The sequence below is a fragment of the Pipistrellus kuhlii genome, unplaced genomic scaffold, assembly GCF_014108245.1.
Source record: "Pipistrellus kuhlii isolate mPipKuh1 unplaced genomic scaffold, mPipKuh1.p scaffold_m20_p_11, whole genome shotgun sequence".
Taxonomy (NCBI): domain Eukaryota; kingdom Metazoa; phylum Chordata; class Mammalia; order Chiroptera; family Vespertilionidae; genus Pipistrellus; species Pipistrellus kuhlii.
In genome coordinates, this window is record NW_023425416.1 from 47730836 (window position 1) to 47984165 (window position 253330).

General features: G+C 49.9%; 9 protein-coding genes across 21 annotated transcripts; 5 read left to right on the plus strand and 4 right to left on the minus strand.

Moving 5' to 3' along the window:
• Positions 1-5498: 5498 nt before the first annotated feature.
• On the plus strand, positions 5499-12692 carry ZNF502 (zinc finger protein 502). 2 transcript variants are annotated; one of them, XM_045579481.1, is made up of 2 exons: positions 5499-5609; positions 10912-12692. In XM_045579481.1, exon 2 carries the CDS (start codon positions 10993-10995, stop codon positions 12484-12486), a length of 1494 nt encoding a protein of 497 aa, XP_045435437.1. In that variant the 5' UTR covers positions 5499-5609; positions 10912-10992; the 3' UTR covers positions 12487-12692. The 2 variants fall into 2 exon arrangements, with proteins under 2 accessions (XP_045435437.1, XP_045435438.1); XM_045579482.1 differs by lacking the exon at positions 5499-5609 and adding an exon at positions 9582-10402.
• A 4687-nt stretch (positions 12693-17379) lies between these two features.
• KIAA1143 (KIAA1143 ortholog) lies at positions 17380-21434 on the minus strand. The gene is made up of 3 exons (XM_036432050.2): positions 21271-21434; positions 18355-18499; positions 17380-17704 (listed from the first exon to the last, which is right to left on the minus strand). The coding sequence occupies exons 1-3, from the start codon at positions 21376-21378 to the stop codon at positions 17493-17495; spliced, it is 465 nt and encodes a 154-aa protein (XP_036287943.1). The 5' UTR covers positions 21379-21434; the 3' UTR covers positions 17380-17492.
• A 43-nt stretch (positions 21435-21477) lies between these two features.
• On the plus strand, positions 21478-66807 carry KIF15 (kinesin family member 15). 2 transcript variants are annotated; one of them, XM_045579480.1, is made up of 36 exons: positions 21478-21655; positions 23355-23576; positions 26056-26098; positions 26824-27007; positions 27881-27957; positions 28972-29009; positions 31224-31321; positions 32557-32736; positions 34427-34636; positions 35968-36093; positions 36257-36379; positions 38172-38295; positions 38781-38857; positions 39090-39299; positions 40613-40790; positions 42674-42815; positions 44183-44324; positions 47819-48016; positions 49507-49614; positions 50020-50125; positions 51356-51521; positions 54177-54327; positions 54496-54581; positions 55532-55601; positions 56151-56237; positions 56807-56911; positions 57459-57581; positions 58082-58228; positions 58830-58931; positions 59219-59383; positions 60670-60779; positions 62523-62595; positions 63572-63609; positions 65515-65680; positions 65927-66058; positions 66370-66807. In XM_045579480.1, the coding sequence occupies exons 3-36, from the start codon at positions 26070-26072 to the stop codon at positions 66427-66429; spliced, it is 4131 nt and encodes a 1376-aa protein (XP_045435436.1). In that variant the 5' UTR covers positions 21478-21655; positions 23355-23576; positions 26056-26069; the 3' UTR covers positions 66430-66807. The 2 variants fall into 2 exon arrangements, with proteins under 2 accessions (XP_045435436.1, XP_036287929.1); XM_036432036.2 differs by lacking the exon at positions 23355-23576.
• Positions 66808-69402: 2595 nt separating this feature from the next.
• Positions 69403-73592, plus strand: TMEM42 (transmembrane protein 42). Its single transcript, XM_036432052.2, has 3 exons — positions 69403-69611; positions 71402-71548; positions 72156-73592. The coding sequence occupies exons 1-3, from the start codon at positions 69459-69461 to the stop codon at positions 72276-72278; spliced, it is 423 nt and encodes a 140-aa protein (XP_036287945.1). The 5' UTR covers positions 69403-69458; the 3' UTR covers positions 72279-73592.
• A 2383-nt stretch (positions 73593-75975) lies between these two features.
• On the minus strand, positions 75976-112547 carry ZDHHC3 (zinc finger DHHC-type palmitoyltransferase 3). 9 transcript variants are annotated; one of them, XM_045579485.1, is made up of 9 exons: positions 112399-112545; positions 108695-108881; positions 99863-100192; positions 93699-93823; positions 88968-89064; positions 88407-88488; positions 88223-88303; positions 85604-85734; positions 75976-76534 (listed from the first exon to the last, which is right to left on the minus strand). In XM_045579485.1, the coding sequence occupies exons 3-9, from the start codon at positions 100166-100168 to the stop codon at positions 76262-76264; spliced, it is 1095 nt and encodes a 364-aa protein (XP_045435441.1). In that variant the 5' UTR covers positions 100169-100192; positions 108695-108881; positions 112399-112545; the 3' UTR covers positions 75976-76261. The 9 variants fall into 9 exon arrangements, with proteins under 9 accessions (XP_045435441.1, XP_045435440.1, XP_045435439.1 ...); XM_045579484.1 differs by having other exon boundaries at positions 88223-88315; XM_045579483.1 differs by having other exon boundaries at positions 88223-88336.
• EXOSC7 (exosome component 7) lies at positions 112534-135274 on the plus strand. Its single transcript, XM_036432048.2, has 8 exons — positions 112534-112751; positions 121462-121563; positions 121858-121952; positions 128467-128632; positions 130341-130411; positions 132816-132939; positions 134154-134309; positions 135039-135274. The coding sequence occupies exons 1-8, from the start codon at positions 112695-112697 to the stop codon at positions 135141-135143; spliced, it is 876 nt and encodes a 291-aa protein (XP_036287941.1). The 5' UTR covers positions 112534-112694; the 3' UTR covers positions 135144-135274.
• A 3696-nt stretch (positions 135275-138970) lies between these two features.
• On the plus strand, positions 138971-143533 carry CLEC3B (C-type lectin domain family 3 member B). Its single transcript, XM_036432049.2, has 3 exons — positions 138971-139216; positions 141924-142022; positions 143016-143533. Exons 1-3 carry the CDS (start codon positions 139108-139110, stop codon positions 143414-143416), a joined length of 609 nt encoding a protein of 202 aa, XP_036287942.1. The 5' UTR covers positions 138971-139107; the 3' UTR covers positions 143417-143533.
• Positions 143534-161631: 18098 nt separating this feature from the next.
• Positions 161632-194598, minus strand: CDCP1 (CUB domain containing protein 1). Of its 2 annotated transcripts, none has more exons than XM_036432054.2 (9): positions 194365-194598; positions 179238-179447; positions 172881-173240; positions 171206-171574; positions 169102-169323; positions 167544-167930; positions 165026-165388; positions 164556-164643; positions 161632-163692 (listed from the first exon to the last, which is right to left on the minus strand). In XM_036432054.2, the coding sequence occupies exons 1-9, from the start codon at positions 194444-194446 to the stop codon at positions 163263-163265; spliced, it is 2511 nt and encodes an 836-aa protein (XP_036287947.1). In that variant the 5' UTR covers positions 194447-194598; the 3' UTR covers positions 161632-163262. The 2 variants fall into 2 exon arrangements, with proteins under 2 accessions (XP_036287947.1, XP_036287946.1); XM_036432053.2 differs by having other exon boundaries at positions 161632-163695; positions 194365-194596.
• Positions 194599-214557: 19959 nt separating this feature from the next.
• Positions 214558-216243, minus strand: TMEM158 (transmembrane protein 158). Of its 2 annotated transcripts, XM_045579489.1 has the most exons (2): positions 215274-216243; positions 214558-215216 (listed from the first exon to the last, which is right to left on the minus strand). In XM_045579489.1, exons 1-2 carry the CDS (start codon positions 216036-216038, stop codon positions 215139-215141), a joined length of 843 nt encoding a protein of 280 aa, XP_045435445.1. In that variant the 5' UTR covers positions 216039-216243; the 3' UTR covers positions 214558-215138. The 2 variants fall into 2 exon arrangements, with proteins under 2 accessions (XP_045435445.1, XP_036287949.1); XM_036432056.2 differs by having other exon boundaries at positions 214558-216221.
• Between the last annotated feature and the right edge of the window lie 37087 nt (positions 216244-253330).

Genomic DNA, 253330 nt, shown 5'->3' on the forward strand with positions numbered 1-253330 from the left:
TCTGTCCTTGATGGTCTTTCTGCCTTCAGTTCTGTTGATACACTGGGCTCTGTTGTGTCCTGAATTCCATCTCTTCTTCTTTTTTCCCTTACTCCCTCACTTTACTGCAGCTCACCTCAAGTCACTTGTCAAGATAGAGTATGAGGCAGAATTGTGGAACGCTTGTATATCTCAAACTCTGCCTTCATCTTGATTGGGAAGTTTGACGGGCTCTGAATTCTAGATTGAAATTTTTCCTCAGGAGTTTGTGGATGTCTGATTCCAGTCTGAGGCTTACTTCCTCAATAATAAGTAGTATTTGCATCATTGTGATCTTATTCCCTCATTCCAAGGCTGGAAGCTTTTAAAGTCTCCACTTTATCCTTGGTGTCCTCAGTTTCCTAATGTTCTTGCTGGAATTTCTCAGTTTAGTGACTCAGGTACTTCTACTCTTGGAAATTTACTTGCGTTATGTGGCAATTTCTCCTTTCCATATGTTTTTTCCCTATTTTTGCTCTTTCTGTAAATCCTGAATTCCTGTCAATCAAATGTTGGACCTTCTGGATTGAACCTTAACTGCTTCCTCTATTATTTCTATTTCTTTGTCTTTTGCCATTCCCTGGTAGAGTATCTTAATTATTTTTCAACTTTTCTAGTGAATGCTTTAATTTATTTTGGCAGTAATTACTTTAGTTTTTAAGTCTTTTCTTATTTCCTTTTTGTAGTATACTATCCTCATTTTAGAGATGCCTCTCAAATCTGAGTATTCTAAGAGTTTTCTTAAAAGTCTCTGCTGTCACCTGAATAATCTCACCCCCTTCATGCCTTGCCTTTTTTCTCTCTTTATCTTATTCACCCTCATGGAAACTTTCCTCAAATATATTATGATTCTTAATGATGCACCTGTGTGTACATACGGAAAGCCCAGTTGAGGCCTCTGGGTGGGAGTGGGATTGGCTCAGTGAGAGGCTTCCCTTTAAAAGGACCAGTAGGGAGCAAGTTGTTTCCTGAAACCTGTAAATGCCAGAGTGAGACCTTTGTCTGGGCCTCTTACATTTCTTTAGCAAAAAATCCTCTGATTTTTAAAAAATATATATATTTTATTGATTTTTTTACAGAAAGGAAGAGAGAGGGATAGAGAGAAACATCGATGAGAGAGAATCATCAATCAGCTGCCTCTTGCACACCCCCTACTTGGGATGTGCCCGCAACCAAGGTACATGCCCTTGACCGGAATCGAACCCGGGACCCTTCAGTCCACAGGCTGACACTCTATCCTCTGAGCCAAACCGGTTTCGGCTCCTCTGATGTTTTTGTCTGTAGATTGGATACTCTAAGTGCTTCTCTAGGAGTGGGAGGGAAGGGAATCGAGGCTTACAGACTTAGTTGTAAATCCCACTGTCCCTCCCACCCTTCATTGTTTTTGGCGTTTCCAAGTCCTGAGTCTCTGGGGGTTGGCGGGGTAGATCATTACCTCCTTCAGTTGTATTGCTCTCAGCAAGTGTTCCAAGCTGGTATTCCCTCCACCCAGCTTTCTCAGTGATCACCTACCCATTCTCTATCTTCTAGAAATTTGCTTATCTTGTTCCATTGTAGTTATTCATACATTTTGAACCATTTTAACCCATTATCATGTTAGGGGAAGCTCAACCATTTTAGAAAGAATGTTACTATGTTTTGATACAGTAGTACCACTTTCAGAAAGCCATCCTGAAAGTGAATATTTTTACAATGATTTATATATTTGTCAATTATTATTTTACATTGAAAACAACCAAAGTGACCAATAAGAGAAGAGTGGTTAAATTATTGTATGATGAAATATTATGCAATCACTAAAAATCGTAATTTAAAGGATATTTAAATTATGCAAAAGTACAAAATTAAATCAAAAGCCCAGTTTCTTAAAATTTTTATTTATTGAATTTAGAGAGGGAGCGAGAGCAAAACATCAATTTGTTGTTCCACTTATTTATGTATTCATTGGCTGTTTCTTGTGTGTCCTAACGGGATTGAATTTTGGTGTATTGGGACAATGCCCCAGCCAATCGAGCTACTTGGCCAGGGCTGAGAACCCAGTGCTTCGAAAAGATCTGAAGGAAATAAGTACTTTGGTATTAACCATGTTTAAGTTTTCCTGTATTGTCTACGTTTTTTACAATGAACCTTAATCTTTTATGATCAGGAGAGGGGGAATTAATAAAAGGGAAAGATCATGGCTGTGCAGAGTGGTGAGATCTTGTGGAGTGTGGAATATGTTGCGAGCAGTGGAGTGTGGAGGCTAAACTGGCGGAGAAAATCTGGAGACCACACAGACAGCTTCTGTCAGAGTCCAAAAGAGACTATGGGATTCTTACCCAGTCAGTGGCAGGGGGTCAGGTGGAATGAGTAGGCCTTAGGGGCAAGAAGCAGAATTCCCAAGCCAGAAATTCAGGCCTCCACATCCTGGTGAGACGTGACCTGTGACAAATGGGGCCTTGCCCAGACCTGACTGTCCCTGGCTTCCTTGGCCACCCTGTGTGTTGACAGTGGCCAACAGAACTGCGATGTTGGGAGGAGACTGGAGGGGGGCAACCCAACCCTAGCAGGCCAATAGGAAGGTTGTAATCACCCCATTAGTTGAGGGGTTCCTGTGTGCTAGGCACCATGCTAAATGCCATATGACTTATCTCATTCAGCCGTCCCCTTAGGAGGGGAAGTTCTCTTATCCCATTTCCAAAGCCAGAGTCACAGTCAGGATTAGAACAACTCTGAAGCCAAAGTCCCTTTCTCCCAAGTTACTTCCTCAGTGTATCTCCAGGGACCCCTCTCCTTATCTAAGGTTGTGGTGCAAAAGCAAACAGTGAAGAGTAAGTTTCCCAGCCCAAAATACCCAGAGAGAACTTAAGTTAAAAAAAAAAAAAAAATTGATGATCCTTCCAGAGATAGTTCATGCATTTTCAATATTCTGTATAAGACTCTCCTCCCCCATTACACACAGGAGTTTATGATGCACATTGTCTATACCTTGCTTTTTCACGTCTTGGAGATGGTTCTATGTTAGCCTGTAAGATCTACCTCATTTTTTCACAGCTGTGTGACCTTCCATGGTGTGGATGTGCTGTGATTCATGTAGCGAGTGCCCTATTGGTGGACATGTAGTTTCTTTCCTGTCTTTTTCTATTATAACAACACTATGCTGAATACCTGGCACACTCTCCTTCGGTATATATGCCATTTTGCAGGATAAGTTGATAAAGGGTAAGGGCATTTGATATTCTAATAGAAATGGCAACTGTGGTTTCCAGTATGTGTATGAAAATGCCCATTTTCCTGAGTCCTCTGTAAAACTCTTGTTTTGTCTTCTGATCCGATAAATGAAAAATGCTTTCATGTTTTATGTTCATTTATGAATGAAAGTGGCTATCGTGTCTCATGCTTAAAAGCCATGTATATTTTCTTTTTTTAATTTGAATTGCTTGTTCATGTTCTTAAACAGTTTCTGTTGGGTTGTTCTGTTTAAGAATTGATTTGTACAAACTATAGTAAAGAAATTACTCTCTTATCTGCCATGTGTGTCACAAATATTTTCCCCAGTTTATAGTTAGTCCTTTTACCTTAATAAGCTATAAATATCCAAATGATAGTTGCAGTTTAATGTCAAAGACTTCCTATACAAGCTCCCATGGCATAACCCTTTGACTAGTCTGCTTTGAGATAGGTCCATTTGAAATTCATTGTGGAGTAAGGACCTATTTGTGTGTTGGCCCCACCTCCACCCCTTTTCTCCTTGGTTCAGTGGGAGGAACTCAGGTGGAGGTTCACCAAGATGAAGACACCTCCCTAGAGCTGCCCAGCAACAGCCTGCAGCCAGGGCCCTGGCCGATTCACTAAGTCCATCTCCTCATTTGGTGAGCTAGGGGTAGGGTGGGGATTGGGATGGCAGGGGAGAGGGCAGCTGGTGGAGGAGGAGGGAAGATCCTGAGGGGCAAAGGTGCGTTGAAGGGGGGTGGTTGTTGGGGATGGGTAGGGAGGAGGATGCTGTAGTCAAACTTTGGGAGGGAAAAATAAAAGAGAGGCTGTAGCCTGAGGTCAGGGGGTTAGGAGGAGAGTGCAACAAGGATGGGGAGTGATGGGAGAGCTCCTGCTGAGGCCAGGGTCTGCAAGGGAAATATAGGCAATGGGGAAAGGGAAGATGGATACCTGGCAGGGGTGGCCGGCAGGGAAAGGAATCAGGGTGTGTGTGTATGGAGCAGAAGGGGTTAAAAAGGAGGGGATCGGACCATGTTTGGGTGGTTTCCAAGACCCTGATACCCTCTGGTTCTGCCCAGCTGATTTATCTGACATTGGGTGAGTGGAACATAAACCAGGCCAAGTTTTGGGACAAAATCAGTCTCTCAGACCTCGTGGTGGGGAAGAAGCATTCTAGGCTGGCCCTGCCCCTCACTCACCAACAGCCCAGGACAAATCCCTAACCCTTTTGAACATCATTTCTCCCTTCCCCAACCTCCACTCGGGTTTACGGTTGGGATGAAGTGGATTTGAAATGTCTCTGTAATCATTAAAAGGCTGCCATATTTCTGCTGGAGGGCAGGGTCCGAATGGGTATAAGAAAACGAAGCCTTGGTTGATTGGAAAAACATTTTTACTTTCACAGTTGATTAGGGGGTTCAGTTTCTGTCATAGATGTGGATGGAAGAATCTGTGAGCAGCCATTTCTTTTTGTCCCCTTAGGTGGTGGTGGGCCCTGAACTGGGCAGACTGGAGCCAGCAAAGGCCTCAGTCTAGCACAGTCCTTTCCCTGGAGCTGGGCCAAATCCCTGTCACCATGCTGGGAGAGTGACATATCCACCCAAAACTTCCAGAGTAATAAGCAGAGGCCTTGGCTGGTGAGGGGCTAGGAACGGGTCAGTGAGGGGAAGATGTGAAGCAATTACGTGGGTCAACCAAGGTAGAATCTGTTTAGAATAGAGTCCAAGGAGCCACTGTGCTGAGGGAGGAGCCAGATGGCTCTGTGACCCTGTGGCCAGAGCAGCGATGAGGGGATGTCTCAGGAGGGAAGTGGGGCCGGGTCTGGACCTGAGGCCAGAGCAGTTGGGTGGTCCCTGAACCCAACAGCGGTGGGGGCTGTGTGGCTGCCAGAGGCTGGGGTGGGATGGATGGTGGACAGCGTTTACTGTTCCTCCAGGAAACACTTCGGTGTGTGGGGGCTGGATTGGGAAACTTGTCCATTATTCTAACTAAGGAGTGGATTACTCAAGGTTCTTCGTCAGGGGCTTTTAGCAGGTGGGATCTACTAGTCCCTTACAGAGACAGGCCATGCTGCCTCCTACCCAGCGCCCTGCCCGCCCTAACGCCCCAGCTACAGTTTTCTGAGGCGCGAGGAGGTCACTGTTCCGGGACAACGTGGTGTTTAATGGGATATTAGGACGCGGGTGGGTTTGGAGGGAAACAGGTCCGAATTCCCGTCTTTAAGGCTCCCGCTTCCTAGAGGAGCAGCTCAGAGATGCGCGAGGGGGAGGGGCGTCGCGGGACCGCTGGTGACGCACTTCCGGCCGCGCCACTGCCCTTCCGGCCGAGGCACCGTTCTCCGCCCCCGGAAGGCTGGCCTCCTGGGACCGCGGTAACCGCCCCAGGGCGCTCCGGCCACGGTGAGCGGCGGGGCCCAGGGATGGGGCACAGCGGGCGGTGGGCCGGAGGGGGATAGCGGAGCATTGGCTGCCCGCGTGCGGCCCCAGCTCCCGGCGGCCTCGGTGCTGTTCTCACGGCCCCGGGCCCGGCCCCAGCCCCAGCCCCAGCCCCGAGGAGACGCTTGAGAAGATGGAGGGAATGGACGCAGGATTGAGTGATAGATAAATGATCGGAAACAACCCCTGGTCTGGGTCTGGATACCACCTACTCTCCCCAGGCAGTCCTGCAGCTCAGAAGCTTTGTAGGGACCGTCGAATAGGAGAGGGCAAATAGCGCTAAACCTAGCGGTGGAGAGTGCCCAGACCTTGGTTATGTAGTTCATGGGGATACAGAGGCTGTTGGTTGATCTCCAAAGTTAGACTGTTAGTAATCGTTGCCTTCCTTTCTTTGCGAGGCTCAGTTGACAGATTGTATGTTACAGCAGGTATGCAGACGTCAATGTCTTCCATCAAAATTTTGCAGTCTGGCTGTTGCCAAATATTACGCAGAATTCAGGGACGGGGTCACGAAATGAGTGATGTCGGAGTCTGCCAAATGAGAAGATACTTGCAGATTGTGTGTGTGTGTATGCGCGTGTGTGCACGCAGATTTTTGTGACACTTGTGCTTATTTATTTAACCTTCTCAACAACTTATCTGTGGTGTTGAAAGAGTAGATTGAGGTACAGAGAATAGATAACTTGCTAGTAAGTGACCGAAAGCAGCAGAGATAGATCCATTGTGAATATGGATAGCAGCCTTGGTGAATATCACTTTGGCCAACTGACACATTCAAGAAGGGCTTCAGAGAAGAAAGAGTACATGTAAGTGTGGTCTTATTGGATAAATTGTGGTTTCAATTTCTTGAAAAAAGCCACCTGGCTTGCCCAGAACAAGTCAGCTAATTATTGAGGGGATGAAGAGGTGGCAGTGAGGAGAAAGCTTACAAGGTAGACGGTGAAGCCCACTCCCAATTACTTTATTCCCCCACATTTTAATATTTCTAATATCAGAATGAGCCTTTACAATCTGTACTTATACCATAATTTAGTTGGTAGTGATTTTTCATTTTCTTAGTAACACTCAGTTACTAAGACTCAGTGGCATGAAATCTGACTTGGATTCTCTGGGCCTGCAGCAGCAAAGGCAGAGAACACTGACAAAGTAGGGAAGTCAAGGTATCACTCCATGAAAGCCAGCAGAGTCCTCTCCAGTATTGCCTCTAAGAGTCCTGATGTGTTTCTGTAGCCATGTAGATTCCCAATTACCTTTACCAGGAGGAAATATTTAAAGCTTCTTTCCTTTTACCTTTCAGTACAATACCATCTAACCCCAAGTCTGGATTCAAAGAGTCTTTTAGCATCTTAAAATCACAAACACTCAGATTGTTCCACACTAGGCATTTGTGGAAACACCTGTACATTCCTTTCTCAGGAATTTACCCACCAGGGAGTAAGTAATCTGTGGTCCATGTTTTTGTATAAATAAATAAATAAATAAATAGTTTTTAAAATCCTCATCAGAGAGAGAGGGATTGGTTGCCTTGCATAACAGGCTGAGGATCAAACCTGCAACCAAGATACGTACCCTTGATGGAGCACAGGCCAATGCTCTAGCCACTGTCACACCAGCCAGGACTAAAATGATTTATTAAAGCAGCTAAGTTCATTTGTTTACATATTTCTACTTCAGTTTTCAGACTGTAAAGGCAAAGTTGAATGGTGACAGGCCATATAACCTGTTTAGCACAGGAAGACTAAAAGATGTACTTTATAGTCCTTTTCAGAAAAAGTTGGCAGTTTGACAGAAACAAACTGCTGACAGCTATGATGATTCACAGTTGGAAGGGAGTATTGTCTCCAAGCTGTCTTCTCCATAGGCCTTAGGATCAAACATCATAATAACTCAACTCCTGTTGAGTGCTCACATTGTGGCAGATTGCCATAAATGTTTTACATTTATTAAGTCATTTTGTCTAGGATTTACAGAATGTTAGACCTAGAAGGACTCATGTATATTATTTGTCACTTTTTTCAGTTAAATAGCCTATCATGTAGGCCCAGTTACATGGGCTATGAGAGAGCAAAGTTTCCTGACTTCTACTCCAAACTACTTTAATCTTACTCTGAATGGGAGGCCAATACCATATCCATTGGATGTACCTTTTGTTTTTGTTTTATGGTGAGATGTGCCATTTTCAAAAGAATGATTTCTCTGACTATAAAAGTAATGAATGCATGTTTATTTTAGGAAAAGTGAAATATGTAAGAAAGTTTAAAGGACAAAGTAAACTAACCTATTAAATGTCCTAGAGATCAGTGTGTAATCATTTGGCAAGTTTTCTTCTGTCCTTTGTGTGTGTGTTTTGTAAATATCTGTGTATTAATAATAGTTTCTCTTTATTGAATGCTTACTAATTTGGGTATATGTGTGCATATTTTTTTACTGTTTGCATCCTATTCTAATATATTGTATTTTCCCATGAACAGCCTTTAAAAACATGATTTATAATAGTTTGAAAATGTCATATTTATATGACTTGTGTTTTTTGCCTGTTTTTTACAGTTATAGTAAAAGGATGGTTGTTGTACATAAATCTTTGTCCTTCTCTCTATTTTTCACTTTTCTTCTCATTAGAAGAGTTGTTTATTTTTATAGAAATACTTTTATTTATTTTTTTTAGGAATACTTTCAAATATTGCAAAAAGATAGGCATTTAATAAAAATTTTACTATAATCTTATTCCTCAGAGATGATCATGGTTAACAGTGATACATATTGTTAGAGACGTAAGTTAGTTTTTTAAAAATATATATATATATATTTTCTACCAAGTGGAAGTACTATAATTTGCTAGGCTTCAGGGTCTCATCAATATAAAATTGTATCTCCTACAACATTGCAGAGCTCTTTTCTTTAATTTTCTTTTCTTTTCTCCTTTTTAGCAGTTAATAAAGGGATTCAGTTATTTTCCTCTCTGGAAAGTTACTTCTCTATGAGAATGTTCTAATAGTGGAATTAGTGGGTCAAACAATATAGGCATTTTCATTACATATACCCATGACTTTGAGCATCTTCTGAGATCCACTGCAAGTGTTGTATACACATAATGAGTATTCTTATCTTAGTTCATATACCCACAAAATGGTGATCACTGTGTCACAATTGCAAATGAATCTACAACTTTAAGATCTGACACATATTGCCAAATTACCTTTAGGAAGATGGTACCAGTTTACATTCCCACCGGTGATGTGTGAGAAACTTCCTTCCCCTGCACCTTTACTAGACTTAAGTTTTTTTGTTTTGTTTTGTTTTTAATATATTTTATTGATTTACAGAGAGGAAGGAAGAGGAAGAGAGAGTCAGAAACATGGATGAGAGAGAAACATCAATTAGCTGCCTCCTGCATACCCCCTACTGGGGATGTGCCTGCAACCAAGGTACATGCCCTTGACCAGAATCAAACCTGGGACCCTTCAGTCCACACGCCAGTGCTCTATCCACTGACCCAAACCGGTTAGGGCTAGACTTAAGTTTTAGCATTAAAAACATTTCAATTTAGCCTTGGCTGGTTTGGCTCATTGAATGGAGCGAAGGTTCCCAGGTTAGATCCTGGTCAAGGGCACATGCCTGGGCTGTAGGCTCCATCCCCAGTGAGGGACGAGCAGGAGGCAGCTAATCAATGATTTTCCCACATCATTGATGTTTCTATCTCTCCCTTTTCCTTCCTTTTGAAATCAATAAGAATATATTTTTTAAAAAAGATTTCATTTTAAAATAAAAATTGATTCTTTAACCTTGCTGGTTTGGCTCAGTACATAGACTGAAGTGTCTCAGGTTTGATTCTGGTCAAAGACATGTATCTTAGTTGCAGTCCTGAGAGGTCCACAGTACTAACCTGATTACGTATTTAACCAGGGACATCCTATTTTTTATGACTCTGAGCTGTCAAATATATATATATATATATATCTGTTTTCCTTGAAATCCTGCCAATTGTACTTCTCTTGTCAAGGTTATATGAAGAGAGATTTTTGGATAAGCTTTTGGATTTTTGACATTCCAAACATGAGAAACTATTACTTTTTTGAACTTTTATAAGTAAAAAAATTACTTTACAAAATGTTTTATTTAAACTGAAGCCCTTTAAAAAATATATCTTTTATTCATTTCAGAAAGGAAGGAAGAGGGAGAGATTGCCCCGACCAGGAATTGAACCATGACTTCCTTGTTCAGAGGTCAATGCACAATCGATGAGCAATCCTGGCAGGGCTGGATTAGACTAATGCATAAGCCTTATTGTGACTCCCAAATAACTTCTTATTTTATTAATTGACTTTTCATATAAATTATTGTGTAGGGCAGCAGATACATATTAATTTGAATATTCCTATCCATTTCTTATTTATTTGTATAAATAATATTCTTAATTATCAATCACTTGAGTATTTGATATAATATCATTCTGTCTAGCTTCTTAGAGAATTGACAAATGGTGTTTGTGAACTTAGAATGATAATAGCCAATCCTGATTTTTCCGATGCTGTCACATTGCTTACCTAACAAATTTTGTGTGAGTCATTAGATAGTCTCCCTAGGCAACATCTCGTTCTCACTTTTATTTACTAACAGTGATATCCCATCTCCGCCTGTTTCCCCTGTGAGCAGGGCTTCCAGTTTTTCAACCTTGAAGTGTTTTATAATTAAAGCAAGGAAAAGATTTGTGGGTGTTGAATATGCTGAACAGAGATATTGGAAAAAGATTTGTCCATGTGAGTTAGCAAGGTACAACCAATGGGAAAAGCAGCAGGGCTTTGGAAATTTTACAAGAGAAACTGAGTGAATCTCAGGTGATAAAATGACCATCTTTTTATGGTTGTTGGGGGGTAGAAATGGGGACAGCTTTTCCCCTGTACTTATTTTATCTCTTTCATTTCCAGGATTTGCCATTTTACATTCTCCCGCTATCCTCCATTTTTTAAATATAAAACATCCATATTTCCTGTCTTGCCCTAATCATTAGCTTGTTGTTGCTTGTTATTTTCCCCTTATCTCCAATGTTTCTGCTTCTCTCACTCTCTAGATGTGTGTAGCTGCCTTTTCCATGGAATTCCTAATGAATGGTGATCACTTTATCCTGATAAAAATCTCTTCTACCACTTGCAACTTTGAATTACTTGTCCCATTCACTTCTTACTGAGACCTGCAAAGTTAGGTCTCAGAACTTCAAGGGCCTTCACTTTGCCATATATAAGAGATTGATTCTGATGGTTTCTTTCAGGTTGGGTGAACAAGTATGCTCCAGAGCAGGAAGTCTCTGAAGTTGAGTCACCAGGAACAGTAGGAAACAGACTCCAAGAGGATGAACCCCCGGGATTCTACATTTGAAGAAAAACAAGCATGTGAGAGCATGAAGGAAAACTCTCCTGAAGAGGTGCCCAGGTCATGCTTTTTCCAGGAAGGAGGTTTGGGGGGAATAACTTGCATCCGAAAGGAAGCACTTCCTAAAATGATGAGCCAAGAATATAATTTTGAGAAGGGGTTACTTTTGACCTCAAGCTTTATTACTCATCTTAGGGTTTCTACAGAAGAAAGTCTACATCGGTGGAAGACAAGTAGCAAACACACCAATGAGATTTCAAACCAAAGTAAATGCTCAACCCTCTCCACTTGGAAAATGTCTTGGAAATGTAACGAGTGTGGAATAGCATTTACTCAGAGCTCATCCCTTACTCAACATCAGAGAATGCATACTAGAGAGAGACCCTATGTATGTGAGGATTGTGGGAAAGCCTTTAGTTGTAGTTCAATCCTTGTCCAGCATCAAAGAATTCACACTGGAGTGAAACCATACAGATGTGAGCAGTGTGGGCAAACATTTTGTTGTCGATCATTTCTTACTCAGCATCAAAGAATCCACACTAGAGAGAAACCTTATAAATGTAATGAATGTGGGAATTCCTTCCGCAATCAGTCACATCTCACTGAACATCAGAGAATTCACACTGGAGAGAAACCTTATAAATGTAATAGATGTGAGAAGGCATTCAATCAGAACACACACCTCATTCATCATCAGAGAATCCACACTGGAGAGAAACCTTACTCATGCAATGAATGTGGTTCTTCGTTTCGTAAACACTCAAATCTTACACAACATCAGAGAATTCACACGGGGGGAAAACCCCACAAATGTGATGAATGTGGGAAAACTTTTCAAACAAAGGCAAACCTTTCTCAGCATCAGAGAATTCATACTGGAGAGAAACCTTATAAATGTAAGGAATGTGGAAAAGCTTTTTGTCAGAGTCCATCCCTTATTAAACACCTGCGAATTCATACTGGAGAGAAACCTTATAAATGTAAAGAATGTGGCAAAGCTTTTACTCAGAGTACCCCACTCACCAAACATCAAAGAATTCACACAGGGGAGAGACCCTACAAATGCAGTGAATGTGGGAAAGCTTTCATTCAGAGCATTTGTCTTATTCGGCATCAGAGAAGTCACACTGGAGAAAAACCTTATAAATGCAAGGAATGTGGGAAGGGGTTCAATCAGAATTCCTGCCTCACACAACATATGAGAATTCACACTGGAGAGAAGCCCTATAAATGTAAAGAATGTGGGAAAGCCTTTGCTCATAGCTCATCTCTTACTGAACATCATAGAACTCACACTGGTGAGAAGCTCTTTAAATGTAGTGAGTGTGAGAAAACCTTCCGCAAGTATGCACACCTTAGTGAACATTTCAGGATTCACACTGGTGAGAAGCCTTATGAATGCATTAAATGTGGAAAATTCTTCCGACATAGTTCAGTGCTTTTCAGACATCAGAAACTTCACAGTGGTGAATGAACCTTGTATTAGGTAATGGCAGTTTCTCAAGAAATAGTGGCTAGGAATCTGGCTGAGGAGTGGGGGCAGGTATAGTTCCTGGAAGGAAGGATAAAATAGTCTTAAATACTGCCCGCATAAGAGTATTTCCAGAAATATATGTGGGGATTGGAGAATGCAGATCTATTCCAGGTGCACATCTGGGAGTACAGGGTAGAAAGGAAGTTCCTGCTAGGCACTAATGGGTTTGGCTCAGTGGATAGAGCATCGGCCTGCGGACTGAAGGGTCCCAGGTTCAATTCCAGTCAAGGGCATGTACCTTGGTTGTAGGCACATCCCCAGTAGGGGGTGTGTAGGAGGCAGCTGATCGATGTTTCTAACTCTCTATCCCTCTCCCTACTCTGTAGAAAGGAAGTTCCTGCTTTTGAGATAAATCCTTGCTGAATGCCATTCCGCTCTTCTCATGTGACTCATATCTTGAGGTGCCATTTGTTAAGTTAGTGTTTGTCTTTCCCTTACTACACTCACCTATCTTCCCAAAGTATCATATATGTTCACTCACCAGTTGGCTTAAATGCTTTTCCAAACACTGTCAATTTTGAAAGTGGCAGCATTTTGTTGTAATGCTAAGTTGCCTCCAGATTTGAGGCAGCTGTAACCATGTTACTGTATGGGGAGCTGCTCAACCTGTGGAAATGGTCCCATAAAGGGGAGACAGAAACAAGTGAAAGATGATCCATATTCATTTACCAATAAGGAGGTATGCCCCAAGAATGGGTGATCTCAACATATATGTTGGTATGAAGGCTTTTATCAGAATGAGGGAGATCTTTTCTGAAATAGGTCAAGAGAAACTTGAGTGATGTCAGTTTCTGGGAAGGGAGTCATATTTGCTGAGAAGGCCATAGGGATGAAGGCCTTCCGTCCCAGAGGAAGAGTTGCTTATCCAGGATGGAAATGGCTTGTGCTTGGCTGGTGACCATAAGAAGCCGCAGAGCAGGAAACCTGCCTAGGCCTGAGCAAGCCATCAGTGTACCACTGCCTTAGATGAGTAAACCTTTCTCTTGAGCCTATAAATTTGGCTGGGTTATTGGTTCTCAGGGAATTGGGGAGAGGAATCCACTAAGATTAACAGTGTCCAAGCCAAGAGGGACTCGGTTTGTTTGCCTTTAAGAAGGAGAAAGCATTAGTGAAGAAGGAAGACAGCTTTCCAGATGGGCTGGAGTTGTGGGATGTTGCACCAGAGCTGAGAGTGTTGGTCACTAGTTGAGAGGGCTAGGTTTCATGTAATTATGCCACTGGTGGTATAATACAGATTTGTTAGATCTCAGGTTTTTCTAATTTTATTGGGCATATCTTGTCCTGGACAGGAGTATTTAGGGAAATATTTTTCATGTGCTTCATTGGGAAAGTCTAGAGAGGATGAAGACCTCTTTTTCAAATTCCTGAAAATAAAAATATCACAGGTTACCACTGACTGATATTTTATTGAGACATAGAGTATATTTTTCTCTCATTCCCCAGTCCCTTGCAGGTTCTTTATCAAATTTATTTGACATTTAATCCATCTATTCAATCTCTTACGTATTCGTTTCCTATGGCTGTTGTAAAAATTATCACAAGCTTGGTGGCTTAGAACAGAAATGCAGCCCTGACTTGTTTGGCTCAATGGATAGAGCATCAGCCTGCAGACTGAAGGACACCAGATTCAGTTCCAGTCAAGGGCGTGTGCCTTGGTTTGCGGGCACATCCCCAGTGGGAGGTGTGTAGAAGGCAGCTGATGGGTGTATCTTTCTCATCAATATTTCTAACTCTATCCCTCTCCCTTCCTCTCTGTAAAAAAAAAATCAATGAAAAAGAACAGAAATTTGAAATCCGCTCCTTTAGGTGAAATCCGGGTGCTGGCAGGGTTGTACTCCCTCTGAAGACTTTAGGAGCTGTCCCTTCTTCCAGCTTCCTGTGATTGCTGGCATTCTTTGGCTTGTAGCTACATCATTCCAGTCTCTGCCTGTCTTCACATTGCCTTAGCTAATCTTCCTCTACCTAATGGCTTTTAGATAATCCTATCTTGAGAGACTTAACCACACAGAAGATAACATCTACAGGTTCCAGGGAGTAAGACCTATCTCTTTGGAGGCTGTCATCCAGCCCACTGCAACTTATTACTGTGGAATTGGCCAAACGGTGATTTTTTATTTCTATCACTCCTTTTCTCTCACTTATTTAATAGTTTATTTGTAGCCATAAAAAATTTTATTCTGAATTGCAAGCTATCATTTATTTTCTCTTTTAAATAGTTCCAGATCTGGCCATTGGTGATTAATGTCCTACCAGAAAGACTTATCCCTTCTTCTCCATTTATGTCCTTTTAACATGTGCCCATTATTCTTTGAGCACCATCTAACTTTTAAAAATATATATGTATTTATTTATTTCAGAGAGGAAGGGAGAATGAGAGAGAAACATCAATGAGAGAGAATCATTGATCAACTGTCCCCTGCACGCCCCCTACTGGGACTCGAGCCTACAACCTGGGCATGCACCCTTGGCCAGAATCGAACCTGGGACCCTTCAGCCCACAGGCCAATGCTTTATCGACTGAGCCAAACTGGCTAGGGCACCATCTTTTGGGCACAAGATAATTCTAGGCTTCTATCTCTGTCTCCACTCTGGAATCACACTATTAGCCTACTTGTCTAGCCCTAGTCATAAGATCCATTCATGAGGAGCAATGGGGACAGGTCACAAGGAAGATTAGGCTCTCTTCTCTGCCCCCAAACTCACCTTTTTCTCAGCAAAACAGATCCTGCAGTTAACAGAACCCACTGTTCTTAGAAAGCAGTTTACAGAAGGTGAAGCAATTTTGATAAGGCTGCTCAGCAATCTCACAGGCTACTGTATCTTGGCCTTTCATCGTAAAATGTGCTTCCTGGCTGTTAACTCTTACCACTATATTGTTAGAAATATTACCTATGGTAAAAACTTCATCAATAGAATGAAATTCAAGATTTAAGACCTTTTTAATAGTCTCTCATACTATTTGTTTAAATTTTCAATTTTCAGATTCACTAGGCAATGGCTGAGAATTTGCATTTTTAAGTTCCCAAGATGTGCTGATGCCAACAGTCTAGGATCCACACTTGAGGAACCACTGGTGTATTAAAAAACAAAAACATGTTAAGGAAACACTCTCAAACTACATTTGTAATCCTCTCAATATGCTAGGTATTGTTCTGGGTCCCGAGGATATAGTGATAAGTCAAATCCTTGCCCTCAAGATTCCAACCTTGATACTAAGACATTAAAATTTATAGTAATTAAAAGTGTGACGTTAGTACAAGAGTAGATATAGCAATGATTTGGATTAGAAAAATACTTGGGTTTATAAAGTGAATCTACATTAAAGACCGTATTACAGAATGGCTTCAGGTCTAAGTTGTACAATTTAGACACAATTGGGCTTCCTAGCCCACTCACACGAATCACTTTTGAATCTTCTTTACACTAGATCTTAAAAATGGGGAAAAGATAGATGTGGCACCAAATTCATATTATGGACGCTCTGAAATTCTTTATTCATGATGGGTGTCTGGTGAAGGATGGGATCTAGACAAGTCCCCAGTTTTGGCTGACACACAGTAACGAGGAAAATGGTTAGGCTATTAGGCATGATCTTGAAAGGCTCTCACTTTACTGTGCTCTCCTTTCCTATTCCCCCAAATGAGTAATCTCTTGTTCAGGTGGTCTTTCAAGTGAGAAAGAAACACGTGGTTCTAGGACAATTTATTCGAGAAAAGAAGTATACCAAAATAACTTCCAGAGGGAACAAAGTTTAAAATGTAAAAAATAAAAACAAAGAACAAGAGAATACAAGTGATTCTTTATCTGATAGAGGCTGAGAAACAAAGAACAACAGAAAGGATTGATAGATTACATAATTTACAAATTAGTAGTAAAAACATGACTGTACTAATGGGAAATGAACAAAAAGTTAATTGGACAAAGAAATACAAAATGGTTTGTTAAATATGAAAAACAATTTAGCCTCCCTTGTTAATCAAAGAAAGTGTCAATTAAATTTAACTATTAAACACCATTTTCAATATATCAAATTGACAAAAATGAAAAGTCTGGGTCCAGCCCATGCAGGTGCACTGTTATGGATGAGGCAAGTGGGCGCCTGTAGATGTTAAATGAATAAAATGGTAAAAACCTCTCTAGAAAGCAATTTGAAAATAAGCTTCAAAAGCTTTAAGAATATTCAAATACTTTTCACAATAGATGTAAATCAAACCATTATGTAGTATGCCTTAAACTTTTATAGTAATGTCAATTATTTCTCAATAAAACTGGACAAAGGTTCATGCTTGCCAAATCTGTCCTTTTGTATCAAAAAACCTAGTAGCTTTATTAAGCAGACTTCCATTTGTCTCTCTTTAGTTTTACCAGCTAGTCACCACCATGTTATACATCAGATCCTAATTTGTACCAAGATCATTTGTATTAGATCCTTACTTGTACAAGACCCACTTGTATCTCATAACTTGCCAGAACTGTCACAGAGCAACCCTTAGCAGGAGCTGGGAAGTATTCTTGACTATCCACATTACCATTTCCCCACCCAAAGTGGGGTTTTGCTAGATGAAGAGGCAGTAGGGGATCTGTTTAATACAAAATACTCTGTCGTTATTACTGACCTAGAAAAAACAATATAATGTAACTGAGAAATTAAAGAGACACAATACAATCACAATATAATTTCTGTTAAAAAATATAACTTACATATATACACCCCCCCAAGGGAATAAACAAAGTGTTAATAATATAGTTAATATCTACAAAGTTTGCATTTCAAGTCAAAAGGGGTATTAAAGGGTGGACATAGTTTTTTATCTTACTAAAATTTTTCCCCCTGTATTTTATAACTTTTCTAGAATGCACTTGTATTATCTTTATAATAGGAAAAAAAAGATTATTTTTAAAAATCCCATATGCTTTAAAAACTAAGTCCAAAATGTTTATACTCATTAATTTTCGTCTTCACTGTCAAAAGAAAGGAGGCTACTGTTTTTTACTTGTTTTTGTGTGTTCTTTTTAACTGAGTCCTGCTGATTTATTTCATCTTCACTTGTCTTTTTCTTTTTTGAGCTTGCTGTTAAACCTGAATATTTTTCATTCGGGGAACGCTTCACTGGTTTTCGATACATGATTCTTCCATCAGCTGAAGCTGGCTCTTCATCTGCAGTAAAAACAAAGTTGAAGATTCTTTTCCTCTTATTATATTGACTTTATTGGAGAGTCAAATGGCAAGAAAAATCCTGTACTGTATTTAAGGAAATCCTATAATCAGTTAGCCTGGTCATCTCTACTGCCTCTCGGCTCTATGGGATAAGACCTGCAGTCCCTTACTAAGTGCTTCCTGAAGTAGTCTATAATATTGCTAGTCCTTAATTTATTACAATCAGGCTGTATTGTTAACTATTTTGAAAAGTGACTGTATGGCATTCCATCATTTTCTCCTAAAGCAATGTAATAGTTATGAATAAAGAAAAAATTTATTACACAGCATACCACACGTCAGGTATTAAACAGATCTCTGTTGCTTAGTTTGTGAACCTAACCACCTATTTTTTTAAAAAGCAGAATGTTTTTCCTTAAACTTATACTTAGTCCTCATAACAACCCAATAAGGTAGGTATTGACCCATTTCACTGATGAGATAACTGAAGTTGAGGTGAAATATCGTCTTCAAGGTTACATATCTGTAAGTGTTAAAGCTAACGTTTGAAAGTAGGACTATCCTCCAAACACACCATACTATTATATAAAGTAACTTCATACTCCAGGCTCCTTAAATTGTTTGAAAAAGCAGAATCCTTTCAGACTTACCTGCTTTGGCAGCCTTTATTTCTGCTTTGATTTTCATGACATCTTCAGCTGACAGGTCTCCCTTTTTTAAAACCACCACTTGGGGCTGTTCATCTTCTTTGTCACTGTGATCACCATCTTCATCTGGGAGCTGAGGCTGGATTCTCTAGGGGAAAACACGAACATGACTTGTTGGTCCCTGACCCCAAACCCAAAACAATCACTGGAACTGCTAAAGTGAGAAGGGGAACTTCATTGACTAAATGTGTTTGGCAATAAATTTTCTACTCAGAAACCTAACCTCTCAGGCAGGGAAGAGGACTGGCTGCCAGCTACCCTGGGGTGACTATCCAATGGGATCAGTTCCCATGGCAGCAGGACCCGAGCTTGCAGTTCCCCGTGTCAGAGCCTCTGCTTCACGTGCTGCCAGGGTTCCCAGCCTGCTCAGGGCAGTGCTAACCCACTTCTGCTCTTCACCAACCCTTTCACCTCCATCTCTTCCCAAAGTGTGACAAAAAGTAAGCAGACACTTCCAAGCACAGAAAGCTTGGTAAAAGTAAAAGTAAAAGCTTTCTCTCAGCTTTGCTCATCTCTCTTCCCAACAGCTTGTGTAGAGGTCTCCTATCAGCTGTTTTCTAAATGTGTGAAATTATGGAGGAATATGAAATATTTTGTGCTTTTCTTTTTAAATTATGAAATTACTTGGGCACATCACCAGTGGAGGATATGCAGAAGGCAGCTGATCGATGTTTCTCATCAATGTTTCTTACTCTCAATCTCTCTCCCTTTCTCTCCGTAAAAAATCAACAAAATATATTTTTTTAAAAAATAAATTACTTGATAAGTCCATTCTCTTTATTTTTTTAAGTCCATTCTCTTTAATGATATCCATTCACTAATGATTCATTAGTTTTACCCATTTGTCTCTGAAAGGTTCCAAAAAATGACTACAAACAAGTAGGCAGTTAGTACTGTTAGCCAAGAAAATGGAAACGTGAAATGAGATCATTCCTGGTGTTCACTGGATTGAGAATCATTAATTCTGATGTTTTGTTTATGCAACTGACTGGAAAACAAGAGAAATCGTCTAAGGAACAATGGCAGCAACCCTTAAAACTGTTCAAAGTCACTCCTGAATTAACTCTCAAGAAGTCGAGTAAGATGATTTAGAACTCAATTATAAAATGAACTCTTTCCTTGTTTTTGTTAACAGATCACTAGGATGACGGTTATATTGCCAAACAAATAAATGATGGATTTGGTTTCACAAACACAGGAACATGGGGTATCTCTTTAAGGAAAAGTCTGCTGATTCCATAAGCCCAAATCACTGGTATTCATTGGAAAGCTTTTCCCTCCAGAGTTCTAAGATATCATTCCAAACTGTAATCTAAGATATCATTCCAAACTGTAACCATAAAGGTGTTAACTTAAAATTGAAGTGCAAAATGATATGAGTTATTACAGATGAAATGGACACAGTGAACAACAGGAGGAATATCTGTGGGAGGTCCTAGTGATGATCTCAAGCAAACAATAAAATTAGGTCTCATTTTTTGCACAGCTGAATCCGTGTCCTAACCTCATCCTCTTTGCTGTCATCACTACTTTTGGTCCTAGGGATCAGCCACTTCCTGATGATGTTATCGCTAACCAAAAATGGGTCCTTGTTGCAAATGAATAGTCTATATGGCCTCACCTCAATCAGCCCCTCAATCCCCTCTACATACATTCCATAATTCACCATCTCTACACTTTTGCCCATGCTGTACCTTCCATCCCTACCTGCTGACCTATTCATACTCAAGATTTAATCTAAATACCCCCTCCTCCCAGAAACTTGGCCTGATGACAAGCGTCGTCATTTAACCAATGTAACTTGTCACCCTCTATGTTATACGAGGCACTGTGCTAGGTGGTAGGAAAAAACAGTGATGTGAGATATTAATTTAGAGGGTTTGATTTGATAGTGAAAATACACAGGGGATCAAGTAAGTTAAATGCAAAATGATATGAGTTATTACAGATGCAATGGACACAGTGAAGAACAGAGGAGGAGTATCTGTGGGGAGCTTCAAAAACCTTCACAGAGGCAGTGACCTCTGAACGCAGAGATGAGGCAGGCAGAAGGTGTTTAAGAATATGCCATCTGGAGATGCCATCTCTTTGTCCTTTCAGAGCCTGGCATAACGCCTGGGTTTTAGCACATACTCACTGGATTGAGTCATTTCACATGAATCCGTCTGTCTCTTTTACTAAGCTCTAAGGGACTTGAGGGTTAGTCTTAGTGCAAGTGCTAGACACAAAGTGCCAAGAAGTTATTGCTCCACATATCCACTAAGCATAATGGTCTCTTCCCGTCAGGTAGGGCAGGACTTGGTGTGAACCAGGTAGGGGTGAAGCCTGGGAGGGCTCAAAAGTTGATTCCCACGATTTCATCCCTAAATTATTCAGATCCTAAAATATTCAGATGTTGCTTTTGATATATTTATAAACAACAAAGCATAGGAATACATTCCTCCAAAAATGTTCCAGACTCCAGGCCTAAGACATCAGGCCTTCTGACCCAGTGGCCTCCGTTTATCTGGAAAACAGGACGGCACTACCATCCACCGTGCTAACTTTTGAGTTTGGGGATAAGCGAGCGAGACAGGAGAGGCAGGAAAGGGATCTTTCTTAACCATCCACCGAGGACGAGGCGCTTTACCTGCGTCAAGTCACTTTCGAGAACGGAGCAGGCACTCTGAAAACGACAGAGAGGTTCCTGGGCACAGGGGGCTGCAGTCGTTTGACCAGCATGGGGTCCGGGGCCCACTCAGATGGAGGGCCGGGCGCGGGTGCGAGGAGTGACCGGTCAGTGCCTGGACTCTAAGAATAAGCAGCAGCCGGAAGTGGCGGGCGGGCCGCGTTTCCGCGCCGCGACTGGCGCGGGCTCACCTTGGTCTCTACGGTGGGCCCTTCCCGGTAGCCGACCTGTTCCTTGAAGCGGGCCAGGAAGGCCGGCTCGGCGGGCCGCACGTAAGACACCTGGTTCCGCTTGCTCATGGCCGCTCCGGGGAAACAGCGGCGCCCTGGGACGGTCCGGAGTCTGCGCAGAGGCGACGGCGCACATCTGTGACGTCACACGTCCCCGCCTCCTGCGTGCGGCCGGCAACATGGCGACGTAGGTGTTTACGTCAACGTCTTCCCTGGGCGCCAAATTCAAACCCGCGGACATCTTGAACGAGCGGAATCCGGGTTCGCTGCGCGCCCGGAGCCGGGGGGACCCCTGCATCGGTCTCGGGGTTCAGAGGAGAGGGCGCCATGGCGCCCGGCTCCAAATGTAAGTATGGCGCCCGCTCCGCTGCCCCGTCCCCGCCCCCAAACACAGCGGGGAGAGGACGCCGCCCCTGGGGTCCGGCTGAACGGCGGGAGGCCTTTGGCATCGCTGTCCCTCAGAGACCCTGAAGGAATGGCCTTTCCCTCTCGTCTGTGCGGGGGACGGGCGCGGTGCACGCTGCGGGCCCGCACGGTGCTGGGCCCCGGGGACGGTGTCCGCTTGGAGCGGGGTCCGCTCTGCCGTCCTCACTCCGGTTCCGTGGCTGGGCCCTTCCTGTGTGCCACCCGGGCTGCCTCTCTCGGGACCCCGGCCCGAGGGCCGGTCCTGCTGTCACCACCTTCTGCATATTTGCACGCGGCTCGCCTTATCCAAGCTGCAGGCGCCTCAAGCGCGGCTTTCTCCCCCGAGGGCCCGCTATAGACTCTCTTAGATAGGAGACTCCTAAAGCACAACTCAGCAGTGCCTGCATCCCCACAGTCCCTACAGTCTCCTCATGGAGACCCCTCCAATTTCTCCTTTTTCTCATGGAGAGCAGCGCTGTCATCTTTACTTTCCATAAACCCTTTAATTGTCGCTAATTTCTTGGTCCTTTAGCTGTTCCCTGTGCACTACACGCTCCACCGCTTACCTTGCCTGGTCCCTTTAAGTGTTGGTTTTTGGAGCTGATTTTGAGCTGATCTGATGCATCGCAGTGAGTGGTATGAATAGCAATGAGGAGAAGCCTAGGGAGATGGAAGGAATTGTGAACTTTTAGTGTGTGAGCCTTCCAACAACAAAGCTTCTAGCTGTCAATAGTAATGCTCTCCTGATGTGTTTGCTGTTTCATTAACCTTTGAGGTCAGTTATAACACTACCTGAAAACCTCCTTATGCTCTCTTGTTCATCTAAAATATGTTTTATTTATTTTGTACAGAGAGGAAGGGAGAGAGAGAATTAGAAACATCAATGAGAGAGAGTCATGGATCAGCTGCCTCTTGCACACCCCCTACTGGGGTTTGCCCGCAACTAAGGTACATGCCCTTGGCTGGAATCGAACCCGGGACCCTTCAGTCCCCAAGCCGACGCTCTATCCATTGAGCCAAACCGGTCTCGGCTCTCTAGTCCATCTAAAAATGTTCCTTTTCCTCCACAATTTTTAAAACATTTTTTTATAAACACGTTTTTATTGATTTCAGAGAGGAAGGGAGAGGGAGTGAGAGACTGGGGGGAGAGAATCACTGCACAGCTGCCTCCTGCCCTGCGGGACCCCCACTGGGGATCCAGCTGGCAACCCCAGCGTGTGTCCTGACCAGGAATGGAACCATGACCTGGTTCATAGTTAATGCTTAACCACTGAGCCACACCGGCAGGGCTGTTCCGCTACTTTGATTATTCAGGGGACATTAGCACACCACTTGGTACGTTATTGGACCAAAATGTTTTATAATGCTGTCTGCACAGCCGCAGCATTTGTTCAGAACATCTGGACTCAAGCAAGAGAATTGATGCCTGTGGCACATTAGTGCAAAGTGGTGTACAAATGTCTATTAAAGGACTCTGCCTTGTCTTTGTACATCGCTTTCTGGAAGTGATGGGAGCAAGGGTATTCGCAGTGCCCCTTTGTAATGCTGGGGATGTCCATGGGGAATTCTCCCCCTCCTTTAAGTTTGTTAGTAAAGCTGAGGTTGATGACATCCCATCGATGCACCTCTCGCATTTTCAGCAGCCCAGAGACCGGGAGCATGAAGTGGGAGCGAAGGGGCGGAGAGAGGCCACGCAGTGCTCTCTGCAGCCTTGACCTTTTCGCTGTGGAGGTTTTTCCTGGGACCGGGGAGAGAAATGCAGTGCGCACTCCTGGCTGACCAGAAGAACCTCCCCTAGAGCTTAACTAATCACGTGGTCCCTAAGGAAAAGTCAGCCAGTGGCTGTGATGAGGAAAGAAAAGGTGGGAAAACAAACGGAGGGGCAAGTCATTTGTTTGAGATGGAAAGATCAGTGGCAGAGCCATGTCTTCACTCCACACCTTTATGGTGAAAGTATTGGGTCGGCAGCTAAGTAATTGCGGATTTTTAAAAGAAAATCAAAGACAATTTTTTCATGGAACTAAATAACTTTATTCTGTAATGTATTGCCCATTTTGATCAATGACCTTTTGCCATCTTTCAGGCAGCATCATAATCCCACGTTCAAAAAACTTCTGGTTTTTATTAGCAAAAAACTGAATCAGGTACGATTTGACATCATCATCATTATTGAAATTTTTACCATTCAAGGAGTTTTGTAAAGATCGAAACAAAAAGTAATCAGATGGTGCAAGGTCAGGACTATATGGTGGATGTGGCAAAACATCCCAACCAAGCTCCATTAATTTTTGCCGAGTGACCAAAGATGTGTGTGGCCTTGCAGTGTCATGATGGAATACAACACCTTTTCGATTTGTCAATTCGGGCCGCTTTTCTTCAACTGCATTGTTTAATTTCGTTAGTTGTTCAATGTAGACATCAGAATTGATCGTTCGGTTGGGTGGTAAGAGTTCAAAGTAGACAATTCCTTTGTAATCCCACCAAACTGATAACAAAACCTTCTTTTGATGAATATCAGCTTTTGATGTTGGTTGAGTTGGTTCACCTGGCCTGCTCCACGATCTTTTCCGCTTGATATTGTTGTAAACAACCCATTTTCCTCGCCAGTTATCAGTCGTTTTAAAAATGGATCATTTTCATTACGTTTCTCTAGCAAATCGCAGCTGCTAATGCGTTGCGTTAACTGTGATTCTTTCAGTTCGTGAGGAACCCATGTATCGAGTTTTTGAACATAGCCAAGTTGTTTTAAGTGATTTTCAATGCATGTATGTGATACATGAAGCTTCTCTGCAATCTCACGTGTTGTACTGTGACAGTCCGAATTGATTATTGCTTTGATTAGGGCGTCATCAACTTCAACTGGACGACCAGAGCGTTTTTCATCTTTGAGTGAAAAATCACCAGAACGAAATTTGGCAAACCAATTTTGACACTGCCGTTCTTTTAAGGCTTCATCACCATAAACAGCACATAACTTTTTATGAGCTTGCGATGCGTTTTTCCCTTTGCGGAAATAAAAAAGCAAAATATGACGAAAATGTTCCTTTTGATTTTCCATTTTTCAACGAACGCCAAACGAAAACTACAAAACAGATCAAAAAACTTTTTCTACTGATTAACAGCTGAATAGCCAACTATCAAATAACAAAATGTGTTTTACATTTGTACTACGTCTGCAAACCTAAAAATTCAACTGAAGCCATATATGTGTGAAACCCGCACTTACTTAGCTGCCGACCCAATATTACATATGTCCCCCCTCTTTTCCCATTGACACCCCTGCCTCCTGCCCCAGGCCTCCACCACCCTCTTGTCTGTGTCCAAATTCTTTGGTTTATCTCTTCCCGCTTTCCCATATCTTAGGATATATTCCTAGAAGTGGGATCACTAGGTCAAATAGCAGTTCCATATTTAATTTTTTGAGGAATCTCCATACTGTTTTCTATAATGGCTACCCCAGCCTGCATTCCCACCAGCAGTGTTCTAGGGTCCCCTTTTCTCCACATCCTTTCCAGCATTTGTCATTTATTGGTTTGTTGATGGCAACCATTCTCACAGGTGTGAGTTGATACCCCAATGTCGTTTTAATTTGCATCTCTCTGATGATCAGTGACTGCGAATTTTTTCATATGTGTCTTGGCCATCTGTATGTCTGCTTAGGAGAAGTGTCTATTTAGGTCCTTTGCCCATTTTTTAATTGGGTTATTTGTCTTCCTTTTGTTAAGTTGTATGAGCTATATATATATATATATATATATATATATATATATATATATATATATATATATATTTTTTTTTTTTTCCAGTTTTTTATTTCAAGAAAAACTATTTTTTTAAATATATTTTATTGATTTTTAAAGAGAGGAAGGGAGAGGGATAGAGAGTCAGAAACATTGATGAGAGAGAAACATCGATCAGCTGCCTCCTGCACACTCCCCACTGGGTATGTGCCAGCAACCAAGGTGGAATCGAACATGGGACCTTTGAGTTCGCAGGCCGATGTTCTATCCACTGAGCCAAACCGGTTAGGGCAAGAAAAACTATTTTAAATATAATAATGTTACATGCAATAAACCTTAATATTTCAAGAAAAGTGATTTTAAATTATATTTTGGATATTAACTTTTTATCAGATGTATCATTGCCAAATATGTTCTCCTGTACAGTGGGCTCTCTTTTCATTTTGTTGATTTCTTTTGCTGTGCAGAAGCTTTTTATTTTGATGTAATCCCATCTGTTTATTTTCTGCTTAGTTTCCTTTGCTGTAGGAGATGTATTTGTATACATATATTGCATTGCACCTTTAAATACTTTTAATGACTTTTTATCTTTTTTTTCTAGCGGAGTTGCGCAGTATGACAAATTGTCAGTCTAACCAGCCAAGGTAAGGAAAAATCTTGTGAATGAGATTGGGGAGGTAGTTTTCTTTCTTTCTTTTTTTTTTTTTTTTTTTTTTTAAATATATTTTATTGATTTTACACAGGGAGGAATTGAGAGGGACAGAGTTAGAAACGTCGATGAGAGAGAAACATCGACCAGCTGCCTCTTGCACACCCCCTACTGGGGATGTGCCCGCAACCAAGGTACATGCCCTTGACCGGAATCGAACCCGGGACCCTTCAGTCCGCAGGCCGACGCTCTATCCACTGAGCCAAACCGGTCCCGGCTGGGGAGGTAGTTTTCTTAAAATAACAATGTAGCATAGTAAAGGATACTTGAAACAAAGGGTATTTGAGAATTCGGCTTGGTCCTTGTTTACCTGGAAATCTGGGAGAAATCACATCTCCCCATCACGGCCTTCTCACCTTCCAGGCTTCTAAGGTGTTATAGCTTCTAAGAAGGAAACTAGAGACAAGCAGTGCTTGGAGCTCCTTGCAATCAACTCCCTTGGAGTTGGTTTCAAGTAAAGGCTTGAGAAGATGGCTGTCCTGAAGCAAATCAGTAAAGGGAGTGGGTCATGTGGGACTCTTAAAAGCGGTCCCTGTAAACGGGGTAAATCTTGGGCTTGGTTGGGAACCTCTCAGTATAGAGGCATTAGAGGCAATGTGAGCCTCAGATCCATTTTCAGTTTTCTTCAGTAAACTCAGCTGCCACATGTTTTGTCTTTAGTAATGAAGGTGATGCCATCAAAGTTTTCGTGCGAATTCGTCCACCTACAGAGGGCTCTGGCTCAGCTGATGGAGAGCAAAACTTGTGCTTAAGTGTGCTCTCCTCTACGGCTCTCCGGCTGCACTCCAACCCCGAGCCCAGGACCTTCACTTTTGACCATGTTGCCGGCATGGACACCACTCAGGTAATGATCATTTTGGAAATGTAACTTTCCTTTTGGAAAATATAAGATTCTGTTCTTTGTGAGGATTTTGTTTCTGGTCTATTTAATTTGATAGATCTCAGATAAGGAAGCTCGGACAGTCCATAAATATTTAAAATTTAATTTTGTTAAATGCTTTTTCTTCCTTCATTAAACTTTGTATCAGAATGGCAAGTCTGCTTCACTGTTTCTCTCCATCCGGTAAAGATGAACTTTTCAGAGCCACTTGGCTGATTGATAAGTATTGTTGATCTGCCCAATTTAAGGAGAGGTCTTAGCCAGCCCTGGCAGCTTGAGCAAAAATATCATAGACTGGATGGCCTAAGTAAAAAATATTGGTTTCTAACAGTTCCTGGAAGTTGGGGAGTCCAAGATATCGAGGCCAAGAGATCCTGTGTTTGGTGAGGACTCACTTCCTGGCTTGTAGACACCTGCCTTCTCACTGTCCTCACTGGTGGAGAGGTGGAGGGGCAGGGGAGAGTAAAGGAGAGAGAAAGACCTAATTACCTCTCAAAGGCCCATCTCCATCACACTGGGGATTAAGGTTCCAACATTCGCATTTTTAGATTGACTTTAGAAAGAGGGATTGGGAGTAGAAGGGGGTAGAACATTGATAGGAGAAAAAAATATCTATCAGTTTGTCTCCTGGACACACCCAACCCAGGACTGAACCTGCAACCTAAGTATGTGCCCTGACCAGGACTCAGTGTGAAACCTTTCAGTGTATAGGATGGTGCTCCAACTTATGAGCCACACCAGACGGGACTAAGCACACAGTCTTTGTTGGTTTGTTTTAGAATGCAGCTTAAGAAAAATGCTTTTATTTTTATGAAATGTTAACATGTTTGGTTGTAGGAGTCTGTGTTTTCAACTGTGGCCAAAGGCATTGTGGAATCTTGCATGAGCGGATATAATGGCACCATCTTTGCATAGTAAGTAGCTGACTGTTGTGTATAAGGACACCAGGGTACAATAACAAGTGCTTCTGTTAATTTCCTATGGCTGATGTAACAATTTACCACCAACTTAGTGGTGAAACAGCACAAATCGATTATCTCACAGTTCTCAGGTCATGAGTCTAGCACAGCTTCACTGAGCTAAAATAGAGGTGGCAGCAGGGCTATGTTCCTTTCTGGAAGCTCCAGGGGAGAATCCATATTCTTCACTTGACAGGCCACTCACATTACTTGGCTTACAGCTCCCTTTTTCTTTTCTTTCTTTCTTTTTTTTAAAAAAAATATACTTTATTGATTTTTTACAGAGAGAAAGGGAGAGAGATAGTTAGAAACATTGATGTGAGACATCAATTAGCTGCCTCCTGCACACCCCCTACTGGGCATGTGCCCACAATCAAGGTACATGCCCTTGACCGGAATCGAACCTGGGACCTCTCAGTCCTCAGGCTGACGCTCTATCCACTGAGCCAAACTGGTTTCGGCAAATACTTTATTTTTAAATTAAACATTTCAGTATCTTAAAGGAAGAATTTAGGGAAGGAATTACTGCATTATTTAAAATGGCAAAAATCGGAAACACAAGTCCAGTTTGTTCTGGTTAAATAAGTTGTGATACGTCGAAGAAGACTAATATTATACACCTAAAGAACATGAGGTAGATCTCTATTAACTCAGGAAAATATCTGAGGTAAAATTTAGGGTGGGGGGAAACAGTGCAGAGCAACCTTTAGAACTTCATTCCAATGTTGTAAATAAAACCTACATGAAAGCCCCGATGGCTGTGTTTGTATAAGCCAGACCACAGTGGTTAGCTCTCCGTGGTAAAATAGAGGAGAAAGAAAATGGTCATTCACACTTACCTAATGTAATTCAAATAAAAAAGAAAATCAGTTCTTCATGGGAAAATTCATACATGAGTACACCATATTAATGTAGGAGGTGGTCTTCTAAATTCCATGTGTAAAATAATATCTGATATTCCTTTTACAGTGGACAGACTGGCTCAGGGAAAACGTTTACTATGATGGGTAAGTAAATTAGTGATGAACATTGGCTGGCTTAGTCTCCTTCTGTGATGAAAGCACCTAGCCATTTTGGGAAAGCATAATTTCTATACATACATGATGTTGACATCATAAAATTAGGAATAATTAGTCTATGAGCCTTTGGCTAGTGTATATAGGTCAGCTCATTATTTCCCAGGCTTCTGTCAGATGGCCATTCCCATGAAAGCAAAGTCAATGTTTGTAGCTCTATTCCCAGCTCAATGCCTAGCACAAGTAGGTGCTTATAAACCATCTTTAAATGAAGCTTACTGACTTTCTATATGTATATGACTGTATAACCCAGGGGTCTTCAAACTACGGCCCGCGGGCCACATGCGGCCCGCAGAGGAGTCTGATTCGGCCCGCCAGGTTTTTTGGGCAGTGAGCGCAGCCAAGGTGTTACAGTAGGAATTAGTATTGGGTCGGCAACTAAGTAATTGCGGGTTTTAAAAAGAAAATCAAAGACAATTTTTTCATGGAATTGATTAACAGCTGAATAGCCAACTATCAAATAACAAATTGTGTTTTACATTTGTACTACGTCTGCAAACCTAAAAATTCAACTGAAGCCATATATGTGTGATACCCGCAATTACTTAGTTGCCTACCAAATAGTTCATATAGTCCGGCCCTCCAGCTCTCTGAGGGACCGTGATCTGGCCCCCACTTTAAAAAGTTTGAGGACCCCTGGTATAACCACTACATAGATCCAGATTCCTATTCAGCAACTATCACTACCCCATCCCCTGAATGTGTACTCTATTAACTCAGACTTCTGTCATCATTAGTTTTGCTTGTTTTGGAACTTTTACAATGAAACTTTGCTGTATGCACTCTTATGCCTGGCTTCTTTCAGCATCCTTTCAAGCAAATCCCCAGTGTGGGGTGGGCAGAAGGCAGCTGATCAATGATTCTCATCATTGATGTTTCTATTTCTCTTTCCCTCTCCCTTCCTCTGTAACAGCAATCAGTTTATTTATATATACTATTCACACATACATATGTATATATTTAAAAGTATGCTGAATGTCTTTGTATTATTTCACAGGAAAATGTTATAAAGTTACCTGCAAACTCTAATATTATTTGTGCTCGTTGTACATTTACTTGCATTTTTCTGCCTCTATGATATATATTTTTAAGATATACTTTACAAGGACTGTTTCAAATATTCCAGGTGTAGCACACCAAGATAATGATATTATTAAAAATTATTTCTGAATCTTTCTTGCATATAACAGTCTTTTGTTAGTTCTTTTAGTTTCTAAGGCATATTAGAGATCTTTTCTAGCTATGTTTTTCCCCCAGTATATGCAGCTATAGTTTGAAATAGTATTCTGTAAAGTCCTGCTATTTACATATTCGCTCACGTCTTCCTCTTTCCCCAATGTTAACAGCATAGAGAGGAGTACTCTACATTTTTCTTACTTAATAGAAATCTTATGAAATATTTCTACAGTATCTTTCTTACCAGCTGGGCTTTTACTGCCTAATTTAAAAAATACCAGCTAGCTCAATTGGTGTGGCTTAATGATTGAGTATCAACCTATGAACCAGGAAGTCATTGTTCAATTCCAGGTCAGGGTACATGCTCCGGTTGTGGGCTCAATCCCCATAGGGGGGAATGCAGAAGGCAGAATATAGATGAGTCTCCTCACCCCTCCCTCTCTCTTCCTCTTTGAAGTCAATAAAAATATATTTTAAAAAAATACCAGCTAATGCTAATTTTTAATAATAGCCTTTGAGATAGTTAATGCCATTATTATCCCCATTTTATAGTTAACAACTCCGGAAAAGGAATAATTAGTCTAAAAACCGATGGCTAGTGTATATAGGTCAGCTCATGAGACCCATTGTAATTTGTAACATGTAAAGTACATTTGTTTGGTATTTCTGCTAATTTTGGTACCTGGCAGGAGTGAAAATTACAAGCTTGGTTTTTAGATGGTTTTCTAAATTTATTAAACAACTATTTTTTAAACTTGGTTAGTAGTTATTGTGGGCCTTCCTTACAGTAGATCAATGGGTAGGTTTTATTACTGGATCTCTCATAAACCCAAATTTTAATTATTTGGAAATTGATTATATAATGTGTCAACTTGTTTCTGTGTAAATAAATAGCCTTTGTGTTGTCATTTTGAAGAACTCTTATAATGTGAACAAAAATGAACAGCTATGTATTTTTCCATTTTTTAGGACCATCTGAATCTGATAATTTTTCTCATAACCTGAGAGGAGTAATCCCACGAAGTTTTGAATATTTGTTTTCCTTAATTGATCGTGAAAAAGATAAGGTAAAACACTGTAACAATATAGCAATTCTATTTTGAGAAGTTAGCTACTATCATGATACATAGAGTTGGTGTATTTCACAGTTTGTACAGGTAGTGTGGTATTAAAAAACTGTTGATTCTTAAGATAAAATTAAAGGATTCTGAGTTTTATTTTAAAAAGTTTTTAGTTTATAAAATATGCATCATCCGTGGACCCAGATTGCTGGTTTAAAAGAAGGAAGAATGCAGTGCTTCTTAGGCTCTTAGATTTTGAAAGAGGAAGTGTAAAGAAAATCTGAACTGAGGAAACCGAGGTTCAATAAGCTCTGTCCCTTACCTGTTCCTAGGCTCACAGTTGCTTTTAGGTGTTCCTAAATCCTCATGACATCCAATGTTACTTCCATTGCAGCACATGTGATCTCCTTGCTCACATGTGGTTTGGCTCCATCATCCTGGGATGTGGGTTTCCCTCTATTGGTTCCCAGATTGGGCCATTCTCATGATGTGTTCTTTAGCTTAGTGATTTCCAGGCGTAACAGCCATTAGTGTTCAATGTTTTAAGGAGTCTGATATGTAACATCGGTTTGCTATTTTTTCCCTAGGCACTACAGTTAGACACACACATTGCATGTCAGCAAAATGTTTAGTGCCATGCATTTCTGTGGTTGAAAATTCTATAGAGAGGCTTTTAAAATATTTTTTGTCTTTTAAAGGATGTAACACTGCTTCAAGTAAAACTTTGTGAGGAAGTCACAGATAAAATGATAATTAAATTGCCGCCCTAGCCGGTTTGACTCAGTGAGTAGAGTGTCGGCCTGTGGACTGAAGGGTCCCGGATTCAATTACGGCCAAGGGCACATGCCTGGGTTGTGGGCTCGATCATTAGTGCAGGAGACAGCCAGTGAATGATTCATCATTGATTTTTTATCTCTCCCTTTCCCTTCCTTTCTGAAATCAATAAAAATACATTTTAAAAAAATGAAATTGGCCAACTGGTCTGCTCAATTCCCATTTCCCTGTCCTGATTTTCAGCACCTCTGGAACGGTTCCTGGGACAGTGATGCTGCTGTAAAATATAGTAATATGTTGAAACTAGTTACCTAGGTTTTTTAAGCTAACGCTTAGGTATCTTTTATGGTGTAAAGGATAAGATTGTAGAAATTTTACACTTGTGAAGCGAGTGAAAGATTAATGCTCATGAAAGATAGGGATGATGCATAAAAATAATATATCTAAACCAGGCTTCTCTTTTACAGGCTGGAGCTGGGAAGAGTTTCCTTTGTAAGTGTTCCTTTATTGAAATCTACAACGAGCAGATCTATGACCTACTGGACTCTGCTTCCGCTGGACTGTACTTAAGGGAGCACATCAAGAAGGGCGTTTTTGTTGTGGGTGCGGTGGAGCAGGTGGTGACCTCAGCAGCTGAAGCCTATCAGGTACCTGACATTGAACTTTGTGATCCTTCGACAGCGTAGCATGCTGTGAAATGCACCGTGATCGCAACAAAAGCAAAAATTGAGCTACTAAACATATTTTGAAGAGGCATAACAATGTTCATGAGAGGAAAAGAAAACAGAATATGACAGTGTTTATACTCCCCTTAGTTAAAATAGAACTTTGTGACTGTTGATTTTGCATTATTTTGGTGCCATTCATTCCAACCAGTCATTCCTAAAACCATACTGGATGACATGGGGACATTTCATAGAGTCTGTATTTCTTTAGTGGTTCCTCCTGGGCTTTGCTCCTTTGAGGAGCTACTGGGATCTCTGCTCCCCAAAGCAGCTGTACATATGATGACCTTACTACTCAAAATATAGTTCTCAGACTGTGAGTATTACCTGGGAGCTTGTTACAAGAATCTAAGGCCCTACCTCACACCTATGAAATCGGAATCTGAGTCTTAACAAGATCCCAAGGGATTAGTATGTGCATTATAGGTTGAGGTGTTCTGCCTTATGGGGTAAGACCCATAATCCCATTTTATAAATAGGGGATTGAGCTGTGAAAAGGTTGGACTGGCCCCATGCCAGACAACTAGTGAGTAATAGAACCAAGGATTGACCTCATGTTCATCTGATTCCAGAGTCTCAAACTGAATGTTCATGTGTCCTCCTTGCCATAGGGAATAGGAAGAGAGAACAAATACTTAGTGAACCCAACATGGTGACAAAAGTGGGGGTAATGACAGGGTGATACCCAGCATCTAGAAGGGATCAGGAATCTGGAGAAGGCACTGCATATAAAAAGACTAGAAATATGCACTTATAAAAGATATGCAAATTGACTTGACCTTCGCCATACCCATAAGCCAATCAGGAGTGTGTATGCAAATTAACCCAACAAAAATGGCAGGTTAATTTGCATGTGCAGGTGTGGAATGGCCAGACACCTGCTATGAGGGGGGGGGGGGGGCGGAGGGAGCTATAGGAGCAGTGCTCTAGCGCGAAGTGAGGACTTGCAGGCACCTGGGCGGCTTGGAGTGAAGCCAGGAAAGGCAGGCCTATTCTGGCATGAATCTTTGTGTAACAGGCCTCTAGTATAATGTAAATTTATAGTAGGCATTGTCAGGTTGGGGGGAAATGCCCATGGCTGTTCAGCTGTTTGGCCAGCAGGAAGCTATAACTCGTAAGTTGAAATGCCCTCAGCTGTTTGGTAACAGGCAATAATATATACAGAGCTTCAGGTTTAGGGAAATGCTTTCGGCCATTCAAATAGGCAATAATATGTATCTTTAACCCTTGCTGAAGGCCGAAGGTCCACCAACCTTTTGATGAACTTCTTGCATTTATGACCTGCTGGAATTAGCCTCCAGCATGGGGGCATGAAGGTCATGTTGAGGTTCATCTTGTCTAGTTTTCTCATAGTCTAGGGAAAGGAAGGGTTTAGACTTTAGAGGGATTTTGAATTGCATTCAGTTAACGCAAATAGAGAATGTTCTAGATCTTTTGCCTCTGATTCCTTTTATTCTCTTTCCATAACACTGAGGGGACAAAAAGGAAAATACCTTGCATATAATCCTTGATGGACCAGTTTTTTTTTTCCTCACTACTTATTGTTTTTCTAATGATGTTAGTGATATTGTGACCACTTGGAACTTGGGGTGATCTGTTTCTTTTCGCCCAGGTGTTGACTGGAGGATGGAGAAACAGGCGTGTGGCCTCAACATCAATGAACAGAGAATCCTCGAGGTCTCATGCAGTCTTCACGATTACAGTAGAGTCAATGGAGAAAAGCAGTGAGACTGTAAATATACGAACCTCCCTGCTCAATATGGTGGACTTAGCAGGATCCGAAAGGCAAAGAGACACCCATACAGAAGGGGTGAGATTGAAGGTAAGAATGAAATTATGGTCTTCAGTTGAACTGGTGTGTGAATTCTCATAGAAATCAATACCCAGCTAAGGGTTGTGAGGGCTACAAAGGAATAAGAAGTTGTAAAAGATACAACATTTTTGTTGTAGGACAGTAAACATAGGTGGGACGAGTTTGTCAGCACCACGGGTATTTGAATTCGTTCCAGGAGGCCGCAGGGACCAGAGAAAGCAGGGTGTGGCAGGCACTGCTTAGAGCACATGTGTCAAACACAAGGCCCGCGGGCCAAATCCGTCCCGCCAGGCCTTGCAATGTGGCCCGCACCGCGCTGTCATCACTGCACTCCGCTGCGTTTCCATCACAATGACAGTTTATGACTGTTCAGTAAACCATTCGGCCCGCGATTTAGGCTGGATTTTAGATTTTGGCCCCTTCTCTGATTGAGTTCGACACCCCTAGCTTAGAGGAAGCATGGGGAAGCAGCAGCTCATGAGTTGTGTTCTCAGAGGGGTCAGGATCTGGGCAGGGAGAAAGGAACAGGGATACGTGCCACATGGGGACGTCTTAAGGGTTATTGCAGACAAAAAGCGATTTGGGCCGAAACTGGTTTGGCTCAGTGGTAGAGCGTCGGTCTGCGGACTGAAGGTTCCTGGGTTCGATTCCGGTCAAGGGCATGTACCTTGGTTGCGGGCACATCCCCGGTAGGGGGTGTGCAAGAAGCAACTGGTTGATGTTTCTCTCTCATCGACGTTTCTAGCTCTCTATCTCTCTCCCTTCCTCTCTGTAAAAAAGCAATAAAATATATATTTTTTTAAAAAGCGATTTGGCATTTCAGCATAGGTCAATGGATGGGCTGGGTTGGCGGTTTAAGGCGGCATAGATCATTGAGGATGAGTTCCTGACCAAGTTTTCTCTCAGCTCTCCAAACACAGAAAAAGTTTGAGTGATTTCATGCAGAAAGCCTGTTCTATAAAAGTGTTCTGGAACTGCCCACTTCATAAGGAGAAAGAGCAACTGTGTTTTTTCATACTTCAGGGGTTCAGGACCTAGGCCTAGGCCAACTGTTTAGCCTTCCCTATACATTAATTTAAAACCGTTACAGTGATAAGGTGGCATTGATTGTCTTTCCTTCACATGATTTTTGTGTTTGAATACTAAAATCGCTGTGTGTGTCAAATAGGAAAAGGTTAGCAGATAGTTGAGGACATCTTTTTGCTAAAAAGTTAAGTTATCCTTCTTGTTCCTGACTAGTCTTTCCATTCAAAGTTGTCGCCCTGCTAGGTGTATGTTAATTCACAATGCTGAAAGGAAACCAGTGCGCCTGAACTTCTGTCTTCTTTTCGGTGCCTTAGGAAGCTGGTAACATAAATCGATCGCTGAGCTGCCTGGGCCAAGTGATTACAGCCCTCGTGGATGTGGGAAATGGAAAACAGAGACATATCTGCTACAGAGACTCCAAGCTCACCTTCTTGCTCCGGGTAAAGTACATCACTGGGCTCCGGGCGCTTCCTTTGGCTGTGTGCGCTTGGCTGAGGGTGGGATATTTTCTCAGCCTTGGTGGTCAGAGTGTACATTTTCACTGCTTAAAAAAGATCTTATTGTTTCTTCCCTGAAAATGTGTACTTTCATATCATGAAACAGGATTCCCTCGGAGGTAATGCCAGGACAGCCATAATCGCCAATGTTCATCCTGGATCCAGGTGTTTTGGGGAAACACTATCAACGCTGAATTTTGCTCAAAGGGCCAAGCTGATTAAAAATAAGGTAAAATGCTGAGTACAATGACGTAATTTAGAAAAATACTTATGCTTGCAGTATCTCACTTTTGTAGCTTTTTATGTCAGTAGAAGCTTAACTCTAAGCAAGATTTCTACTTCATCTTTCCTAGCCTTCCTTACTGCTCATGTAATTTGAGATCTAGATTGGGTCTTATATGGTTGCTATCATTTACCTATTTTTTTCTTAAGAGAAGGCAACGTTTTACCTACGTAATTAGGATTGGAGACTGAATTTATGTACCTAAACCATGCTAGCAGACCTGTGTGTGCTGGTGGGTGGTGATAGGCATTCACCCTGAAAATAATTGGATGATGTTGACACCTTCTCTTTCACTTTGCCTGTAACTGCAAGGATTCTCCTTTTTTTCTTTTATACAAGAAGCTCCCTTCATATTCATGCACACCAGTGGTCAGAACTCCTGTAAAGGACCAGGTGGCAAACATTTAGTCTTCCTGGACTGTGTGGCCTCTTGTCCCAACGACTGACCTCTGCCTTGGTAGAGAGAAAGCAGCCGTAGATAGTATGTCAGCACGTGGGCCTGGCTGTGCTCCAGTACAGCTTTCCACAACAGGAAGCAGACTGTATGTGGCCCCAACTTCTGGTGCAGACTCAAAAGACCCAGGATTTCCCACTCGTTTGGAGGGGTGGGAGCCTCTTTGATTCCAAAGAACAGAACGGTAGTGCCTGAAATGGGCCGATTGATTTCTAGTCTTTCAAAGGAGAAATTGATCGTTCTTATCCCCAAAGAAGACTCCTTGAGTATATTATCTTGGTAAGAATGTTGCCTCTTTTCCCTGAGTAAATCAGGAGAGCGCAGTCTTAGTCATTCGTTCATTTTATTGAATTATGACCCCCTTGTGAGACATCTATAATATGAAAAGAAGTCATGAGAGCTTCCTGACCCTAGAAGCTCTTGGGACTTACTAGAAGCTTTAAGAGAGTAGAGGACCGCGGGATTAGTTAGGATTATGAGGTCACTGATGTAACAGTGATGTCAGAATTACAGGAGTGTCTTATAATGAGCTGGCCTTAATAATCAGAAGCAACTAACAATGGCTTCTTAACACATGAAACAACAAAGCCAGAAGCCTTACAGTAGTTACTCTCAATGGTAAGTCACTGCAGAGCAGTGGCTGGGATATTTGCGACTGGTTTAGGGTGAGCTAGTCAGATCTCTTCCCTGGGGCTTTTCCTTCGCTGGGGAATCGGGGCTTTCCCAATCGGATCCCTGTCGTCACTCCCTGTAGCGTGCCATGACGGGGGATGGTCACAGACATTGCGGCGTTTTCTCTTCTCCACGGGGCAGGCGGTCTGCTCGGGTCTCAGGATGAAGGCAGTGTGAGATGAACATACCCAGATCCCAGGGCTGACCCAGCCCAATAGGGCCCAGGGCTAGTCAGCAGAACTGAGGCCTAAGGGGAGCAGAAGGAAGGAGTGAGGAGGAGGGAGGAGGCTCTGCTGTAGAGGAGAGGGAGAGGAGAGGATGCTTCCTCCCAGTGCAGCACACTCGTCCGGGTGTGAGGCAGAATCACTGCAAATCTTACACATATAAACACAGACTGTACAACTCCCAAACTGTTCTTTTATTAATTGATTTTAGAGGGGGAGAGAGGAACATTGGTTTGTTTCTTACGTATGCTCTCATTGGTTGATTCATATATGTGCCCTGATGGAGCGTGAAACCCGCAACTTTGGTGTATCGGGAAAATAACCCACTGAGCTACCTGGCCAAGACCTCAGCATGTTCTTTTAATGCTTTCCAAACATTCTTGAACAGGCGGTGGTAAATGAGGACACCCAAGGCAATGTGAGCCAGCTCCAAGCTGAAGTGAAGAGGCTCAAAGAACAGCTGGCCCAGCTCACTGTAGGGCAGATACTACCAGAAAGCTCTCTGACCAGAGGTAAGGTGGGCACAGTGTTCCTTATCCTGAGGAAGGAAGACCATGTGGACATTAGTGTTGGAACCCCCAATGACTTTCTACACAAGTGTATGTTTACTTCACCTACGTAGGAACACGGTACTTTGAAACCAGAGACCGCTTCCATGGGTACTGAGTTCTGTGAGATATGTGGGAAGAGGGAGTGGAAGTAATTTTGAATTTTAAAACTGCTAAAAAGACACTAATTTCATTTTGATCCATTCCTAAGATTCGGCTATATCATATGTTATCTGTATATGTTTACTAAATTGGGTGAGAGAGATTTTTCTTCAAAGTATAGCTGATATGTGGACTGGGTTCATTTAAAACCCATCATCTGTTGATAATAGTTTGATTCTTTTAGACTAATTGAGAGCAGGTAGTCAAAGGCTGTTTTAGCTCATCTCGCTGTCTTAAAATGTGATAAACATTTTCCCCCTTTCGCTTTCTCACCGGGACAACTACAGAGAGAGATGAGACTGATTACATGAAGTATTTCAAAGAGGCAATGCTGTTCTTCAAGAAGTCTGAACAGGAGAAGAAGGTAGGAAACAATCCTACCGGGTGAAGCGGGGTGCAAGATACTTGAGGCTTCGCTGTGTGGTTGATGCCTTTCTGAGTGGAGTAAATGCCGACAGCAAGTAAAAAAAGGAAGGCTGTGAGAAATCTCATTTGCCTTTGAGATCAAACGGGAACGTAATGTGTGTTGCTCAGTTTGTGAAAATTAGGGAAGGCGGATTATTTTTCATGTTTAACCAAATTATGAATTTCTTAAGTTTCTGGCAGAAAAAGTGACCCAGTTAGAAGACCTCACCCTCAAAAAAGAGAGATTTATTCAGTCTAATAAAATGATTGTGAAATTCCGAGAGGATCAAATCATGCGCCTGGAGAAACTGCACAAGGAAGGGCGGGGGAGTTTTCTGCCAGAGGAGCAGGACCGCCTGCTGTGGGAATTAAGGGATGAGATTCAGACTCTGCGAGAACAGGTGAGTCCTGACATCTGCAGTATTTCTGAATGTAAAGAAAGTTCAAGGCAAATCAAAATTTGTCACCACATTCTTGTAATAAATACAGCGAACGGTGTTTCAAATGAATTAACTTGACGGTATGATTGCACAATCTCGGCCCCTTTTTCCCCCATTTTTTTTTAATAATTTATTTATTTATTTATTTTTAATATATTTTATACAGAGAGGAAGGGAGAGGGAGAGAGAGCTAGAAACATCGATGAGAGAGAAACATCGACCAGCTGCCTCTTGCACACCCCCTACCGGGGATGTGGCCACAACCAATGTACATGCCCTTGACCAGAATCGAACCCGGGACCTTTCAGTCCGCAGACCGACGCTGAGCCAAACGTTTCGGCTTTCCCCCATTTTCTAAAATAATAAAACCTGAAGGGAAAAGCTCTTGACCCAAGTCAGATTCGCCCCACGGCGCACTGGTGGTTATCTGAAGCTGCAGTCTTTGCAGTTCAGCTTTTCAGGTTTCTTTTGTTTTTGCTTTTCCTTTTGCCTGGGAAGCATGGGTAGTTAATACAGACCCTTCTTTAAAAATCAAAGATAATTGGTTTCCAGCTTTGTGTATCTTTCCAGGGGTTTTATGCCTATTCAAACCAACACAGATATTTTCACTTTTCTCCTTTTTTGTGCAAAATGCAGCTCACCATGCACACTGTTCCGCACCTTGCCTTTTTCACATAGTGCATCTTGGAGGTCACTCAGACCTGGTCAGTAGTTTCGTTATTCTTTGCTTTGTATAATGAATATGAGTAAGCTCCTTTGCATGAAAAATTTGCCATGATGTACACCCTATGCTTATTTCCTAGGGGCCTGGCTGAAAGTTTCAAGGGTGCAGACCTAACCCGAGAACACAGAGTTGTAGGACACGCACACATTCACTCCGGGATCACAGGTGCCACGTTGCTTCCCACGGTGGTCGCAGCAGGCTACCACCAGCAGTTCATACTGTTTTCTACCAGCTTTTCAGAAAGACTAGTTCATTAAGGACATGTTTGTACAAACATAAGTCTGCAATCCTTTTTGTCTAGTTTTTTAAAAATATATTTTTATTGACTTCAAAGAGGAAGGGAGAGGGAGGGAGAGAGAGAAGCATCAGTGGTGAGAGAATCATTGATCGGCTGCCTCCTGCATGCCCCCTCACTGGGGACCAAGCCCGCAACCTGGGCATGTGCCCTTGACCGGAATGGAACCCGGAGCCCCTCAGTTTGCAGGCCGATGCTCTATCCACTGAGCCAAACCAGCTAGGGCTAAGTCTGTAATCCTTCTGTGTCATACAGATTGAGCACCACCCCAGAGTTGCCAAATATGCTATGGAAAATCACTCCCTCAGGGAGGAGAACAGAAGACTGAGATTATTAGAGTCTGTGAGAAGAGCCCAAGAGGTGGATGCGCAGAACGTGGCAAAGCTAGAGAAAGCTTTCCTACAAATATCTGGCACAGAGAAAAACGACAAAAGTAAGAAGTGACTGTTGTATACATGTCTTGTTGGTGTGGGGGCTGTTTTAAAGGGCTTTTATATTGCCTTTAGACCTGGTGTGCTAATTTCTCGTATACATACTATTGATATTTCTTTTACGTTAATCAAAAGTCATTTTCTAACCTTTATCTCAAAAATCACAGAGTAGTAAATTAGGTAGGATAGTAGATGTAGCAAGGAACCACCCACTATATATTTTTGTTTTTGTTTTTAATTTATTGATTGGGAGAGGGGAGATAAACATCAATTTGTTCCACCTTTTTATGCATTGATTGGTCAATTCTTGTATGTGCCCTGAGCAGGGATCAAACCCACAACTTTGGCATATGGGGGCAATGCTCTAACCAACTGAGCTACCCAGCCAGGGCAAGAGATATCTTTGTTTTATCTATAAAAGATTGATTGGATATTATGTTTAATTTTTATGAAATAGAGCTTTTCTGTTTTAACTATTTGAAATGACAAATGTTTAAGCACAATATGGATTAGTATAGAATTGAAATGTTTACTTGCCTGATTACAGACCCTATGGTGAGAGATATCTCATGATCAGACTCAGCAGAGTTTTGGTCCTGGTGTCATGGTTGCTGGTCATGCTTGCTAGTGTGCATTCTGTTAGTTATATATTATTCCCACAAGTTTACTTTTATTTTTGTAAATTCTCACCCGAGGATATTTTTCCATTGATTTTAAAGAGAGTGGAAGTAAGAGGGAAAGACAGAGAAATATTGATGTGAGAGAAACACATTGATGGGTTGCTTCGTGCATGACCAAGAATTGAACCAGTAAACTCTTGGTTCATGGTTCAACACTCAACTGCTGGGCCATCCTGCTGGGCTATTTCCACACATTTACTTTACTTTTGTGAAGGTGATTTATTTAGCAATACCTTTTATTTATAGGTGTGGCAGCTATTGGTACTCGTACTCTGGAATTTGGTAGGACGGTCTGTGGTTGCTCCATTTTAAAGTGAATAGTTTTATGGTCTTTGATTATACCCTGTCGCAGTCTTTGTTTCTGTTAAGGTTGAAATTGAGAACGTTTTGATTGTATCATTCTGCACTCATAAAGAAGCGTGTTTTCTTTTTTTCCAAAATGACCTTTCCCAAGCCTTCTTCCATTCTTTTTATGACTTCATAAGAGAATAAAATTCTCAGTATTTGGGTTATGGAGAGGCTAAGATTTTAGATGCTATAAAAATCAGGTTTTCTGTATTATTTCAACTATTTCTCCCTTTAATGCCCTCTATTTTGTTGGCCATTTTTACCTCAATCCATACTGTGGCCTAGTACCTTTGAAAGATAATAATGGTAATTTCTGGACCTCACCATCTTCAAAACAGAAACCACCGTCTCAAGAACTGTTACATGGTATTTCCCCACTGAAAGTCAACATTTCCAGTCTTCTAAGAATCCCTGAAAATTGACCTTTTCTTTCTGTTTGGTGATACCAAGTTCTTTCATCTTGCTGCCTTTGCTATTTGTTTCCTTTCCTAAAATTAATTGACTGTTAACGTTAGGCGCTTGTACTAATTCCTGCCAGACTCCCCAGCGATGCCTCTCCCTCCAGCATTATGTGGGTTGTACTTCAGTCCTTGCTGGCTCTGCTTCTTGTCTTAAAGCTGCCCCGTCCCATCCTGGGCTTCTCAGCTTCTCAAAAAAACCTCTAATACTCTTGGCCATACTGTGTTGTGTCTTATGTTTCCTGTTGAGTTATACGCTCTTGTATTTTAGGGTCCATCTTCCAGCCCATTTCTCATTTTTTCCTCCTTGTGCTTCAAAATGGATATATGGCAGAGAACTTAGAAAATGTTTTCTACTATTTTTGTCTTTCAAAAACCAAGTTGTTTCCTTATTATCAGGTCAGCAAGGATTCTCTCCTAAAGTTGCAAAAGAGCCATGCTCATTAGCAAACTCTGAGAAGCTAAAAGCACAACTCCTGCAAATGCAGACAGAACTGAATAACTCAAAGCAAGAGTATGAAGAATTCAAAGAACTAACGAGGTGAAGTATAGATACACATTCATGCTTGCCTATTTTCATATCTTTTAGTGTTGATTTGTTTGAGGGTTTGACATTGACCATTTATTTAATTGAGCATTTTACTTTAACAGTTCTTATAGAGCAACTAACTTGTTTTGACATGAGGGAAAAGGGCTGTTTCTAGTTTTGTTTTTACTTGTTTAGTAAATTGAGGTATAATTGACATATATGAATTTTTTAATGTTGAGATGAGTGCCTATTGAATTTATATAGTAAAATGTATATTTTGCCACCACATTTAAATCACTGTTGTTTTGAATGAAATCTGGATTTTTTTTAAAAAATATATTTTATTGATTTTTTACAGAGAGGAAGGGTGAGGAATAGAGAGCCAGAAACATCGATGAGAGAGAAACATCGACCAGCTGCCTCCTGCATAACCCCTACTGGGGATGTGCCCACAATCAGGGTACATGCCTTTGACTGGAATCGAACCTGGGAACCTTCAGTCTGTAGGCCAAAGCTCTATCCACTAAGCCACACCAGCCAGGGCTGAAATCTGGATTTTTAAAATTCAGATGTGTTACTTATTCTTTCTAGTTGCTTTTTGCATTAAAAAAAAAATCCATATTATAATTGAGATTAACCTTGTTATAAAATATAAAGAAATTTTAAAAAATAACATCACATATAGAACCATCATGGGTTGTTTAAGATTTTTAACCCTTTGCACTCTGCTGTCCCCTCTCAGGGGACATCGGAATTCTAGCATATCACTCGGATGTCCCCTCTCAGGGGGGACATTGCAGTTTATTAGTGATTACGGGGAATTGAGTTAATTCAACGCACGTGTCCGCCGCAAAGTAGCGTCGAGTAGCTGGTAGCCAATGTCCAGAATGGTTCGGAGTGCAAAGGGTTAAAGAATAGATATTGCTCTTGTATTTATTTTTTAAAAGATGTTTTTATTGATTTTTAGAGAGAATGGAAGGGAGAGGGAGAGAGAAACATTGATGTGAAACAATATTGATTGGCTGCCTCCTGCATGCCCCCTACCTACTGGGGATCGAGCCCACCACCTAAAGAACCGGCCATTGAACTAAGAACCTTGCATTGCACAGGATAAAGACTCCCAGTGAACTGAGCCACTCCGGCCAGGGCCGTTTGGGCTTTTGAATTGGTGCTCTGCCATTTACTAGTTGAACACCTTAAGCAGTAATTAATCTCTGAGCTGTATTTCAACCGATTGGAAAATGAAGGTAATAATCTAAGAATATCTCTGATTTAAAGAGAGAACAATGAAGTTATGTGAAAGTATAAACTATAAAGTACTCTACAAATGTATGACGTTACTTATTACCTAAAATACTCAATTTCATAATATCTATTAGGAGAAGGCAGCTAGAATTAGAATCAGAGCTCCAGTCTTTGCAAAAAGCGAACCTTAATCTCGAAAACCTTTTGGAAGCAACAAAAGCCTGCAAGCGGCAAGAAGTTTCCCAGCTGAATAAAATTCATGCTGAAACCCTGAAGGTAGGTATTCTGAAGCACTGCTTCAGCCTGCAGTCCCGCTGTCTCGCTGTGTTAGTAATGGCGTCGGCACAGATTATCTCCCTGCAGGCAGGTAACCCGGTGTTCTGAGGAGGGGTGAGGAAAGAATGCACCACGGAGGACTCCCAAGAGACCTGAAAATAAACAAACAAAGGAAAGTTCTTGTTTTGGTTTCCTAATCTAATTGCTTTTTAGGATTTTTGTTTGTTTGTTTTTAAATATATTTTCATCGATTCCAGAGAGGAAGGGAGAGAGAAAGAAACATCAGTGATGAGAGACAACCATTGATTGGCTGCCTTCTGCCTGTCCCCTGCTAGGGACCGAGCCCACCACCAGGCATGTGCCCTTGACCGGAACAGAACAAAGTGTCAGTCTGGTAGATCTTGGTAAATGGCAGCTGTTGCTACAATATAATGTAACATGTGCTCAAGGCTTGCAGTGGAAAAACAGAAATCCTAAAGACAAAGACCACAAAGGACCAGGGGTAACAATGTGGAAAACCAGGAAAACAGGAATGGTTTCCCTCTTAATGACCATAGCCTTCATTAAAAAAAAGAAAAGAAAAGAAAAAACTGAGATGGAGGAGCAAGAAGAAAACTTGAGGGAAGCAAAAGGTTAAGAAAGTGCTGCTACTCTTGATTTTAGCTTTTTGTACCAACTTAAGATTAAAACAAAACAATGTTCCTCATACATCCTACACTTGACAATAAAGAGATATGTATCTAATGAAGTTATTTATTTGTTTGAATAGGTAACTCACGTGACTGAAATTTTGAAAGGTACAAAGGGTATATAGTGACGATTCTCTTTCCGTCTGCTGTCCTTCCTCTACAAATGTATGACATTATTTATTACATAAGATCCTTTGTGAGGCGATCAGTGTCACCAAGTCTTTGCTTTTCGTTTTCTTTCTTTTTCATATTTTATACAAGCAGCATATAATACACATCATTCTACTTTGATTTTTTTTAACATAATGATATTTTAAGGTTTGTCCCATATCTGAAGGGGACAAAATAATGTTCCTTTTTGTTTTTGTTTGTCTTGGTGTTTGTTTGTTTGTTTTGGCAGCTGCAATAATATAATGTTATATTATGATTTATTTAACCTGGAAAATGCTATTTTTTCTTATACAGGTCGAATTTTTTTGTTTGCTTTTTAAAAGTTGTGGTCTTTAAAATCTGTAGGAAATGATTTTAAAATACTTGCAGAATATCGCCAGATGTTGTATGATGTGTGTCAGTAGCCCCTTAGCACAGGGCACTTGCAGAGCGAGAAGCATTGCCACTCCATCCGGCTTCTTCCATTCACAGCTGAGCTGATGGGGAGGAGGGGATTAAAAACTTTGCCAAGAAGAGCATAGCAATTCAGATCTTCTGTTGTTTGTTTTTAGTTTATTTTTAATTATATTGGTACTTTGTGAATAGTTTGTTCTTGATTAAAGTAAATATATATCTATGCAAATTTAGGTTAAAATTCCTACTTACCGACCGCCAGCAATGGCCGGTAAAAAAATAAAAAAATAAATAAATAAATAAATAAATAAATAAATAAAATAAAAAAAAATTCCTACTGAGCACCACCACCAATGGGTCTAATCTAGTCCTTCACTCCCCATCCCCAGGGCTAATTTGTTAATCAGTTTGGGAATCCTTTTTCTTAATAGTTTTGCATAGTAAATATACATGCTCTGAGAAAGATATGTAGAGTTATTTCATAGGTTTTTGTTGTGCTTTGCATTTAAAAGTAAATGGATTATTCTACATATGTTATTCTGCAGTGGGCCCCCCCCCCCCCCCCTCGGGGATATAACTTGGGACTTTCCATGTTAACTACCGTGTTTCCCCGAAAATAAGACCTAGCGCATGGAAAGATAAGACATCCCCTGAAAATAAGACCTAGCGCAACTTTGGGAGGAAAAATTAATATAAGACACTGTCTTATTTTCGGGGAAACAGGGTCGTACTTAGGACTTTACCTTGTTTTAAACCTGGGCCTCCATGTAAACAAACCCCTGGCTTGTTTAGGTGGCTTGAGTGCAGGTGTCCTCTGGGCAGGGCTGTGAGGGAGAAGTCCCAGCCCTGAGTCAGACCTGCTGTATTGCCCCCTCCAGCCCTGCGCCCTGTGCCTGCCCAGGAAGGTGGGGAGCTGGCATTGTCCTGCGTAGAACGGGCACTGTCAGCTCTTTAATGGTTGACAGTCCGGTGGGTGAAAAATGGTATCTAGTTAAGGTTTTAATTTTTATTCCCCTCCTTTCTGGTGGGGTCACACCTCTTCCTGTGTTCATTGGCCGTTTGCCCTTTTCTATGAAAAAAAGAGCCCATTTTCCCACTACTTGATTTGTAGTTTTTATGAGTTAATCTTGTTTCTTATACTTAATGCCAATATTTTTTGCCATCATGTTCCCTGCCTTTCATCTTCACATGTGATGCTTTTGTCATACAGAAATTTTAAAAATTTGATACACAGTTTATTGATTCTTTATCTGTGTGACTTATTCATTTTTAAAGGCCCAGACAATGTCAAAACCATGAGTATATTCTACTTTTACTACTTTAATAATTTTCTTTTTATGTTGAACTATTTAATGCATCTGCTAATTTTAGGTTTTTTTAATATATATATTTTTTTATTGATATAGAGGAAGGGAGTGGGAGAGAGAGATAGAAACATCAATGATGAGAATCATTGATTGGCTGCCTCTAGCACAAACCCTACTAGGTATTGACCCTGCAACCTGGGCATGTGCCTTTGACCGGAATCGAACCTAGGACCTTTCAGTCCGCAGGCCAACGCTCTCTCCACTGAGCCAAACCTGCTTGGGCTGCTGTTTTATTTTTGAGTGATATGGGATAGGGATTTAACTTTGTTAATAGTCTATGTTTTTTCACTAATTTGAACTTTACACATATAAATCATTCTATTTCCTAACTTTGTGTTTTCTTCCAATGATCTATTTGACTTCATATGCTAAGAATACACTTTTTAAACAACGATAGCCTTATAATATATTTTTATATTGGCCAGGTAAGTGTTCCCAATTTGTTCACCTTTTGTCTTCTTACACATTTATTTGTATGAAGTTTGGAATCTGCCTATCAAGTTTCATTTTTAGAATTTTGCTTAAGTCTGCATTAAATTGATAGATTATTTGTGTCTACTTGGGCATTTCTGTGCAAACTGCTGCTGTAGAGCCTAAGACCATCAGAAAACAAAAATATATACATTACGATTCATTAACAGGAGCAAAATTACAGTTATGAAGTAGCAACAAAAATAATTTTATGTTTGGGAGTCATCACAACATGTGGAACTGTATTAAAGGGTTGTAGCATTAAAAAGGTTGAGAACCACTGCTTTAAGGGATCCTTTTTCTTTCCTTTCATGAATAGAATTTCAAGTTTATCTTCTCTGTTTACACAATTATTTTTTTCATGTGTGCTAATGTTCTTTTCCATAATCACTTTTTGCTGCAGATTATAACTACACCAACCAAGGTTTATCAAATTTGGCCTCGACCAGGATCAAAATTAAGCCCTGAAACAGGGAGCTTGGGATCTCCATACACTCAGAATTCTAGCAAATTAGATAATGATATCTTAAATGAGCCAATTCCACCTGAGATGAATGAACAAGCTTTTGAAGCCATTTCTGAAGAGCTTAGGATGGTACAGGTAATGTTTAGTTTTAGAAAAAATAAACAATGAGACATTCATTTAAACACATTCCTTTATCATTTTAACTATAATTTTCAATGTGCAAAAACTCTTTACTACCTTCTTAAGTATGGGTGGGTAAAGACCCCTGGCTTAGAAAACAGACTGTTGTTATTCTTTTAATTCACTGCAATGTTTAGCAAGTGACCCAATCCTACTTACTGAAAACCTCTTGGAAATGTGCCAGAACTTTCTCAACTGAGTTAGACATGTCTACAGTAATGATTTTTCATACTCATATTTGACAAAATAAACTTCATAATGAAAATCATCAAAACTCACATTATAGTGTGTCCCTGAAGTCACAATCACTTTGAGCCTTCCTGATACTCTGAGCCAATAAACTAACTAGTTTGTTCAGCTAGTTTGAGTTGGATTTACAGCGTGTGCTGGTTTCCAGGCCAACCATAACGAAACAAATCTACCTGACTTTTTAACTATAATTTTCAATGTTCAAAACTGTTTACTGTCTTCTTAAGTATGGGTTAGAAACCTGACTGTTCTTTTTCTTTTCATTCACTGCAGTGTTTAGCAAGTCATTTTCCAATGTCTTGTGGCTTTGGTTCTCTTATATGTAGAGAGACCAGTTTGCCACTAGATTCAGATTCCAAACTGATTTGTTTATATGGCACAGTGCTGTATCTGCTAAAGAAAGTTAAAATAGTTGAAAGAATCATATTTTAGATGACATTTTAGACCACTTTTGGTATATTTGAAATAACATAAAATTTGTTTATCTCAGAATTCTGGTGATTTCATTATGTTTTTAAGTTTTTCCACTGTCAAGTAAAACTTAGAGTGAGCCAGACCACCCCAGATTTCAAAATTTGCCCTTTCCTAGCATGGAGGCCTTTCTGGTGAAGTCACTCTATGTAGCTCCACGAAATCTCAGAAATCTCAAGCTGGTTCTGTGGCTTAATCCTCAATTTTAATTTAACCACTTCTTTTCCTATGTGTTTCAAATTATCTACTTTAACGGACCACAAGTGTAATTTTGAATTTATCCCTTTTGATGGCTTTCAATATGAAGTTTATTTTGTCAAATATGCGTATGAGAAATCATTACTGTAATCTTTTGAAATTGTTTTCTGGTTCCAAACTGGCCTTTGATACCTTTGTCCATATAAGGTTTTGAATTTTTTTTTTTTTTAAATATATTTTATTGATTTTATACAGAGAGGAAGGGAGAGAGATAGAGAGTTAGAAACATCGATGAGAGAGAGTCATCGATCAGCTGCCTCTTGCACACTCCCCACTGGGGATATGCCCGCAACCAAGGTACATGCCCTTGACTGGAATCGAACCCGGGACCCTTCAGTCCCCAAGCCGACGCTCTATCCATTGAGCCAAACCAGTCCCGGCTGAATTTTGTTTTTTAACACAGAAGAAATGGTGGATTAAGATTTTCATTAAAAGACTCTTTGACAGCCGGAGTTTCTGTGTTGCAGGAGCAAATGAGTACCCTCCAGGTCAAGTTGGATGAAGAGGAGCATAAAAACCTGAAGCTTCAGCAGCGCATTGACAAACTGGAGCATCATTCTACACAGATGCAGGAGGTGAGACCAGAGTGCGGCCTCAGAAATGTGGGAATCAGAGTCTCACAGGAAGAATCGGACTCACAAAGCCCCAGTCAAGACTGATTTGAGTTGTTTTCTCTACTTTGTTGCTTCGCATACTGCTCTGATAAGGAGACACACACACACACACACATACACACACACAGCTCTGGCCCTCTTCGTCTGCAGGGCCCCTGGATCTCTTTCTGTATGCCCAGTGGGATGATGGTTCAGGTGCCTGCAGGGATCCTTTCCTTTGTTGGGCATCCTCACTGTAATTGAAGGGAACAGGCCAATTTCCTTCTGGTCAGAGACTTTAAAACAATTTAAAAACAAGGTAATTGTTTGGAGTATGTCTCATCATGCCACTATGCCTTTTCCAGTAAATTGATTTCTTTCCCTCAGCTTTTCTCATCAGAGAGAATGGATTGGACCAAACAGCAGCAAGAGCATCTCTCACAATTGAGTGCCCTTGAAAAGCAGCTTCGGGACACTCAGACTAAGAATGACTGTAAGTGTGGCCAGCTGGGAGCTTTCTAATCTGAATACTAGAACTCAGTACCTTTCTATTCATATCATAAATCTTTTTTTAATATATTTTTATTGATTTCAGAGAGAGATAGAAACATAATGATGAGAGAGTTATTGATCAGCTGCCTCCTGCACACCCCACACTGGGGATCAAGTCCGCAACTCTGACATGTGCACTGACCTGAATCAAACCCTGATGTCCTCGTTCCTGTGTTGATACTCAATCCCTGAGCCACACTGGCCGGCTGGGCTTTTTAAGTTTTAATGCTGATTTGAAAATGAATTGTCTTGAATTTATAAGATGAATAATATTTTTTATTAACCATTTATTTTTTTCACTTACGGATGTGAACAATGTTTTAATAGTGATGAAATAAAGCGTAAATCATATGTTGTCATATATTCATAGATGTGGGAGTATCATTTGATTCCCAGTTTGTTGTTTTCAGTTTACGTCTCCTTTTATTAAAGTATTTGCAGTATTTTGTAATAATGTCAAACAAAAACAGCCATTCAGTTTTTTTTTTACCTAAGAAGTTACCTAATTTTACTTCCAATTGCAGTTCCCTTAGAAGACCAGACATGCCGAAGCCGGTTTGGCTCAGTGGTAGAGCGTCGGTCTGCGGATTGAAAGGTCCCAGGTTCGATTCCGGTCAAGGGCATGTACATTGGTTGTGGGCACATCCCCAGTAGGGGGTGTGCAGGAGGCAGCTAATCTATGTTTCTCTCTCATCGACATTTCTAGCTCTCTATCTCTCTCCCTTCCTCTCTGTAAAAAATCAATAAAATATATTTAAAAAAAAAAAGAAGAAGAAGAAGACCAGACATGTTTAACTCATTTGAGAACGTTCTGGCACATTTCCAAGAGTTTTTCAATAAGTAGGATTAGGTCACTTAAAATATGTTAAATATCTTGATTTTTTTTTTCTTATAATATAAAAAATTTTGATGCACATTTTAAATGTCAAAAATAAGTGAAGGGACAGACAGATGTTAATTCTTCCTTTGTTTGGTAGAAATATACCAAAAAACCATAAACAAAGGAGAGGGTGAAAATAGAAACTTTTTCTAGGTATCTACCACTTACCAGTAGCTGTTCAACACCAACCTTTTTTTACTGATTGTGTGAAACTAACTATTACATTTGCCTACTTTGTAAAAAATTATGTGTAGAGAAGCCTGTTGAGGATTTGTTTTGTTTGTCTTTCAGTTTTGAAAAGTGAGGTCCATGACCTGCGAGTAGTGCTTCATTCAGCCGACAAGGAGCTGTCTTCGGTGAAGATGGAGTACGGTTCATACAAAGAGGCTCAGGAGCAGGAACTCAGTAGCCTTTCTGAAAAACACGTGCATGTCCAGCTCCAGCTGGACAATGTCAGGTAGAGTTGTTTTATTATGATTGGCCTGGAACCCAGGGCTCCTTGAAGTGCACATGCTGTAAATCCAACTCAAACCAGTTGAATAAACTAAACGTTAATTGATTGGTTCAGAGTATTGGGAAGGCTCAGAAGTGAATGTGTTTCACACAGTGTTGTCACGTTGCATTTTTCTGTCTCTTCTGCTTTTCATCTCTCCCTCTTCAGACCCTGCTCTGCTTCCTTCTGCTTTACCCTCATTCTATCCTGTTGAGGGCCTTTCTCTGTGTGTCCGGGAACAGATGGCCTCACTGCTCCATACTCTGTTTCCTACATTAACAACTGTGAGGGAATCCTCTGTCTCAGCCACTGCCTGTCAATCCCAGGGAGAATTGGAATTGGTCTTTCTTGAGTCATCTGCTTACCTTTGGACCAGTCACTTAGGTGAGGGTGTGAGCTCATATTGCCCAAAGAAGGTGATGTGTCTATTCCAGAGGGAAAGGTATGCTCTTGTGAGAAGAAGAGGCAGGACAAGGGAGACCAAATCAAATCGGTAGTTGTCACAACTGTCCAAATTAACTCCCAGGGGCTGGCTGGTTATTCAAGTGCTGAGAGCCTAGAAACAAAGCAATCTAGGATGTGAATTGTTTGTTTTCATTGGTGTGTTTTTTTCCTTGCTAATCTCATTCTTTTCTAAAACATGTCTCCTGGGTCTATGGCAGTAATTTAATAATGGACATTTTGAATGTGATGCTGTGAGGGTGATATGAGTGTGACCACTCAATCTAGAAACCTTCTAATAGACAACCTTGAATTTAATTTTTACAGAAGTTGCAAAGTTAAAATCTGTAGCTCTTGAGTGTTTTCTGAACATATGACAAGGAGTTAAAATAGAAGAAAAAAACGAGATCTGCAGGCCAAATCAACTCTAGACATGTTTTCATTGGGCCTAGCCAATTAGGTTTTTAAAAATATTAGCAGAGTGTTTTTTAAAATGAGAAATTTCTTATAAAAATCCATATTTCAGCATCCTCTTAAAAACCAGACAGTTTGGTGGCCTGGGGCCCACATTACTCCATGGTGGCTAGCAGCTGCCCTGGGAGTCCCTTCTTCCCTCTAGAGGGCACTACGGAGTCAGCACAACCTCTACCACCCTGCACTGTTTCCCCAATGCTAGGGCTGCCAGTGGAGGCCATTTATCCTCGGGTGCACCATTATTTCTTCTCACTCCTGGCATTTGTTTTTAACACTGGGATCACTGTCTGATCTTGGCTGTCTCATAAACTAATCACTCCACTAATATTATTGGATCTTCATTTCCTCATGTTTACATGTCAGAGTTGAACTAGATCTAAAATGTTAAGAATCCACTATATTTGGCTACATGTGTATGTGTCTTTAAACTAGAGGCCCGATGCACAAAATTCATGCAAGAGTAGGCCTTCCTTCCCCCAGCTGCTGGCACCGGCTTCCCTCTGGCACCTGGGACCCAGGCTTCCTTTGCAGCCCCAGCTTCGTCTGGAAGGACATCTGGTCTAATTAGCATATTATGCTTTAATTATTACAGATTATGTATTAAAAATGTCAAGTTCTTCCTTGCTTTTTAAATTGGACATAAATTAGTTGTTCCGAATGCCTCAGGTTTAACACTGAGTACATCACTCACTGGGCTGCTTAAGCTTGCTCATGGCACCTTCCCTACATGAAACAGCACAACCTTGCTATGTGTTTCTGGAATTAATTTGCCTGCTTTATTATACAAAGAATTTTGTATAATATATTTTGTATAATAATTTTGTATAATATTGTAAATACATATCTTCCCTCTCCCTACCTTCTATTGTCTATACACCTATCTTTAGCAACTGATTTTTACCACTTTGCAATTTGCTGCTTCTGCTCTGCTTTCAGTTAGTAAAGCAGGTAGATCCTTGTCTAATAACCTGTATGTAAAAGCAGGGGGGGCCTGTGGGTCAGGTTCATTGTTTACCTCTACTTGGCTGAGCTCTGGATGTTTGGGTGTGTTCCCACTATGTCAGGGAGCAGAATCAGAGGATGAAACCCAAAAAAAGCAATCCTATATAATAAAAGGCTAATAAACAAATTGTCATCTTGACCGTGAGTGTAACCAGGGGATGGAGTCAGCTGGTCAACCGCCTGCAGCCTCTCCCCCAGGCCAGCCCAGCCCGATGGGCCCCAATCGTGGGTCTGACCCCACCCGTGCACAAATTTGTGCACCGGGCCTCTAGTAAATAATAGTCATGTGAATGAAAAGATAGTTCTCGCCAAGGAGTTTACACTACACTCTTGCTCAGATTGCAACCACGTTTCCCATCTTGAAAAATCTTTGTAGAGTTTGGAGACCATCTGATGAATGGAGTGGAACTATCAACTAAATTAAATTAATGGCCAGTCCCTAGGTTCTGTGAGGGTTAGGTCTGGACCTCCTAAAGGAGGAATAAGGTGGCTCCAGGCTAACTCTCTTTTCCATCTCTGTGCTGTGGTTGAATCTGTCTGGTGTTTGTGTGCATCATGGATATTTTACACACGTCTTTGAGCCTTACACCAGTCGAAGCTTGTGTAAATTGGGAAAGATCTGTAGCTGGGATAAGTTGAACTGCAGATACTCTGAACAAATTAATTTGTATTCACCATTGTAAAAATGTTTTCCTGATAAAGATTAGAGAATGAAAAGCTTCTTGAGAGCAAAGCCTGTCTGCAGGATGCCTATGAAAACTTACAAGAAGTAATGAAGTTTGAAATTGACCAACTTTCAAAAAAGCTCCATAGCTGCAAAAAAGAAAATGAGGCTCTGAAATCGGATATGAATGTAAGTGAAGGGTATTGATGATTCCTGACTTTGTCCTGGACATGTGACTGCTCACTGGAGCTCAGGGCAAGCACTGTTTAAACCTCTTCCTAAAGAAGGCACTTGGTGTGTTTGTTGACTCCGAGTGGCTAGTAACAGTAACAAATCTAATGTCACGTTGTCTTTTAGAATTTGATGGAGCTTTTTGAGACAGAAAAAGAACGCAATAACAAATTATTATTACAATTTGAAGAAGATAAAGAAAACAGTTCTAAGTGAGTGCTATTTATATTTTCCATTATTTAACTAGAATGTCATTTATTACCGCATTCTTTGTCTTGTTTTTCTTAATTGAAAATGCCCTGTATTTTTTCTAAAGCATTCCCAAAATGAATATCATGTTTTTGTATAAATGGCTATGTAGAGAAACTTAATTTTTAGAACATTCAATACTTTTAAATGAATAGTAGTGATCAGAACTTGGGGCTTTTTGTTAATAAATCACAGTATTTATTATTGGAAGGTGGGGATTGATTTTCATTTCTGTCTGTACTACTTTCTTCATCCTCTTTTTTTTCTCCTGGTACTTTAATATGAATGCTACTGTCTTTCTTCCCTTTCTCTCCAAGTTCTTTTCTTTGATGATCTCTGTCAGTCCCTTGGCCTCAGCCAATCCGATAATTATTACTCTAATGAGAAGAATCTGTATTTGTTTATTCAGCAGCTGCTTATAGAGTTCTTATTATGAGACAGAGTCTCTTCTAGGCCCTGCTATACAGTGATGAAAACATCTAGTGGATCCGCACATCTGGTTGGGAAACAGTAACATTTAGTCATTCATTTACACATTCAGTGATATCCACAAGCCAGTCTCGATTCTGGCAAACGCCATGCAAAGATAAGACAGAACAAAATGTACCCATCCTCATGAATTTTATATTCTAGTGCAGAGAGTTGGGTAATAAACAGATACTAGATGTTATATGTTATGTTTGGGGGTCTCAAAGTACTTCGAAAAAAATAATCTGTTGTATAAAAATGGGCTTTCATTCAATAATTGTTGAAGAGATAGGTTCAAATTTCTGATTTGTACTGGAATATAACTCCTAACACCAAGTTTATGCCTAATAATGTTTAGTTGCATTGCAGTGAACCTCCTGTACAAATAGAGTCATTTCCTGTATTCGTTGCGTGAAGTCATTGTAAAAGAACTCTTCTCTTCCAGAGAAATCTTAGATGTTCTTGAGGCTGTGCGTCAGGAGAAACAGAAGGAGATGGTCAAGTGTGAGCAGCAGGTAAGTGTCTTGACTCTGACTCTAAAATTGGAGCTTTGTCATTTTTCCTGATGTCGAAAGAGTGTCTTGGCTTTCCTATGTTGAAAATTGGTAATAAAAAGATGGAGTGTTTGATTGCTTGTATTATTTCTGAACTCAATTTTTCTAACTCCCAGATGACCATTATAATAATTTTTTAGTGGCCTCCTGATAGAGACCACAAAATCATTGTCTTTTAACCCAAGTCATTGTTTTTCAAGTAATACTCCTGTGCACTATTTATACGAAAAGCAGCTTTTAAGTTTAAAAAAAAATTTTTTTTGTTTTATCACTGATTTTATAGAGAAAGGAAGAAAAAGAGGAACATTGATTTGTTGTCCCCTTACTGTGTATACATTGGTTGATTGTTACATGTGCCCTGGCTGAGGATTGAACCCATAGCCTTGGTAGTATTGGGAAAGTGCTCTAACCAACTGAGTCACCTGGCCAGGGCTTCAACTTTTAGAAAATATATGTGTGGTTAACTGTGTGATTTAATTCTTTTTCTAAAAAGATTTATTTCCCCCACAGATGGCAAAAGTACAGAAACTGGAAGAGAGTTTATGTGCTACTGAGAAAATCATCAGTTCTCTGGAGAAGTCTAGAGATGCTGACAAGGTGGGAGGCGGTTGAAGCTACATCCCTCTGTATTTTCTTCATAAATGTTGCTTTAACCTTCCAGGCTCCTGCTGGCAAGGTGGCTGGTAGCTAGCATTTCTGTACGACCTGTGCCTTGTGTATCTTCCATGGTTACTAGAGAATGAGATATTTTATTTAAGTTAATTTTCCATATAACTTCAAGTGCAAACTGTTCTGTTTCTCTTGATGGCAGTTTCTAAAACACATCCTGTCCCTTTTAACTGTTAGCGTGGCCCTTTCTTTTTGATTATCAGTCCATGATACAAATTCTGAAATCCCCATAGTAAACATAATATGTATGTCCAAGTAGAAAATTAGTTATAAATTCCTTATGTGTCTACTGTTATTCATAACACCAAAACAAGCGATTAAATAAGATGGTATGAGACCCATTATAGTATACATTGAGAACATTAGTGATGTCATGTGACATATATTCTCAAATGAAACTGACTTCTGTTGTCATTAGGAAAGATAAACAGCCTGTCATTTAAAAATGACCTCCTTAATGTCACTGGGTGTGAAGGTACCGTTTCTGTCCTCGTCAGGAAGTTGTCGCTGACCTCATGAGCCAGATCCAGGAGCTGAGGACGTCGGTTCGTGAGAAAACAGAAACCATAGACAGCCTGAAGCAAGAGCTGAAGGACATCAATGTACGTCCCGTCGCCGGCAGTGGGTTAATTTGAGCTTGAGACTCATCATTGATTCCTCAGGAGGTTAACAGATGCTCGCTCACAGGAAAGAGATTCTGTGGGCACATAGGTTTGGAAACTGGTTACAGCTCAACAGGATCTGCATTTGCAGAACCCGCAGAGCCTTGAAATGCTCATGTGCAGTGTGAGTGTGTCTAAGTTGAACAGTGGAGCTTGCCTCTTCCCTTGGGTCATGGTGAGGGTTTTGGTCAATGTTCCCCCCTCCTCTGCCCCACACGGAGTTTGCTTCCCTCCACCTTTATTTCTGACGCAGACTCCTGATAATGATGCCAGATCAGATGATTTTTCACTGATACCTGTGGACTTTTCACTCCTTTTGCCATCCATGCATTTATTCTTCCGTTCCTTAATTCAGCAAGTATTGGTTGAATTCATTGTGTTAATATGGTCTTCACCTTCGAACTTGAACTCATGCTGAAATTATTTTAATCTAAAAAAACAAATCATAAAGCAGACAGCTCTTGTATCATAACCTTCTTTTCTGCAGTGTAAATACAACTCCGCTTTGGTTGACAAAGAAGATGGCACAGTGTTGATTAAGAGACAGGAAGGGGAGATTCTGGATCTGAAAGAAACCCTGAGGCTGAGGATAATCTCTGAAGATATAGAGGTAATGTTAACACATCATGACCTTTTTTTCTTTATGATTTGTCAATATGTATATGTGTATATGGAGGTTATTAGTAGAATAAATAGGGGATTTTTTTTAAATGAGTAAGACATAATTAGAGTCATTTTCCTCAGGGTAGTTAGGCATTAAGAGACATGAGTAACATTTTTACATTTTATCTATTGTAGTTGATTTATTTTCATTTATTTGTGCTAACACCATAGTAAGTTCCTCTAACTGACCCTGGGGTGAGGGTAAGAGAGAGTAGAGTACAGTTAAATTTCAATTGGGTAACTATATAAATTTACTGTGATATTGATCTCTAGGCCTGTTTATTAATATTATAATAACTGCTTGGTTTGTCTTGGAATGGATTACCACACAAGCAAAAAATAAAATAAAATAAAGTTCTCATTTAAAACTCTCTTAACCTTTTAAAAATCCTTATTGGAGAACCACAATTAAAAAATTCTGCTTTTGTGGGAATTTTCTCCGACTAGAGGGATATGCTCTGCGAAGACCTGGCTCATGCTTCTGAGCAGCTGAACAAGCTCACCGAGGCCTCGAAGAAGCACTCGGCGCTCCTGCAGTCCGCCCAGGAGGAGCTGAGCAGGAAGGAGGCCCAGATTCAGGAGCTTCAGCGTGAGGTGACTGCAGGGGGAGGTGCCGCTCCGGGTGGGGCCTGGGGAGAGGCTGTGTGTTGTTGAGGTCCCTGCCTTGGCTAACTGGACGCTGAGGTGGTTGGCAGCTGCTCTGTGGGTTCAGATTTGCTTGGCTGTCTTACTGCCTACCTTCAACCCTTGACACGGGCCAGCAAGTTCTAGCCGTGGTTAGAACTTGGTTATGGCTGATTGTCATCCTTTTTTGGCTACTGCTGCTTATATTTTGTATTTTTCCTCAAATGACTCTTTGATCATTTATGAAACCTAAAAACATAGTGTTGTTGTTCTTTAAGTATAACTAAATTTATGAGAGAAAGGGAGATGAGAGCATTATAGTAGTAACTAAGATATACAGACACACAAATGGCAGTCCCAGAGTTGACAACTTATCATTTAAAAAATTTCTGTGTTGTGTGTGTTTTTTTTTTAATATATTACTGCTTTTCAAATTATTAATCTACCGCCCTCCCCCCAAAAAATGTAAAAAGCCTATTTCCCACATACCTTGCGGAGATTAGCTGTTCTAATTGGACCTTGGATCCCATTATTTTCTAACTTGTAACCTTATACCTGTTGATTTTCCCAGTTAAACCTAAAGAAAGAGGAAGTAGAACAGAAGAAGAATGAATACAACTTCAAAATGAGGCAACTGGAGCATGTGATGGGTTCTGCTGCCGAGTTTCCCCAGGTGCTTGTCAGAGAAAGTGGATTCTGGAGGAACAAGGTTTTGTGAGTGATTCCAGTTTGGGAGTCACTGAGACCACCGCTTTGTCTTCATAGAAAAAGATGTTCACTAACACCCTTTCTGCTTTTTACTTGATAAAAGGGTACCCCTGTTTTACATGTTTTAGTTAGACAGGATTTAGAATAACAAGCTAACTAGCCTATTTTTTACATGCCTGGCATGTACATTTAATATGAAATCTTTATAACATACTTAATCAGGTGTTTGGATGGAATTTCATTTTGTTTTAGAGTCCTAAAACACCACCTCATTTTCAAACACATTTGGCAAAACTCCTGGAAACACAAGAACAAGAGATAGAAGATGGACGAGCCTCTAAGATTTCTTTGCAACACCTTGTAACAAAGCTAGATGAAGACAGAGAAATCAAAAATGCTGAAATCCTCAGAATGAAGGTAACTGGGTAATAGTTTCCGTTAGCTTTGATGTTTTTAACTAAATAGTGTCTTTCATGGTTCCTGAGAATACAAAATTCAAAGGCACAGAACTTAAGGTCAGCAGAATAGTCTTCCTCTCACCTGACTCCAAGTTACTCGTCTGCTGTTCTGGAGGCTCCCGATGTAGCTGGTTCCTTACTGGTTTTTTGGAGCTTTCTGTGCGGCTGTAACCGTGTCTGAACATTGTCTCCCTGCCCTTCGGTTTTGATATGATGATGTCATCGCACAGGCTGCACCAACTACTCATCACAGTGCTGTCTGACTTTAGATTTTTGCCATTTTGGTAGCTAAAGCATGTTATCTCGTGGTTTTAAGTTTGTATTTTTCTTGTTAGTAGGATTGAACACCTTGTGTTTTTCTTTTTCTTTTTTTTAAATATATTTTATTGATTTTTTACAGAGAGGAAGGGAGAGGGAGAGAGAGTTAGAAACATCGAAGAGAGAGACACAGATCAGCTGCCTCCTGTACATCCCTTAATGGGGATGTGCCCACAACCAAGGTACATGCCCTTGACCGGAATCGAACCCGGGAACTTTCAGTCCGCAGCCGATGCTCTATCCACTGAACCAAACCGGCCAAGGCACCTTGTGTTTTTCTGTTTCTGTTATTTCTGTCATACCATTTTTCTATTGTCAAGCTTTTTCTTATTGGTTTGGGGCATTCTTTATGTATTATAGAGATAGCTTTTGTCTATGATAGTTGAAACAAGGAAAGGCTTCAGATAGAAGAAGCAACAGGAGAGAGCCCGGGTGGGGCTGCTGTAGCTCACTGGAGAGTCAGAGGAAAGGGGCCTCGGGAACAGGCCCAGGGCGTTAGTTGGGGATGAGTGTCCCTGTCCCATTGCTCCCCCGTTTCAAGTCTGTGGTCCCTTAGAGTTTAGGTGATGCATCCCAGTGGGGAAAAGGCGTGGGCGTGCTCCAATTAAGTATTTAAATAGAGTCTATCTAGTAAATAGAATCAAATAGAACATTGGCCAAAGTATAGAATTTCTTGTCTTTTCTTAAGGAATTTTAATGAGTCAGTGATACTGATCAGAGACTATGTTTAAGATACTGGGTATGAGCCTGCATCCAGTTCAGGCCCCCAAGAGCTTGTCACAGTCAACTTTTCATCCACTGTCATCCAAGGAAGTGCTGTGTGCGCAGAAGTTTAAGAGCGAAGTGCCCGTCTCAGTCATGGCCCGGGAGAGCAAAATAGTGCTTATGATCATGCGTTTTCTGAAAAGGAATTTCATGTGTTATTAGGAGCAGTTGAGCGAAATGGAAAACCTACGCTTGGAAGGTGAGCAGTTGAGAGAGAAAAACTGGCTCCTGCAAGGCCAGCTGGATGATATTAAAAGACAAAAGGACAGCAGGTGAGAAAGGGCCACCAGGACTCTGAGCCAGTCACGGCCTGCCGGGCAGAGTTAAATAAAGGACGTTGGAATACACGCTGGTTTCCCATCAGTTGCTTTTTTTTTTTATTTTTTATTTTTTTAAATCTCTTTTTCAATTCCAATTAACATTCGATATTATATTAATTTCAGTGATTAGACATTATGTAATTATTAAGTCATCATCCCAATGAACCTCGTACCCAAGCGTCACCATGCATTACTTATTACAATACAATTGGCTGTATTCCCTATGCTGTACTTTATATCCCAGTGACTATTCTGTAACTGCCATTTGGTACTTCTTAATCCCATCCCCTTTTTCACCCATCTTCCCAACCTCCCTCCCATCTGACAATTGTCGGAATGTTCGCTATCTATGAGTCTGTTTCTGTTCTGCTTGTTGGTATTTATTGCCATTTTATGTTCCTATTCGTGATGTTTTGCTGCATGACTCGTAGTTCCCGGAAAGCTCCTGAGCAGCAGCTCTCCAGAAAAGCCTTCCCGTGGGTTTGGGTGTCTCTGGGTTTGTGTGTTTTGGCTTCAGCTTAGGCAGGTTTCTCACTTTATTTGCTGATGGCACAGTGTCACGGGCAACCACACCCAGGCTGTATCCTGTCTCTAACACTTGAAAGTCATATGACTTTGGACACATTTTGGAGCCTGTTAGTGCCTCAGTTTCATTAGCAATAAAAGGAAGAAAATGTTAGCTCTCTCAGGGTCTTAGAGCCCTAAAAGAATGTGCATAAAGAACTTGGCAGAGGGCAGTCTCGGTCAGTGGGAGTAAGTAAGTACACAGGTAGCATTGTGATCCTGCCTGTTGTCCACTCTGAGTGGAAGACTGGAGATGGGGTGGCCCGTAAAGGTGTGCAGCAAGTGGAAGTCAATCAAAGGAGAATCCACCTTTCCAGGTTAGGGGTATCTGCTGTTCCTACTGTTTTTAGGTCTTTCCCAGCTGCCTTCCCGCTCCTGCAGCTCCCCAGCCTGTCCGCAGGCAGCCTGAGCTGCACTGTCCAAAACCTAAATGAGACAACAGATATTTGAGGTATTGAAACAGTCATAACTACGTTTCAGTCAATGACAGGCCGCCTCCTGCACGCCCCCTACTGGAGATCACGCCTGCAACCCAGGCATGTGCTGGAATCGAACCTGGGGCTCTTCAGTCCGCAGGCTGATGCTCTATCCACTGAGCCAAGCCAGCAAAGGCACAGAGGAGTTTTTCATGAAGAAATTCATGTCTAGTACTCAGGGAGTCCGCTTCCTGGTGTTGGCATGTACGGGCAGCCGGTGTCTCGGCAATTGCCAGCCGGGCTGTGAGATCTGATCAAAGGGGCCCGAGGAACCCTTCCCACCCCTGCGAGGCCCCTCCCAGCTGGTCACAGCCGGACGGACTCCTGGCCTGCCCTTCTCCTCAGCCCCCTTTTGCTCACATGTGATCTTCAGATGATACTGCTCTTGACCAAATTCCTACTTTATTTTACTGTCAGCCAAGCCTTGGTTAGCTGTCTCAGCCCTGCTCCCCTCACTTCTGTGGGAGGAGTCTGAGTTCTGGGGAAGGTGCCCCGGGTCGTCATTATGTCGGTCACATTTGTCAAGTGTGCTCACTGGACTTCACCACCGAGGTGGCTTTTCTTTGCACAGCTTGGCATTGTTGTGTCTCACGGACAGGAAGTGATACTGGCTCTACCTGACATTGTTTCCCTATCCTCCCTTCCTGCTCTGCAGCGAACAGAACCACCCAGACATCCAGCAGCTGAAGAACGAACAAGAGGAACTTATCAAAGAAAGACTTGCTAAAGTAGGATTTTTTATTATATTTTTTTAATCGTTTAAATATGACATATGTCTCCTTTTTCCCCATTGACACCCCCCCCCCCCCCACCCCCCCCTCCCCCACCATCAATCTCATGCCCCCAGGACAAGCCCCACCGCCCCAGTGTCTCTGACCATTGGTCATGCTAATATACATGCACACAGGTCCTTCGGTTGATCTCTAAATGCCCCTCACTCCCCTGCCTTCTCTCTGAGGTTGGATGGTCTGTTCAGTGTTACCTTGTAGGATTTTTTTTTTTTTACATAATAGATGTTATTGTCTGAGAGGTGCTTTTATTGTTAGTATTCATGGTTATATATTGAAGATGCCATTTACTATTGAAATTTCTGTCTTTTCCCTATTCCCACTGTTAAGTTTGACATTCACCATCAGTATTTAGACATAACTGAAAATTAAGAGATGGTTTCGTTTTTATGTCTTAGATGGTAATAAACCTGCTGCTCAGCACACTCATACAGTTAACCATTTGGAAGCAGGATTGAGTGCCTGTTTGACAGGGCATGACGTCTTATAAGTAGATGCCCCCTTATGTGTGTGTAGCTTGGATTATAGAGAAGAATGTTGGTTTAATTGATTTTGTTACCGTGAGTGGGAGAGTGGGTTGTTTACTTAATTACTTAATTAATTAATTAATTTTTAAATACTATATTTTATTGATTTTGTACAGAGAGGGAGGGAGAGAGATAGAGAGTTAGAAACATCGATGAGAGAGAGTCATAGATCAGCTGCCTCTTGCACACCCCCTACCGGGGATATGCCCGCAACCAAGGCACATGCCCTTGACCGGAATCGAACCAAACCAGGACCCGTCAGTCCCCAAGCCGACGCTCTGTTCATTGAGGCAAACCAGTTTTGGCGGGTTGTTTACTTTAAATCTATCTTTTTTAGCAATGTTAAGAACTTAAGCCATCTTTTTCTTTCTTTTTTTTTAATTCTGTAGAATAAGTTAGTTGAAGAAATGTTGAAAATGAAAGCAGAGTAAGTACACTGTTTTGTAATTCAAGTTTTTGTTAGCCTTTCTTTACTCTTCTCTAAGGGAAGAAATACTCATAGCCACAAGGTAAGTAACTCCTTTCTTTCTGAAGTGAACTTGAGATGTTTACAAAACTGTCTTCCTAAATACCTCTTGCTAAAGGGTTTTTTTCAGGAAGTCATTCCAAAAATCACCTTAAAAAAATAAGTGCCAGGAAGAGCTTAGCTTTCCTGAAGGAATTGATTGGTTTTCTCTTCATGGACTCACTGAGAACAACATAACCAATCAGCTTTCCCCTTTCACTTCTGGTTTCCTCTGATTTAAAACCTCAAGGCCCTTTGAGAACCTAGATCAATGCTCTGATTTCTTCTGATCTAGGGTGTATTTATTGATTCATAAGTAAAATGAAATGAAGTAAAAAATGATTTATTTCCCTGGTCAGTGTAGCTCAGTTGGTTGGGCATTGTCCCATGCACCGAAAGGTTACTGGTTTGATTCCCAGTCAGGGCACATGCCTGGATTGCAAGGCTCCATCCCCCCTTAGGGAGCATGCAGGAGGCAGCCAGTCAATATTTTGCTCTCACATTGATGTTTCTTCCCCTCCTCCCTTCCCTCTCCCTCTAAAAATAAATACAAATTAATTTTTTAAAATATATTTTATTGATTTTTTTAAAGAGAGGAAGAGAGAGGGACAGAGAGTTAGAAACATCGATGAGAGAGAAACATTGATCAGCTGCCTCTTGCACACTCCCCACTGGGGATGTGCCCGCAACCAAGGTACATGCCCTTGACTGGAATCGAACCTGGGACCCTTGAGTCCTCAGGCTGACGCTCTATCCACTGAGCCAATCCGGTTTCGGCAAAATTAAAAATTTTTATTCATATACTTTTAATATTAACTTATTCTTTGATGAACAAGATATACTGTATTTTATATTCAAAATAAGTGAGCTGGTTGGTATTAACAAATAATAAAACAGAAAGATATTGTATTCTCTGAATAGAGACTCGTCATCAGAAACTGAGGCCCTCAAACATTTCACTTGTTGTACCTCAAAAAAGAATCTGAAATATCATGTACCCTCTTGCTCATTTTTGGAGTTGACTTAATGTTAAAATTGTAAGTTTAAGTTGTTGCAAAAAATTAAAGTTCCAAATTACAGGCAAATGTCCGGGATGTTGCAGGGTGGTTCCAGACAATCACAGTAAAGTGAGTTGTAGTCTTTTTGCTGGTGGCGTGTCTTGCCTTCAATTTTTAGAAATCACAGCATCTGTGACGTGCAGGAAAGCAGAGAGAGGCCTGTACTAAAAACAGTGACCTTCAGAAAGAAAACTGCTGTGGTGTTCTTGCAAATAAGTATTCAACTTATTTGCTACTTTCCATCATTTAAAAATATATAAACAAATTCCTAAATCTAAAATTTTAAATGGTTCCTTTTTTGAATTTGAGTTTCTACTCTATACCCATGCTAATTTAATATATTGTTTGGAAGTGGTTTTGCTGATTACTCTATCATTTAAATTAGCAATGAAAATATATACAGATTGAGATTTAATTTATAGAAGTTTCTTGTATTTTTATGTCTCTAAGAGTTGTATTTCTTCTGGATTGAATTTTCATTATAATTACTATTAACACAGTATCCTAAATTTATTGTAAGATTTTATAAATAATCACTAAACCTAGTAAAAATGGTTTGAGGATTTTTCCAAAAATTAAAGTCTTGGTTAAAACAACAACAAAAGCGTACCTGCAGGTCGTCCTGTGCTGTGGAGGGGGCAGCGATTAGCATTACTTTCAAACCAGCACCCTGGGCTCGGGGTGGGGGTGGGGGGACATCCACATCTCCTCCATTGCTGTTGTAGTTACGTTTCTTTGGAATATCAAAACGGGCTCTTCATTGTTACAGCCTAGAAGAAGTCCAGAGCGCCCTGCAGAGCAAAGAGACAAACTACCTCAGGATGACCGAGGAAGTGGAACGAACCAGAACGTTGGAGTCTAAAGCGTTCCAAGAGAAGGAACAGCTGAGGTCAAAGCTGGAAGAATTCTATGAAGAAAGGGAGAGGACACTCCAGGTGCGTGTGCGTGTGCGTGTGCGTGTGCGTGTGTGTGTGTGTGTGTGGTCCTGTGCCTGGGCCGCGTGAATCCACACGACCAACCAGAGTGAGACTCTGGTCTGGGAGGTGTCCTGTGGGTCAGACCTGCTGTCGCACAGAAGCTTTCTGTGTGTCTGTCTCCTGTGCGCTCTCGGGCATGGAGTGATGTTACTTTTTAAAAAACGAGCAGCAGCTCACTGTCTCCTCCCGGGTTGACTGCTGCAGGAGATGGAGATGTTGAGGAAGCAGGTGGAGTTTCTCGCTGAGGAAAATGGCAAGTTGCTGGGTCACCAGAACCCAAACCAGAAGATCCACTATGTGGTGCGGCTGAAGAGGGAGAACGTCCGGCTCGCTGAGGTAGCTGTTCCGAATGACCTGCCTGTTGTTTAAATGGTTGCTTAATTAACATTTAATTTAATGATCAAATCACTTACCTGCTTTCTTTAGGGAACTTCCTGAAAATCAAAACAATTCATTCCTTGCTATTCTAAGGATAATTCAGTCATTTTTCATATACATCACATTTCTGTTTAACATTGAGAAGTTTACAAATTTAAAAATTGTAGTTTTAACTTGAAATGTAAATTTAATGAATGCCAAGTATAACTCCTCTTGTAAGATTTAGATCCTTAATTTTTTTTCTTTTCCTATTTAAAAAAAATTACCAGGAAACGGAAAAATTGCGTGCTGAAAATGTATTTTTAAGAGAAATGAAAAAGAGTTTCTGATGAGCATCTGCGCCCGTCCACGTCTGCTGGCCGTCTGCCATCCGCTGTGTGAGGGACAATCCGCTGCAGGGCTCAACCCACTGTGAACTCCCAGAAACCCTTTTCCTCTTCAAATAAAGTCTGTCACTGATGGTTCTCGTGGGTGCTGGTCAGGCCCCGTGTCCCTGATCTCCTGAATCTTGCGTCAGAAGCTCCCACAATAGTCAGTGTCCCCAAAACTTGCAGTGGGGGTCATGGCTGATCGTGCAGTGTGTGTACATAGCAAACTTGTTAATAGAGTTTATTTTTATATTCCTACTTGAAGAATTCTCATGCACATTTTTATGACTGCAAACATTTTTCAAAATGTAAATCTTTTTCAAATAAACAGTTCAGTAAGGAAGCTCGTGTGGTTCATTCTCGTGGTCATGCAACGTAAACTCAATGTGCACCCATTATATGCCAGGCACTGGTCACTTCTGAACAAGGCAAACAAACCCCTGCCCTCTCGGGACTTCTGTGCATCAGCACTTGGCGCCTTTTGATAGCAAATAACATTCCATTGCTTGGATGTGCCATGCTTTATTCATTCGCCATTTCAAGGACATTTGAACTCTTTGTAGTTTGGGAATGTGATGAGGAATGCTGCCATAAATCCAAGTGTAAGTGTTGGTGTGGATCTACATTTCTTACCTCTTGAGTAGACACCGGGAGTAGGATTGCTAGGTCGCGTGGTAAGCGTGTGTTTAACTTTGTAAGACATTGCCTGCTTTCCAAATGCACTGTGGCTGCCCGTTTCCTGTTCCCACCAGCTGTGTGCTCCAGTCTCTCCACGTCTACACCAACCTGGGCACGCGGGGTTTGCACTCTGACCATCCTGATGGGTGTGTACTGGCATACACTTCCAGCTCCCTAACGACTGGTGACATTGAACATTTACATATTACCGAAATAGGACTCGGCAATAAAAAAGATAGACACATGGATAAACCTTTAAAAAATGCTGAGTGAAAAGCCAGGCTTAAAAGACCACAGCGTGTGTGATTCCATATAAGTGAAATGTCCAGAAAAGGCAACATCTTTGTGGTAGAAAGCACATGATTGGTTGCCTGGGGGTGGAAATGACCCAGTGGGCACAAGGGAACTTTTTGATATGGTGGAAGTGTTTTAAAACTGGGTTAATTTAATGGTTTGTAAATCATACTTCAGTAAAGCTAAAAAAACAAAACAAAACCCATAAATCTAATTCATAGTTGAACTCCTGTCTCTGGCTCTAGTAAATCCCTAGAGCCAGAGACAGGAGAGGAGCTCAGTGGGAGGTGGGAGAAGGTGCAGGATTGGGTCTTGTTACCTGTGAGTTCCCGAAGGCTGCTGCATCACATCACAAACTGGGCGGCTTCAAACAACAAACCTATGCTCCCACCGTCTGGAGGCTGGAAGTCCAAAATCAGGGCAGTGCTAACGCGGCCTCTGAGGGCTCCGTGGAGTGTGTTCTCTGCGTCTCGGTGTGGTGGTGCCACCAGTGCTTGGTGTTCTTGGCTTGTATATTGCATCACTCCAATCTCAGCCACTGTGGTCACATGGCATTCTCTCCGATGTCTCTGGTTCTTCTAATGACATTATTTAGATGAGGGCTCACCCTAATGACCTCATCTTGATTTGATTACGTCTGTAGTGACCCAGTTCCAAATAAGGTCACATTCACAGGTGCTAAGGGGTCAAGACTTTAACATACCTTTTGGGGGAACACAATTCAGCCCATAACATTCCTCATAGCAAAGAAAGAGATAAAGCCTTATCGCGAGGGACAGGGAGTTAGAACTGAGATTTCTGCAACACCCACTGAGTGCTGGGATTATAGTCATCCTGGCAAACATCATTGACTGACTGCCTCTTATACATCCCCTACTGGAGACTGAGCTCAAAACCCAGCTGTCGAACCTATGACTTCCTGGTTCATACATTGGTGGACGCTCAACTACAGTCACACTGGCTGTGCTGAATCATGTTTTTTTTTTTAAAAAAAAAAAGATATATTTTTATTGACTTTAGAGAGGGAGGGAGAGAGAAACATCAATGATGACAGAGAACCACTGATTGGCTGCCTTCTGCATGCCCGCCCACTGGGGATTGAGCCCGCAACCCAGGCTTGTGCCCTTGACCAGAATCGCACCTGGGACCCTTCAGTCCGCAGGCCAACGCTCTATCCACTGAGCCAAACTGGCTAGGGCTGAGTCATGTTTTTTGAAAGTCCCATACTTATATGTAAACTTTTAAAACGTGTGCTATATGTAAAACTAAATACGCATAGAGAAAAGGTACTCTATAACATGATTTTCCTGGAGAGTCCTTCACACATTTCAACACTTTATTTTCAAAGAAATACGACTTCTTAAAGGAAAATGTTTTAAACATCTTTCAGTGCACAGGAAATTAGAAGGAATGTTAATCCTGATTGTCTTGTCTGAGTGGAGTGACTGTGAATGACATCTTTTCTAAATTTCCTGCAATGAGCAGTGTACATCCATCTGGCCCCAAACCCTCCCCTGAGCCGGCTTCTTGCTGAATCTGGCGGTCTCTAGCGCCCTCTGCGGAAGCATCTCTCCATTTTGCGTTCATCAGTTTGGAGAGAGCAGGTGAATCTGATTTTGATTCAGTGGGGGCGGGGCCGGGCCTGGGATTCGACATTTTTAATAAGTGATCCATGGGAAGTGGACGCCGCACACACCCAGTGGCAGGGCTAGCTGCGAATTCTACAACGCCGGGACCACCGAGTGGGCCTCAGGCATGGGTTAGGCGCGCTCGGATAAACCTAAACCTACCGCTAGAGGGCGCCCTGCGCCCGAGGGGGCCGCTGGGGCTCGGGCCTGGCGGCCCCGCCCTCAGGGCCCCGCCCCTCAGGGCCCCGCCCCTGCGAGGTTCTTGAAGGACTCGAATTGGGCTCCTCACTTACGTGACGCTGCGTCACGTGAGGCCACCGTCCAATCACGGCGCGCGCTCGGCCCGCCCCTGGCTGACACCGCGTGCGCGGGCACCCTGGCGGGGGCACCATGGCCACCTACCCCGACACCCCCGCGGCGTTGCCCCCGCACCTCCAGGCCGGGGCGATGCGGCGCCGTTTCTGGGGCGTCTTCAACTGCCTGTGTGCCGGCGTGTTCGGGGCCCTGGCCGCCGCCTCCGCCAAGCTGGCCTTCGGCAGCAAGGTGGAGCCCGGGGCGCGGCCGGCGGGCGGGCGGCGGCGGAGGGGCGCTGCGGGCTCCGGGTAGGCGGGGGCGCGGGGCGCCGCTTCACCCTCGTGGATCGGCCCGGCCCGGGCCGCAGCGGGCACCGCGCCCCTGGGGCGGCGAGCGCCCTGCGCCCCGCGCGTGGGCGGTGAGACCCGCCGGGGAAGACGCCCACCTCCTCCATCACTCTGCCTCTCATGTTAAGCGCCTTGTGCCCGAACGTTTCTCTCCGCCGGACTCGTTGGAGGTGGGAAGCCTGCTGCCCGTCCCTTTGCTCCGTGATTAACGGGGGTGCTGGCCGCTCTCCCCTGCTGCCGGGAAATGGGGGGCTTCGGAGACGCTCTGGACTTCCCCAGTGTTGACATCTTTTGAACTGCCTCCCCATGTCTGCTGACGGCTACCTCTTGGCTTCGCCCATCCCGAATCTGCAGCCCTGCGTTAGAACCTGACCTGGACCGGGGGCAGGTTGATTCTGAAGATTTCAGCCTATTTAGGGCGAATCCAGTGGGAGCTGCCAGGCTTAAGGGGTGCAGTTCTTGGCGTAAGCAGTCCAAAATGAGATGAGTGCCTCTAGGAGGCAGGAGGCTTTCAGCTCTTTCCAATTGTGCCATAGGCTTTCATAACCTTTTAAAATTATATATATATATATATTTCATTGATTTTTTTTTTTACAGAAAGGGAGGGAGAGGGACAGAATTAGAAACATCGATGAGAGAGAGACATCGACCAGCTGCCTCCTGCACACCTTCTATTGGGGATGTGCTGGCAACCAAGGTACATGCCCTTGACAAGAATCGAACCTGGGACCTTTCAGTCTGCAAATGATGCTCTATCCACTGAGCCACAGGCTGCCACTGGCATGTACAGCGCTTTTGTACAGTATACAAAGAAACCCTTTCCCCAAGACGCTATATATTCAGCTGCTGGAAAGCTGTTAGAAATGAGTGTGGGGCTTAAGCAGGCAAGTTGCTACCTTGAAACCAAGCAAGGGGGTCTGCATAGCCTTAGTGCAGGTGGTTTGTATTCTCTCAAGGCTGTTGCCTTTTAGAAAAAGACAAAATGGCCAGCTCTCCACGCGATGCCTGGGATCCCAGTCCAATGGTGATGGTGTAGGTGGTTTTCCGTGGGCGGGGCTGTGTCCTGGTTAAGATGGCGGAGCCGCACCGCTGGGTTGGAATCCTGGCAGCTCCTGTCAGCTGTGGCACTGAGGCAAGTTACTTAATGCCTCAGGTTCTTTATCTGTGAAATGAAGCTAAGGAGTAAAGGAGAATGCACTTAAAGTACTTAGTGCAGGGCAGGCACAGAGGAAAGCTCCAGGATGCCCAGTGGGACCCGCCTGAGTGGGACGTAGCTGGCACAGAAGGGGAGACACGTCTAGCTTGTGCGTTACCTGAGCCTGGGCAGTGAGGGCTCTGTCCCTGGGGCACCCCTGCTACAGACCACACAGTAACGACTGGCCCTCGGGGCCTGGACTTCCAGCAGTGGCCACTGCAGGCCGACCGAAGACCTGGTGCTCTGAGGAAATGCTGGTGATGGATTAGCATTTTCTGCCAAGGCCACGTGGCCGATAAGATAGCCAAAAAGCGTCACCTCTGAATCTGTGTCCGCCGTCCAGGGGAGGTGCTGCCCGCGGAGGGCAGAGCCCACAGGGAAGCTGAGGATCCCCTGGGCTGCGGTGGGGTGTCAGGAGGGGCCCTGGGGGTGCTGCGAGGGGCGCTGCTGGGTGCCGGGCGGGCTGGGCCCGGCTGCCGTGACACCTCCTCCTGCAGGCGCACGTGATCACCTGTGCCTCGGGCATCTTGGTGACGGCGACCGCCAACTCTCTGATGTGGACCTTCTTCAGCCGCGGCCTCAGTTTCTCCGTGTCCTCCGCCACTGCGTCTGTCACCGTGACTTTTTCGAACATCCTCAGCTCGGTGAGCAGCCTGCGGGTCCGGTGCCCCCACCTCAAACTTGGGTTCTGGGTGGGTTATCCTGGGGCAGCCCTGCTTCCCCACCCAGAAGCAAGGTCGGGACCCAAAGCAGAGGTTGGGCTGTGGCTGTTCCTCTCCACTCGCAAACGGAGGAATTCTCCCGTTCAGTGGGGACCACGTCCAGCGGTCCAGCCAGCCTGCCTGCCGCTCGCCCTCGTCCTGGTCTGCCCACTGTCGGGACTGCACTGTCCAGCATGAGATGCCAGGGTCTGGGTTCCTCTCTCTGGTGGCCTGGGGTCAGCAGGTGCGGGGGGAGGCAGGAGGCTGGCTCAGGCGCCAGCTGTGCACCGGCCTCGCTGTGGTCTCGGCTGGCTTGTGCACTTCGCCGGGGTGCAGTGCGGTGAGCTAGGTTCCCTCCTCACCTCTGTAGGTGAGACCAAAATGAGTCGAGTGACCTCACGGCAGTGGTTTGAGCCCAAGACTTGGGGCTCTAGACCTTTCCTTCCCCCCCCCCCCCGGGGGCAGTCAGCTCCCCGGGGCGAGGCTGTGCCCAGCTGCCGGGCTGGGCCACGGGCACGTGTCTCCGGCCTCACAGCCGTCTGTCCCGCAGGCCGCCCTGGGCTTTGTGTTGTACGGAGAGAGCCAGGAGGCGCTGTGGTGGGGCGGCGTGCTCCTCCTCCTCTGCGGACTCATCCTCGTCCACAGGAAGGACCTTCCGCGCAAGCAGCAGTAGAGGCATTGGCCGGTGGCCAGCTGGAGAGACAGCGATGGCGGCTCAGGCTCCCTGGCGTGTGGTGGCTGCTTCCCAGGGCGATCGGGGTGCAGCCTCGGACCGTCAGCCAGAGGGAGCTGCCGCCGAGGGCAGCAGGCCTGTGACCCAGCATCTGGCTGCCTGGTGCTCCGATCCTCGTCTCCCGGCCCACCCGGGGGCCCAGCGGGAGCTGGACTGGAACCAGCTGTCACCGTAGCCTGGTGGCCCACGTCAACGTGACACGCTGGGGACTGGTGGGACTTGGACAACTTGGTGTCGATGCGTCGGGCTGGCGGTGCCATATCACAGGGGGAGGAAGACTGGATTAATGCTTTCTTGTACGTTAAAGCTCCCAGGTGTGGAATCCTAATTCCTTCCCACACTCATTTTTCTTCCCCGAGTATCTGGAGTCGGAGGGAGCAGCCAGGACGAGCTGCAGCGCCTGGAGTGGTTCTAGCCCTCACCTCGCCCGGCCTGGCCCGGCTGCGGGCACAGCTCCTTCTGACGTCCCTGGCCGCGCCCTCTGGTCAGGGAGGACCTCAGAGACAAGCTTGAGCTCGCTTTGGGGACCCAGTGTTATTTTACTGGTTAGGGTACAAAACTGGCCCAGAGGCTCTCACCCCCACTTCACTTTGGGCCCCTCTGCCTTTGGTCCCGTTTCCCAGGCTCCTGTGACTTGGGTATCTCACGCTGTGACTGTGACTCTCGTTGCTGCCCACACGCCCGTGTGTGGCCGAAGTGACCCTCACCTGCTCCAGTTCCTGGGGCTCCCTGGGGTCTGAGCCCTCGGCTCCCCTGAAGCGGACCACTGGCCCAGGTTCCTCCCGCTTTCCCGCGGGACCAGAAGGCTGGGGGGAGGGGGCCATGTCCAGGCGGTCCCCCCTCCGTGCCCGCAGCGCCTTCACTGCCCTCCAGTTCTCACTGCCGACAGGGCCTTTCTCTCTGTCCACGGCTCCTGCTTCCTGGGACCTGGCCCTCGCCGCCTCTCCCCGGCTCCTCTCCTGCCGCCTCCTTAATGCCCAGGTTGAGCCAGGCACTCCTGTGTTGAGAAGTCAGGGAGACGGGTGAGCAGACAGCGGTGAGGTAGGATAACCAGGCAAGTGTGGTGTCCCCAGGCATCACTCCAGAAAAGCAACGACCGCCCAGGCTGTTGCTGAGGGTTGAGGGAGGGGAGGACGGAGAGAGGCTGCCATTGGACTGGGGCAGGAGAGCGATGGCAGGGGCGGCTTGGAGGAGGGTGGGCCACAGCCTGAGCAGATCAGGTTCTGAGGGAATGGAGGTCCTCCACTGATGCCGGAAAAGTTCAACCCCGTTCCTGGTAAAAACACTTGGCAAACTCAGAGTAGAAGGAAACGGAGTATGACCAAGGCCGCCCCAGTGAGTGTCATCCCTGAGGCCAGGAACAGACAGGTGCCCGCTTTCACCACTCCCCCTGGTGTGACTGCAGTTCTCACCAGCGCACTTAGTCAGGAAAGAGAAAGGACGAAGTATGCTATCTGCTCAGAGAGGACAGATCTTCTAGGCAGTGGGCGCTAAAGGAACGGGTGCCCCATTCCTCAGAAGCCTGGGGGCCCAGGGGAGGGAGGCCCCGAGTCGTCCTGGCAGGAGGCGCCTCCCTGTGCGGCTGCAAGCTGTTCCTCTGTCCTCACACTTGCTCAGAGGATCCATGTGCTTCAATTAAACGGATGCTCCAAGGACGGTGCCCTGGGTCTGAGTTCTTTCTCAGCCTCTTATGCTGGGGCAGGTGGGCATGTGGGGAGCCATCCAGGGACCCCCTCTCCGAGGAATTGGGCTTTATTGGGGGCCTGTTCAGGACACTCGGCCCCTCCTGACGGTATACACCTGGCAGAGGCATGTGTGTGGGTTGAGGCTTATTTTGTGTGTAATTTACATGACATTCAGGGGTGGTGGGCTGGCTTCTAAATTTAAAAACCTTTGCCCTACTCCAATGATCGGCAAACTCAGTCAACAGAGCCAGACATCAGCAGTACGACGACTGAAATTTCTCTTCAGAGCCACATTTTTTAAACTTAAACTTCTAATGCACTTCTTCAAAACAGACTCTCCCAGGCCGTGGTATTTTGTGGAAGAGCCACATGTGGCTCTCGAGCCGCAGTTTCCCGGCCACGGCCCCAGCAGCTTGGTTTGGCTCGGGTTGGAGCACCGGGCCTGCAGATGGGACGGCTGTGAGTTGGGTTCAGGTGGGGGGCATGTGCCTCAGTTGTGGCTCCATCCTCAGCCCCGGTCGGGGCGCTTGTGGGAGGCAACCAGTCAATGTGTGTCTCTCCACAGCAATGCTTCTCTGTCTCTCCCCGTCCCTCTCTCTCTAAAACTCGATGGGGAAAGTATCCTTGGGTGGGGGGTCAAAACGCTTCCCTCCTGTCCCTAAGGCACAGAGGGCAGTAGGCGCTCAGGAAGCACTCACTGCAGATACCACCCCCGGGCGGGGGGGGGACCCCGAGGGAAGGGTGTGGGTGTGGTTGGTCTCCCCACATGCGGCCGCGCCTGCCTCCTTGCTCCGGCTGGGGAAATGGGAGAAAGGCTTCGCGGTGACCGTGCGGGAGGACGCCACCCTGGGCCCCGGCTGGGACTCCTGCTGAAGGTGGGAGACCAGCCACCGAGGTCACACGGAGCGTTTTATTTAAGAGAAAGGCGAGTGCGTGCGCCTCCCTCCCCGCAGGCCCCTGACTTGTTTTGACATCGGCTGCAGTGCTTCCTGTGCGGCCAGGCGGGAGGTGCTGCTGTGGAGCCAACAGAGGACGAGGCTGGTGACAGGGCGCTGGGGGTGACGGCGCTGGGGGGAGGCCTGGGGTGGAGATGGGCCCGGGAGGGGGGGGGCTCTGGGCTGCGGGGTCCCGCTGCTCTCAGCCAGGCCGCTGAGGCGGCGCAGGTCCAGCCCACTGAGCGGGTGTGTCTCGGGCCCGGGTTTACACTCACCTCAGACCTCCCCCCTGAGCTCAGCAGAGACCAGCAAGCCCCTTCCCTTCCTCTAACCTCCAGCCCTCCTCCTCCCCGGTGGGGTCTCTGGGTTAGAGTATCGGGCTGTGCCGGGCCCGCCTCCGATCCAAGTGCTGGCATCACGGGCAGTGCCCCAGAACAGAGCCCAGGCTGGGCATGGGGGACCCCCCTCTTGTGCTAAACAGGGACCCGAACCCCTCTGTCCAGAAGGTACTTCCCCAACAGCCTGTGAGATGGGGTCCCCTGCGCAGGCTTCAGCCTTCAAATGGGCAACCAGGTCCCAGCCTCGTGGTGGTGGTGGTGGTGGTGGTGGTGGTGGTGGTGGTGGTGTGTCTGTCTTCCTGGGTCATCACCGTGCCGGCCTGTGCTACCCCCCACCCCTCAGGAGCAGGAGGGGCGCGATCTCGGGAGAAATGGCCCAAATTCACACGCACACTGGCGATGTCAGCTCTGCGCATGTTGGTTAGCCTCCCTCCGGAGGGAGAGGAAAGCTGGTCCCGGGAGGTGGAGTGGGCCGGGGAGGGTCAGTGGCCACGGGGCGGCGCTGAGGGGTGCTGCTGTCATACGGGCTGGGCGCGTGTCCATCGGCACATCCCCCGCGGGCAGCGGGCACCCCGCCAGGGCTGGATCCTGGTCCCGTCCGGGGCCCTGGGCCGCCCTTCCTCCGCCCCAGCCTCACGGCCCAGGCGGCAGGCCCCTCCGAGAGAAGACATCCCCACGGAAGCCAGAGGCACGTTCTTGCTGCCCTGGGCCCCGTCCACAGCCCCCTTTGCCGGGCGAGGCTGGAGGAGGCTGGCTGGAGAACGGCTCCTGGCTCCCTCACTGGATACTCTCAGACCAACTCAGAGGAAGACTCTTGTTCTCTTGTCCCTGGTCCCCGACCCCCGACCTGGCCCCACGCGGGGAGGGAAGGAGGGTGGAGGATGGCAGGGCCGGGGGCGGGCACGGCGGGGGCAGGGTGCGCCGTGTCAGGAGCCCTGATGGCAGGTGTCAGCCCCGCAGCAGCCTCAGTTGTCCGTCATCTCCGCGGAGTCCTCGTCCTTCCTCTCCTCCGACTGCTCCTCCACCTGGTCCTCCGACTGCTCCTCGGTCGTCGACTCCATGTTGTCCGATGACACCAGCTGCCGCACCCAGCCCTCGTCCCGGAGCGCGGGCTGGCACGGCCCGGAGAGGGGGTTGAACCAGTTCGGGGAGAAGCTGCCCCCGAAGGTCTCTGTGACGGCCTTCCAGGTGCCCCGGCGCTCCCTGGGCTGCTGCTTCCGCTTGAGGCGCTCGATGCCCTGGGGAGACAGTGGGGTCAGCAGGGCGTGAGGCTCCTCGAGGCTAGGGGGGTGCAGGGGCACAGCAAGCAGGGCACCGGAGCTCAGCTTCCCACCCCCCCCGCCCCTCCCTCCGCCTCCTGCCACAGGTGCGGGTGCCAGCCTGCAGGCCGGGGCCTGGCTAAGGAGGGCCAGCTGTGCGCAGGGCCAGGCTCGGATTGGCCGGGAGGAACCAGGCTCCGCAAGCACGTGAGCCCGGCACCTGTCCTGGGCCCGCTATAAAGGGGCCACTCCCCCCCTCCTCCCCACTGCGGCAGGCAGAAGGCGCAGCAAACTCTGCATGAAGATGGCGGGATGAATTGGGGGGAGGAGGGTGCGTAGGGGACAAATGGCATGAGCTGAGGAAGCCGAGGTGCACGCCAGCGAGCATGCAGCGGGCAGCAGGGTGCATGGGGCACTGGGAGGCAGAGGCTGGTGGCCGCCTGCTTCCCCGCAGCCTCTCCCAAGCTGCCCACTCACCTGCCTCTGGGTGTGGGCTGCGGGCAGCCCGCAGGCCGCAGACAGGGTGTTGGGACAGGCAGGAGCCCGGAGAGCCAAAGGCGCCGCCGGGCCAGCCCCCAGGCCCACACCCTCACAGCGTCCGCCCGTGGGCCTCTGCCTTCCCATCTCTTCGGGAAGCCAGGGGGTTTGTGCGGTTTGGCGGGCGTGGGCCCGGCACATGCCCGGCTTGTGGGCTCCACCCCGGTGGGGGGTGGCTGATGTTTCTCTCTCTCCCTCTCCCTTCCTCTCTCTCTAAAAATCCACTTAAAAATATTTTTTAAAGTATCTCCTCGTAAGATACTAATTACAAAAGGGCAAACCAACTTGACAGTCGGAACACGAGATTCCACCCTAACCGAGTGGAAGTTAGCGTCACCCACGAGACCCCGCTCCTGTGCCTGTGGGTGGCCCCCCGGCCGCGCTGCTCCCGCCAGCGCAGCCTAATCACGGGAAACACGGGGGGAGGCTGTTCTCGGGACACGGGGCTGAGAAAACGTTTTAGAAGCAGCTAGGAGTAGTGGCTGTACAACGTCACACAAATCCTCAGTGGCAGGGTCAGACTTTAAAATGGCTAAATTTGTTGTATGAAGCTCACTTCAGAAAAATCGAACAACCTTCAACAACGAATCTGACGACCAAAAACCATCAAGCTTAGGACAAAGACGAGAACTCGCATGGACAGGAGGAGACATGACAGACGATGCCATGTGGCACTGGGACAGAAAGGGTATTAGTGGGACAAATGGAGAAATCTGAACAGAGATGCAGATTAGCATTGCATCTGCACATTTTTATATTGTTATATAAAATGTTTACATTGGAAAGACTGAGTGGAGGGTAATAAGAGCTCTCTACTTTATTAACCACTTTTTTTTTTTTTTATAAGACTGAAATTATTTCACAAAGTTAAAATCTGAGACCAAGATTTATGCAATGCCATTTTGGACATTGACATAATAATGCAGGTTGGAAACAATGGAAATGTCTAATTGAGGCGGTTACGTTAACCGCCGTGTCTTTATTTTATAGCCAGTGTTTGCCAAAGTGTGGTACGCGTACCCCCAGGGGTACGGGAAGAGTTTGGTGGGGGTACGCTTCAAGCCGTGTACTCTGAAGCTATACGGTTATTAAACACGGAGTTCATGTGTTTGTGGGGAGCGGCTAGAGTTTGGACAGGTTTAAGCCTGGGACTAATGAGAGGGCACAGTTCTCTCGTGGCCACATGCAAGTCCCAGCCTGGAGGGCAGAGCCTCCCAGCACAGTGATAGCCAACGGCTGTGGTTGTCAGCGTGAACCTGTGGTCGGAACACGTGGCCCCACGCGCCTGAGTGATACAGGCCGCAGGTAAACAAAGCTTGGTCAGGTGCACGTAATTGAGTAGGATCAAAACCCATGAGAATGTTGTAAACATCTTGACCATGCCCTTACTTTGCCTTATGGCAGTGTTTCCCAAACTTTTGCCATATGTGTACCCCTTCTATAATTTTCGTCACGCTGAGTACCCCTTGTACTCATGAGAACGTAGAATTAGGCGCAGCTAAGCACGGTGCAGTGCATGTCCCCACCAAAGTCCGGTGCAACGCGTACCCCCACCAAACCCTTCCCGGATCGCTGGGGGTATGCGTACCACACTTTGGGAAACACTGCCTATGGCACTGGCTATAAAATAAGGACACGGCTTGTAGTCCATGGCGGTCGCTAGCTCCATCATAGAGGCTCTCCATCAGAGAGAGCGTCCCACTAAGACCCAGCTTCCATTCTCTCGTCTGTCTTTTCTCCATCCTTCACCGCCCCCTCTCAGGGTCACAGACCCTGGCTGAACTGGCGTGGCACATAAGGCGCCCTGGGGCTGAGTGTGCCAAGGCAGTGCCGGCTCTCCACACGTGTTCATGGGGCACTGGGAGGGCCTGTGCCATGGTGACCAGGGGAGAAAGCAGAGGGCACAGGACACGGCCACGGAGCCTGAGGTTCCCTTGGGGGGGGGGGGGAAACTTAGACAACTTTATTCAGATGTATTTATTTCTGGGGGCTTCCCACACTCCTGGTTACCACCAATGCACAGGTATTGGTACTCCTTTAACCAGAACAAAAGCAGCTGTTTCACAAAATGGACCTTACTGAGTCTCCAGGTCTTCACGTGGGACAGGAGCACAGGATGCCGCGGGGCCCGTGAACTGGCTCCCCTCCCCCTGCCCCGGGCCAGTCCTCCCTGCTCAGCAGCCCTGGCAGTGGCCACCTGAGGTGACCTGCTTCGGGGACCTGCACTCCTTTCCTGGATGAGGTTCAGGTGTTTAAACCACGACTGCGGGGCGCTGGGCTGACCGGGCTGCAGAGGGGCCGCCGGGAAATGACTGGCTGGCTGGGCTCACCCAGAACCCATTTCCTCCCAGCGAGGAGGCGGGCTCCCTACTGCACTTGGCGGGTGGGCAGACAGGCCGAGAGGCCACGACCGAGGCCAAAGCTCGTCTGCGGGTCTCCCACCAGGACCGGAGTCTTCCTTCTCTGCCCAAGTGGGTTTCATCCTCCTGCAAACACTCGCTCTGCCGGTGCTGATCTCAGGCAGAGAAAAGCCGGGAGGGCACGAAGCACAAGCCCCCAGGCTACTGGCTTCCATTCCACGAGCCTGGAGAATATTCCAGGCAGACCCGCCAGGTGAAGCGCCTCAGTTAAGCAGACAAGCCTGCAAGGAGCGTATCACTCCTGAGTCTGGAGAGAAATTCCAAGTCGATGCCGAAAAGGCCTGAGGGCCTGGACCTCCAGGTTCGGGAGGAGCCCCTGGGTTCCTTCCTCCGGGAAGGGCTCCACTGGGAGTTTTGTGTGGTTTAGAGGGTCCTGAAGGCACCGTTCTGCAGCCGCAGGTGCGCAGAGGGAGCAGCCAGACCCCTCAGGCTCCCGCAGCGAACCCGGGACCAAGGCGCCAAGGAAGCCCCCGCCCGCACATGCTCTAGGACTCAGCTGAGACTCGTGGAGATCAGCACGTCCTCTGCTCCACGCCACCAGGTGTAGGAAGTCAGCCACCGCAGCCGCACACGTGTCTCTCGGAGGCCAGAGGACTCCCTTCCCCGGGGCTTTCATGCAGGAAATACTTGTCTGTTGTAACCCAGCAAACATCCCGTTTCACAGAGCAATACTTGTAACAAGCAATGCATTTAAAAAAAAAAGTTTCTTTACAAAAATGCTGTTGCAAAACGATAAGCTCACAGATGAAGAGCTGTGAGCTGGTTCAAAAGGCGCAGCTCTAACCCTTGACCTTTACTCGGGCCAACGATGCGTCAGGCACGGCACTAACCCTCACATCCAGTCCTCACATCAGCCCTGAGATTAGGAGCGTCCTCCTGATTTTATAGAAAAGTGAGGCGGACGAAAGTCACTGCACAAGGTCCCACAGGATGTACGGGAGCAGGGGTTTGATGCAGCCGGAGCCAGGGTCCCGAGACCGCCCCAGACCCCCCGACCCCGGTGCAGGGTGCAGGCTCCCTCTGTCCGGCCGGTCTCTGCGAGCTTTCCTCGGCAAAGCTTTGCATAACCCCCTGCATCCGTCCGCAGGCCAGGCGGCACCCGGGGCCACTCTGCTTTGCTTGGGAACCACACGGCCGATCAGGGCCTTCCTGCGGCAGAAGGTGGGGAAACGAAGCCTTACTCTGGGAGAGCAGGCTGGCCAGGAGCTTGTCTTTCACTGAATGCCTTCCCCGGGGAGATGCTCAGCTCAGACATGTACTTCAGATCCGAGAAAAGAGCCCGTGGCTGTGAGGTCCCGGGAAGAGACCAGTGGCCAGGACCTGTGCCTGCCCAGGCTTGCAGCCACCACTCCGACTTGGCGAAGCCTGGCTCCATTCTTTCCCCTCGTTCTTCTAGATGGTTCTCCACCCCAAGGACCCTGGGCTCAGTGTGGTTTGCAACTTCGGGCCACACTGATTACGTGACTGCCTTCCAACACTCGCACTGTCTGTCCCTCAGCATCCATTTGCGGGGAGGCCGCAGGCTGAGGGGGGCGCCTCCGGGGCACAGCACTGGGGACCAGGCCTCAGCGCATCAGCCACCTGCAGAGACCGGGAAGCCAGGTGGTTCTCAGACCGGAGTGGGGCAGGATCGCCGCGGGGCTGTTGAAATGCGATTGTGAGGCCCAGAGTGGGGCCTGAGAACAGGTGTGGGCGGTGCTGCCTGGGTGCCTCACCAGGACTCGGGAGGAATCCCAGCAAAAGTCTCACCACATTTCTTTGGCATTTAAAGGCCCCTCAGAGGTTGGGACCCCTCACCCCTTTACTGGCTGGCTCCCCTTTAGGCTGATGCATTGAAATGAGAACTTGAAACCCATTTGCCCAACCAGGGTGCGACCCCCTCCCCACGGCCTGGGGTTGGTGATGCCCACATCACACAGGTGGCCACAAATGTTTCTCAATGGGCCTCATTTGAGAGATTCTGCATCAGGAAGGTGACCTTAACTTTCTAAGCAGCCTCGCCTGAACGAGCAAAGGCCGTTAACAAGGCGTCTCATTCTGGGTTCTTCTAAGAAAGTGCAACGGAGACGCAATGCTTATGACTGACAGAATTGGCGCGTGCCCGCACCCGCCTTGCGTGCACGAGTCACCATGCAAATCTGCAGGTTTGCATTGGGTCTGTTTGCTATGCACGGAGTCACCTAACTCAGCTCTCCACGTCGTCTTCCTCTGTCTTTTTCACTCCTCTCCGGAGGCCGTTTGGAAAGACTGGGGCTGAACCGGCCCGTTTCCTGTGCGCGCCCTTCAGGGCTGTCCCAACTCCTGTGCTGAGGCCGAAAGCTGGGCCACTTAACCCCACACTTCTTCCCGCCTCGGCGTGGGGAGCAGGGCTATAAACTAGATCTAAAACAGCCTCAGCCGTGACTGCCGTGCCGGCAGCAGCCAGCCCAGCTCGCCGGCTCAGGGGCGCAGACTTCGGTTAACCTCGAAGGGATGAGTCCTGAGAGCACACACCAGCACTGTGTGTGGACCTTGTCAGCGATTCCCTCTGGCTTTTGGGGGGTGGGCAAGGTCGGGGTTTCCCCCCAGAAGCAGGCAGCACACATGACCTTTTCCATCGCCACTGAGCGCCAATGGGCACAGGGCTTTGGCTGCGGAAAGCCAGAGAGGCTGAGAACAAGCTTGCACACAGGGGTCCTAGTGCCCTTAAAAACATGCAAGGCCTCATCCACGGGGGAGCATAAATAATGTCCTTAGGAGCAATGAAAACCCCGACCAGCCGGACCAGTCACCGGCGCTGGCCACGGTGACTCTGGGCGAGAGCAGAGCTCAAATCAACCACAACAGGTTTTGGAAAACGTTTATTGCATTTGGTTTCCAGGTGGAAGCACTGACAGGACTGAAAGAGGCTTGTTCCCCTTCTCTGACAAACCACCTGGCCAGATCCAGTCTGCTCCCCAAGACCAGACTCAATAACCCTCAACCCTCCCCCACCCCAAGCAAGAGCTAAAAAGGAGGCTTGTGGCAACTGCTTAAAAAACAAATCCATGTGTGAGAATCCAGACGACCAGTATTCGATTCCTGCTAGTGTCCGGTTGGCCGGCGCAGTCTCCTCACCAGGCTGTTCTCTCGCAGACGGAACCGGGAGCTCCCGGGCAGGCTGCCCGCCGGCACCTGGCTCAGGCTGCCTGTGACTCCAGGGACTGCGTGGCCACCTGCCAGCCCTGACGTCAGGCCTGGGACGTCCCCCTGGCATCACGCTTAGTCTCCGGGTTAGAATGCAGACCGGAGGCGGGTCCGTGCACATCGAAGGGCGTAAACACCAGGAATTAAACCCCTTTGGCGACTTACAACACGAGGGAGAAAGGCTGGCGGCAGGGCTGCAGCGGCCTCGTTCGGGGGGAGAGTGAGCTGACTAACGGGAGCACGGAGCTCGCTCGGAACTGTCACATTTTTCCTTTGATTGTGTAAGGCATTTTGAACTGGAAAGACCGCTTTCCTTCACACTCTTCCCATAATCAGAACTGGTGATTCAGAATACATGTAAGACCCCTTGGTCCCCGCCCGCCCCCATCGCTCCACACCCCGAGTCCATCAAGCACAAATCGGGCAATTGATTTTGTGGGTTGGGAGGCAAACCGAGTCCACTTGGGGGATGAGGCTGCGGTGCCAGGGCCCTTCTTAGGGCTCCAGCCCTGATCCTGCCCCTCTGGGCCCCCGGGGAGGCATCCGTCTTCTGAGCGTTTCAGCTGCCTGGGGCCCCGCCTCCCCAGCCAGGCGTCGGGACGGTCCTTCCACGCACCAGCGTCACGTCTGTTAGTGGGAGCGGGCACGGCCCCGAGACAGCACCGTCCACGTTAGTCATGCCAGACAGAGAGCAGAGAGGAAACCAGAGGCCAGAGAGGCGGTTTGGGAAAGGAGAAAAGAGCAGCTTCGGTTGCCAAAAAATAGAAAGGATGATCTTTTAAAAATAAAACGTGGGGACATTGTTTCTCTGCAATGCTGAGCCATTTTACTTGAGTCATAAAAAAGTTTTGGAGTAGTTGCTTTGCTTTCTCGTTTGAATGTTCGTGAGCACGGGCCGCGGTGCTGGGAGGTGTGTGTCTGGGTGGCAATGCTGCCAGGGGTCCTTCAGACCACGTACTGGGACGGGTCTGCCTTCCCTTGGTCTGGCGTGGCAAAGGGGCTGGCCCAGCCTAGAGAGAAGGGGTGGCCGAAAACGGCTTTCAGGTTCATCCATTTTGTTTTTTTAGCCCATCTTCTCTCTTCCTTTTTCAATTGCTCTATTCCCTGAAAACAAGAACAACCACACTTCAGTCACACGCTCATCGCTGTGGGTTCGGGGGAGGGACATCCACTAGCCTGAGTGAGCGGAGTCAAGGTCTCCTTCATAAAGCCACGGAGCAACTACACAACACACCTGCCTTCCCTTTCTCTCTCACAAGGTGTAAAAACACCCCAGGCTTTCTTGGGGATGAGCGTGCCAGGGCCCAGGGCGGGCGGGCCAGGGCCGGCAGGCTTGGGTACAGGAGCCTCAGAGCCGGCGATCTGACAGCCAAGGTGACTGCTCAGCTGGGACTGGTTCACAGGAAGTCTGCATTACACAACCACTTTGTAGACCAAAATAAAAGAAAGAAAAAGAAAATGAGTCTGGAGGGTGAGACTCCGCCGGGAAATCAGGAGCACAGCTAGAAGGTGGAGAGGAGGGACAGAGGGGCCGGAGAAGTCACCAGAGGAGGAAGGAGATGTTAGTACAGGTCAGGGCCACACGGACAGACCAGTCAGCCTCAGTCACGGCGAAGGCCTTCCCAGGCTCCTGTGGGGAGACGTGTGACCCATTCAGCAGCTGTCAGAGCCTGCACTCCCGTCTCAGAGGAAAAATGGGGGCTGCGGAGAGAGCTGGTCCCCCTCAAACGGATAGAGCTGGTCAGTGAGGGGGGGCTGGGCTTGTGCCTGGTCTCTGGTGGGGCTGGAGCAGAGGTGTGCCTGAGGGAGCACCCCATGCAGGCCGGAAGGGTAAAGGGGAGGGGAGGGCCCATTTCCCATGAGCTGTGGGGCCTGCCTTCCTTCCTTTCCTACGTGACTCCCTGAAGGGGAGATGGGTCAGGGCCCTGACAGCTCTCCTCGGGCTCCCCCAGGTTACGGCCTGGCTGGATCCCCCCGGGTCCTGCAGGCCTTCCACAGAGAAGCTGGTCATGTTTCCTGCCTGGGTCCCTAGCTGGATCTACTATTTTTATAGAAACTCCTTTGTAATGATGTTATTTCTTATAAAAGAAAAAGCTGCTGAGCCCCCAACCTTCCACTCCGAGGGGAACTCTCACAGGTGCCAGCGGCGGTGCCTGGGCAGCCGGGCAGCGAGCCCTTCCCTGCCCGCGGGAGAGCCCGACAGCGGAGGCAGGCACTCCCCTCCGTGAGCCTCCTCCCAGCTGCCTGCCAGGCCTGCAGTCCCCCGGGGGCCCCTGGGAAGCCAGGATGGACTCTCGACCTCGGGACTCCACCGCTCCCTCCTGGGCCCCTTACACGAGGCCCCAAACCCAGAAAGCGAAGCGATGCCCCCACCACAGCCCCGGGTCAGCACCTTGAGGCTTTTGGACACCTTAGGGCGGTTGGGAGGAGGTGGCACCAGGGGAGTGGGCTTGGGCCCAGCAGCTTCGAGGCTCCCAGAGGTGGAGCTGCGAGTCGGGGAAGGCAGGATCAGGGAGAAGCAGCGGACAAGGACCAGAGCAGGCCCGGCAGTGGTGACCGGGGCCCGGCGAGAATGTGCTGCCATTGATCTGGGGCTCAAGGTCCAGACATGAAGTCACCTCCTCTGGGAGTAGCTGTGCCTGGGCCACCTGGCCTCCACCCGCACAGGCTCAGGGGCAAAGGGTGTTATGTGGCCCCAGAGGGAGGTGTCCCAGTGCCCAGCAGAGCGGTGCACAGACAGAACCCTCACGGGAGCATGGAAGGGCCTGTGACCTAGGGGGCCTCTCACCAAGGCTGCTGGGCCCATTGCTGGTGTGACGGCATGCCAGCGCCCGGGGAAGGACGCCCGTGTGCATGGAGATCAGTGTCCCTGCAAATGGGGGGTGTGCCCGCACCCGGGGCCTGTGCAGGCCGCCCTCCTGCTCACCGTCTCGTCCGTGCAGATGGAGTGCACCTGGGTTCCGAACATCACCGACGTGAAAATGAGGAAGAGCAGCCCCTCGAAGCACAGCAGGATGAGGAGGATCACCGTGGTGGGCGGCGAGAAGTAGCTGCACTCTGCGGAAAGGAGCACAGGCTCAGGGCTCCGGCCCGATGCCCACCGCCCCGACCCCAGGCCCCCTCCGCCTAAGTCCCCGGTGGGTCCTCCTGGGTGTGTCTGGCCTCCGGGCCTCAGTGAGGCCCCCCGCCCCTCCTGGTCGCACCTACACTCCCCACGGGAGCCCTGTTTGACTGGCTGGGCCCCGCCGGGCCTCCCTCACACACACCGCCCTCGCTCACTGCCGCTTCGCCGGCAGGCCACCTGCTCCCCCCAGGCCTGGCTGACGCCCGCCCCGCTGAGAGCTCTGCTCTTGCTCTGCTTGTGCCGAGCAGCTCCGCCCTGCAGGCCCGGCTCAGGTCGGAACAAGGCCCTGCTCAGAGCACCCTGCAGGCTGCCTGGCTCCCAGGGGCGTTAAGGAAACGGCCCGTCTGAAGACAGACACGGCCTCACTGACGGTGACTCTCATTACTGCCCAGGTCCGTGATGATAACATGTCCTTGTCAGACCTCACCGGCGAGCCAAGGCCACACCTGGAGGTGACCTGGATCCCGGGGCCTAGCTGAATGCGGTCCTTTTAGAATGTCCACCAAGGATGCCGAAACCAGTTTGGCTCAATGGATAGAGCGTTGGCTTGGGGACTGAAAGGTCCTGGGTTCAATTCCGGTCAAGGGCATGTACCTTGGTTGCGGGCACATCCCCAGTAGGGGGTGTGCAAGAGGTAGCTGATCGATGATTCTCTCTCATCGATGTTTCTAACTATCTCTCTCCCTTCTTCTCTGTACAAAATCAATAAAATGTATTAAAAAAAGAAAAGAAAAGAATGTCCACCAAGGAACCTGCTAGTAGCCCCCGCTGTGCAGGACCATGACCTGCAGAAACCCGCTCTCATGCCCCCACCCCCCACCCCCTACTCACTGATCTCCGGTCTGGCTGTGCTAGGACTTCACTAGTCAGGAAAGCAGGGAGACGGGGCGCTATGGACAGAACTGTGCCCCCCTCGACTCCTGTGTTGAGCCCCAGCCCCCGGTGTAGTGGGCTCAGAGACGGGCCTTTGGAAGACGAGGGCAGATGAGGTCGTGATGGGGTTAGTGCCCGTTCAGAAGAGACACCAGGGCGCTTGCTGTTCCCTCCCTGCCCTGTGAGGACGCAGGCGGAGGTGGCCACCTGCGAATCAGGAGGCCCTGCCTCAGGAGCCCAACTGGCGGGCACCTCGCCCTGGACTTCCCAGTGCCAGAGCCCTGAGCAGTGAACGTGTGTGAGCTACGGTGCTGTGAGGGCAGCTCATAGGGTGCTCTTCTCCTGTTGGCATTTACATTTAAATGGAATACTTCTAAAGCAGCAAGAACTTGTCCACAATCTTAATGCAAATTGGTGAGGCCCAGCCAGAAGCTGGGCGGGGCGAGGAGAGCAGAGGGGGCGGGTGCAAACTGCGACACAGGGGAAGCCTCTTAGTATCTGGTTGGAGCTACGGATACTGTCCTTTTCTTAGCCTCACAAGTTCTTTTATTTTTTTAAAATATGTTTTTATTGATTTTAGAGATAGAGGAAGGGAGAGGGTTAGACGGAAACATGGATGACAAAGAAACATCAATCGGCTGCCTCCTGCACGCCCCCTGCTGGGGATCGAGCCCACAACCCGGGCCTGTGCCCTGATGGGAATTGAACTGTGACCTCCTGAGCCACGCCGGGACCATTGAGCTACACTGGCTGGGCGGCCTGAGTCCTGAGAAACAATAACAGCAAGAAAATGCCCAAGAAGTCAGCATGTGCAGAAAGAGCAAAACTTCTAAACGACGGTGAAATGAAAAAAGGGGCCCATTAAGGAAAACAGTAGAAACACAACGTTTCTGCTCAAGGCGTTTGTCTCACAGGGTGTGTGTGTGTGTGTGAAAGATCCAGCTCAGCAGGCGGCCTTTTAAATCCGTTAGCATCTAATCACTTTTTCTTATTTTTATTCTCCTTTTATTTTTCCAGCATCTATATTTTCCCTCATAATTTTGTATACTTTTCTGGTTGGCGTTCCTTCGTGGACAAGATCAATAGCACAAAATCACTGGTGTAAATTAAAACCAGACACCTACATATATAAAAGAGCTCTGCGCATGAGCGGACATTGAAGGAGAGAAGAAAAAAATAATAAATCCTGACCCTAGCTGAAAAACAGCCCCCAAATCAGAGGGCCTGGGCACCTAACCAAAGAGAGGAACCTTAAATCCAGCTCTGAGACACAGGAAGGAAGACGGGCTAATTATGATCCATTTAAATGGAATACTTCTAAAGCAGCAAGAATTTGTCTACAATCTTAATGCAAACTGCTGATCAAACAGTTAAAAAGCAACCACAAAAAAACCCCACAAAACATCTCCACACGCAGGCGGGAAGTTAAGAACGAGTTCCTGCCAGACGGAGTGGGTGACCTTTGAAGGCAGGGTCTTGGCTAAGGGCACGCAAACCCATCCCGGCCCGGCCCCTGCCTGGCCTGCTCTCCCCGGCTCTCCACTTTACCTGAGGAACTGACTTTTAGGGGCTGCGCTTTCTGCTGAAAGATTCGGGCCTCTGCTCTTCCTTCCCTGGTCAGTCCGTGGGCTTGCGAGAGATCTAATGCGGTGAGGGTGGCCCCTGGCCACGATGGGGTGAAGGGCCCGCCTGCTCGTGCCCCGCCCCCGAGGAGAGCCCTGCCCACACTCACTTGTCCAGTCTTCTTCGAAGCAGTGGAGGAAGTGGAACCCCACCATGATGAGGGCGTGCAGGGAGATGAGGGCTATGTACATCTGCGGAGAAAGCGGGACAGGCGTCACCGTGCGAACCCGCACTCAGGAGCACTCCGCGTGAGGGAGGACCAGGAGCAGGGCCAGAGGCACCTGGCCACCCCCACCGTCCCAGTCCCCGGCCCGGGTCTGAGAGTGGGGACGAGAACTGCCATCACCGGGCACAGTGACCTGGGCTCCCGGTGGGCGGGGCTCCTCGGGTCACTCCCTCACTGGGCAGTGAGGGTGCCGACTGCCAGTGGCCTTCCAGCCCTCACTAAACACACCCGCCTACCTGCGTCACCACCAAAGTGGCTCCTCCAGCTTACTCAGACTGGGCGCTGGCCCTCGCTTATAGCTAATCAACTTGAGTCCGTTTTGTGGGAGCCCGAGCGAGTGCCCAGGAGCAGTGGCCCTTGCTGAGCTGCGGCTGGCAGCGGACGCCGGGAACTTGGGGAAGGAAGTGCTCCGGGAGGGTGGGGCAGAGTCGGAAGGGGACTTACTGTAAACAGGACGAAGTACTTCTGGTTGTTCTCGCCCACACAGTTATTGACCCAGGGACAGTGGTGGTCCATCTTCCGAATGCACCGCTTACACACACTGAAACAGCCACAGGCGGAGCGTTAGGAGGCCTGCCTCCTGCCGGGAGTGGCTGCAGGGGCCTCAGGCCTAGTCACCCACCGCGGCCTCTGGTTGGACGTACAGTGGGTGGAACTGACGTGGCGTGGCTGCTCTCGACGCGACATTGAGCTGAGAGTGTGGTTTATTGAGGGGACAAATGAAGCAGCAGTTTCAAAAGCTTGAGGAGACGGGATACAGAAAACAGGGCTTCCAATCCTGCCTAAACCGGTTTGGCTCAGCGGACAGAGCGTCGGCCTGTGGACTCAAGGATCCCGGGTTCAACCCGGGTCAAGGGTATGTGCCTTGGTTGCGGGCACATCCCCAGTGGAGGGTGTGCAGGAGACAGCTGACGGATGTTTCTCTCTCATAAATGTTTCTAACTCTCTATCTCTTTCCCTTCCTCTCTGTAAATAATAAGATATATTTTTTAAAAAAAAGAGAGAAAGAAAAGAAAGAAAGAAAAGAAAGAAAAATAAAGAAAGAAAGAAAGAAAGAAAGAAAGAAAGAAAGAAAGAAAGAAAACAGGGCTTCCAATCCCCCCGAATCCAGAGGGTGGGGTGGAGCTTCCAGGTGGGCGGGGCGTCCGGGAGGGTTGGCTGCCGGAGGGAAAGCTGGAAGAGTTCAGAGCTGGGTCGAGTGCAGAACCTCTCAGGACACAGGATGCCCCCCTCTGAGAACCTTTCAGCCCCAGATAACACCCACTTCGCCAAAAAAGCACAAAAGTCACCACTTAAGCTCAAGTGTTGATCGGATGATCTAATAAATTTTCAAATTGCTAACTTTTATTGGGATCACTTTTGGAAGGTTAAAAGCTTATTTGATAGCAAATGCCCTCCTGAACCTTTGGACAATAGAAAGTAATAACAGGAAACAAGAGAACAAGGCTAAAGGGGGCTTGAAAGCAAGTACTTTCCAAAGTATAGAAAGACCCACTGGACAATAGATGGGTTCATCAAGATTGTTCCTTTTAAAACAGGCTCCTTAACATTTATCTCAGGGTATTTTTGTTTAAAACAGTTGGGCCTGGTCCGAGTGGCTCAGTGCTTGAGCAGCAATCCATGAACTAAGAGGTCACTGGTTCGATTCCCAGTCAGGGCACATGCCCAGGTTGGTAGAGGCCGTGCAGGAAGCAGCCGATAGAGGATGTTCTCTCATTGATGTTTCTCTCCATATCCCTCTCTCTAAAAAAAAGAAGAAAATCAACGAGAACATATTTTGGAAAACACAGTTGGAATTACTACATACAAATACAACCTCAGAAATAATACGATTCCTTTTTTGAAAGTCCCTTAGCTCTCACCAGCTTTTCTTCCCACCAGTTTCCATAACTTTATCTCTGGCTCTTACAGTGCACAGTGGGCTGTGGTGGGTGGACTCTGCAGGAAGGGGTGGCCTCGGGTTGCTGCTCTGAGGAGAAGGCTACATTGTTCACACATTGAGGAGTGATGCCCCTGCACCCTGGCCTCAGCCACAGGGCCCCCCCCCCCGCCCACACACACACAGAGCCACCAGGCCCATACTCACCCCCACAGAGCCACCAGGCCTCCCCCCTCCCCCATGGAGCCACCGGGCCCCACACCCCTCCCTCACGGAGCCACCAGGCCTCCCCCTTCCCCCATGGAGCCACCAGGCCCCACACCCCTCCCCCACGGAGCCACCAGGCCTCCCCCTTCCCCCATGGAGCCACCAGGCCCCACACCCCTCCCCCACGGAGCCACCAGGCCTCCCCCCTCCCCCATGGAGCCACCAGGCCCCACACCCCTCCCCCATGGAGCCACCAGGCCCCACACCCCTCTCCCTCAGAGCCACCACTTGGAGCCCCTTTCTGGTATGTCCTCTGGGACAGCCAGCTCTGGGGGTTCTTAGCCCCCTGCCTGGGAAGGAACTCCTGAGGGTGCCGCCCCCCCCCCCCCCCCCCCCCCCCCCCCCCCCCCCCCCCCGCTCCGGGCTCCTGAGCAGTTTCTCTTCCGTCGCACTTCTTCCTGAGAGGGTTTGAGTGGCTCTGAGCAGTGTTTGTTCAGCACAGAAGCACCACTGGTCGGCAGCCCCTGGAAGCTGCCCAAGAGCTGACACGAGCTCTGAGGGCACCCGGCTCTGTTCCCGCCCCTGCAGAGGCCGGTGCCCGGGCAGCCACGCCACAGGCCCACGTCTCACCGGGCAGCGCGTTAGGAAGCCCCTCGCCCGCCAGGAGCAGGGCGTCCGCCCGAGAGCTGCACAACCTGGCCCGAGTGCGGGTCTGTGCTTGCTGTCTGCAAGGACACGGAATGCCAAGATGGCACCTCTCCCTGAGCTCACAGGGGGTGTTCAGAAGCGGGCTCTGGGCCAGGTGGTGGCGTGTGAGTGTGTGCCAGGGTGGGGTGGGGGTCCTTCTAGGCTGGTGGCTGGAGGCACTGTGCAGAGGCTGACCCCCCACACCTCACAAAATGCCCAGCCTCAAAGGGTCTGGACTGGGGACAGAGCCCCGTGGGCAAGGCCAGAGGTGGGTCCGTGAGGGCACCCAGAGGCCCGGAGGTGACATTCTGAAGCTGAGGCCTCCCGCCCTCCCTGGTGCTGGCCCACCATGGAGGCAGCGTGTCCGTGAGGCCGTGTCCCCTCACAGTGCACTCACCAGATGGCGCACAGTGGACGCCTGCCAGCCTGGGGAGGCTGGGTCAGGGCCATGTCTAGTCCACCATCACAGCCCAGAGCCCGCCCAGGCCCCGCGGAGCAGGGCCAGCCGAGTGAAGGCTCTGACTGTGGACGGGGAAAGAGCGAGGCCGGAAGCAGCTTCGGCACAGGCTGGCTGCCCCGGGAAAGAGAAAAGGACACGGCCAGAGGCACCAAGTGGGTCGGGCGAGTTTTTAGCTCACCCTCATTCGCTGCCAGGAGAAGTACAAGCACCGGGCACCTCCCACGCCCTGTCCCGCTCAGGGGCTCTGGGTAAGCGGTGGGGAGGACAGTGCTCTCAGGCCCCGCTCCGGGCTCTGGACAAGGAGACCTGGCTTCTCCAGTCCGCCTGCAGCCTGCCCTCACGTCTCAGGGCTGAGAAGGTCTAACATTTGGAGAACACGAGAGCTGCATACACCATGGGGAAGACACCAAGGATCTGGCAGGCGCCCTATGCAGTCCACGACCGGCTCAGCCTCAGCCTCAGCCTCAGTGTGTCTATCGGGGCTGGCAGGGGGAGAGGCTTTGCCAAGGTCAGAAGTCTCCACCTCCCTGTCCAAGAACCGAATGCCGTGGTCAGCAAACTGCGGCTTGCGAGCCACGTGTGGCTCTTTGGCCCCTTGAGTGTGACTCTTCCACAAAATACCCCAGCCTGGGCGAGTGTATGATATTTTGAAGAAGTTCCAACCAGGACAGCAGCCTGGGGTCCCGCTGCCTCTCCTCACAGGGAAGACCATTACCGTGTACACCGGGCTGGAGGGAGCACCTACAGGCCCAAGTTCAGGGAGTACCGGTGGCGGCCACAGAGCTAGAGAACAGAGTTTTCAATTCCACGGGACCTACTGGGAGGAGAGGAACCGAACAGCTGGGCCCAAGCACCTTGCCTGGGTGGGCGAGGCCGACACCAGCTTCGCTAACGAGGCAGCAGGCCTCTGGCTCGACCAGTCACGCCCGACCCACCCGTGTGCTGGGGATTCGGCTTATTCAGGGCTGTGGTCCCGACGGCGTGGGCCACCACAAAGGAGCGGCTGTTAGGACGCATTTCCTGAGTCAGGAGCAGGCGGCGCACGGGCACCCTCCCGCGTTCATCTGAGCCAGCAGCCCGTTTTCTGGCTTTCAGGAATTCCGCCCTCGGTCCTGGGAGAGGAGGCGGCGGCGGCAGGAGAATGCCGGGTTCAGGGAAGAACGAGAAAACCACTCCACCTCACTCAGGGAGTCATTTTTGAGAGCGAGCATGGAGACGGCAGTCAGGGGACTGGCTGGGGACTGGGCTGAGGCGCAGGGACACAGCCAGGGCTCAGCAGCTGCCCGGGACCCGGGACGCTGGAGGGGGGCAGTGAGACCCACAGAAATGACCCCCTGCAGGCACTCGCATCCCCCGAGTGGCCAGGATGCCCTCCCGCCATCAGGAGCCGGTTCACTCCCTGAAACCTCCCCTGACCACACCAGCCTGAAAAAGGGACCAGCTGCTGTGTCTGCATTGCTGTAATTTTGCACTTACAGTCCCCTGTCATGGTCAAGGGCACTTTTTAGCTGGATGCCGTCAAGACATCTGAAAACCAGAAGGGCCAGCTCATCACAGAAGGAAGGGCAGTGGCTGTGGGCTGGCTCCCACGAGGCCGTGGCCTCTTGAAGTTTCGTTTTAGAGAAAAGCTTTCCAGCAGGAGGACCCTTCATTTCCCTGTAAACGGCAGGGCCCACCTCTTAAACGGGTAAAGGACTAGCCATGCACAGAATGCCCTTCTACAGCCTTTCTCAGGCGCCCTCACTACGCAGCAGGCTGTGAGGAGAGAGCAGGAACCTCCTGGATTTACAGACTCGGAAACGAAGGCAGAGCCAAGGGCCTGCCCCTTCCCAGAGGGAGACCCAGGGTCACTCGGCGCCCAGAGCGGGATGCTCAGCGTCCTGGTGCTGCCGGCCCGGATGGGAGCAGTGTGAGCAGGGGAGTGTCTGTGTGGCACGCGTACCTGCAGTGGTGCGCTCGGTCGGGCTTGATGCTGCAGCACTTGGGACACTTGTACACCACCTGGCCGGGCTTCAGTTGTAAACTCTCGATGAATTCTTTAGTGGCGTTTCCTTTGGGCACTGCCCCCTGGAGGAGAGAGGAAAGGCGTCAGGGTTGGCCAGGGGTTCCAGCTCCCCAGTCAGCACAGTCATTTCAAAGGAGCAGTTACACACACTGGGACGGGGCACTTCATCCTGACACGTGGGCTGTTAGGAATCACCCAGGGACGAGGCAGGGGCACCCCAATGTGTGGACTCTGTGGTCAGATTTATACCAACACCAATGAGTATATAGTGACAATTTCCCCAAATATTGCCAAAAAGTGAACAGATGGGTACTCATCATCTCACCATTTCATACCCTTTCAACTGAAGTATTTCTCATTAACAATTTTTCTAACAGTTAAAAAAGTAGTAGGAAAGAAATCTGGACTGCAAAATGCAGCCAGATGCCAGAAAAGCCTATAACAGAAATTTTAAGAAGCAAACAAACTGTGGTAGGCAAGGACTATATGGTATGTACAATGCTAGTCAGGATATAGTTTCACATTAAATATGCCATAAAGCACACAGCTACTGACATGGGAAACACCCATGATAGATTGTTAAAGGGAAAGCAGACTTCCAAACAGGAAATAGACTGTAAGCCTGTTTTGGCAAAGATTATCTATACACATACATAAAAAGATAAAGATACACGCAAAAGTATTAATGGTTATCCAACAAAGAATCACAAGAACATCTTATTTTCTTGACTACCTTCCTTAAAGGTTCTATTATAAGCATGTGACCTTTGCAATTAAAAAAGCTCATTAAATATACATGCAAAAAAATTTGCCTCAGGAAGGAGCTACCTGGAGTAGGACTATGACCACCTTTCCTGAGGTTTGTAACCACAATGCAGAGGCCGCTGAGGGTCCTTGAGGCATCAGCGGGAGGGGGGGCGAGGGTCTGGAAGTCTGGCTCACAGCAGAGGCGGGGCCCAACCCCGAGAGGAGCAGACTTTAAAGGGGCCTGTGGAGCACACGGGCAGGCAGAGGAGAGGGTCCTACAAAAGTCATAAACCAACCAACAGACAAAAAAACACTAGGCTATCCACCTGAAACCAACACAAGATTTAAAGTAAAAATCAAAAACAATTCTGAAATGTTCTGTGAAGGTATAATCCACTCATTATACAAAACGGAGACGAATGTGGAAATCTCCAGAGCATTTCCTGGCCCGGAGTCCAGGGGGGCCACCACAACCCGCCTCCTTACCGAGGCCCCAGGCCACACCCGGCCAGAACCCATTGGGGCCTTAGTAACAACTCCCATTTAATTACACCCCAGTTCCTGGAGGACGATGTCTTCCCACCTGCAGCCCAGGAGCAGGCATTAATAAACCCACGCTGAACAAGAATGATGATACCACAGACATTTACTGAGCTTATACAGGAGGCACAGCTCCAAGTGCTTTGCTGTCTTTTTTTGCCAGTTAATTCTGACAACACACCTGTGAGGCAGAGACTATGCAGTTCCTCACTGTAGAGAGGTGGTAACTAAAGCTGAGAAGTTAAGCAAGATCCCAAGATCAGATGGCTAGTAAGTGGCAGGAGAGGACCAGACCCAGGCCATCCAAGTCTAGAACCTATGCTCCATCAGAAGGCAGCAGGCATTTGTCAGATATATATATATATATATATATATATATATATATATATATATATATATATATATATGTATTTTTTTTAATATATTTTATTGATTTTGTACAGAGAGGAAGGAAGAGAGATAGAGAGTTAGAAACATCGATGAGAGAGAGTCATCGATCAGTTGCCTCTTGCACACCCCCTACTGGGGATATGCAGAAACGCTCTCACAGTCTGACAGACTGTGTCCCGGGGCCACCTGGTCCTCCACAGAGAGGCAGGAAGTGGCAATCCCCAGCTGGTCACTCTCCTCTCTCTGGAGCCAGAAGGCTTTGGGTTGGCATTGATAAGAGACTCAGTGGCAGTGTGAGAAGTTGCAGAGCATGAGGAGGACAAAGCACCCCACTCAAATGAACCCCGAGGCAAGTCCCCAGATCAAACAGGAAATGTGGCAACACCGTTAGGCAAGATGGGCACGGCCTTCTATAGCAGAGCCTGGCTGGCAGGACCCAGTGCCAGGCCTCTTCTGTCCCCAGGCCGACATCGTGCTGCCCCGCTCCTGGCCCCAGTAACTACCTGCTCCCGATTCTTCCCCGAGGGACCCCAGAAAGGAATACCAGCTGCACGTTGCAATGAGCCCTGAGCTCCACAGATAACTTGGTAGCAGAAATGAGAATCAGTGGCCTGCAGTGGGCAGAGATTGTCAAGTGAAGTCTGTTTACAGCCAGGAATTCACTATGGGGACTGAAGAAAGGAGGAGGCGGAGGAGGAGGAGGGGCAGCGGTAGGCAGGCAGATGGATTCCCTTTTCCTTAGCAATGAATTGCTTTATAGTCCTCCTTGACTCAAGTCTAAGGTTTGAGATAATTTACATGAGGTTAATAAATTATTAAGTCCACAGAATGGAAGAGTACAAAAAAATGCTGATTGTAAGGATATACACAATTGCCGGGGTTGTCTAGTGCTTGGCTTTGAGCTTCCTGGCAGTCAGGGCAAAAAGCAACAAGCTATGGCTCTTGGCTTTAAGCTGGGAGACAGATACCCTCCCAAATCTCCATTTTAAAGGGAATCAATCCCTCAGGAATTCACAGGATGAGGAATTCAAATGTGCTTGTAACTGGGAGAGAAAAAGTGGTGAGACTGGGAGAGAGGAAAGGAGAGAAAGGTACCAGACAAGGGTCTCTGAGCCCGGGCTGTCTGGGCAGGCGGAGCCACTCCAGACTTAACTGTTTCAGGAACACGGAGAGCTCCTTTGATGACATTCCACAACCTGAGCGGGGGAGGAGGAAGCACCTGACATCACCCCCCAGTCTGACTTGTTCCTGCCCACGCTCAGCCCAGCCCCCTGCCCAGCAAGTACTGGCCCCTCTGTGCGTCTGTCCCCTCCCTCCTTACAGGCCTGTCCTTTATCCCATTCCTCAAATGGGTCAGTCTCTTGTGAGTCACTCCCTTTTCTGCCCAAGCTCTACGTGGCCTCCTTTACTAAATGCTCACTAAATGGTCCAGAAAATGTGGTGGCCGCAATTGTTTTGATGTTACATTTGGGATAAGAATCTCAAAGTTGAAAGTGGTACAGTAACCATCTTGGGAAGATTATAAGATCTTTTTTTTAAAAAAACACAACAAACTAAGAATAGTAATAAGCCAAAATCATATACAATGTATACATCGTTATACATTGTTTATAGCCTTAGGGTGTAACTTTCTGAAAGTTATAGGCAGCATGAATCCTTGAGATACCAACATTGTAATATTTTTAGGGAACTTAGAGCCATACAGAAGCTCCTTTCTAAATAGAAACAGACTCCCCCTTTGGTGTTAATGAGGCTGCAGGCACTGATGAGAAAGCAGGAATTGATCTGCTTTGTGTGTGTGATCAGGGCCCCCAACTCTGCTCCAGGGAAGCCCGGGGTGCCCCAGGGGCGCCACGGCTGCAGCTCCCCTGTTTCCGTGCTGAGTTTTGCACAGGATGTCATGTGCTGGGATGGGGGTAGGCAGGGGGCAGCAGGAAAACCCAAGATGAGCCTGAGACGCGGCCTGTCTGTGGGACATGCTTTGAGTTGCTCCCTTTACAATGGTAGATACCTGGCAGATGCGTCGTATGTTTGCCCAGTTTTCTTTGGGGCCACCAGCAAAACACTCCCATGAGCAGTTGGCTGGAGTTTGGCTCCCATTCACTTGGGAATGGAAGCCCAGCAACATACCATAGTGAGGACCATTCTCTCCCGCCTCCAATGCAAGGGCTGGACTGAGGAGGCCCATGGGGGCAAAAGATCTCACACACACGTGAGGGCAGCAGGAATATCAGGGCCAAAGTGCCCCCCCCCCCCCCAATCCAGTTCCTGATTCACACACCTTCTAGAAACCAATGAGCTTTACACTCCACTCTGGTCCTGCCCCTCCACCAGCCCCAGACCTGGCTATACACTGCCTATCTGGCATCTCTGCTTACATGAAATACAGACACAGTTTGGCCAGAACAAAAGCCTTGCTTTCTCTTCCCAAATCTATTCTCCCCCGACTCTCCCCGTTCAATAAGTGGCAGCAGCAATCAATCTGCTGCTGCTCGGGCCAAGAAGACTCTGGAAGGCACACTCTTTGATCTCTTTCCATTCTGTCAGCGCCTCTGAATGGCGGTTCTCAGACTGGCTGAGCCCGAGGGACTCCTGGGAGCTTTAAAGCATCCCAATACCAGACCCCGTCCTGACCGATTAGCGGGGACTCTCTCGGGGCGGCCCGGGCATCAGTACTTTTAAAAGCTCCCCAAGGGATTCTAATGGACGGCCAGGCTTGAGAATTAGTGGCTTAAAATACACTCCCAATCCAACAGCTTCTCTCCAGCCTCACCGTTCCCACCTTGGTCTGAGCCACATGTCTTGTGTGGACCACAGCAATACCTCCTATCTTCTGCTTTTACTTATCCCCACCAAACCCCCATCCCAAGCACAACACCTGTTCGCATCAGGCCTCTCTGACGGCTCCCGCGACATGCAGAACACAGACCGGAGTCCTCAGGAGGCCCGCAGGCCTGCAGGATCTGCTCAGTCACCTGAGTCTTACTCCCGTTTCTCCTCTTCCTGAAGGCTCTGCCCTCCGATCTTCATTTGCCTGATTTGCAACTTCACGTCCCCCAGTTCTCGGCTCAAATGGCCCCGCCTCAGAGGCATTCAGATCGCAGTGATCTAAAGCAGTTCCCCTTCTCCTCCAAAGAGTCACCACTGCGTCACCGTCACTGTTTCATCGTCTTTACGGCACTGGGCACTTTCTGGAATTACCTCGGCAATCACATTGTTAATGCCTGACCCCCTGGGGGGATGTGAGCGTCAGGAGAGCAAGGGTTTTGGTCTGTCTTGCTCACAGCTGCATCCATTGCTCAGAATGGAATCTCTCACTCGATAAACGTGCCATTCACGTTATTCCACTGTCCGGGCGCCCTGGTCTCCTCCCTCACTGCTGCCAGAGTGATCCTTGTAAAATGACAATCTGATCTTGTCACTGGCTGCCCCTCACACCCCACACCCGCCCTACATCTTAGGCATTCCACGCACACTGCCAGCCCAGACCCACTCTCCACTGTGCCCGGCCTGCCGGTGTGCCATCTCCCCAGACACGTGTGTAAGATGAGGCACCGTCTGCACCGGCTACTGACAGTAACTGAGCTGGGAGAGGCCTTCCCTCGGGGCAGATTAACAATCCACCACCGGAACCGGCAGGAACCGGAGTCCTTGGAGAAGGGACCCAGCATCTGTCCTGAGCTTTCCCCAGAGCACACAGAACGGAAATCTGTGTGACCACAGCCACGGCCACCGTCACCGTCACTCGAGTGCTTTCCCTTCTTAATTTAAACACACTCATCTGAACAATGAAGCCCCAGAGGTCTTATCCCATAACGCACTCCAGCTTTCCCCGAGCGGTAATGAACAGGAAGGGAGGATCTAACACCAGGGTGCTTGGCATTCAGCAGCCGCTCGCACAGCTGGTACACCTAGCTAAGTCACCGGGGAGACCACTGCTTCGCTCACGGACGCTCCCCAGGAGGCACTGGCTGTGGCCGGACACAGGCCTGCCCCGCTTTCCAGGAAGGATGAGTCTCCCGCGAAGGGAAGGCCACTCAGGTGCACATTCCCGGAGCGGGATAAGGCTTTAAGTTCAAGCTCCCGTCCTTTCTTTGCTGCAAAGCCCTGTCCTGACCCAGCTCCCAGCATGCTTTCTGCTCCTCACCTGGCCCCAGGTTTGATGGCTATGTGACTCACCTTTCTCACTAGAGGCTACACTTCCCCCAGAACAAACCCTGCCCCAGCAACGTACACACCCGTGTGCGCACAGTGCCGTTCACCCCGGCAGGCAGGCTGAGGCAGACCGTGTTTCTGCAGTGGGACCTGTGTCCACTTCCCTCCTGCTCTCCACATTCCTAGGTCAGGCAGCATGCAGGCTGTGGCCACAGCAGGGCCAGGGAAGGAGAGAGTGGGCTGGTCAAAACAAGGCCAGACATACTCACGGGGTCCGTCAGCATGGCCCGGCAGTGGGAGGCCAGGGCCAAGAAGGCCAGCAGGTTGAACAGAATTCCATTGATGATGCTGTACACGTAGTCTCGAGATGGAATCAGCATGACAAAGAGGACCACAAACTCCGCGTAGAGGACCAGAAACCAGGTGACAATGGCACAGGCGATGCCGCAGCCATCGCGGATAAACCACATGGTTCCCGCAGGGCCAGGGTAGGGAGGCGGAGCGCACTTCTCCGGCTGCAGGTATTCTGGCTTCCGCTCAATGTCTCGGAAGTGGTGGTTGGGGATAAGCATCATAAGCTATTCTGTCCATACTGGCATCTGCAAGAGAGAAGACCCAGACATTTGGTGTCATCTTGTCATCAAGCTGATGGGACCAAACGACCTTTCCCAGTGAGGCCGGAGTGTCTTTGTCACCCACCAAACACAGGGTGGGGCAAAAGTAGGCTTACAGTGGGTCATACAGAGAATAATACAGTAACTAATAGCATAAGAATAAACTGTGTTTCTCGTCCTCACAATTGTAAACCTATTTTTGCCCCACCCGGTAAATAAGTGATCCACCCCAACCCCTGCTTCTGCAGAAGAGCAGGGTGTAACAGAGATGATCCGTGACAGCCACACTGCCCCAGCACGCCTGTGGCAGCATGACCCGCAGCCATCTGCAGCCTGAGGGTCATCTCGCCATACCCCCCGGTGCTCCATCCAACTGCCCTTCAGCGAGCCTAAATGGTGTGGTTTTCAGAAATGGAGGCCACTGGAAATAAACTTCAGAGCAATGCTCATGTGTAGATGCTTCCAATGACTGAATATCCAGAGAGGATGCCTGCAGTAAATCTGCCAGGTAACAGGCTACTTCCTGTCATAGGCACGATACCCACCCATTTATTTGGAAGGATTGCGAGTCATTACCAGGAACATTAGTTATGGGAGCATGTTAGGTAGCCATGTCCCCTGGGGGAACGGGACTCACTGGCCTTGCCGCTGCACACCGAGTGGCCCGTTCAGGCCATTATCACTGCGGCATCTCCTCCGTAAGGTTCTTTGTCTTCCCCCTCCATTCCCGCTGCTGTCATTATGTGCCCAGAGTTACCAATCCTCCCAGCATGCCCTCTATTACTGCTGCTAACTGGCTGTGGGCGGGAAGGCAGTCAAGTGAGGCCTTGTTGGATTCGTTTGTGCAAGGGCACTCCCGTTGGACAGCAGGCCTTTGGGGCACGCCCGCAATGCTCTCCCACATTCAGTGGTTGTGGGCTGGAAGCCCCGTCCTTCCATTAGCCCGGTGCCGGCACACAGCAGCCTCTCACCACGTGTCCATCACACACGTGCACGAGTAAGATGCATGAGCTCTGTCTGTGAGCCCAGGCCCACCTCGTGGAGGCGTCTGCTAACTCCAGGGCTAGGCCACATTCTGGATGGGGGGGTGCACCAAGTAGGACCATGAAGCAGGGAACCAGAACGTTCCGCCTTGAACAGTGTGGGACAGAGTGCACTGGGAGCTCTGTTTTCGCACCCCCCTCCCCTCACTGGTGGGTGAGAACCTGTGATCCGGGAAAGCGCCCGGCCCAGGGCTCACCTGGCAGAGCTGCACTGAGTGTTGAACTGAAGGACAGATTCCAGCCCACACTTTAGTTTCAAAACATCCCAATCAAAACCAGTCACGGCACACTGCTGTAAAGAGGTTTCCTTAGCCCCCAGGCCTCCGAAGGCAATGGAAGTAGCTCTTTAATAACCATCTGTTTTATTCAATTAGCCAAATGAAAACCTGAGAAATGAGGAGGGGGAGCCCACCTTGAAACAAATGATACACATTCCCTTCACTCTGCCCCCAACCACAGAAAGGGCGAAGCTTCACTCTTTTCCCCCAGTCCCTGGAGTGGAGGGATGGTTCTTTGTCATGGACACCACCCCCCCCCCCCGTCCTTGCTCAGAACTGGCTGCTCAGGCCTCTGGAGGCTGGCGCACCCGGAACCCAACCCACAATACCACTGCTGCCAGCCTCCCCCACCCTCAGGGGGCACCCTGGCCAGTGCCCTCCCGGCGCCTTCATCCCATTCCCTTGCCCGCTGGCTGTCTAACATGCCTTTCATCAATCCCATGACTCACACAGACATTCACAAGCAGCCACGACATGCACGGCACCGTGCAGGGGCTCGCACCCGGGGATGAGGACAATAACGTGTGTGTGCTGCCCTGCTCGGTCCTCTCCCGGATGCCAATCTGGTAAGACCAGTCTTACTGGCTTTTCCCTGCTGTTTAGCTTTGTAGCCTGGTATCTGGCATGAGTGTATGCTCAAATCAGTATTTGAATGAGTGGATATGTAAATCAGACAGACACACCCCACAATAATCCTAAAACATAGGCTTCTAATGAGTAGCACAACAGAGAGCAAACAGTATCCCCCAAAACAAACACATACCCCAAAACTCAAAAGTGAGATACACAGACTTTCAAGGACAGGACTTCTGAGGGGGCGGAGTCTCATGGGCATGGAGCCAGGGGAAGCGTACCACTTCTTAGACAAAGGCTGTGGAGTAAGTGGGCCTGGGAGGCAGAGTGGAGGTGCTGGTGGGGTAGCCATATGAAATATTTACCCACAGGCTGGTTTAATAAACTCAAAATCAGGTGTAATTATTTTCCTTTGGCTTAGAGAATAGGATAATGCAAATACTCAAAAAATAAATAAATAAATGAATATTTAACATTTTAATACATCTTGTATCATGTTGGATTGCTGAGGGGGGAAGCGGGGATCTGGTATCCTCTTGAACTTGCCCCAAACATGGGCTTCGCACCTAAACTACTTTATACTAGTTAACTCAGTAAATAATCACGTAATTTAACAGGCCCACTGAAAGAAGGCAGCGTCTCTTCTGCTATTTCCCCCGTGATTCTCCCTTGAAATTCATCCTACGGAGTACATCCATAACCTACGGTATAAATCCTGTGGCCTTAAGAATATGGTGTTTGCCTCTTTAAAAATCTTCTTCCATATCCAAGGAATTGACTAAAGTATCAGTGTTCACAGGCCAGCCACACAACTTCAAAGAACAGATGGGCTTTAAAAACCAATTTGATCAAGTAGGAAATTATTCTACCTGGGTTAAAATTATCTTAATTTGTTGTAAGAATCCAAAAGAACTATACATTTTATACCCATTTTAGGTGATTCTCAGAAAAACAATGAATGAACCATGAATTCACTGCTTAAAATGCCTCATAAAAAATATAGAGTGAGTCACTAAACGTTTTTTCAAAGGGTGTGGTCCAAAGGAAAAGGGCCTTATCTGCATCACCACCTGCCAGCCAAGGAAGGCGCCCAGACAGGCAGAGTGCTCTGGCTTTACCAGGAGCTTACACTGGTTCTCCCTCCTGCCTCCTGCCTGTCATACTTTACCTCCGACAAAAATTTAAACGTAAACTCTGTACCCCCAAACCAAACTCTATAACACAATAAAATTCATTGAGGGAACCAGGAGGTAGGAAGTTAAATTTGCCTTTTTGACTTGTAACTGGTCACCTTCTTATAAAACCCATGCATGTACCCACTGGGACTCCTAACAATGGTCTTCATTTCAGAACAAAGTCTGGTTTGGGCCAGGCTAACAGTTCCTACAATTACTACAACTGGCGCTTTTCCTACCTCCCAGCTTTCTAGAACTATTAAAAAATACACACACCCACATACAGGATGATACCATGTGTGATACAGACATCGGGGCTCATTTGGGTAACACATTCTCCTTTCCCTTTTTATAAATGTGCTCCATGTGTTGCAACAATGAGAAAGATGAATGAGACAACTTTAAAACAAGGCCACACATAAGATTAACGGTTGGAAAACAATCACGATCTGAGTCAGAACTGTAGAGGGGGAAGGAGCCTCAAAGAACACCTACTGCATTTCAGCCAAACTTTTGTTTTACATAAGAGAAAATCCAAGTCCATTTGAGATTTTTGTCTAAAGCATCAGTTTAGACAAGACAAGCAGTGCTGTCTGCAGGAGTGGAGATGAACCCCGACATTAACTGAATGGCTATTATGACTGCGGACTCAGAAAGCAGCTCGCTTTAATTCTTACAATGGCACAGTAGCTTTTATTATCCACTGGATAGATACAGAGTGAGGTGCAGAGGTTTTGGTTAATGTTCTCAAGGTCATACAAAGCGAGGGAGTGGTAAAGCCGGAATTCAAAACCAGCTCTGCTTGTCACCATAGACCGAATTTTGAACATAGCACGAGGCTGCTTCTCCTCCCTCCCCTCCCCTCCTCCCCTGCCCGCCACCAAGAGCAGAGGAGGAGCGCCCAAGCAGGAAACGGGAGTTCTACTTCCTATCCCTCTGACACATTTGATGGAACTGAGGACAAGTCACACTTCAACTTAGCTTTGTCTTCATCTCTAAAGTGAGCGGGAAGGCCTGGATCTCCAAGCTGTGATTTAAAAACAAACAAACAAACAAACAAATAAGGAATACCCTCTAAGTAGACTTTCCTCCCTCTGGCTACTGGGAACCTATAATGTCCATTCTTAAAGAGCACTGTTCCTCAGCTGCCTCTTTCATGGATCATATTTCCATTAGGCTAGCTGACCTCTTCCAAAGGCTGGCCCAGCCTGTTCTACAGATGGAAAAAAAGGAAACTCAAGCACTGGCTGGGTGGCCAGTTGGTTGGATGTCTTGTACACCAAACGGTTGTGGGTTAGATCCCCAATTGGGGCGGGAATGGAAGGCAACTGATCGATTTTTCTCCCCTCCCCCCTTTCCTCTCTCTCTAGAAAAAATAAAAGAAGCTCAGAGTTAATTGATGTTATAAAATGTTAGGAAGGTTGCTTACTTTCTCTCTAGTTCTAATAAATGGTATCTACTAGTTGCTTCTACTGCTATATGCCTGCATTACCTTCTCCTGCTAGGGAGTCTGCGGCCCAGTAGGAAAATTTTTTATAAAGGCAATAATATATTACTGACCTACCTACCCAATTAATATTTGTCAATGAGTGTGATACTCTCAGTACAGGAACCCTTTGTAAGTTTTTGGGAGGGGCCTGGCTGAACACCAACCATTTAGAAGACTGATCCTGATTTAACTTAGGAAGTAGGAGGGCTGTAATGCTTTAGCCAGGGGTCACCCTAAGATTGAGTCCCTAAAATCTGCTTCTGTTGAGGAACACTTCCTGTGGGGCCAAGTTCTATCACGCTGCTTTTCCTGAGAGAAAGCCATGCATGCTAGACAGAGACCTACAGCAAAGGTTCCCACCTAAGGATGTTAAAAATAGCACCTTCGCCACATGGTACCACGTTCAGACATTCAGCCACCGGGACGTCACCCAGAAAAGGCTTGGTCTTTTTTTTTTTTTTTTTTTAAGGAACAAACAGCAAATGTGCTTGGAGGGATCAGGAAAAAAAGACCTAGAAAAGAGAGTGAGAAGTTATTGTAACTATACCAGGTTTTGCAAAGGGATTCTTTTTGAACAACCAATGGGTCAAAGAAGAAATTAAAGAAGAAATTAAAAAGTTTCCTGAGACAAACTAAAATGGAAACACAATATACTAGAAATTGTGGGATGATGATGATGATGATGATGAGAATAAATAATAAAAACTATAAATTACAAGCCCACAACTAATAAAACTATATATTATAAGCCCACAACTAATATACTCAATGACAAAAGGTTGAAGGCTTTTCCTCTAAGATCAGGACCAAAGACAAGGGTGATCATTCTCATTACTCCTATTCAACATAGTACTAGAAGTCGTAGCTAGAGCAATCAAGTAAGAAAAAAAGTATCTGAACTGGAAAGGAAAAAGTAAAATTGTCTCTTCACAAATGACATAATTTTCTATATAAAAAATCCTAAAGAATAAACCAAAAAAAGTTAGATCTATTCAATGATATCAATAAAGTTGCAGTATACACAGTTAACATATAAAAATCAGTAGCATTTTTATACCATAACAAATTATCTGAAAAAGATATTAATTGACCCTACTTGCAATATTGTCAAAAACAATAAAATAGGAGTACATTTAAGGAGTTGAAAGACCTCTACTTTGAAAACTATGACACTGGCCGAAACCGGTTTGGCTCAGTGGATAGAGCGTTGGTCTGCGAACTGAAAGGTCCTAGGTTCGATTCCGGTCAAGGGCACATACATTGGTTGCGGGCACATCTCCAGTAAGGGGGTGTGCAGGAGGCAGCTGGTCGATGATTCTCTCTCATCGATATTTCTAGCTATTTATCCCTTTCCCTTCCTCTCTGTGAAAAATCAATAAAATGTATTAAGAAAAAAAAAAAAAAGAAAACTATATGACACTGTTGAAAGAATTAGAAGATAGAAATATGCGAAGGTGTCCCATGTTCATAGATTGGAAGAATTAATATTGTTAAAATGTCAATACTACCAAAAGCCTTCAATAGATTTAATGCAATCCCTATCAAGATTCCAATGGCATTTTCTACAGGAGTAAAAAAAAAAAAAAAAAAAAAAAGACACTCCTAATATTTACATAAAACCACAAAAGACCCCAAATAGCCAAATAAATCCTGAGAAAGAAGAATAAAGTAGGAGACATCACACTTCTGATTTCAAGCTATACTATAAAGCTGTGGTCATTAATACAGGATAGTACTGGCATAAAAACAAATAAATAGATCAATGGACCAAAATCAAAAGTCCAGAAATAAACCCAAGCATATATGATCAACTATTATTTGACAAGGGAGCCAAGAATACTCAGTGGAGAAAAGACAGTCTTTTCAATAAACGGTGCTGGGCCAATTGGATATTCACATGTAAAAGAATGAAACTGGACCCATATCTTACAGCACTCACAAGAATTAACTCAAAATAGATTAAAGACTTAAATGTAAGACCTAAAACCATGAGAACTGCTAAAAGAAAACAGGAATAAAGCTCCTTGACGTGAATCTTAGTAATGATTTTTTTTTTGATATGACACCTAAATCATAAGAAATAAAATAAAAAATAAGTAGGACTACATCAACCTAAAAAGAATCTGCACAGCAAAAGAAACCATCAACAAAGAGAAAGAAAACCTATGGAATGGGAAAAACTATTTGTAAACCATATCTAATAAGGGGTTAATATCCAAAATATATAAAGAACACATAAAACTCAGCAACAAAAAAACAAATAACCCAATTAAAAAGTGGGCAAAGGACCCAGAGTAAATTCTATGAGTTCCTCTGTCTGGGAGGCTATGCCAAGCAGAATGAAGATGGCGTGGAGTCAAGAGGCCAGAATTCTACTCTCAGTCCTGCCAGTCATTTACCTTATGATTCTGGGCAAGACAGTTACCCTCCCTGGGCCTCAGCTTCCTCATCTATAAACCAAGTGGGTAGATGGAGCTGACTGCTTGGGTTCCTTCTTCAGGGCTGAGATTCTGACTCTTTTCTTCTCTGGAACAGATTCAATGTTTCCTTTGTTAATTTCTTGGATTTTTATATATTTTTATCAAAAGCATCCCTTAAATTCTTTTCCCCATTCTTCAATATTTTTTTAAAAAACCCATCTGTGTTAGCAATTTTTCTGAACATGTTCAGTTTTTCAATCAAACATACCATTTCCTTTTGTACATTCATTAATTTTTTTGTCAGAGTTGAAAAGCACTATCAAAATACATCACATTTACAAAGTGATAAAGGAGAAGCCTTAAAATCCAAAGTTAAACATGATCGTTTTTCAATGTTTAAATATTTGCAAATATGGGATCTGTTCTAAGTTTTACAAACTGGTAAGATGCATTTGAGGGTAATATGAGGCTTAGAGAGGTTAACTGACTTGCTCTATGTCACAAAACTAGTTAGTGACAAAGTACAGATCATTGGCGTGGGTGCCCAATTGTCTTGCCACCATAGATCCTTATCTTCCCAACCAACCTGCCTTTCTAGATTCCCTGCTACTACTTGGCTTAGAAATGTATACTTTGTACATAGCAAAGTGAAAACTTATTGCAACGGGACTGGACTTGTCCCATTAGGCCCATTTTACCAAGGTGAAAAATCGATTCCATCCAAAAGCTTTCCATCCGTATGGACCCTGCAGAGGAGACATTCACGCCTCAGGTACCAAGAAGGTCCAGAGTCCAATCGCCAAGTCTCTACACACCAGGAAGTTTCCAGTTTGGAGAAGACTGTGAAAAGATGTGGTTTTCCTGGATGAATGACTATTGGGTGGGGCATGCAAATGGAGCCTTCTGGGCATGCAAATGACCTGGCTGTGTGCCTCTGGAAATCTGCTTCCAGAGAGGAAGGCAAAGGATTAAAAAACGCAAAAAACAACAACAAAAAAACAACAACCGGGAAGTAACTAGAGAGAAGTACTTAAGTAGATTCTTTTTTCCCTCTCAACAGGTCAATATCCTAACATCACTCCCCTAATTCTACTTCAGATTCTGTTACTTTCTATGGCTCTCAGGGTGTGTATGTGTTTAGATATTTACAGATTTGCTGATCACATGGGACCCCTTTTCTCACATGTGCCCCGATGCAAGACAAAGCAAGCACCCTGCCACCCTCTCAAAATGAAACCCACTTGTGAAGACCCTTCCTCTACATGAGAGTAAGTTTTGTCCATGTATTCCTATCAATTTTTCTATCAGTGTGATCGTAAGTTATAATTTCTAGGTCAGCAAGACAGACACAGGCCTGCTGGCTACGGTATGACAAGTTACTTACATTGAATATTCTTTAAGACAAAGTACAGGCATAACAAATGCATAGCACTTAAAGGAAACAGATCTACAGAGAAAACAGTAGCTAATTGTGAAAATGCAAAGGAAAAAGACTTAACATTTGGCTACCTCTTTAAAGGCTGGGAATAAAATGTTTGTTCCTCTGCTGGGCTTGTGGGAGCTTTCCGCAGCTTCAGCACCTCGGACTCTGCCCCGGAGCTCCTGTGACCGGCTGTTACTGCTTTAATGAACCATGGCTGAGTTTTTGTTGCCGGCTGGTGGCTAGCAGCAGCTCCTTACCTCTTGCCCTTGATGCCTGGCCAGCACAATTAGCACGTTATTATAGGCTGGCCTCTTGTCTAATTACCCCGAGTCTCAACTGAGCATTTGACTTTATTGTCTTGTTCATGCTCTAGTTCAAGTGCCTGGGCTCTCCAGCTATAGGTCCGGAACTTCTCTTAGGGAGGCATGTGTTTTCAGTTTACCTCTGCAGGCCCTGAGCACACTACTCACGAGCATGCAAACAACTATTTCCTGCTGGTCTGAAGAGCTTTCAGAAGTCTGTCCTGGGTGTAAAGCACACGGATGGCATCGGGTCTCCAAGCCTCTCTCAGTCCCCTGTACCACATCCATTGGCCCGCTCTGCTGTGGAGAGCTCTCCTCAGCTGCTTCGGGTTAAGCTCTGCTCAGCCTTTCAGATAAGGGAAAAGGTGTGTTTCCATTACCAACAAAGGCCTCCTTCAGCAAATACTCCTGTGAATGTAATGGGGCCTGGGGGCAGACTGCACGGAGGGATGGTTAGGTGTACAAGCATGGGAGCCAGATTACCTGGTCTCAAACCTTGGCTCTGCCACTTACTACCTTGTTCTAGTAACAAGTGGTCGCCAACGGATGGTCCAAGGGACCATTGGTGGTCCGAGAGGTCTGAGAGATTGGTGCTAACCTCTCTGCACCCCAATCCGTAAAACAGAGATTAACAGTAGCTGTCTCATAGTACTCTGAGAACCGAGTCAGATAATCTTTATAAAATGTCTTAAAACAGTTTTTGGCACAAAATAATCAGTAGGTAAGTTTGTGTTAAATAGAATTAATAGAGCAGAGATTTAGAATAGACAGACCTACAAAACAGTGTGCTCCCCAAAGAATCTGACAGTGATGGAAAAATTAGTTGGTTTAATGGAATGTGCTATCCCTGGCTTCTTGATTTTCTGGCTAACATAAATTCTTTAAATTGCTTCAATAAACCAAAAAAGAACTCTGAGTTTATGGGTTTTTAAAATGTTTAATGCTTGCCCTAGCTGATTTGTCTCAGTGGATAGAGTATCCGCAACCCAGGCTCGATCCCCAGTAGGGGGCGTGCAGGAGGCAGCTGATCAATAATTCTCATCATTGATATTTCTCTCTCTCTCTCCCTTCCTCTCTAAAGTCAATTTAAAGCCGAGACCAGTTTGGCTCAATGGATAGAGCGTCGGCTTGGGGACTGAAAGGTCCTGGGTTCGATTCCGGTCAAGGGCATGTACCTTGGTTGCGGGCATATCCCCAGTAGGGGGTGTGCAAGAGGCAGCTGGTCGACGACTCTCTCTCTCTCATCGATGTTTCTAGCTCTCTATCTCTCTCCCTTCCTCTCTGTACAAAATCAATAAAATATATTTAAAAAAATATATTAAAAAAAATCAATTTAAAAATCTATTTTTTTAAACGTCTAATGCTTTATCACAACAAATGGGATGAAAATATCCTGGTGGCAATGAAGTAGAACAATGAGGGAAGGTGTCATTGTTTTAGTAGAGAATTCAGAATGAACATTCTACTGTTTCCACCTCTCACCTACTTAGCCTACTAAGATGTCTGACATCATTCATAATATTACTTAGCAAACACTGCCAAAACCCTTCTCCATCAAGGAACTTTTAGTCAGTTGTCAGGGAAACAGTTCAGAGATGTTCTATATATTTTTTTTTAAGACTTTTATATAGAGATGATTCCATGGTATCCAAACTCAGGCTTTCATTTGTGTCTTTTCTGATCTGTCCATTTGCTTCCACTTTTTAAATCTTCAGTGCTCTTAGATATCCTAGCTACTAAGAGTACACATCCAGGGTCTCTCCTTTCTGAGACATCTCGAGCACAAAACACCCCTTTTAACCCCCGCAGTCCCTTGTTATCTCATCCCAGAGTTCCTCGCGTGGAATCCAGGCGTCCAGCCACACACAGGTGGGGAGCCTCTGCTTTCATTAGGAAACCCTTCCAGCGTCACCTTTTCCATTTCCCTGGAGGGCCAGGTCCTACCCTGCAAGCTGGAGATGGTCCTGTAGAGAACTACTATGTAGAGGCATAAGAAACGACCAATGTCTAGTCTACCGAGAAGTGATCATCTATGTATTTTGGGGGCTCGGCAGTTTAGTGCTTAACAATGTGGGAGGGTATTTTCTTTCTGTACCTTCCTCGGACCCACATCCCTATCCCACTGTGCTCATTCGGGCCACCATCACAGCTCCTAACCACCATGTTCTGTGGCTACTTTGGCCCTGGAGCCTTCCCCCCCGCCCTGGGGAGCATGGCGGGGCAGAAGTTGTTTCGCTTGTCTTAGGGTTCCAAAGCTAGCCCAAAGCCCATCCACAGTAAGCTCCCAGCAGTTATGATCTGTGTGAAGATAATGTCTGCAAAACACTTTTTGGACGACCAAGCCATCTTGTTTTGAAAAAGAAGATTCTTAAAAAAAAAAAAAAAAAAAAAAAAAAAAGGGGGGGGGACATTTGGACGCAGGTGGGTTGGTTGGGCGTCGTCTATACACCTGCCTCCATCACTGATCAGGGCAAGTGGCTGGGATCCCTGCGCAGGGAGCATGCACAGGGCATGGGATGGATGTTCTCTCACACACAGATGTTTCTCTCTTCCTCTTCCCCTCCCTAACCCCCTTCCTCTCCCTAGGCATGTCCTCTGGTGAAGAATTTTAAAAAGAGGGGATGCATTTGGAAAAGTTACCAGATGCCCTCTTTGCTTCTTTTGGTTAACTTTCCTGCATTCATCCACATGGCTCCTTTAAAATCCCTACCATCTCCTGTTCGCCCCGCCTTAATGGGCTCCTTCAGTGACCCCATATTCACCTTGCAGGAATCCTTTCTGGATATCCAAGGCCCATAGTCCTAAACGGCCATGGGCCATCGCCTGGGCTGTTCTCCTCTCCCCCCCCCCCCCAAACCTCCCACTCCACACACACACACACAACCTCTAAGCAGCTGTCCACAGCTCCCAGAATCACCCCCTCAAGCCAGGGTTCCCAGCCAGCCACCGCTGGGAACGCCTGGGCACTGCGCCGCTCGCCAGCGCCGGTTACCAAGACTCTCCTCCGCCCGCCCGGGACAAGGGATCCTGCAAAGTCCTGGGTCAGCGTTAGGTAAGCCCGAGAGAGAGAGAGCGGAGGATGGGAGAGGAGGATCCCCGTGGCGGAGTGGGGACGCCTCGGACTCACACCTGGTCCGCACCCTACCCACCAAGAACCACCGAAAGCGGGCTCCATCGCCTCCTCTTTTCATCCATCCCGGGGACCAGGGAGATGCAGGAACAAGGTGGTAGGGGAGGGGGAGGAGACAGCCCCCCTCCCCCGGGCCGATCACGAAGTCCCCTCCCTCCCTCGGGGGGTCTCTCTCTCTCTCTCTCTTTCGATCGCACATGACCGGCTCCTTCACACGCACACGATCTGCTACTTCAACTCCAGCCCTGAGCACACTGCGCCGCGCGCCTCTCCGCGGCGTCCACCGGCCCCGGCCCGGCCCGCGCCTCCCGCCTCGCCCCGGCGCTTCCACCAGCCCCAGTTCCGCCTCCCAACTGACCGTGAAGTCGGAGGCAGTTCCCCAGTCCCAGGCCCCCGGGGAGGCTCCCGCCGCCGCCGCCGCCGCCTCCCCCTGCAGTCCCCGACCCGGGACCCGGCCTCGGGCCGCAGCGATGGCTCCCGGGCACGAGGCGCCGCGGCTCCCTGGACTCGGCCAGACACCCGGCGGCGCACAGGAGAAGCCCATGGAGCTCCCGGCTCCGGCGGTGGCGCCTACAGGGGCGGCCGCCGCGCGGGCTGATGACGTGACCGGGGGCGCGGTCGGCGCGGCCTGATGACGCAAGGGCTCGGGGCGGCATGGCGTCCGTGTCGCTGAGCGAGGCGGAGAAGGTGTACATCGTGCACGGCGTGCAGGTAGCTGCCGCGGCGGCGCGGGCGACGGCCGCCGGGGGCCCTGGCCCTGGGTTCGCCCGGGTGGATCGGCGGGTCTGGGCTTCCCTGAAGCCGGCGGCGCGGGCGAGCTGAGGAGCGGGCGGCGAACGTCCATTTAGGGCTGAAGGCGTGCTGGCCGCCTTCGGGTCTGCCGGGTTCGGGAGCTGGAGGCCCAGCCCCCGAGGCTTTCGCGGGGGAGCCGCCTCGCCAGCCCACGCGGGGCGCTCTCCGGCGGGTGTGGGCTTTGGTCCGCAATCCGCCCCGAGCGGTGGGGAGTCGCGGGAAGAAAGAAGGCACCGGGGGTGAAGGCGCTTTGACAATGTACATCGACTTAGAAATAAAGGGGAAGGTGTTTAGAAAGCGGCCGCCCGGCCGGCAGCACAGCGCTGGCGGCTTCCCGTGCGCCACTGAAGTAGATCCCCAGAGGCAGCTGGAGCTACACTGAGCTCGTCTGCGCGCCCTCCTCACTCCGGGTTTTGGCCTCGCCAGACCCGGAGCCGGAGGATGCCAGGCGTGGTTATGGGCCAGCGGGGGAAGCCGAGTGTGGCCTTCTTGTCTGTAACCTCCCCAGATGGGAGACGTCTCCCCACATCCTAGCCAGAATCCTGTCTAGACCTCATCGTTTTGTATTTTACTTTTCACTTTTGGTTCAGTGTGGTCAATTTCAGCTCTCCTGGCGTCCCTTTAACCTCAGCCTTTTGATTCCTTTATTAGTTCAAAGAGGAATATAAAATAAAGGCAATGGAATATAAGGCATATATCAAGGGGATGCTATAGTTGGTGGGAGTCAAAAGAACTAAGGGATATTGGGGGCTGTAATGCTCTGAAGCCTTCCCCCAAGGAGGTGGAATTGCTCTCCTAAATCCGTGTTGAGTGCCCTTCCGTGTATCTCCAGGACTCGGTAGTTCATTCATTCCGCTTAGGACTGAGCTAGAGTGGAGGCTAGGAAATAGCCTGCCCTTGTATAACACCCGTGCTATTGAAATTACAGATCAGTTTGTGCATTTACATGTAACATTTTACCGAGTGCCTCGAAGGAAAAAAGGTCCTGCCTAGTCTGGGAAGTCAGAGGAGGCTTCCCTAAGGAAATAACATTTGAGCTGAGCTCTCAGCACGACCAAGAGTTGAGTAAGCTGCCAAAACCGGTTTGGCTCAGTGGTAGAGCGTCCCGAAAGGTCTCGGGTTCGATTCGGTCAAGGGCATGTACCTTGGTTGCGGGCACATCCCCGGTAGGGGGTGTGCAAGAGGCAGCTGGTCGATGTTTCTCTCTCATCGACTTTTCTAGCTCTCTATCTCTCTCCCTTCCTCTCTGTAAAAAATCAATAAAATATATATTTTTTTAAAAAGAATTGAGTAAGCTTGAGCCTTTCGAAAGGAAAGGATGGTGAGTCTGCTCACTGAGGGTACTGGTGGAAGATGAGGTTGCAGTGGTGACCAGAAGCTTGATCCTAGGGGTCTTAGAGGCTTCGCCACTGCGAGCAGTTGGCTTTCTGTTTCTCAGGCCTTGTGGTAGAAAGACTGGTTACCTCCCACTTCCTGGGGTCACATCTTGGCAGTTAATAATTCGCTTGTATGTATATACCTTTAAGGCCCTAGCCAGTGTCCAGCACTTGGTAGGTAGACACTTGGTAACATTGATGGAGTAAGGTAGTCCTTAAAGGGCAATGAGTTGGACAGAGTTTTCAGTTTTTAAATTAAACCTCTGACCAGTACCATGGACGTATGAAGGCCGAGATTGTATCTGTCACAGAGCCATGCAGACTGAAATGACCAAATAAACCGCTTTGTAAGGATTATTAACATTTCCCACAGATTGGCCCTGCTTATGGAGCAGCAAGATGGAATTCTTGGAGGAGCAAAACAGAATTTACACCGTTTGTTGTGCATTTATACTGTGGGTGAGCGAGCCTACCACAGATCTCACGGGCTCAGTTCTAACATCACCACAACGTTTGGTAGTTGGTTCCTGCGTGTCAGCAATGCTGCCTTAAGCAGTGCCTCGCAGGAATCCTGTTCTTGTCTCTGAAGACCCAGTCTTTTTGTGTTTTATTTTCCACCTTTGGTCCTGTTTGGTTAGTTTCAGCTTCTGGCATCCCTTGCCCTCAGCCTTTGATTCTGTCACATTTCTGGGATATTTCGTCTTGGTTTGGTGGTAATTAGAAGCAGTTGAAAGTAACCTCATAGTGTGTGTTGAGGAGTCAGTTGATAATGATGTTAACGAACAAACTGGCTCAAGCAAGAAGAGTAGATCTATGAGAAGGCTGTTTCTTCAAACATGCAAGGGCAGTTGAATCTTCGGACTTTCCCTTATTTGTCTCTGCTGTTTTTAATGGTTTTGCCGTGTTCTCTTCTCTCTGTTTAACGAAAGCCCCAGAAGTGTAAATTCAGGATCGATTCTGAAGATCTGGTGTGTGGCTTTATTCAAATTCATAAGAGCTTTAATAGGAGAAACTCCCACTGCAGAGTAGCTGCTCCCAGTGGTGGCAGGCCCGGAATAAATCCACCCCCTTCCGGGACAGGGCCTTGTGTTTTGTTTTGTTTTTCTTATAGGGGTGAATAGTAAAACCATATGGTGGTTAATCCTGTAGACCACCAGGAAAAACAATGTATTTCAAAGGTAACATAACATCAGGCAGTCATCACACTGTAACATTCATTAATCTCCTTCTGGGGGCATGACCTTTACCTTTGGGCAGCGTTCCAGTTTCCTGGGTAGTCAGTCCTGAGGCTACAAAGAGTTAAGAGCCCAACATTTCCCAGATGCCTTTGCTGCTAGAGCCATATTGCGTCTCTGAGTTTCTTTACAGTCTTTGTGTTGGCTTTCTGTTTCTTGTGGTTACCTCCCAGCTCCTGGGGTTACAGTTCCCTCTGTAAGAAACAAGTCTTTCTAGTTTAGTTCCAGACTCGTTGCTGGACAGAATCATTAGGCTCAGACATGGCCACTGTGGGAGGAGGTGGGGAGGGGAGTGAGCAATTTGTGGACAGGAAGATGAATCATTTTAGGCTCTGGCAGAAAACGGAGTTTAATCCGGGTAATTCAGGAGACTTTATGACAATGTGGGTGTATTTCAGGGAATCAACAAGAGATGTTGAAGAGCCCAAAGACCAGTGACCATGGGGCGTAGTGACCACCTCTAGGTCAAAGGGGCCCAAGAAGGAAATAGTGTTACCAGATCCCAATGATACCAGGAAGAGCTGCCAGCAGCTCTGGTAGATCCAAGCACTGTCAATAAAAATAATAATAATAAATGCAAGCACTGTCACAAATGTGGCCCCGGGAGCGGGGGTTAGGGGGGGCAATCTGTTTTCCTTTGGTAACTTCCATTGGCTAAACTCAACCAGAAATCAGCAGAGGGAGTCCAGGTGATGCAGTTTTGAGGGAGTCCACCTGGAGCACGGATTAAGGCAGGGAAGGATGGAGAATGGATCTGAGGAGGTGAGGCAGGGCCAATGGAAAGGTTGATAGATCAATATTTTAATATATGATTTGATTGATTTCTGTTAAGTCCCCTCTCCCCACTTTTGTTCGGTACATATGATATCAGAGGCTCAGAGCAGGCCACGGCCAATGATTAGCTCCAACAAGAAGCATGCCTCTTGGGGTCCCGGCAAAGCCATTTCTTTGAATTTTTCTTGGCAGTTGAAAGTAAGTGTAGCTCAACTGATAGTTTTAGCTTCTTTTCTGTGGCTCCAGCTTTAACTGGGAGCATTGTGGGGTTTTGGGGTGGGGGGTAATGAGGGGGGTTTGCAGCACAGAAGGAGAACAGGGCCTGATCTTCATCTGTGAGGCGGAGCAGTCAGAACTCAGCTGTGCAGGCGCCGTGCAGGGCACTGGATTTTGAGCCCTGTGCCATTTCCATGTACAGGCCCCTGGCACACGAAGGCTGTGCCGGGCACTCCCCAAGGTGAAGGGTACCACATCCTTTCAAAGGATGGAGGGGCGCTACTCAGGCTTGGCACAGGAAAAGAAGATCAGTATCTAGTTTTGCCCACCGTGCCTTGGGCCTGGGCCTGCAACGCCGGCCCGTCATGATCCCTTTCCTAAGTGTGTTGTGTTCCAATGGGGGAGGCGTTCTAGGCTCAGTTCTCGAGCAAGCTCCGGGGTATTGGACAAGTCAAAGCAAGGGCGTTCGGGGCATCCTCACCTCAGGGGACCTCGAGCTTGAAACCTTCCCAAGGGTGTTGGATTAGCAGAGCTGGCTTGTCGGCTTCTATTAAGGAGAAACAGGACTGGGTGACCTGGGTAAAGCAACCCTGGGCTGAGTCACATGTCCGTCCACTTGGTCACAAACAGAAGATTGTGGTACCTCAGCTCAATATCCCGGTCTGTAGCTCTCTGCAGGGCTGGCTGAGGATTCGGTGAGCTGATCCCTTCCCCCAGAAGCCGGAGAAGGGAGCTGCTGATGGGCTGTGCTGAAAATGATTTGGGGTTTTCACGTTCTCCCAAAACTCTGTAAGGTCAGGGTTAGTCCTGCTTTCTAGGTGAAGAGACAGACTCAGAGCTGTTGAGGAACTTGCTCCAGGTCGCAGAGCTGGTATGTGACAGCAGAGAATTAAATGCAGAATGGGCCCTGACCGGTTTGGCTCAGTGGATAGAGCATCGGCCTGCGGACTGAAGGGTTCTCAGGTTCGATTCCTGTCAAGGGCATGTACATCCCCAGTGGGGAGTGTGCAGGAGGCATCTGATCGATGTTTCTAACTCTTCCTCTCTATAAAAAAAATCTTTTAAAATGTAAATAAATAAATAAATAAATAAATAAATACAGATTGGAGGTGACTCCACACCACACCCAACCAGCAGAGCTGCCATGATCCCCTAGGTAACAAACTAAAAGTCACCGGGGCCATCCCAGCACCCAGAAGCCCTTTATCTAAAAAGGTGGTTAGTCCCTTGCTGAGAAGGACAGGGCTCCCCAAAGTGCGGCCCATCATGTGTTGACATCCCTGTCGGTATTTACACGAAGCCTCACTTCCCGGCAGCCCCTGTCCTTAAGTGTTCGCACATGGATGCGCCCCCTGGCTCCTGAGGACTGCAGGGGAATGGAAATCGTGGTCGGGTGTCAGGCCATGAGCCGGCTGCGAAGGTTTGGATGATTTCCTGTCTTTTAGGAGGAAAATGACTTTCTTTTAAAGTTGCCCTGGGTGCAGTGATTCATGGACTAGTTTGTTTGGTATTTTAGGTTTGACCTTGTTCTATTCTTTTGAGTGCTTTTTTCTATGAAAAAAAAAAATTTGTAGTTGATGTATCCTTTGAAAGGAAAATTTGTAGCTTTTTATTTGCCTCTTGTAACTTGAACCTTTTCCACTGAGCATTTCCCTGGGGCAGATGTAATTCGAAGGCTGCAAAGGCAAGATCTGGCCAGGCCCAAGTTTTTTACTCCCCCCCCCCCCCCCCCCCACACACACACACTCCCCAACCCTTCCTGGAACAAGTATGTGGGTTGTTACCTCCCAGGGGTGTGGCCAGATCTCCCCGGAGTGAGTGGTATTTTAAAGCAGCAGTGGGAAGCCCTGTAGCTTGAGGTCTCCTCACTTTCAGAACTGGTCTGACCAGCCAGTTCTCCAGTGAGGGCGGCCTGTGGGGTCCTGCTGCACCTTAGAGACCCTTCAGAATGCAGGCGGGGGTGTGGAGTTGTGACGAGCTCTGGCTGGGAATTAAAGTGCTACTTATGGCTGTGAGACCCCGGCCAGCCATTTAGCATCTTTCAACCATTTTACTGTTTGCATAATGGACTCAATGTGTTAACTGTGGAGTGTGTCTAGAGCATTAGCTCATATATAACAGATGCACATTAAATAGTAGTTACTATTGCCCGGTGTGGCTCAGTGAATAGAGCATCAGCCTGTGAACTGAAGGGTCCTGGGTTCGATTCCGGTCAAGAACACGTACCTTAATTGCAGGTTCCTCCCCAGCCCAGGCCCAGGCCCTGGTTCCAGGCTCCCACGGGAGGCAACCAGTTGATGGGTTTCACATCGATGCTTCTCTCTGTCCTTCTCTCTCTTTTACTCTCTCTAAAAATCAATGGGAAGATATCCTCAGGTGAGGATTATTTAAAAAAAAATAGTTACTATTAGTTTTTGCAAACAATTGTGGCTGTTTTGATTTATAGATCTGTAAAATCAGGGAAGCACCTGTGAGGCCATTTACTGCAACCTCCTCTCTTGTAAATGAGGAAACTAGTCCATAGGGGGAAGGGACTTGTCCTACCTAGAGGTCAAGCAGCTAGTTAGTGGCAGGACCAGGCCTGGAACCCGGGAGTAATGCTCCTAGTGATCGCTCACGGTTGTACCAGGCCTGCAGCCTGTGGAGGACCCCGTGTACCTGATGTTTCTGGGCCAGGTTTGCCCTTTCCAGCGGGCTCATGGGGGCGGGGGGGGTGGCAAACAGGGGAGTCGGAGATTGACCCAGAAAGCCTGGGTTCTGTGGTTGGGTGGCTAAGAGACAGTTACATGGTTTTGAGTTCTCCCCAGAGGCTCATTCTTCCAGACTTGAAATTCTGTTACTTTTTAGGTCTGCTTCTCCCCAGACTCAGTTAGGGATTGCCTTCAGGGAGGGGACTGCAGGAAGAGGAGGAGCTTGCAGGAGTTGAGAGAGTAAAAAAAAGCTGAAACACACATGACTGATGGTAGTAGTTGGTTCTGTGTGGTGGGAGCACGCAGTGTTTTGCCTGTTTATGTTTTAACTAGAGGCCCGATGCACGAAATTGGTGCAAGAGGATGCCTTTCTTCCCCCGGCTGCCGGCGCTGGCTTCCCTCTGCCACCCCGGCTTTGTCCAGAAGGATGTCCGGTCTCATTAGCATATTACCCTCTAATTATTATAGATTTCTAAGATAAAAAAGTCACGTGCAGTTAGTCAGGTAGGTTAAATATAAGCTTCTGACAGTTAACACGCTTCAGGACTGTATTAGTGTTTGGAGGAGCATTAACCCCTTTGAGAATCTGATTCTAAAGATTCCTTTTCTGGGGGGAAAAATAAACTGCTTTCAAAGTGTTTACAAAGAACAAGAAGGATCTCTATAAGCTGACAAGGAGTGGATTTCCTGCATTTGTGAAGTGTTAGCAATAGCCTGTTTGGCTCAGTGGATAGAGCACCAGCCTATGGGCTGAAGGGTCCCAGGTTCGATTCTGGGCAAGGGCATATGCATGGGTTGTGGGCTCAATCCCCAGTAGAAGGCAGCCAATCAATGATTCTCGTCATTGACCTATCTGTCTCCCTCTCCCTTCCTCTCTGAAATCAATAAAAATATATTTTTTAAAAATAAATAAAATGTTAAAAAGAAACAAAGTGTAGCCCTAATCGGTTTGGCTCAGTGGATACAGCATCGGCCTGAAGGGTCCCGGGTTCGATTCCGGTCAAGGGCACGTGCCAGGGCTGCAGCTTGATCCCCAGTGGGAGGGCATGCAGGATAGCCGATCAATGATTCTCTTTCATCACTGATGTGTCTCTCCCTCCCTCTCCCTTCCTCTCTGAAATCAATGAAAAAGAAAAGAAAGTGTACGAGTACCAGTAGTGAGCCACCACCCTACATAAGGAGGGGATATTTACAGTATTCATGTGCCAGCTCATTGTGCAAAGGAAATACAGATAAGATGGCCCAGGAAGTAAAGAGATTGGCTTCCTGCCTGGTGGGGTGGGAAAGGGGAAAGGGATGAGTTGGGAGTGACATATCTCTGAGCACACCTTTTCTGAAAGCTTTGACTCCCAGAGCAATGGTGATAATCCACATCCCCCAAAAGTAAATAAGTAATTAAAAGTAACCAGGATGTGGGGGACCCAGACTGGAGCACAGACTGCTACAAAGGCGTAATAGGGCTGCATGTAAGGATGGGGGAGATAATTGGAAAACAGTGTTTTGAGTGGGTACCATGGGCTAATGACAAAAAAGAACTCTGTACAATACTGTTCTGTTAGTACATCTGAAACTATGTGTATACTAAGATTTTACCAACACCGAAACGCATTGTAGATCATGAAAGCCAGGTTTCTCCCCGTCTGAGAGAGAAGTTACACCTAGGACAAGGAGGAGGTTAGGAACAATGGTCAGTGTGAGAACGTGGCTTTTTAAGAGATATGTGATAGACAGAAATAAAGACAGGGGTGTGTGTTTGTGAGTGCATGGGTTCGTGTACATACCTGTTTTGTTGCTCTGTAGCTGGGAAGCTCTAGAAGCAGTGATCCCCCTGCAGCAATGAACCGACTTAACACTCAGATCCTGGTTTTTCTCCAATAAAAGTAACCAGGGCTTCCTGGAGAAAGGGCTGATTCTGGTGCAGGAGCAGGGGCAGAGGCTGGGAAAATACAAGAGCCCGGGACGTCTTATGTTGTTGGGAAACAAAGAAGTGCTCAGAAAAGGTTGGAGACACGTTGAAAGAAGGCAGGAACCCACCCAGAGGAGCTCCCAGTGGCCAAATCTGGAGCTACACGATGACTGATGGCAGTATTGGCTGTAGCTATAAAAGACGCCCGTGAGCTAACACTGACCTAGTAAGGGATGGAAGAAGTAAAGAGGGTAAGGGACAAGCGCCACTGGCCCACTCTGAAACCCATCTTGGGCATCAGGGCTGACAAAGGGCCGATTCCCTAAGAAAGATGCGCTGCACATTCCCCTAGGGGAACGAAAGGGGGCGAATTGCCTGGGGCCTCTTGTTGGGGTGGGGTCACAGCCTGCGGATTGTGGTTGTTGCACGCAGGAAGACCTTCGAGTGGACGGCCGTGGATGTGAGGACTACCGATGTGTCGAGGTGGAAACCGACGTGGTGTCCAACACCAGTGGGTCTGCCAGGGTCAAGCTGGTGAGTGCTGTGGCCACGGTCCACCCATGCCTAGCTGGAGGAATGGGCAGGGCCCAGGGGAGCGGCAGCAGGCCCCTCCAGGCTTTTGCCACACAGATCGTTCGGGGAAGTTCCAAGACCCAAGCCAAACTCCGTCTGGGTGGGGCCTGTCTAGATCTGAAGGACGCCTCATCGTCCCAAAGGGTCTCTTTCCAAGCCCAGTACTCCTTGGGGTGTGCGGCTGGGAGAGGAGGGAGGTGGTTGGGGGGCCTGCCTGCCTGCCCGGAGTGAGGACCCTCCTTTATGTGTCTGCAGGGTCACACGGACATCTTGGTGGGAGTGAAAGCAGAGATGGGGACGCCCAAGCTGGAGAAGCCAAACGAAGGTTACTTGGAGTTCTTTGTTGACTGGTCAGTATAACGCAGGTGCTTTTTTTAAAGAAAACCAATTTGAAAGATGAAGATTCAGAGGATGAACTTCTGTTTTCCTGTTAATCCTCTTTTATTTTGTCATTCAGCCAGCCAGCAGGTATTTACTGAGTTCCTCCTGTGTGCCAGGCACTGAGATATGGGAAGGAGATGTGGGGGTCAAGTTCTGCCCTTGCGCTGGCCACCTAGCCCTCGCCAGGCCTCATTTTCCCTGTCTGAAAGGAGGGTGGCTCCAGGCAGCCCAGCTCAGGGTGGTTATGAGAGTCACATGAAATGATGGATGTTTTGAAAAATATCAGACGCAGATGATAAGGATCATTTGGTCTAAAATGCCCTGTTTCCCTCTCTGCTCTAGCTTTCCAGAAAACTTCTCATGACTAGCTTGGCAGAGCAAGGACTAGGGCCAGCCAAGCAGCCTGACAGGCCCAGGCTGTGGCAGCGAGGCAGGCAGTGTGGGTGCTGGGAAGGGCAGACCCGTCAGCCAGCCTCATGCTGGTTTTCTTCTTCTTTTAAATATTTTTATTGATATCAGAGAGAGAGGGAGAGAAACATCAATGATGAGCGAGAACCATGGATCCGCTGCCTCCTGCATGCCCCCCACTGGTCTCCTTCCCCCTTTGTAAATCTCAGATGAACCCCGACAGGCCTAGAAGCTCCGGTTCCCAATCTCTGAATCTCTTTCTCAAGATGGATGGTCTCAGGTGGCACACTGTAGATCTTTAAGTGGCTCAGATAGTGCGATCAGCCCAGCAGGGAGAGTACCATCAGGGATTCATAAAGCCCCGTTTTCCTACAGAGAAGGGAGAGATTACCAAGCGCCACTGGCCGCCACTTCTCTCAGAACCTCCTTTGGGTCTGCAGGGAGCAACTCTAAATTACATAACAGACAAGCCCCTGCATTCTGCCCAGCAATGGGGGTGCTGTCCTCTTCCCCAGGCCCCGGGGATGGGGCCTCTGCCGGAGGCTCACGGCTGACACTGAATTCTTACCCAGCGCGGAGAAATAGCTGGTCCTTTCCTGCCCATCTGAGCCCAGTTTGACAAGTACTTACCAGCTGCTTCCGGGTTTTAATTATTAATTCCCAGAGCTAGAGGGGTCTCAGAAGACAGAGTGCTTTTCTGCTAACTCATTCTTCTCCCGTGGGTGTACTTGGAATGCAGGAGTCTGGGGTAGAGGACACTAGTCCCCCCGCTGCTCTGACCCTCGCCACGTGCCCGTGGAGCAAAGCTCTGTGCCAGGGAAGCCTGGCAGCACTCTCACTGGACCCGGAGCCGACCAGGCCTTCTCACTTCCTGCTCAGGCCTTTGTTAGATGGTGCCTGAAAATAGGCCATTTTTTAAATAAGAACTTGGCCCTAACCGGTTTGGCTCAGTGGATAGAGCATCGGCCTTCAGACTCAGTGATGCGGTGAGGGTGTCACCCACCCCTGATAGGATGCGGCAGCGAGGAGAACTCTCCTCCTCCGTGCTGATCTTACCAAAAACCCATATCTGATCGTGAGAAAGGCATCAGATGAACCCAGATTGGGAGACATCCTGCAGGACACCTGGCCAGCACTCCACACTGTTAAGATCATTTAAAAACACCAGCCAAAACTGGTTTGGCTCAGTGGATAGAGCGTTGGCCTGTGGACTGAAGGGTCCCGGGTTCGATTCCGGTCAAGGGCATGTACTTTGGTTGCGGGCATATTCCCGGAAGGGGGTGTGCAAGAGGCAGTTGATCGATGACCCTTGCTCATCGATGTTTCTAACTCTCTATCTCTTTCCCTTCCTCTCTGTACAAAATCAATAAAAATATATTTAAATAAATAAATTAATTAATTAATTAATTAAAAAAAAAAATAGCCGAAACCGGTTTGGCTCAATGGATAGAGCATCGGCTTGGGGACTGAAGGGTCCCAAGTTCCGGTCAAGGGCATGTACCTTGGTTGCAGGCATATTCCCAGTAGGGGTTGTGCAAGAGGCAGCTGATCGATGACTCTCTCCCATCGATGTTTCTAACTCTCTATCTCTCTCCCTTCCTCTCTGTACAAAATCAATAAAATATATTTAAAAAAATAAAAATTAAAAATAAAGCCTAGCAAAAGGTAAGAACTGAATGAATTGTCACTCTGGGTTACCACTAGGTGGCAATACATCAAGCTGCTTCTCAGCTGTCCTTCACCCTGTTGATGGGTTTAGGGACCGTGGTTTAGCCTCTCAGAGAGGGTTCAGTGTTTATTGAGGAGCACATGTTTTGTTTCAGTATGCCTGGCACGTGTCACTTGCCTTTGGGACTTAACTACTTTTCAGTGTGATCACTTGTGCTTGACACTGGTGTTGAACCACAATTTTTGTGCCTGAATTGGTGGTGGACCCACTTGATCTGTTCCCAACCTGCTCAGTGCTGCCCGAAGGGGGCACTGTTGGCTGAAGGCCGGGTGTGAGGCCAGGCAGAGTGGAAGCTGTAGAAGCCATTGGAGGCCAGCTATATAAGCTGTATACTTTGAAAGTCTCCAGAGTTGATGAGTTAACGGTCTCAGGGGCTTCAAACATGGGCTTAGGTGATAAGCTCTGAATGTGCTGCTATGCCCAACCCATTTACTGGGAAGCTTCAGTAGGCTCAGAAATGAGCACGTGACAGAGGCTCGGGCTAGATGACTGGAGGAGTCCTGGTACCCACTAAATCACCCAGCTGCCATGGGCCGGGCTGGGCCTGGCCTGGCAGTCAGACTCCACGTTTGCAGGCTAGGTCAGTGGTAAGGGAAGCAACAATGGGCCTAGTGTCCTGAATCCCACTGCAAGTAGCCATGGCCTTGATCCCAGCCTATCCCAGTTAGCCCAGGAGAGAGTGCTGAGGGAGGAGCAGAGTGGAGGTGATGAGTCAGGAGGGGTGGAGACCTGGGAGGGGCAGCGTTCCCAAGATTTTATCAGTTTATCCAGCTCAGTAAGCGATTTCCCCACAGCCCTGGAGGGCTGGTTCTTTATGAAGGATCTGAATTGGTCTGGGTAACTATTATATAAAAATAAAAAGCACTTGGTTTTGTGCTAAAAAAACAAAACAAAAAAACACACACCAAAACTTAGTGTATACTCTCCCCCGCGAAAGAATGTATTATGATGCCTCTGAGCAGGGGCTTAGCTCTCTCTTTAAATTTTACACTCGATAGAGGTTTTATTTAGGACTCCCTTGGTCTACATTCCTTGACTCACAACATTTGTGCTCTAGTAGTAATTCCCAAGACCAGAGTGCCCGTTCATTACTTTGAGGCCCAAGGCAGGCCGGAGGGAGGCTAACATGACCGATGTTAGGCCACAAGGCAGGCATGCCAAGTAGCACGTTCAGGGAGAGTCCAGGGGAGCCCAGCAGACAAGGCCAGGCTGCCTGGGGTTAGGGTCTTAGCTCCCCAGTCACTGGGTGTGTGACCTTGGGCAAGTTACCCAACCTTTCTGTGACTAAAATGGGGTCAGTAACAGTGCCAACCTCTAGCGTTGTGAGAATTCAATGAGTTAATACATCTAAAGTGCTCAGAATGGTGTCTAGCACATGGTGAACATTCCAAAAAAGTTGTTAAGTTTCCTTCCTTGTAAAGCGAGTGAGTCTGACCATCTGAGGCCACCACCCACCTGCCAGGTGTTTGTTCCACTAGTGGAGGCTTTATTGGATGACAGGGCCTGAAGTCTCCATCGCTCCCTGTTAATGATGATACATGTGGCTGGCTCTTTGTTCAGATGCTTGTAGTTACCGGGCTGGCCCTGCGGGCGTTTGGTTTGTGGTCCTCTGGAGATGGCCTCTAAGAGGATTTGCCAGGTCTGCGTTTCTGACCGGCTCTATCAGAAAGGGTCCTTGTGCTCTGGGCGCCCCTAGTGGTGAGGAGGGACCCTCATTTTCCTGCTGCGCCTCTTCTCTTCATCCTTTGTCAGAATACAGGGTCTCTGGCTTTTCTCATTGTACCCCATCCCCACCCTGAACAGTTTCCCTCTTCCCAGCCTCTTCCCCAGAATCACTCCATGGCCAGGCGCTTTCTAAGGTCTCATCTGCCTCAAAACTTTCTTTCCTGCCTGTCTACCAGCTCTGCTGAAAAGATATGTTTAAGAAAAGGAAAAAAAACACACACTTTAAAAATGGGAAAATTTTCCACTTTAAATTAGCCCAGTGCCAAAAAAAACAATGGGGTGTGGTTTTGTAGGCCCATTAATTTAGCCAGCTGGGCCTGGAAGTTCTGTAAACACCCCCATCGGGCTGTGGAGGAGACCCTGCCCCCGCTCTGGGTAATCAGTCACACCCGGGAGGATAGGACCCACTGTAATCAGGGAAAGGGAAATATTTGGAGTGTAAGCATCTGGGACTGGACTTGTTTACACAGAGATCTATGTAGATGTGTTTTCAATACTTAAAAGATGGGACTCAATATTGACTGCTTAGTGTTTGAATTAGGAACAGGTTGTGTTTTGCTGGCTGTGCAAAATAAACTTGGTCCCTGGTGACTTGATTATTTCACCATAAATGAACTTTTTTTCCATGGCTCAGTGCCTGAGTCCAGCAGAGGCGGGGAGAGACCAGCGCGGTTGCTATGGCAGCAGTGAAGTTTCTCAGGGATTTTAAATTGGGGTTCTGCTGGCTGGTAGTGGTCAGGGAGGACTGATTAGAAAGGCAGACTGTCTGATTATACAACAGTACACTCTGGTCATTTTAGGATTCATTTTACATCTATATTAGAATGGACTAGACAGAAGGGACTTTTTTTTAATTATCCACAAGTTTCTGGGATTTCTTTTCTTTTTAAAAAAATATATTTTACTGATTTTTTTACAGAGAGGAAGGGAGAGGAATAAAGAGTTAGAAACATTGATGAGAGAGAAACATCCACCAGCTGCCTCCTGCATACCTCCTACTGGGGATGTGCCCACAACCTTTCAGTCCGCAGGCCAATGCTCTATCCACTGAGCCAAACTGGTTAGGGCCAAAAGGTACATTTTACACACAAACACACACACACACACACACACACGCACACATGCACACACAGACACGCACGCACGCACGCTGTCTGTGCCTGTGGCCTGACCAACTTCTACTCATCTTTAGGTTTGAGGTCTCCTATAACCCTCAACACTGATTGAGGTTCTCCCTGACCCCGACTCCTGCTGCTTGCTCCCTCCCCTATCAATGGAACTGCCCCAGACTTCATTGGAATTCCGACTTAGGGTGGCCTTCTTGCATGCTCTCTGGGTCTGCAGTGCCTGGCACCTGGCTGGTGCCTTCCAGTAGAGGTGTGGATGCACAGACGGGCTGGGGAACACGGGCCTCACTAGGATTTTGTGGAAACAACTGGTTTCCTCCCCCCTGGGCCCTGCTCATTAAGTGAAGTAGTCACTGGAATGTTTACTTACCTCACTGATGTATTAAGGGTTTGTTTTCGTTAAGCCAAAACTCTCCACAGTTTCCTATTAAACACTTGTGTAGTGCTTAGGGTGGCAAATGTTAGTGTGTCTTCACTCTTTGTTGATTTTTTTTGATGGGATAAATCTTTATTAATCTAACTCTCAAACACTGGAGGCTAAAATTATAGCAACTTGTGTTGAGGTAATTGGGTGCAAAATTCAAGAGGCCTGAATGGGAAAGGTTTTCTCTTGGAAAAATAGCAAATAAAGTAAAAGAGATAACCTAATATTTAATCTGCCAGCAGTCAGTCTGTCTTACTTCATCTGCTGTTCAGTACAGTGATAACCTAGAGTTCATGATATAGCTCTGGCATACTATCTTACGTATCTTCTGAAAGATTCCAGTTCTAGCCAGTGTTACTCAGTGGTTAGAGTGTCAGCCTACGCACTGAAGGTTGGATTCTCGGTCAAGGGCACATACTTGGGTTATAAGTTTGATCCCTGGCTTGGTTGAGATGCATGTGGGAGACAACCAATCGCTGTCTCTTTCTCACATCAATGTTTCTCTCTGTCTCTCCCTCCCCTCCTTTCCACTCTTTCTAAAAAACAATGGGGAAAAATATTCTCGGATGAGGATTAACAAAAACAACAACAACAACAAATCCAGGAGGGTGATTGTACCATCGCTGTGTGGCTTTTGTTCTGAGAGTACGTTGCGCAGGCTAAAGCTGTGAAAGCTGGGGATGGTGGATATAACATACCCCTTCTGTGAGCCAGACTGTTTGATTCTCTGGGCTCTCCGGCTCCCTCGGCCTGCCAGAGAAGGTACTTGTTATACTTTCAAGATAAGAGAGTTCATTATTACTGGCCGAGGTTCACTTGACCATTGCTCTCCTCTTTGTCTTCGGTTAGAAGTCAGGGGAAACGCCCATCACACACACCAACAAACCCGGGGCCGGTGCTGGTCTGGCTCCGTGTGTGTGTCTGTCCGGAGGCTGGGAAAGTGCCAGGTGCCATCCTTTCCTCATTCCAGTGACTTCCCATCGTTTCAGAGGGCAACTAGAGTAAAGCTTTGCCGGTTTGCTCTTTGCGTTTGAAAAGACTCACCAGCTTTCCTGTTACCTTCTGCGCAGTTCAGCCAATGCTACCCCTGAATTTGAAGGCCGAGGAGGTGATGACCTTGGCACAGAGATTGCTAACACCCTCTACCGGATATTCAACAACAAGAGCAGCGTGGACCTGCAGGCCCTCTGCATTAGTCCCCGGGAGCACTGCTGGGTTCTCTATGTGGACGTGCTGGTAAATATCACGGTGCTGTGCCGGCTGAGACCAGTTGGCCTACTTTCCTCCTAGGGCCTTTTCCCTTTCCACGTGGGTGCTTACACCTTCCAAGGTAAGAGTAGTTGGGGGAAGATTAGTCTCCTGTAATAGTTTTTATTATTATTATTATTATTATTATTATTATTATTATTAAGTATTACACGGGTAGTAAAGTAGCCTACATATAATGCCATCCTACAATAAAGTTACAAACAGTCATATTATGATTGTACCTAAAATTATCCACAGAGGTTGTCAGGGAAGAAAACATAAGAAACGCTCTCTAGATGGTGCCAGACAGAGTCAATGGGCAGAATTCAGACAGGCTGGCACATTCTGCATGGAATGAGGAGCTGTTTACATGCATTTTCAATTATCCCATACAGATATTCTGCAAGTGGGCACGATTCTTTTCCTCATGTACAAATGCAGGAACTAAGACACAGAGAAGTAAAGTAACTACCCCAAGAGGTCTCAGCTTGAGGATAGTGGTGCTAGGCCAGGCCTCCAAGCAAGGATCGGGCCGAAAGGTGCTGGTGTCTGCCCTCTTCTGGGCATCTCACTGAGCCATCTTCCCGTGGAAACACTCTGAAGCCCACCTGCTCTGGGGCCCTTGCTTCCCAGGTGCAGCCCCTGAGGAAAGGGGGGGGGGGGGGCTCTGCAGGTGAAGTTTGCTCAGAAAGCTGACGGTGGGAATCAGAGACTTGCACTGGGCATGGTGGAAGGCCCAGGCTCGGCCTGCCTGTCTCCCACATGGTATCTGCAGGCTCCTTCTGTAGGGCAGTGCTTCTGCTGGACTCTGAGAGTAAAGGACTGAGCAGACCCGCAGGGTCCAGCCCTCGGGAGCTCACAGTTCAGACAGAGAGGAGACAGATTGAATAAAACCATGGGACTATACGACTTTCCTTCCTACACGGGACTTCCTCTCCATTCTTCCTTGCTGTAGCCCAGTTTATTCCATAAACTCAGGCCAAGGCTTCTTTTAAATGAGGACAGAAGGTGTCCTTCCACTTAAGAATGTGCTCTAACCGGGACCGGTTTGGCTCAGTGAATAGAGCGTTGGCCTATGGACTGCAAGGTACCAGGTTCAATTCTGCTCAAGGGCACATGCCCGAATCTGTGCATCTGTTTCTGTTATTTTCAACATGTGGGGTTGCAGGCTTTATCCTCAGTAGGGGGCGTACAGGAGGCAGCCAATCAGTGGTTCTCTCTCATCATTGATGTTTCCATCTCCTCCCTTCCTCTCTAAAATCAATAAAAAATATATATATTAAAAATAAATAAAAGAATGTGCTGTAAGCTTCCCTGCTGCATGAGCTTACATAAGTGCAATCAGCACTTTTGCTCATGGGCAAAAAATGGTATGAGGGACCTCTGTTTTATTATGTTTCATTCACAGCATGAAGTGTTAACCTGTTTGAGCATCAGATGTGTGTTGATAATGACAGGCAGTAGGTAACTACACTAATGAATGGGAACCTGGTAGTAGGAGAAGCATCAGTGGTCATCATTTTTAACTTGTTTGGAAGCCGACATACATTAGCAACGATGAGAGTAGCGTGTGTGGTGCAATCGGGAGCTCTTTGGGGCATCAGTGGTCACCATCTAGGAGGCAGTATCCTTTCCTTGGGATCATACTTAAGACGTGACACTTGCTTTTCTCCCCTGCTCCCCCCGTCTCCCCTAGTTGCTGGAGTGTGGTGGGAATCTGTTTGATGCCATCTCCATCGCTGTAAAGGCCGCTCTGTTCAATACGAGGTGAGTCTTCTGGGGCACATGCCCGGGGCTGGTGGAAAACCCAGGCGGACACAGGAAATTTCTCCTGCAGCTCAGAGGTGAAGGAAGATAACAGGGGTGTTAGCATTAACAACGATATTGAATGTCAAGCTCCAGAAAACAGATTCCATCAATTAAAACGAAATCTGTGCATCTGTTTCTGTTATTTTTCACAAGTAAACATGTACCGTGTAGAAAAATATTAGGAAACTACAGAGAAGCAAAAAAAAAAAAAAAGTTGAAACCAACTACTGTACCAGCTGGTGCTGCTCAGTGGTTAAACATCGACCCATGAATCAAGAGGAAGCCGGTTCAGATGCCTGGATTACAGGCTCGCCCCCCAAGAGGAGGCGTACAGGAGGCAGCCAATCATTGATGTTTCTGTCTCTCTCTCCTCTCTTCCTTTCTCAAATCAATAAGAACATATTTTAAAAAAAGAAAGAAACCAACCCCAGGTCAGCTGGCCAAATACTGTTATTGGGCAAAGCTCCACGTGGGCAGCTTGTGCGTTTGGTCTGCTGTCCCCCCAGCGCCGTGAACAGGGCCTGACCCAGCAGGCGCTCACGGAGCCCTTCCCTGGACACACGCATGTCCTAAAACCGGGGTAGCAACCTGACTTTTTTTGGTTTTCGTTAAAAGCACGTTCAGCTTCCCCGATAGGCTGCGTGCCTAGCAAGGGACGAGGCACTAAGCTTTTTTGGAGATGACGTTCCCCTGGGCTGTTTGGTTACACTGCCTTTCTCCCACTCTGCACCGGGTTTTTTGAGGAGAGTTTGCAGCATTTGAAAACAGACACGTGGGTGAGGTGTTCCTCCCACAGAGAGCTTACATCGTGGGAATGAGATTCTGGGTATTAGGGAATGAGGATTGGAAGCTTCTAGGGAAATGGCCTATGGAAGTGATTGGTTAAGTGAGCAAAGATGTTATCTGAGAAATGCTTATTGCAGCTTTGTAGTGGTGAGAAATTGAAAACAACCTGATGTCTCAACGTGGGCATTAAAATCGGCACAGAAACCTATATGCAGGTTTGTTACTGTGGAAAAGCAGCCACTACACAGTCCTGCCGTCCTGTTTTTGCTTTGTCTTATTTTACTTTTGCTAATTCTTACATTTAGTATGTCTGGAAATACCCGTATGTCCCCAAATTGTCATTGTGACAGTTTTCCAGTGCTCATATTATGGGTGATATAACATTTATCTCTGTGTTAGAGTTTTTCTTTGATGAATTTAGACCACCTGCATCATTTAAGACAAAACCAAAACAAATTTAGGTCAGAAATTGTGGGGTCCTCACGCAGAGCTGTGCCGCTGACGCTTGGCCGAGACCGTCGAGGGTCTGGCACTGGTGGCCCCGGTGAGGCTCGAGTACCAGCTGCCAGCAGCAGCAGCCTGGGCTTGGCTCCACTGGAGAGGAAAGGAAGTTGCCATCTGTTGCACCTCAAGCCTAAAAAATTACTCCCCATCAGCCAGCTGGTTTCCATGGGCACCAGGGCAAAAAGGGAGTCAACGCAGCCGAGGCTGTTGGGCGAGGGGGGAGGTGTCAGGCAAACTGTGAGCAGGAGGATGATAAACCCAGCTTGGGAGGACACCCGTCGTGGGCATGGCCACGGTCTCATCCTCAGAACAAGAACAGCCCTGCAGGCAGCAAGGAGTGGGGACCCTACAAGCACTGGGCCCCCTGGCATGCGGAGAGACCTTTTGTACAGTCTGGGCCTTTAGAAGGACAGAGACCCAGTCCCTGATGTATTCTTTAGCCCTTCCACTGAACCACGTGGCCCACGCACTTACGTTTATTTTTTAACATATAAAACTTTAAACTGGTAGCCTCTTTTATGAAGTCTCTGATCAAGTATTTTATCCACTTTTCAATCGGGTTCTCTGTCTCGTATTTAGTAGGAATTCGTTATGTAATATGTCAGTTTACTCATGCACATGTGCACATTTGCAACTGCATTATCTTTTAGTTTTTAAATGATGTCTTTTGATGAACAAATGTGTGTGTTTTAATTATAACATAGTTGAATCTATCCTATTTTCCCTTTATGATAGGCACTTTGTCCACTCCAAGGTCATTAAAATGTTCGTAGATTTTCTTCTGAAAGCATTATTGTTTTCTCTTTCCCCTTTCCATCTGCAGTTCCTTGGTGTGAGGTAGGGATCACAATTCGTTCCGGGCATGGGATTGGTGAAGCATTATTTTTAAAAAAGACCTCCTTTCTCTCTGCACTGCCGTGTCGCCTGTGTGCTTTTGACAGGAACGATGGGGAGTACAGGCCTAGCATGACCCTGTCCTGTGAGATGCCTGATTCCAGCTCCTGTGCTCAATCTCAAGAAAAAGAAATGATCCTTCAGGAAGTGGGGGTCTTAATTGTGCTTCTGCTTCCAGGATACCAAGAGTTCGTGTCCTGGAGGATGAAGAGGGGTCAAAGGACATTGAACTGTCTGACGACCCTTATGACTGCATCCGGCTGAGTGTGGAGAACGTCCCCTGCATCGTCACCCTGTGCAAAGTATGAGCTTCCCTGAGGGTCTTCTCCAGCCCCCACCCATTAAGGTTACCTAATGAGCTGAAAAGTTATAGTTTCACAAACCGTATAGAGGTAGCTTTGACCCGAATCCAGTAGCTGGTTATAGCAGAGACCACTGCTGTGAGCAGTCTTCTTAACGAGAAGAGGAGGTGGAGTGCTGGGAGCACACGAGTGGGTTCAGAGTGAGAGCAGCCAGTTTGTTAAGCTCCTTCTATACCAGGCATTTCATCAAGACACCGTTAGGCCTGTTGCCTTTCATTTTCTCAACTCTGTGGGGTCCAGGCTGGTTGACAGTAATAAGTGGTTGAAAGGCAAATACTGTCCACATCTGCCAAACGAGGGTTTGCAGCAGCTCCCGGTGTGGTTTCTACACGAGCAGAGGCCTGTGGAGCCAACATCTGGCTGATGCTGATGTGCAGAGGCCCGAATTGGCGGCTGAGACTGTCCCTGGTTCCACGCAGGATTCATCGTTTCAAAATAAGACCAACTGGGTCGGGTTTAATTCTGTGAAAATCACTTCATAAACCTGGAGTGTGGTAAAGTGTTGGGATTGACCCAAGCCACCTGCACCAGACACATTTTTTAAAATATGTTTTTATTTATTTTAATATATTTTTAGTGATTTCAGAGGGGAAGGGGGGGGGGGGAGAGAAACATCAGTGATGAGAGAGAATCATTGATCAACTGCTTCCTGCAGCCTAGGCATGTGTCCTTGACCAGAGTCGAATCCGGGACCCTTCAGTCCATAGGCCAACCCTCTATTCACGGAGCCAAACTGGCAAGGGCCTGACTCATTCTTGAGCGTGTCCCTCAGCATGTCCTCTCTCCTCTCTTCTTTGTCACCAGTGGAACATCCACATGGCCTCCCACGTGAATTTCTCCCTGTGCCCCGCTATCAGGAACACTTGGTGGCCTATGACTTGGATGGTCACTGAATTATAGTTCAATCCTTCCCTCCCTACCCCCCCACCCCCACCCCCGCATTTCCATTTCATGCTTCTGCTACACAGCTCACACCGTGGCCGGCAATACATTAGTTGAACATTGTTTCAAATATTTTCCACGTGATCAGAATCTAGAAATCTCAATCCTGAATGGGCAGCGCAGGCTCTTTGCTGCTCTAGGTGTACCTTCCCGGAACGGCCGGGCGGGGATTGGGCGGGGTCACCCACGTGTGCTCTGCCGCCTGCCTGCAGATTGGCTGTCGGCACGTGGTGGACGCTACTCTTCAGGAGGAGGCCTGCTCCTTGGCCAGCGTGCTGGTGTCCGTGACCAGCCAGGGAGTCGTGACGTGTATGAGGAAAGTGGGGAAGGGCAGCCTGGACCCAGAGAGCATCTTCGAGATGATGGAGGTGAGGTTCTGGTTCTGAGGCAGGCGCTGGGCCCGGCTGGGCGTGCCTGCCGCTTCCTGCCACTTCGGTAACACCGTCGATTCTTCCCTTGGAGCTTCGAGGACCACTGGTGCGAGCTGGATGTCTGCTGACTTAGCCAAGGATGGTGGGGTGGGATGGTGGGGTAAGGAACCTGCTAGTAACAGTTGCTTATCTTCCCCTCTCTGCTCCCAAGTTCACTTTCTAAAGGAGAGTGTTGAACTGGTAATTTGAACTTATGACTCAAGAATCCCAAGATTTGTGATTTGATGAGGGAGTTGGAGCCAGGGGCTGAGGGTGGCCGCCTGCCCTTCCTGGTTTAGAAGTGTTCCAGGGAGCTGAGTGGGAGTGGGAAGTCCTCGCAGCTGCAGGGTGGATTGCTCCCTCGGGTCTCCTCCACCCTCTGCAGCGCCATTACGGCTCTTCCCAGCTGCTCTGTGCTCATGGGTTGACGTGTCTGTCTCCCCACTGGCCCAGAGCCACAGGACCCCGGTCCTGCTCACCCTCCCAGTCCACCTCGACTTTGTACAAGTCTTTGAGGACTTGAATTTGACCCGCCAGGAACGCAGTTAGCCAGAGCAGGTGGTTTTTGTCTAAGTAGCCACATCGCAACACGTGTCCATAGGTCATTGCTTCCCAGCAGGCAAGGGGGGCCTTCCCCGGGTCAGCGTGCCTGCCTCACGCGTGCTCTCTCCCCTCCTCGCCCTGCAGACCAGCAAGCGCGTGGGCAAGGTGCTGCACGCCTCCCTGCACAGCATCCTGCACAAGGAGGAGAGCCTGGGGCCCAAGAGACAGAAGGTCGGATTCCTGGGTTGAGCTGCGTATCAGCCCCCAACTCTGGTGCTGCTTTTCACTCTGTTTAAGCCGAAGTTTGTATATACTTTTCTTAACTATTATGAATTTAAAGCGACGTTTGTACGTGTAAAATTAAAGTCTATTTTCTGGTCTGGTTTGGTCTGGCTGGGTTCTTGAGCGCTCAGGTTCCTTTTGGTGATGCCTGCAAGAGTCTGGCATCATCTCCTCAGATCCCAAGAAGTGCTCCCGGGAAGGGAGAGTCTGGTCCTGGCCTTCCGAACGGGCTCATTCGTCTCCGGCTGCAGGAGCCCACAGCAACGAACACCCTGGAATGAGGGCCCTGAGAAAAATGGCAGAAAGCAAATGCTTATGGTGCATATTTTGTGAAAATTGTACCCCCTTGGAGGGCCTTTAGTATAAGAATCACAGAAGCCCTAACCGGTTTGGCTCAGTGGATAGATCGTCGGCCTGCAGACTGAAGGGTCCCAGGTTTGATTCCGCTCAAGGGCATGTACCTTGGTTGCGGGAACATCCCCAATGAGGGGTGTACAGGAGGGAGCTGATCGATATTTCTGACTCTATCCCTCTCTCTTCCTCTCTGTAAAAAAAAATCAATAAAATATATTTTAAAATAAAATTAAATATATATAAAAAAAGAATCACACAAAAAGGTGCATTTGCCTTGTGCATGTGGAGCTCCCAGGGAGAAGAGAGAGGCACTCTGCCCAGGTGTCTGCCCAGGGCTTCCGCCTGGCCGGTGCGCCTCCGGGGCCGGGGGAAGCCCAGTTCTTGCTTCCTGTCCCCCTCCCCCCCAGAGCGAGGGTCTTGGTGGCCACTTTGGTCCTTAGCCAACCTTATCAGCCTCCTTGTGAAATTGCTTAATGTTTTATAGCCACTCCCTGGTGTTTTGTAAGATTTTCTTGTTATGTCAGCACCAAGAAGGCTGCTTTAGAGATGCTGTCACTTGATTACTCAGCCTGCCTTCGTACTCTGGGGCGGGAGGGCTTTCTCCACAGCCCCAGCAGGCTCCGCGGAGCCGGCTCGGCTCCGAGTGCCTCCCGCGTGTTGGAATCAAGTCTGTTCTTGGGCTGAGCAGTCTGTTTCTCTCCAGGGAGTCAGATCCTCCCAGTCAATCTTAAAGGACCAGAAGGCGCTGCTTCGTCAGCCGTGTGATTCTTATACTAAAGGTCTGCATTTCCGTTAGACAAGTAGGGTAAGGAGCGAGGCACGGATTGCCCCCCGGGAAGAGCACGTGGAAGCCATGCAGGCTGCTCCGGGGCCTGGCATGGGCACCTCCTCTGTAGGCCTGTCCCTCTGCAGAGGGAAGCAGCTGCCCGCACTGGGACTTGGAGCCGCAGCCCTGTTGAGAACGGCGTCATTATTTTTAAGCGTTTTTCCCGGGATTGCCCCTCCTCCCTGCTCCCGGGGGGCTGTGACAGCGTGGCAGCGGTCGGGGCCAGCTAGGATCCGGTCGAGTGCTAAGCCTTTGGTCCTGGTGTTGAAGGCATCAGGCAGATGAGACAGATGGTGAGGCTTTGTGGCCACTCGTACAGCCGCTTCCCCCTGCTCCGCCCGCCAAGCAGTCAGTGAGGACGAAGGAAGGAGAGAAATGCGGGGTGGGCAAAAGTAGGTTTACAGCATGAGTGTGAGAACGTGTATTCTTGTGTTATTTCTTCCTAATTGTTATGTACTTCTGTGACAGCGGTCAGCAGTGTACATTGCAAATGCAACAGAGCCGCCTCAGGCAGGGTCTCTCCAGGCCAGGCGCTCATTAGGAACGTGTGGCCCCTGCAGGCCGGAGCCCCGCCCCCAGCTGAAGGGGAGCAGCATTCCTGAAAGAAACGGTGCCACTTGCCTTGCCAAGGCCATCAGTCAGAGGCCTCGCGAGATGACGCTTGTTAACCTCTGCCCCCCTCCCCTCCCCTCACGGCCTCCAGGAGATAACGGTTCCTGCCGTGGGAGGAACTGGTTACTCATCAAAATAATGGCAAAACCTGGCTTGGCATGTGCCAGGGGATTAGAGGGGGAGGAGGTTCTGGGGGTGCCGGGCCAGCGCCATGTCTGGAAAGGGGGTCAGTGTCCCCACAAAGAGGTCTGGAGTTCCTAATTCGCTGCTGGCAGCCCCCTGACCGCTGGACCCAGCAGTCACGTGGAGCCACAGAAAAGGCAACAGCCCTTCTTCAATCTGTGAGAGAAGTGAGGGCTCAGGGCAGACCTCTGCTCCCCAGATGGGAGAGGCCAACCGGCAAATCAGAGACGCCCACTTACTGGGCTGAAAGCTCTGGGGCCAGAACCAGGAAGGGAAGTGAGCCCCTGTGAGCTGCCTGAGGCTCGGCTACGGGGGAACCTGGGCATCGGGCCCCACGTTCTGAGTGTGTATCTCCAGGAGCTCAGCCTGGCGGCCAGTGACTTTTAGAAAAACTCCTCTCGTGCAGGAGGAGGGACAGAGGGCCGTCTTGAAACACATCAGAGCACCGTTATTTCTAACAAGGTCCCTTCAGGAGACACTAACCTCCTCCGGACCTGGCTGCCGGGAGGAGGGGAGTGTCCCACCCCCGGCCGGAGGCGGGCAGCAGGGCGATGGGCCTGAGCAGCAGGGAAGTGACCGCCAGAGGCACAGCCTCACCGGAGACCTCATCGCAAGGCCAGGGGCAGAGCGGAGGCAGCCCTTGTTGAATGAAGGGCTGACCACCAGGCCAGCGAGGCCTGGAACAGGACTTCCCTCCGCAGGGTCCTGAGGCCAGAGCTGCAGGTCCTGTCTGTGGTTTTGGCTCAGGCTGCGACCGCCCTTGCAATGCTCTCGGAGATTCGCACCCTGGACACTCACCTGTGAGGAGAGCGTGGGAAGCTCTGGGCCTCCCCGGCGGGCGGCCGCAGCTCTGACTTGGGCCAGTGAGCTGAGAGGAAACATCTGTGCGGGCGGGTGGGGGTGGGTGCGGGGTAGGGTGGAGTGGTAGCGGGGTAGGGTGGGGTGGGGTGGGGTGGGGGCGATGTTGGGCCAGAAGTTTTCCTGCTGTTCGGGCTGACGTGGGTGGGTGGCCAGAGGGTGTTGTCTATAACTCAGATTTCCAACAGTTTGGAGGAAAAAAACAGCAGGAACTTGACAGCTAAAATGGGCCTTTTAGAGCTCTCTCCTGATTTCTCTGCCTCTGGGCTTTGTTAGGAAGAGGATTCTGTGGGGGGTAGGGGGTGGGGGGAATGGGTATAAAAAAGGCGGGGGTTGGGGCGATGCGTTAGTGCAGGGACATTTCCTGGAGGCTGGGTTACTCAGGAGCGTTCACCCCAGGTCATCTTCTGGCTGAAGGACCGCTGCTTGCTGCCCCTCGGCTGGCAGAGGCCTGGGGGCTGGTGCCAGCACCAGCGACCCTCCACACGGGGAGGATGAGGTCCACACACTCTCCGGGGTTGTTGGTGGATCCATTGCAGGCGGCCGCTGACTGTAGCCCTTGGCCCCAAATCCAAGCTGGTTCTGTCACACCGGCGTGTTCCCCTCTTCCTTAAGCACGTCTTTCTAACGAACACCCCTAACGCCCCTGCTCTGGAACCGACCTGGTCAGTTAAATACTGGCGCTGCCCCCGGCGTCCGAGCAGCTTGGGTACGTCCTTTGACCTCACGGAGCCTCAGTTTCTGCATCTGTAAAATGGGGAGATGATAGGACTTCCATGTCGCTGTTGGGAAGCCTCTCCGAGCTAACTCCAGGGAAGGAGGTGCCTCCACGCCTGCCCTGGGTGTGAGCATTAACGCTCTCATGTGTTTGTCAGATCCTAGAAGATATTTCAGAAGGCAGGGCCAGGGCTGGGGCTGGTCCGGGGAGGAGGCTCTGAGCTCCCAGCCTCCCCTCTGAGGCGTTGTGTTTTGTTTTGCTGGCACGCCCGCCGCCAAGTCTGGGAGGTTTCCTGGACAGAGGTCCCGCAGCAGCTGCTGGAGCCCTGCAGCCCGTCCCAGCGCCACTGCTCTCCGGCCGGGCGCTCTGCAGGCGGCAGCATGGAGCTCTGGGGGGCCTACCTGCTCCTCTGCCTCTCCTCCCTCCTGACCCAGGTCACCACCGAGCCGCCCTCCCCCAAGGTCAAGAAGGCTGCAAATGCCAAGAAAGGTAAGGAGGGGCCAGGGCGCCTCCCCATCTTCCAGGGAGCTGGTCTTGGGGCTCCTTTTCCTCCTTCGCTGGGTCCCGGGGCTCCTTTTCCTTCTGGGTGGGTCCGGAGAGCAGTGGGAAAGTCCCCCTGGGGCCGGGGACTGTTCCCCGCAGCAGGGGCGGCTGCCAGAAAGAACTGACTCTCACAGTCTGAAAGAACCTTCTAGATCATCAGAACGGGCATCCACTCCTCTCCCCCTCGGTTTTAAAGAAATCAGACTTTTCGCTCAGCCTGGAGATGCTCAGCCCTCACCGGAGGGGCCGGTGGCTCTGCTCTGCCAGCTCCGCCCCTCGGGTTTCTCAGCCGTGAAGCGGGGGTCGTCATGAGGATCTGATGATACAGGACTTACGAAGTGCCCGGCACACAGGGTACACTTGATGCAGAGGGAGGGGGGCAGGAATAATTAATTCTTGGGTCCACAGCGCATCCCAGCCTTGAAACTCAAACCAGGCCACTTTCTCTCCCTCTGTGGCCCCTGGGGTTGGGGATGGCCTTGGGTCCTCTTGGCTGTGGCAGGGCCTGCCCTGGGAGCCTCGCCCGCAGTGAGGTCAGCCCGAGCTGTGTTGAGACAACACCAGTGCAGCGCCATGGCGATGGACGGGCTGTCGCCCCCACGGGGCCCGGGCGGGGCGAGTTCCAGGCGCCAGTCCCGGTCCGAGCGCAGAAGCACGGGGAGCGCAGGGAGGGGCGCGTGGGCGCCCTCAGAGCCCCTCGGAGCCTCCTGTGGCCGTGGCCGTGGCCGTGGCCGTGGCTGTGGACAGTGGAGTATGTACGTAAAAGGTACATCAGGATAAGAGAGACCCACAGGGGGTGACAAAGAACGGGCCGAGCCGATGGAAAATAATTCCAAGATTCTGTTTACAAAGCGAGCAAAGAAAAGTTCAAACGGAAGGGATGGTGTGCTGGCCTTTGTTTTGAAAAGGTGGTTTACAGGAAAAATCCCATTTCCTGGTGCATGTGTAGGGTTTTTCTGGAAGCCTTTATGGGGGTTAGTAACAGTGATCGCCTCTGGGGATCAGAGGCCAGGCTCACAGGGAGGCGCAGGCAGCAGGAACGCCAGGCGCCACGCGGCCACGTCTGGGCCAGGAGCCCAGGTTGCAGGTGGCCTCACAGGCGTCACAGGTCCTCGGCGCAGAAGCTGGAGGACATCCACTGCAATCGCACATCAGGAATCAGCCTCAGAGACAGCGTTGGGGCGAGGCCCTCCTGACCCCTCACCTCGAGCTGTAGGGACCCCCGCCTCCCACACCTTCCTCGGGGGGAGCATGATAGCACCGCCTGCTTGCCCGTCCCTGGAGGGTGCCTCGCACACACACATTATAGAAAGGCACCCACGCCGTCTGCGGTCTGACCCAGGGCAAGGCTTAGGCCTGGACTCGGCCCCTGGGTGCGCCTTAGCTGAGTGCCCTTGTGAAGTGCCCAACTTGTGCCACCTCACAGGGCACCCTGTGCTGGGCGCCATGTGACAGGGACAGAGCTGCTGAGGACTGGCCCAGGCAGAGGCCCGGGTGAGGCACACACAACCCGCCAGGCTCCTCTCCCAGCCCCAAACCCGCCCTTTTTGGCCTCGCTCATCTGGGTGTCATTTTCCTCATGTCTGATAAGTTGCAACACGAATTTCTGTGCACACAAGTGTGGTTCTGCTCACATTTGTTTCCTGCCATTCCCCTGCCAAGACATCCTGTGGATGGACAGGGGCTCTGACCTGACCTCATGGCTGTGGACTTCATGCAGGCCCAGCCAAATGGTCCATGGAAGCCCTTTCCCCCCTTCTCCCCTCCCCCAAACTGAGCGCAGCTTTCTTAAAGTCCCCGGGGTTTCAGGAAGACGGGGCCGCCCACAGAGCTCTCATTACACACACACAGGAAGCCCTCTCGATCACCGGCTCCCTGCAGGACCTGGGCTCACGTTAGGAGTCTGTGCTGTCAGAGGTGGGCAAAGCCAAGCTCGGAGCCTTGTGGCCTGGGTGCAGGCCACTCTGCCAGCTGCTGGCCCTGCGATCTTGGGCGAGCTGCTTCAGCGTGGCCTCAGTTTGCCGTCGGGGAAGCTGCAGTGTAGAAACTTTGCAGCTCCCAGGGCTGATTGCAAGCCCAGCGCTGTTCACAGCTTTACTTCTCGGTCTCCAGTTTTCTGCGGAGTCCTCTCAGGTGGGGCTGCTGCTTCCCACTTCACAGGTGAGGAAACTGAATTCAGAGAGGCCGAGCACTGAATTCATGCTCCAGGTCACGGGCATCCGTGTGACCTCCGAGGCCACGCGCCCCCTTACCTGTGCCCCCACGCTCGGTCCCGGGCTGGATCTGTCTTATTCCTTTTGCCTGGAGAGAGGACCCTGGGAGGTCTCAAGGGCCCCGGCCCTGCTTCCTGTGCTCCGTTCTCTTCGGAGCTGGAAGGGTTGCCGGATGGTTGGTGGCCACGGAAGACTCTGCCTGCACCCCGGCCCCGCCCCTGACAATCCCAACACCACAGGAACCCAAATGCCCCACAGTTCTCACCTCAGCAAGAGCAAGTGGCAGGTCCCCCTGGCAGAGGCGAGTCCTCAGCGAATACTTACCCTGTCACTAGCAGACAGAGAGACAAAGCATAAGCCGACGGGGTCCCCCCCCTCCCACTCCCTTGCCTTCCTCCCGTGTTCACCACCATCTCCACGCCCTCCTGCCTCCATCCTAGACGTGGTGAGCCCGAAGATGCTTGAGGAGCTCAAGAGCCAGCTGGAGAGCCTGGCGCAGGAGGTGGCGCTGCTGAAGGAGCAGCAGGCGCTGCAGACGGGTGAGTGTGGCGGCCTTTCCGGGCGGCAGCGAGCCGAGAGAAGGGCGCGGGCGGGCAGGCGGGCAGCAGTGCCCGAGGCCTCTGGCCAGCACGCCGCGGGCTCCGCTGGGCCAGGCCCATAGGCCAGGGCATCCGGGACTCGGAGGCCCCCTGGTGTGTGGGAGTGGGAATGTCCCAGCATCCATCGCCCTCACAGGTGGCACCACCCTCACTGTTCCCGGGAGACCCTCACTCAGCCAGGCTCTGCAGCCACAGGGGGCACCAGCTTCACCCCCTGTGTGCCAGCAGCTTTGCTGAAGCTGGCACTCTTTTTTTTTTTTTTATGTTTTTATTGATTTCGGAGAGGAGGGGAGAGAGGGAAGAGAAAGATAGAAACATCAATGATCAGAATCATTGATTGGCTGCCTCCTTCATGCCCCACACTGGAGATGGAGCCTGCAACCCGGGCATGAGCCCTGACCGGGAATTAAACCAGTGACCTCCTGATTCATAGGCTGACACTCAACCATTGAGCCACACCGGCTGGACCATCGACTCCTTCTTCACAGGAAACCCATACAGTGGGCCTATTGTTATAACCCCGCCTCCATTTTTTTAAAAAGTATATATTTTTATTGATTTTTCACCGAGAGGAAGGGAGAGGGATAGAGAGCTAGAAACGTCAATGAGAGAGAAACATCGACCAGCTGCCTCCTGCACACCCCCACCAAGGATGTGCCTGCAACCAATGCACATGCCCTTGACCGGAATCGAACCTGGGACCTTGGAGGAGGAGGAGGAGGGGGAAGAGGAGGAGGAGGGAGATCCGAGGGGCTGCCAGCAGAGGGCGCGCAGGAGCAAAGGGCTGATTGCAAGCCCAGCGCTGTGCTCAGCTTTGTCTTGGGCTAGTTTCCTGCCTGAATCCGGGGGTCACACTAGGGCCCCGTGAGCGGGGACGGTCAGGGGCGCTTGGGCTCGGCCGGGCCCCCCGGTGACGCCCTCTCTCCCTCCCAGTCTGCCTGAAGGGCACCAAGGTGCACATGAAGTGCTTCCTGGCCTTCGCCCAGGCCAAGACCTTCCACGAGGCGAGCGAGGACTGCATCTCGCGCGGCGGCACGCTGGGCACCCCGCACACGGGCGCGGAGAACGAGGCCATGTTCGAGTACCTGCGGCAGAGCGTGGGCGCCGGGGCCGAGATCTGGCTGGGCCTCAACGACATGGCCGCCGAGGGCGACTGGGTGGACATGACGGGCGGCCACATCGCCTACAAGAACTGGGAGGCGGAGATCACGGCGCAGCCGGACGGCGGCAAGGCCGAGAACTGCGCCGCGCTGGCCGGCGCCGCCAACGGCAAGTGGTTCGACAAGCGCTGCCGCGACAGGCTGCCCTACATCTGCCAGTTCGCCATCGTGTAGCCGGGCCCGGGGCCGGGCGGGGGCACGGGGGCCGGGGCCTCCAGCCTCCGACCCTGCTCGCACACGCCCTGCAGTGCTTGGAGCCTCCTTTTGCAAATAAAGTCGGTGCAGCTTTTGCAGAGTGGCTGCGTCCGGGCGGGGTGCGGGGTGCGGGGTGCGGGGTGCTGGGGGGAGGGAGGGAGGAGGGAGGGAGGTGAAGGCGGCTGCACACCACGTCTCACTCCGCGAGTGGATTCCGGAGGGAGGAGGAAGAGAGCCCTGACGGCTGGCTGCTGCCTAAAAAACAAAAACAAAAACAACAAAACAAACTTTCATTTTTCATTTCATTTCCTACATTCAGAAAAGTTGCAACAATTCCTGCGTGCCCTTCGATTCATTCTCCAGACATGAACATTCCCCCTTCTCTGCTTTGCCCTTTTCCTGTCTCTGAACCATTGGGCGGTGCATTGCAGGCGCGAGGCTCCCGGCCCCCAAATACCTGAGTGTGTTTCCCGAAAGCCAAGGCCATTTCCCTGCGTCTGTGGTCAAGGTGGGGGATGAGCACGGATGGCTCCAATGGTGTCATCTCAGCCGCAGCCAGCCTTCTGATCGCCAGGCCTCTCTCTAAACCACGTGTCAAACACAAGGCCCGCGGGCCAAATCCGTCCCGCCAGGCCTTGCAATGTGGCCCGCACCGCGCTGTCATCACTGCACTCCGCTGCGTTTCCATCACAATGACAGTTTATGACTGTTCAGTAAACCATTCGGCCCGCGATTTAGGCTGGATTTTAGATTTTGGCCCCTTCTCTGACTGAGTTCGACACCCCCTACTCTAAACGATTGCCAGGCCTCTCTCTAAAATCCACTTCCCGCGGCTGGTCCCCAGCATCCCCTCCCCAGCCTCAGGGCGGGAGACCCCCACATGCTCCCTTTCTGGGGTGCACTTATATGCTGAGTCCTGCTGGGGGTGGCGGTGGGGGTGGGCGGGAGCAGAGGCTGCCCACAGTGGGATCAGCAACCCCCTCCTTGCCCAACACATAGTGTGTGTGTGTGCGTGTGTGTGTGTGTGGAGGGGGGGGGTCCCCGGAAACCAAATATGACAATTGCCAGGGTTGTCTGCACTGGTGTGTCCCTGTTCTTCCCACTCGGCACGGAAGTTCCCCGTTAACAAAAGCAGCTGCCACTCATTGAGCCACCATATTGCAGGAGATGTAAGTATGCCATCTTAATCAATCTTACCCGCCAGGATAAGCTGTTTCATTACCCCCGTCCCTTGGAGAAGGAAGTTGAGGCTCAGAGAAGTTAAGTGATTTCCTTTGGTCACACAGCTCATACGCAGCTGAGCCAGGATTGAACCCAGGGCTGATTTCCAGGGCCTTGGCCTTCCTACCATCACTCCAATGCTTGCTTCCTGTGCTGGAATTTTCCCGAGATAAAACAGAGGTGGCCTGGCGATCCCTAGCGGCTATTGGCCAGCTCTTGGCCTGACCTGGCCCTTCCGGTCCCGTAGGCTCAGCTCGAATGACACCTCCTACAGGAAGCCTTCCTTAGCCCACTGGCCATGGCACTGGCCACGCTCTGGGCTTCCCTAGCACCGTGTTCGGCGTGGCTGTCTTTTGGGGAGTCTCGCCTTCGGTGATAAATTGGTGACAGTTTGATTCGATCCATGGTCGTGGGGAGGCTGGCTCAGGCAGCATACTTCTGGCTTGGCATCGTCACAGAAAGAGTCTCACATGATTGCTCTATGATGGGAAGAGGTAATGAGGTCCATTGTAGGGGCAAGAATCTCGGGCTCAGAGGGGTGATGGGACTTGTTCAAGAAGGCCCAGCAAGAGGCAACGCTGACACTCCGGTCTAGGTCTTAGAGCGGAGCCTGGGGCTCCTTCTAGCCCACTCGGCCGTCTAGCAGGAAGTAGGTGGCCAGAGGTTGCCACGGTTCCTGAAGTGGGTGGCTGCTGGCCAGAGTGCCCGGGGAAGCGGCCCTGGAACACCGAGTTGGCCAGACAGCGAGAATTACTCACTTCCGGCAGCAGGTGGCAGTATGGGCAAGAGAATGGTTAACCATCTTGGATCAGCCTCCAGCTCTTACACTTGGGACACCTGTGGACTTGGAGCTGGGGTGCACCTGTCCTGGGATTTTTATTTTAAATTTCAATGTTTTGTTCATCACGGATTTTTCTTTTGCATTAATTTAAAAAAAATACATTTTATTGATTTTTTACAGAGAGGAAGGGAGAGAGATAGTTAGAAACATCCATGAGAGACAGTCATCGATTAGCTGCCTCTTGTTCGCCCCCTACTGGGGATGTGCCCGCAACCAAGGTACATGCCCTTGATCAGAATCGAACCCAGGACTCTTCAGTCCGCAGGCTGACGCTATATCCACTGAGCCAAACCGGTTTCGGCTTTTGCATTAATTTTTATTTAAAAAAAACATCTCATTCAAGCGTTATGTATTATGATTACTGAAGATATTTTGTGTGTTTGTTTGCTTTGTGTGTGTGTTCCTTCTATTTTGTACCCCAGGTGAGTGCATCACTCACTTCACTAGTCCCAGCCCTGGCCCAGAGGTACAAAATCAGGAGCATTTTCGAGGGGGTATATGAACCATGATAAATAATCAGTTTCTAGATCATCAGCTTCTGTGTTGCTCTACTAGGTGGAGGCCTCTTTCACAATCAGCCTTTCCCTCTTTGCCTCGGTGTGTTGCCTTCGCAACAGTGTGAAATATTGGTGTATTGTCGAAGAAGCAAAGACTGGGCTTCAGAGGGAAGGCAGGGATTCTTTTGCAAGGATTCCAACAGAGAGCCCTTTGGCCTGTGCCTGAGGTCAGGTAGTAAGACACGCCACTCTTTAGTCTCACCAACTTATCTGATCAATGCTGCTCAACATTGACAGCCCTAAAAGTGAAAACTTGAGTTATTGGTGCAGAACTCTGCTTCACTGTATGATGTATGAACCAATTAAAAAAGAAAAATCCATGTTTATAAAAATATACACTAGGCCTGTGATGTTTTGCGCCATTGTGTGCTAACAGTAAGTGGGTTGAGAGGATGCTAGCAAAATGTTAAGGCGCTCCCCAGGCTTAAAGAAATTCATCTAGAAAAACCTGCTTAAAGAGAGGGAGCATCACCGTAGCATCCAAACATGACCTAAGGTAGCAGAGGGGGAAGAATCTAGCAGGGCTCCGCTCTGGGACCACTTGTTTACCAGATGCTTGCTCTCACTCCTCTACCCAGGATAGGCTCAAGCTGCGAACTGCCTGCCTTCCCTCCGAAGCTCAGACCCTGGCCCGCCTCTCCTTAGTCCAGCATTTCATATAGAAGCCTCCACTGCCCCATTTGTCCTGGAGCCCCATGTTCGTAGGGAACCCACCTACGTACATATGTAACGAACGTTCCCTGTTATTTTAAAATATATTTTATTGATTTTTTTACAGAGAGGGAGATAATTAGAAACATCCATGAGAGTCATCAATCAGCTGCCTCTTGCACGCCCCCTCCTGGGAATGTGCCCGCAACCAGGATACATGCCCTTGACGGGAATCCAACCAGGGACCCCTCAGTCCACAGGCTGACACTCTATCCACTGAGCCAAACCAGTTTCGGCTCCCCGTTGATCATTAAGTTTGTCCTGCAAGGTTTCAGCTTGTGCAGTTGTTTTTAAAAGTCCCCAAGCGACCGTGACTGTGGAGAGCGGCCACAGCGTTTGGACAGGTTCAAGCCTCGGGCTAATCAGAGGCAAAGCCACGTGCAAGTCCCAGCGTGGAGGGCAAAGCCAAAGGCGCTGGCTGGGAGCTTGGCATTATGGTCCGAACCTGTATCCCCACGTGGCGAACGTGATGAGGGCTTGATAGAGTTCAGGTGCATGTAATTGAGTAGGTTCCAAACCGACAGGAATGTTGTAAACATCTTGACCACGCCCTTCCTGTGCCTCATGGAAACTGGCTATAAAATAAAGGCTTGGCTTGTAGCCGGCGGCGCTGTCTCTCCATCAGAGAGGGCAGAGTCCCATCCAGACCCAGCTTTCCTCTCTTGTCTTTTCTCCATCCTTCACCGCCCCCTCTCAGGCTCACCAAACCTGGCTGTGCTGGCTGGGCACATGTGACTCCTGCATTGACAGAGATATGGGAATGATGAGCAAGCCAGCGAGGGGCTGTTGGGGGGATTGCAAGGCCAGCCGGGAGCACCGGGGGGCGGAAGGGCCAGGAAAGCCGTCTCTGTATGGAGGACCAGCCACACAGAGAGTGTGGCCTGGAGCACAGAGTGTCCGTGCCCAGCCTCCAGAGCCTGCAGGTGCTCCCGCTGGGAGAGCCCAGTTGGAAGGCAGCTCGCAGCAGGTCCCGACGATGCCATCTTGGATCCCTGTCGGCGCCTAGCTGTCTCACTGTCTACTGACCACCCCCCCTCCCTTCCCTTGACAGAAAAGACGCCTGAATTTGGGGCTTTCTTAAGAGGGGTCTGACGATTAGTTCTCCCATCTTCTCAGTCGGCACCTTCCCAATCATTAAACCTTCCCTAATTCCAAACTCTGACGTGTTGATGATTGGTCTTTCTTTTGAAGCATCAGGCACTCGAACCTTGTACCTGTAAGGGTTCCTGTCCGTGGGGGTCTCCCCTCTAAGCCCATTTAAGTCAGCCACGCTGCCCGATTCCTTGCCAGAGGATGGAGAGGACCAGCGGGCAGTTTCTCGCCCTCAGCAGGACCGCTGGCCCAGGCAGGCTCCCTCTCTGCTCCGGGGGCTCCTCTGGGCTTCGTGAGATGTTCAGTAGCACCTCGGCCTCTACCCACGAGGCGCCAGCTGTGACAGCTGAAATGCCTGCAGGCAGCCCGGCACGTGGCTCAATTGGTCGGAGCATCGTCCTGTACACCAAAAGGTGGCAGGTTCGATCCCTCGTCGGGGCACACGTGGAGGCAACCTACCGATGTTTCTCTTTCAATTAAAAAAAAAAAATGCTTTTAACATTTAAAAAAAAGTTACCAAATGTTCCCTGGTGAAGCAAAATCGCCCTCCCACTCTACACGCCTGTTGAGAAACAGGACCAGGGACCTATGAAGCTGGAACAGGAAGTTCAAAAAGCGTTGGTGGAGACATGTGGAGAGTGGACAGGTTTAAGCCCGGGACTAAGGAGAGGGCGCGATCCTCTTGTGGCAAAGCCACGTGCAAGTCCCAGCACAATTAGAGCCAAAGGCTACAGCTGTGAGCTTGAACCTGTAGTCCCACATGGCTGAGTGATGAGGGCTTGATAGAGTTCAGGTGCATGTAATTGAGTAGATTCGAAACTCATGAAAATTATTGTAACCATGCCCTTCCTTTGCCTGGTGGACTCTGGCTATAGAATAGAGGCTCAGCGTGTAGACTGTGACGCCGTCTCTCCATCAGAGAGCAGCGTCCCACCAGCTTCAGCTTTATTCTCTTGTCTGTCTTTTCTCAATCCTTCACCGCCCCCTCTCAGGCTCTCCCACGGCCGTGCCCGCTAGGCACAGAGACAGACTTTGATGTTCCAAATTCCAAATCCACCACTTCACCTGCCTTACAAAGAAGCCGTATCTCCCAGCCAAAATTCAGAACACACGACTTAACAAAATTTGATTTTTTAAATTTCTTCTGTGAGTTGATTTATTCACCAGCATCGACAGCTCCCATCACATTTGAATAGGGTTTTCCTTCCCCACCCCCTTTTTTTTGGGGGGGGGGTAATCCTCGCCTGAGGATATTTTTTTCATGGAATTTTAGAGAGACTGGAAGGGATGAGGGAAGGGGAAAAAAACAATGATTTTTAGAGAGAAAGGGAAGAAACGAGGGAGGGAGAGGGGAGGAGGGAGGGAAACATCCATGTGGAAGAGAAACATCATTTGATTGCCTCCCGCACGCACCCCAAGCAAGGCCAGGGATCGAACCTGCAACTCAGGAACCAGGCCCTTTGGTCTGAGGGACGCCCTAACCAGTGAGCACCCCCGGCCAGGGCTCTCTTTCTCCTTGCATCCTCCACAGGCACTTCCCTTAATAAAATTCTTGCATGTCTAATTCCACGTTGGCTCTGCTTCTAGGAAAACCTGAGCTGGTTCGAAGGCTCGGAGCACGTGGCCCCAGCAGCTGGAACGGGGCTGGGAGGGCGGGGCTCAGCAGCTCTGGGAAAACCTGCTGCCAGGAGCAGAGTTGACTGACAGCTCGGCGGCCACCCCGGGGCACACAGGCCAGCCCTGCCCTGTGGGCGCCTGGGCAATGACTGAGCAAGGCAGGGGCATCCAGCTGCTCCGTGCCCGCCCGCCCAGAGGCCTCCCCAGTGGCCAGGACAAGATTTTCTCAGAATCCAACTGCCCTCTGCGGTTGTCTGCCCAGTCCCTCTCCCCGTCCCTTCAGGCGCTCCCTGCCGTTGCTTCTTCCCCCAATCAATCGCTTTAAGTCCCATTTTGCTGCCTGCTTCTCAGAGGCCCAGAGAAGAAATGGATTCCCTTCAGGAAAAAAATAAAATGATATAAAACAATCTATAGCAACATTACATCCAAGGCAGTAAGATAGTCGTATTACTTAAAATCAGGACGTACCAGAAAATCGCAATGGACGCTCACACCACCTATGTTTCCCAAGCGAGGGGCTTGTGAGGATTCTATCAAAAACGCCATTTACTGCCTTCCCCACCCCAGCCCCTGGACCACCCTCCGTAATGCCCAAGCGAGCAGCACACCAATGTTATCCTAACTCCTCTCCCCCCAACCCCCCGACCCAGTATGGCCTCGGGATTCCACTGGAGCCACTCAGTGACCAACGCGGATCCTCTGAGCTCTTGCACCCCCACCCCCAAACAAATCCCCCTCGTTCTGGCCCATCCCTCCTCCTCCTCTCCCGGGGTGAGGGCCCTCATCACCCCACCGTCAAGATGTGAGACTGGGGCGCAGGGAGGCTGGGGGGAGGGGGAGAACGAGAAAAGCCGCCCTGGCCAGGGGCTCCCAGCTGGCCGCTGCCTCCTCCTCTGAGCAGAAGCCCCCCTCACAGATCCCGATCCACCACCATCAGGCGGGGGCGGCCAGAACCAGACCGTTCTGCAATCCCGTCTGAGCACAGCCCAGACCGAGGCCGCCGCGCACACCACGTCCGTCACCGGCCGCCCCGGCTGAGACGGGCGAGGGGGCTGCCTCTGCCCGCCGGCGCTGGCTCTGTTGCTTTCGTCTGACCTCCTTGTGTATAGAAACCCAGTCTTGGAATCGACCCTAAGAGCACCCAGCGCAGAGCAAAGCCCTGCTTTCCGTGACGTCCTCCCACAGCCCTTCACACCCTGAGTCCTGGGAGGAGTCCTCGAACACGCTGCCCTGAGGTGCTCAGGGCCCCCCATGTATGAGATGCTCCGGGCTCTCCATGTATGAGATGCTCCAGGCTCCCCATGTATGAGATGCTCCGGGCTCTCCATGTATGAGATGCTCCAGGCTCTCCATGTATGAGATGCTCCGGGCTCTCCATGTATGAGATGCTCCAGGCTCTCCATGTATGAGATGCTCCGGGCTCCCCATGTACGAGATGCTCCGGGCTCCCCATGTATGAGATGCTCCGGGCTCTCCATGTATGAGATGCTCCGGGCTCTCCATGTATGAGATGCTCCGGGCTCCCCATGTATGAGATGCTCCGGGCTCCCCATGTATGAGATGCTCCGGGCTCTCCATGTATGAGATGCTCCGGGCTCTCCATGTATGAGATGCTCCGGGCTCCCCATGTATGAGATGCTCCGGGCTCTCCATGTACGAAATGCTCCGGGCTCCCCATGTATGAGATGCTCCGGGCTCCCCATGTATGAGATGCTCCGGGCTCCCCATGTATGAGATGCTCAGGGCTCCCCTCATGTATGAGGTGCTCCGGACTCCTCATGTATGCATGTATAGCAGCTTCCTCATCGCCACAAGCAGCCACTCCAGCTTCGCCCGTGCCGGGATCTGGAACCGGAATATAGACGGGGTCTGTCTGAGTCCAGCTTCTCCCTCTGTCTCTGAGGCGCTGGCCCCAACCTATGAAAGAAAAAGAAAGAAAAGGCAAGATGATGACAAGTATGCAATGCCCACTCTGGGGGCTCCGTGACCTGGAGCCATGCTGCAAAGTGGAAACACACCTAACCTTCCCAGGGCTGCCACCGAAGTTCTAAGGGGCACGCAGAGGCACTTGATGGCGGTGGGAGGACCAGGCAGGTGGAGGGAAAGACAGAGAAGGCAGGCGCCTCTGTGATGCTTTAAGAATAGCGACCTAGCCCTAACCGGTTTGGCTCAGTGGATAGAGCGTCAGCCTGCAGACCGAAAGGTCCCAGGTTCGATTCCGATCAAGGGCATGTACCTTGGTTGCGGGGCACATCCCCAGTAGGAAGTGCCCTGGCGGGTTTGGCTGGATTCCGGTGGAGGCACATGGCTTGATCCCCACTAGGGGGCGTGCAGGAGACAACCGATCCAGGATTTGCTCTTCGAAGATGTTTCTTTCTCCCTCCCTCCTTCCTCTCCCTTCCTCTCCGACATCAATTTAAATATATTGTGTGTGTGTATGTGTATGTGTGTGTGTGTGTGTGTGTGTGTATATATATATATATATATATATATATATATATATATATATATATATATATATATATATTTTTTTTTTTTTTTAAATAGCAACCTAGCCCGCTGGGGTGGCTCAGTGGTTGAGTGGGGACCTATGAACCAGGAGGTCACGGTTTGATCCCCAGTGGGGAGGTGTGTGTGTGTAGGAGGCAGCCAGTCAATGATTCTCATCACAGAGGTTTCTCTCTCTCCCTTTCCCTTCCTCTCTGAAATCAACACAAACATACATTTTTAAAAAGGAAGAAAGAATAGCAACCTAATGTCTTCTCGCCTGAAGGGAAGAGGAAGCCCGTTCGGAAGCCGCCAGGACACAAAGCAGCAAAGAGGAGGCCGGAGGGCCCTGTCCTGCCTGGGCCGGCGGGCTGGTGCAGGGGCGGCCAGCCGCGCTGCCCCGTCCCGTGCGGACCGGGTGCCGTCCGCTCCGGGGCCCGTGCGGACCGGGTGCTGTCCGCTCCGGGGCCCGTGCGGACCGGGTGCTGTCTGCTCCGGGGCCCGTGCGGACCGGGTGCCGTCCGCTCCGGGGCCCGTGCGGACCGGGTGCCGTCCGCTCCGGGGCCCGTGCGGACCGGGTGCTGTCCGCTCCGGGGCCCGTGCTGACCGGGTGCTGTCCGCTCCGGGGCCCGTGCGGACCGGGTGCTGTCCGCTCCGGGGCCCGTGCGGACCGGGTGCTGTCTGCTCCGGGGCCCGCGGGGCCAAAGCCGGGCTCGGGGCCTGAGAGCGAACCTGTCTCCGCAGCGAGGGGTCCTCCCGGGCCGGCTCTGCGCGGGGTCCCGCAGGATAAGGGGCTGCGCTCCGTGGGGTCCCAGCAGCTGCTTCTCGCTCACGCGGGGGCCTCCGTCCGACCTGGTTCTAATGGGGTTTATGTTGCGCCCCGATGAGGGCCCGGGGTCCTTCGCTTTTACCCCCAGGCCTGTGCGGGAGGCTTCTCCGCCCCAGCCGCCGCTGCGGGCTGCACCCTGAGCCCCACACCGGCCCTGGTCCCGCTGTGCAGGCGGGGGCGGGGGCGGGGGTGGGGTGGGAGGGGTGGCGGAGGGGTCCTGGCTCCCAGCGCGAGGCCAACCGCCCCAACCGCCCCAACCGCCCCTCCAGACCCGGACTCTGCGGTGGGCCCCTCCCCCTCCCCCTTCTCCCAGCCCCAAGGCCCTTGCTCTCCCTCTGGGCTTCTCCGGTGTCCTCCCCTGGGGCCTGGTGGGGCCCTGCGGCTTGGAAGTGGGGGACAGGCAGGGGAGAGGGGACCGTGGTTTATTTATTTTTTATTTTTATTTTTGAGAGAGACTTATTTTTATTTATTTTTATTGATTATGGTCTCACATAATTGTCCTCATCCCCCCATTCCCCGCTCCCCACATATGTCCCCACCCCCCTGTTGTCCATGGCCACCGGCCAGGCCCATAGGCATGCACACAAGTCCTTTGGTTGATCTCTCCCCCTCACCCCCACCCTCCCCTGCTTTCCCTCTGAGGTTTGGGGACCTTGGTCTAAAAGCAGGCCCTGAGCGGGAGGTGAGGCCCGGGGCAGTCCGGCTCTTGCTTCAAAGAGAGGTCTGGAAGGACTGGGGCTGAGTAACCCAGGACCTCAGGTGGGGGGTTCTGCTGTTGGCATTTGGGGGAGGGGGGGAGGCAGCCCTATTAGATGTCTGGGAAGGAGACGTCCTTTATTTAGTGGTCCCTGTGGTAAGCGCCCGTTCCTGGGAATTTGCTGGGAGAATTTGACTGGCCAAGGGGGTAGGCAGCGCATTTGACCCCCTTTTCCTTTCCTCTTGTTATCACGACCTCCCCCCCCCCCCCCCCTCCCCGCTTCCCAGGTGGCTCACTCCGGGTCAGGGACAGTGTGTGTTCTGCAGAAGCTCCTCTTTGGCACAGCATTGTCTTCAAAACCCTCCTCCTGGTTCTTTGGGTCCTCAGAGAACTTGGGGAAGGGGGACCTAGAAAAAGCCAGTTCAGAAATGTGAGATGAACCAAAGCATCCTAGATGTGCCTGCCCTCTCTGCCCCAAGCACTGGGCATGATGAGAGGGATCACGGATGCCCCGGAGTGGCCCTGGCTGGTGTGGCTCCCTGGTTAGAGTTCCAGCCTGTGCACCGTGGGGTTGTGGGTTCCATTCCTGGTCAAAGGCACGCACCTGATTGGAGCATGTGCAGGAGGCAAGCAATAGGTGTGTCTCTCGGACATCTTTCTATCTCATCCTCTCCTTTCCCTCCCTTCCAATCTATTAAACACACACACACACACACACACAAAACACACACACACAAAAACAAAACAAACAAAAAAAACAATGGAAAAAAAATCTCCAGTGAGGACTAACAAAAGAAAAAAAAGAATATCCCAGAGTGTCACCCAGCCCAGTGGAGCCTGTTTGCTTCTCTGTGTTCCTGGATGGTTCCCTCTGCCCTTCAGGTGAGAGAACATGAGGTTGCTATTCTTAAAGAAACAGTAGTTCTCTCTGCGGAGGTTTGAAATCCAGACTAAACCTTGAGGTGAGCCTATCTCTTACCAGCTCACAATCTCTGATCTGCTGATTTGATAGAGTGGGTGGCTTTCTTTCCCAGGATCCAAAATGAAAGTTATTAGCTAAACAATAATAGTGATAAATCATTGCAATCTGTATTAATTGGTTTAGAGATGAATGTAAGCTTGTTTGCTACATAACGTGCAATGCAGTCTGTTGCCTAGGGAACAGGGCTAGGAACAAAAGCTCGGAGCTGGGAAAACGGAATACAAATTGGCAGAGAGCCTTCATCACATTTTATTACTGCTCCTCCAGGCACAGCCCCACATGCATGCTTCTACTTGTTCAGCAGCTGGAGAAAGCATGCCAGGCTCGCTGAGTAAATGAGTGGTTGCCACCACCGGAGGTCTGCAGTCTCTGCCCTCCTCCCCGCCTCCTCCCCGCGTCTGAGCCCTCGTCCCCTCCCACCCAGGTCTGCACCCTTCCATCCTCCCACCCATGAATGAACCCTCCCTCATAGCACTTTCCATGGCAACTGCTCCAATCAGCCTTGGCCCTATGTCTTGCACCCAGTAAGTATTCAAGAAAACTGAATCCAAATAATGGAACAGACCTGGATACCCCGCAGGACAAAGATCACACCGTTCAGTGCTGCCCACACTCATTACTGTTCAACCCTTGGCCAGGGTCTGAACACAGGGACATCCTGCTCTACCCGTGCAAGAAGCCTGCGCTTGCAGCACCTGCAGCAAGTGCACATTTTTCTCTTAAAAATCGATGTCCCTGGCCTGGAGGAAATAAAGCAGAGTGACTGCTTTTTAAACACCGGAGACAAAGACTTTATTAGAGGCGCTTGTTATCCATGTTATTTATAGGAAACATAACTGAAAACACAACTGCATCCCGGGCATACCGAGTGACTTGACACTAGACATTATTTGCAGGCGTCTTTAAACTACAGCCCGCGGTCCACATGCGGCCCGCAGAGGAGTCTGATCCGGCCCGCCAGGTTTTTTGGGCAGTGAGCGCAGCCGAGGTGTTACAGTAGGAATTAGTAGTTCATATAGTCCGGCCCTCCAGCTCTCTGAGGGACCGTGATCTGGCCCCCACTTTAAAAAGTTTGAGGACGCCTGATTTAAAGGGTACGAGCTGCTGAAACTGCTTTTGGCTCAGTGGATAGAGCGTCGGCCTGCAGACTGAAAGGTCCCAGGTTCCATTCCGGTCAAGGGCATGTACCTTGGTTGCGGGCACATCCCCGGCGGGGGGTGTGCAAGAGGCGGCTGGTCGATGTTTCTCTCTCATTGACGTTTCTAACTCTCTCTCCCTCTCCCTTCCTCTCTGTAAAAAAAATCAATAAAATATATTAAAAAAATAATAAATAAATAAAAGGTATGAGCCATTTTTATCGTCACTTATTGGAAGTATCTCTGTTGCCCAGTGTTTCTCCAAGAGATTACTTGCAGAAATATCCCTGGGTTGCCTTTCAAGAGGTGGCAAGGAAGATTTCTGGAAAGATCTAACCCCTGACTGTAAGGATCACCTCTGACATACACATTTCCCCATCATCCTTTCTTCAGCTGGGCCTCAGTTTCCTCATCTGTGAAATGAATGGCTTAGTCACTAGATAACCTTTAACAACCTTTCTGCGTCTACATTTTCAAAAGCCTTTGCTTTTTGCCAGCTGAAACGAAGGGGGTAGTTGGTTAGTTAATAACGAATTATGAATCCATGTTACTTTTTGTTCTTAAAGGCGATTACTGAGGAATGGCTTCTGCCTCCACTGGTATCTTGGAGTGTTTGCTTTATCAATGTTTGCATTTCAAATAGAAACTGAAAATGGCAGGGGATCAAAGTCTAGTCACTGCTTAGAATGAATCAGACAATTTTAAAAATACAGGAAATCCTGATTAGTATTTTCTTTTCTTCTGTCAGTTTTATTGAGGTGTAATTTATATATAAAAAAAGGCACCCATTCTCAGTGTACAGTTGATCAGTTTTAAAAAAATATATATTTTATTGATTTTTTTACAGAGAGGAAGGGAGAGGAATAGAGAATTAGAAACATCGATGAGAGAGAAACACTCATCAGCTGCCTCCTGCACACTCCCTACTGGGGATGTGCCCGCAACCAAGGTATATGCCCTTCACTGGAATCAAACCTGGGACCCTTGAGTTCGCAGGCCGATGCTCTATCCACTGAGCCAAACCGGTTAGGGCCAGTTGATCAGTTTCGACAAATATTTACCCCCAATGGAACCTACCCGCTCCATGACAACACAGAGCATTTCCATCTCCCAGAAAGTTCCCTCACGTCCTTATGTGGCCAGTCCTCAACAGACGGGGTGTTCAGTGCAGGCGTCTCCCGTTGGCATCCCAGTGTCTGACTGTGCTGGTTCACAGAGGACACAGCGCATTCGGAGGGGCTGACACGCCAGTGCTGGAGGGAAAGCAGGTCTTCCGCTAGCACAGCCCCGGTTGAACAAACTCGGCCTCTGCTGCTGGATGAGGAGACAAGACTCTGTCTAAACCTTTGGGGGATGCCCTACACGGGGGTATCCTTCGTCCCCCAGGATCCCCAGCCCTCCCCTGAGTCGGTTTTGGTTCTCTCCTCTTCCTCCAGTTCTTTCTTTGAAACAGGTTGTCCCTCCATCAGGATGGGGAAGTTCCAGCTGCGTCTCCCTCCTCTGTTCCATCCCTTCCTGGCAGTGGTGCAGGGGGCCCACCGCGGCTCTGAGCGGGTGACCGTGGGGAGCAGAATTGCTGAGCGCTTCAGAATCACGTTTTTCTCTTTCTCTTGAAGGCGGCAGTTTGTTTTAGAAAAGACACAGCCCACAAGACTTATTTTCCTGAAGATCATAATCTATAGTAAAAGTATACCCAGTGGGGAAAGTGATGGTAGAATAAGAGGGCGAAGTTAAGACACAAAACTGGCTCATGTCCTCCAAGCAGTAAAACCATCTTCTCTTTCCTGTGGGACGGAGCTCATTTGCATCTCTCCCTGACAAAATCACTTGCAACCTGTCCATTTTCTGCAAAAGGACATCTACCCTGACCATCTAGTTCCATTTCCCTCGAGCGCTGACACGGCTGGAAGAGAGCTTGTTAGACCAGTGGTCGGCAAACTCATTAGTTCACAGAGCCAAACATCAGCCGTACAACGACTGAAATTTCTTTTGGAGAGTCACATTTTTTAAACTTAAACTCCTTCTAAGCCACTTCTTCAACATAGACTCGCCCAGGCCGTGGTAATTTGTGGAAGAGCCACACTCAAGGGGCCAATGAGCCGCATGTGGCTCGCGAGCCACAGCTTGCCGACCACTGTGTTAGACAATCCTCTGGGAGACTCGGAAAGGACATCGTCTGTCTTTTTTTGCCCGACGGGACGAAGGGGACAGGGGCCGGTGGAGCTGTTGCAGCGACGCCACTGTTGTCACAGGAATCCTCTCCCCGCCCAGGCTCCTCCTCAGTCCAGTCTGATAGACGAGTTATTTCTTGCAGCTCCCTCTTTGGTCAAATGACAAAATTAGCACAATTTAGTAACGGGTTTGATGTCCTTTTACTCCATGGGCTGGGGAGTGTAGCGGCTCATTAGCAGTGGAGGACTCTTCCCGAGGGATGTGGGCAGGAACGGGTTTTCCGGAGTGCTGGAGAGGCCCTGTGGAAGCATGCTGGCCAGGAGGAGGGGATTTCCTTATAGGACCAGCAGGTCTTGTTTTTCTCCTCTCTCTCCATGGAGGGCTAGGTTCCTTACCCTGTTTTGCTGGGTAAGGTGAGCTAGCTGGAGTTGGAGGATTATGACCGGGGTTACTAGGTTTCCGCAACAATGAGGCGATTCCCGTAAGTGCAGGCTGGCTTAGGTGCAGATTTGTGACACGTGGGCTGGGCCACAGGGGCTGCCTGCCTTCTGTGGGTCCCAGTGAGTGTCTCTATGCAAAGGAAAGGCCCATTGCTCAAGAACGTTCAGCTTTCCGGGAAGATGGAGCTCTCTGAATCAAAAGACTGATTCATTCTCCTTTGGTGACTTTAGACTGAGCTTTTTTGACTCATTGGTGATTTTCCTTATGGAAGAAGCTTCTAAGCAAAAGAAGGGGAACAGGCCTGATCCTGAGTCCTAGTAATCCCTGCACAAAGGTGCCAGAGAAGGCTGCCCTACAGCGACGGGGGCCTGTGCCATCAGCGGCCACAGCAGCTTCTCATCAGCTCACTTTGGGAAGCAGGAGGCTGGAGTCGGCCCCATCAGCCTACCCGGGTTCTTGCTGCAGGGCTTTAGGCATAAGTCACACATTCTTTGTGTTTCATGATTTAAATGAAAAGAAGATACATCCTGCTGTACTATTCTCATGGGGGGGGGGAGGGGAGGGGGATTTGTTGAGTTGGTACTTGCCAGGCACAATGCTCCCTGTGGGACCAACTGAGATATTTGTCTTGCAACTCCAAAGGTATATAGCCCAGCCGGCAGGTGTGGCTCAGTGGTTGAGTGTTGACCTATGAACCAGGAGGTCACAGTTCAATTCCAGGTCAGAGCACATGCCCAAGTTGCAGGCTGGATCCCCAACATGGGGCGTGCAGGAGGGGGCCGATCAATGATTCTCTCTCATCACTGATGTTTCTGTCTCTCCCTCTCCCTTCCTCTCTGAAATCAATAAAAAAAATATATATTTTTTAAAAATAAAGTAAAGAAAGAAGGTATATTAGGTAACAATTACTAAGATGAAAGACTCATGACAATTAGCCTGCATGCTGGCCCTGGGTGGCTGCAGCCCCCAGGGGTGTGGGTGGGGTGAGGGAGCAGTGCTGGTAGAGGGGTTGAAGGGCTGTGCTGAGATGGAAGGTGGGGAGAGACTTAACCCAAAATAGCAAAGGATTCCGCCTCTGGTGCTCGGCCTGCACACCACTCCCCGGGGGTGGCCCTGCGGGTGGCTGGCAGCCAAGCAATTAGTGCCGTGTGAAAAGAAAGGATTGCCACTAGAATTGGCCCCTGCTGGTCTCCTGAGACCCAGGGAGCCAGCCTAGGTCCAAAGTCCCCGCTGAGTCCAAGTCCGAGGCAGAGTGGCTCCTCCTCTCTCCCCCACGGGGCTGTAGGCATGGATTACGGCTAAAGATATACCGGTATTTCCCCCTCAAATTACATAACAACCATAACATGATTTTCTGAGCAGCCCTTCCCACGGGCGGGCGCTTCTCCCCGAGCTCCAGGGAGCCGCTGGACCCCTCCCCACCCCAGGCCCTAGGATTAAGGACGGAGCAGGGTCCCGTCCCTTTGTTACTGGCCAGGGGACTGGTGCGTGCGGAACAGGCCTGCTTAGGGCGGCCGGTGGTGTGTGGGTTCCTGACCTTGTACAGGAGAGAGCTCACAACGTGCATACGGGTGACTTTGAGAGTAAGTTCATTAAAGCTGGGGACAGTGAAGCAAGGCAGGGCTTAGGGCAGAAGCAGCAACAGGATGGAGACGAAGCTGCTTTGGCTCATGGGAAGCCAGAGAAAAGGGGCTTTGGGGTCAGGGTCACGGGGTTAGCCTGGGACGAGTTGCTGCTGCCCGTTGCTGCCTGGTTGAGAGTCTCCGGGGACCCTGTGGGGAAAGAGGGGGGGCAGGGAAAGGCATGAGCTTGGAAACCGCACAGCAGGGTTTGCTTTTATAGAATCTCTTTTTGTTCTCTTCAGAGCACAGACCTTTACGCCGATAAACGCACTTTGCTCCTTATTACTGTGTTGGTGAACACAGTCCTCCCAGGCTGCGGAAGATGCTGTAGGCTGCTAGCCGCCAGAGCAGAAGTAACTCATGGGATGGCCCAGAGGCAAGGAGGGGGCCAGGGGGGCTGATGGAGGCTCACACCTCCTCATTTCTTCATCGGCTCCTCTGAAGCCCCAAAGCAGCCCGGGGGACCCCCAAACAGGCAGCAGCTGGCCCTGGGAACTGTTTGCTTGGCTGAGGGTGCTTTGATGTGACACTTTGGACAGAAAGGAAACCACGCAAGTGTGAAATATGACCCCCTCTCCTGGGAGCAGGAGTCCCTCGGAGGCATGGTCTGAAGGCAGGAGAGGCTGGGGAGAGGGGTGGGCAGCGCACACTCCTGACTGGGGAGGAGTGCCTCCACAAAGCTCAGAGAGGGCACAGAGGTGGCACGGGTGGGGCACAAGGGGGATGTGAGTGGGAAACCCTCCGGGCAGTGGAAACGTGCAGCTGGCACCCAGGTAGCTATCAGCCAGGACGTGGAGCGTTAGTGGAAGCCCATGGGGCAGTGAGCAGAGATACAAGGCCAGAAGCCCAAAGACTGAAGCTTGGGGATCAAGTACAGGATCCGGGACAAGGGGCAGTAGGGGGGGGGTGGCCCAGAGGCGAGCATGGTCAGTGCTGTCCAAGGCCTTGACACTGGGCTCTGATCTTCCCAGCCCCGCTGTAGAGTATTAAAGGCGGCTGCAGCCCAGTGGCGTGGCTCAATGGTTGAGCCTCGACCTATGAACCAGGAGGTCACGGTTTGATTCCGGGTCAAGGCATATGCTTGGGTTGCGGGTTTGATCCCCAGTGTGGGGCCTGCAGGAGGTAGCTGATCAATAATTCTCTCTCATCATTGATGTTTCTCTCTCTCTCTCCAAAATCAATAAAATACTTAAAATATTAATTTTAAAGCAAGGCAGCTGCAAATCCTTTCACCCCTCTCCCACCGAGACGTGGCAGCTTTGCTTCCTCCCATTAAGTCTGGGCGGCCGACGGGGGCGCCCACAGAATAAAGACCCCACAGACAAAGTACCGGCGGCTCCAACGCCCTAAAGCTGGGGACACTTGCTCTCAGAAGCCAGCCCCCACGCTGCGAAGCCCCTTCACGCGGTCCACGGATGAGGAGCCTTAGCTCACAGCACATTCCTGAGCTCAGGTCTGGGGTGGTCGGACAGCAACATCCATCCTCCTCTCCCAGGGCATGGTGGGTGGTGGGGCCCCATCTGGAGCTCCCCCTCCCTCCACCCTCCCTTCACTTCTGCTCAGGTGGCCCCAGGCCTCTGTGGGGGGTCAGGTGCGGCTCACGGTGGCCTCCACAAGAACAGGACGGGACAAGCTCCGGCCTCTGAGTGACCCACGGGCAGCCGCAGCCGGCTTCCTGCCCTGGCATCTGCTGAGCCCACGCGAGCCTGCCCCAGGGAACCAGGGAACTCCAGGGCCTCCGCTGACCCAGGGACAGACAGCCAACGCATTTCAGCAACCTGACGCCCTTTTGTTGTTCATGTGTTTATTTAAAAAAGTCTAGGAAATAAAATGCTACTTAAAAACGATAACAAATAAATTATTCCCAGTTAAGCATTGGGGTGGAAGGAGCCGGGAGCACGTCGGGCGGGCACCTTCCAGGAGGCGTAGCTTCAGAACACGTGAGATCCAGCCGGGTCTCGGAAGACAGCGAGTCGGCCTGCGCTGTGGCGCGCTCGGTCAGAAGGAAAAGGCCACGTGGGACCCTTGTCATTCAAGGGGATGTGTGCGGTGACAGCCACACCAAAGACGGCCAGCCACGCTTTGGGGCAGAAGGCAGAGCACCCACCCAGCCAACCAGGAGGCAAGGGGAGGTAGGGAATGGAGGGCCAGGGCTAAACCGGTGATTTTAAACAACGGTGTGATTTCAGTGGAGGGAAGGACGCCACAGCTTTGATCCGGAGTGACAGGGACCGTCAGCATCTCAGGTTGGGAGGCCAAGGCCGGGGGGTTTGGGGGAAAGAGATCGGGGACCGGGGACTGTGCAGGAGCCAGCCTTTCAGAAGAGAAAGGTGCCATAGGCCGAGCAGCGCTGAGGGCACAATGACACACACACACACACACACACACACACACACCAATCTCTTCCTTTTGGAAAGAGTTCAAGAGGCCTCGGAATACACACCACGGAGGAGACTGCAGAACTCCTTTTCATGGAGGCAAAGTAGCACGGGAACAAGTCCAGCCGTCGCTTGAACAAGTCCAAGGTGAACTCACCGAACTCGAGGAAGCGCACTCACTTTTCAAAGGGGGTTCTGCCCCGGGAGGACTGAGCAGGGGCCCCCAAAGGCAGACACCCACCGGAGCCAGGCTGGCAACTACAGTCGACCAGGGCTGTGGCCTGTGAGTGAGAAAACGTTCCTGAGGCACACGCCAGCCTCGAGGCCCGTCTTCCCATTTGATCCGAGATACAGGTCCCAAACGTCTCCTTTCATTATGGGAGAAGCAACTCTGCGGGGATGTGGATCGCTGGGAACAGACAATGAGCCTCAGCGCGGGAGGCAACAGGGCGTGGTGGGAACCGTGGGAGCTGGTAGACCAGATGCCCCAGCTGCAGTGGCGCTGTTCCTCCATGCAGCCATTGCTGGGTGGGACCGTGAGTCCCAGCGTGGCCAGGCCTAAGGATCTGGATTGGTACGTAAACATTTTATCGTTTTAAATGTTTATAATCAATTCTGAAAAAAAAGACTTAGCTAAACGAAGCGCACCGGTGGGCTGGATCGTTGTGTCGTCTCTCCTGCCGTGTCAGGAGGGCGTGTAGGTAGAACGCCCCCGCCTCACACAGAGGTCCAGACCCCAATCAGGGGCTGGTTGCAACCCTGTACCGGGGTGGCTCACACGTCTCTCTCATTACGGGCTGGTGTCTAACCCAACCGAGTTTAGAAGGACACGGGCCGTGATGACTGTATCCAGACCAGAACTCATCATTTTCAACGTCTTCATCATCGGAATGAGTCCACTTGGAAACGAGAAGTTGGCGGCGTCCTGGAAAACCTCCTGCTGTTCCTTCCCCACAATTCCTCCCCTTTAGGGTTTCTGATGAGCGCCCTACAGGACGTCTCAGTGCCCTGCCTTACGCACAGTCTTTGGGACGGGGCCGAGCTATTCCCCAGTCTCCGCTGGCTCGTGGGCATCCAGCAAGGGGACGTCTGTGTTCCCGTCGCTTCCGTTCCGCTTGCTGGGATGGGAGAAGGTGTAGGGTTCGCTGTCAGTCTCGGGAGGGAAGCCAGGGGACGACTCCTCTGTGGTCAGCTTTACAGTCGGGACCTTGGAATACGAGATGAGGAAGGAGGGAGGGCAGTCCTCTGTGGGGCCCTGGAAGGGCCGGTAGGTGTCCACCTCGGGCTGGACGAAGGACCCGTTGGAGTCCTGCAGCAGGTGCCCGTACACCATGGTGTCGTCGATGATGGCGTACACGTGGGCGTCGTTGTCCTTCTGTGCGTTCGGGAACTTCTTGGGCTGCATGGGTATCTGGGTGTTGATGTTGCCGTTGTAGATACCCACGGCCGGGCCCTTGTTCATCTTCTTTTTCCTGCTGAGAGAGGGCACGAGATAGTCAGGAAGACAGCGGTCGTAGACGGGCACCATTGCCCATCCCTGCTGGAACTCAGGTCCCTGCACCCCCCGGGCTGCGGGAGAAGAGACTGTGTCTCCCCCACGTCCCACAAATCGCTCAGTATTTGAACCTAAAATGACTGTGCTCACTGAATATTTAAAAAGACCAGCTTCTGTCTCCAGCTCAGGTGATGGAGGGAGGGGGTTTGCAGGGCTGGACTGGCGAGGCCCAGGTGGCCATTATCCCGCCGAGTTCACCCCCACGATGCTCACAGTCTGATGGGCCCAGGGGACTTGTGCTGAGGTGGCTGCATAAAAACTGCAGGCTTGCTGAAACCGGTTTGGCTCAGTGGAAGGGCGTCGGCCTGCGGACTGAAAGGTCCCAGGTTCGATTCCGGTCAGGGGCATGTACCTTGGTTGCGGGCACATCCCCAGTAGGGGGTGTGCAAGAGGCAGCTGATTGATGATTCTCTCTCATTGATGTTTCTAATTCTCTATCCCTCTCTCTTCCTCTCTGTAAAAAAAATCAATAAAATATATATATTTTAAAAGAATTTAAAACAAAACAAACTAAAAAACAAACCTCCCTCCCCCCCCAAAAAAACAACACTGCAGGCTCATATGTCACCACACCTGTATTTTGGCTTTTTGTCCCTTCCCTCCTCCCTGCTAGGTATGGGATATTTTCCCCCTCTAAGAATACTTTCTATCTGGCAATATGATTTAACATTGATCTTTGGGAGGGAAATGGGAAGCAAGCAAAAAGGCCCATAACTAGTGATCGGTCACTGTGATCCAAGGGGCTGTCAGAGCAGCTGAAGACGGAGAAAGTCCACCTACTTCTTTTTTACAAGGCAGATGATGAGTCCGAGGGCCAACAGCAGCAAGGCGCCCCCTCCCACCACGGCGATGAGGATGGCAGTCATGTCTGTGAGTGGAGACAAGGGGGGGAGGGGGGGAGAAGGAGAGACGTGTGGGATTAGGTCTGTGATGGACTAGAGTACATAGTCTCCAAAGATGACCGCCACCCACTCCTTCTCCCTCTGTACCCACATGCTGCCCTCAGGTCCATAAGTCCAGCTCCGATCAGAACTGTCCAGCCACCATCTGAGCAATAATAATGGCTGTTTTTAAGCCACTGAGTCCCGGGGTGTTTTGTTACGCAGCACTACTGACCCAATAGCTGACAGATACATGGACAAGCCAGGGCTCAAAGCTATGTTTTCTGACTCACCTCCCAGGCTTGCTCCTTCCCCCTCAGCCACCAATGTGCACCATTAACATCCCCAGAAAACCCCAAAGGCCCTTACTTAGCGTTCTCCAGGTGAGCGACACCTGGAAGAGCAGGTCCAGCTGCTTGCCACTCACAGGGCTGCAGTTGGAGATGTTGACCCAGAAGTTGTGATGGTGGGGGCTGGACTTGGGGAGCACGTCCTCCAGGCTGACCACCTGCTCGGCCTTGGTCCGCTGGTCCTGGGTGATCATGAAGGCGCGCCCTGTCTGGCACACCAGGCCGGTCCGCTCCCGCAGGAAGGTCAGGTAGGCCACCTGGTCGCCGGGCACGCTGATGTTCCAGGACACCGAGGCCAGGGGCGGCAGGCCCCGCTCCCGGTTAGGGGTCATCAGGTAGACCTTGCTTTTCATATCCGGGGTCACCGTGAAAATACCTTCCTCTGCAGGGAGGGGAAGAGAAGGAGCACAGACGTTTCCATCAGAGGGGAGAGAAGTCGTGGCAGGGAGAAGACGGTCAAGGGACACGACCAGAGCTGTCCGACAGAGCATTCTGTCCTTCATCTGCACCGTCCACGGGAGTAGCCACGGCCACACGTGTCTGCTGAAGACCTGACACGTGCTCTGTGTGACGCGGGAACCACATTTCAAACTTTCTTGTTGCCACAGGTGGCCCCTGGCTACTGAATTGGTCAGCATAAGATTAGAGACTCATGCCGAAACTGGTTTGGCTTAGTGGATAGAGCGTCGGCCTGCGGACTGAAGGGTCCCGGGTTCGATTCCTGTCAAGGTCATGTACCTTAGTTGCGGGCACATCCCCAGTAGGGGGTGTGCAAGAGGCAGCTGATGGATGTTTCTCTCCCATCGATGTTTCTCACTCTCTGTCCCTCTCTCTTCCTCTCTGTAAAAAATCAATAAAATATATTAAAAAAAAAAAAAAAAGATTAGAGACTCAGTCAAATCAGGTGCTCAGGCCTTTTGGGGGGGGAAAAAAACCCCAAAAACAAACAAAACCAACAAGCAGAAAACAGGCCAGTTTGCCAAACTGGTGGTCACCTCAGCTTCCTTTCAGGAATGCCCTCTACATCGCTAACGTTCTCCTGTGCCCCATGGTGGGATGGATATACAACGGTTTCCGTTTCTGAGATTAAAACCTGCCCTGGCTGGATGGCTCAATTGGTTGGAGCGCTGTCCCGTACACCAGAAAGGCTGTGGGTTCCATTCTCTGTCAGGGCACGTACCTTGGTTGCGGGTTCGATCCCCAATGGGGGCTTGTTCGGGAGGCAACAGGTCGATGTTTCTCTCTCCCTTCCACTCCCTCCAGAAATAACAAAACAAAACAAAACAAACTAAAAAACCTATCAGGCCCTCAGAAGATTTCTGGAATTGCCAAGCAGGAGGTGCCTCTGACACCTCCACTGTCAACTAATCTGCTCCTGACCCCCAGGGGAGATAAACACGCACGCTCCACACCCATGAGTGTGTTCCTTTCACACACTCCCCGGAAGGAGTTTCTCTGATAATCTTAAAGATCTCCAGCAACCTAGATTGACCTTCATCTACCGCCACAGGTTCTTCTCCCTCACACTCGGGCCTGAGAACGAGAGTGAAGCAAACCTCAGAGAAAGCCGGGCCAATACTCCGATTGCCTCTCGTTGGGCGGTTCGTGATGGGGACTGGGACTTTTAAAACCAGCCATGCCGAGTTCCAGAGACACCTTCGTGACTAATCTCGACCTCAGTTCCTGCCTGGGACACGGAAGCTCACTGTACTCTTCCAGGAAAACGGGACCCTGGAGTTCTAGATCCTTCTCTCTCCCAGCATTCCTTTCGGGCGTTCTCCATACTGCATTCCGAATTCTCAAATCAGAATCATAAAAATGATTTTTTTTTAAATGAGGATAAGGATTTTTTAGGTTATCATAAGGATTTTGTAGGTTATCACCTTAAAAACCCAGGACTCGGGAATATGTGGTTAGTTCTAACTTATGCTCTGCCCGCTTCCAAGAAAGACTCGGATCTGATTACCGTATTTTTCGGACCATAAGACGCACCAGTTTTTAGAGAAGGGAAATGAAGAAAAAAAGATTCTGAAACAAATAGTGCCCTAAAATATTTTATGTGCATTAAAACCCAACATCACAGTCATAAACACATGTAATCAACCCTGTAAAGTAAACAGCAGCATTTAGAACCATTTTAGAGCCGGGCAAGCACACAGAGACCACACAGAGCAGGGCAAGTAAAAAAACTTTTTTTTTTAAAGTATATGTGAAGGCTACATTTGGACCATAAGACGCAGGGACTTTTCCCCCCCACTTCTGGGGGGAAAAAAGTGCATCTTATGGTCCGAAAAATACGGTATATGTTTTGCTGCCATCCACCCTCCCCTCCCCTGTCGCAGGGCCTTGGCATTCTCCACTCCAGGTTAGTGCTGGAGTCACAATCAGGACTCCAATGCCTAGTGTGAGGACCAGCCCACTCAGCTGTTGGCCCTCTTCAATCTGACAACTGGAGTAAGACGATTACAAAAGCAAAACGGCAGGAATGCCCGCACGAGAGAGGCCTGGAGGCGGAAGGGGGTGAAAGACGCCCTCACCTTTGAAGTGGGGTATGAGGGTCACGGTCAGGGCCTGCCCGGAGAGCTCCTGCTGGAAGCTGGGGGCGAAGGTGCGCAGGGTCACCACGACGTTCTGCTTCACCTGGATCTGCTCGATGGCGCCTCCGGCGCAGAAGGAGCCGAAGTGGAGGTCCTGGCCGGGGCCGGTGCCAACGCCGGTCACCAGGTAGCTGAAGCTGGTGTTGCAGAACCGCTCCTGCGTGTGCTGCTGCAGCTTCTGGGCCGGCACCAGCGCCAGGCTGAGCCTGTCCTTGGGCACCAGCAGCTTCCAGGAGAAGTCATGCAGCTGCACGGGCAGCTGGAGGATGTTGCTGGGCACCTGCAGGGAGTAGGACCTCCTGTGGCAGTACGGGTGGTTCGTGCAGCCTGGAAAAGAGGGGCTCGTGGTACCCAGGCCGGGAGGAGACAGGAAGAGCATCCTCCCAGCTCTCAAGTCAGCCCCAGGCTTCCTGGCTGTTCCCTTTGGTCCTTCCTCCCACGCTGTCCCCCTGATGCTCCGGCTCCCGACGCCCCCTCTCGAGCTCCCCGCCCTGCTCTCTCACGCTCTTCCTGACCTGGCAGACCAACTCTCCGCGAGTTTTTAGGGTTGAACTTTCTCTTCTTGTTTGTCAGGTTGTCACCCCTGTGTCTCAGATGCTAAGTGCCAGGTGGGCGGGGCCCAGGCCTCCCTGCCCAGTGTCCCGTTTGTGGGAGCAGCTCTGTGCAGTGGTGACGGCAGGGCGTGGAGCTGGGGGTCTCAGCTGGCATCCCAGCTCTGCCACTTCCTACCGGGTGGCCCGGCTCCTGCACTGGAGGAGACTCTGAGGGCATCCTCGCCAGAGATCACGGGGGCCCTGCAGGGAGGTGCCTGTGGGTCTGGCTGCCCCTTCATCACACATTTACTACGTGACTAGCACATGGCCAGCCCTGCTCGGGGCTAAAGGGATAAAATGCAATAGCCCTAGCCGGTTTGGCTCACAGGAAGAGAGTCTGAAGGGTCACAGGTTCGATTCCGGTCCAGTTGCAGGCTTGATACCCACCCCCAGTTGTGGGGCATGTGTGGGAGGCAACCAACTGATGTCTCTCTCACATCAACATTTCTCTGCGTCTGCCTTTTCCTCCCACTCTCTCTAAAAATCCACGGAAAAGTTATCCTCGGGTGAGGATTAACAACAACAAAAAAGAGACAAACCGACCTCCAGACTCGGAGTCTCCCGAGGGAGACCACAGTGGGCAGTGAGCGCGGAAGCAGGGGGCGTGCAGGGGAGAGGATGGGGAGGCCACCACCAGGAGGAGGGGTCTCACAGAGGGAGTCTGAGGAGACGTGAGCAGACCCGGGTCACCCACGGCCCTTGTGAAGGATGCACGTTCCAGCGGAGGCGGCTGGTCCCAGGGAGGCAGGTCTCCACCTCCTGGTTTGCTTCCCGGTGGCCCTTGCTCGCCCGGCACCGTGGGGGACATTGCTGGGCACTCTCTTTACCCCCCACCCCGTGGGCCCGCCAGGGAGACGGGGCAGGGTGGGAGAGGCGCCCGCGGCCCGGGGCGCGGGGGGACGTACTTATGGTTTTCTCCGCGTTCACCCAGAGGCGCGCCAGGTCGTCGCAGAGGAAGGAGATGCGGTGCCGGGCGCCGGGCGCCAGGGTGAGGTTGGTGCTGCAGGTCCGGGACTCCAGGCACACGAAGCAGCCGGGCACAAACCGGCGGCTCAGCTTCACGGGCCTCGGCTCGATGGTGACCCACATGGCTCGCTCGTTACTCAAGTCCACCTCGTAGGTCACATCTGGAACCACACACACGAGACAGGCGTGAACACCCGTGAAACGGGCAAAGAGGCACACCAAACCTCTCACGCCTGGGGGATGCGGGAGACGCTGTCCGTCAGGCAGCATCACCGTACATCGAAAAGAAAAAAAGGGAGAGCAGGGGCCGCATTTTGCCACATTCCTCTTTACCCATTCTCCCAGTGATGGAGATGTAGGTTGTTCCCCGTTTTTGATGTTTCTGAGGCTACGGGGCCTACGTACGCCCCTGCCTGCCTGGCAGCGGATGCATCGTGCTGCCTCTCGGGGGAACACCGGAGAGCGAAATGTCGGGGTCAGAAGTAGGAAGGCACAGGCTTTACTCTGTGAGAAACGACCAGAGGGTTCTATGGGGCTGTACTGTTTGACACTCCCCGGCTGGTGCCCCCGCCGCTGCCAGTTCAGCCGTTGCGGCGGGCGGAGGGTGGGGATCAGTTCTGTGGTGTCACAGTTACATTTCCTCCGAACGTGACTGTGATAATCAGCTGGGCGGTAACGGGAAAGGCCGTGGCTTCGATTCCGTTCGAGGACACGCACCTGGGTTGCAGGCTGGATTCCCCGGCCCGGTTGGGGAGGCGACCGATCGACTCGTCACTCTCACAAACAGAATCAGCACGCCACTCCCCACTCCCACTTCATTTTCCTGCCTGGCCCTGCCTGCTTCCCAGCAGTGAATGAGAAAAACAAGCTGAGCGCCAGCCCTCTGGACAGAACCCATCCTCCGCAGGTGAGACACGCCGGCGGCCCACCTGCCACAACGCCCCCTTCACAGATTCTGGCTCACAGATGGGCCCCCAGCACGCTGGCCTCACCTTGTACATGATCTCAGAGTCCACACTGCCACCCTCAGGACCGGGCTCAGGATGCGCCATGTAAGGGGGCCCTCGCTCTCGGGGGCGGGCCTGCACTTACCTCTGTAACGGGGAGCCCCTTGGAGTGGGCGCCTCCTGAACGCTGCGTCCCAAGCACTTCCCCTCACCCTCGTTCTGGCCCCGACTTCCCTTCTTTAGTTTCAAGGCCTCTGGGTAATCATGTGTGGGATGAAGCATAACCTCATGTGCACCCACCTCCCTGGGGCTCCGTGTGGCTCACAGCATGGGCTCTGGGTGCTGAGCTCTCTCGGCTCCCCACCACCCGTGTGACGTGAGCCTCATTTCACAACCTGTCCGAACCTCCTGGCTCCTCACCAGTAAACGACGATAGTTCCTGCCGCCCCCACAGGGTTGTAATAAGGATTAGTGGGGACGTATAAGCAGCGTGCTTAATGCAGTGCAGAGCGCCAACAGTGTTAGTGATCATTATTATTGCTGATGGTGTGGGGACATCGAGTCTCCCAGTATAAGGCCAAGACATGCTGCCTGGAGGGTAACCTTCCAATGCCTTCATTAGAAGCAACTCAGCAGCCCTGGCTGGTGTGTTCAGTGGGAAGAGCATTGGCCCGTGTACTGTGGGGTCTGGGGTTTGATTTCCAGCCCTGGTTGGGGTGCATGCCGGAGGCAACCATTCAATGTGTCTCTCTCACATCAATGTTTCTCCTTTCCCTCCTCCCCCGTTCCTCCCTCCCTCCCACTCTCTCTAAAGACAAAGCAATAAAAAATATATATTGAGTAAGGATTAACAAAACAAAAACAACCACAAAAACAACCCGGCACCCTGAATGTAAGTCTGCATTCCGGATTCTTCCTGCATTTCAATGGCTGGCCATGCCATGCCTTCACCAATAGGCCTGCCTCGCTGCCTAGTAACACACTTCCTGCAACTCTCCCAGGGTCCCGGGTCCAAATGGTCCCGAAGCCACAGCCGAGAATCAGGAAGGAAAGAAGGCGCTGGGGGAGGAGGCGACAGGAAGGTGGGCTCACTCACTGCTTTCATTTTGTGGGCTTTGGACCAAAACTTGAAACTTCAGCCGGAAAGTCCCCGGGTTTTGGGCGTCCTGGTCGCAGCCTTGCAGAGAGAGGTTGAAGTTCCCGGCCATGTTCCCCGGCTGCTTGTCCGCCAGCTTGAACACCTCGGGGTTGGTGGTGGAGCCCGGGATGTAGTACTCCACGCGCTCCTCCTTCTTCTCGCAGTTGGAGTTGTTGAACTGGAGGAAGGAGACGCTGGCCCGCAGGTGCGCGGGGATGACAAACTGCCACGTCATCAGCTCATCCTCAGGGAAGTTACCCGGGTAGTTGGCGGACATCAGGGTTGCCGAGCCTTCGCCCTCAAACACAGATTCGATGAAGCACAGTCCTGTTGGGAGGGGAAAGCCAAATGAGGAGATTAGACCCTGCTCTGACTGGCCCACAGCTTAGGGCAGGGGAAGGGAGCTCTCAGGTCCTGAGCCATGGGTCAGGATACGGTATGAGAAGGAGGCATCAGTGGTGTGCAAGTCAATGTTTAACAACTGGGATTCTAATATGTGGGTCCTGCCGGTTTCCTAGGTGTAAATATTCCCGCCATGGCTGATTTCAAGCTACCAATGTGAGATGACCCGAATGTGGGCTTGGGAAGAGATGGACAGCAGCTCACCATCATAAAGGATTTCCACTTGCAGAGAGAATCAGCATCAATAACCTCAAGAGCACAGATAACGGGAAAATGGAGAGAAATCACTAGGAGGCAATGAGTTTGGAGTGTTTATGGCTTTTGTTTCTACACTCATCACTTTAAAAAAATATATATTTTTGTTGATTTTTTTACAGAGAGGAAGGGAGAGGGATAGAGAGTTAGAAACATTGATGAGAGAGGAACATCGATCAGCTGCCTCCTGCACACCCCCCACCGGGGATGTGCCCGCAACCAGTGTACATGCCCATGACTGGAATACAACGCGGGGCCCTTGAGTCCGCAGGCTGACGCTCTAGCCACTGAGCCAAACCAGCCTCGGCTAATTCTGTTTTAATGAATGGCTCTGTTTAACACCAGCTCACAAAATTCCTGCACCCTGAACAACGAACTCTTGTGAGCCAGCCCAGCACACCACTGACACCGTCAGAGAAAATGTGAAATAGATAGAAGACGGGACAAAAAAGAAGAGTGAGTGATCATGATAGGTCTGTAGAACCAATCCCATTTCATTTCTTGAAAATAAACATGTACAAAGAGCAAAGAAAAGAGAGTCACTGCCGAGGCTACCAGAGAAGGGTAGATCCACACCGGGAGTGAGTGGCCTGGCCTGGCCGCTTACGGAAGTCCCTGTAAGGCATGCAGCTCAGAGCATACAACATTCCCAACACCGGTCCTTTCTGACCGAGAGCAACAGAGATTTTGTATGGTTTTTTGTTGTTGTTAAATCCTGACCCAAGGATATTTTTCCAGTGACTCTTCGAGTGGAAGGGAGGGGGAGAGAGAGAGAGAGAGAAACATCTATATGAAACACACCGATTAGTTGCCTCTGCACTTCACACACACACACACACACACACACACACACACCCCTCCCCCCAGAGACCCTTCAGTCCTCAGGCTGATGCTCTATCCACTGAGCCAAACAGGCCTGGGCGAGATTTTGTATGTTTGAACCTCAGCAGACAGCGGGAGGGCCTGGCGTGCTCACGTTTTATGGATGACCGGCTGGCCATGCTGAAGCCGGAGGAGGGCCTGTTGTCGAACCACGGCAGCTGCAGGGTCACTTTGACGCTCTCCTGCATCTTGATCCGGGACACGGTGCCACTGCTGCAGAAGGTCCCGATCCGGACCTCGGTGGCGCCGATGTGGCCGCTGACGGTGTAGGTGACTCTGTCGGGGCAGCTGTCCTCGCGCCCGATCTGCCTGAGGCGAGGCCTGAAGCCCAGCTCCAGGCTGGCGCTCTTGCCAGCGTGGGCGTCCCAGATGAACGTTCGGTTGAGGGGGGGCAGCATGGCTATCAGGGGCCGCAGCTGGAACTCCCCCAAAGGACACGGGTTTGCTGTGCAGTCTGAAACAGTCACAGAACAGTCCTGGTCACCAGTGCTGCCAGGCCACCCCTGCTCCTCCTCATCTCTTTAGTAGACCCTCCGGGAGCACCCCGAGGCGGACACACCCATCTCCGCGTTATATAGGGTTATGGCCAGTGGCTCACAGAAGCCCCCTTCTCTGCTGAAGTGCCTCCGCTGGGGGTACCTCCTGGGGCCGGAGACACCTGGGGGTTCCGCTGCCCCCTCAACAGGGAGCAGCAGCCCTCAGCCAACCACCGCTCATCGCAGGAGTGAAAATGCCCAGACTTCAACCTGGTGAAGCCGCTCCAATGCCGGCGTCAGCCTGAGGCTACACTTTAGCTACAACCACATCCTTGCCCAGCCGCTGTGGCTCAGTTGCACCAAGAGGTCACCGGTTCGATTCCCTGTCAAGGTCGTGCAGGAGGCAGCCGATCAATATTTCTCTTTTGTCAATGTTTCTTTCTCTCTCCCTCGCCCTTCTTACTCTCTCTAAAAACAAAAACATATTTAAAACAAAACAAGAATATCTTTGCCCAACCGGTGTAGCTCAGTGGTTGACTGATGAACCAGGAGGTCAGGGTTCGATTCCTGGTCAGGGCACATGCTCAGGTTGCGGGCTTGATCCCCAGTGTGGAGCGTGAAGGAGGCAGCCGATCAATGGTTCTCTCACATCATTGATGTTTCTATCTCTTTCTCCCTCTCCCTTCCTTTCTGAAAGCAATAAAAATATTTAAAAAATAAGATAAAAAATAGAAAGAAGTTATATCACTTCAAACAAACAAAAGCATCTTTGCTTACACCTTCTTTTCTCACTTCTTCACAGGGTACTCCCACAGGTACTTGCTTTTTAAAAAATATATATATTTTATTGATTTTACACAGAGAGGAACTGAGAGGGATAGAGAGTTAGAAATGTCGATGAGAGAGGAACATCAACCAGTTGCCTCCTGCACACCCCTCACTAGGGATGTGCCTACAACTAAGGTATGTGCCCTTGACCGGAATCGAACCTGGAACCTTTCAGTCCGCAGGCCAACGCTCTGTCCACTGAGCCAAATTGGTTTCGGCTTGACAAGTGTCTTAAGCGAAAGTTCCCATTCAGGCTGTTTCCAGGGAACCACACCCAAGACACCTAACGCTGGTGTTTTCACATGAAGCCGGTGGAGTCCCGTTGGTGGGAGGCCCTTTGCCCTGGAGCCGGAGCCACCGTTTCACAAGCTTGGGCTCAGTGCCAAGCTCTGCCTTCTAAAACTGGTTTTCCCACCCCCAGGCTCATCAACGCCGAGCACACTCCGCACGTACACGCCCCTTCGCGGCTGGGACCCGAGGCAGTTTCTTCCTGCCTCGTGGCCTTCACGCTCACATCTCACAGCCCGGTGGGATTTTCTTAACGCTACAACGAATGGCATCCTTGGCCGGACGTGGTTCCTAAGCTTCTGAGACGAAGGGAGACACACTGCTGTCGGGGAGGCATGGGGACAGTGCGTGGGAGAGGTAACAGCACGCAGGCAACCCCACAGGCGGTTGTCCTGGGCGGGGGAATCGGACAGGGGAGATGGATTCTGGCTATTTCATTGTTAATGCTTTTAGACATACTGTTATTGATTTCAGAGAGGAAGGAAGAGGGAGAGAGAGAGAAACACCCACGATGAGAGAGAATCATGGAGCGGCTGTCACCCGCACGCCCCCTTCTGGGGACGAGCCCCCAATCCCGGCATGCGCCCTGACTGGGAATCCAGCTGTGACCTCCTGGTTCACAGGTCGATGCTCAGCCACTGAGCCACGCCGGCCGGGCAGTTCTGGCTAACGGTCAGTGCATCCTCACGGCTGTTCCAGTCGGGTATTTGACAGCACTGCTCACTCGAAACAAAATAATGGGAGAATTTTAGAGCTGGACCTCTGAGGTCATCCACGCCAAGACTCTCCTTTTTCAGCCCCGAGCCCGGGGGACGGGCATGCCGCTCACAGCACACACACAGTCCCGGGACAGAAGCCCAGGCTGTGTTTGCTCAACCCGAGTCCCTGCCAACACACGGCACCACCTAACCCACAAAACAGGGTTAGATAGCAAGGTGACGAATGTGGCTAAAATTAGAGCCGGTGTGTCAGTACAGACAGCACCTATTTTTAGGAGCTATTGCGAGCTTCATTGTTTATATAAAGTCACTTCTTTCCTATAACATCCGGCCCTGCCACTTTGCAGCTCCACTCTAATGTGTCCGGGGCCACATGGAGCGGCTCCTGCAGGTTTCGCGCCCTTGTGGGATCACTGACCCTGTGAAGGGGCGATTCTCAGCCCAGATGCACTTGGAGGAAGTTTAAAAAATACACATGCCCGCCCGGCCGGCATGGCTCAGTGGTTGAGCATCCACCTGTGAGTCAGGAGGTCCCGGTTCGATTCCCGGTTGGGGCACGTGCCCAGATTGCGGGCTCAATCCCCAGTGTAGGGTGTGCAGAAGGCAGCCCATCAATGATTCTCTCTCATCATTGATGTTTCTATCCCTCTCATCTTCTCCCTTCCTCTCTGAAATCAATGTAGATATATATATATATATATATTTTTTTTTTTAAAGGAAAAGAAATACACATGCCCTGGCTGGTGTGGTTCAGTGGGTTGGGTGTTGGCTAGGGCACGGAATTACGGCCAGTTTGATTTCTGGTCAGGGCACGTGCCCGGGTTGTGGGCTCCATCCCTAATAGGCTGCATGCAGGAGGCAGCCAACCAATGATTCTCTCTCATCATTGATGTTTCTGTCTCTCTCTCCCTCTCCCTTATTCTCAGAAATCAATAAAAATATATATATATATTTAAAAAAAATCCACATGCCTGGGCCACCTGAGAGATTTTTATTTAATTCTATACCAAGAACCTGGAGCCACCAAGCTCCGTCTCTCAGCCACAACTCTGTACCAGCCACGGGACACTGGGAGGCCAGACGGTGTAAGCACTTGTCTATTGGCAGCTAAGAGCTTGGCTTTGAGGATGGCCACACAGGGGGGAGTGGTCACAACGACCAGACCAGAGGGGACCACCCCCAACCAACGGAGCCACACAGGCCAGGGCTCCAGGGAGCCCATATGCATATCAATATTCTCCTCAGCTCTGTGAAAGCTGCACTGGCATGTTAATTGTAATCGACTTAAACTGGTCAATTAATTTGGAGGAGAACTGACATTTACAAAGTATGGAGATTTTCAAGGAATACAGTATACCTCTCCATTTATTTGTGTCTCCTCTTTTGTCTCTCAGTAACACTTTACAAATTTCGCTTCATAGGTATCCTACATATTTATTAAGACGATCCCTAAATATTTAACTAGAACTTCTGAATAACAGCATGCATTGTGGGAACTCTGATGTTGTTTCCCAGGTTACGGGCAATGACTATTGCATAAGATATTTGCTACTAGGTTCTGATACACTTCATTGGATTAAGCAAATACCCTTCTATGTCTGATTTACTGAGAATGTTGTATTAAAAACATGAAAAACAGTGTCTTAAGCTGATCATGTATAGTTTTTCTCTCTCACCTAATAGAGCAAAGCATTCCATTAGCTGACTTGTTAATGGTGAACTACCCTACAGTCTCTCAGCAAACCCTCCCTGCTCTTGTTGCTTTATTCTTTTACTACATGTTTTATATTTTATCTAAGATTTTTATTTTTGGCCTGTATAGTCATAACAGACTGGTCGATGGTTTTCTCTTTTTATGCTTTTTATGTTGACATCAGGGTTTTAAGGGCTTATGAAATGAGTATGAAACGTCTCTTTCTATGCTCAGAATGGGAGTCGGCCAACTACAGCCCTGAGATCAATCCAGCCAAATACCCGTTTCTGGAAATAAAGTTTCACTGGAACATTCCCTGCCTAAGTGTTCACCAATTATCTATGGCTGATTAAAAAATAAATAAATAAATAAATAAATATATATATATATATATATATATATATATATATATATATATTTTTTTTTTTCTCTCTCTCTCTCTCTCTCTCTCTATATATATATATATATATATATATATGGAGAAACATCAATGATGAGAATCATTGATCTGCTGCCTCCTGCACACCCCCTACTAGGGATTGAGCCTCATGACCCGGGCATGTGCCCTTGACTGGAATAGAACCCTGGACCCTTCAGTCCACAGGCCGAGGTTCTATCCACTGAGTCAAACTGGCTAGAGCTCTATGGATGACTGTGTGCTGAGATGGCATAGCTGAGCAGCTGTGACGTGACAGAGACCCTCTGGCCTATGGGCCTGGATGTTTCCAGAATGAGCCTGTCTACCTTTCTCTAGAATGGCTTAAATACCAGAATTTCCTGCTCCTTACAGTGTTATAAGATCCTTAATAAACCATCGCTTTGTTGTTGTTGTTAATCCTCACCCAAGGATACTTTTTGATTGGATGTTTTAGACGTAGTGGAAGGGAAGGGGAGAGACAAAGAGAGAGAAAGGAAGGTCTGAAACCATCTCTAAGCCAAACCCCATCTCCTCCATTGTTATTTAATTATTCCAGTTTCCTAGCTTTTTATGAGTCCATTAAGTTTTTTTCCTGAAAATGACCACGTCCATTCTGAATGCTTTCTTCCTAAGGTTTATTTCATCCTTTTCCCCGCCCCCCTTCATGATCTATTTCCTGATTCAGAGACACATCAATTGGTTGCCTCCTGCAACGTGCCCCAACCAGGGTCAAGCCTGCAACCAAGGTACATGCCCTTGACCAGAATAGAACCGTGGACCCTTCATTCCCTGGGCCGAACGCTCTATCCACTGAGCCAAACCGGCTAGGGCTGAAACCATCTCTAACTAAGCCAAACCCCATCCCCTCCATTGTTTTTTTATTTATTCCTGTTTCCTAGCTTTTTATGAGCCCATTAAGTTTTTCCTGAAAATCACCACATCCATCTGGATTTTCACACTGAATATCACAACGTTGCACACGGTCTCTTACAATTTTAGAAATCGCCTTTGTATATGTCATTCAACCCACATTCATACTTTCGATGCTGGATGCTTGTATTTTCTATTTCCATTTTAGAAGACCAGGCAGCGATGTGTCTATGTCATTGGTCTTTATTGAAAACCAGGTCTTGGTTTTGAGTTATCAAACGAAACTTTAAGGACTTTAATTTCTCCTTTTATTGTTCTGAATGCCTTCTTCCTACGGTTTATTTCATCCTTTCCCCCCCCCCCCCCCCTTCATGATCTATTGCCCGATTCACTTATTTTCCGTGGAAGGCGAGGAAACGCCTGAGCAGACTTTGAGCCGATCACAAACAGTGTGTGAACATCCACCTTAAAACTATGGGAGATACACACTTTGTTTTTGTTTTTGCCTGATGGTTATTGGGCCAATCTCCTGCCCCAAGCTCAGGTTCTGAGTAGCGACAATCGTTTGTTGCATTCGTGTGTATCACACACTCTCTCAAGCCATTGCTTTAGGCCATCTTCCCAACAACCCTCTTGGCTGGTAAAGGACTCTTATTTTATAAAAGACTAGAAAACGAAGTCACAAAGGAGTTAAGCAACTCAGAGGAAGGCCCATGAAACCCAGCCGCCTCAGCCTCCTCGGCTGCCACCTCTTCCCTTGAGCCGTGTGGACCCCTTTCTCTACCCACCTCCTCAACCTTCCATCTCCTTCGTCCTCCAATCCCTTGACCCGTCATCAGCCAGGTATTCTCAGCACATCCGACTGAGCACCCCACACCCGAAGACCCACAGCTCTGTTCAGAGACAGTGTGGTTCAGTGGTCACAGGCCAGGACCCTGGAGCCCCAAGAGCCTGGGCTCTGGTCTTACTGCTACGCGCTGGCTGTGCCATCTCGGGCGAGTCCCTCTGAGAACTTCTCCGAGGGCCATTTGGAGGATTAAACAACTTAACCCGCACTAGGCATGCACAGAACGGAATGAGACGCAGTTTCAAAACAGACCTCGGCTCCCCAGCGCTAGGGGCCGGCCGGCCGGGCCGCAGTCCCTGAGGGGGTACTTACCGATGTACCTTTTGACTTCAATGACAAAGTGAGCCTCTGGATTATGACAGGAGAAAAGAAGTTCCACTCTGTCTCCCGGTTTGATGAGCAGCGTGCTCGTGCGTTTTCCAGATGTGAGCAGGTAACAGGGATTCACTGGCAGAGGCAGGGGCCCCGGCTTTATTTCCATCGTGATGTTGAGCGTAGGGGGCAGACCGAGAATATAAGCCTCTGAAGGAAGAGAAAGGGAGTGAGCAGGATAATTCAGGTCTGCAGACCTGCTGTCTCCTCTCAGTGGTCCAGAGAGGACACCTTTGTTCCTTGTCCCTTCCCACGCCCCCCTCAAACTCTCCCCTCCCCACCCTCCCCGACACACACACACACTCAGGGCCCAGAGGGGGTGATGTAAAACGACTGCTTTCCTTACCAGCGGGAAAGAATAGGGCCCTTGTGGGCTAGACACTGACACGTGTCTCTGGTTTGAATTATTCATTTTTCTAAAAGCTAAAAAATAGTAAGCCACATCCTACGTGGCTTGGGCTGTCTGTTTTCAGATACCCCGCCTGTATCAGTAGCAATCAACCAGAGAAAGTGCCACGTTTCTTCTCAATATGACTGCAGACCAAAGCCCACACCCAGAAACTGTTTGTGGGGGACACGCTTATCTGCAGAGAGCTGCTGCCTCCTGCCCTGGGCGCTTCACAGGCCCAGTATGTACCTATGTACACAGAGCCATAGGTACATACATACATACATACATACGTACACTCACACAGTACTGGAGGGAAGGAAAACTTTCACAGACATTGGATATAAACACATTACGTCAGCAAATTTGGAAATTAGAGCAAAATAATGCGAATACCTCAGGCTGGGGTTCAGCCAATGATCTGGACGAACAAGACCAGGCCAGTGAGAGAGGCGCTGGCTACTAAACAGAGGTGTGCACTCTGGTTAGGATGGGGCCCTGATTCTGCCCAAGCGCAGTCTCTCTCCCATTTCCTTTGCTCTGTCGACCTCCCAGTCTTCTCAGACGGATGGGGGAGAGCCACCTTCTCCTCGGTAGCCGCCACCCCTTCCCTGACTTGGGTCCTGACCGTGGGCTCTGGGCGGCCAATGAGCCCGATGGCCTGGGAGCAGCAGATGAAGGGACGATTGTCCAGAGGTGGGTCCTGTGGAGGGAGCAGGGGCTCCCAGGGGCCCACAGGGCTGCGGCCGCTGCCTCTGTCCCACCGTGTTCAGCACCCCAACCCCACCACCCCCAGTTGGGCCAGTGTATCTGAGTACTTAAAGGAAACAGATGGGCTCAGCAGTTGAGCGTTGACCTATGAACCAGGAGGTCAAGCTTCGATTCCCTGTCAGGGCACATGCCCAGGTTGTGGGCTCGATCCCCAGTGGGGGGCGTGCAGGAGGCAGCCGATGGATGATTCTCTCTCATCATTGATATTTCCATCTCTCTCCCTTTCCCTTCCTCTCTGAAGCCAATAAAAATATGTTTTTTAAAAAAGGAAGAAAACCGATGGGAATCCTCTTCTTCAGCCTCTTTCTTTGGTTTCTCCTGGAACGTGGCATTTCGTTGCTAAACCATTTCAGAAGATCTATTTCCCAGGCTCCCAGAAACCCAGCCAGAGCTCCGTTCTGGGGTGGTTCTGAGGCTCAGCGGCTGAAAGCAGTCTCAGCGGAGCCCCGCGGCAGCCGCGCTCAGAGCATCCGGGACGGGACGTGAGCAGGCGCCTCACCTGGCCCATGAGTCACAGCTCTTCCCTCTCCTGCCTCCTGGCCGCCCCTTATTAGGACACCTTCGCTGGCAGCTGCCTCCCCAGCAGCTTTTCCGGGGGAATTTCCAATCGCCTTGATCACCACTCATTAATCACCGTCCATTCATCCCTGTGTCACAGGGTGGTGTACAAACCCCCGTTATTTCTTCTCCCAGCCGCCCTATTTCTTTGCAAGGGAAACAAAGACAAGAGAGAGGATCCCACCAGGGGAGTTACTGGCTCCCAAACTTGTGAAATGCAGTTTAAAAGACTAACAAATGGGGTTTAACATTTCTTCCATGGGGCCGAACCAGCTGCTTCAGATCTGTGTGCTTCTCTCGGGGGCTCGGGTCTCCTCCCCGCTGTCCGCCAGGGCCTGGAACCAGCCCAGGCAGCAAGAGACAGAGGCACGCTGAGGCGCTTGGTGCCCTGCTGGCGTGCCCAGGAGGTGCGGGAGGCAGACGCAGCACAATCGTGAATGAGCCCCGCTGATCTGTCACAGCCTGCACGGCAGTCAGATTCCAAAGCAAGCCCCTACCGGAAATTCATTTTGGCCAACACCGCCCTGACCTGTCTTGGGAAGATAGCACATGGCAGACCCACTTCCCTCTCTGCAAGCTCACCGGCTGTGGCTGGGTGGGCCCAGCGTGGAGCAGATCTCCGCTTCTCGGATTGAGCACCGGGTGAAATGGCTAAATGGTGGCTGTTCTCTTCAAGCAGGGGACGCTCACACCCTGGGCGCCCAAGAGAGCGACACCAACAGACTCACAGAAGGGACGGTGACTCACCCTCCCACCCTCAGGCCGCTGACATAGTTTCTCCTGCCTTTATCCCCTGCAGGAGCAACTGTCCCCTCATGTCAGCCGAACTTTCATTTGCCTCCCTGTCTGTCTGTCTGTCTGTCTGTCCCAGCAGAGCCCCCTGAGAGCAACTTGAAGGCACCAAGGATAAGGTGACCAGACGTCCCGATTTTTAACAATTTGCCCCGCGGTGTTTTAAAAAAAAGTCCAGATTTTTGGGAAGAATGCACGACAAGCTAGGGAATGGTGAGACAACGGGAAAGGAATATACGGTTTTCGGCGGCCATGTGGCTATTTAGCCAGGACATGAGTTTTATATTATTTTTGTTAATTTTATAATGTTAAACTTTAATAATAACAAATAATTGTTGAGAACTGAATATCGAGAACTGCTTATCAAAGTTCGCATTGTTGATCAGTTGTTAGAATTCGACCACCATCGTTTGGACTTAATGAACAATGGCATTTTTTGGGATTGGCAACGACGAAAGCATTTTGTAACTGTCTCTCATACAATACCCATCGTACTGCGTGCTAGTAAGCTAGTTAAACAAGTGATGTCATTACAAATTAGCTATTCGGATAATTTAGGTAAGTACATTGTGTATTTCATAAATACATAAATTTTCTTGAATTTAGCAGACAGTACTCGTATTATTTATATTTTATAGTGGCGGCAAAAAGTCTAGCGCTGGCCTTGAAAGTGACACAACTATACATAATTTTATTTATTTACTTATTATATTTGTAAATTGTACTTATGTTGAAATTTTAAAAAAATATACTACAATACTATTTTTGCGTTCTATGAAAATTTTTGTTGCTCCATACAGACCAAATTTTTAATCAAGAACCCCCCCCGCCAAGTCAATGGTGTCCCGCTTTACCAATGTTAAAATCTGGTCACCTCAACCAAGGAAGATCAATGTTCTCTGAAGGCACTGAGGGTCAGCTATTAACACTCTGGGGATGGTGGCCAAGGAAAGCTTCACAGAGGAGACATGGATCAGGGGCTGAGCATCGATCTATGAACCAGGAGGAGGTCATGGTTCGATTCCCAGTCAGGGCATATGACCAGGTTGCAGGCAGGATCCCCACTGTGGGGTGTGCAGGAGGCGGCCTATCGATGATTCTCTCTCATCATTGATGTATCTATCTCTCTCCCTTTCCCTTCCTCTCTGAAATCAATTTAAAAAATTTTTTTTAAAGGCACAGGGGTATGAAGAACATGGCTTCCGGGGAGCCCCTCCAGGGAGTGAGTTTGGGCCGGAAGTCAAGGACAATGTGGGTAGAGGAGGCTGGAAACGGGGCAAAGGCCAGGCTGTGGAGGGACCAGCATACCTCAGCAGCTTCGGGGAATGGTTAAGAGTTTGGATTCCGGAATCTGACTGCCTGCGGTCATTCCTGGCTGGACCACATACCAGCCGTGTCCCCTAGGACAAGTTTCTCTAGCCTCAATGTCCTTATCAGCAACTGGGAATGACAAAGGAATTGTTGTAAGGATTTAGAGTTAGTGCACAGACAGTGCTTAGAGCAGTGCCAGGAGCCAACCTTGGCCAACATCTCCTCCACCACCCCCCTTCACCGGCTTCCCTCAGCCTGCCCCAGGGGGCGACGGGACCGAGGCCATGACTCCCCTGGGGCCCACGGTGGTGGGGGGGAGGAGGCGAGAGGGGTTCGGCGGGCTTGCTGTTGATATTATGAATGAGAGCCTGTTACAACCACTGACACGAGTGATAGGCAGCATTCCAGGTGTGAAGCAGGGAAACAACTAGCAGCAGCTTGGCTCAGTCCAAAGCCCCGAGTCCCGGCTGGCTGGGCAGGGAGGACAGCGAGGCAGGGAAGGCACCCAGGGGCAAGCTTTAAGGAGACACTCGCTGTTTGCGATGTGCAAGTTAGGGTGCCTCCTTAAATTTTCCCCACCTCCCCAGCCCTGGCCCTGCTCACTTACGCAGTGACTAGGTGACTTGTGTGACATTAGCACCTCTTGGAGGCTAAGAAGTGACCTCACTTCCCATTTGCTGAGCTCAGGAGGCAGCTGGGATGTCCTGGTCTGACTTCAGCACCCCGTCCCTCTCCGCTCCACTCCATGGGGACCACACTGCGCTGCCCTCACGGCAGCTGCGGAGGCTGCTCCAATCACCCAGCAGACGGGGAAGGGGGTGCTCGGAGTTGTTGGCTGACATCAGGGCCTGGGCAGTGCCACCACCATCACCCATTTAATGGGACCTGCTGTGGGGAGAGGGTGCCTGACTGTTACACCACCCAGTGCGGAGTCTTACAATCCAGGGGACCTGGGCACCCTCAGGCCACTTAGCATTGAGCTGGCCAGGCCTATTCACAGACTGACACATGGAAGCGAACGTCTTACCAACGGCAGGAGGCCGGCCCACCTGCCCGCCTAGAAGTAGTTCATTTCCCGCATCCATAAAAGAGAACCACAACTCAAGTTGGCTGTTTGAAGAATTGGGAGTGGGGGAGAGGGAAGTCCTCTCTTGGGCGAGGAGCCTTTGAAATCGAGGCACCAGGCCTGCCTCCATACTAAGGACCGAGCACCCAATGAGTGCTTTATGTGTGCAGGCATTGGGTGAGTATTTCTAAATCCCCACAGATATCGCCGAAACCGGTTTGGCTCAATGGATAGAGCGTCGGCTTGGGGACTGAAAGGTCCCGGGTTTGATTCCGGTCAAGGGCATGTACCTTGGTTGCGGGCATATCCCCAGTAGGGGGTGTGCAAGAGGCAGCTGATCGATGACTCTCTCTCATTGATGTTTCTAACTCTCTATCTCTCTCCCTTCCTCTCTGTACAAAATCAATAAAATATATTAAAAAAATAAAAAAAATAAATCCCCACAGATATCAATATTAATATCTAATCTGAATCCCCATTTCACAGATGAACACACAGAGGCTAAGTAACCTGTCCAGGCCTCAATGATCAATAAAGGCAGGGCCAGGCTCTGGGCCCGGGCAGGCTGGCGCCGGAGCCCGGCGCCTGGTCCATGACTGCTCGGCAGAGCCCAGGCCCTGCCCAAGGAACTCCACAGGCAGCCCGGAATTTTGGGGTGAGAACGGGTTGTTCCCATCAACCAAGTCAATCAAGCCAGAATAAAACATTCCTCAGCAGCTGGCTCTCCGGGAGACCTTCAGGGGACCCAGAGGGATAGGTGTTCGTTTGCGATGGTTAGCTGGGCAAACTACATTAAGACAAACCCCTCATTTCAAAATAACTGGAAAGTGTAGCTTGAATGTTAACATAAAGCTCCCTGGAATTCGAACTGTTTGGGGCGAGGTCCTTCTCTCGTGCATATTTTTGGCTGTGTCTCACTCAGGGCAGGGAACTGAAAAAGAAACTGGCACGTTGGCTGGGGGGTGTGGCCACGGGAGGCAGGTGGCCGAGGCGGTGGCACAAAGCGCTGGGTGTAAGGGCAAGCGCCACGTCATGGCAGAACAGCATCCTGCAGAAGGCGGGGCTCCCGTTTGTCTCCTGTCCCTGAAACGCACGGGCCAGACCTGACCTAAGTTTCGGAGAACTCCCCAATACCCCTCTACCTCTTCCTTGGGTTGGGGTGAGAGGCCCGCAGTTTCCTTTAAGACCGTTTGTTATTCCCACAGCTCTAGGGCCATCCCAGAGGGCAAATACAGTTCAAAGAGCAACGTTAAAAGCAACGCCTAGTCGACCTGACTTGTCCGAACAGGTGACTGTTATGTCTACCCATTCTCTCCCGGCCCTCAATCCCCAAACTATTTAGGTCACTACTAAGACCTCCACCTTGGACTCAAGTTCAGCTTTGGCTTTGAAAACCCATGTGTAAGGGAGTGGGGAGGTGGCACAGGAGAGCAGGTTCTCTGAAGACAGAGACCTGTTCTGGGGCCATTTGACTACTGACTTCCATCACTCAACCCGCTGGGACTGCCACTCCCTGCTTCTTAAGCAGTGACTTCGGTCATTCACTGGGCGGGCCACCTTGGATAAGCACCTGACCGCTCCAAACCACAGGTGTCTCATCTATGACATCTGATCAAATACATGAGCTGTGCAGGGCGCCTACAGGAACTGCAATGAGACCACGTGTGTAAAGCAGAGAGCATGGGCTGGGACGGTCACTCGCGTGACCATGCCCACAGCCTGCACTCCTACCCCTGGAGGGCGGGGCACGGGCCCAAGAGACTTGTTTCAGCTCACAGCACTCAGCCGCACCACTGCCAACACCCACTCTGTACCGCCCCCTGCCCTTCGCACCCAGTACAGACGCTCCTGCGATCAATGAAAAAGCCGGTAGCATGGAGGCTAGTCTTCCCAACAAGGCTCTCCCTCTAGCAGGGCCCCACCCTTGGTCTGCAGTCTTGCCCCTCGGAACCCCACTTGAATTCCTCCTCATGAATGACAGGTCCTGGGCAACCAGGGTCAGACTCTCTGACATCACCACCTCCTCCCCCGCCTTCACTCGGCAGCAATCTGCAATCTGCACGCTGCCTTTCCCTCGCCTGGAGGCTGGCCTTGAGCTGCCTCAGCCCCAGCTCCGTCCTTGGGGCAGCTGGACAAGGACAACTGGACGCACAGCAGCCTCCGCCCCCGCAGACGGGGCGTGAGAGGCAGTGGCCGCCGGTGTCCCCAGCCTTCGCCACGTGGCCGCTGAGCGGGGTGACACTGGTCTTTGGGGAGAGGATGCTTGGGTCTACCCGTTTCTTCACGGTGAAGGCCCAACCAAACTCCTGACATGTGGGTACCCCTTCTATAATTTTCGTCACGCTGAGTACCCCTCGTGCTCACGAGAACGTAGAATTAGGCGCAGCTAAGCACGGTGCAGTGCATACCCCCACCAAACTCCGGTGCAACGCGTACCCCCACCAGACTCTTCCCGCACCCCTGGGGGGACGCGTACCACACTTTGGGAAACACTGACTTAGGGGAGCGCCATTGGGGACTGTGGGTGTATCACCATTCCATATATATATATATATATATATATATATATATATATATATAATTATTGATTTCAGAGAGGAAGGGAGAAGGAGAGAGAGATAGAAACATGAGTGATGAGAGAGAATCACTGATCCGCTGTCTCCTGCACGCCCCCTATTGGGGATCGAGCCCACAACCCAGGCATGTGCCCGGACCAGGAATCGAACCGTGACCTCCTGGTTCAAAGGTCAACACTCAACCCCTGAGCCACCCCAGTCGGGCTGTTTCTGGCCATCTCAGGGGGGGTGGGACGGGCCCACCCACCAAACTACACAGAGAATAAGTTTTTGACCGAAGCTCTCTCAGGTGATCCGGGGCCAGACTGATAAAGTGATTCCTCTGGCCAGTCAGGCGGCCGGGAAAACAGGGCGGCAGAGGAGGGCTGCACACCTGAGATCTCCGGGGCTGGCAGACCCATGCTTCCCTCGCCCAGAGGGACCCGGACGGCCCCCAGGAGGGGCGACGTCAGTAAGATCAAGCCACGCCGTGAGGCCAGTGGGACATGGGTCCTCGGACAAGCTGCCATTCTTCCAAGTGGCTGCCGGCATCCAGGGTTTGGACGCACTATGATCACACAGACCTCTGACAGCGCTGGGCTGTTTCCGCTCTCCAGCCCTCTCTCCAGCTACCAGGGCGAGGGCAGGAGATGCTTTTCTCTGCTTTCAAAGTGCCGGTGGGACAGGCCTCCCCAGCGCCCAGGTCCCTGGCTGGCACTGAGGCTGCATTCCCAGCGGCAGAGGCCGCGGAGGCTGGAAGTGTTGGTCCCCAGGCTCACCGGTCGGTGGACAATCCCAGGACTAGTTACCACTGGAAAAATGAACTTTCTCCTACAGATTTAGCCCAGGGTGGCAGTGCCTGATAAGACTGTCAGCGACTTCCAGGCCAAGTCGGTGAGGCAATCCATCAGCTCTCAGCCGGCCCCAGGCCTCGGGATTAAAGGCCGGCCCTGCCAGGCCCACAGAAGAGCCGGCTCAGGTTCCCAGGCCTGGCACTCGCCGGCCCCTGATCCCCTTATCAGAGCGCCAGCCCCGTGTGGGTTCATGCCCCCTGCTCTCAAGCGGAACTGTGACCCGCAGGAGCCCGCTGGGGCGTCTCATTCACTTCTCACATGTAATTGGCTATGACTTGTAAGTTATATAAAACTGGTCCGGTCAGTTCCTCGGTAACAGGAAGAGAGTGTGTGTGTGTGTGTGTGTGTGTGTGTGTAAGCTCATTGGAAAACAATTTGTTATTTTTTCTATTACAGTTGACATACAATATTATATTAGTTTCAGGATAGAGCTGCAAATAATGTTTAAAAGCTTGTTCTAGGCTGAGAAAATTTTCTGCAGAAAAGCAAATTCGGATTTTGCGCTGCATTCTATCACCAATTTAGCATTACCATTTAGAGAAACCAAGCCAACCGAGTTGGGAGGTTGTGGAGCGGTGTGGTTATACTGAGAGAACACGCAGGACAACACAGAGTCTTTGTCATTAGTCCTTGCCACTAACAAACTTCCCGCAAGCAGGAGGCCTCTGCTGAGCCACCCCGTGAGGCCAGACACCCAGTGTGACTAGGTCCTTCCAGCCTTTTTCCTAAGCTCATGGGAGAGCCAGACAGAAAGATAGCCAGGTAACATGACTAGAGTCATGCTATACACACACACACACTCCACTCCCTGCTGCTTTCACTGTCTCTCAAACCCTTCCCCACCCTTTTCTGGTTATTCCCTTGAACACTGCGGGGAGTGGGGCTGCATTCCTGCAAACCCATCCACACACACCCCCCTCCCTCTTGCACACACATTTAAAGGGACCAGCAGAGCCTGGCCAGTGTGGCTCAGTGGTTGAGTGTCGACCCATGAACCAGGAGGTGATTCCCGGTCAGGGCACAAGCCCGGGTTGTGGGCTTGATCCCCTGTAGGGGGTGTGCAGGTGGCAGCCAACTGACGATTTTCTGTCATAATTGATGCTTCTATCGCTCTCTTCCCTCTCACTTCCTCTCTCTAAACTCAATAAAAACATATTTAAAAAATAAAAATGAAGGAACCAGTGGAAACTTTCAGGCATGTGAAGCCCAGGTCCTGGGGTGAGGCAGATGGGCACACGGAATGAATGAGACGTTGATGGACATGGAAGCCCCTGTGGAAGATGGTGAAACCAGAAGGTGGAAGGAGCCCAGACTCTGCCTGGAGATCTCCCGTTTGCAGCCTTACATGAGCAAGAAGGAAACATCTGCCGTGCCTGAGTCAGCATACGCATCTGGGCCGTGTCACAGCAGCTTCACGTGGGGGACACCTCAACTATTAGACTCAACAGCGTAAGACGTCAGCAAGAGCTAATCACTCATCGATGACAACACAAGGAGCTGCCGGAGCCCACGCCTGCCCTCAGTCTTCCCAATACACTGTGTTCCTGGCCTTCTGATCACTTAACCAAAGTAAATATTCGAGAGGAAACTCAAAATGTTTCCCTCACCTAAAGCTTACGGTGAGCTCCAACTGGAAAGGCGATAGGAAGCAGTGAACTGTGGTATGAGGTAAAAAAAAACAACAACCCCAGAGGCATATGGGAGGCATACTGGGCACTATAATTAAGCTCCCATTGTTTGTACAAAGAAGAGAGGCATTTGTGAACAACAACATGTGCAGGCTAGCTCCGACACAACACACAAGACACAAGAAGCCACCGCTCGCTCCCTCTGGGAGGAGGCTCCCTCTGGGGTCAGAGGCCGAAAGGGACACACTTGTATCGCACACACCGTTTTGTACAAGTTGAATTTTTGTTACCACAGACAGGTAATTCTTTTCCTAAACACAGTTTTTAAATCGCCTGAATATTAAAAAACAACAACACATACACATCCCTAGGAAAAACACCATCCCAGCACTCAGTAAATGTTGATATTTCTTTTAAATAATAATAATAATAATAATAATAATAATAATAATAAAATGTCTGGAGTGTAGACACTGCCTCAAAAGCTAGCAAATGCTTCTTCAGGAGTCCCGGTGGAAAGCTTTATTTTTATTTTTTATTTTTTAAACATTCATGATTTTAAAAAATATATATTTTTTATTGATTTTTTACAGAGAGGAAGAGAGAGAGATAGAGAGAAACATCGATGAGAGAGAATCATCAATCAGCTGCCTCTTGCACACCCCTTACTGGGATGTGCCCGCAACCAAGGTACATGCCCTTGACTGGACTCGAACCTGGGACCTTCCAGTCTGCAGGCTGACGCTCTATCCACTGAGCCACACCGGTTTCGGCCCGGTGGAAAGCTTTAGCTAGGGGTCTCCCATACCAGGAGTGTTGTGTCATCCCTTACTGTACATCCACCTTGACCTCAGCCCTGGATCCTCTGACCAGCAAACTCTCCACACTGCTCGAAGGGCATGGTGCGCTGGTGCCAGTCTCCCTGGTCTGCCATCTCAACATCACTACACACCAGCTGGGCAACCCTGGGCAAGTTACTTCACCTCTCTGCCTCTCCACACAGGGAGGCCATTTGCTTGAGGATGGACAGCTATTGTAAATAACGAGCAGATCTACCCAAGGTCACGTCCTCGATTTACTTTTTCTCAGGAGAAAGCTTTGTTTTTATTACTCCCAACACTGTCAACCTTATGGTTCATCCTCCCAAGTTACTCTTGGCCAATGTCTATTTAGGAAACATATGTTTACATTTCCAAACACAACACAACATTTTAAACAAAATGACGCTAAGAAGTTGCCACTTACGCTGCAAATGCAACAGATGGGGCGTCGGGATGAAGTGGAGGTGCCCCGAGGGCCAACAAAGGGGGTTTAGTAAGTTACCGGGCACAAAGCCACCGCTGGTGAAGAGGCCGGTGAGTGGTTGGCCATCCGAACCGTCTGCAGTGCCTGGCACAGAGCGGAGGCTCACGAGTGTAAGTGCTGACGAGCAGCAGACAGTAATGTGAAAAAACTGACGTCCTGAATACAAACCCAAGGCGGTGAGGGAGGGACCCGGCTCTCCTTGCCTGGCTGCCCAGAGTGCTGCCAGCTGCCCAGGAGAAGACGATGGGCTAGTTACAAGGTTGTAGGAAGTGGTTTGAAATCATTTGATTGTGGGATCATTTTTATAATTCAGAATGAGAATTAGAGGGTGTGAACGTTTCTTGATCACCCGGTGGAGAGCTTTAGCTAGGGGTCTCCCATAGCAGGAGTGCTGTGCCATTCCTAACTGCACCATCCACCTGGACCTCAGCCAGGGATCCTTCTGACCACACTCTGCACACTTCAAACTCTGCACACTTCCTTCTTCCCGCATCCAAATCGCAGGCCGGGGCTGGACCATGTACCGGCGACCGGGATGCTCCTGCGATGTCTAATGTCCACTAACACTGTCCAGACCCTGCTTGCGGACCTAGAGGGAGGAAAACGCTTCTTTCATAGATGCTGGTGAGGCCAGGACGGCAGCCTGGGCGAGGGTGGGCAGCCCATTCGCTCGCTGCCGGCCTGGATGTGCACCTGGACAAGACAAGCTTGCCACGGCGGCGTGGGAACCTGCAGCCAAAGCCCTAACGTTCTCCCCACGCTTCATCCCAGCAATTCTGTTTCCAGAACGTCAGCCGGACAAAACCGTGAGCAATGTGCAGACCCACACCGCCACGAAAACACCCTGTCAGATGTGTCAAAGCGGGCTGATCTGGCTTAGCCTGTGACAACCTTGACACAAAAACGACATTTCCTGTCTTCACAGCATCTGTGCTATATAATTTCTAATGTGTTTCCATTGAACGGGCCTATCAAAATGGACACAAGCAGCCCCCTACTGTTGGACATGTTCTACTTTTTAGAAGGAAAAATGAAAAGCAACCTAAGTGCCCAACAGCAGGGGGATGGTTGAAGCCATATAACGGGATGGTCCTATACTTGGTTTTACACACACACACACACACACACACACACACACACACAGTGCGCCCCTATGAGCAGGTGGTTTGCTCACAGGTGACTTTTTTTCTTCTTCCCATTTTGGTTATATTTATGGCCACTTTTTCTACAATAAGTATTACATAAACATTTTAAATATTGTTTTCCACTTCCTTCCTCCACGCTGAGACCTGAAAGAACGCCTGGCAGGGTGAGGGGTGGGGCGTGGGACAGTCATCACAGATGAAATGGCAGCATCTGCCTCCAAGTCACGCAAACCTGTGGGGATGGGAAGAGCAACTCATCAGGCCTGCCAGTGAGGACCGCAGCCGCCGCTCTGCCTGTGAACAGAACGATGAGCACACGCCCAGGTGGGGAGCACCTCAGTTGATGTCTGCACACGGTGGCAGGAATGAAGCCACGGACCCGGACTGTGCTGTCTGGGTATTTCCTGGAAAGCCAGGAAGTTGAGTTTTAACAAGGCCAGGATCCCTCTTAGCCAGCCCTTCACCCTTGGAAGTGCGGGCGCTGGTGGGATCCCAAACTCGCGGGAACACGCCACACCAAAAGCCAACTTTCCTTCACCCTTCAGCTGTACTTCAGGCAAAGCGGATGCCCCAGGCGGCTGCTCCAACCAGAGGCAGGGCCCTCGGTGGGGTCTGGGATGTGGCCTCACCGGCCAGTTCCGGAGGCCACAGAGAGGATTTAAGAATGTGAAATGGGCCCGGCCAGCGTGGATCAATGGTTGGGCGGCCACCCAGGAACCAAGAGGTCACGGGTTCAATTCCTAGTTAGGGCACGTGCCCAGGTTTCTGGCTCCATCCCCAGTGGGGGCCATGCCGGAGGCAGCCAATGAATGATGTTTCTCTCTCACTGAGTTTCTATCTCTCTATCCCTCTCCCTCTCTTTCTAAAAATCAATACAAAATACAAAATACTTATTTAAAAACAAAAGAGAAAGCGAAATGGGAAAGTTCCTACACGTCCCTGAGTTTACACACCAAGCCAGGACACAGGGTCCCCACAGCCAGAACTTCCTGGAAGGAAGACTCCATGGGAGCCCGAATGGCAGCTCCCAGGCCGGGGGGGGGGGGGGGGGGGCAGGCGGTAACAGAAGCGGGTTCAGGGCAGGCGCCATTGTCATCAGTGAAGCCTTGATTACACCATATTCTCTAAGGAGTTCTCTCTCAACTGTGACACAGCCAACCCCAAATGTCTCCACCAATTTCTGTTTCCATGCAGCTCCGGAGAGGAAAGGGGAAGAGAGGTTTGGGGGGAGGGAGACCTGGCTCTCCTTACCTGGTGGTCTGTTGCCAGTTGCCCAGGAGAAGGACGGACTAACGTGTGCACTAAGTTACAAAGCGGTGGGCACACATTGCGCGCGCGCGCTCCCTCTCTTTCTCTCTCTCTCTCTCTCTCTCTCTCTCTCTCTCTCTCTCTCTCTCTCTCACACACACACACACACACACACACACACACACACACACACATTCACACACGTCTTCATTCCCTAAGCGACTCTTTATTCTTTTGTTGTTGACTTTTGCTCTGCAGTCAGTATATTCAGGAGCATTCACACACTCATATCATTCTTTATTCTTAAGCTGGCTTTTTTCTTCAAAGGAAAAAGGAGCTTTTTTCTTGAAAGCTCCGTCTTAAACGACAGTGACTGTGCCCACCGTCCTTTAAGCACTGTCTTAACGCGCTCTCTCTCCTGGGCCGAAAGGAACCAGGAAGCTTTCCTGTCTCGGACTGACTATGCGGCCGTTACCGGAATGCCCAAGCTCAGGTTTACTCCTGAGTTTAATGCACCCTCACGTGCCCACGGGCAAACGCAAACACCCGCTCAGGAGGAGCAGCAAACGGGGAGCCAAAGACCCCGATGGCTTCCCTACGGCTAGCTCTTCACCAAACACAAAGCCTGGCTGACCTCAGGAATGGCCTCCGAGCAAGCGCTTCCGAGAAACCGGGTTATTTTACAGGCTCGATGGGTCCAGCGCCCGCGGGCACCGCGTCCGAAGCCCGGCGGCTGGGAAGTGCGGCCCCTCCCCCGAGCGGAGCCGCAGGGAGCTCCCGCCCGGCCCCGACCCCCCTCCGCGGCCAAAGTCCACGGGGTGGGGGGGGGAGCGCAGGGGAGGGATGGGGGGAGGGGCACGGGGGGACTGGAGGGGGGGTGGGGGGCCTCCCGCGTTCTACCGGGCGCTCCCGTTCTTAACGCTCCTGAACTTCGGGGAAGCGAGAACGTGGCCTACGGACAGGGGAGAGGGTGACTGGTGGGTGTCCGAGCCCCGAGCCCCTGCTCCCTGGCCCCCCTCCCAGGTCCAGGCAGGGCGAGGGGGGCAGAGGAGGGAGTCCCCGCCGGCCCCGCGCACCCCGCCATCCAGGCGGAGAACCCCCGGCGGGGCGCGCGGCTGGCCACCTCGGCGGCCCGGCTCGGAGGAAAGATCGAGGTCTTTCCTTCCTCCATCGGCGTCGAGCTCCGGCCCCGGACCAAGGGCTCGCGGCTCGGGGACACGCCCACGCGGCTCGGCCGGCGCCGGGGTCCGATCGCCCCGAACCCAGGAGGGCACGGGCCTCGCGCCCCGGAGACGGGCGGCCCCGGGGAGTCCGCGCCGTCGTGCGCTCTGCCGTCGCCCCGGCTCCATTCGGACGCTCTGCCCCCGCCCCGACCCCGCGCCCTCGGTCCCCGGCCTCCTCCGTCCCTCCCCGCCCGGCACCCGGCGCCGGGTGCGCCCCACTCACCCGCGGCGCCCGGCGGGCGCGCCGCTCCCAGCAGCAGGGCCCCCAGCAGCGGCAGTGTGAGCCCGCAGCTCAGGCCCTCCATGGCTCCGGGGCGCCTAGGCCGCGGCGGGGAGAACGGCTGTGGCTCCGGGTTCGAGGCGGTGCCGCCCGCGGGCGCCGGGGCCTGGCACGGGCAGCGCTGCGCTCCGCCCCGCCCGGGCTCTCTCACCTGCGCGCAGGCGGGCTGGCCGGTCCCGCCCTGCGCCGGGAGCTGGCCCGACCTGTCCCCTCCACTCCCCTCCCCTCTGCCCTCCCCCCTTCCGGCTCCAGCACCGGCCGCTGCTCCCAGGAGGCTGGGCCTTGTCGTCACCTTCCCTGGCTGGTCCTTCCTGTCCAAGGTGAGAGTGATCATGTCTTTTTGTCCGAAGGCATTTGTGGTCACGCTTGGCGGAAGCCGGTCTGCCTTCCCTTCGCTGTCCCCAAGAAGGAGGAGGAGGAGGCCCCTGTGTTCCCCGTTTGCGGGAGAAGGTTTCTGGGTCGCCTAGGCCCCTGGCTTCGGCCCCTGTGCCCTCTCCTCTGCTACCTGACTGGGGCGGAGGCGGGATTTGAAAGCCCGGCTATAGCTGCAGCCCGCCGCCTCCTCCAGGCCCCTCACCTGCAGTGTGTCTAACCCCGAAACCCACTGGCTGAGTCCCACAGCCTGCCCCAGGGTCTCGGGGCCAGCGAGTAATTTAGAGACGGGACTTGACAGCTCGGCTCGGGATGGGTTTTCCACAAATGGAATTGCTTTGTTACATTTTTGAAAAAAGATTGAGTGAATGAATGAATGAATGAATGAATGCAGGAGGCCAGAAATGGCCAAGAGAAGAAACCTTCAGGGGTCCACCAGGGCCCCTTGCCTTAGGTGTGAGTGGAGGAGTATGTGCCGGGTGCATTCAGGCCAGTTGGGGTGGAAACGTGAAGGAGGCTGGCTCCTTTCCCTCCTCCCCGGTGCCTTTTGTCTCTGGCTTCTGTGGGTTCTTCTTCTGTTCTGTAGGCCACACCCCAAATTCCCGGGCGCAAGGCCACCGGGCGCAGGGAGAGGCTGTGGGTGGTTTGCCAGGAGATTCTTTCAGTGACTGAACGGCCCCTATTGTCACGGCAACGCCAACCGCTGATGGAGAGAGAAAGGGGCTTGGGTGGAGAGACCCTTTTGTGAGCCTGGAGATGGAGGCGTTTGCTGTGGTCTGGAGCCAGAAAAGAGTTCCTGGGGATGACTTACTTTGCCAAGGCAAAGTTACCTTTGCCCCAGAGGTAGGTAACCACGTGGTGCAATTGCAGTCGTAGGATGAGTAAGAGGAATAGGGAAAGGCCTCGAGGAGTAGCTGCGGAGGGGGCTGAGTGAACCCGTTCCACGGGACTCAGGAACTCTCTCCGACCTACTCTCCGTCGCCTCCCCAAATTGTGCCACCGAGGAGGTCAAGTTGAAAGGTCAGGGGACGAAAAGAGGAGCAGTGGAGCTGGAGCAGAGCTCTCCTCTCCTCTCTTCCTCAGCCTCTGGAAGTCACTTGGCCTCAGGGCACAACAAGCCAGACCCTGCTCTGCCCTCCGGTTTGATCCTTGCCCACGCAGGCCCCTGCCTGCCTGCCTTGCTTCCTTCCTCTCTGTTTTCACTCGGAGTTTGGGAGGAAAATGCTTTTAGGGATTTCCCCCCAGGAGACGGAATGGAGCCAGACAGTCATCGGGCTGGAGGTCCTGGGTGTCACTTCCTGCTGGATGGAGTCACCGAGAGGGGAGGTGACACAGTCAAGGCGCACTGCAAGTGACCTTCAGAGCGGAAGCCAGTGTCCATCCAGGAACCCACAAGCTCTCCTTCCTGGAAAGTCCTGGTCTAACTCTGCCGGCACCTGGGACTGGCCAGGTCCCCGGGCCCTCCCTCCTCTCACCTTGCTGCCACTCAGCCCTTCATAGCGTGGCCCCCACCCCGTGGCTCTGCTGAAACCCCCAGGTTGATATGCCTTTTTTAAAATAAAATCAACGGTTAGTTTTGGGACAATTTTTACACTCACAGAGAAGTTGCAAAGGCAGCATGAGAAATCCGAGGTACTCTTCACCCAGGTTGCTCTCAGGTTAACATCTCACATCCCAGGATGCATTTGCCAAAACTAAGAAGCGAATGCTGGTGTGACTACTGACTACACTCTAGGCTGGATTTTGGATGTTTCCAGTGTTTTCACCAATACCCCTTTTCTATCCCAAGGAAGATTCCATCTTGGAAACCACATGGCATTTAGTCATGCTGTCTCCATAGGTTCCTGGCTCTGTGACAGTTTCTCAGCCGTTCCGTGTTTTTTGTTTGTTTGTTTGTTTTTTAATATGTTGGGTTTTTTGTTTTTTGTTTTTTACCTACTCTCCATCGCCTCCCCAAATTGTGCCACCGAGGAGGTCAAGTTAAAAGGTCGGGGACGAAAGGAGGAGCAGTGGAGCTGGAGCAGAGCTCTCCTTTCTCTCTTCCTCAGCCTCTGGAAGTCACTTGGCCACAGGGTGCAACAAGCCAGACCCTGCCCTTCCCCGGAGAGCAGCCTCGGGTATGGGAAGGCCCGGGGACCTGGCCAGTCCCAGGTGCCGGCAGAGTTAGACCAGGACTTTCCAGGAAGGAGAGCTTGTGGGTTCCTGGATGGACACTGGCTTCCGCTCTGAAGGTCACTTGCAGTGCGCCTTGACTGTGTCACCTCCCCTCTCGGTGACTCCATCCAGCAGGAAGTGACACCCAGGACCTCCAGCCCGATGACTGTCTGGCTCCATTCCCTCAGGCTGCCTTTCAAGACTTCAACTCTGGAAAGTTTGCGCGACAGGGAACATATTTTTAATATATTTTATTGATTTTTTTACAGAGAGAAAGGAAGAGGGATAGAGATCTAGAAACATCGATGAGAGAGAAACACTGATCGGCTGCCTCCCGCACATCTCCCACAACCAAGGTACATGCCCCTGACCGGAACTGAACCTGGGACCCTTCAGTCCACAGGCCAACACTCTATCCACCGAGCCAAACCGGTTAGGGCTTTGACGCTATTTTAAATGATAACCCCCATCCACATGCGTGGGACCAGCCAACCGTGCAGATCATTCAGCGGAGGGCCCTGCCATAGGAGCAGCTGTGGCCACGAGTGAGCACGGACTGGCCCCACAGCCGAGCGAGGACTGCCACGCATGCCTACGACCAGGAGAGGCGCCCCCGTTTCGGAGATGTTTACAGTTTTTAAAAAATGCCTTTCAGAATTGGTGAAATACGACGGACCTTCTGGCTAGGTGGCTGGCAGGAATCCCATGTATGTGTCCGGGGGACCTCCCCGCGGAACTTAGCTCCGCGCTTTCATGTTCCAGTGTTCGCGGGGGGGGGGGGGGGGCCCTGGGGCTGGAGGGACACGTGCCCCTCACCCACTCTGAGGAACTCTGCTCAGGGGCTGGGGCCGTCCTCTGTGAGCTGTGCTCTGGGGTCTGCTCCCCGCCCTCTTCTGGCAGGACTGGCTATGACTGGTGGCAGGACAGTCTAATGTGAGTGATGTCTTCATGAGGCCCTCGGCCCCGGGTCTGAGCTGAGTCCTCGGATCCGCTTTATCAGTGATGAGATAGAGGACATACACTCCCAGACTGCCTGGCTTCGACGCTAGCCTGCTGTGTGGTCTTGGGCAAGTCACCTAACCTCTCTGTGCTTGTTTCCTCCCCTGTAACCCGGGGATAAACCATAGTGCCTACCCGATGGGGTTGCTGTGGAGATCAGATGGGATAATTACACGGAAAGCACTGAGCACAGTGGCAAGCATGCTACAGCGTTAGCGATGATTGGAAAGGCAGCATTTTTATCTCGTTTCCCGCGTCATTTTTCAAGAATAAAAAAAGACAAGGCGACCCTGGCAAGCTCAGTCCCTAAGGATGGGGGGGGGGAGCAGGAAGGAGGCAGGAGGTCAGGCAGGCCCGGCCTTGCCCCAGGCAGCAGGGGGAGAGGAGAAACCGAGGAAGTGCATGTCCTCCAGCCATCCTGGCCGCTGGAGAGGAGGAGCCTGTTGAAATGGTGCCACCCTGGCCGGTGTGGCTCAGTTGGTTGAGCATCGTTCAGTGTACCAAAGGCTTGCTGGTTCATTTCCTGGTCAGGGCAGTATGCCCAGGTTTTGAGCTTGATCCCCAGTAGGGGGCGTGCAGGAGGCGGCAGATTGGTGTTTCTCACATTGATATTTCTCCCTTTCTCTCTCTGTACAATCAGTAAAAACACATAAAAAACAAGCACACACACACACACACACACACACACACAAGAAAGAAAGAAGTGGCGTGCAGGTGCCTGGAGACCGGTTGTCCTCCGGGCCCCCTCCTGTCGTGTTGCCTCCGGCAGGCCTCTGTCCACTCACTGTCCCCACAGTTTCCACCTCCTCTTAAAATTCAGGATGACTCTTTCCTATTCATCCCCTCACCTGCCCTGTCCAATCTCCTTTCTCTGTCACCAAAGATGAATCTGCTCTTTCTCATCTCCCCGCCCAGGGCCTTCGCATGGGCCATGGTTTGCTCCAAAGCCGGGGCCGGGGGTTGGTGCGGCTCTTCACCGGGAGTGACTGTCAGGGACTCTGGTGCCGAACCCTCCGGAGACCTGGGGCCTCAGGTCCCAGCCCCGGCAGGACGCTCTCTCGCCTTTCCAAGCTGCTAAGAGAAGAAAGACCTTGAGAGGGACAGGCTGCCTGTAAAGACTTCCACTCTGGGAAGTTGGCACTGCGGGGAGCATCATCAAAACTTTGCTTCCGTCTTTCTGGTTGTTCAAAAGACGCCCCGTGTTTCTCTCTCTTTCTCACTCCCTCCCCTCCCCATACCCTTCCCCTCTCTGGGTGCAGTGGTGGGACTGGAGGGGAGGGGGGCGCTGAGCCTGGGGGTGCTCTCAGCCACAGGTCAGCCTGGGGGCCTTGGAAGTGTTGAGTGAAACTGGCTTTTTCAGTCCAACCACGCCTATGTCATTTACCAACTCTTACCCATGATTATCTGAACTAATAGCTTTAATTATTATATTAAAATGAATTGCCGAAAACCGGTTTGGCTCAGTGGATAGAGCGTCAGCCTGCAGACTGAAAGGTCCCGGGTTCGATTCCGGTAAAAGGGCATGTACCTTGGTTGCGGGCATATCCTCGGTAGGGGGTGTGCAAGAGGCAGCTGATTGATGATTCTCTCTCGTCGATGTTTCTAACTCTCTATCCCTCTCTCTTCCTCTCTGTAAAAAATTAATAAAATATATTAAAAAAATAAATAAATGAAATGAAGTAATTGGGAGCAAGAAGCACCCACACTTTATGTGACTGTCTAGCCCTTTGCTAGTCCCGAGTGCTGTGTGTGTGTGTGTGTGTGTGTGTGTGTGTTGTATGTCTCTAGCTCTCTGTTTTATTTTGACACAAATGGTAAAACGGTCACCTTGTTCTGCGTTTCTGGGTGTTTTTTTTTCTTTCAGCAAACGAGATGTTTGAGTATCTCTCCATGTCCGTACAGCATCGTTTTTAATGGCCTGAGCACAGAACACACTGTCTGCTCCGGGGCACTGTCCCAGCCTGCGGACGGTTGAGTGATGTCCTCAGGTGGTTGTGTGACTCAGGAGGGCCAGGAAGCAGCAGACAGGGGAACTGCTGACTGAGGAGGCTTGATGTCCATGATGCTTACAAAGGTGTGGGCGGGACCGGGCCAGCCGGGGAGGCAGCCCCAGCTAGTTGGCTCCCTTTGTCACATCCCCCGGGGCTGGGTGACTTGTCCAAGGTCACGCAGAGAGAGGCAAAGCCATCGGAAAACAGGAAGTCTTCATTCCCAGTCAGCTTTCTCTGATTGTCAAAAAGTGAAACAAGACAACAGAATTCCTTGACTGTTGGAATGCCATTCATGAGTCTAGGAGAGAGGTTTTAAATTAACTTTTTTCCACAAACAAGACCAATCAGTCAACTCTTGCATGAGGAGTTTCCAAGCTTTTACTATTTACCCAACGTACAAATTGCCTCTGAAGTCATAACTGGCAAATGCTTTCACGGCAAATGCTTTGAAAAGCAAAAATCTGGCACCAGTGTGTGTGTCCTCAAATAGGATAATGGGCGAGTGAATGATGACACATCTCCCAATGGGAAATTAGGCATTCCTTAAACTCCATATTTATGGAGTTTGCGATAAAGTGGAAAATGCTTAGCTGAGATGCTCAGGGAAAACTGTGATCTCCAATTTATTTAGAGTATCATCAAATTATGTTAATTCACACATGCACTGAAACAAGCAAAAAACCCTAAAACTGACATAAAGAAAAATAAATACAGGGGGAAAAATATACCAGCATGCAACTGATAATGGTTATCTTTAGGTGGGTGAAATATGGGTGATTTTTACTCTCTTCTTTCAACTTTCTCAGATTTTCTATACGGATTATCTAATATTTTTATAACAATAACAGCATCCATTACAACAATCAATTCAAAATAAAATAAAAAAAGTCTCCTGACTCAGTGGTGGAGCGTCGATCTATGAACCAGGAGGTCACTGTTTGATTCCCAGTCAGGGTACAGGCCTGAGTTGCAGGCTCAATCCCCAGTAGGGGGCGTGCAGGAGACAGCTGATTGATGATTCTCTCTCATTGGTATTTCTACTTCTCTCTCCCTCTCCCTTTCTCTCTGAAATCAATAAAAAATATATTAAAAGAACAAAACAAATTTAAAAAGTCACTGTGATCATTTGCAGGTCTCTTAGTGACTGGATAGCCCTTATCAAATACCACAGTGACTTCTGACCCGGTCATTGTTCTTCCCGTGTTCAGTATGGAGTGCTGTTTCCAAGTGTAAGGAGGTTCTTAGTTCTCCCATTTCAGGGTGCCTGAGAATCCCAGGGGGATATAAGGGAAAATGCAAATTCCCGGGCCCTTCTCTCCTGAAATTCCAATTTGATAAGTCTAAGGTTGAGGTCGTCAGTTGTCATTTTTGCAAATTCCATGGTTGATTTTGAAACTGTCGCAGGAAAATCACTCAGCACATTTCATAGCATTTGCCATGACTGCTACAGCCCCGGCTTATTCAATGCTCTCTCCAAGTGACAATTAAGAAGAATAGAGTGGTCAAGTCAACTAAGCTGCCCTAACCGGTTTGGCTCAGTGGATAGGGCATCAGCCTGTGGACTGAAGGATCCCAGAATCATTTCTGGTCCAGGGCTTGTACCTTGGCTGCAGGCACATTCCCAGTAGGGGGTGTGCAGGCGGCAGCTGATTGATGTTTCTCTCTCTATCCCTCTCCCCTCTCTGTAAAAAATAAAATAAAAATCAATAAAATATATGTATTTTAAAAAGGATAACTGCATTAAAAAAAAAAAAAAGCAACTAAGCTAGGAGTAAATGTGTTTTCCTTCCCTCCCATCCATTGTGTGTGTGTGTATGTGTGTATGTGTGTGTGTGTGTGTGTGTGTGTGTATGTAAGCCTCCCTCTGGGTTAGAAAAGTTGGCTAACAGTTTGGTCCCTGAGAAGATAAGTTGTACTTTCTTTTATTTGTCATATAAGCAGCATCAACCACTTTTCCCCTTGCCTGCTAGGAGGCTCAGAGCAAAATGTCTGTGAAAATTGCAGCACTCTTTCTCAATCAGGATTTTTGATGCAGGAAATGCCCGCCCCTGGCCAGGCAAACGCACATGGGCTTTATGACATTGTTACTCTGCTTTCCATCCCTGGCCTCAATAGTGGGTTGTCTCTTTCTTATTTCCGTACCTGACTCCCCGGAACTGGAGGTGTTTCCCGGGGGCCAGGATAGTCAGTTCTGTGCTTCTGTGGGAGGGCGTGAAGGGGAGGGAGAAGCCGAAGAGAGGGCGTGGGCCTGAAGGCGGAGCTGGGTGATGAGCCCGAAGATGGTGGTGGGAGGGAGTCCGCAGTGTGTTTGGAATGGGTGTTGGCTGGTTCTGGTCTGAGGCGGGCAGGGTGAGTCAGCAGGAGAGAATGTCCTGACTCATCCATGTCTCCGATTCTCTGGGGTGGAGGTCTGCCTCCCTCCAGGGGCTGGGATTCTAGAAAGAAAAAGAGAGAATAAGCCCCAGCTGGTGTGGCTCAGTGGACAGGGCATCGGCCTGCAGACGGAAGAGTCCCGGGTCCAATTCCAGTCAAGGGCACATGCAGGCTTGTGGGCGTGCAGGAGGCAGCCAGTTAACGATGCTCTCTCATCATTGATGCTTCGATCTCTCTCCCCTCTCCCTTCCTCTCTGAAATCCATACAAATTATTTTTAAAAAGACAGTATAATATGAAGCCTGTGGGGACAGGAGTCCCAGGCCCAAGGGTTCCAGGCTTCTTTTCATTCCAACAGGCCCGCACCCGCCATTTTCTGAGGAACTGAAGTGCAGCCTGCACCAGGAGACGAACTGGTGCCATTAGGGCATCTGTGTCCCAGAACACAGGCCACCAGCTCTGCCTGAGGCTCAAGGAAGCTTCCAGGTGCCTCCAGCGCCTGCTCTGCAGCCTCCGCGAGGGGGCGTGGGGCAGGCTGCTGCAGCTCCGTCTGTGCAGTGGGTGCGTGGGGCAGGGTGCGGGCCAGGGGTCTGAGTCCCACCGACTTCCCTCCTGTGTGCTTGGCGTCCGTTCTGACTCCCGGGCAGGGTGGTGGTTGGACATGCTGGCGGAATCCCGATGGGGGTAGAGGCTGTGTCCTGGCATCTCCATGTGCCCAGCTCTGGGTTCCTGGCTCCAAGTCACTCCCAGAATGGCTTATCCGGCCAGTGCAGGGTCGGAGTGACGCCCCCTCCCCCCGCCTGGGTTCCTGAGCATCTGTGTTGCATCTGGATGCCTACTCTTTTTTTTTTTTTTTTTTTTTTTTTTTTAATATATTTTATTGATTTTTCACAGAGAGGAAGGGAGAGGGATAGGTAGCTACCTTGTTTCCCCGAAAATAAGGCATCCTCTGAAAATAAGACCTAGCGCATGGAATGATAAGACATCCCCTGAAAATAAGACCTAGTGCAACTTTGGGAGAAAAAATTAATATAAGACACTGTCTTATTTTCAGGGAAACAGGGTAGAATTATCAATGAGAGAAAATCATCGACCAGCTGCCTCCTGCACAACCCCCACCAGGGATGTGCCCGCAACCAAGGTATATACCCTTGACCGGAATCGAACCTGGGACCCTTCAGTCCGTAGACCTACGCTCTATCCACTGAGCCAAACCGGTCTCGGCTGGGCACCTGCTCTGCATCAGGCAAGTCCCACAGCCAGGGCTCGCCCAGCCCTGTGGACGTGCACAGGATCTATTAAATGGCACCAAACCTAAGGGAGAGGAAACACGCCCCGAACCCTGGGCTTCCAGGTGAGAGACACAGAGGTGAGGAAACTACAAACGTATTTTCACGCCCAACCCAAAGACTGTGGAGGGTTTGGCTGAGGAAACCAAGCCCCGGCCGGCTGGCTCTGCAGGCAGAGGCACAGGGCTGCTCTGGCAGGAGCCGCTGGGAGACCCTGGGCAAGTCACGGGCCATCCCGCAGCTTCAAGTCCTCCCAGCAACGTAGGGCCGTGGTCGGCAAACCGCGGCTCGCGAGCCACATGCGGCTCTTTGGCCCCTTATGAGTGTGGCTCTTCCACAGAATACCACGGCCTGGGCGAGTCTATTTTGAAGAAGTGGCGTTAGAAGAGTTTTTTACGTTCTTACATTTAAAAAATGTGGCTCTCAAAAGAAATGTCCATCGTTGTACTGTTGCTATTTGGCTCTGTGGACGAATGAGTTTGCCGACCACTGGCCTAGGGAAGTCTGTCTCCCGTGGTGCCGGTGACACGGGTGTGGTCCCCCGGTACCAGGTGCTGGGACTCTCTCTGTGATTAGCTCTCTCTGCCTTGCAGAAAATGAAGAGCAGAATCTTGGGACTTCCTCCTGGAGTGGAGATGAGTAGCCATGTGAGGTTCTGCGAGGTGTATCTTGGGAAATTTAGTCGTAGATGCACATGCACTCTTCAAAAGGTACCATTTCAAAGAGAGAAAGAAACAAAGAAAAAGGTACCGTTTCATGATACAGTGGAATTAAAAAGAAAAACCTAATTCTGCACTATTGGCATTTTCTAGACACCGCTCCACCCCTGAGGGCAGACAATTTCCTGTTCTTATTTAAAGAGCGGACAGTGCCGCTCAGGCCTCTGCAGAGATAACTCTCCGTCTGTAATTACTGCTGAGTGTCAAATCACTGCTGCTGGCGAGGGTGCTAATTAGCCAACGCCTGCCTGATGCCAGGGCTGCTAAGTACAGCTCTTGTTGTTGTTGTTGTGTGTGTGTGGGGGGGGGGAGGCAGCACGGGGAGGGATAAATTAAATGTGAAGGGGCTTGTTGGGGCCTGCAGGGGGAGAGAGAGCCCCCAGGACACATCCTTACTTTCTTAGCCACTAGCCTGGGACAGAATGCACCTTTGCTGGGCATTCTGTAACCAGACAACCAGGGGGTTCCTGCTGCCTGTCAGTCACTACTTGAGCCAATTAAGCAGAGACAGGGTTGAAGCCTATATCAGCGTTTATTCTGATATAATAACTAGTGACCCGGTGCACGAAATCTGTGCACATCAAAAGGGAATTAATTAGAGGAAATGATTTAATATTGCTATTTGCCCTTTCTCTATAAGAGAAGTGTCAGCGATGAAAGGACATTAGTAAAATGTATATGAAAACCTTCCTCCTGTCAGAGTCTGGGGCCAGCCTTGGGAACCACACAGTCAAGTCCCTGCCCAACCACGTGAGCCTTGAAATCGAGAGAGACCAAGACCTGGCTGGCCTCATCCCCGTCAAGCCTCATCCCCGTCAAGCCTCATCCCCGTCAAGCCCTGCCAGACAAGGGCCGCAGCCTCAGGCCCCCTGGCCTGGTGCTGGGTTGGGAAGTGTGGCCTGAGTATCCCCTGTCAAGCCCCACGAGGTCGGAGTGCAGCCTCAGATCCCCTGTCCTGGCCCAGCGCTATACAGCCTCAGGTCCCTGCCAGAGTGCAGGGTGCAGCCATCTTGTGTTCTTATGTTACGGAATCCCTGCCTCCACTGTGGGCACAGCGGTCTTTGTGATGGCATGCCCGTCAATTTGCATATTCCCTCTTTAATAGATAAGACGCCGGCAGTATGGGAGAGCAGCAGGTCATCCATGCAAATCTGCTCTGCAGCCCCCTTCTCCCCCAAGCCAGCTGCTTATATTGGGTAGAAGGACAAAGGTTATGTGGGAAAGTAAGAGTTACAGGCGTGGGAAAGTAGGCACAGTACAATCACTACAGGCTGCAAGTAATGCGGGCTGAGGGGTGGCAGAGGGGAGGGCCTCCGGGCATCCCAGGACCAGATTACGGGCATCAGGGGCTGAGGGTTGCAAGGGTGGGTGCCTCCGGGACTAGGCTGTTTCAGCCTGGAGGCTGTAAATCTCTCCATAATGACAGTCCGGTCTCGGGGAAGGGGGGTGGGCTGCATCCCAATGTTGGCTCCCATGTCGCCCGGGTGCACAACTCCCAGCCAGGTTAGAATGTGCTTTTTCTAATCAGAACAGAACAGTCGTGGTTAACAGAGCAAGATTCATATTTCTTAGAATGATAGCTAGTCCCCAGTATTCTATTTCTGCCCCCAACAATGCCAGGCCTGGGGTGGGGAGGGAGGCCGGAGTGAGAAGCAGTAGGCAGGGAGAGGGGTGGGAGGAGTGGGGTGTGCAGGGTCCTCAGCTGGGCAGCGACCTTTCCATTTCGTTCCTCCAGCCGGAGCAAGATCTGCAGAATCCACCACCTGCAGAGAGTGGCTGGAGTCTTTCTGTGGAAGCTGCTGGGTGGCCACAGTCTGGGTGAGAGTCGACATAGGGACAGACACAGTTGGAAGAATAGATGAGGGACCTTTCACCCCTGGCCAGGCCCAGCCAGGACAGTTCCTGCCCTCCCAGAACCCTTGTCTTGGGGAAGAGACTTTAGTGGCCCGTAGCTGCTTGGTGGCTTCGAGGCTGGATCATCTTCCGTGATGTCATCTCTCATCACCGCCCCTGCCAGCCTGAATGTTTCAGAGATTCTGGCCACACACCTGTCCACTCCCCACATGCAGAGGCGGCACAGAAAGACTCCCCGAGTGTTCCCCTGAAAAATGGGGGACGTCAAGGTCCGTTTCCAGGAACCTCCATTCCTGGGAAGGGTTTGTTCGGCTCGGAGGGTTTAATAACGATACGTGTGGTCCGATCAGATTCCAGGTCGCTTTCACAAATCCACACGGTCACACTGCCTGCCTCGGCTCATCCCCACCAGCATCAGGGCGATTTTTTAAAACATTCCCCTCGCTTGACAGACAGAAGTCAATCTATATGTTGGTTTTGTGAGCATGCGTGTCTAATTTTAAAGAACGCAGTGAGCTAACACTTTGAATCTCATCTAGTAGATTTTTCTTTCTCCTCAATCCCTCTTTCCTTCAACAGCCTGGGCGGGGGGGCTGGGCCGGGAGGCGGAGGCGACCTGCCTAAGGGAGAGGAGCTGGCTTCAGCGGGAGTCCAAGACGTCATTTCTCTGCTTTGAGTTTTGGAGTCGACTTTTCAAATCGCATGGCAAGACCATGGACGTGGAGGCTCGACTTCACAGAGAGAAAAGGGGTTTTCTTATGGAACTCCCAAGGCTGGAGTCAAAGCGGAGAGAAGCCAAAGCGGAGAGAAGTCAAAGCGGAGAGAAGCTGAGTGATGCTCTCGTGAGTCATAGAAGCGGGCCGAACGCGGAGATGACAAAAGGCAAGTGTCTGCCCCACAGGAAGGAGGAGAAGGATTATTTGGAGACTTGGGGAAAGGACTGAGAAACAGGGCAAGAAAAGGCAGGGGTCAGGCTGTGGGGGTGCTGGTTCTCCCCGCGGTAAGGGAACTTGGAAGCACCCAGGAAATGTTGACTAAGGACCCCCACAACGCAAGGCTGGTGCCCCCTCCCCTGCCTGCAGCCTGAAGAGTCGTCGCATCTTTCCAAGGAGCCGCTGGGTGGGCATCCAGCACGCCCACGATGACTGACCTCTGACCTGTGGACAAAGGCAGCTACAAAAGCGCTCACACGTCGGCTTACCTCCGCTCTCCGTCACCTCGTGCTTACTGCTGTGTTTATTCTCCCCGGAAGCATGGCTTTCCGGCCTCAGCCCAGAGAGCTGGGCTCCCCTGCCCCCAGGCGACCCTGGGTCAAGGGCAATGGGTCAGGGACCATACCGATTATTGGCTCTGATTACTCAGATACGATTTGATTTTTGTAGTCTTCTTCTTTGCCCCTAAATGACATTTGCTCTGTGTGTTTTTCATTGTAGCCCATCCTGTTGTGAGTTTTACAACAATGCGACTGATCTGATTTATATAAAAATTTGTCACACTGAAACTTAGCCTCTCTGCCCAGATCTCCAGATCCCCTTTACTGGTGTGTGTGTGTGTGTGTGTGTGTGTGTGTGTGTGTCCACTCCCACTTCTAACAGCTGGCCTCTGTCTCTTCTCTGCAGAAAGGCAGGAAGTGGGCACCTGGGTTCTTGCAAATACTAGCTGCATCAGAGCTATAAACACAACTTGCTTTTATCTCCATCACCTGCTGAGCCAACCCGAACCTCCTGGAAAGGGCGCCACCTGGTGGCAGGATCTCAGTGGGCTGGGAGAACTCCCCCCTCTTCTCTCTCACCCACTTTCTCAGCTGGTGCACATGGGTGAAGGTGGGGGCATATGGGTGGAACTGGGGCTTGAGGAGAAGTGTGGGGGTGAAGACTTACCCTCTGCAGCCTCAGACTTCCCTGTCAAGCACATGCTTGGGCACACATGCTGTCTTGCTGTGAGTGAGGGGTGGCTGGGACACTGGAACCGGACGCTGGAGTTCAAGCCCTCGCTTCACCACTGTGAGAACGTAGACAAGTTCCCAGATGCCTCTCAGCCTCCGTTCCTGATCTGTAAAAGGGAGCTCAAAGGGCCTATAAAGAATCAAATGGGGTTATGTATTATGAGTTTAGGTTCCCCCAAAGCAGATCCTGAGACAGTCGGAGGTAAGAAGTGTCTTTGGGAGGTGATCTCAGGAAATGCCCCTTGAGGAGAGGGACGTCAGATGGAGGGGAAGACGACAGCAACAGGGAACCACCCACCCAGCAAGTGCGCTGCCACTGGGGCACCTGCTCAGCCTCTCAGCATCTGTTAGCTGGGACATTTCTCCTTACCCACCGATGCCCATCAGCCCTGTTTGAGGGCTCTCCCTGGGGCATCTTAATTCCTCAGCTTATTTGCTGCCTGGGCAAAGTGGGCTAGATTTAGAAATGATGGCATTTGGAAGTTGGGTCAATATGCACAAAATGGTCAGTAGGGAGAGGCTGTGGGTGGGGAAACACCACTTCAATATGCATGTTCAGAAGTTCTCAGAACTGCCCTAGCCGGTTTGGCTCAGTGGATAGAGTGTTGGCCTGCTGCCCTGGTTCAATTCGGGTCAAGGGCATGTACCTTGGTTGCAGGCTCCTCCCCAGTCCAGGGCCCTGGTTGGGCACATGCAGGAGGCAACCAATCGACGTGTTTCTCTCACATAGGTATTTCTCTCTGTCTTTCCCCTTCTATTCCACTCTCTCCGTGAGGATTAAAAAATTAACAATGAAAGTTCTCAGAACCGAGTGGGATGCTAGGAACATCTCCATAATAGTACCCATCAATGCTCCAACCAAGCCCACCCGTCTCCACCAGTGTGGCATGGCGGATAAGCAGGAGGAGTACAGAGAGTCTGTGCGCTGTGGGGAGTGCTAGCTGCCAACAGCTCTACAGCAGGTGTTTGATGTCCCTCCCACTTCATAGATGAGGAAGCGGAGGCACCTAGTGTGGACCCTCCTCGTGGTCATGGGTCCCATCACACCTGTGCTGGTCTCCCAGTGGGCTGCCGCTCCTGCTCCTGCCTGTGCTGGGATAGAAGAGTTTTCATCCTCTGCCTGAACTAAGGCTGCCCCCCCCCCCCCCCTTTCTCTCCCAACCATGCCGGTGCAGAAAAGTGTTTCCTTCTGTAAAATCTTGAGGCGGAACCTTTCACATTCTGCCCAGCCTGGGCACGATAATGAGCTCCGTCCAAACCCCAAATGCCTCGGGAATCTTGGAAGAACAAGACAAAGGAAGGATTCCCAGCGGCAGGAGAGAGGGAGGGAATGGCTTCCTCATGCTTTTCCTGTGAGACCCCGGCCTGAGAGAGAAGACAAGGGAACTGGCACAGACTGGAAAGGGCTGGGCCCCTCCCTCCCGCTCATTTCCGGTGCTGCCCACCGGGGCCACTGGCGCTTGTCTGCCCCCCGGGGCCTGCGGCGGGCCCACCAGGAGTCAGCAGCCGGGGTCCCACTGTTGGCATCAGAGTCGGCAGAGGGACTGCTCGGCTCTCCCTCCTGAATGTCAGGCCGGTGACCAGAAAAGAAAACCCAGGTACCCCCGTTCACGCTGTGCAAGCAGGCCAGCAGCAGGGGAGCGCGTGGGGTGGGCGGGGCTGCGCCGGAGGGGGCGGGGTTACTTACAAAGGGGCGTGACTTCTTCACAGGGGGCGTGGTTTCTACACGGGGGCGGGGCTTCCCCTACAGGGGGCGGGGCAGCGTAGTTCCAGGTAAGGGACAAAACCCATCTTTTCTGGCCCCTGTTCAGTTCTCGGTTGGAGCCAGGCAAACCCTTCTTTTATTATTATTTTTTTAAAAATACACTTTTATGGTACAATAGATATGACATAAAATTTGCCATTTTAATTATTTTTAAGTGTACCACTCAGTGGCATTAATTACATGGACAGTGTTTTGAAACCACCCCCAACCTCTATTTCCAACCCTTTTTCACTCTCCCAAAGAGAAACCCCGCACCCGTTAAGCAGTAACGCCCTTCCCCCAGCCCCTGGTTGCCTCTACTCTGCTTCCTGTCTCGATGCATTTGGGTATTCGAAGTATCTCGTGTTGAGTGGAATCACGCAGTATTTGTCCCGTTGTGACGGGCTTATTTTCACTTAGCGTAATGTCTTCAAGGTTCAACCACGTTGTCACGTGTGTCCGAAGTTCTCCCCTTTTAAAAGGCTGAATAATATTGCATTGTGTGTTGTACCACATTTTGTTTATCCATTTATCTGTCGATGGAGGCTCACCCTCCCAGCAACGGGGGGAGGTCTGCAGGCCTGTGAAGGGAATCTATCCATTGGGCCAAACCGGTTAGGGCTGGGGTGTAATTCTTGCTGTTAAGCTCCGTGGGGGCAGTCTGAAGCGCTGCCAGCTTTGGCCCTTCTCCTGCCTCTCCTGGTGCCCCCACCTCCTCCTCAGAGCTCTCTGTAGCCCAGGCTCTGCTTCTAGGGAACCCCGTCCTGATGGAACAGAGCCCATCACAGGAGAACTTCACACAGTCCATTTATTGTGAGGGTGCTGCATACATTAGACCCACTGACGGTTCCTGTCCTGGGCTGACTGCCCCACCTCTGGGCCATCTCCTCCCTCCCTCTGGGCCTGGCCTCAGCACCCGCCCCTGCAGGGGGGTGTCTGAATGTGGCTGTTACCCGGCCACGTGCAGCTGTGACGGCTTTTAGGACAGCATCGCACAGATGCAATATCCTTCTTGCTTATTGAATCTCAGAATTCATTTTCGCATCAAAGACATCAAGTAGACTCAGATGCTGCGAGGCGGCTCTGCGCTTATGAGTCGAGGAGACACATCGAATTGTTCATGCTGCGAAGTTATGTTCTGTTCCTTATCAGCCACATCCGGGGCCTCGAACATGAGAGGGAGAGCGGAGGCCTTTCTCCGGGAGGGGTGGGAAGTTCGGTCTGGCTTTGATTTGTATCTGGAGGCGATAAACTTGGGGATGGGAAACATAGCACATCTCCCCCACCCCCATCCCCATTGGATAGAGATGGTCCTTGAATGCGTTTTAATATCCTGTCCAGCTGACCTTTGACCCATGTGTCAGCATTATACCCACATGTCAGCCTTTGTAAACCACCTGCCCTGCGAAGCTCTCCAATACCTTCTGCAGAGGGAGGGCCCCCCAAAAGAGTCCCTGAGAATCAGGGAAAGCAGAGCCCTGAGAGGCAGGCACCTGCTGGGGTGAACATTTGTGTAACATATGCATTTGAACATTTCTTTTTAAATATGTCTCTAAAAATTGATTTTAGAGAGTGAAGAAGGGAGAGGGTGAAAGAGAAACAGCAAGTGGCTACCTGCTGTGCCCCCCTACTGGGGATCAGGCCTGCAGCCCCGGGCATGTGGCCTGACCGGGAATCAAACCGGTGATTTCCTGCATGGGACGATGCTCACCAACTGAGCCACACTGGCCCGGGCACAGTTGAACATTTCTTGATAAACATTAGCCATGGTCACTTATGGGTGCTGGGATATTGCTGATATTAACTCATTGATCTTATGAAGGGTATGCTCTCATTTTCTATGATGTAGCACTCAGATTATAAAGAAGCATTTTAAGAATAGTTAAGAACAGCGCAGGGGCGTTTTTAGCTATGTCACTAGCAACTCAGCTGTCTCAGGAGGCTTTCAGGTGGGCTGGGATCTGGGCTCCTGCACGCATGTGTGCACCGGCTGCCATGGCACACTCCGTTCCTGCCTCAGAGGCAGCGACTGGCCTTCGGTAAAATCCACACTTGGAAGTTTGGCACTGCCAAGATGGTCAAACTGCCGGGAGGGCACAGGCCCCCCAGCCGAGCCTGCTGGCACCTGACTTTCCTCACCCACTGGGTGGTGCCAACCTAAGGTGACCAAAAGGACACAGACTCCATCCTCACCATGTAATCTGCTTAGAGTTCAAGTTCTCAAAAAGCAGGCAAAATCAGCATAAAGCAGAACTAACCGATACATCAGATTTATACATATGTGAACGCGCACACACACACACACACACACACACCACCTGCACACAACCACTCCCCCACAGGCCCTGACAATTCTGAAAAATCTTCCTTTCGGAAGTTATATTTCGAATCCACCCTCAGACAGTATTCATTAGGGTCCACCCAATGATTGCATGCATATAAAAAGTTATATGAAGAAGCGCCGAAACCGGTCTGGCTCAATGAATAGAGCGTCGGCTTGGGACTGAAGGGTCCCGGGTTCGATTCCGGTCAAGGGCATGTACCTTGGTTGTGGGCATATCTCCAGTGGGGGATGTGTAAGAGGCAGCTGATCGATGACTCTCTCTCATTGATGTTTCTAACTCTCTATCCCTCTCTCTTCCTCTCTGTAAAAGAATCAATAAAATATATTTAAAAAAAAAAGTTATATGAAGTGGCTGAGTGTCTCATTTAAAATTAATGCCCTCAGGCCTGGCTGGCATGGCTCCATATTTGAGTGTCAACCTATGAGCCAGGACGTCATGATTCAATTCCAGGTCAGAGCACACGCCCGGGCTGTGGGCTCAATCCCCAGAGAAGGGCGTGCAGGAGGCAGCTAGATCCCCAGGCAGAAGCATCATCATTGATGTTTCTCTCTCTCTCCCTCTCCCTTCCTCTCTGAAGTGAATAAAAACATATTAAGAGTAGATAAAATAAAATTAATGTCCTCTGGCTCCTTTGGGTTTGCGACTCATGGAATATGACAGTGACAGGGGTGGGTCACGGGGGAGGCAGACCTTGAGTGGCTGGCTCTTAATTCTCCAAGGAAAGGAAGTGTCTGGTGTTGAAGAAATGCCAGCAGGGGCAGCACAAGACCCAGGTTTGGCCTCAGCTTTGCCTCTGCATGTAGCTGTGTGATATTAGGCAAAATGCTGAACCTCTCTGAGCTTCACTTTCCATCCTGGAGAAAAAGCAGGAAGAGTGACTGTGTGGGTGTTGGACCGGGAATGCTTAATGTGGCTTCCAGACTTACAAATGCTCTGCTTATATTAAAAATGGACCAAGATGCGCAGTTATTGATTTTTCTCCTGCTAGTTAGCACAGGGCTAAGAAAAGGGCAGTGCCCAACGCTCCGGGAATTGCAAGGCTAGGGGACTTGCGTGACATTGCACTTCTGAATGTCTGCACCATCTGGCTCACCTGCTCCTCTCCCACAGGCTGGCCTCTGCCAGATATAGCCCTAGATCCCACCGAGCCCGAGGGGCAGCTGGAGCTGCAGGGCAATGAGCCAGCCTCTCCTTCAGATAGATCCCCATGAAAACAGAACCCTGTTTCAGCCCTGGCTGGTGTGGCTCAGTGGATAGAGTGTCGGCCCGTGAACTGAAGGGTCCCTGGTTCGATTCCAGATTGTGGGCTCGATCCCCAATGGGGGACTTAGAGGAAGGCAGCTGATGGATGATTCTCTCTCATCATGGATGTTTCTATCCATCCCTTTTCTTTCCTTTCTGAAATCAATGATATAATATGTATAAAGAATCCTGTTTCTTTGATGTAATAGCAAATATCTCAAGATAAAAGGAGGCTACATGCGCTGAAGGTTCTCAGGTTTGAAACGCAACAGAATCCATAGGTGGGATTGTTAAAACTGCCTGCTGGGCTCCACCCCAGACCCTGGTTCAGTAGGTCCAGGGTGGGGCCCTTGCTTTGCATCTCGAACCAGTCCCCAGATGATGCCGATGCCAGGGGCCATACTTTGAGGACGGAAGCTCTAAAACTGTGTCATTTATTCACTCCAACGTGGGGAGAGGGAGCAAGGCAAAGCAGCTGCTCAAGTGGTTTTTGTATGAAGTCACTTTGAGGACTTCTCATTTACTTTCCGAAAAGCAGGAAGAATCTGGAACCGCTACTCAGCAGACATTGTAACATGGATGCTGTGAGTGAGGAAAGCTTTGCCATCGTTAGCGATGTAGTCCTCAGTTTACCTTTAAAAAAAAATCTTCTTCATGCCAAAATAAGATCTCAGGTTTGAAGACCAGCTTTTGAAATGTGCTCATCTGCTGAAGTTTACACCTAGAAAAAGGAAATCCACATGCTTTTGAAAAGGAGTCATTTCTGTGAGACACCCGGTTCAGACAGAACACAGTATTGCTTTTTCCATTTTTGGAACTTAGCTGGGTGGCTGTGCTGAGCTTGGGGCAGTGGGAAAAGCGATAGATCACATAAAACCCGGTATGCCACCATGGCAAACGTCAGTGAGCTGAGGGGTGGGGATGGGGGCAGTGTGGGGCCTGGCAAAGCCACTGCCCCAGGGCTAACAACCTGGGTCCCTCTCCCACCTCTCGCAGCCGCAGACGGTAAGGGAGACAGATCCAGCCCTGCTCTAACTTTCGAAGAGCCCCTCCTCCACCTTTCAGGGGGACATCCTGTCAGCCCAATAAAGAAAAAGCTACATACGCAACTCTGGAAGAAAATGTCTGTATTAAAAGCCAAAAAAACCCACAGAAGTACAAGAAGAAACGCCCACCAGGACACGTCACTGGATAGATCAACTCGGAAAAGGTCCATAAAGTTCATTTCCAGCAGTAACAATAACAGATCAGGGTTCAGTCATTCCCATGCTCCTTCCCCCTTTGACATAAATTTAAAAAAACAACAAAAAACAAACAAACAAACAAAAAAACAACTTCAGCTACTGTGTTCGGGTACAAAGAACTTCTCTCACTACCAGCAATAGCAATTGGATTTTTTTTTTTTTTTTTACTAAAACTTTCATTTAAAACAGTTATTCAAGATATAAAACAAATACACAGGATTTGGTCATTTTCTGCCATGGATATAGGGCACGTGGGTGTGGGGGGAGGGAAGAGGCAAGGAGATGCAATAGAGGAGAAAGGGTCCCGTTCCTCTCCGCTCGGTCTTCCCAGCGGCGGACCCCTCCCCCGAAGAACTAACGAACACGACAGCACGAAGCACGGGGGCCGCGTCTCCCGGCGGGAAAGGCCCCCCGAGGGCGCGGCCGCCGGGAGCAGGCGCGGAGCCGTCACTTGGCCGCTGCCCCCGAGGTGACGGCCGCGGCGGCGGCGGCGGCGGCGGCAGCGGCGGCGGCGGCGGCGGCGGTGGTCCCCGCGGGCACGGCGGCGGGCGCGGCGGCGGCGCTGGCGCTGGCGGTGGCCGCGGTCCGGCGCTGCTCCATGCCGTTGGGCAGGAAGCCGGCGATGATGGGCACCGGCCAGATGAGGGCGGCCACGCTCCACACCACGATGACCAGGGTCATGAAGCAGGCCACCAGCGTGGACTCGATGGGCTTGCGGTTGAGTCTCCAGCCCGGCTCGCCCTGCAGCTCCTCCAGGTTGAAGTCCAGGCAGCAGAAGTGCAGCGACTCGCCCTGCAGCCACAGCGGCCCGGGGGGCTCGGCGGAGGGGTAGGCGGGCAGCGCGGTGGGCGCCCCGGCGGCGGCGGCGGGGGCCCGGGGGCGGCCGGGCGGGCGGCCCCGCACCCAGCCGCAGCCCACGCACAGGCGCAGGTCCTGCTGCGCGCCGCCCGCCGCCAGCCCCAGGTGCTCGATGAGCAGCGGCGGCCCGACGCGGTGGAAGGCGGCGGCGAAGAAGGCGCGGCCGGGCGCGTGGGTGGAGAAGAGCAGCAGGTCGCACAGGAAGCCGCGCGGGCGGCCCCAGCGCACGAGCAGCGAGCTCAGCATCTGCCGCTGCACGCTGATGTTGCAGGGCGCCGCCGCCTCCGGGCCCGCGCGCTCGGGGGCTCCGGGGGCCGCCGGGGCCGGCAGCCTCGGGGGGGCGGCGGCGGCGGCGGGATCGCCCGCGGACGACGCGTTGGCGGAGGCGTTGGGGGGCGCCCCGAGGAGGCCCGGCGCGCCCGCAGCCCCGCCGCGAGCGGGCGGCAGCGGGCAGGCGGCGGCCAGCAGCGCGGCGAGGAGGGGCAGCATGGCCGGCGGCGGGCGCTCACACGCGCGGGGCCGGCGGCGGCGGCGGCTGCATGGCGAGCGGGAGCCCGGAGGGAGGGCGAGCTGACGGCGGGGCCGCGGGGACGGGCGGCCGGACGGAGAGCGGGCGGCCGGGCACCTGCCGGGCCGCGGGGATGGGATCCTTCCGGGCTCCGGGTCCTCCCCGGCGCGGCCGCTCCGGGCTCTCCCGCCGCCCCCCGCGCGGGGCGCTCGGACGGACAGACGGACGGACGGCGGCTCTCCGGGGTCGGCGCCGGCTCGCGGGGAGCAGGATTCCCCGCCTGGCTCCGCCCCCCGCGCGCCCCGCCCCGGCGCGCCCCGCCTCCGCCCGCCCGGCTGGGGGGCCCGGGGGGCGGGGTTCCGCGGGAGGGAGGGATGCGGGGTGCGCGCCGGAGCTCGGAGACCCGCTCGTGGGCGGGGCCGGCCGGGATGGGGGTTCGGCGGCCGGTCCGGGCGGGGGGTGCTGGCCGGGCCCCGGAGGTCTGCGCGCCAGCGGCTCAGCCTCGCTCCCCGGAGAGTCCGGCCCCGAGCCGAGAAGGCGCTCCGGGAGGGAGGATCGCGTCCTCGGAGGGAGGCGGGAGGGCTGGGGGAACCGGGACCCCGCGATCGTTTTAAGAAGGGGAAACTGAGGCCGGGAGAAGGGGCATGACTTCCCCCAGGCCACCTCTCTAAGGAAACTCTGGGCCACTAGTTCTTCCTGCCCTCCAAAGGTGCCTCTGGAAACCTCACCTCTGGAGAGTCTGGCTGGTTTTTCACGTCTCCAGCACAATGGACCGCTTGGTATGCTCGGCTGCCAGCAAGCCCCGAGGAAAAGACCAAGGATTCTCCGGAGTCCGGGTGGAAGCGGCTGGTGCTGAGGGGCGGCTGGGGTGGGCGGGGCCTGATGGGGAATTTCACTCCCACGAATCCACTCGTCCCGCGCAGGGATCTGGCCTGGCAGGGCCAGGGAGCACCTGTCCATGACAGACTGGTCTGCAGAAAACACGTCAGGAGTCAGTTCACCCCTGTTAGGTTAGCGAGTGGGGGAGGCCTGCCAACTATGATACAACGTGTCCGGATCAGATTTATATTTAAAACATACTTTCCGGGTCAGCGTGGCCTCTTAGCCTTCGGAAAACATTTCCCTGAGCTCACTCCAAGGGTGACTCTGTGGTTTGAAGTTATTGTGCTCAGGCATCAGCTGGTCCTGAATCTGCAGGGAGTGGGGGGTGGGGTGGGGATGTGGGAGGGGAGAGAGCAGAATCAGGGAGTCAACCAAACAGCTCTCCCTCTAAACCAGCCAAGCTTCCCCGAGCAGAACTGCATCGCCACGTGTCCTGGCCGGTTACATTTCTAAAAGCTTGTGCCCATTATTTCTAACAACGGGGAAGACCAGGTTGTGCAAGATGTAAAGACACCCCCAAATACAGGTTCTCCAGCCTCCCCGTCCTCTTTCCAGGTGGGTAAGTGATGATTCTGGCTTGGCCTTGGTTTCCCCACCTGAACAATGGGATGGGTGGTCCCTGCCTGGCAGCCCTGATGTGATGCACGCACTGAGCCCCGTGTCTGTCCATCTGTCCACAGAGGTGCTTGCAGTGGCTGCCCTAGTCCAGCCCCAGCTGGCCAGCTGGAGAGGTTCTTGGTCTCCACAGAAATGGTTAATTTCCTAAGAGGACACGGCTTCCCTTTCGTATAAACCTTTATCACTTTGCTGCCGGGAAGTGGTGCTGCCAGGCGGACAGTGTGACTTCCTGTGCGGTGGCGGGCCGGTCTTGGGTGGAGCCGTGTGGCTGGTGAACAGCTCAGGAACACGAAGTAATGAATCGAGAGAGAGAGAGAGAGAGAGAGAGAGAGAGAGAGAGAGAGAGAGAGAGAGAGAGAGAGAGAGAGAGATTGAGAGGGGCAGGCCTCATCCCCCCAGGAGTGCGTTTTGCGTCAGGCCACTGTCTATAATGTGACACTCCTCGGGTTTCGGCCAGAGGAGGGACTTCCCGGAGCAGCAGGGACAGCAGCGGAGGGAGAAGACGGGTCTTGGGGAGCCAAGCAGTTCACCACCAAGTGATGCCTCGGGAACCCCATGTCCTGGCAACCTGCTTTCTGCCCTCTTTGCCAGCACATGCCAGGGACTCGAGCACTCCGAGCAGGATGGCATAGTTCCTGAGCTTTTTAGATGGACGGCTGTCTTTTTGGACAGTTGGAATTTGGGGAAAGAAGATAAAAATGAAGTTATTTCCTGCCTTGCTTACTGCTGTGTTACCGGCACAAGGCAGAGGCTCAGTATTTGTCGACCGAACAAAGTTGCCTATTTGCCGATAGCTCTGAGCAGCCACCATTCATTTTGTTCTTCACATGTGTCAGGTGTTTTGCACACATCATCTCTACTCTTCACAAAGATCCCATGGATGTGATATCTATTTTCTGATGAGGAAACGGAGGCTCAGAGAGGGTGAGCAACCTACCTGAGCTCTCACAGCCGTCTCCAGTGACTCAAAAGTTTCTAGGGAGCTAGTGGCATCTCATCTCATAGAGGCTGGGTTCCAAAGCAACTTATTTTGAGTGCAAATAAAAGGAACAAAGGGTGTTAAAAGAGTGCAATGTGCCCTAGCTGGTGTGGCTCAGTGGATAGAGCTTCAGACTGAAGGGTCCCAGGTTCAAGGGCACGTGCCCAGGTTTTGGGCTTGATCCCCAGTTGGGGCATACAGAAGACAGCCAGTCAATGATTCTCTCTCATCATTGATGTTTCTATCTCTCTCTTCCTCTCTGAAATCAATAAAAATATTTTTAAAAGAATGCAATGCTATTTTTCTTTGAGAAAACTTTTGGTTGAGTTTCTTTAAAACACACAAGCGCGCGCACACACACACACACACACACACACACACTCTGAGTGGCCAGATTATTATGATCACTGAATGCATAATAATCTTGCCACTCAGTGTGAATATATATATATTAGAGGCCCACTGCATGAATTTGTACATGGGTGGGGTCCAGCCTGGCCAGGGGGAGGGGGCATGGGTGATTGGCCGGCCTGCCTGCTGGTCAAACTCCTGGTCGAGGGGACAATTTGCACATTAGCCTTTTATTACATAGGATATACCCTGAGTGGCCAGATTATTATGTGTTCAGAGATCATAATAATCTGGCCACTCGGTGTGTATGCACATTATAAACACATTTTAGCAGCATTATACAATGGTTGGAAGGAAAACTGGAGTAAACATTGATAATCCCAGCTACCTGATATTTTTACTTTTCTGTATTTGCATTATGACTCTTTCCTGCACTTTTAATATTCCCTAAATGTGCAGCAAGAAGGATATTAAAGTGCCACTGTCTCTTGCAGCCATTAGTGCTTTGCCGCTCTTCCCTTCAGCCCAGCAGGGACTGAGTTGCCGACTGAGTTGGCCTGCAGCTCAAGGTGTGGCCAACCTGCTCTTAAGCTGTGGCTCCTGGCTCCCTGTCCGACCCATCTCCTGCCTCCTTCCCTTCCTCTCACCTGCTCTGCTCCAGGTGTGCTGGCTTCTGTGCTATTCCTGGAACACACTGAGCAATCTCCAGACTTGAGGTCTTTGCTCATGCTGTATCCTCTGCCTGCGACACTGTTCCTTCTGATATCTCTCTTGCTTGCTCCCTCACTCCGCCCCTCGCCCCCAGTCAGATTCCTGCTGAGATGTTAGCCCCTCAGAGAGGCCTTTCCAGACCACTCCTGTAAAACCGCATCCTTTCCCGCCAACCCCATCCTCTTGTCTTCCTGGTACTTATCATCAGCTGACACACTGCATGTGTGTGTTTTTCTTTATTGGAATGTCTGCTTTCCCAAAGGAAAACTTTATCTGTTTTGTTCAACAGAACTGCCCAAGGCACATAGTAGGGTTCAATAAATCATTGATGAGTGAGTGAGTGAATTCCACAGCCTGGGCCTCCCAGCTGGCAGGATGTGGGCGGCCGTTTAAGGAATTGAGATGGAGAGAGCTGCACCAGTCCCATAGCAACAAGACTCAGGCAGTTTCTACCAGCCTGTGGGCCTGGAGCTGCCCACCTGGCCCTGCCCTGCCCAGGCTGGCTGAGGAGCCAGGCCCCCGGGGCAACCACCAGCTGGGCGGAGTTTGGGGGAGAAGGGGCTCCGAGGAGTTTCTACTAAGAATGTCCCAGGTGAGCCCAGACTCTAAGGGAGAAAAGCAAATGAGCCTCCTTCCATTTCCCCAGCCCTGTACATTTTGTAAAACAAATGGAAGGCTTTGACGGATCTCCATTTTGTCCATAAAATACAGAGAGCAAAGTCTTGTACACGGACTGTCTTGTTAGAAGACAATCACTGAGGACTTCAAAGAAAACAATTAGTGATGTGCCGTCATCCTCATCCTTTCCCCGGTCCCTCTCCGGGATTAGATCATTTCCCCCGATGCCAACCGCCTCTCGCTGGGTGATTTTGAATTCCTTTCTTCCCCTGACCTCAGAGTGGCTGCGGGTACAGTAATTCATTAGTCCTGTCCTCGCATGGGGGTGGAATAAAGATCTGATTACCACGCGCTGTCGACTGAGAAACAGGCAGGAACCAAGAAGAATCATAAACAGAGGAGAAAAGAGGGGCTCAGAGACCAGGGTTTCCACTGCCTGTGGACCAGTCACGGGGGAAGGCCGTGGTCGTTGTGTTGCTGTGTGTGTTGGGGGGCACACTTGGAAGTGGGGGGAGGATTTGCTTTTTCACGCGTGTCTCCTTGAGACATTGCACTCTGCAGACGGGAACTCCAGCAATGACCACAGGGGCAGCCGGGGAGCCGGTCCTTCCTCACGGCCCCTGGGGGGCGGGCCTGGAAGCCCCCATGTCCTGCTGATCAGATCCTGACCCTCCTGTGCCCTCTGCTTTCACACAGATTCGTGACCCCCCGAGTGTCTGAGCCAGATCTCCAGGGGCAGACGTTTACTCTCCCTGACCACTGTGGTCAGAGGGCTGGTTTGGGCCACACAATCCATTCCGCGGGGCAAGGCCGAGGTGGCCAGCTCCAGCTGTGACTTGGACTTAATGCTGTCTGGAGTCTTATTGGCTGGCGGTGCACACGGTGGGCGGGGCCGCTGCTGCTGCTGCTTTTCTGTTTAGAGACCCGAGCCTCAGGCTGGCACCTGGTAAGATTTCAGCAAAGATGGAGAGTGTCTAAGAGAGAGCTGAAGGGAGCTGAAATTCTGGAGGAGGCTTTTTTATTGGGGGCATTCTTACCGATGAAGCCCTGGGCTGTGGTCCCCCAGGTCCTTGGTTCTGCCCCCAGGGCGGGTCCCCCAGGGCGCCCGGTATAGAGTAGGCGCTGGGTGAGTGCTGACCGGGACCCTGGGGCTCAGCGGGCACTGCCCGGCTGGGCAGACATCCAGCCTGGAGCTCCCGAGACACCTGGCAGCTTCAGGGTCGCCATGAATTGATTTTAAAAGAATGTATTTACAAACTGCTGGGAGAGGTATTTAAAAGAAAGGCAAACAAGCCGAAACCGGTTTGGCTCAGTGGTAGAGCATCGGCCTGCGGACTGAAAGATCCCAGGTTCGATTCTGGTCAGGGGCATGTACATTGGCTATGGGGGGCGTGCAGAGGCAGCTGGTCGATGTTTCTCTCTCATCGACGTTTCTAGCTCTCTATCCCTCTCCCTTCCTCTCTGTAAAAAATCAATAAAATATATTTTAAAAAAATAAAAGAAAGGCAAATGAGATTGGGGATATTGACTCGGTGTCACTGATGGGACGGCAGAGTGGTTCCTATGAAACATGACCACTGAACACTTATCTCCAGGGTTAGCATCTGTCAGATGAACCTGCCTAAAACACTTATTTATTTATTATTGGAGAGGAAGGGAGAGGGAGAGAGAGATAGAAACATCAATGATGAGAGAGAATCACTGGCCAGCTGCCTCTGCACGCCCCCCACTGGGGATCGAGCCTGCACCCCAGGCATGTGCCCTTGACCGTACTCAAACCCAGGACCCTTCAGTTCGCAGGCCGACACTCTGTCTGCTGAGCCAAACCAGCTAGGGCTGAAACTGTCTTTTAAAAACATTTTTTAAAAGTAATATGGTAATGTGCATTTCTATAACATTGGTGCTACTTAAAGTAATTTTTTTTTGAAAGACAATCCTTAAAGCAAGCGATATTTTGTGCTTCTTATAGCCATCTTATAAAAAGTTGAAATGCCATTTAGCATCTTGTCAATTCTGATGACTTCATCGTGGCAAACCTGGGAGACAGAGCTGGGTCCTCAGACACTAGCCAGCGCCATTAAAGCTTCCTGCCTGCTGCTTCCTGACAGCACCTGCCCCTCCCCCAGAGGAAGCCAATGGCATTCCACTCTCAGAGGGTGGGCGGGGCAAGAGCCCACTCGAGAGGACCAGGACCATTGGCACACGTTCACCAAAGCCTTTCATGCCTTCTCACCGCGCCCCTTTCCACGGGGTCTCCCAGCCCACACGTCTTTGGGGACAGCTGCCGTTGGCCTGGCCGTGCTCAGACATGCAGGCGTCCTGCCTGGCACTCCCTTCCTGTTGAAGTGGCCTCTTGGTCTACCCACTCTCTTTGTCTACTGAAGTCCCCAGACCTGGGCATTTGAGAGAGCTGGGACTGTGAGCGTGGCCTTTGGAGCCAGGCAGACCTTGCGTTGGAGGCACGACGTTACCTTTCTGTGCCTCAGTGTTCTTGTCTGTGAAATGGGCTGAATAGCTGCTCTGCTGTCAGGGTTAAATGAGATTACTGTTGTGGAACAATCGGTTCAGGGCCTGCGCAGAGATAGGCAGCGCCTTCAGTTCCAGAAACTTGGGCGTGGGGCTCCTCCCCTCCCCTCACACTGCTGTGGATATTGGCGTATTTGCACCTTCAGGAACGGGTCCTTGTACATGAGAAATAGAGAGAGAGAGGGACACCTTTTGGCTTACAAGAAGCTAAACTGTCTACGTGGAGCCATCCTCAGCCATCAAGCAAACCTGGAGTCCAGCGGCCATGAGAGTTATTGTAGAAGGGATCCCGGAGGCCATCTCATCCAGACTCCTCATTTTATACATGGGGAAACTGAGGCCCAGAGAGGGAGGCTGGCCTCGCCAACGACCACAATCTGTTTGGCTGCAAAACCAGGACCCAAAGCCAAGCCCCTTAGCCAACTGGCAGCAGACACGCGGCTCTCTAAGTACAGTCCGCAGCAATGCTTTTGCGGCAGCACTTTACAAACGGGCCGGTGGCCAAGTGAGCGCAGAGAGCTCTCTAATGGGCTTGGACGGAAGGAGGAAGTGATGGGTTTTCTAATTGCCGGAATCGCACTTCTAGCCTCCTTTACAGTTAGGAGGATGGATTGCACGGGCTGAGGGGATGCGCACTCCGCAGGCTTCTGCCCCGATGCCGTGAAGCCGCGCTCATTCCGGCTCTGCCCCCCGGGCGGACAGGTGTGAGGTGGAGGCCCAGGCTGGCCCAGCTCCAGCCTCCAGTCTTGAAGAGATCCACAGGAACAGGCAGGGCCATCGGGGCCATGCTGCTTCCTGGTACCTGGGCTGCTGGCCAGACCCCTACAGTCAGAATCGCCCTGTGCCAGCTCCCCTGGAGCTGTGTACCAGGGCCTGCCCCAGGCTGGCCCCTCCAGCACTGGGAGCAGCGGGGCTGGGCCAGGAGAGGCTGGGGGGCTCCACGGCCCCAGAAGCCAGGTGAGGGAGGAAGACCAGTCAGCACAACTGGCAGCTGTATTCTGGCACCGCTGTGCCAAGGATACGTCAGAGATGGCACAACTGGACTAGCTGTCCCTGCCCCCAGGCTCTTGGGGACACCAGGCCAAAACGTGCAAACATAGACACCTCAGACTCATGGTGGGCGCTGGTGGAAAAGCCAAGGATGTGTGTGTGTGTGTGTGTGTGTGTGTGTGTGGAGAAGCCCTGGTTCCGGTTCCAGCTCCAGCATTAGCTGGCGAGGCTTTGATCTTGAGCAGGTCACGCCACCTTCCCAGTGTCTGTGTCACGTTGGTTAAAACGAGGGGCCTGCCGAAACCAGTTTGGCTCAGTGGACAGAGCGCCAGCCTGCGGACTGAAGGGTCCCAGGTTCGATTCCGGTCAAGAGCGTGTACCTTAGTTGCGAGCACATCCCCAATGCGGGGTGTGCAGGAGGCAGCTGATCGATGTTTCTCTCTCATTGATGTTTCTTTCTTTTTTTCCCCTTAAATTATTATCTATGTACATATCTCACCATTGCCCCCCCCCTATACATGCCCTCCCTCCCCAGAGTTTTGTATCCATTGGTTTTACTTATATGCAAGTATACAAATCCTTCAGTTGATCTCTTATCTCCCCCAGATCTCCCTACCCTCCCTGCTGTAATTTGACAGTCTGCTTGTTGCTTTACTGTCTCTATATCTATCTTTTGGTTCATCAGTTTATAATGTTCTTTATTATCCAGAAATGAGTAAGGTCATGTGGTGTCTCTCTTACATTCACTGGCTTATTTCACTCAGCATGATGTTCTCCAATTCCATCCAGGTCGCTGCAAATGATAAGAATTCCTTCTTTTTTATGGCAGCATAGTATTCTATTGTGTAGATGTACCATTGCTTTCTGATCCAATCATTTGCTGACGGGCACCTAGGCTGTTTCCAAATCCTAGCTATTGTAGATTGTGCTGCTATGAACATAGGGGTGCATATATCCTTTCTGATTGGTGTTTCTAGTTTCTTGGGATATATTCCTAGGAGTGGGATTACTGGGTCAAATGGCAGTTCCATTTTCAGTTTTTTGAGGAAACTCCATACTGTTCTCCACAGTGGTTGCACCAGTCTGCATTCCTCATTGATGTTTCTCTCTATTCCTCTCTTTTCCTCTCTGTAAAAAATCAATAAAACAAAAACAAAAAAAACGAGGGGCCTGCTCCATGAGACTCCTTGGAAAAGGGGGTCCTCGGGGCTGGCACTTCACTTCCTTAGGAGGATTATCTTCCTTGTTGGTGGTGGGGGCGGGAGCTGAGAGGACCAGCTCAGATGGTGCTGGAACGTGGGCCAGTGTCCACCTCTTGGTGTATTGTGCAGCCCCCTTTGTTCTGAGGGGTGGTCAGACTGAGATACCCAACACCCTGTCTTGGCCCCTGGGTGGGGGCTCCTCTTACTCTGACTGGTGGAAGCAGGATGTTGGGGAGCACAGGCATGGAGGTGGGTGGCATCCGTGGCTTCCAGATGTTGTGGTGCCCAGCTCAGCTGGACCTCATGTAGCCCTGGTGGATCTGAAAGGGTATGGACAGCTCTTCCTGGTGTGCAGGGCAGCTCTGCCTGCTTAAAATGGTGTGAAAGGGGGCGGGGCTCTCCTGGGAGGGGATCGAGGACGCTCTGCAGTCTGTGTGCAGGAGTGTGGGTCCGCCCTGGAGCCGCCATGGCACTTGGCATTGCCTACCAGGTACTGGTGTGGATGTGGACGTGGGGGTCATTGATGTAGTTCCCCCAGATCCTACAGTCAGTCTGGTCCCCGGACTCAGAGGGGGCTCATGTGTCATCAGGAGCTCCTGGTGGCCTTGCCAACCCCGGGCAGGGCCCCTTCTCTGGCCAGATGCTGCTCGTGTGACTGTGGCAGCCCGGGCTCAGGGCTTCTTCTCCGTGTCCCTCTCCAGTGCCTCCTGTCCCTCTCCAGTGCCTCCTGTCCCTCTCCCACTGCCTCCTGTCCCTCTCCAGTGCCTCCTGTCCCTCTCCCAACCCCTCATGTCTCTCTCCCAGTGCCTCGGGAGTCTCTCCGCTGACAGCCAGCTGAGGAGGACTTCACACCTCATTGAAAAGTCGCCACGATAATTACCAGATCATTAATGGGGGATTTTGAAAAGGGACTTTAAAGCATCTCCCAGAATTGCTAAGACAGGTGTGAAAATCTATCTGGGCGGAGACACCGGGATGTTGGGGACAGATGGGCAGGTGTTAATGAAACGGGGCTGAGCAGCACGCGGACAGGTAACCTTCCAGCCCAGCCTGGCAACCGCCTGGCAGCCCAGGGACTTGAAGGTTTTAGACAAACGCAAAGCACACAGACTGGGGCTCCTCCCACGCCTCCTTAGGCACTTGACCTCCATCCCGGGTCTTCCCTCGGAGGCCCAGTGCCGAGTTCACAAACAATAAACATAAACAAAACTTCTTGCACCACGGGCTTCATGACTAATTTTGCCAATGAAGGTTAATGAAAAGCAAATGCCTAAATGGCTGTCCAGATAAGGCAGATCAACTCTTGTCAAAAAAAATCCCGCAGGAAGGAAGGTACAAATGGCTTGTCTCACGCAGGCGGACTAGGCCTATCCCAGCCCCACGCCTGACTGAGACCTTAACACGCCTGTCACAGCACGATACGAGGTGAGCACTGTTTTAGCGGTTATCCAACTCCCCTATCTGGGGCCTTGGCTGCAAGGTCCTTGCCCATTTGCACCTGATCTCTGGGCGACAACAGCCTCAAGTTCAGGTCTGCAGCTTCCTGCCATGGGCTGAGTCAGTGGGTTCGTCCGGCTGCCTGTCAGAATTCTAGGGACTCAGATGTCAGGACTCCCCGCCTGCCCCCCTCCGGTCCCCTCTCCCTGACACTTGGAACCAGAATCTCTGGGGACAAGGAGCTGGCACCCATGTGTTCAAACAACCAGCCAGATGATTCTTTTTTTTTTTTTTTTTAATAGATTTTATTGATTTTTCACAGAGAGGAAGGGAAAGGGATAGAGAGCTAGAAACATCAATGAGAGAGAAACATCTATCAGCTGCCTCCTGCACACCCCCTACCAGGGATGTGCCCACAATGAAGGTACCCTGACCGGAATCGAACCTGGGACTTTTCAGTCCGCAGAGCAATGCTCTATCCACTGAGCCAAACCGATTTTGGCCAGATGATTCTTATGCAATCTTTAGAGTAGTTTGGGAACTGCAGGGGCTGAAAATATGTACTTTTTTCGAGTATTTTTTTTTATATGCAAAGCTGCCTCAGAGCAGCAACTGCTTTGAAATGTCGCCTCTGGGTCCTCAGCGATGCTACCTCTGAGAGGCTGATTCGCGAGACGCACTTCCCCGATGCCAGACGGGAACGGGAGCGCTTCGGCCCTCGGTGACCATCTTTAGCATCGTGGGAGCATCTGTCTGGCACCTCGGAGGCCGGCGGAGCCGCGCGTGACGCAGCCAGCAGCCCGTGGCGCTTCCCGCGGGGAGTGTAGCACACGCTTCCTGGGGCTTCCTGCTATCCGGCGGTGGCTGGCTGACATGCACTGTGTCCACGCGTGCATGAGACCAGGCGTGCTGTGTCGGCGAGCCTGGATGTGCGGGTCCAGCCCAGATTCCCTGCCTCACTCCTGGGCCCCGCAGCCCGAGGCTGCCTGAGGCTATAAGTGTGGTGGGAGAGGACGAGAGGAAGGGCTGATGGGTGATGGGCAGGAGGTAGTGCCAGGGAGGAAGGGGTCACCAGCTGGATGGGGATCCACAGCTTGGGAGACCCTCTGAGACTCACCGACTGACCTGCGTCCCTCCCCACCCCAGTCCTTCGTGGGGCTGGTTCCAACTTGACTCATCCCTGGCCCGCCTGGGGACACGCCCATTTCTCCTGCCCGTCTCTGGCCCTGATTCTGTGACTTTGAATTCAAATCTCTGTCCTTGTTGTCTTTCCCATAGGGTGTCACCCACCTCACTCAGCCCTGATCCATTCTTTTTTTCTTTTAAAAAATATTTTTTATTGATTTCAAAGAGGAAGGGAGAGAGAGGGGGGCGGGGGAAACATCAATGATGAGAGAATCATTGATCTGTTGCCTCCTGCACACCCCACACTGGGGATCAAGCCCACAACCCAGGCAAGTGCCCTGACCGGGAATGGAACCGTGACCTCCTGGTTCATAGGTTGGCGCTCAACCACTGACCTAGGCTGGCCGGGCAGCCCTGATCCATTCTTACCTCGAGTCCCACCCGCCTGAGGCTGTGGGTGGGTCAGCTTTGAGGACACCTCTGCCCTCAGCCTGGTCCAGGTCCTTTATACACAGGCCGCTCCTCGTGCTCTTAGGGCAAAGCATACACCCCACTCCTGGCCCACATCCTCTTACCTAGATCCCTCCACTCCTCAGAGACCACTGACACTCACAGGCAGGGCAACCTGGCCAGCAGGGAAAGGAGAAAGAGCCACAGAGGGAGGAGGGGGAATAACCTTCCCGAATGAATGTCTCAGTGACCCAGCTTCAGCATTAAAAGCAAACAGCCAGAGATTAGATTCTGCAGGCATAAGCCAATCACATGCAAATTTAAACAAATCGTATGCAAATCACCCATGTGACTCTGACCCGGATTGCATCTGCTTGGCTGGGTCTCACTCCAGATGGAGGGCAAAGGGGCAGGTGAGGAGGAGGGGGCTTCCTCAGCCCCAGCTGCACACCAGGGTGGGTTCCGCCTGTCCTGTGCCCGGCAAGCACTGCTGGCGTTGCGGCCGCGTGCCTGGCACATGGTGAGTGAGTGAGAAGCAGTGATTCTGCATCCCAAGGATCCTCTAGAGGAGTCAGGACACAAACAAGTAGACAGAGGTATACATAAGGTCTTGGGAAAGCATCGATGGTGATGTGTGCAGGACGCTAGCACTGCCCGGCTAGCATGGCTCAGTGGCTGAGCATCGACCTGTGAACCAGGGGTCACGGTCGAATCCCGATCAGGGTGTATGCCTAAGTTTTGGGTTTGATCCCCAGTGTTGGGCTTGTAAGAGGCAGCCAATCAATGATTCTCATTATTGATGTTTCTCTCTCTGTCTCCCTCTCCCATTGTCTCTGAAATCAATAAAACTATATATTTAAAAAGTTTTCAGCACTGCTGTAACCGGTTTGGCTCAGTGGATAGAGCCTGCGGACTGAGAGGTCCCAAGTTTGATTCTGGTCAAGGGCATGTACCTTAATTGCGGGCACATCCCCGGTGGGGAGTGTGCAGGAGACAGCTAGTCAATGTTTCTCTCTGAACGATGTTTTTTTTTCTCTCTCTCTCCCTCTCCCATTGTCTCTGAAATCAATAAAAATATCTATTTGAAAAGTTTTCAGCACTGAGCTAGAAATGAGGAGCGTTATCCTGGAAAAGGAGGGTTAAGCCGGAGAATAATGAGATAGGGAGATGTTCCCGGAGCGCTCAGGCTGCAGGGTGGGGCGTGGACTGGAGCCGTCCAGGTGGGGCAAAGAGGCCAGCGAGGAGGGCCGAGACGGAACAGTGTGGGACAGACAATGTGGTGGCTAAACTCACATGAGAGGAGGCTCACTGACATTGGGCCATGCGGAGACGGACATGGAATCCAAAAGCCAGGCCTGGGTGGGAAGAGGAGTCAGAGGAGCCTGCCTGGAGTGTGGTCAAGCACACCCTGAGCCGAGGGTTCTATAATTTGGGGAGAGAGGGTTCTGGCTCTCGGAAGGCCTTGGTGATGCTGACAGGAGGGAGGAACTGGATGACGCATTTGCCTCCAGATGTTGAATTAAGTCGGGACGCAGGACAGAGATCACTTCTCTAATCTCCTCCAGTGACAGCCCCAGCCCCTCTGGACCAGAGGTTGTTATGGTGACGATGGATGAGTGAGGAGGAGGAAGGAAGTTGTGTGGCCTGGGGAGAGTTGCTTAATATCTCTCAGCTGGTTTTTTTGTTTTTTCTTTTTTAATCTAGATCAGTGGTCGGCAAACTCATTAGGCAACAGAGTGGCAAACCGTGGCTCATAAGCCGCAAGTGACTCAGGAGCTGCAGTTTGCTGACCACTGATCTAGATTAAATCAGTGGAGGGAGGCCCAGGCTACCGGCCAGCAGGAGGGCCCTCCACAATCAATCACCCCCAAGAGGGAGGCCCAGGCCACTCTCTGTGGGGCCATCAATGGGGGAGGGGCTCTCGACTGCAAGAGGGTGCAGGCCGGGCTGAAGGACCCCTCCCCTGAGTGCATGAATTTCGTGCACCGGGCCTCTAGTAAAATATATATATATATTTAAGAAATATCACCACCATCATCACCATCGTTGGAGGAATGCTTGTGACATTTGTCATCCTCAGTGAAAAGGTGCTTATCTGAGCCTGGCCACATGAGAGCAGTGATGTCACCACAAGTTCCAGGCGCTCCGGGGACTTCCAGGTGTGACCAGCTGTACACCAGGTCTACGTCTGCTTAAAAACACAAGGTGGGAGGGAGGGGGTGCTGCGTGACCCTGTTCTGGCCTATTCAAGGCTTGGAAATTGGAGACAGAGGGACTTTTCTTAAAGAAAGGAATAATTCTCTTCCAAGAACACAGTGAAATGTAATGGATTCGAGCCAGAGCCCGGGAGGTTGTGAAATTGGGAAGAGAGGATAACTTTCCTACAGCTGAAAATTTAAATGGCCTCAGCTCCAAGCACCGGTTCTCTTGGGTTTGATGAAATCAGGGTAAAGTGGATCGAGGAGGGAGATAGTTTAACACCCACTCACACCCCATTCCAGTGATGTGAAAGGGAAATGTAAACTCAACCCAAATGTCCGATATTAGCTGGATGAGGTCCCCAAACAGTTTCCTCTGGGCCTGTCACGCGTTATCCCTTAGTTTTACATCCTACAGGACTTTAAAACACCGCTTAGTCCTTTCATTTGATATTCACAAGTACCCTGTGTGTGACACCGAGCGCAATAGAGTCCCCATCTACTAGATCCGTTGGTGATACACCCATGATCTCTTGCATTTCTCCCAGCTTTCAAATGGTGCATTACCGTATTTTTCGGCCCATAAGACGCACTTTTTTCCCCCCCCCAGAAGTGGGGGGAAAAAGTCCCTGTGTCTTATGGTCCAAATATAGCCTACACATATACTTTTAAAAAAAAGTTTTTTACTTGCCCGGCTCTGTGTGGTCTCTGTGTGCTTGCCCGGCTCTAAAATGGTTCTAAATGCTGCTGTTTACTTTACAGGGTTGATTACATGTGTTTATGACTGTGATGTTGGGTTTTAATGCACATAAAATATTTTAGGACACTATTTGTTTCAGAATCTTTTTTTCTTCATTTCCCTTCTCTAAAAACTGGTGCGTCTTATGGTCCGGTGCGTCTTATGGTCCGAAAAATATGGTATTTCTCTCTTCTACACGAGGAAAGTATGAGGGCCTTGTTAAAGCCTTGGGCACCGGGGCGCGTGCACACACTCTCTTCACTGAAGTTTACGAAGCTGGTGCTGCCAATCTCTGGCGCCTCCCAAAACGCTGTGGGCAAGTAGGACTCTCACGGTGCTCTAGGGGCATGCTAACGGGACCTCTCTCCAGCGTGCAGGGATAAAGAAACACTGAAGCATTGTCCGGGCTCCCAATTCCAGGAAACATTGCTCATGTGTTCCTTTGCACACACCACCCTTTAAGGAAGAAAGGTCCTCCACATCAGGGGTTCTCCGCCTTCCTAATGCCGTGACCCTTTAATACACAGTTCCTCACATTGGGGCGACCCCCAACCATAAAATTATTTTCGTTGCTACTTCATAACTAATTTTGCTACTGTTAATGAATCATAATGTGAATATCTGTGTTTTCCGATGGTCTTAGGCGACCCTGCTAGCGGTTCTCAACCTGTGGGTCTTCTGTAGAGCCTAAGACCATCGGAAAACACAGATGATATTTTCTGGTTGGGGGTCACCACAACGTGAGAAACTGTATAAAAGGGTAACGGCATTAGGAAGGTTGAAAACCACTGCTTCCATGTGGACGGAAATCCTTGCACTGGTTTCTGCAGGGGTTTTGAGTCACCTGCTTCCTGGAGGGGGCTGAGTTCTTTTCTGTCTACAAGACAGGCTCTTCCCTGGCACCTTAGACTCACCGTTTGGTACTGCTCATGCTGTGCACTCCTGGCTCATTCGTCAGGTGGGGCTCTGGATTTATTGGAGGGCAACCAGCAAATTCAGGTCAAACTGGAGAGTAACTGTGCAGGCTCTAGCCCCAGCAATCCACATAACAGGTTTGACCTGAACTTGCCTTCCAGATGGAGACTGTGGAGCTGCCCGTGGAATAAGACTGGAGGGCTCAGGGCGAAGGGGAGGCCCCGTTTCTCGAATCCCTTCCCCCAAATCGGTTGGAGGTTCATTTCTTGAGTCCTGAAAGGTGGGCATGGTGGAAATAGCCTCCTCACCCACAAATGAGAGATTCTAGTCCTCTGCTTGAATTTGGGAGAAGAGGAGACGGAGGAACTGAAGTGGGGGAGAGGGTAGGAGGGACAGGAGAAACAAAAAAGATGCTGAAGTCCACATGAGTTTATATAGGACCAGGAATACATTAGAAAGTCTGTCACCCATTTACTTTCTGCTTACAGGAAAGGCAGGCTAACAGGAGGCAGGAATGCGGGGTTTAACTTGCTCATTTCTTTTGTGTGTGTGTGTGTGTGTGTGTTTTATTGACTTTAGAGAAAGGATGGGAGAGGGATAGAGAGATAGGAACATTGATGATCAGATACCTCCCTCACGTCCCCTACAGAGAATTGAGCCCGAAACCTGGGCATGTGCCCTGACTGGGAATCAAACCAGCAAACTCTTGGTTGGTTCATGGGTCAACGTTCAACCTCTGAGCCACATTGGCTGGGTTCTTCTCCAGTTTTAAAAATAGGGGATATATATATATATATATATATATATATATATATATATATATATGCTGATTATTAAAAGGCAATCATGGAATAACAGGACTCCCTAGGGCTGCGTAGCATAAGAGGGCCATGCAACATAAAAGGAGCACATTGAGTGGAAATGCATTGGTTAAGAAGAGGTCCAGGGACCAAGATGGTGGGAGAAGACAGCATTCATGAGAGAGTCCTGTTGGAGCAGAGGACTGAACAGTTTTAGGAGTTGTAGGGTGCTAGAGAGAGGAGAACAGGAGACTGGAATAAGTTACTAAGGCCTAAATGAGACCCCTGATATCTCTGAGAGAAACATGCATTACAGTTAAATTCTTATCTGCATAGAGCTTAAGGGTGACACCTCTGCCATACACCACAGCAATGCTTGGGACCCAGGGCGGAGGGAGACTCACAGCTCTGGTCTTGGTACTCTGCCAGCTGTGTCCACGGTCTTTCCAGCCTGGACATGCCCGGCAGCTGGGTTCCTGGCAGGAAACGCCCTGGTTATGAATCTATTTTTATTCACTTGCCCGTAAACCACCCAGCGGGAGACTGTGCCATTAACTTGTCTTGGTGAGACTTAGCAAGAGAGACACAACTTCTATCCCCATGATTAAGCCTCCCCCACAACTAAAATATTGATCTTAATTAAGGAATAACATGGGGAGGGCGCTAGGAAAAGCGGCAGGAGGAGGTAGAGACAACAGGCTTTTGTGAGAAGTGAAGATGGCAGTTCTGCTTGCTCACGTTGCCAGTGTTTTTCCCGACTTAGATTAGCGATGAGCAGTTTTATTTTTCTTCCTTAATATCTTGGGGGATACCCACAAAATATCTTAACCCAACCAGACAACTGGATCATCCTGTCTCTTCAGCAGCTGCCATTAATGGGTGTTAGATCAATGCCATCGAACCCTCGGGCTTCCCAGAGCAGACTTGTCCAAATGCCCGGCTCTGAGGAAGCGGGGGCTGGAAGGTGGACCAGCCAGACCTGGGCCTGTGAGATGGTAACCAAGCAACAGACATGCAGTCTGGAGGGGAGGGCAACCAGGGGCATGTGGCAGGACAGCAAGCAGAATCCAAGACGGCAGCCTCGCAAGTAAGAGGTCCCAAGGCAGAGAGTTCAGAGGGCCAGGTAACCAGGAGGAAAGAGCCCGGATACTCGCGGTGAGGAATCCAGACCGCCGTGGGGATTTCTGCTTCTGAGGCAGCAACCAAACGACCTGACCCCGAAACCCCCTTGGTACGGAAGCCAGCTCCCAGCCCCCGGAGGAGCTGCCCGTATGCATCCCTTTAAGGAGGAGACCACTTTAATACTCAGCAAACAACACACAGAACACTTAACAAAAGAGGCTAGACAAAGCTTAGCGGGCACTCAGCATGTGAAACAGGCCTCACCTGTTTTAGTCAATGGGGAAGTGGTTGGCTCAGTGGATAGAGCATCAGCCTGAGGACTAAAGGGTCCCAGATTTGATTCCGGTCAAGGGCACATGCCTGGGTCAGAGGTTCGATTCTGTTGATCAATGATTCTATCTCATCATTGATGTTTCTATCTTTCCCTCTCCCTTCCTCTCTGAAATCAATAAAAATATGTTTACACACACACACACACACACACACACAGAACAGTACAAAACCAATCCATGGTGACAGAAATCTGAATGTGCGTGGGGGTGGGGCAGGTGACTGGGAGGATGTGAGGGAATTTTCCAGGATGATGAAGGGTTCTATATCTTGTGTGGGGCAGCGGTTTCCAAGGATGTAGACAGTTGTCAAAGCCCATCAAGCAGAACACCTAAGATCATTGCACTTTGCTGCGTGCTAATTGTATCTCAATCAAAAAAGGAAATCCATAGGCAGATGGAGTCTCTAGGTTGAGGAGGATGATACAAAGCTCACATACAGTTGCTTCTGATTTTACTTCCAATGACAGACGTTATTAATTGATTGCAGAATCCTGTACCCTTGTTCCTCAATGGGGCATCAAGAAAACATCATGGTGTAGATCTCCAAGCAGCCACTATCAATCCACCAATCTGTTTCCTTCCAGGTCTTTTCCCGTTCATATAGAATCATGTCGTGGGTGTATTAAATATGGTGGACATCGGTTGAGTGAATCCATCCAAATCCATCCCATCCTCTTCTGAAATAACAACCAGATTTCCCTTTGGGGGGGCTGGGGGGTGGCCTACCCTCATCCCAGCTCTCATTTTAGCCTGTGGGGCTCCATCAGGGGGACTGACCCTACCTTCTAGAACAAGGGTTGGGACGTGACCTAAGAAGCATCTCCCTCCCCCAGCCCTTCAGTTGAGCCATCTGTTCCATCCAGGACCGTGGCAGGAACCCTGGAGGTCTTTCTTCTGGGCTTGTGAGGATGCCAGACCTGTCTGAGCTGGTTGAGCCCAGGGACTGAGCTAAGGCAAAGCTCCAGCTCCTCCAGGGACTTCAGAGTTGTAGGCGCCAATTCATTTCTCCTTTTTGCTTAAACGCTGAGTCTCTGCCACTTGTGAGAAAATAACTATCTGAGTCAGATAATATGCATACCCACAGAGATTTTAAAAAGCACAATTAGCATCATATAATGTCTATATTGGTCATCAACTCGATTGAAACAATCCTTTTGCTTAAATCACATCCTTCCCACTTCTGCACAGACCACCTTCCATTTCTCAGTGCCACACCAGCCACCAAGGCAACCACAGTTTATTTAACAGGTGATGGGGACACCCTTTAGTTTTGATTTTTAAGCAATTTGCCTCATTATTGATGTAGCTGTTAAAGAAACACATACACTTGGTCAAGATGAAAATGAACCACCACTAGAAAGGTCTAAGATAAAAAGATATCTGCCAGCACCTCTTTCCCAGGCCCAGTTTCATACCCAGGGGCAACCACTTCAAGGAGTTCCGGTTTTCCTTTGTGTGTGTGTGTGTGTGTGATTGCTTACGATGTCTTGTGTTTCTTTTCCATCTTTCAGCAGCCTCAGGAGGGGAGGCTGAGGGCTTTAACACACTCGCCCTACTTCCCACCACCTCCCATTCTGTTCTGTGAAAACAATAGTTTTCCCTGCGAAAGAAATGTGAGCTGCACTATCACCCTTTTGTTTACTTTTCTCTTTCTTTAAAGAATAACGAGGTTATTGGTGTAAAATTTCCATTACCAAGAAAGGATGAATGTCAACACTGATATGTAACCCAAGGATGTAGAGATAAATCCTAAAATTATCCCTCCAGGAGCTCAGAAGAAAGAAGGGGAAAACAGGCAGATGAATAAGGAGAGGAAAGTGCTGTGACATTTGTAGTGAGTTCACTGGGGACTCAGGGAAAGGGGTTTATAGGAGAGGTGTTTCCTGGGAAATGAGTAGAGATTTTCCATGCGGGCAAGGCAGTAAGGAGGTAATGATTCCCAGAGGGAACAGTTGGGAAAAGTCACCTTTACCTGTTAGTTTCTTCTTGCATCTCAGATGTTCATTCTGGGGTATTTTACTTTTTCCTTAATTACATCTCTTAGGGGTTTCTTTAAAAAATATATATTTTATTGATTTTTTTACAGAGGAGAAGGGAGAGGGATAGAGAGTTAGAAACATCTACCAGCTGCCTCCTGCACACCCTCTACTGACCGGAATCAAACCTGGGACTCTTCACTCCACAGGCTGACACTCTATACACTGAGCCAAACCTGTGAGGGCCCCTTAGGGGTTTCTTTAGTAAAGATTTGTTGGTGGTAAATGATCTCAACTTACATTATATTCAGTTTATATTATCAAAAATGTCTCTATTTAATCTCTTCTAGAAATAGAGTTATGTTGGCTTTGAAAATCTAGTTGAAAGGTTAAAAGTTCTTTTATAAGAATTTATTGGAACAAAATTGAAGACATATGCCTGGGAGCAAGATCTCAGATGCTCCGCTGGTTGATGGTTGTTTTGATCAGCACTTTGAAGACATTATTCCTCGGTCTTCTGGCTTCCATAATTGATATTGGAAAGTCATATGTTAATCTTTACACCTTTGTGGGAAATCCATCTTTTCTTTCAGGCTTCTTTTAAGACCTTCCCTTTGTCTTTGGCATTCTGTAGTTTTACTATGATGTGTATGAGTATGGCCTGTTAATGGTTTATCCTGTTTGGGATTTTTTTTTGGGGGGGGGGGGGATGGGGGGAAGATTTCTAAATATGAGGATTACTCAATTTTGCAAAATTCTCAGCTGCTATTCTTTAAATATTGCCTTTCCCCACCCCACCCATCCTCTCTATTATCTGCTTATGGAACCTTGATTAGTTCTGTATTGGACCTTCTCACTCCTTTCTTTACTTTTCTTAACCAGAGTTTTCTATATTGTTTGCCGCTTTGATGCATTCTGTGTAACTTCTTCGGATTTATATTTGAGCATGCCGATTCTTTTTTCAGCTGTGTATATTTTGCTTTTAAACTCTGTCATAAATATTTCAAATTATATTATATTCTTCATTTCTAGAAGTCTTGTTTGGTTCACTTTCATGTACATGTGTTCATTTTTATAGTTTCTTGCTTCTTACTTTTAAATTCTATTTATTTAGTCATATTAAAATAATTTTTTATTTGATCATTCCAATATTTAATATTTCTGAGTAACCCCCCCTTACACACACACACACACACACACACACACACACACACCACTAACTCTTACTTGTCTGTTTGGGTATTTTCTTGCTTTATATCGTGAATTCACATATGATGGAACTTTCCCTGTAGGAATTTTATGAAGCCTGGGTTGAGGGTGCATGCTTGCCTCTGTCAGGAGTTTTAGGAACGATAGACCCAGGTTCCTCTAAAGTTAAATTCTTACCTTGGGATTTTTGGTGTCCTTCAGTGTAGGAATCTATACTAGGGTTGCTCAGTGGCCTTAACATCTCACAGGAAGCTTCCCCTCCTCCCAGTTACATTGGTTCTGAGTCACTGTTTCTTGCAGTCAGCTTCTGATAGGCAGGCTGGCTTCTACTCCAGCCCTTTCTCAGGTTGCACCCCCTTTGACGCCTGTATTTATGCAAGGTTTTGCTGCTCTGGATCTACCTTACTATTAAGGCTGGTTCTCTTTTCCTGCTCCCCAAACCCTCACCTCAGTCTGCTTCCTTATAAGGACACTCTTTAGGGGTGTCGAACTCAATCAGAGAAGGGGCCAAAATCTAAAATCCAGCCTAAATCGCGGGCCGAATAGTTTACTGAACAGTCATAAACTGTCATTGTGATGGAAACGCAGTGGAGTGCAGTGATGATAGCGCGGTGCGGGCCACATTGCAAGGCCTGGTGGGACGGATTTGGCCTGCGGGCCTTGTGTTTGACACATGTGCTCTAGGTCATCTTTCTCTAAAAATGACCTCAAGCTGTGAAGTGCTCTTGGGTTCTTATTTGCCTTCAAAGGCTGGTGTTCCTACTGATTTCTGAATCGTAGGTGATTCCCTTGCTTTACTTTGTTGCAGATTATTTTATTGCTATAAATGAGATTGTGTGTGTGCAGCATGTTAAGATTTTATTTTATTTATTTATTTATTTTTTATGTAGAAGTCCCAGGATGTTCAAATTGTTTACTTCTTTTCGTCAGGAATTTAACTTTCTTTACATTGGTATCTTGGTATTTTTCATTTGCATTAATATGATTATGATAAGTTCTTTCATAATAGCAATTTGATTTTGAGCTTTCTATTTCTTACTGTTTGTAATATCTTTATTAATTCTTTAATAGTATTGTTTTTGTCCTCAGTTTGTTTTCTTAATTCTGAAGGATCTGTTTCAATTTGAGTCTATTGATTTATCAATTCACATTTCAGTTATTGTCTCATTGACTTCACTGAGTTCTTTAGGAGCACTCATGTTCTGGTTTTTGAGTCATATTTTTCTTTAGAATATGTTCTTAAACTACCTTTTGCATGCTTTGTTCTTTTCTATTTCCCTTCTTTTTATTTATTGTAGTATGTCTCCACAGCTCAAATGTGGACAGCTATATTCACATCTAGTATATTCCCTGAGATATTCCCTACAAGCATTTCTTGTTCTATCTACTTTTCTGTAACCCAAGAGTGTGGGCAAAAATGATTGTACTAATTCGCTGTGGAGTCACAAGAAAGCCTATCCCTTCTCCCCTCAGTGGTGCTTCTACTTTCTTATTCTACCTCCCCGCTCCCATCCAAACAGAAGAGGAAAAGAAAAGGTCATGTCTCTCCAGAATAGGCCTATGAGGAGAATTCTCAGGATTCTGTTGACTCATCAGAGCTCCGTGTAGGAGGTATGCTGAATTCCATCATCGTCTGAGTTATTTTCCCCCCTTTGTCATGACTTCTTGAATTCTTATGTCATTAGATTATGCCCTTGTCTGGCTTCTACTGGTAAAATTTTCTAGTTTACTCCTTCCTTCCTTCCTTCCTTCCTTCCTTCCTTCCTTCCTTCCTTCCTTCCTTCCTTCCTCCCTTCCTTCCTCCCTCCCTCCCTCCCTCCCTCCCTTCCTCGCTCTCTCCCTCCCTCCCTCCCTCCCTCCTTCCCTCCCTCCCTCCCTCCCTCCTTTCCTCCCTCTCTCCCTTCCTCCTCCCTCCCTCCCTTCTTTTCTTTCTTCCTTCCTTTTCTTATTTGGGTTGGGCTCAGCTGAACAGTTTCTACTTGAAGTCTACCATACAGTTGCCATCCGATGTCAGCTGGAGTTTTCAGAAGGCTCCATTGGGTTGGCCATTAAGAACTCATCAACTATCTCATGGGTGGTAGTCAGTTCTGGCCAGTGGCTGAGAACTCAGCTGTGGCTGTTAATTAGAGTGCCTACACATGGCTTTTCCCTGTGACTGGGGGCTTCTCACAGCACGGGAACTGGGTCCCAATGGCAGGTACCCCCAAAGCAAACTTTCTAAGAGACCCAGTCATGAAGCTTCAAGACTGCTTAAGATCTAAGAGAGTGAATACTGAGGGTATGAACCTGAGAGTCTTGGTTCATTAATAGGCACAATTTTTAAAACTAACCACCACATTTGAAGGTCTCTCCCAGCTTTAATATTCCACAATGACGGTGTGGTAAACTGCTCTCTGTGCCTCTTAATATATCAGATACCTTCATCTGTTTTACCATTTCATCATCAGAATCCTCTCTTGAACTCCCGTTTGGAAGATGAGGGAAGTAAGTCACAGATAGGTCAAGTAACTTGGCCAGGGTCCTGTAACTCCATGACCAGCACGCTTCACCCGGCTGGTCTGTCAATAAGAACTGGAGTGCTGCCATCTGTTGAAACCCTGCCCATGATCTTAGCATGCATCTGGGTCCCCAGAGGAGGCTGAACAACATGCTTGTTAGTGAAACAAAAGTCTTTGCTTTGACAACTCATCAAAAGACGGGATCATTGGAGTTCATCTTCCTGGTGTGGGTCACAGGAATGGAGAACACCAACAGCTTTGTTCACTGAGCATATACAAGACAGAAAAACATCTCTCCTTGAACAGTCTCCTCTGAGAAGTGTAGACAAGGTGCACCGGGGCAGCTTCCCAGTCGCCCTCCTTTGTCGCCGACACCCACGCTTTGCAGAGACTCCATGTATCTACGCTGCAGGGTCCCAGAGGAGGATTTTGAACAACCAAGCAGACCCATGATTAATCTTTTCCATCATCAAAATCTAGATCACCCCCAGCTTATCTTCTCTGAGCATCAGGCTGCCCACACAGACACAGGCAGCATCAATCACACACCCCTAAAAAACACCCATCCACAAAAAACTCGTGAGAATGAAGTGACATGACTGAAGCTAATGTCTCTCCCAGGGCATTGTGGGAGTTTGCCTGGCCTACTTTCGAGGTCACCCAGCCCTGTCTAGGTGGGAGAGGAAATCCTGGAAGCTCTGAGTTTCCTTTGATAGTCTCCCCAGAACAGCTGCTGTGCTGCCCAGCACTTGACAGTTTATAAAACCCTTTCACATAGCTAGCTGGTCACATGACACTCACTCCCTGGAGACCTTGAGAGCTGGGTATTACCCTTATCTCAGTGGAGAGGAAGTAGGTTTGAGGGAATGCAGAGAGAGACAGACACAGAGAGAGAGAGGTGGGGGAGAGAGAGAGAGAGAGAGAGAGAGCGAGAGAGAGAGAGCGAGAGCGCGCGAGCAGAAGTGGGGAGAAATTGGCAGCACTCACATCCCACTGCGGTCCTGTCTGCTAAGGCAAAGAGGGGCCTCGCCTGGACCCATGAGTCTAGCTCACATATTGAATACAGTCAACTTAATGTTGAGTGCACGAGTTTCTGAAAAAGCTAATGAAAAAGAGGGAAGTTCCCCAGGTGGAGCGTGTCTCCTCTTCTCTTTCTTTCTTCTGAATCCCTCTTCCCCTTCGCCAGGCAAATTTGTCTTCCAAGTGTCCGGAGTCCCTCAGTTCCCCTTGAGGAATCCACCCCTCGCTCTGAGCTCCAGATGTGGCCAGAGGGGGAGATTAGAATGTTGGTCTCTCTAGGGAAGGTGGGGACATGGCGGGTGAGGACTCCATGCTTGTTTCACAAATGTTGGGTCAGGACTTCATTTGGGGTGGCCTGGGCTGGGACCATGCGTTCCAGGCCTGGCTCTTTCTCTTGCTGCTGCCACTGCTGTGTCCCAAGGGAGAAAGGCTTCGTCTCAGCCTGTCTCTTGTTGTGTCTCACACCCACGGGCACTTCAGACCTTGGCTGGAAGCTAATTGATGTTCTCTGCCCCTTTGCCAAGGACGGTGGTGGATACTCTGATTCCATTCCATCCCTCAGCCCATGACAGCTCCAGCTGATTTCCCCAGTAATCCACCCAAGAAGAAAAGACCTTGTTTCCCCTCGGCGAGCCCAGTCTCAGCATGAGGAGAGTCTCTTCCTGACATACACACGACTCCTGAGCCCCTGGCATCACTGTGGCAAGGAGGATCTGGCTTTTTTCTACCCCTACTGGAATTGCCAAAGTGGCTGCAAATGGCCGTGCTCTCAGCCACCTGCAAGGGTACTAGAAGCTCAGGTTAGAGTCTTATTTTTTGATATTTTGTTAATCCATTGATTTCTAGAGAAAATGGAAGGCAGGGAGGGAAAAAGAGAGAGAGAGATTACAGAGCAAGAGAAAGAGAGAGAAACATCAATGTGAGAGAGACACATTGACTGGTTGCCTCCCACACACCCTGACTGGGGCCAGGGATCAAACCTGCAACCCAAGGACATGCCCTTGATTACGAATCAAACCCAAGACGCTCCAGTGTACAGGCCAGTGCTCTAACCATTCAACAACACCAGCCAGGGCTAGAGTCTTCTTCTTCTTTTTTTCTTTTTTTTTATAAAAAATATATTTTATTGATTTTGTACAGAGAGGAAGGGAGAGAGATAGAGAGTCAGAAACATCGATGAGAGAGAGTCATCGATCAGCTGCCTCTTGCACACCCCCTACTAGGGATGTGCCCGCAACCAAGGTACATGCCCTTGACCAGAATCGAACCCGGGACCCTTCAGTCCCCAAGCCGACGCTCCATCCATTGAGCCAAACCGGTCTCGGCTAGAGTCTTCTTGATTCCAATTCCCTGTGGCACAGCGGCTGATGCATAAGTGGTGAACACCTGCCCCCTTCAGCTCTTATTTATGATAATGTCGGCTCTGATCTCATTAAATAACCATCCCTCACCAGCTCTTCCTTTTTCTTTTCTCCCTCCCTCTTATTACTGACCTCATCTTTGTAGTTTGCCCCATTCTTTATGATCTGCGCACGTCCCTTGTAATTACCGAGTGGATGGGTTCTTTGATGACAGGTTCTTTATACGGGAGAAGAACAAGGCATTGAAAATCTCCCCTCATCCCTACAAAGAGCTGCGGCTCTGTTTACATCAGTCTGGGTGCGATCAGAGAGCACGGAGCACCCAGACGGACGCTCTGAACAGCTTCTGTGTGGGTGGGCAAGGCAATTAAAAGCTAGGCGCGCTCAATTCTTTGGGTGGATGGCGAGGTGATAAAAAATGCTGTCAACACATCCACGGAGGATTCTGTCAGCTTTTGTTGGGGGAGCAGAAATATGGTGTCTGCAAAGGAAACTCTCAGCTCTTCGTCAAGTCTAGTGTCAAACCTGGGAGGAGCTGAAACCGGTTAGACTCAGTGGATAGAGCGTCAGCCTGCGGACTGAAAGGTCCCGGGTTCGATTCTGGTCAAGGGCATGTACCTTGGTTTCGGACACATCCCCAGTAGTGGGCGTGCAAAAGGCAGCTGATGAATGATTCTCTCTCTTCGATGTTTATAGCTCTCTATCCCTCTCTCTTCCTCTCTATAAAAAATCAATAAAATATATTAAACAAACAAACAAACAAAAAAACAAACAAAAAAACCCTGAGAGGAGTATTCATGGAGCCAGGGATGGGCACGGAGCAAACAGCGGGTGGCTTCGTGTTTACAGGACAGCCAAGAGCTACCCATTAAAATTGGGATTATGCTACAGAACGTAAAAAAAGAGATGAGTTGCTTTAGGATGTTGCTAACGGCCTCCTCCAAGCAGTGGGAAGGGCCCTTCCATACTAACCGGGCCTGCAGCCTGGAACTGCTCGTTGCCATGACCTCTTCGCTGACCCTCTTTGATGTTCCAGGAATGATGCCATGCACTTAACTAACGCATCGGACATTCACAGCAGCCTACAAGCTGTATCGCCTGTTGTAGTTAGCTTATTTTATGCTGAGTAAACGGAAACAAGCCTCGCTGTATACTGAACGAGCTGGAACGTAGAGAGGGGGCGGAGGCTGCTGGAGCGACATACTCAGAGCGGTGGAGTGGGGACTTGAACCCCGGGCAGCGTGGCTGCAGAGTTGAGGCCCTTCACTACCACGCCATGCTAACTCAACTTAGCAGGCATGATGCAGCTTCTCGGTGCACGTGTTTTCCAGAAAGGTATTACCCCACCCCGGAAGCATGAGCAATAGGGGAATACAGCCTGGCCACATGCCAGGAAGAAGAGGGGAGGGATCGGTGACATTAACCAGCGCCATGCCTGCCCGGCGACCTCTCGGCGGTAGAAAGGGGATTGGACTGGAGATGGTGCTCTCCCCGCCACTGTCACCGGCCGTGTGGCTCCGGGAAGTCCTCACTGTTCCCAACCTCACGGCCCACCTCAGCAAAATGGAGGGGTGGGGCGAGCTGTGTCTAAAGCTCTAGCCAGCCCTCACCGGTTTGGCTCAGTGGATAGAGCGTCGGCCTGCGGACTGAAAGGTCCCATGTTCGATTCCGGTCAAGGGCATGTACCTTGGTTGCGGGCACATCCCTGGTGGGGGGTGTGCAGGAGGCAGCGGATCGATGTTTCCCTCTCATTGCTGTTTCTAACTCTCTGTCCCCCTCTCTAAAAAAATCAATAAAAATTTTTAAAAACATATATTTTATTGATTTTTTTTTTTTACAGAGGAAGAGAGAGGGATAGAGAGCCTGGTCTAGGCTGGCCTGACGCATTGGGCCCCCCACCAGGCAGATATTTTAAAAATTCTTTGCTGGGAAGTAGACAGAGAGACGTTTTTGGTTTTAAAAAAAGATAACCTGCAGAACGAACCCTTTACCCTGTGTCCCCAGAGCGACTTCTCTGGGCCTTTGTTGTGAGTTCTCCCGGCTGCCGCCGCTGGTAACCTGTCCTCACCTTTGAAAATTGTCTCTTTATTGCACTTTCCACAGAACATCTGATTGGATTCTGCTGCCTTTCATGGCCTGAAACCTTAGCTGATACGGTTTTGTTTGGAATTTTCCCAAGAGCTGTTCACCCCCTCGGAACATCCTGTTGCTGACAGCTCAGCCGGGGGGAATGGGAGTCGCCAATTACACTCACCATTGCCCAGCCGGCCTGTCGGAGTGCTACGCTCTGGACTAGGCCTGCGACGTGTCCTCGCCGAATGGTGCTCGGGCGTTTACTGCTGAGCTGAATGCTGTTTCCTCAGACAAATTCCTTTCCTTGTATTTCTTCTTCTTCTTGCAGCTGGGGCATTGTGGTCATGGTTTTCAAATCGTGTGTAGGGGTAGATTTTTACCTTCCCGACAGCAGAAAATCCTTACATCGGAAAATGTCCCCCTCAGCTCAAGTTCCCACAGTTTCTGACTTTTACAGAAAGTCCTAACTATGCCCGGGAACAGTTCATCCGTGTGTCTGCGCGCCATCCAATTCCCTACCACAGTCCACAGAGGGTAAGTGTTATGGACGCACACTGACTTAATAACGGTTCCTCTCTGTAGACGGTGTGCCTGGCCCCAGGGACTCTGAGTCCATTGTCTCCTTTAACCCCCTGAGAAAGGGGCCTGTTATTATCCCCGCCCTCAGCTGTGGAAGCCAAGGGTTACAGAGGAGCAGTGACTACTCGCCCTCCCAGCCGCAGGGCCGGGGCCAAGGCCAGGTTCAAACCTCAGGCACTCTCTCTCCTTCCGTGTGTCCAGCTAGAACACAGTGGCCCGTGCTCGGTGGCCCCTGTGCTGGACCCCCCTCTCTGGCCTCTCGCCCTATTTGAAGTGTTGGAAAGCTGACCCCGCATGTCCTAGACTCCTTGGCTGGGATCTGAATGTGAACGAGGGTCTGCCCATGAGACCTCCATGCCAGATTAGGAAGCTGTGGGCTGTGTCTCCCCCCCCCCCCCCCCCCCCCCCCCGCGCCAACCCCCAATACATGCTGAGTCCTCACCTCCGGGACCCGGGGTTGTGCTTTTGCCAAAATGATAGAGACTGGCTGGAAAAAATCACTTCTCATGTTTGGGTCATCTGTCCTAGAGGAAATTCCTGGACTGAAGACATTCTTTTCTTTAAAAAAAAAAAAAAAAAAAAAAAAAATATATATATATATATATATATATATATATATATATATATATTTTTTTTTTTTTTTTACAGGGAGGAAGGGAGAGGGAGAGAGAGTTAGAAACATTGATGAGAGAGAAACATCAATCAGCTGCCTCTTGCACACCTCCTACTGGGGATGTGCCCGCAACCAAGGTACATGCCCTTGATCAGAATCGAACCTGGGACCCTTGAGTCCACAGGGCGACGCTCTATCCACTGAGCCACACAGGGTAGGGCAAGAAATCCTTCTCTAACATTCCAGGCGCCACTGAATTTACTTCCATGTGGGAGAGTCCTGGGGACGTCCTCCGGGCGGCCATCACAGCGCTGCTGCCTCCCGGCCGGCGCTCCCGACCACCCGGGCCTTCTCCGCTCCGGCCTCCGTGGCTCAGGGGAGCCACCACGTCTCCACCAAATCCGGGGAGGCTCAGGCTTGGTTCGCAGGCTGCTCTTGACTGCTGGCAGCATCCTTGCAGACGGAGGCTGTAATTATACCCATCACTCCGCCTGAGAGACCTGGAGTACCCCCGTGATTAATGGAAGAGATTCATTCAAAGCACGAGATGTCTCATTTCCAGTTGGGTGTGCAAGCAACACGCCGCCGAAATGTAGTCTCCACCACTCCAGCTGGCGTGGCTCAGCGGCTCTCCTTCCCTCCCAGGCGGCTGGAAGCGGCGGGGCTGTTTCCTCGGGATCCAGGTACATTCAGGCTGGGGAGGGGAGGGCCAGGGAGGGGGTCATTAGGGGTCATAGAAGGGTTTTGACAAGTTTTTGGAATATCTACTTTCGAAAATCATTTTCTATAAGTTCACTAGTGGAAACTTGGACATTATAGGCGAATAGGTAAGAGAAATCGAAACTCATCCATAATCCCACCAGCCACAGAGAACCTTTGATGGCATTAAAAAAAAAAATTATATATATATATATATATATATATATATATATATATATATATTATTGATTTTTTTACCAGAGAGGAAGGGAAAGAGATACAGAGTTAGAAATATCGATGAGAGAGAAACATCGATCAGCTGCCTCCTGCACACCCCTTACTGGGGATGTGCCCACAACCAAGGCACATGCCCTTGACCAGAATCGAACCTGGGACCCTTCAGTCCGCAGTCTGATGCTCTATCCACTGAGCCAAACCGGTTAGGGCCTTTGCTGGCATTTTTGAGGATCTACCCCATTTGTTTTTGGCGCACACGAAATATTCTGCTTTTCAACGTTTGTACTTTATGCTATGCAGAGTCAGCACATAGCATTCGCTGTGTACCAGGACCAATTGCCCATGCTCTGCGGGCACTGTCTCATTTATCCTCCAGGGTCCTAGGAGGAAAGGTACGTTTAGCTCTCCCTTTTTCCAGATGAGGACCTTGAGGCCCAGAGGTGTTTAATCAACTCGGGGTCATGAGCGAAGACGCCAGGGAGTTCAGATTCAAACCTTGGCCACCTGGCCGCAGGCCATGTTCTCAGCCACCACCGTGCCGGGCTCTGGTTCCGGTGCCAGCCCTCCCATTCTGTGAGCCGTTGATTTTTTTTTTTTTTTAATATGTATTTTATTGATTTTTGTACAGGTAGGAAGGGAGAGAGATAGAGAGTTAGAAACATCGATGAGAGAGCCTCTTGCACACCCCCTACTGGGGATATGCCCGCAACCAACATATATGCCCTTGACTGGAATCGAACCCGGGACCTTTCAGTCCCCAAGCCGACGCTCTATCCATTGAGCCAAACCGGTTTCGGCGTGAGCCGTTGATCTTGAGTAAGTCCCTGGCCCTTCACTCCACAGCCTGTGTAGGCCTGGCCCCAAGACACGCCATGCAAGCGTGTCTGAGCACCCACTTTGGGCCAAGTGCCGTGGCTGCGACTTGTCAAACACAGGGTCCGGTTCCCAGGAGTCTCAAAACGTGGTAAGGAGACAGACACCATTTCCTGAAAGCTGCCACATTCCCACAGCCAGGGACTTCGTGGAAAAGCTGCCACAGGGCATCCCTCGGGCAAACGTGCTGTTGGGGTGACCCCGAAAGCTGGCTGGCAGCACGGCTTTCAACTCCTGACCGGGGTGTGTGTGTGTGTGTGTGTGTGTGTGTGTGTGTGTGTCTTGCTCTAGACAGCTGTGGATCCCCATGGGGTCGACCTGGCCAGGCCAGTTCAGCAGCGATGCTTGGAACCAGGCAGTGGAAGAGCTATGGTCCTGGGAGGTGCATTGGTTGCCATGGTGCCCAGATACCAGGAAGGGACCAGTGAGAAAGGAGCCTTTGAGCCTCTGCCCACTCAGTAGGGAGACGTTTTTAAGGGGAGGACACACCCAGGCAGCATTCAGGGCCCAAATGCAGCCCCTGGAGAGCACCAAGGGGACAGCATGTCTGCCCGCCACCCTCTCTCACACGGGGGGGAAGGGGGGAGGGGGGGCGGGGGGCGGGGTCTGGGAAGGCTGAGCTTTGCGTGGCAGAGATGCTCAGGGTGGCTGATGCCACACCGGCAGCCTTGGCCAGGGCCATGTCCTCAGAGCTCGCAGCCGAGTGACACCAGGCACAGGCCGGGCTGCCTCTCCTGTGTTTTCCCTCCTTCAGCTGTCCGACTGTGCAGCCGAGAGGGCGTGGGAGATGTGGGAGCAGCAGGCCAAGCGAGGAGGGCTGTAGGTGTGCTCTGCCTGCGGAAAAGTAGGTCATGTTCATCAACGCCTGGCTCATGAGAAATGAGCTCCCCCCCACTCCGGGGCGGAGCTGGGTCCCTCTCCCGTTGGAGAAATAGCAGCATCTGGAAGCGTCCGCTGGTGTTATGTTCCTGATGGGATAGCCGTGACCGTGGCCCCCCAGGTGTGTCCTCCCGGTGGCCCCGGGGTGGAGAGGGATTGGTACAGGGTCTCGCCGAATCCACGCAGCAGATGACTAGGGCCTTGGAGACGACTTGAAATGGCCGTGGGTCTTGCCCAGGTGAGCTGGGCAGCCTTTGCAGAAGTGTCACTTGTTTTCTTACTTAAATTTTAAAGAAGTACTCTGGCTGCTGAGCGGAGAACAGACACGGGGTGGCCAGGAGCAAAAGTGGAGGCGGGCAGACACGTTGGATGGGGGGTGTCCGAGGAAAAGGAGCCAGATGCTGCCAGAGCTGATGCTACATCCGGACAATTGTCAAGGCGCCCCTGTGGGTGCTGCCAGTCTTCCCCCAGCCCTGGGCGGTGGCCAGGACGTCTTTTCATCAAGGGGGCCTCTGAGGCCCAGAGAGACGAGGGGCTTGTCGCATGTGGCAGGTGTTATTTCCTAGGCCCACGTCAGGAGCTGTGTGAGATTCATTTTGTCTCATTTCTTGTGTTTTTTTGTTTTTTTTAAATATGTTTTTTAATTGATTTTTTTAGAGAGAGAGGAAGGGAGAGGGAGAGAGATAGAAACATCAATGATGAGAGACAAGCATCATCAATCAGCTACCTCTTGCACGCCCCCTACTGGAAATCGAGCTCACAACCCTTGCAGGTGCCCTGACCAGGACCCGAACCAGTGACCTCTTGGTTCATGGATTGATGCCCAACCACTGAGCCACACGGGCTGGGCTGTTGTGTTGAGAGAGCCCAGAAAGGAGGGCTGTGCAAGGGACCTGGGCCGAGGCCAGCAAAAAAGCAGCAAGGGCCAAAATCGGTTTGGCTCAGTGGTAGAGCGTCAGCCTGTGGACTGAAAGGTCCCAGGTTCGATTCCGGTCAAGGTCATGTACATTGGTTGCGGGCACATCTCCGGTAGGGGGTGTGCAAGAGGCAGCTGGTCGATGTTTCTCTCTCATCGACATTTCTAGCTCTCTCTCCCTCTCTCCTCCTCTCTGTAAAAGAATCAATAAAATATATTTTTAAAAAAGAAATTAAAATAAACATAAAGATATTAAAGAAAAAAAAAAGCAGCAAGGACGTGAAGGCAGGGTGGGTGGGGCTGTGGGTGGAGCCGTCTCTGCAGCCCCGCCCCTCCCCGCAGCTGTCCTTCACCTTTCACAGGATGGCCATGACGTCAGCACCATCAGCACCGTCCACCGTCCTCCCCGTGGGCACCGGGCTGCAAGGAGATGGCACTCAGCACCTTCTCATGGCGGCCTCTGCACGCATTGCCCACGATGCGCAGAGGTCCCTGGCTTCAGAACCACCGGGGAAGCCCAGACCCTTGGAGGTAATCCGGGGAGGAAATGGGATAAACGTGATACCTGTGGGGCGCTCCCACACTGCCAAAGCCACGAGACATCTTGTCCCCCAGTGTACCCGTCGGAGTCCTGGCTGGGACAGCATCCAGCCACTGTGGTTCCAGAGACTTCAGTCAAGAGGCCATTTGCAGGCCCTGGGCGGGTTGGGGAAACCCACAGACCACCCCCAGTGGGAGCTGTTGCCACCCCGGGGCCTGGAGATAGGAAAAGGAGGAAAATCTATTCTCGGACCCCTGCCAGCTGGAGTGTGAAGAAAGGGGCACCCCCCCCCCCCCCAGCGCCGTGGTCGTGGGGTCACAGCTAGGGCCGGGGCACGAGCAGGACAGACAAGACCTGCTCTGGCTCTTGTCCCCCCTGTCTCTGCCCCAGCCCCCCCTTGGCCAGCCCAGCCAGCACCCCGGATGCGGTCCCCAGGACCAGCCTCCTGGTGTGTGGGCCAGGGCGCAGACGGGTGCTGGACGAGTGTAACCAGCGCACCAGAGGCGCCTGCCCCCGGGGAGCGGTGCAGTTAACCGCCTGGCTGATTGTTCATCACTGCCTTCTCCAGACTCCGCTTCAGAGGCAGCTGGAGAGAATCAGGTTCTCTGAAAGAACGTCTCGGCAGGAATAGTGATGGGGCACTAAAAGCCAGAGACCGTAAAATCCAGACTCTGGAGGGCTTTTCAAAACAGACTCCGATCATCATCGGCTTCAGATGTCGGAGAGGTTCCAGAAGGCCCCGGGCTAGGATGGCAAACCTTGGAAGTCGTTTCTAGCCGGAGCAGTAGCATGTACGATGCGGTGGTTTCCAAAACGACATACGTAGGTTTGATGTCATGGACATGTAAGTCATTTTCCCGGGCCACTGACAGAGGAGAATGTAAAGCGGACCACAGCTGTGTTAACCCTCTCAGGGCGGCTGCATCCGGATAGCTGGGATGGTGCGGGCGAGCCTCAAAACCCTCGCAAATTCAAAATAATTAGAATGGGCTGAAACCGGTGTGGCTCAGTGGATAGAGCGTCGGCCTGTGGACTGAAAGGTCCCAGGTTCGATTCCGGTCAAGGGCATGTACCTTGGTTGCTGGCACATCCCCAGTGGGGGGTGTGCAAGAGGCAGCTGATCAATGTTTCTAACTCTCTATCCCTCTCTCTTCCTCTATGTAAAAAAATCAATAAAATATATTTTAAAAATAATAATAATAATTAGAATGGTTTGAAACCCAAAGGAATTCATTATAATTGAAATGAAATCCATTGCTTGCTTCAATATAAAAAATTTTTTTTAAATTAATAGTTTTGCTATTCCTCCTTTTCCCCCAACTAAAATCTGGATTTTCCCAGGAGACCGGATGGTCTTTTCATTTAAACAGAATTTGCAACTGATCGTAAAGTCAAAGATCAGTGCTTAACCAACACCAAGTGAGCCTGGAAATCTTTTTATTTTCCGGAGCTGTGCAGGCGGTCTTTCTGATAGCACCACGCACTCAGGGCTGGCATGGGAAACTCGCCCAAGCATCCATCCGCTTCCCCTCCCAACACCAGGCGGGGAGGGGCACAAAGCCGGGCCAGGAGTCTTGAGTCTGACATCACGACTGGCGCTCAGGCCTGCAGGTTGCCTCATGACATCACTGGCCTATCCCGTGAGGATGAGAGGAGCTGTGGGCCTGGAGGTCACTTTTTTAAAATATATTTTATTGATTTTTTACAGAGAGGAAGGGAGAGGAATAGATCGGAAAAAAAAAAAAAAAAATCATGCACCCCCTACTTAGGATGTGCCCGCAACCAATGTACATGCCTTTGACCAGAATCGAACCTGGGACCTTTCAGTCCACAGACTGAAACCGGTGTGGCTCAGTGGTAGGAGTGTCGAACTCAATCAGAGAAGGGGCCAAAATCTAAAATCCAGCCTAAATGGCGGGCCGAATGGTTTACTGAACAGTCATAAACTGTCATTGTGATGGAAACGCAGCGGAGTGCAGTGATGACAGCGCGGTGCGGGCCACATTGCAAGGCCTGGCGGGACGGATTTGGCCCGCGGGCCTTGTGTTTGACACATGTGGGATAGAGCGTCCCTCCCCTCCCAACTCCTCACCTTCTCAGCTCCCGCTCTGCCCCCTCTGCACACTTCCCTCTCTCCTTGCCCGGGCTGGCCCACACCAGCCAAACACAGAGCCCAGCCCGGCTTCCGGAGAGCTCGGCCTCCGGGCCTCCACGTCTCTCCCCGCTCATTCCTTTGCCTCCCCGCCTCTGGCCGCTGCCTCTGGTCCTCAGTCACATGGCTTTCCTCCTAGTCACCCGGGTCCCCGCTGTCAGACTCCCACCGTGCTCAGTCCTCTGCTGGTGGCTCCTCTGGGCGCTTTTAGCCCTGCGCTCACACTTCTTGGAACTCTCTCCTCCCAAGTTTCCTGGGTGCTTCTCCAGCTCATCTTCTCTCTCTGGAAGCCTCTTTTTATATCCATTTCCCCCTAATTATAAATACATCCTGACACTCAGCATCCAGGAAAAGAATATAAAATGTCACACTTGGGCCCATTTTACAAAAAAACGTGACTCTCCAGCGAGAGGCCCTGGAGTGTCAGCTCCATTTGCGTCCTTCTAAACCTTCCTCTCAGCACGTGTGGCCACAGGAAGGCCAGACCCGCCAAAACCGGTTTGGCTCAGTGGATAGAGCGTCGGCCTGTGGACTGAAGGGTCCCGGGTTCGATTCTGGTCAAGGGCATGTACATTGGTTGCAGGCACATTTCCAGTAGGGGGTGTGCAAGAGGCAGCCGATCGATGATTCTTTCTCATCGATGTTTCTAACTCTCTATCCCTCTCTCTTCCTCTCTGTAAAAAAATCAATAAAATATATTAAAAAAAAAAAAAAAAAAGGAAGGCCAGACCCGACAGGGAAATCGTGGAGGGCCTTTGGGCCCCACAGGCCATGCTGGTCTAGATCCTAGGGGCTGGCCGGAGAGACTGACCGCTGGGTTATCATCACTCTCCTAATCTCCAGAACAAAGTCTGATCTCAGAGGAGGAGGGACAGGGAGCGGGGGGTGCTACCGGCCGCTGCAGTCAGATTCTGGAAGGGCGAGGGAGGACCTGTGCTGATGGCCACGCCCCCGCAGGGGGACGGGGGCAAGCTCTTCCAGCCTTATTAGAGAATCGCAATGGAGAGATCCCCCACCCGCCCCCTCCCGGGGCACTCGGTAAGATCTCTCCTGAACTGATTACCCTCATTCCGGAGCTCGGAAAGAAGCTAATCAGAGGGCCAGTGTTGCACAGGCCGCTTGGAGTGCAATTTAGCATTCAGTGTGATGAAGGGAGCCATGGGCGTGCTTCTAAAGCAGCATTCCTAGCCATGAGGGCTGGGTTTAGGGAGGGGCCTCTGCTTGGGGTGGGCGGGCACACAGGGGCACCGCTCACCACCGTGCTCAGCAGTGCCCACCTCTGCACACCCACCAACAGGGAAAGCCAACTGCATGTGTTCCTGCGTGTCCAGCAGCGCCTCTTTTAATCCTCTCAGCAGCCCATCCCTGCGAGGTGGGTGCATTAGCTTCCCACGGGCACAAATTACCACGCACGGAATGGCTTCCATAGGTCGGGAGCCGGGAGCCGGGAGCCGGGAGCCGGGAGCCGGGAGCGGGTTTCTCTGGGCTAAAAGAAAGGTGTCAGCAGGACCGTGTTCCTTTCCGGAGGCTCTGGGGAGAATTCATTTCCTTGCCTTCCCAGTCTCTAGAAGCCGTACATACTTGGCTCACGGCCATCTCCATCTTCAAGGCCAGCAATGCCAGTGACATTGACTCTCTTGCCTTCCTCGTCC

Coding starts and splice junctions, on each gene's coding strand:
- ZNF502 (XM_045579481.1), top strand. CDS start 10,993: ATGAACCCCCGGGATTCTACATTTGAAGAAAAACAAGCATGTGAGAGC.
- KIAA1143 (XM_036432050.2), bottom strand. CDS start 21,378: ATGAGCAAGCGGAACCAGGTGTCTTACGTGCGGCCCGCCGAGCCGGCC. Junction 18,500..21,270: donor GGCCCACCGTAGAGACCAAG/GTGAGCCCGCGC, acceptor GTTTTCCCCTAG/AGAATCCAGCCTCAGCTCCC. Junction 17,705..18,354: donor AATAAAGGCTGCCAAAGCAG/GTAAGTCTGAAA, acceptor TTTTTACTGCAG/ATGAAGAGCCAGCTTCAGCT.
- KIF15 (XM_036432036.2), top strand. Junction 49,615..50,019: donor ATTCTACACAGATGCAGGAG/GTGAGACCAGAG, acceptor TCTTTCCCTCAG/CTTTTCTCATCAGAGAGAAT. Junction 66,059..66,369: donor AGAACGTCCGGCTCGCTGAG/GTAGCTGTTCCG, acceptor AAAAATTACCAG/GAAACGGAAAAATTGCGTGC.
- TMEM42 (XM_036432052.2), top strand. CDS start 69,459: ATGGCCACCTACCCCGACACCCCCGCGGCGTTGCCCCCGCACCTCCAG. Junction 69,612..71,401: donor AGCTGGCCTTCGGCAGCAAG/GTGGAGCCCGGG, acceptor CTCCTCCTGCAG/GCGCACGTGATCACCTGTGC. Junction 71,549..72,155: donor TTTCGAACATCCTCAGCTCG/GTGAGCAGCCTG, acceptor TCTGTCCCGCAG/GCCGCCCTGGGCTTTGTGTT.
- ZDHHC3 (XM_036432039.2), bottom strand. CDS start 100,168: ATGATGCTTATCCCCAACCACCACTTCCGAGACATTGAGCGGAAGCCA. Junction 88,489..88,967: donor AGTACTTCGTCCTGTTTACA/GTAAGTCCCCTT, acceptor CTTTCTCCGCAG/ATGTACATAGCCCTCATCTC. Junction 76,535..85,603: donor CCATCTGCACGGACGAGACG/GTGAGCAGGAGG, acceptor CTGTCTCCCCAG/GGCATCGAGCGCCTCAAGCG.
- EXOSC7 (XM_036432048.2), top strand. CDS start 112,695: ATGGCGTCCGTGTCGCTGAGCGAGGCGGAGAAGGTGTACATCGTGCAC. Junction 130,412..132,815: donor GCCGCTCTGTTCAATACGAG/GTGAGTCTTCTG, acceptor TTCTGCTTCCAG/GATACCAAGAGTTCGTGTCC. Junction 134,310..135,038: donor GCATCTTCGAGATGATGGAG/GTGAGGTTCTGG, acceptor CTCGCCCTGCAG/ACCAGCAAGCGCGTGGGCAA.
- CLEC3B (XM_036432049.2), top strand. CDS start 139,108: ATGGAGCTCTGGGGGGCCTACCTGCTCCTCTGCCTCTCCTCCCTCCTG. Junction 139,217..141,923: donor GGCTGCAAATGCCAAGAAAG/GTAAGGAGGGGC, acceptor CCTCCATCCTAG/ACGTGGTGAGCCCGAAGATG. Junction 142,023..143,015: donor GCAGCAGGCGCTGCAGACGG/GTGAGTGTGGCG, acceptor TCTCCCTCCCAG/TCTGCCTGAAGGGCACCAAG.
- CDCP1 (XM_036432053.2), bottom strand. CDS start 194,446: ATGGAGGGCCTGAGCTGCGGGCTCACACTGCCGCTGCTGGGGGCCCTG. Junction 173,241..179,237: donor TGAAGTCAAAAGGTACATCG/GTAAGTACCCCC, acceptor TGACTGTTTCAG/ACTGCACAGCAAACCCGTGT. Junction 169,324..171,205: donor AAGCCCACAAAATGAAAGCA/GTGAGTGAGCCC, acceptor GTGTGGTTCCAG/ATGTGACCTACGAGGTGGAC.
- TMEM158 (XM_036432056.2), bottom strand. CDS start 216,038: ATGCTGCCCCTCCTCGCCGCGCTGCTGGCCGCCGCCTGCCCGCTGCCG.